This window comes from Pinus tabuliformis, chromosome 9 (assembly GCF_031772625.1).
Source record: "Pinus tabuliformis cultivar Carrire ecotype Pingquan chromosome 9, CPIR1, whole genome shotgun sequence".
NCBI classification, from domain to species: Eukaryota; Viridiplantae; Streptophyta; class Pinopsida; order Pinales; family Pinaceae; genus Pinus; species Pinus tabuliformis.
The window spans coordinates 285,404,901-285,693,258 of NC_142307.1; positions in this window are offsets into that span (position 1 = coordinate 285,404,901).

Below are 288,358 nucleotides of genomic sequence, written 5' to 3' on the forward strand. Positions count from 1 at the left end.
ATAAATCTGCAACAGGATCAGTGAGTAGGGCTGAAATCGGTAATATGCTAGATGAATTTAAAACTGACATCTTAGGGAGTCTTAGTGAACAAATTGATACCCTTAAGATTCAGAATAAACAAAAAGCAGAAGCCGAGGCTATGACCATCTTTTGCCCGAAGTGTAGAAAGAAACATGCTTTAAGGGAATGTCCCTTGGAAGCACAAGTTGTAGAAACCTGTGTAATTTGCTCAGAAACCCATGAGACCAAGGAATGTCCTTCAATCCCTGGCCTCAAAGCAGTCTTTCAAGAAGATCCAAGTACGCTTGAATCCCTTTGTTTTGTTGCAAGAAAACCTTGGCAGGGGCAGCAAAATCAAGGGTTTAATAACTCTATGAATTTTCAGCCCCCACCAAATTGGAATCCTTGGCAACAACCTTGGTCACAACCACAAAATCCTTTCCAAGCATGGTTGCAAAGCATGCAAATGCAAAATCCTTATGGGAGATTTGCCCAATTCTATCAATATCCTCAATCCTCTCAGAATCAGCAAGCTCCCCAACTTCCAAATCAAGGTCAACAATTGTCATTACCATTCCCTCAACAACAACAACCTCTTCCACAAAATCAAAATTCTCAACTCTCGTTACAATCTCAGCAGAGGCCAAATCAACTTCCCTCTCAACCTCAACCAAACCCCAATAATAGGAACCCTCAAAGTGCTTATGTGATGGAAGGTCAACCACTTATGGAAGGTCAACCATTCCCTACCTATATGGTTGTCCCTCTTAATGAGGTCCAACTCAGATCAGGTAGAATCTTAGACCAACTTCTACAAGTGCTCAACAACCAAGCATTTCTGAGGAAGAATCTCTCAAAGCCAATAAGGGTTCTGAAGTATCCCTTCAAAACCCAAGCATTAAAGAAAAAGAAAAAGAATCAACTCCCTTAGTAGAGCAACCCACATCTTCGGCTATTCCTCCTTTTCCTGAAAGATTGCAAATTGATAAAGGAGTGGAGAAGCAGATTTGGTTGCCTGACTATAGCTTTCTAGATGAATTGAAAAATGTCTGTATCAAGATTCCCTTGTTAACAGCCATTAAGGAGATTCCCATTCTAGCAAAGACAATAAAGGAGATGAGTTTGAAAAAAACAATAAAAAGAACCAGAGACACCAAAAGGATACATCTAGTTGGAAAAATTGCAGACATTATGATGGGTAAAATTACCATGCAAAAATATGTAGATCCTGGTAGCCCTATTGTTAAAACTCATATTAATGGGGTTGAAATCCCAAATACCTTGATTGACTTAGGAGCCGCTATCAACATTATGAGTAGACAGACCATGGATCAGTTAAAACTTCCTAACCTTCTCTTTACACCTACTTTGTTGCAACTTGCAGATAGATCAATCATTAAACCTGATGGTGTATTGGAAGACATTCCAGTCTCACTAGACTCTTGGGAATATCCAGTTGATTTTATGATTTTAACTCCCAAGAACAATCTAGGAGGACATCCTCTTATTCTAGGAAGACCTTGGCTGGCCACAGCTGATGCTTTCATAAGTTGTAGGTCGGGGGACATGTATATATCAGATGGTAATTCTACCAAGAAATTCAACTTGTATCCTCCCGCAAAGGCAATAACAGAAATAGGAGAAGATGAGTGGATTGATGATGAGGATACTCTTCAACCTGTTCTAACCATCTCTGAAATCAGTGAGGACAGTCAAATTCTAAATACATTAGAAAATTTTGAGGTACCTTTAGAATATGACTCTTCACAGTTCCAGTTAGATGCAGATATTGAATATCTCTCCTCTAGACAGATGTCTCTCTTCTCAATGGAAGAGTTTGGTAGTTCTACAGTTGAAATCTTTCCAGGAAAAACATTAAACATTAACAAAAACTTGGAAAGACTACAACAAGAAGAATTAACTAAACTGTTGCAAAAACATTCCACTGCCTTTGCATGGGAATATACTGACATGAAAGGAATCGACCCTAAGACTTGTATTCATCATATTTATATTGAAGAAAACAGCAGACCTATTAGGCAGCCACAAAGACAGATGAATCCAAATCTTAGGGAAATTGTGAAAGAAGAACTTCAGAAATTGCTCAAGGTAAACTTCATTTACCCCATTTCAGATAGCCAATGGGTTTCTCCCTTGGTTATAGTGCCCAAAAAGAATGGTAAATGGAGAGTTTGCATTGATTATCGAGAATTGAACAAGGCAACCTTAAAGGATCATTTTCCTCTACCTTTTATTGATCAGGTATTAGACACTTTAGCAGGTAAAAAGTATTTCTCATTCTTGGATGGTTTTAGTGGTTACAATCAGATTCAGGTAGCACCTGAAGATCAAGACAAAACCACCTTTACTTGTCCTTGGGGAACTTTTGCCTATCGAGTACTCCCTTTTGGTTTGTGCAATGCACCTGCTACATTTCAAAGGGCTGTACTAGGAATCTTCTCAGATCTGATTCATGATTGTGTAGAGGTATACATGGACGATTTCACAGTCTATGGTAATACATTTGAAGAAGCTTTGGCAAATTTGGAAAAAGTACTGGTAAGATGTAAGGAAACAAATCTTTCTTTAAGTCATGAAAAGTGTTTTATGATGTTTACTGAAGGGATTGTTTTAGGACATCATATTTCAGGAGATGGAATCAAAGTTGATAGATCTAAAGTAGAAGTCATCTCTAAGTTACCTGTTCCAAATTGCCAAAGAGATGTTAGAAGTTTTCTTGGGTTTACTGGTTATTACAGGAGATTTATTGAAAACTTCACTAAGGTAGCATCCCCTCTTTTCAAACTACTTACTAAAGATTGTGAATTTAAGTGGGATCCTGAATGTCAATCTGCCTTTGAAGCTTTAAAGACTAGAATATCTGAAGCACCCATTTTAAGGGGTCCAAATTGGAAACTCCCTTTCCACATTTCTACTGATGCTTCAGATACAGCTTTAGGAGCTGTTTTGGGACAAAAGGATTTGATCCCTTATGCCATTTATTACACGAGTAAGAATTTGACTCCTACTGAGTTAAATTATACTGTTACTGAAAAGGAGTTTCTAGCCGTTGTTCATGCTATAAACAAGTTTAGACACTATATAACCGGCTATGAAACCTTTGTCCACACTGATCACTCTGCCATTAGATACCTCATGAACAAACCAGTCACTAATGGTAGAGTTACAAGATGGCTTTTGCTTTTACAAGAATTCAACATAACTGTGTTAGATCGACCAGGTAAACAGAACACAGTAGCTGACTTCTTGTCTAGAATCCAAAACACTAATGAGGACTCTCCTGTAGAGGATAAATTTCCAGATGAGTATTTGTTTGCAGTAACTACCAAAACTCCTTGGTATGCTGATATTGCTAATTATTTAGTTACTGGAAAATTACCTTTACATTTATTTCCTAATGAGAAAAGGAAAATCATTCAGGATAGTTCACTTTATTCTTGGATTTCTAATGAATTGTTCAGAACAGGGCCAGATTTGATGATCAGAAGATGTGTACGAGAGGATGAGATGCCTGACATCCTTAAGGCATGTCATGACGAACCTTGTGGCGGACATTTTTCTGATAAGAGGACTGCCTATAAAATCCTTTCATCAGGATATTATTGGCCTTCTCTCTTTAAGGATGCAAAGCAATATGTTAAAAGGTGTGACAGTTGTCAAAGAACTGGGAGACCAACTCTTTCGAATGAAATGCCACTACAGCCACAGGTATGCATCGAACCTTTCGAGAAATGGGCCCTAGATTTTGTTGGACCAATTAATCCGCCATCCAAGCAAAATAGATATATACTGGTTTGTACTGATTATGTTACCAAGTGGGTAGAAGCTATAGCATTAACTTCTGCTACTGAAAATTCAGTTGTTCAATTTCTTTTCAAGGATATTTTCACTCGTTTTGGTGTCCCAAGAGAAATTGTAACAGATCAGGGAAGCCAATTTACATCAAGGATGGTGGAAAAGCTGATGGAGGAATATAAGATCAAGCATAGAACATCTACTCCATACCATCCGCAAGCGAATGGTCAAGTAGAATCTACAAATAAAGTTCTTGAAAGCATCATCACAAAGACTGTTCATCTTCATAGAAGAGATTGGGCAGAAAGGCTTCCTGAAGCCTTATGGGCCTATAGAACTACATGGAGGAACACCACAGGACATTCTCCCTATGAACTTGTTTATGGGAAGGAAGTCCTGTTCCCCATTGGGTTCCAAATCAAGACCTTCAAGACAGCAGTTCAATTGGGGATGAGCTTATCAGAAGCCCAGAAGCACAGAATGGACCAGTTAAATGAACTAGATGAAATGAGACAAGATGCAATTCTAAGAACCGATCTAGTTCAGCACCAAAGAAGCAAATGGCATGATCGACATATCAAAGAAAAGAAGTTTCAAAAGGGTGATTGGACACTCTTGTTTGATTCAAAATTTAAGGACTTCAAAGGAAAATTTCAAACTCATTGGCTTGGGCCATATGAGATTGATGAAGTCTTTAATAATGGAGCAGTTAGAGTGAAGACTATTGATGAACTTCAAACTCCCTTTATTGTGAATGGCCACCGGTTAAAAGTCTACCACAAGCCACTCTCAAAAGAGGAGTTTGTTAAGTTATTCCAAGGCGATTCTGAAATGAGGCTGGTGGAGAAGAATTCTTCTCCTCCATCAGCCTAATCTCTGTTTCTTTCAATTTCAATAATAAGCCCATACTACTTTAGTCAATTTAGTGTTATCTAAATTGCTAGTATTTATTGTCAACCCGGGGCTCGTAAGCTGATGAAGTGAGGGTGTACTATATGTACTTAAGTAACCTCTTAGAGTTTTTCTTATCGTTGGGGGTGTTGTTGTGGTTAATTATGTTCCTAAGATGGAGTGAGAATTTATAAACAAGTGAGTGATGGTGTGTGTGTGTAGAGTGAATCCTAAATGAGTGAAAGTGTGTGTTGAGTGATCTCTAACTACTTGCTTGAAAGGAAATGCTTGAAAAGAATAAGTGAACTGAAATGACTTGAAATAAACTTGAAAGCAAATGACCACTACCAATGGCACTAGACACTGTTCAAGTTGCTGCTAATAAAAGAAAAAAAGAGTCACTTTTAAAACCCAAGAATAAAGATTATCTCTCTCTAACTCGATGCTTCAAAGCACATGTACTGTGTAAAGCACGGATAGGAAGTAGCTTATGTGGAATTAGAAAAGTGAGAAAAATATGCTTGAAAGACTAATGATAATGATTTGCTATTTCTAATTCTCTACTTCAGCCATATGTACTATGCAAAGTATGATTAGAAAGTAGTGAGAAAATAGTCTAATAAGCACTTAAAATCAAAACTTCTACTTTAAAGACTAGTGGTGATGATTTGCTCTTTCTAACTCGATGCTTCAAAGCACATGTACTGTGTAAAGCACGGATAGAAAGTAGTGAAAGAACAGTCCAAAAAGCACTCAAACTAGCTGCAAATTAGTGATATTCTGATCTTAAAAGATAATAGTTTATGATGAAGATCATTCATGTATGTTAACAGCTCTTTGAGAAATAAGATTAAAAATCAACTATAAAGATAAAGGCAGCACTTGAATTGTCAACTTCAAATACCATTAGCTGTAAAGCAAACACACACATATAAAAAATAAATCCCGGGCTAAAAGAAACCTGCAAAGAAATAACACTGATCAGCTTGAAAGAAAGGAAAACAAGTAAATGAAACTATACATGCTTAAGGAAATAAATAAGAAAATAACGAAATACTGCACATAAAATACTTTACAAAGGCTGAGATGAGCAGGGGCCCTCTGTTCATTCAGCCACAAGAAAACTCAGAGATCTGGAAACTTCAAAACGGTGCTATGTCTATTCCTCCATTTGCAAAAAGTATACAAAACAGAGTGCTGGAATAGCACTAGAAAACAGAGTTCACAAAGCTCTTAAATTGCACACAAGTTCAGAAAATTACAACTAAAAAAAGTTCTTTGAGCGTACGCAGACGCAGCAATTTATAGGAGTTTCTAAGATAGCCTACTCGTACAGCTAATTAACAGAAAAACAATAAACAGTCATGTGTATTTATGGTCCCTTGACACATCACGGCTGCGTGGACGAGTTTAGTGGTTCTGTCGTCATGGATAATAAATCCCATGTTGGATTGCGTCCCCTGCCACCTGTAGAACATGGACAAATCACCATTTAAGATGACGTGACCAAGCAGCTCTCAATCACCGTTTAAACAGCCTTGAGTTGACCGTAACTTAACCAGCTTTGACCATGGGTGGAGATGACGTGGATGGCTGGAACAATGGGACAGGAACCTCGAGCACGTTGATACCTGAGTGCCCATGTGGCTCATCTAGCAAACCGACACGTGGATCATTGTGTTTAACAAAAAGGCTGCAGGATCTTCAGATAGCTGCGGGATCATCAGATAGTTGCGGGATTCCTGCAAGTAAGTCAAAATCTAAACAAATAGTCATCCATTAGCAAAACTTGCTTGATCATGCTTATTGACACCTAATGTAATGATCTAAGAGGTTTTATGGTGAAAATGAGGCAAAAGTGAAGGAAAGGTAAGGAAGAACTGAGGAAAATGGTAGACAAGTAGGTGTAGAATAGAGGCTCCAAAACACTAATGAGGACTCTCCTGTAGAGGATAAATTTCCAGATGAGTATTTGTTTGCAGTAACTACCAAAACTCCTTGGTATGCTGATATTGCTAATTATTTAGTTACTGGAAAATTACCTTTACATTTATTTCCTAATGAGAAAAGGAAAATCATTCAGGATAGTTCACTTTATTCTTGGATTTCTAATGAATTGTTCAGAACAGGGCCAGATTTGATGATCAGAAGATGTGTACGAGAGGATGAGATGCCTGACATCCTTAAGGCATGTCATGACGAACCTTGTGGCGGACATTTTTCTGATAAGAGGACTGCCTATAAAATCCTTTCATCAGGATATTATTGGCCTTCTCTCTTTAAGGATGCAAAGCAATATGTTAAAAGGTGTGACAGTTGTCAAAGAACTGGGAGACCAACTCTTTCGAATGAAATGCCACTACAGCCACAGGTATGCATCGAACCTTTCGAGAAATGGGCCCTAGATTTTGTTGGACCAATTAATCCGCCATCCAAGCAAAATAGATATATACTGGTTTGTACTGATTATGTTACCAAGTGGGTAGAAGCTATAGCATTAACTTCTGCTACTGAAAATTCAGTTGTTCAATTTCTTTTCAAGGATATTTTCACTCGTTTTGGTGTCCCAAGAGAAATTGTAACAGGTCAGGGAAGCCAATTTACATCAAGGATGGTGGAAAAGCTGATGGAGGAATATAAGATCAAGCATAGAACATCTACTCCATACCATCCGCAAGCGAATGGTCAAGTAGAATCTACAAATAAAGTTCTTGAAAGCATCATCACAAAGACTGTTCATCTTCATAGAAGAGATTGGGCAGAAAGGCTTCCTGAAGCCTTATGGGCCTATAGAACTACATGGAGGAACACCACAGGACATTCTCCCTATGAACTTGTTTATGGGAAGGAAGTCCTGTTCCCCATTGGGTTCCAAATCAAGACCTTCAAGACAGCAGTTCAATTGGGGATGAGCTTATCAGAAGCCCAGAAGCACAGAATGGACCAGTTAAATGAACTAGATGAAATGAGACAAGATGCAATTCTAAGAACCGATCTAGTTCAACACCAAAGAAGCAAATGGCATGATCGACATATCAAAGAAAAGAAGTTTCAAAAGGGTGATTGGACACTCTTGTTTGATTCAAAATTTAAGGACTTCAAAGGAAAATTTCAAACTCATTGGCTTGGGCCATATGAGATTGATGAAGTCTTTAATAATGGAGCAGTTAGAGTGAAGACTATTGATGAACTTCAAACTCCCTTTATTGTGAATGGCCACCGGTTAAAAGTCTACCACAAGCCACTCTCAAAAGAGGAGTTTGTTAAGTTATTCCAAGGCGATTCTGAAATGAGGCTGGTGGAGAAGAATTCTTCTCCTCCATCAGCCTAATCTCTGTTTCTTTCAATTTCAATAATAAAAAAAAAAAAAAAAAAAAAAAAAAAAAAAAAAAAAAAAAAAGAGAAAAAAAAAAAAAAAGGAAAAAAATGAATAAATGTATGAGCCTGAAAACCAATCTTTGATTGGCAGTCTCATGCAGAAAACATAAGGTGAAAATCAGGGTCACCTGACACCTCATGTTTTCCAAAAAAAAATCTCTCTCTTTCATTTTCATTTCATTTATTTCATCTCACCATTTCCTTCCATCTTACCATCCTCATTTCACCTCACTGCTTTCCACTCACTCATTCATTCCTTCATTCCATTTCACTTCATTAATAAAGTTTTTTTTTTAGGCAACTAAAGTATTTTATGCAGCTGGAAGACTTCATTACAGTTCCTGCAGCTATTTAACAATTCTGCAGCTGTTCAGCCTTCTGCACCTGCACAAGAAACACAGTTTGTCTGAAGAAAATATTTACAGTTCAAAATCATCAAAGACAAGGAGGAAAGATTATGTGCTAGCAATAAAGTTAACAAAAGGTTAGTAGCAAATCATCAGAAGCCAAATCAAATACGGATCCGAGGTATGTTTAAAACTCTAAACCTATGGTTATTTCATTATGCGGAATTTTCTGGGTTATGTTTTGTTGGCCACTAATCGTAATGATTACTCATTTTCTTTTCCCATGCGACCACAAATCTACGAATCCTCCACGTCTACCAGCTCATAATAACCACGATTTTTGAAATCACATATCGCTGTTTCTGTCATTAAGGTCTCGTACCCTAATGACGTAACCTACCGTATTACGTCTCTCAGTTCTCGTCCCGCAGCCATGTGTCAATCCACAGCCGGAATCGGAGAATATAACCGTTCCATTCATAACACTCCATTCCTTGCTATCATCTCCCTTATTCCGTTTCACTCACTACGATTACCTCCATAAACCATCCTCTGTTTTCCCTCTGCCGTATAGCCAGTAAACCTGTGATACAATCGTATTACGACTGTTAGTCACCGTTTCACTGTGTCCACGCTGTTATCCTCCGCTTAACCCTAATTCAAGCCGTGAATTCTCGGTGTCTGAGGCTGTTGATGCACCGTATACCCTCTGTTCCACAAAGTCTGAACAGGAACCGAGGAGTTACTGTGTAAAGTGACGGGGTTACTGTGTAAGGTCACCATCAAATTCGTGTTTTAAACAGAGCTGAGGAGTCGATGGGAAAGCTTTTAAGGGCTGAACCAGAAGGTTCGAAATTCTTGGAGGCATACCCTCAGGTTGAGGAAGCATTACAAAAAGCTAATTGGCTACAGTGCATCAGGAAGTTTAAGGGCTACCACAAAGAAGTAACAAAATCCTTTGCAAGATCATTTAAGGACAAAGACAGTCAAGCAGAAGTGGGTGATTTAACATTTGCAGTCAGCGAAGGAAGCATAGCAAGGGCTACCTCTCTTCCACAAACCGGTGAACGTTGGTTCAAAAACCGGGCAGTCCAGGATCAACAATGGAAGCGGATTTTTAAAAACCCAGGTATGGACACAAGTGTTTTCACCAAAGGAATTCCAATCTCCCATGTTAAAGAAGAATGGAAAATTCTATTGTTGTTAGTGCAAAAATTTTTCACGTGTGAAGGGAGATTTGGAGTGTTGTACGTTTATCATGGTAAAATTATGCTGCAATTTCAAGGAGAACATGATATAAATCTTCCTTACTTTTATTCCAAAGCCTTAGGAAAATGTGTTCCATGGCACAACGAAATCCACGAAACGTAGAAGCTTACCTCTGTCACCATGGTCTTGTAAAGTTATTGATAGAAGAACAGTTAAAAGAAAAACAAGACACATGGGAGAAATTCCTTGTAAGGAATCATTTTGCAGAACCTGGAGAATCTTCTATACCTAGAAAAAGCAGAAGGAAGAGAAAAGAAAGTATCTTTGAGACTGACATCTTAGAGGAAACTGTTCAAAGACAAACTGTAGAGGAAATAAAAGTCCATCATCCTGAACCTGAGATTGAACCCACTGAAGACAATGCTCAAGAGGTCATCTCAGAAACCCTCGCTGAACTTGCCAAGGAAGCTACCAAGAAGAGAAGAGAAGACAAAAAGAAACAAAAACAAGACAAGGGAAAATCTATAATCCAAGAAACTGATCAGACCCCAGAGCATTCTAGTGATGAAGAAAGGGATAACCAGCCCTTAGCACAAAGGGTAGCTAAACTCCATGAGAAAACTGCCCTCTCTGAGAAAGTAAAAGTTCAAAAACCAAGGGAAAAGGCACAAAAAGAAACACAGAGTGCTGCCACGGTAAGAAGGAGTAGTAGATTGCAGAATAAAAGGAAAGCCACAAGGACACTCTTCGTTGATCTTAGCACACCTGAGAAGGGTGCTACAAAAGCAGACCTTGAGGATAGTCCATCACATGAGGCAGCTACTCCTCCAAGGGAAGACAGTCCATTTCAGCCGGAGTTTGAAACTGAAATTGAGCATGAATATAGTCCAAGGAAGTCACCAATTGTTGACCCAATTCAACAAGAGGTGTACAACTATTTTGAAACATTGGAGCAAAACACTGCTGGCCCAAGTAATGTAATACCTCATGAGCAGCAAATAGATTTACTTAAACAAGAAATCTATGAACTTGAAGTGCTAAACCGTCACATTAAACAGAGAAATGAAGAAATGAAGCAGCAAGCTGAAATTGCCAAAGCAATCCAAGATAACACCTTTATTCACATGAGCATGTGGCAGAAGAAACACAGCAGACTCAAGAAGAGATGTAGAAGGCTGAACAGAGCCTTAATCAATTTGAAATTCAGATGCATGTTCAAGAGGCCAAAGGTTAATGTTTCTACACAAAGGAAGAGAAGGAGATTGGATGTCCTAGCTGAGGCATCCCAGCAGATGGACTGAATTGTGTTTTCATTGCATGAGGACATGCAATACCCTCGGAGTGGGGGTATGTAGAGCCTCTATTCTACACCTACTTGTCTACCATTTTCCTCAGTTCTTCCTTACCTTTCCTTCACTTTTGCCTCATTTTCACCATAAAACCTCTCAGATCATTACATTAGGTGTCAATAAGCATGATCAAGCAAGTTTTGCTAATGGATGACTATTTGTTTAGATTTTGACTTACTTGCAGGAATCCCGCAGCTATCTGATGATCCCGCAGCTATCTGAAGATCCTGCAGCCTTTTTGTTAAACACAATGATCCACGTGTCGATTTGCTAGATGAGCCACATGGGAACTCAGGTATCAACGTGCTCGAGGTTCCTGTCCCATTGTTCCAGCCATCCACGTCATCTCCACCCATGGTCAAAGCTGGTTAAGTTACGGTCAACTCAAGGCTGTTTAAACGGTGATTGAGAGCTGCTTGGTCACGTCATCTTAAATGGTGATTTGTCCATGTTCTACAGGTGGCAGGGGACGCAATCCAACATGGTATTTATTATCCATGACGACAGAACCACTAAACTCGTCCACGCAGCCGTGATGTGTCAAGGGACCATAAATACGCATGACTGTTTATTGTTTTTCTGTTAATTAGCTGTACGAGTAGGCTATCTTAGAAACTCCTATAAATTGCTGCGTCTGCGTACGCTCAAAGAACTTTTTTTAGTTGTAATTTTCTGAACTTGTGTGCAATTTAAGAGCTTTGTGAACTCTGTTTTCTAGTGCTATTCCAGCACTCTGTTTTGTATACTTTTTGCAAATGGAGGAATAGACATAGCACCGTTTTGAAGTTTCCAGATCTCTGAGTTTTCTTGTGGCTGAATGAACAGAGGGCCCCTGCTCATCTCAGCCTTTGTAAAGTATTTTATGTGCAGTATTTCGTTATTTTCTTATTTATTTCCTTAAGCATGTATAGTTTCATTTACTTGTTTTCCTTTCTTTCAAGCTGATCAGTGTTATTTCTTTGCAGGTTTCTTTTAGCCCAGGATTTATTTTTTATATGTGTGTGTTTGCTTTACAGCTAATGGTATTTGAAGTTGACAATTCAAGTGCTACCTTTATCTTTATAGTTGATTTTTAATCTTATTTCTCAAAGAGCTGTTAACATACATGAATGATCTTCATCATAAACTATTATCTTTTAAGATCAGAATATCACTAATTTGCAGCTAGTTTGAGTGCTTTTTGGACTGTTCTTTCACTACTTTCTATCCGTGCTTTACACAGTACATGTGCTTTGAAGCATCGAGTTAGAAAGAGCAAATCATCACCACTAGTCTTTAAAGTAGAAGTTTTGATTTTAAGTGCTTATTAGACTATTTTCTCACTACTTTCTAATCATACTTTGCATAGTACATATGGCTGAAGTAGAGAATTAGAAATAGCAAATCATTATCATTAGTCTTTCAAGCATATTTTTCTCACTTTTCTAATTCCACATAAGCTACTTCCTATCCGTGCTTTACACAGTACATGTGCTTTGAAGCATCGAGTTAGAGAGAGATAATCTTTATTCTTGGGTTTTAAAAGTGACTCTTTTTTTCTTTTATTAGCAGCAACTTGAACAGTGTCTAGTGCCATTGGTAGTGGTCATTTGCTTTCAAGTTTATTTCAAGTCATTTCAGTTCACTTATTCTTTTCAAGCATTTCCTTTCAAGCAAGTAGTTAGAGATCACTCAACACACACTTTCACTCATTTAGGATTCACTCTACACACACACACCATCACTCACTTGTTTATAAATTCTCACTCCATCTTAGGAACATAATTAACCACAACAACACCCCCAACGATAAGAAAAACTCTAAGAGGTTACTTAAGTACATATAGTACACCCTCACTTCATCAGCTTACGAGCCCCGGGTTGACAATAAATACTAGCAATTTAGATAACACTAAATTGACTAAACGCAAAGCAATGAAGATATCCTTCCAAACATTTGTTTACTATCTCAGTTTTCCCATTAGATTGAGGATGATAAGATGAGCTATGAGCTAACTGAGTACCAAGACAAGAAAATAATTCTGTCCAAAAATTTCCAGTGAGAATGGGATCTCTGTCACTTACAATAATCTTTGGGTTTCCATGTAGCTTTTGAATTGTTTCCATAAATGCAGTAGAAACTGTACTGGCTTTAAATGGATGTGATAATGCACAAAAATGAGCATACTTGGTAAGTCTGTCAACTACCACCATGATGACACTCTTTCCCTCAGACTTGGGTAAACCTGTGATAAAATCCATTGAAACCTCCTCCCAACGTTGGCTTGGAATGGATAAAGGTTGTAATAGACCCGGTGTCTTAATTGTTTCAACTTTATTTTGTTGGCAAACCAAACATTCCGCCACAAACTTTTGAATATCTGATTTAAGGCCATCTCAAAAAAATTCCTTCTTAACCCTGTGGTAAGTTTTTAAAAATCCCGAGTGCCCTCCTAAGGGAGAAGTGTGTAATTCCATAAGAATCTTTTGTTTTAGCTGGGAATTCTTACAATGGTATAAGCAATCTTTGTACCATAATGAATCATTTTGCCAGCTAAATGTATCAGACTGGAATCTTGTTGTAGCTTTCGAATAAGTGCCCACACTTCTTCATCATTCTTCCATTCCTCCCTCGCTTCATTTATCCAATCTGGTTGGATAATAGAATTGGCGCACAACAATGCTTCCACATCCTCATCCTTTCTTGAGAGTGCATCTGCCACTACATTTTGCTTCCCTTTTTTGTAGATGATTTCAAAGTCATAACCCAACATCTTTGTGACCCACTTTTGTTGCTCTTCAGAGGATAATCTTTGTTCTAAAAATTATTTAAGGCTATCATGATCCGTTTTTACCTTGAAGTGTCTTCCCATTAGGTAGGGTCGCCATTTCTTAAGTGCATGGAGTATTGCCAACATTTCCTTCTCATAAATAACTTTGCTTAAAAACTTTCCCTTGATTGGACGACTTTCAAAAGCAATGGGTCTTTCATCTTGCATTAGAACAGCACCAATTCCATTTCCTGAAGCATCACATTCCACAATAAAGGTTTTTGTGAAGTCCGGTGTAGAGAAAGAACTTTGACTTGGTTGAATTATACTAGCCTCTAGCATTTCTCCAACCATATATTCAAGTTCACTTTTTTGGACATAGGGATATCTGTACGGCCTGATGTTTGGAGGAACACTTCCTGGAATAAGATGAATAGCATGATCATGATCACGCATAGGTGGGAGACCTTTGGGAGTCTCAAATACCTTGGAATGATTGTCCAGGACTTTTTGGAGATCTGGAGAAATAGATGATTCCGATGTGGAAACATCTAGCGAACATAATTGTGCAATTACACCTCTTTGCTCCTTTTTTAGAAGCTTTGTCATACCATTAGAGCTGATTATCTTTCCTGGTTTCCCTACAATACCCCTTAATTCAACTTCCTTTCCTTCCGTAGAAAATTTGATGAAAAGTTATTGAAAATTAAAAGCTATTGTACCCAAGGATTGTAGCCATTGGACTCCTAGTACAACATCAACACCTCCCATTGGAATGGAAAGCATTGGGCTAGTCAATACATATTCTCCCATGGATAGCTTGATATTATGGCACCTTCAAGAGCAATTTATTGTTCCTCCATTTGCAATCATTACTTGACACTCTGGTGCTGGATATAGGAAGCAATTCAATTATTTTGCTACCCTACAATGAATCAAATTGTGGGTGCTTCCTGAATCAATCAACACTATTACCTTTTTCTTCTTGATTTGTCCTTCTATCTTGATGGTTTGAGGAGTGGTAATTCCCGCCAATGCATTACACGATATGGTCGGATTTATTTGTTCTTCATCTAGGCTTTGTTCCTAGAGTATATCTTCTTCTTTTGACCTTTCTTGCTCCTTTTCTTCTTCCTCTTCACAATCTATGTAGAATAATTTCTTCTCAGCACACTTATGACCTTTAGTGTATTTTCTATCACAACTGTAACAAAGCCCTTTTGCTCTTTTTTCTTCCAATTGTTGTGGTGTCAACCTTATAGGTTGTGGAAGACTAGGGGCAACAACACTTCCGTCTTTATAGTTGTGAGTGGTATGCTTCTTGGTTGCCATAGTTTTGCTTTCCATTTTTCTTGCTAACCTGAATGCCTTCTCTAATGAATCAGGTTCCCAAAGGTGAACATCATGTTGGATATTATCCTTTAAAGACCCTATGAACAAATCAATCCTATGCTCCTCTGGAATATCTTTTATCCTTATGTTCAATTTTTGGAACTCCTCAATGTGCTCCATTACTGAACCCTTTTGTTTGAGACTTATCAATTGGCTAAAAAAAGTGTTGCTATTGTATCTTCATAATGTGCTATCAATTCTTCCGTAAAAATTGCCCAAGTGATAAATTTTTTACGAGAGCAAAGCCATTGATACCATACAAACTGATTTGGTTCCAAATATACAGTTGCCATACGTACCTTTTGTGTGTTTTGCACATTATTGAGATCGAAGAACTGCTCCATCTGCAATATCCATGTGGCGGGATCCTTGCCATCAAACTTCCTCGTATCGATTTTTGGAATATGGTGGGTCTTCGATCCAACATTAGCGTCTATGGAATCATGATTAACATTACTTTTTTTCACATCATGAGTTTCCTTTACAACCTTTTCACCATTAGTAAGTATTTCTTGTAGAAAATTTGTCAAATTTGTCTTCAAATCTGCCATGTCTGTCTTCAAATCTATCTTCAAATCATCCATCTTAGATTCCATGCCCTTTATCTTAGATTCCATGCCATTTATCTTAGATTCCACGCCACTTATCTTAGCTTCTGTTAGCTTTTGTGAGCGTGACATTTGTTGCACTTGTTCTTGTAATTTTGATATATCATGTAGCATTTCTTCCTCTTCTTCATGAGTCATGCTCGAGCTTTCAGGTTCCTTACTAGGTGTTTGCATTTTCTTTCCTCGGGGCATCAGTTACCGATAATAATGCTTTACTATGCCCTTTGAATTCTGTTAAACCAATCTTACACAAAAATTAAAAAAAAAAACTACACACCTTTTTTCACTTTATAGAAGCCTGATATTGAATTTGACGTATCTTTGTAATTTCAGATCATCCAGTTCTGAAATTGCGACCTGTAGTAGCCTCTTGCGTCCTCTTTCCAATGCCACAAGTATGACCCAAATTGGATTCTCCAAGGAAGAGTTATGTGAAATCTCCCATAGTGACTTGCTTTTAGACTAGTTCCATAGAGCGAACTTGTACGACGTGCCACGAGTCACTGTTTCAACCTTTGAATCTGAAACACACATACAAGAAACTACAGTCTGTTCTCTTTCTATACCTTCTTACGAAATTTCAATCCGATCCCCAGAGAGAAAGTTATGACGATTTTCCTCAGGTCACCTGTTTTGAATGTAATTCAGGAGTCTGCAAAAAGACCAACTTCCTCAGATGATATCTCCGCAAATATCGTGCTAAAAGCTCTGAAATTCGGACCCAAGGTTCAACGCGATTTCTTCTCAAATGGGTTTTTTTTTGTGACTTCTGAAACGTCACAGACAAAATGTTATAGCAAAAATGCCATGATGACCTGTTTGGAGCAACGAAACCCTAGAATCCAAAGCTCTGATACCAAATGTTATGAAACCAGCTTAAGAAAAGATAGAAAAGATAGATCAACGCCTTAGAATTCAGCCTCTTCGAGGGGGAAACCTCCTTTACATTACATGAATGAACAATTCTTTGATGATACAAATGACAAAACCTCCTTTCTATATATAGGAGTCTAAGGAGTCACAATATAATCCAGCCGACCTAGCAATAATAATATAAAGCCACAAAAATAACAATAGAGGGATTCTATGGGGCATAGAAATAACAACATGGGGGTAATAGGGGCACAACAATATAAATAAGGGGTATAAATACAATAGTAATGGGGTAATCACTAGTATTATAGGGACCCAACAACTGTGGTCCCGTTATTAATTGCGGGTTAACCACTTACAATTATTAATATGGGGTTTATTAACTGTTGACTATGACTCGATCCCATTACATAAATAAGGGGGTTAGGGTGGGACCCTAACATGCCCTCCCCCTTAAGACTAGCCTTGTCCTCAAGGCTGAAGCTGCGGAAACTGCTGAAGAATAGTGGCTGGTTCCCAAGTTGCATCTTCCGGAGAGGTGTCTTTCCACTTGATGAAGACTTCCCTAAACATGCACCCCCGTAGGTGCCTGTCTCGTGTGTCTAGGACCTATTCAGGTTGGAGCCAGAATGACCCTTCTTCATCCAATTCAGGTAGACTGGTTTGAATTCTGCAATTGTTCCCAATCACTTTCTTGAGGCATGAGACGTGGAAAACTGGATGGATTTTTGCAGTAGGTGGCAAAGCCAACTTGTAAGCCACTTCTCCAATGCGTTGAAGTACTTGATATGGTCCGTATAATTTTGGGGATAGTTTCTGACAACCCTTGTCTTTGAGTGATGTTTGCTTATATGGTTGTAGCCTCAAAAAGACCTGATCCCGTTCTTGAAATTGGTGCTCTGAGCGATGCTGGTCTACCTGTTGCTTCATGCGGTTTTGAGCTTGATGAAGATTCTCTCTAAGATGGGTGAGCATGGTTGCATGGTGTTGTAGGAGTTGATCCACTGCTTGTACCTTTGAGAACCCCTTGATATAAGAAGTAGGGGAAGGAGGGAGTTGACCATATACTGCTTCATAGGGATTCATTTTGGTGGTGGCATGATAGTTGGTGTTATACCACCATTCAGCCAGAGGTAACCATTGTACCCAAAGATGTTGCTTTTCTGAAGTGAAACAGCTAAGGTAGGTTTCCAGACATTTGTTGACTGCTTCAGTTTGACCATCCATTTGTGGATGATAGGAAGTACTGAGTTTTAGTTGAGTGCCTTGTAGCTTGAAGAGTTCCTGCCAAAAATTACTGGTGAAGATTGGGTCGCGATCGGACACAATAGAAGTGGGCATGCCATGCAATTTGAAGATCTGATCTATGAAATATTGAGCGACCAAAGTCGGTGTAAACGGGTGGGGTAGGGCGCAGAAATGAGCATACTTCGAAAGTCTGTCCACAACCACCATGATGACTGACTTGTTTCCTGACTTTGGAAGACCTGTAATGAAATCCATAGAAACCTCCGTCCATATTGATGCCGGGATGGGCAACAGTTGTAATGTGCCTGGTGCGTTGACGATCTCCCCTTTGTGGTGTTGAGAGACATCGCATTCTGCTACAAAAGTAAGGATGTCCTTTTTCATGCCTGTCCAAAAAAATGATCTTTTGGTGTGAGCATACGTCTTCTGAAAACCCGAATGTCCTGCAATGCGGGATGAGTCCAATTATGCCAAAATGCGAGTTTTGAGGGTGGAAGTTGGTGATATTACGACTCTGTCCCTGTAGCGAAGAATCTCATCCTACCACGAATAGCCCTTGGTGGAATTTGGATCCGCCTGCAATTGAGAAATGAGTTGGGAGAGCCTGGGATGTGAAAACCATTCCCTGCGAGCCTCTTCAATCCATTCTGGAATGGGAAGGGAAATTGCTAGCAGGGTACTTTCCTCCTCAAATTGGCGAGATAATGCATCTGCTACACTATTATCTTGCCCTTTCTTGTAAATGATCTCATAATCATATCCCAGCATTTTGGCGAGCCATTTATTTTGTTGTGGGGAGGATAGGCATTGCTCCAAAAAATATTTAAGACTATGATGGTCTGTGCGGATTTTAAAACATAAGTAAGGTCGCCAGGTCTCTACTGCATGTAAGATGGCCATCATTTCCTTCTCGTAGGTAGATTGGCCCAGATTCTTCCCACTTAGTTGTTGACTTGTGAAGGCCAAAGGTTGTCCTTCCTGCATTAAGACCGCCCCAATACCCGTACCGGAAGCATCACATTCAATGACAAAATATTTGGTGAAATTAGGTAGTGCTAAGACTGGAGTGGAACACATGGAATTTTTGAGAGCTGTAAAGGCTTGTTGTGCGTCCTCATTCCAGAAGAATGAATTTTTCTTCAGGAGTTGAGTGAGGGGCTTCACTATGCGACCATAATTGCGGACAAATTTGCAGTAATAGCCTGTGAGACCCAAAAATCCTCTCAGGCTCTTCAAGGTCCTAGGTTGAGGCCAATCCTGCATTTCCTCGATCTTTTTGGGGTCCACCTTGACACCTTCACGCCCAAAAATGTGGCCCAAATACTCAACTTCTTCCATGCCAAATGAACACTTGGACATCTTAACAAATAATTTATGCTTGTGGAGCAGTTGCAAGAGTAGATCTACATGTTGAAGATGTGCGGCCCAAGTGCAACTATAGATGAGGATGTCATCGAAGAAGACAAGGACAAATTTCCTGAGATATGGTTTGAGAAGGTGGTTCATAAGGCTCTGAAAAGTAGATGGGGCATTACAAAGACCGAATGGCATGACCAAGAACTCATAATGTCCTTCATGAGTTCGAAAATCAGTCTTTGGAATGTTGACTTCCTTCATGCGAATTTGGTGGTAGCTTGAGCGAAGATCCACCTCAGTGAAGAATTGAGCCCCATTGAGTTCATCCAGCAAATCATCAACCATCGGGATGGGAAATTTATCTTTGACTGTCAACTTATTGAGGGCCCTGAAGTATGGACACATCTGCCACTCCCCATCTTTCTTGAGCACCATGACCACCGGTGATGAATAAGGACTAATGCTGGGACGAATGACACCTGCTTCCAAAAGTTCCTTGATTATTTTTTCTATTTCATTCTTTTGGGTGAATGGATATCTGTATGGGCGCACATTTGGGGGTTGGGCCCCTGGAACCAAGGTGATGCTATGATCATGTTCCCCTCTCGAGGGTGGAAGTTCATGAGGCTTGTCAAAGACCGACAGATGGTTATTTAAAATCTGTTGCATCTCAGGATGAATTGGTAGAGACTTGGTTGCGACTGCCTGGATGGCATTAAATTGAGCTATAACTCCATGATGGCGCTTTTTTAGCAATTTTTCCATCCTATGTAAGCTGATGATAAAGGGAGCTCCCGCCTGGAGTCCACAGAGGGTATGTGTGGAGTTGTTCTACTTAAAACTCATATATAACTCCTGGAAATCCATTGTGATTGGCCCATGAGTGTGGAGCCATTCAGCACCGAGGACAATGTCGCATCCTCCCATGTGTATGGCAAACATGTGGGTCTTCAACTAATAATCCCCCATTTGAAGTTTGACATTTTCATAGCGGCCTTCACATTTCATTGTGCCCCCATCCGCAATTTGGACTTGGAAGTTAGAAACTGCTCGTACAAAACAATGCACTGCTTCCACGACTTTTTGATGGATGAAATTATGTGTACTTCCACTATCAATCAAGACTACTACTGGGTGATGTTTAATAAAACCTCTGATTTTGAGAGTTAGAGGTGAAGAAATCCCTGCCAAAGCATGCATCGAGATAACTGGTTCGTCAGAGACATTGTCCTTTTGGTTGTCCTCTTCTACCGCCTCGTGTTCCTCAAGTGGTGGATCTTCCTCTGATGAGCTGTAGTCAGTGGCATCAATTTGAAAAAATTTGGGCTCCTTGCATTTATGACCTGGGGAGTATTTTTCATCATAGTAGTAACATAATCCTTGCTTTCTTCTTTCGGCCATTTCTGCAGGTGACACCTTTTGGACCTTAAGTGTTTGAGTCATGTTGTGAGCCTGTGGGGGGCGACCCTTAGCGGAGAAATTTTGGCGACTATACTGGGCTGCTAACGCACGTTCCACATTACGAGCTACCTTGCAAGCCTTCGGCCATGTGGGAGGGTGGTGCAGTAGGACTTGGGCTTTTATGGCTTCTTTAAGACCGCTGATAAAACATTCCGTGTAGAACACATCTGAGAGACCCCTAGTGCGGAAGGCTAAGGCTTCAAAGGCTGTAATATATTCATCCACTGTGCCAGTCTGTCGGAGCTTAGTAAGATGACCCAAAAAAGAAGATTCTTGGTCAAAGCGGTTTGTAAGAGATTTTTTGAAGTTGGTCCAAGCCCGAAAAGGTCCATTGCAACGTTGATGCCATTCCCACCATTTCCACCTTTCATTGTCCAAGTACATGCTCCCCACCATAAGCTGAGTCTCATCATCTAAGATGTTATTCAGATTGAAATACTGCTCCATTTGTGCTATCCATGCTGCCGGGTGAGAACCTTCAAATTTATGCATATCCAACTTGGGAGGTCGCTGACGGGATTGTTTGTGGGTGCCCCAGACATGAGGAGAGTGGCTAGACTCACCCTCATTGTGTCCATTTCCATTATACGCCTCCTCGTGGGCTTCCTCCTTGCCCTTCGAGATTAGGAGAGATAGTATGTCAAGTTGAGTTTGGATGGATTGCAAGGTTTGTTCAAGTTTGTCAATCCTCTCATTGGCCATAGCTTGAGCTCTAGTTTCTACCATGCACCGATAAGATGTTCTTGAGATTTGGGACCGCCCCAAAAAATTTTCAGTAAGAATTGAATGGTACCACTGTGCTCAGCTTGTCGTCCTGATTCTGATGGGCTAGATCACCAATAAGTGCCCCGAGAGATCTTAGACCTTTTTTTTTTCTCTGAAAACTCCTAACGGAGTTTTACTCCTTCCTTATGAATACTAGAGTCACCAAATCCTCAAAATGTCAATGCTGCCAAAAGTCCTGCAAAAATTATGCCCCGGTATAGGAACCCCACACAACTACTCAGATCTGGTGGATCTGAGAGATCTGAATGGCGGATCGGATAGCTCTGGGCGGTGAAACAGACTGCTGCTGCGGATCTGATGGGTCTAATAGATCGGAATGGCTGGTCTGCTAACTCGGAACTGCGGGACTGATGTTTGCTGCTGCTGCACCCCTTTGCATGAGCGGATCTGGTAGAGATGACGCGTGATTCCAAGATAGAAAAGGGAACTATGGTCTCGAGGAGTGTCAGGTGCTACAGATCGCAATATACATTAGGGTCTGACAGTAGTACTCGGCCCAATGTTTCAGGGCTCTAACTAAGGAGGATCAACCATACCCTTAGCCGTAAAACCTGACTACCCTATCGTACGGGCGAGTAATCTCTCCGAGTGCTATTCTCGGTGTACTGCAGCAGCAAGATGGCCGGCGGTTTATCTATGGCGAGGTTGCGGAGAAGCTAAGGGGCTTTTGATATACCCAAAAGGTACTTGGAAGACAGTCCGTATGCGGTTCTGTCTAATGCGCTACTACTCGAAGGGGTACCCACAGGGATTACAAGGGAGTCCAACAAGCATGACCACCTCTTGTATTTCCTGCGTGCATGCCTCCCCAAATCCACAGGTTTATGCGCTCAATGACAGATCCCGTGGTTTAAAGACGCCGGAACACGTCTCTAGCCAAAATTTTTTTTGCTAAGAAATGGAGATCCCACCAGCCCTGGAAAGTGCTCTGATACCACTTGTTATGCTCTTAACCTGCAAAAAGATACCCAAATACAGAATATGCGAAGAAAGATACCCAGAACATAGAATAGTGAGAGACAACAACAAATATTTTATTATTCAGAAAGCAATTTTCACTGGCCTCTTCGAGGGGACAACCTCCAATAGAGCAGAGCTCGATTCAAAATAAGACACGATTCTCCTCGCAGGGAGTCTCTATCATTTATATATGACTCATACATGCAATATACCATGGATCAATACCTTGGGTTTTATTAATACCATCTATCTAATACTACGACCGATTTGCAACTAACTGTGGTCCGTTATTAATTGCGGGTTAACCACTTACAATTATTAATATGGGCTTTATTGACTCTTGACTATGACTCAATCCCATTACATAAATAAGGGGGTTAGGGTCGGACCCTAACAGGTTTACAGTAGATGGTCATTGTAAATACTACATTGATTTGTGTTCCCCTAAGGGGGAGGGGTTTAAAACAACCTCAGGTTAAAAGTTCATGTAATAAAAGTTAATAAAGGCAAAATAAGACCAAGGTCATGGGACACGTATTCCAAGCTAAATGTTGGGAAAAACATCCTAGTGGGTGTCACTTTCGGTTTATTTATGGTTAAGGAAATTGGTAAAGTCATTGGAAAAGGAAAAGATGCATTATTTGGCATTTTATTTATGAAAATAAAGGAAAATAGGAGAAAAGGGAGATAAAGGGTCACAAATTTTGCATGAGAGGGAAATTGAAGGAAAAATGAAGGAAAATGAACAAATTAGAGGCATCAATTATAAAAATGCACGAGAGCATCAGTTGGGAGCTTTTTTTCAGTTTTTCTTTGGAATTAGTTTCACAGAGAGAGAGAGAGAGAGAGAGAGAGAGAGAGAGAGAGAGAAGAGAACCAAGAGGATAAATCAAGCAAGCAAGGGAAAGACAAGGAAAAGGACAAGCAAGGAAGAGGGTGGATCAACAACATCAACATGGATATTTTGTAGGTAACAGGTTGCATGTGTGATTTCCTAGCTAATGTCTAAATGCATGGTACACACATTCGTTTATTTGGTTCATTTGTTGTCATTGGCATGGGTTTTTCCTAGTTTTGACAGTGGTTTCAGCCTCATCTTTCCATTTCCTGGATAAGCATGGTGTGATGGGATTCTTTTCTGGTTGAGATTTGGATTGTTGAAAGGTTTTGGAACCAAGTGAGATTGTCTCAGGAAAATTCCCAAGGGTTGGGGGTGGAGGTGGTTTAATATCCAAGAAGCCCTTGACAGGTGGGTGGAGACAAGAAAATTCCTCAAGGTAATGGTGAAGAAACTCTGAGGCATCCAACTTGTTTGGGTTTCGTGATCTCTTAACCAATTTTGGCAAGATTGCAGTAGCCTAAGGATGGAGGTGATTTAATCTTCAGGAATCCCTAGTTGTTTATGTCTTGAGATCCCACATTCATTCTTAGAATATGTCATGAGGGTGATTGGATGAAAGAAACATTTGGTTCAAATCAATCTATGGTCGTGTGGTACATGGAAGTCCTTGACTTGGTTGGATTTTGCATCAATTAATAAGAGTTATTTTACTATTGTATTCTATGAGCACTTGATATTATGATGATTTTATGGTTATTATGTCATGGTTAATCATCTGGTTATATGTTGGTTATAAGCATGGATATGTAATGTACTATAGTTATGGATTTGTTCAGGACTTGATAAGTATATGATCGTTAATGAATACATGGGCTAACAAGTTTTATTGAAACTATTATGAGAAGGCATTAGACCTTCTTAGTGATTCTCAAATAAGTTCAGACTCCTATGATCAAATATGCATTCATGACTTGTAGTTTACATGTTCACTATATTTTTGACATAATGCTTGTCATAGTTGGGCCTAGTTAGGTCAAGTTCTTGTTCAATTTTTGTATGAATAACACTTTCATCATGTCATTTATCGTTATGAGAAGTCTTGGGCAGTTCTGGGAAAGGGCCTGAAGTCTGTCTTGGAATTGTGGCTTAGATCGCAGGAAATGAATTGAGCAATTTAGGTCACAAATGCATGGAGCAAGGCTTGTGAATGTGGTTGGAGACCTTCAACAGTATGCAGGCAGTGTCAAGGGTGCAGTTAGGAGTCTAGGTCACCCAAAAAAAGGTCATACTCAAGGATTGACCAACTAGGGTGTTTCTTCAGCTCCTGGGTGATTTGTATTCCTTGTAGGATGTCAGCTTATGGTCAATAATTCTTAGTTGTAGGCCCCACTTCCTTCACTAGAGCTAGGAGGACGAGTCATGTCATAGTGGCACTTTGTTTCACATTTACCTGGAGGTTTTGTAAAAACGAGTAAATGTGGGAGGGGGCATTACAAGTAGTTTTGACCGACGTCTGATATGCCAAAGTGCATAATATAACAAAAAATTTTAGATGGTTTTTTGATTTCCTACTAACCGACATATCATGGTCTTGAGGATGCCATTGAGAACTTAAACCTAGCCATCACCCTATGGGTATTAGGAGGATGAATGATCTTGGCAAAAACCAAGCATAGAAGTTAGGTCAAACATCATGTGATTATCGAAATGTGATCCATGGTATGTAATGATTATGTAGGGTACACCGAAGTATCAAATGCCCTGATTAAACAAAAATAAAGTGGTAGTCTCACCACCAACCTTGAAAGTAGGGATGGATTCATCCCGTTTCGTGAAGTAGTCGACAATGAAAACAATGTAACTGTGATCATTAGCTAAAGTGGGATTACAAGTGATGAAGTCGATTCCCCATTTAGAGAAAGGACTGATGACATGCATGCATATTTTATTTGTATATACTTGACAAGGGTGACATTATTGGACCGTAGTTATAGAATCTTTGAACAAAGTCGGGCAGTAGTATCCTGTGCACAATATTTTTTGGGCAATAACCATGCTCGAAAGGTGACTGCCACATGCCCCAACATCACAATAATTTAGAACATGTTCCTCTTCATCATGTGTGAGACAATGTCGAAGAACTGAGTGAGTGCCATGGTGATAAAATGTATCATTCAACACTAAGTAGTGCTTTGTGTGGTGGCCAATGCGATGACGGTCATCTTTCGATAGATTTGGGTGAAATTGCTGGGTCTGAAGATACACAAGGATATCTCCATACCATGGGTTAGAAGAGTCAACCAAATAGACAGATTCATCTGGCATGGTATCATGGGTTACCTTATTTGTGTCACTAGGAAGATCCAACAATAGTTTTACGAAAACTATAGATTTTGTCGACTTAGCGGTGGTGAAGACCAAATCAAATTCTTGGAGGATAACTATCCACTTGGAATACTTACCTCCAATAACTTGACAAGATAATATGTGTCTCATAGGGTTCTCCAAGGCAATGACAATAATTTGAGGCAGAAGAATATAATGCCAAAATCGACTGACAACAAAGACCACTGCCAGTGAAAGTTTCTCCACATGCGAATACCTAGGCTAAGGTCCTGCTAGACCTTTAGATAGGTAACTGTCATGCGGAAAGAGTCGATTTTGCGGACAAAACCGACCTCCCTAGAAGCTAAGGCTTTCTAGTGACAAACAAGACAAATAAACACTACCTTTCTCTAAACATGCATTTAGAATACAAGTAATCAGGTGATTATAACATACCTTTAGTCCAACGCTTTGTAGTAGTCCAGCCTCGCTGATCCGAATGAGCTCCTCCTTCTCTTCGAAACCTGCATTCACTAACAAGCCAAAAGATTACATAACACCTGATAAACTTATAAAATAACACATATTCATCATACAGACCAAGGAGTATATGAAACAAATCATGAATAACAATATGTTGAGAAAAATGAGTTTATTTTCATTAAGTGAAACAAAAGAAACCATTACAACTTGAGCCTTGGTGTTGTGCAGGTCCCTCCTAGGGTCCAGCAAGAGTTTTCCTTTACTTTGATCAGCTCACCCACTTCCAGATAAGGCTAGGAAAGGATGGGAATCTCTCCTCTCAAGCTCTATAAGGGAGTCCTAATTCTAGCAGCATCTACCCTTAGGAATATTCAGCGTTCAACCTCCCCTCCCTCTGGCCCAATGCCTGTATTTATAGTGCTCTAGAGGAAGTTAATCAGGTCCACCATCAATGGGATAAGCCCCTCTTTGAGTGGGATAGCTCCCCTCTTGATGGGATAAGTTCCTCTTTCATAGGGATACATGAACCATCTAGAGGCACTCAATACACGTCAAACAAGCTTCTAGAATGCTCTAGAAATGACCACAAGTAACTTTTTTGGAGTGAAACTTGCGCCTTTTGACCTTTACAGGAGTACGCACCCTCCCCTTTACAGACAGAGCGTACAAGTACGCAGGTATTGTGAGTTTGGGGTGCGTACACGCAGGTAAGGCTAAGAGAAACTGCGTACCCAGAGATATATAGATTTTTAAAGACTTTCTCTCTTTCTTGGAGTTTGACATGAAAAGCAGAGGTATGAGACTTGCCAAGGAGGATAGTATGACAGTTGATGAAGCCATACTAACTGAAAATAGTCATGGTGACAAATTTTAGTGTAACAGATTGCCCCCTAAAGTGCGAAGCCTGTAGTAGATTAGGGTTTCATATCATCTAGGAAGGGTGAAGTACTTTATCATTTCAAGGATTATCTTGTGGAGAGCCCAGTCGGAACCTGCAAGTATTCAACACAAAATACATATATAAGATCATATCATCGCTGAGGTAGGCATTCCCATACTCAGATTGAAAACTTTAACTAACAAACTAACTACTGCTATGATATATGAATGGTTTTGCAGTACATCATAATCATAGACTCTTGTAGACACAATATGGACGCAGCCATCTGTTTATGATTAGTCTACTGTATAATGAATACAAAACTCCTCGTAGCCTGGATGGTGGAAACTAGATCCAGGGTCTTCATTTCTACTTCCTGAACAGGTACGATTCTATCCATGCGAATAAATGAGTTGATGTCGAACATGGTAGAAACCACTTGATTACCAGTCAATGATGTAAACTGTTAACAAGTGTGAGAGAGACCACCAGTGATGTCAATGGTTCTCAAAGTACCCAGTACAATCCATGAGATGTGAATGAATGAGTTGATGTCGAACATTTCACGGAATCCTTCGATCGAAAGTCAAAGGCGAGAAAGTTGTCACCATGACTATTTGCAGTTAGTATGGCTTCATCAACTGTCATACTATCCTCCTTGGCAAGTCTCATACCTCTTCTTTTCATGTCAAACTCCAAGAAAGAGAGAAAGTCTTTAAAAATATATATATCTTTGGGTACGCAGTTTCTCTTAGCCTTACCTGCGTGTACGCACCCCAAGCTCACAATACCTGCGTACTTGTACGCTCTGTCTGTAAAGGGGAGGGTGCGTACTCCTGTAAAGGTCAAAAGGCGCAAGTTTCACTCCAAAAAAGTTACTTGTGGTCATTTCTAGAGCATTCTAGAAGCTTGTTTGACGTGTATTGAGCGCCTCCAGATGGTTCATGTATCCCTATGAAAGAGGAACTTATCCCATCAAGAGGGGAGCTATCCCATTCAAAGAGGGGCTTATCCCATTGATGGTGGACCTTATTTACTTCCTCTAGAGCACTATAAATACAGGCATTGGGCCAGAGGAAGGGGAGGTTGAAAGCTGAACATTCCTAAGGGTAGATGCTGCTGAAATTAGGACTCCCTTATAGAGCTTGAGAGGAGAGATTCCCATCCTTTCCTAGCCTTATTTGGAAGTGGGTGAGCTGATCAAAGTAAAGGAAAACTCTTGCTGGACCCTAGGAGGGACCTGCACAACACCAAGGCTCAGGTTGTAATGGTTTCTTTTATTTCCACTTAATACAATTAAGCTCACTTTTCTCAACAGATTGTTATACATGATTTGTTTCATATACTCCTTGGTCTGTATGATGAATATGTGTTATTTTATAAGTTATTCAGGTGCTATGTAATCTTTTGGCTTGTTAGTGAATGCAGGTTTTGAAGAGAAGGAGGAGCTCATCCGGATCGGCGAGGCTGGACTACTACAAAGCGTTGGACTAAAGGTATGTTATAAACACCTGATTACTTGTATTCTAAATGCATATTTAGAGAAAGGTAGTGTTTAGTTGTCTTGTTTGTCACTAGAAAGCCTCAGCTTCTAGGGAGGTCGGTTTTGTCCGCAAAATTGATTCATTTTTTAACGAGGTCGACACAGTAAAAGGAACTTTCCTCGTACTCACTGATTCATTTTTTTAACGAGGTCGACATAGTAAAAGGAACTTTCCTCGTCCCTGATTCATTTTTTAATGAGGTTGACTCAATTAAGAAGAACTATCCTCTGACCAACTGATTCAGTTTTTAACGAGGTTGACACAGTAAAAGGAACTTTCCTCGAACAACTGATTCATTTTTTAACGAGGTTGACACAGGAAAAGAACTGTCCTCAAACTCACTGATTCATTTTTTAACGAGGTCGACACAGTAAAAGGAACTTTCCTCGTACTCCTACTTTATACAATCTACCTATATAACCTACTATCTACCTGATTCATTTTTTAACGAGGTTGACTCAGTAACAGGAACTATCCTCTTCCCTGATTATAACAAATTTTAGTGTAATAGCAACATAACACATGCTAACTATTTTCATTACCTTCTTGGACCAAAACCACACCTATAGAGGATGGCGAGCCTGCAATATATAATAAAAAGTTGTGTGAGTAGTCAGGAGGTCTTGGTAGTGGGGCTGAAGTAAGAGCCTTTCTCAAGGCATCGAACGATCTTTGGGCTTGATTGTCCCACAAGAAAGGAACTCATTTCTTCATTAAGTGCATAAAACATTTTATTAATTCAACATATTCGACAATGAAGCACCGTCAGAATTTTCCCTTCCCTTGAAAACTTTGGAGTTGACATACAAATTGTGGTGCGGGAAATTCAACAATCACCTTAACCTTACCAAGATCAACCTGTATCCTATTATTTGAGACAATGAACCCAAGAAAACGTCCAAATTCAACAAAGAACATGCACTTGTGTGGATTCAGATAGACGTTGTAGGAGCAACATCTAAGAAAAATAGCTCGAAGATGAGCTAGGTGCCTCCCTCGATGTTTAGAATTAGCAGGAAGGTCATCCAAAAACGCTTGAACAATGTGTCTGATATCATGAAAAGCGTATTCCATTGCCCTATGAAAGGTGATGACCACTTTCTTAAGGCCAAATAAAGTTTGTGGTATGAAAAATTACCCCAAGGAAAAATGAAGGAGGTTTTGTGTTGATCAATTGGTTTGATAGCAATCTGGTTGTAACCCAAGAAGCCATTCATAAAGGAAAACGATTCACATCTAACGCAATCATCAATGATTTAGTCAATGAATAGGGTATGGTAATTTTATTTTGGATAAGCAACATTTATATCTTGGTAATCAATGCATACATGGATGGATCCTTATTTTTTTCAATTGGAAGACGATAGATTAAACCAACTTTAAACAACTTTTCGCCTTCTGATTGTCTTTCAAGGGTGGGCTGGGCAAATTATTTGTTGGATGAGCTTGGCATTTGTGTAAGTCTTAATCTCATGCTCGATGATAGATGGATCTATGTCAGGAATTTCCTCATAAGACCAAGCAAAAATATTGCAAAATTCCTTAAATAAGCAGGTGAATCTAACAATCTACCTGGGAGTGTTTCATCTTAGTGTTGCCGATATGTTCAAGAGAAGTCATTTAGTTCAAACTTCATCTGTTGCAATATTGTAAACCTTCATTTTCATGACCGCCATTCCTGAACCCTGTGTCGTCAGTCGATTCTCATCTCCAAAATCATTTACCTCGTTTCATGTCGTAGATGTGGGATACATCAAGGCCCTCCTGTGACGAGTCGCTTCTTGTTGGCATCAACACATCATCCAAGAAGTTGACTTAGAAACATCCCTTTAGTACCTTGAGGATTGCATACATCAATGGAAGTTTTCTCACTTTCGGTGATAGGTTAACATCAATGGCCTTCGAACGAAAGACTTTGTATGGTGTTCGACATCAAATCATTTATTCACACCATGCGAAATGTACTGTAGTACCTTGAGGGTCATCATCATTATCGATGATTCCTTTCGCATTTGTTAATGGCTTACATCATTGGCTGGTAATTAGACGATGTATTTCCATGTTCGACTTCAGAACATCTATACACATGGTTAGACTTCTACTTGAGAAAAAGATTGAACGAGATTGAAAACCTCGGATCTAGTTTCATCCATCTGGGATCTAGTTTCATCCATCTGGGCTGCGATATTTTTTCAGGAATACTAAATCAAATGTACAATGGCATTACATTTATGGTCAACCATTCATGGGTCTATATCTGTAGACGACTATATTTTTACATGTAATGGAAGTTTATAAGTTGAGCATGGGTATGCCTTGCTCAGCTAGTTCATGAAAAAAAAAATCAAATCATCATGATATATGTATTGTAATAGATGTAGGTCACCTTCCGTTCGAAACCTCCTCTCCTTGTGATAAAGCATTTCACCCAACATATATATTTACAACTTCATGCTTTAGGGGGCAACTGTTACAGATCCATTTGGGCACACCAAACCCAAATTACAGATCAATACTATTAGGGCCCATCAACCCCTAGTGCAGTTGTTACATTCCCTAAAGAAGTTAGTCATCAGAATGCCTTACTTCCAAAGAAGTTCCATCACTGAAAGCATCCAAAAACTATCTCTAAGAATATCATTGCAGGTAGGCCTTCATTAGGGTGTGATGTAATGCAAACCAAACATTGACAGGGTGCTATGCAGCGCACTTGATCCCTCTTTGGCCTGTGCTAGGCGAATTTGAGCAAATTTTCATGAGGGTTCGAAGGTTCCTTATCCATTGGAAGCCTTTAGAAGTTTCTCAATGCCACCTACTCCTTTGAGTTCACATTTGGATGAGAAAGGGAATTAGGAAACATCAATCCCTTATCCCTTCTTCCATGGAACTGATTTTTAAATTTAGAAAGGCATTCATTACCTCTGTTGATGGCATAACCTCCTTCACTCACCTACAAATAGATCACTCATCTAAGAGATCAGGGCTGAAAAATATTGAGTTGTAAGGAGATGCTGGTGATATGAGATTAGAATTGAGTGCACGTATTGTCATAATGTTGGATTGTCTTGCTTTTCATGAGGTTGATGAAGGTTTGAATTGGAAGGATGACACTGGATCGAGCTTGTATGGGTTGTAATCTTTCCTCGTATCAATACAATTTTCAAGACTTTTTCCTTATGCTTGTGTTATATGTTAATGCTTTCATATGTATATCATGTTTTTGATTCCATGTTATTTATAAGCAATAGATCATTATGTCTTGATGGGTTTTTGTTTCTGTGATTGTGTAGGTAATTTCCAAGCGATTTAATTATGGAAAGGAGCAGTAAGATCGGTCAAGGGAGACAAAGAGCTAACGATAACTACAAGTAGGTTTCTCTCCTCTCTTGTTTTATCTGTTGAATATAGAAAATGTTAAGATTACTTTGTCTGTTGTTTCTAGACCTGCTACTAGATCTAGAGGGTTAGGCATTTGTCCAAGAACACTAAATATTCCTAAAACAAGTACACAATTGCGCCATGCACTGGAATGCTATAATGTGACTGCTGAATAAGAGGATGATTCACGGAATATTACCATTCCAGAAACATAAGGACAGTGTGAGGTCAAAGGACCAAAGGTAGCAAACCCAGATATATCAGAGCCCTTGAAAACTCGACCGGTAAACATTGGATCTAAAGAAGAACTTAAGTTCATGAAGATAGGAGACTATTAGGACGAAGACACAATTGATAAGGTAGTTGAGCTACTTCGTGAGTACCAAGATTTGTTCCCAACGAAGTTTTCATATTTTAAAGGGATCATCGGAGATTTAGGTGTTATGAAGATTACATTGTAGCCAGATGCGAAACTTGTTAAGCAGCGGCCTTATCGACTAAATGCAAAATATAAAGAGAAGGTGCACTAAGAACTGGATAAAATGCTGGAAGCTGGTATTATTGAGCGAGTAGAGGAATCTGATTGGGTAAGCCCAATGGTGATCCAAGAAAAGAAACAAAAGGGCGAGATCCGCATATGCGTAGATATGTGGAAGTTGAATGATGCCTGTGTGCATGATCTGTTTCCAACATCGTTTATTGACGAAGTATTAGAAAATGTTGGTGGAAAGGAGGCGTATTCATTTACTGATGGTTTTTAGAGATATCATCAAATAAAGATCATGCCAGAAGATCGAAGAAAAACAACCTTCAAGACTGAGTAGGGTTACTTTCATTATACAGTTATGCCATTCAGATTGAATAATGCATCTGCAATATTTTCCGGGGTAGTGATTACGGCGTTCAAAGAATTTATTCATAAGTTCCTGGAGGTATCTTTCGATGATTGGACTATGTTTGGGCTAGTAAAGGGCCATGTTGTGAGTCTGTGCCTCATGCTGGATATGTGTCGAAGGTATCAGATCGCGCTAAACCTAAAGAAATGTATATTTCGTGTGCCCTTTGGGATTTTTATTGGCCATGTTGTGTGTAAGCAAGGCTTGATGGTGGGCCCTGCGAAGATCGTCGTGATTGTGAATTTGGAAGCTCCTAGCAACTTGAGACAACTGCACACAACATTGGGACACAATGGGTACTACAAGAAGTTTATCAAGGTGTATGCCCAGATAACCGCTTCGATGGATAAATTGTTAAAGAAGGATGCGATGTTTTTCTAGGATGAAAAATGTCAGCGCAATTTGGATGTCTTGAAGGAGAAAATGGTGACAACACCTATTTTGGTGTTTCCATACTGGAAAAAGGAATTTCATGTGCATGTTGATGCCTCCTGCATTGTGCTAGGAGTAGTATTAACACAAGCAGGTGAGGGAGAGATTTATCATCTAATAGCTTTCACGAGCAGAAATTTATCCAAAGCTGAGAAGAATTACTCCACTACAAAGCGTGAAGGGCCAGCGATGGTCTACGTGCTATAGAAGTTTAAACATTATTTGTCAGGCAGACACTTTAAAATTTATATTGATCACTTCGTGCTGAAGTACCTGGTCAATAAGACTATGTTGGGGGGAAGATATGTCGGGGTTACTATTATTCCAGGAGTATGAATTTGAAGTGATTGTGAAACCTAGAAGACTGAATGCGGGTCCAGACCATCTATCAAGGATTGAAACAAGTGAGGAACCAAGCAGTTGAGAGGAAGGACTGTTGGATGTGCAGCTCTTTGCAGTACGCATTGTAGATGACCATTTTTCCAATATAATTCAATTTTTAACAATGGGTACAACGCCAGAGGGTTATTCCACTCAACAGAAGAAGGATTTAGTAGTTCGCATTGTGGATTTCTCAGTAATTGTGGGTCATTTGTATAAGATGGGAATGAATGAGATACTACAAATGTATGTTTTAGAGTTTGAATGCACTAGTGTCCTGGCTGAAGCCCATGGAGGAGTGGCAAGAGGTCACTATGCAGAGAAAGTGATCACGCAGAAGATTTTGCACATTTGGCTATGGTGGCCAATATTACACAAGGATTATAAGGCATATTACTAGGCGTGCGATGCTTTCCAAAGGACAGGGAAATCTTCGCGAAGGGACAAATTTCCTTTAAATTCTCAAGTTTCGTTGCAGGTATTTGATAAATGGGCCATTGAATTTATAGGCCTAATACAACCACTAGGTAAGAAGACGGGCGCACGGTATATCATTACTACAACTAAGTATCTAACTAGGTGGGCGAAAGCACAACCAGTGAAGGATTGTACAATAGCCACTGTTGCGAATTTTCTATTTGAGTATGTCTTAACAAGGTTTGGATGCCCTAAGATTTTGATGAGTGATAGGGGTACACATTTCTTGAATGAAACAATCAGCACGATGCTTGAAGAATTCCAGGTGTATCATCAGAAGAGCACGCCCTATCACCCATAGGGAAATGGAGCAGTGGACGCTTTTCATAAATTTTGGAGCATGCATTGACAAAGGTATGCAATGCGTAGAGGAATGACTGGGACATGCAAGTACCTGTTGTATTGTGGGCTTATAGGATGACCTGCAAGAAGTTGACAGGACAAACGTCGTTTAGGTTGGTCTAAGGAATTGAATCAGTAATGTTGATGGAGTATATTGTGCCAATTTTACAGATTGCAACATTGACTGAGATGGCGGCTCATAGACCTTGGAGGAATGGCTACGTAGATCATGGAGTTAGAAGAAGATCACTTCCTTGCAGGATTTTACCAGCAAGTGCAAAAGGAACATGAGAAGGAATGGGATGACTGACATATTAAGTTGCGCATGTTCAAGGTAGATGATTTGGTGTTGTTATATGACAACAAATTCACAAAGTTTCCAGGAAAGTTTCAAATGCACTGGTTGGGGCCATATGTTGTTAAGGAGATCACAGATGGTGGCACAGTCCAACTCGCGAAGCTGAATGGAGAACCATTCCTTGGAGAAGTGAACGGAAGTAGGTTGAAGTTGTACACAAGGGATCTTGCCTTTGTGTAATGATTATATGAAAGCAGGATAGTCTTAGTAATCCAGGTAGTTGCAAGGGATTGTGGGACTATAAACGACAATGCCCGACTAAGTGAAGAACATGGTAGGGAGGCTGAGCGACGGATGACAAGGGCGCACCAGATGAAGCTGCACTGGATGAGCTGCGCCATGGAGGATGATGCCACATATATGAGTCCAAAAGTAGTCGTTGGGGCTACTATTCATGATTTGATGACCTAACATCAGTTAATAGGAGAAGGTAGGCGCTATTTATGGAAAAAATATTTGGAGATCTGCAGCCAAAGATGCATTTATTATCAAAATTTGGGGGGAACGATTGGATTTGAATTCAAAACTTCCTATAAATTACGTGTGTTGGTCCGCCGAAGAACACTTTTCATTCTGATAGTTTTCAAGGCGCTGTGTTGTTGGAAGCTTATGAATCGTCAATTCTGGGAGGAGTTATTGACGCACCCCTCATTCAAAAACTACACTATAGAGGCCTGAGAGTTGTTCATAGAAAAGATGACTACTAAAAACCCCACAGAAGATGTAAGTTCCAAAGCTATTGTTTCTGATGTGTTGGGCCTTGAGAGTTGAAGTATGGAAGCATCAACCCCTGTGCCTACCTATGGTGAAGTAAAATTATGAGTGTGGACACAAACAATTCCTTTAGCCCGATAATGGGTCTAGTCACAAATGATACATTCTATGGAAGATTTCCTTAGGTTAGAACCAGTTAAGAGGGCCTACCTCTTAGTACGCTTATCCTATTTGATGATGTCCTTGATTTCTCGCTCCAGCTATCTCTCTTTTCCTTCTTCAAACACCTGAAACAAGTAAACAACAACAAACAACAACCGTGATAATAGAAAAATTGTAATTCAACCTACTTAACAAGTCAAGAAATATTAAGCCATAAACATGTAAGATGACACATCATGTAGGAAATCAATCGATAGTTGCATATATATTGAATCAAGGAGAGATTACAACCATTGTCTTAACGTTGCCATTCTCCTCCAACAAAACCAGGTTCCCACACACTTCTGCTAGCATTCCATGATGGCCTCAACAATGATAGTTTTAAGGCTCTTCCCTTTAGGCTTCACACTAAACCAAATTCACACTTCTCCCTTACACAACTAAAGAGATACAACTATGAATAGATTTTTGTTTACTCCAAACTTAATTAGCACTAGCACACCAACCTTAACACTAGCTTGTGCTTGGGAAAAAGGGAGGTTTATATAGCATGAATGGGTGGGAGATGGATCATCTTCTCATGGGAGAATGTCTTATATATTGAGGTAGTTCCATCCTTATAGGGGAAAGGAGCCCAAACTGACATCCTCGACCCCATCTAGCCAAACCATTTACCAGACTTCTGTTACGAAGCTTCTAGCGCTGGAAGCTTCGACTCCTTATTTAAAAAACTTTCCATAAGAGGATCGGTGTGACTGGAACAAAGCTCTGTCACTCTAGTCAGTGCTAGGGACAATGTATCCCTACACATCAGCGCAAGGAGGACAAGGGCCATTAGTTTCAGTCTTGTAAATGGGTAAAAATAGAAGATTTTGGGGAAATGTTGCAAAAGAGAATTGTTCTGCTCATGAAGAGGGACACAGTGGGAGTTTCTTCATGAAGGGAAAGCAAGTAAGGTTCATTGTAGAGGTCCTCTAGGATCAAGGAATGGGGAGTACAACGATAGTGACAAAATGATGTGTAACAGATGCCCCCTAAATCATGAAGGTCGAACTAGAGTGAGGGATGAAATGCTTTATGAATCAGTGCGGGGAACCGTAGTCTGTCATCGGAAAACATGCAAGCAAGTACAAATACATATACATAACTGAAAACTCTGTTAAATGATACATGAATCATGGTATGGATGCAACCATCTATAGAATGATCATGTAAATGGATCCAGGCATGGGCACAACCATCCGTTAAAGAGGATCATAATGAAACCGAGGTATGGTCGCAGCCATCCAGTAATGAGAAGGATCACATATGATAACTCATGGTATGTTCACAGCCATCCATCTGAAAGAGACATGTATATCAACATAATCATGTCACACTACTTCGTAACTTGGACTTTTGTAATCTGAGCCCAGGGTATTTCACTCAAACACGACCTGATCAAAGTACAAATCCTAACATGTGAAGAGATGTGTTGTTGTTGAACATGCTAGAAAATCGCTTGATTACCAGTCAATGATGTAAACTGTTAACAAGCGTGAGAGAAACCACCAATAATGACAATGGTCCTCAAGGTACTATTAGCACAATCCACGGAATGTGAATAGAAGAACTGAAGTTGAACACCCATGAAATCACTTGATCGGAAGCCAATGGTGTGAACTTGCAATCGAGTGCGAAGAACTTGCCATTAGGGCATCCAAGCTCTAAGGTACTGGAAGGAAGTCTCTCGGTCAACTTCTCGGATAATGAGTTGAAGTCGACAGGAAGAAACCATGTCAAAGGAGTGCCATAAGGTATCCCACATCATCGACACGAGACAAAAGGATGCAAAATGATTTTGGATGACACAGAGAATCAGAGGTAAGTGTAACTGCAGAAGGACAACTCTTGAACATATCGGTGACAGCTCTGGAAGTTTGGCAGCTGTTTGATCCATAGGATCGGTGGTCATGACGACGTGGTAGAGATAAAATGGAAGGAAAAATGAATGGCCCAACCTAGTAAGGTCAAAGATACAAAGGAGGATATCCCAACCTGACACGAAGCAGAAAGTATCATGTTCAAGAGTGAGCTTCCAACACAACTGATTAGATTTCCAAATTCTCCCCCCCCCCCCCACACCATTTTTGGCAGGTACCCCAATTATTTTTTAATCACAAGCTTGAAGGTGATAGCATATGCTTGCACTGTAAGTTCACCCTTCGGACGAATCTGACCTAGTAAGTTTAACGAGACCTCGGAAGGAGAAGCTCATGTTTGTCATGGTGACGAATATAATGTCATTTAATATTTTAATGAGTCCGACAAAGATGTAAGTCAACATATTTTTCATGTTTAGAGCGTTTGAAAAAGACATGGAAAAGAAAACTCCACATGGTCCCTTTTCGTACATTTGTGTCTCTTAAGCCCGAAAAGGTAGAAAACGATACTCGAGAGAATCGCTTGACCATTTTAGTCAAGGAGTACCTTTTTCGTAAATAGTGCATCCCAACCCAAAAAAGGGGTAAACTTATACTGGGCGCATGACATTTTGCATCCGTTAACAAGTTCGAAATGACAAGAGCTCGACTATATTTTCGTTTTTAAAGGGTTGGAAAAGAGCTTGAAAGTAGACCCCCCATTTTATTATCTTTTACGAGTCAAAAGGGAAAAATACTCGGCAATCTTTTCATATGAGCTTTACGAGTCAAGAAAAGAGCTTAAATGTGACTCGACATCATCGTGAAACATCCATCACCTGTTGCTGTGCAAAAAGGTAAAGTGTATTATCCAATTCTTGAGGCAAAATAGGTAAAAATATTTACAAAAACCTAATATTTTATGAAAACTGAATAAAAAGGAGGAAAAGTGGATTTTTTTTACGATTTACTAGTTTACCTTGCTGTGAAAAACTTTTTACTCGCTTTTTCCGTAATTGTTCTGAAGAAAATTGCGGTAGATCTGGGAGGTCATTTGTCAAGCCGCCAGTTACAGGTAAGAGCCAAAAAGAGGATTTGTTAAAAATTTTTCACCCTCGGTCGGCGCGACTTTTGGGCACAAAATCGCGCCAGTCGAGGGTAATTAACACGACCTATTGCGTCGCATCGTGAATAGGGAAAAAACCTATTTCCCCTCAAAACCACCATTGAAATTTGAAATTTATGGGGCAAAAATGATCATTGACTTAAATCTATGGTTTTTGTAGGAAATAATCGCCGAAAATGGTAGACTGGAAAGAATGTGAGCACAAGGATGTGGACACCCAGGCACTGAATGATCCAAATTGCATGGACGCTTTAAGGGTCTGTGGGCTCCTCAAATTATTTCTCACGCCAGGGATGCGGGCCCAACCTGAGTTGCTTCGGTACCCGATTAGTCTCTGAGACATAAATTGGGAGATATTTGTCATTGGTGACCAGGAGCTGGATTTAGAAACTTCAGACATATATTTGATCACAGGACTATTCCAAAGAGGGGAACTAGTCAACTTATATGGGTCACGACTGATTGGGGTGAGCATATCAATGTTGCTTGCTGAAAATTTCCCTGAAGCCCTCAAATCCAAGAGTGGAAAGATTAAGATTTCCATCGTTCAAGATCTGACACTAAGAGTGCTATTGTTGATTATCAACAGAGTGGCGGGATCCCAGGCAGTGCATGAGACTAACAAGTCGAAATTATTGTATGCCATCAACTGCACAACACTGACGGTTTTCAAATGGTGGAGGCCATGAAGATCAACTTAAAACGTTAGCTGACCAAAGCTAAGGTGTGGAATCTGAAACAATTTTGCTTCGGATCCGTAATAGTGACCTTTTTCTTGGAACAAGTGTCGTTGTTCCAGTACCAGTTGACTGAGGTAGATCCTCCCATACCACACGACCTGCGGATGACCCACTGGAGTCATTTGATGCGCAGGATCACTGGGGGCTAGCACATGTCATACATGCACACCTTCTTTTCATGGTTACGATGACATAAGATTGTCGTGGAGGACTGGCCATATAGTGTGTTGAAAAATGTGCAACAAGAAATGTTAAATTTAGAATGTGCTAAAAATATACCTGCTAAAAATAGCATGTCTAAAATAGCAGTTTGGCTAGTGAGGTCATTGACCACATTGGGTGAGAGGTGAAATTGCTAAAAATAGAAATTTCTAAAAATAACATTTCTGGGTCCCTTCCTATTTATAGTAGTCCCTAGTCTATCTATAGGAAGTAAAATTAATTTTGGTCTTAACAACAGTTTAAAATATTAATTAATTAATCTCCATGAGTTAATTAATTATGGGAAATTAAACTTGAAGTCTTTGTGAGATCATGCAATTATTTTCTCCCTTGATTTAGGAATTTATCCCTTGATTAAAGGAGATAAGGTTCAGTTATATAATGAGAGGATCAGTTGACTTAGTTTTACTTAGTCAAGTCTAGTTAGATTAATTTAACAAGTTGTTAAATTAATGAAATATAGTTTTTTAATGCTTGCATGCATGTGAAAACTATTATTTAAGATAACTGAGCATTCCCTCATGGATAACTGATGCATGTCAGTTCAGACAGAGACCCAGTTGAGATCATATGTGGGACAATGTACTATCAGATGCTTGGATATTTCTAGTAAGTATTCCTTGCATGGAGAAGGATCTATTATAGGAGATTGGAGGACTTGTGGCCTATATATTGAGACCTAGGTAGTCCATGATTTTCATCTTCTGATTGAAGATCATCAGGATCTTCTGATTACAGAGAGAGAAGGATAGCTATTGAGCTAATTATTTTTGTATGTTGAAGAGGATTTCCACTTGATTGATAATATAGTGTTGGGGTTTTATGTTGGTGCTTTCCCCAGTGATATATTTTGTGTTATGTGTGATTGATTTCTCTTGATAAGTTATGCATGTTTCTACTTGATGTTACTCATGAATTCGATTATGGTTCCGCTTAATGTTTTGTAGAAGTAGAACAAGTATTATGCTTTAGGACATTGCATATATCGGTTTGTTCTACAGGTGAAATTTCTACACAGTGGCATTGACTTCCGAGGAGATCCAGACATGCCGCTACTAGATGGGGAGGATTTTGACGATGAAGGTAAAAAATCAATTTTTTAATTTTGTGATTTTTTAATTATTTTTGATATATATGTGTTTATAACATTTTTCTTTGTTAATGCAGATGTTGGACTAGAACATCCTGCTGGAATGTCCCCAATAGCTAGGCACATTGCCCGCCCAGTTGATGTTGTTGCTCCTTATCAAGAGGGGAGTGACAACGAGGAGGAGATTGTGAGGAACCTTGAGGGGTTGACTCGTCATATCCCATAGTATGCTCGGGTGGGAGACATTCCTCTCCAATACCAGAGGCACACGGTGAGAGTATCAGATCAGATCTGTCGAATGCTGACTCGTGTTGCACGAGCTGTGTCATGCTACCACGATCACCATGCTGATTAGTTTTTAGGTACAACATTTACATTTTTTGAGACCTGCGTGCCACGAATATATGAGGCCTACGAGCCCTCGATGTTATTTTCGACACATTATTTTTTTGGGTTTTGATGTATCAAACATTATCACCACACACACACACACACACACACACACACACACACACACACACACACACATATACATATACATATACATATACATATACATATACATATACATATACATATACATATACATATACATATACATATATATATATATATATACATATATATATGTGTGTGTGTGTTGTATTTTCTTGCTTACTATGGTACAAATGATTTGTTTTATCTTTTCACATGTTTCATAAATGTCTATCCAACACATAATTAGCTAATGCATCTGTCAATGTATTCATGCGTATAGGAATACGATGATATGTAATATAATCAAAATTCCTTTCCATTAGACGAATACGGAGATATATTCTCAATAGTTGAGGGTTTCTGACGGAATATTTCCCATTGAGTTGAAGGACAACACGTTGTGAATCCAGGTTGACAACTCAGTCTCGAATGTCAAGAGAAATGGCTTCTGACAATAGTTCGATGAGCGCACTGTATTCAACAATGTTGTTAGTTGTGCGACCTAAATAGATACCTTGAAGATCAATCAACTCACCGTTAGGGTCATAAATAGCCCATGCCACGGATGATAAGTTCCTGGTACTACGGCAAGCACCATCAACAAAACCGATGTGGGGAGTCACAGACATCTACAAAGCAAGGAAAACATAGTAAACATGAAATTTGTTTGAAAATTAACACACCAAACCACACTGCACAAAAATGAATGACACGCTAATGCACACAAGTAAACATGCAAGATGACCTAAGCATAGTACTTCTTGAGGTAAAGCCCGTTTCGGGGCTTGTCCAGAGGATTGCCTTCATAATGATTAAGCTCATAGGCCCCTTTTTGCAAAACACGTTCCACAGTGTAAGGCCCATGCCACATGGGTTCGAACTTGCCTGCTCCCAACTTATCATTAGCTTGGTTGTATAGTAAAACCAAATCACCCTTAGAGAATTCACGAGGGGAGACTGACTGATCGAAATGGGACTTGACCCATTTATTTTATGCTTAGATAACAAAAGTAGTGAGACAACGAGTCTCATCCAGTTGTTCTAAATATAAGAGGTGTTCTTCCTAAAGTGACGTTTTGGGGAGAAGTTCGACAGCTAGCTTGAGTGAAGGAATCTCGCATTCAATTGGCAATGTTGCCTCCAAACCATAGACTAGCTGGAATGGTGTGAAACCAGTTATGTCTTTGGTCGAGGTTTGGTAAGCCCACAGAGCTGAAAAGAGAATGAGATGCCAGTTTAACTTGTGCATCCCAATAGTACGCTGAAGCATTGTAACCAAAACCTTGTTCACGGCTTCAACTTGGCCATTGGCCTTAGGGTAATACGGGGTTGAACCATCGTGGCGCAAGCCTAATGTAGATGTTAGCTCATCCATCATGTAATCTCTGAAATGGGAGCCATGGTCCATGAAAATGGCTTGGGGTACGCTAAACCTGGAAATAACATGATTGAAAAGGAATTGAGCCTCCATTTTACCGTTTGCAGAGTATGTAGGCATCGCTTCAGCCCATTTTGTGAAATAATCCACAACAACGATAATATAGCCATGTCCCCCGATCGAACGAGGGTTACATGTCATATAATCGATGCCCCATTTGGCAAAAGGACCAACATTAATGACGGGGTGTAGGTGAGCAAGTGGGACAGGCATCATGCGTTGGTAAATTTGGCATTCATGGAACTTGTGAACAACAAGGAAGCAGTCCTTAAAAATGGACGGCCAGAAATAACCAGCGCAAAGGATTTTTTGAGCGGTAGCATAGCTAGACATATGACCACCACATGCCCCGAAGAAGTAGTCATTGAGAACTCTTTCAGCCTCCTCGAGAGTAAGGCATCGGCGAAGAACTGAATTGACACCGAAACAATATAAAGTATTGCCAATAATACGGTAGGTTTGGGAGTGATGTCAAATCTATTGGCAATCATCCCTAGTCAACACGAACCAGAACATGGACGTCTGGAGATACATGACGGTATCACTGTACCATGGATCAAGGGTGTTGATCAGGAAGAGAGTCTTGTTCAGGAGTTGTCCATCTGCACCAGTAGGGAGAGACGTAGAAGGAAGGGAACAAATCAACTTGGCGAAAACCGATGACTTCTTAGATTTGGCAGTAGTAAATACCAAATCAAATTCTTGCAGGATGACAATCCATTTAGAATACTTGCCCCCCAAAAACTGATGAGTTAGGATGTAGGTCATGAGGTTGCATTCAAAAATCACAGTAGTTGTGCATAAGAGGATGTAGTTCCAAAAGCGTTCAACATCTTGGATGGTAGCCAAAGCCAACTTCTCGACATGGGCATAACGTGTTTCAGTGTCAAGGAGATTACAACTAAGGTAGTAGAAAACGTGTTCATTGCCTTCGTCGTCGTCTTGGACCAAGACCATAGCAATGGTGCTAGGGGATACAGCTAAGTAAAGGAAGTAATCTCGATGATAATCTGGGGGATGAAGCAAAGGATCATTTACGAGGACATTCTTGAGATCAACGATGGATTTTTGGGCAACCTCATCCCAGGCAAAGGGCGTTCCTTGTTTGAGAAACCAGGTAAATCCTATAGCTAGCCCAACATAATTGGGTATAAAACGACGGAGAAAATTTGCCTTTCCTTGCAAGTTCTGGAGTTGGTGTAATGAAGATGGGGGGGATAAATTTACAATGGCCTCGACTTTAAGCGGATCAAGGTGGATGCCATCCTTGGAAATGATAAAGTCGAGGAGTCGTCTGGATTCTACTAGAAAACACATTTATGTGGGTTTAGCTGAAGTTTGTAGTGTCTACAACAAAAAAAATCTGCCGAAGATGGTCAGGGTGATCTTGGCGCTTAAAGAATGACAAAGAAGGTCATCCAAGTATGGTTGGATGATGTTGCGAATATCGTGAAATGCATAGGACATTACCAGCTGAAATGTAGCCCCAAAATTTTTGAGGCCAAAAGGGATATTTTTGTAAGCGAACGTACCCCATGGACAGATAAAAGTTGTCTTTTCTTGATCGGCTGATGCAATATTAATCTGGTTGGAACCAGAAAAACCATCCATAAAGGAAAAAATTCCGGTCCCGGCACATTCATCAATGATCTGATCAATGAAGGGAGTAGGGTAGTTATCCTTAGGACAAGCATGATTGAGATCATGATAATCAACACAAACGTGGATCGTGCCTTGTTGTTTTGTCACCGGGACAATATTTGACACCAAATCTATAAGAGGGATGGGATAGAGCAATCCAGCTTTGAGAAGTTTTTCAACTTCACCCTTATAGCAGCGGCCTTCCTAGGGTGCACTGGGCTGATCCATTTTCGAATGGGCTTCACATGAGGATAAGTTGGTATTTTGTGCACAAAAATGCTAGGATCAGTACTAGGCATTTCTTTGTAGGACCACGCAAACACATCATGGAAATATTGAAACAGATAAGTATAGGTATTGATCTCATCGGAAGAAAAATTTACCCCAATATGGAAATGTTCAACGATACCAGGATTGATAGAAATATCAATAGGCATCATTTGGATAATATTACCAAAATTTCCTTCTAACCATACTTCATGAGTCATGATCGATGGTGGAAGCGGGAGGGAAGGAAACAGAGAAGAGAATTCTTTGAGATTGGTAGATGTGACCGTCGGGTGAGGTAGGAGCAAGGAATGATGATGAGTATTGGTCCAAGGTGGTTCCTCGAGAGACATTACTTCCATGATACCTTCATCAACAAGAAAAGTCTTGGCTAAGGGATCAAGAGATTCCAAAGCGCCAAGCCATGGGGATTGAGAATACGTATCGAGAGAGGTCTTCGAAATAGAAGAATCAGAGGATGTGGAACTTGAGGCCAAAACAATTTCCACATAATTGATTTCGGCAGGACTAAGTGGCATAACCTCACCCTAGGTATCGACAAGATCTGGTGAAGGTATGACCCAAGGGTTAGATTTTACCGAGGTCATGTTGACAGAGGTAACATGAGGAGGTGGGAGCGGAAAAATTCTCATTAAGGTAGAATCTTTGAAAATACCTACCCCCACACTCTCATAGGGAGCACCAGTGTGCTTGACGTACGAAACATTTCCATCCAAGGAGGAAGAGGCAAAGAAGGACAGTTGGTCGACAGTGACAATATTCCCTTGATGGGGAAAATGAATCACGTGGAATAGGGAGGAGGCTACAGTAGGCATAGCATGGGTCCAGTTCCGGATGAGTCAAAGATTGTAATTGAGATTAGTGTTGACAATCTCTACCTCGACTTGTGTTGCCTTGCCCTCTAGAGTAATGGCAAGGTTAGGTAAGACACCGAAGGGCCGCAAATTGCACCCATAGAAAGATTCCAAAGTTTTCGAGGATTGGTTCAAAGTAGGAGAACCAATGGCCTTCCAACATGCGATTGACATGATGCAGGTGGAAGCACCTTCATTGATGACAGTCTTGTGGATGGTCTTCTTGTTGATGATTACCTGAATAAGAAAGGTAATATGATGAGGTAGACGCGGAACATGGTTCCCTAGATAAAAACATATCAAATTGGAATCGGTAGGATCAATACCCCCGATAATCGACAACAAAGATTTCCGTTGTGATGGGAAGCTTTGGAGCACCTCGAGAGCCGACATAGCTGATGGCGCCTGAGCCAAATCCTCAACAATATTATAGTGCTGAGTGGCTCGGGCGTTGGGATTGTACGAGGATTTCCTTAGCACACCTCGAGAGGGTGGCCATATAGCGGAATCAGGGTTAGGGCGCTCGATATGAAGAGGGCCAAAACTCGGGGCAGAAGAAGAAGGGGTGGCTTCTTTCTCTTTCCCAGCTGTCAGAGCAGGAGTTTGGTAATCTTTTGATCTAGTAGCCACATTAATAGGCGTACTCATCATGAACACTTGAGTAACTGAGGAAGCAGATGACTGAGGCTAGTCTACCATTTAGGTTTGCTTAGACGAAAATGACTCTTTTAGGACAGCTGGGGTCCCTTTGAGGAAATGAATAACTTCGGATCATCGGGGACAATCCTTGGTGTAATGATCCTCCTCGCAAATGAGGCAGGGATACTTAGGTTTCTGTTGTGAAGATTCACCAGCAGACGATTTAGGAGGACCCTATTTTCGGGCATCGGCTTTACCCTTGCCTTTGCCTTTCTTCTTACCTTTCAAGGATTTTTCCACTATGGTAGATTGGACAGCATGGACCTCTGAGGTTTTACCAGGGCCTGGTGGATTCTAGGAAGAACTATTGGGAACATCATTTGAGATCGACTTATGTTTGGAAGAAGATTTAGCAGGGGTTTGGGACACTGAACCAATGACTCCATCAACAGGAGGTGTAGCTTGCATTTTTGATGCCGTGGGATCGGATGATGGCCATGGATCACTGGGTAATAACTCATACAAAGTCCTAGACTAAGAGTAAACTAGATCTAAGTACTGCACACAAACAATGTCTTGTTCTTCAGTAATGCACCCACCCATAGCTATATCACGAGCATTTAGGGCCACGAATGACTTAGTGAACCATTATTTGAGCAACTGATCAACAATCTCGAATTTGATCAGGCGATGTCTACGTCTCCATTCCTGGATGTGATCGGAGATGTGTGTCATAGTATCTTTCTTAAGTGATGTGAGCAAATAGGTGCCAATGTCATAGCGAACTGAAAGTTGGAAATGTGTGAGGAAAGCCATGGTTAAAGAGTTAAATTCATGGTAAGTACTTTGAGGAAGCTCGATGTACCACTTGGCTGCAACACCCATGAGGGTTCGTTGGAAAAGACGGAGATGAATGGAATCATCAACGTAAGAATTCGAAGAGCACCAGAGGTGATATGTCATCATGTGGGCTTGAGGATCTTGTTTTTCTTTCCCATCGAATTTTGAACAATCACTCAAGATCTTGGACAGAACCCGAGGCCAGTATGAAAAATGAATAATTGGATCATTCGTAAGGTGAGACACATCTGGCAAATCTAGTGTGGCCAAGAATGGAAATTGAGTATTAAAAGGCATTGGAGGTCAGTAAGTGGGTCCAATTGGAGGAGCCCATCCTTGTTGGTAAGGATTTTGGCCCCATAGTGGGGGATTTTGGCCATATGGAATTTGATGTTGCCCATGTTGTGGGTTACCTTGGCCATAGGGAGGATTTTAACCTTGAATACCTTGAAACTGTCCAATCATAGGTTGTTGATAAGAAACCTACGGGTGAAAAGGCTGTTGAGCCTATTGACCTTGGACTTATGGGTATTGTACCTATTATCCTTGAACATATGGGTGGTGAACCTATTGCCCCTGAATAAGAGGATTTTGGACCTAGTACCCTTGGGCATACGGATTATGTACCTGTTGCCCTTGACCAAAAGGATTATGTACCTATTTCCCTTGACCAAAAGGATTTTGTACCTGTTGACCTAGGAAATTAGGGTTTTGTACTTGCTTCCCTTGGCTAAAAGGATTCTGGACCTGTTTACCTAGGACATTAGGATTTTGGGCTTGCTACTGCAGGACTTGACCTTAGCCTTGCCCTTGCAAGGGTTGACCCTGCTGATATGTATATAAGGGTTGCTACTGCCTGCGATGGTTTTGTTGTTGCAAGGGTTTGCCCTGCAGCTGCAGAATTTGTCCTTGGGGCTACAGAGGTTGGCCCTAAGAGGACATGGGATAGGATGTTTGTGGAGAATCTGTTGGTGCATGGTTTTCAGCAACGGTTGCAGGGGTTTCCCTACAGTTGTTGTAGTTGACCTTGCTGCAGGATCATTTTACCTTACTATTGCGCGGATAGCCCTTGCTACAACAAAGGTTTCCCTTGTTTTTGCAAGGGTACTTGAACGGTGCCCAAAAAATTTCTGAACTGAATCTAACCATAGCCACCCTAGAAAGTGGATGAGTTAGGTTGAACGTACTACCCAGACTGAAGGGTGTAAGGCTAATTAACCATTCCTTGAGAACCATATGGAATGTAAGGATTTTGGTATTGGAACTGAGCCTCATAAGGCTGCTGATACTAGACATTGCTTGACCCAGATGGACCAACAAGATTTTTAACCTATTGATACTAGACATTGCTTGATCCATCAAGATTAGCGAGATTTTGAATAATGCTAGAAGAAGGCTGCTTCATACCAAGCATGTGAGCTTACGATCCACTCACATTCGTGGTGCTTGACACCATAGAAACATTCAAATTCTACCCCCTAGGCAGTGGCACAACTTGGCCACTGACTGAAGGGATCAAAGAACTGACAGAGACATTCTTCGAGACTGATGATTGAACCAGACGGGTGACTAGGACGGACAATAAAAGACAGTTTGGAATGGTGGGTTGCACCGGGACTGAGGTAACTGCCTATTGGGAGGTTGAGTTCACAATGAGCAGACCTATAGTAGGCATGGCACTGGATGCCCAAACAGGGTTATCATAAAGCGATGAGGCACTAGGCGTACCTGAAACCAACTATGCCAAAGACACATAATTAGGCAACAATTCCTGATACACACTAATCAGAATTCTTTTGTATAGGGAAAACCTTCAGGAGGAAACAAATGTTCTTCCTCCTCAATAGTGTGTGGAGTAGAAACTTTTGACTCATCCGGAGAGGTGATTGGAGCATCACCTTCGGGTTTCATATCTGGGAACAAAAAATGATGCACGACCGAAGAAATATGAGGGGATAATTCCAAAGGAACACTCGGTTGATTGTATGGACTGTACGAACGTTGCGGTGATATCACAACAGGTTCAAACAAAGGATTCAGAGGATAGATAACCAGTCCAAGATGACCGTCAGTGGTTGGTGAATTCTCAGGAGTTTGAACGAGATTGTCCAGAGATTCCAGGCCAAAATCAACAGGTGACCCAGTATCCCAAGTAGGCATAGGACGTGATGACAAAGGTTGAATGCTCAGAATGATTCCAAGTTCAACACCTCGGTACTCGAGTGACTCTGGTAATTTAGGAAATGACTCCTCAGGAAATCTTTCAGATGGAGGAGAGGAAGGGGAACTAGCTGAACCAGATGGTTCAGCCACAATGACCTTGTCTTAGTTAACAGGAAAAGAGAGAGATAAACATCAACACTTTAAAATGTTCTTTAAGGGAAACTCACAATTTGGTCTAGAAAAGACTAACCGGATGTTATAAGATCGTGGGCAATCAATTTATTAAGATGCATAAATAGACTAATGCTCTTTCATTTTTTAAGAGTCGAGAAAGAAACAAAGATGACTCTATCGCTTTCAATTGGAAACGAGCTTGAAAGGACAAGTGATCGGATGATATTTTAAGTTTAATGAGTTAAAAAGATCAAATGACTACTTTGGATGATCTAGGTAAAAAGGATTACAAGGCAGCAGTGAACTTCAGAATACCTCTAGACGAACCGAGAAGTACGGGCAGGCAATCTCCCCGAATGTTGTGCTCGATGTATCACATTTGCATGGCGGCTGACTCGGCTTCCTATGGATAAAGGATTGCAGCCTAGAGGGGTCTCCTGCTACATACTTGATGGTACGAGGAGCACAAATCCATACTAGCATTGTCCAATGCTGAAACTAACAACAGTTGCTAGGTTTAAAGACGTCGGAACACGTCTCTAACCTAGACCTTCTAGATATGATCATTAGATTTCAAATGGGCCCTAGGTTAATTGAATTCATTTTAAAGTTTATCTTGAGTTATGTCTCAATTTTCAGGCCTTAGCGATGTGACTCGAAAAAACCCTAAATGCAACTAAATGAGACAAGACTCTTTCAATTCAATGAATTGTCTACACTAGAGAGGGTAGGAAACACATAATCAAATGCAAACAACCAAGCAACTGAAAGCAAAATGATTTTTCACCACTTCACTTTTTGAGAAAATAAACTAATGAAAAATACATTCCAATTCCTAATTTCCTGACAAGTATATTTCTAACAGTCCTATTGGGTTGAGTTATATTCTTTCCATGACTAGCCCACGTATTTAACTGAGTGTTAAAGGGGGGGAGGTCACAAGGGGGTTTGAGGGGTACCCATAACCCCACTTTATGGGGTCCAGGGCAGCGTCCCAGAAAATTTTGATTTTGGACCCTATGTTAGGTTGGGCGGACCCACCTATGGTTTTGTGCATGATTTTCCCACATGTTTTTTGGATGCGATGGTTTTTGGTCCATGGTTTTGGATGCGAAAGTTTTCGGTCCATGGTATTGGATGCTTCGACATGTATAAACATGTATTGTAACATTGAAAGGAACATAATGAAAAATCAAGCTGGTAGTCCCGGTTTTTGGATCCAGGGGAAAATATCTGTGTATATGTGTTTTATGTGTTATGCTCTCACATTGTTTATTTTCTGTGTTTTATAATTCGTATGCAGGTAATTTGTGTACAGGATCCTACATTTGGTATCAGAGTTGTTTTGGCTTCAAGGGGACGCCTTTGTTGCTGAGGGTTTCGCTCAGGCCTGTGGTATACCCTATTTAGTGGGAGATCTATGAGATCGATTCTGTCGGTGAAAGAAGATGGCGAGCAGTGGAAAGATAGAGATCGAGAAATTTAATGGTCAGAGTTTTGAGTTGTGGAAACTCAAGATGGAGGATTTGTTGGTGGATAAAGATCAGTGGATCATGGTAGATCCGAGTACTAAACCAACGGGAGTGTCCGATGAAGAATGGAAGAAGTTGGATCAGAAGGCAAAGAGCACAATACGATTGTGTGTCTCAAATTCAGTATTGCTGAATGTATTAGGGGAAGCTACGATGAAGGTTTTGTGGGACAAGTTAGGGACTTTGTACCAATCTAAGTCTCTAGTGAATAAATTGTTCATGTGGAAAAATATATATAACCTATGGATGAAAGATGGAGACTCAGGGACAGAGCATCTGAATGCATTTAATATTATGGTAAGTCAGTTAGCATCTATTGATATTAAAATTTCAGATGAAGATAAGTGCATCAGTTTGTTGTGTTATCTACCAGATTCGTGGGATAGTCTGGTTATTGCAATAGGTAGCAATGCAACTGCCTTGCAGTTTGATGAAATAGTCTCATCCTTGCTGACGAAGGAGATGAGACAGAAAAATATGGAGAGCCATAATGGTGATGCCTTGTCTGTACGAGGACAATCCTAGAATAGAATAAAAAATAAGCCATCGAATGGGAGATCTAAATCTCCAGGAAAACCTATAAAGGTAGTGTGCTGGAAATGAGGAAAGGAAGGGCACTTCAAAAGGGACTATAAATCTAAAGCTCCTGATAAAGGAAAGGGATCTGATGATACTCCTTCTGTAGAGGCGAAAACGACCACAGATGAAGGTGGGGATATGTACTTGGCTTCTTCAAGTACACATGTAGATCATGAGGCATGATTGATTGACTCAGGTGCATCCTTTCACTTCACTCCCCATAAAGAGTGGTTCTGCGAGTATGAGAAATACAATGGTGATGATGTCTTCTTAGGGGATGATAGGAAGGCTAGAATCGTTGGTAACGGAAAAGAAGAGTTGAAGTTGCAAGGTGGAAGGGTTAGAACACTTCCGGGTGTTTTACATATTCCTGCATTGGCTATAAATCTGATTTCTATAAGCAAGCTAGATGATGCAGGTGCATGTTTAGTCAATTTAGTGTTGTCTAAATTACTATCATAAATTGTCAACCCGGGGCTCGTAAGCTGATGAAGTGAAGTGTACAATATGTACTTAAGTGGCATTTTCTAGTTCTTTTTGTCATTTTTAGTTCATGTGTGACTTATCTTCCTAATGTGATGTGATGGAGTTATAAACAAGTGAGTAAATGTGTGTGTATGTGGTGATTTCTAATTGCTTCTTGAAATTTAAATAGAAAACTTGAACAATAACGTGGAATGAAATTAAAGCTTCAAACGAAAGTAAAGCATCAAACAAAAGACCAATGGCACTAGTCCAATACCTTTACTGCTGATAAGGATGAAAATGGCATCTATATTAACTCAATTGAAAGCAAGAACACTACTCTAATTCCTCTATTGAATCTAAAGCAATGCAAAGATTAAGTGACAAATCACACTACTTAATTAATTCTCCCTTAACGTTCTGCCTTTAGCTAAATCGATCATGTGAAAATGAGTTAGGAGTGAATTAGAAATATGAGTCCAAAACTAAATAAGCCAAGCTGCAATTAGATGATATTTTGGTCCCACGAAAGTTAGTGAAATTATGATAAGAAGAACCATCAAGAGATTAGCAACTTGACAAAATCTGGTAAAGTAACTAAGCAATGAAACTAATGCAAGTCAAGGTAAAAATCAACAGTTTAGATAAGACAACTTCAAATGCCACTAGTGATAAAAAGAAGTTAAAAAACACTATCCCAGGCTCCTAACACACCTGCAAGAACAAACTGATCAGTTTTGAAAAGTGCTGGAAATGTAAAGGCATAATTCAAACTGTACAATATTATACATGTCAAAAGAAATGAACATTGCAGAAATCAAACTGTACATTAGTATACATGTGAAAATGAAAACAAAAATAAGTGCAGGAAAATGAAATTAAACACTACTGTACATAGGTTGTGGCAGACGGGGACCCTCCATCTACTCAACCAGTTAAAGATCAGCTACACGGATAGGAGCAAAACAGTCTTCTGAATATTAAATCAGCATGTCAAAATACAAAAGCGTAAACGCTGTATGAAACAGTCTTTAAAACAGAGTTTTATAAACAAAGTGATTACAGCCAAAAACTAACTTGAAGACTAACTACTAAGCGTATGCAAACGCTTTATTTATAGCAGCAGAGACAAACTGTCTTCTGCGTAAACTAGGCTAACACCAGCTAACTAATTAACTGTGCAAAAGACACGCAGCAACACCGTGCACTGTTTGAGGAAACGGTCATCGTGGATGATAAATCCACGGTTAGATTCTTGTCCCCTGCCATCTTCGTGGCTCGAAGAAGATGCCAGCTGTGGTTACGTGCATCACCTGCTCACGCAGAGCCGTGCCACCGCTTGGAACCTTGCTGTTTGACTGTGGTTACATTTGCGTTGACCGGGGGTATATATGAGCAAGTTGGCTTAGCTGATAGCACACGAACCATGTACACAGTCATACCAACCTGCCCATGTGGCCCTTTCCTTTGGAGGACACGTGGAACATAGCAAACAAGAAAATGGCTGCGGAATCTCTGATCAGCTGCGGAAACGCTGTATTAGCTGCGGAATTGCAGCACTTGTACCAAAATTCTAAACCAACAGTCAATCATTAGCACAGTCAACAAATCATGTTAAAAAGACATATAATGCAATGAATTGAACAAGTTGATGGAGGAAATGATGACAAAAGAGAGAAGTGAATAGGGAAAAGCTGTTGGGAGGATAGATAAATGAGTGCAAGGTTGAGGCTCAACATACCCCCACTGTGAGGGTGTTGCATGTCCTCATGCAACCAAAACTTTGTCATAATCTTTCAGTCCACATGTTCAAATGCCTCTGCCAAGACATCCAACCTTCTCCTTTTCCTCCTTGTTACCAAACTTTCTCTTGGTTTCCTAATCAAGCACCTGAATTTCAAGTTAACCAAGGCCCTGCTCAATTTGTTGCATTTCCTCTTCAACTTCCAGTTCTTTCTCTGCCAAAGACCCAAATGAAGCATTGTGTTGTCGTGGACCATTTTGTCCACTTTGCTCTGTTCTCTCAATGCTTCGTTTTCCTATTTGATATGGCGATTCAGGACCTCTAGCTCAAATACTTCTTGCTTCAGAGATTGAACTTGTTGTTCAAGGGGCAAGACAGTGCTAGGACCGGCAACAGATTGTTCTAATGTTTCCAAATAATCATATGCCTCCTGCTGGACAGGGTCAATATCAGGTGTTTGTCTTGGCCTAAATTCAAATCCTTGAAAACTGCTTTATCTCTCTTGCTGGAAAGGACTTTCCTCTTTTGGAGGACTTAGCTCAATATCTAGCCGAATTGGAGTCTTCTCAGGTGTGCCCAAATCAATGAAATGGGACTGTTTCTCTTTAGTCACGCTCTTCTTCTCTATAAGTCTACTGCTTCTTCTCACTTGTAGGCTAGTACTCTTTGGCTTTTGCTGTTTTTGCTTTTGTTTCTTTTTGGAGATGGCAGTTTCATGGAGCTGAGCAAGCCTATGAGCTAGTGTTTGGGTATCTTCTTCAATTGAGGACTCAGGTGAAGGGTATGACTCTTGCAAAATGGCTTTCCCTTTACCCCTCTTTTGTCTTTTAGTTCTGCCTCCCTTTTTCTTTTCCTCTTGAACAATTTCTTGGACAGTTTCTTGGGAAATTTCTTGAAGAGTTTCTGCAACAATTTCTTGGGCAGTTTCTTCAACTTCTACAGCAGTGTCTTGGGCAGCAGTCTCTTCTATAGCAATTTCTGGGGTAGTTTCTTCTACAGCAGTTTCTTGGGTAACCATTTCTTTCCCTTTTCTTCTACTTCTCTTTGGTACCCTAGGAGAGCTACTAGAGGCTTCAGCTGCCTCTTGAAAATGGTTTCTAACAAGGAACTTCTCCCATGTATCCTTTTTAATTTTTAACTGTTCCTCAATCAAGATTTTAATGAGTCCATGGTGATATAAGTGGGACTCAATGTTTCCCACATGTTTCTGAACAGTGGCACTCATTTTTCTTAGACTAGCTAGCAAGAAATAAGGTAGGTTGATAGCATGTTCATCCATGAAGTGCATCATGATTCTTGCATGGTATACATACATGACACCGAAACGGCCTTCACATGTTAAAAATTTCTGAACAAGCAACAGTAATGAAGTCCATTCCTCTTTAATAACACGTACAGGGATTCCTTTAGTGAAAATGGAGGTATCCATACCTGGATTCTTTAGCATATTCTTCCACTCTTGATCTTCAACTGTTCGGTTTTTGAACCAGCGTTCTCCTGTCTGAGGTAAAGAGGTTGCTTGGGCCAGGCTGCTCTCTGTGATGGTAAACTGTAGGTCGCCTACCTCCACGTTATTTTCCTTAAATGATCGGGCAATGCTTTTGTAACTTCTTTGTTATACCCCTTAAACTTCTGAATGAATTTCACCCATTTGGCTTTCTGCAGGGCTTCCTTGATTTGTGGGTAACCCTCTAAAAACTTCGAACCTTCCGGTTCTGCTCTCAACAATTTTCCCATTTCGGTTATTAGTTCACTTGCAGCTCTGACAGTGGTGTTTGAACGCTGGAGGAGAAAGCTTCACGGGAAAACAGTGCTCAACAACGGAAATTACGGCTATAACAGAGTGGCCGTGATGCAATGGACTGTAAGGTGCAGGACTGGTAATCGGGGTTTTGAGTGGAGTGGTGAGGAAAATAAAACAGAGAGGTTTACGACAGAACGAGAGTGGTGTATGGAAATGAGAGTGAAAACAGTGGAGTGAGAGAGTAGATAACAATACGAAGATGAGGTTATGCATGCGAGAAGTGGAGCTATGAGTAGAGGATACAACGGCCAAATCCCTGAACGTCGGGTGGCTGCATACATTTGGCTGCGGAAATGATCACATGTAGAGTCGTAGTACATCAGTACACGTCACTGAGGTACGAGTAGTTAATGGAAGAGCAGTTCATATTAAGTTCGAATCAACAGCAATTAGGGAACCGTTAGGAAGGTGGTGAGGTGGATTACGCAGAATAATGGATGAGGAGTGGACGGGGATCTTGTCAATCATTACATTAAGTTCCTCCTACCATGATTTGAAAACCATACGTGAATGATATCAAACTGTTGGTTAAAAGTTTGGAACATACCTTCATGCATTTGCATTTGATCCCTTTGTTGATTATGGTGGCTAACCTTTGATTTGTTGCTGACTTTGTAGGTGTCCTTGCTCTTTGATGATGATGGTGCTTCTGACTAAAAAAAAAATTCTTTTTGAAAACAGAGCTGTTTTATTTGCAGGAACAGAGTGTATTGGCTGCGGAATCTTGATATCAGCTGCGGAATTGGCTCCTAGCTGTGGAAATTGCAGCAACACTTTTCTGCCTGCACAAAGAGGATTAAAACAACTTGACTAAATGGAATAGTCCTGAGAGGGACTTTATTGGTGAAATGAGATGGAATGAATGGACTAGAAGGAAAAATGAAGTGAAAATGATGAGATGGAAAAAATGGCGAATAAGATGGAAAGAGAAAGAGATATTTTTTTTTTGGAAAATATAAAGTGTGAGGTGACCCTGATTTTCACTTCATATTTTCTGCATAAGACCGCCAATCCAAGATTGGTTTTCAGTCTTATACAAGAGATTTATTTATTTATTTATTTATTTTTATTTATTTTTTATTTATTTTTTATTTTTTATCTGAAAGGAACAAAGACTAGGCTGATGGAGGAGAAGAATCCTTCTCCACCAGCCTCATTGCAGAATCTTCTTGGAACATTTTAACAAATTCCTCCCTTGAGAGTGGCTTGTGGTAGATTTTCAATCGGTGGCCATTCACAATGAGAGGAGTCTGAAGCTCATCAATGGTCTTCACTCGAACTGCTCCATTGTTAAAGACTTCATCAATCTCATATGGCCCAAGCCAATGAGTTTGAAATTTTCCTTTGAAGTCCTTAAACTTGGAATCAAACAATAGTGCCCAATCTCCCTTCTGAAACTTTCTTTCTTTGATGTGTCGATCATGCCACTTAGTTCTTTGGTGCTGAACTAGATCGGTCCTTAGAATTGCATCTTGTCTTATTTCATCTAGCTCATTTAGCTGGTCCATTTTGTGTTTTTGGGCTTCTGATAGGCTCATCCCCAATTGAACTGCCATCTTGAAGGTCTTGATTTGGAACTCAATGGGGAGCAGGACTTCTTTCCCATAAACAAGTTCATAGGGAGAATTTCCTGTTGTGTTCCTCCATGTAGTTCTATAGACCCATAAGGCTTCAGGAAGCCTTTCTGCCCAATCTCTTCTATGAAGATGAACAGTCTTGGTGATGATGCTTTCAAGAACTTTATTTGTAGATTCCACTTGACCATTTGCTTGCGGATGGTATGGAGTAGATGTTCTGTGCTTGATTTTGTATTCCTCCATCAGCTTCTCCATCAATTTAGATGTAAATTGACTTCCCTGATCTGTCACAATTTCTCTTGGGACACCAAAACGAGTAAAAATATCCTCAAAAAGAAATTGAACAACTGAATTTTCAGTGGCAGAAGGCAATGCCTTGGCTTCTACCCACTTAGTAACATAATCAGTGCAAACCAATATATACTTCTTTTGCTTAGATGGTGGATTAATAGGTCTAACGAAATCTAGAGCCCATTTCTCAAAGGGTTCGATGCATACCTGTGGCTGTAGTGGCATTTCATTTGAAGGAGTTGGTCTCCCAACTCTTTGGCAGCTGTCACACCTTCTAACATATTGCTTTGTATCTTTAAAGAGAGAAGGCCAATAATATCCTAAAGAAAGGATTTTATAGGCCGTCCTCTTGTCAGCAAAGTGTCCGCCGCACGGTTCATCATGACATGCCTTAAGGATGTCAGGCATTTCATCTTCCCGAACACATCTTCTGATCATACAATCTGGCCCTGTTTTGAACAATTCATTAGAAATCCAAGAATAATGTGAACTCTCCTGAATGATTTTCCTTTTCTCATTAGGAAATAAGTGTGGAGGTAGCTTCCCTATAACTAGATAGTTAGCAATATCTGCATACCAAGGAGTTTTGGTAGTTACTGCAAACAAGTATTCATCTGGAAACTTATCCTCTACAGGAGAATCTTCGTTAGTGTTTTGGATTCTAGACAAGAAATCAGCTACTGTGTTTTGTTTTCCTGGTCTATCTAACACAATAATGTTGAATTCTTGTAAAAGTAAAAGCCATCTTGTAACTCTGCCATTAGTAACAGGTTTTTTCATGAGATATCTAATTGCAGAGTGATCAGTATGGACAAAAGTTTCATAGCTGGTTATGTAGTGTCTAAACTTGTTGATTGCATGAAAAACGGCTAAGAATTCTTTTTCAGTCACAGTGTAATTTAACTCAGTGGGAGTCAAATTTTTACTGGTGTAATAAATGGCATAAGGGACCAAATTCTTTTGTCCCAAGACAACTCCTAGAGCTGTATCTAAAGCATCAGTAGAAATGTGGAAAGGGAGTTTCCAATTTGGCCCTCTCAAAATGGGTGCTTCAGATATTCTAGTCTTTAAAGTTTCAAATGCAGATAGACATTCAGGATCCCATTTGAATTCACAGTCTTTGGTAAGTAATTTGAAAAGAGGAGATGCTATCTTAGTGATGTTTTCAATAAATCTTCTATAATACCCAGTAAACCCAAGAAAACTTCTAACATCTTTCTGGCAATTTGGAACAGGTAACTTGGAGATAACTTCATCTTTGGATCTATCAACTTTAATTCCATCTCCTGAAATATGATGTCCTAAAACAATCCCTTCAGTAAACATCATAAAACATTTTTCATGACTTAATGAAAGATTTGTTTCTTTACATCTAATTAAGACTTTTTCCAAATTTTCTAATGCTTCTTCAAATGTGTTACCATAAACTGTGAAATCATCCATGTAGACCTCTACACAATCATGAATTAGATCTGAAAAGATTCCTAGTACAACCCTTTGAAATGTAGCGGGTGCATTGCATAATCCAAAAGGAAGTACTCGGTAGGCAAAAGTTCCCCATGGACAAGTAAATGTGGTTTTGTCCTGATCTTCAGGTGCTACCTGAATTTGATTGTAACCACTAAAACCATCCAAAAATGAGAAAAACTTTTTACCTGCTAAAGTATCTAATACTTGATCAATAAAGGGCAAAGGAAAGTGATCCTTCAAGGTTGCTTTGTTCAATTCTCTGTAATCAATGCAAACCCTCCATTTACCATTCTTTTTAGGTACTATAACCAAGGGAGAAACCCATCGGCTATCTGAAATGGGGTAAATGAAGTTTACATTGAGTAACTTCTGGAGCTCTTCTTTCACTATCTCCCTAAGGTTTGGATTCATCCTTCTTTGAGGTTGTCTGATTGGTCTGCTATTTTCCTCAATGTAGATGTGATGAATGCAAGTCTTAGGGTCAATACCTTTCATGTCGGTATACTCCCATGCAAAAGCAGTAGAATGTCTTTGCAAGACTTTGGTTAGCTCTCCCTGTTGGGATTTTTCCAAGTTTTTATTAATGCTTAATGTTTTTCCTGGAAAGATCTCAATGGCAGAACTACCAAATTCTTCCATAGAGAAAAGAGACATTTGTCTAGATGATAGACACTCTATGTCAGAATCCAACTGAAATTGTGTAGAGTCATATTCTGAAGATGGTTCAAAATTTTCTAATGTATTCAAAATTTGACTATCTTCACTAATCTCAGAAATGGTAAAGACAGGTTGTATAGTATCTTCATCATCAACCCACTCATTATCTCCTATTTCTGTAATTTCTTTCGCTGGAGGATACAGATTGAACTTCTTTGTTGAATTGCCATCAGAAATATACATATCCCCAGACCTACAACTTATGAAAGCATCAGTCGTGGCTAGCCAAGGTCTTCCTAAAATAAGAGGATGTCCTCCTAGATTGTTCTTGGGAGTTAAAATCATAAAATCAACTGGATATTCCCAAGAGTCTAGGGAGACTGGAATGTCCTCCAATACACCATCAGGTTTAATGATTGATCTATCTGCGAGTTGCAGTAAAGTAGGTGTAAAGAGAAGGTTAGGAAGTTTTAACTGGTCCATGGTCTATCTACTCATAATGTTGATAGCAGCCCCTAAATCAATCAAAGTATTTGGTATTTCTACCCCATTGATATGTGTTTTGACAATTGGACTACCGGGATCTACATATTTCTGCATGGTAATCTTTCCCATCATAATATCTGCAATTTTTCCTACCAGGTGGATCCTTCTGGTATCTCTTGGTTTCCTTCCTGGTCTTTTAAGGCTCAACTCCTTTATTGTTTTGGCTAGAATGGGAATTTCTTTAATGGCTTGTAACAAGGGAATCTTGATACAGACATTCTTCAATTCATCTAGAAAATTATAGTCAGGCAACCAAATTTGTTTTTCCACTCCTTTGTCAATTTGTAACCTTTCAGGAAAAGGAGGTGTGGCTAAAGATGTAGGTTGTTCAACTATGGGAGTTGTGGGGGTTGATTCTTTTTATTTTTCTTTTTCTTTTTGAATGTTTGGGTTTTGAAGGGATGCTTCAGAACCCTTATTAGCTTTAAGAGACTCTTCCTCAGAAATGCTTGGCTGTTGAACATTTATAGAAGGTTGATCTAGGATTCTACCTGATCTGAGTTGTACTTCATTGAGAGGAACAATCATATAGGTAGGGAATGGTTGACCTTCCATCATGTAAGTATTTTGAGGGTTCCTATTATTGGGGTTTGGAAATGGCTGAGAAGGAAGTTGATTTGACTTCTGTTGGGATTGAAGCAAGAGTTGAGAATTTTGATTTTGTGGAGAAGGTTGCTGTTGAGGGAATGGCAATGATAGTTGCTGAATTTGATTTGGAAGTTGTGGAGCTTGCTGGTTTTGAAAAGATGGAGGATATTGATAGAATTGAGCAAATCTCCTATAAGGATTTTGCATGCTCTGCATCCATGATTGAAAAGGATTTTGAGGTTGAGGCCAAGGTTGTTGCCAAGGATTCCAATTTGGTTGAGGTTGAAAATTCATAGAGTTGTTAAACCCTTGATTTTGTTGCCCCTGCCAAGGTCTCCTTGCAACAAAACAGAGAGATTCAAGTGTATTTGGATCTTCTTGAAAGACTGCTTTGAGCCCAGGGATTGAAGGACAATCCTTGGTTTCATGGTTTTCTGAGCAAATCACACATGTTTCCACAACTTGTGCTTCCAAGGGACATTCCCTTAAAGCATGTTTCTTCCTACATTTCGGGCAAAAGATGGCCAAGGCCTTGGCTTCTGCTTTATGTTTATTGTGGATCTTAAGTGTGTCTAATTGTTCACTAAGACTCCCTAAGATGTCAGTTTTGAATTCATCAAGCATATTGCCGATCTCAGCCCTACTTACTGATCCAGTTGCAGATTTATTTGCTCTGAGGAGAGAAGGATCTCTAGGCCCTTTTTGAGTTTTTGATTTGCCCCTTGAGAGATGGATACATAGCTCTGCTATATCATTGAGTGAAAGTTGAGATATATCTCCTTTCCCCATCATGTTCAGAATGTCTATCCATTCATCTCTAATGGCTTTTAGTAGGAGGGCTTTCAAGGTCTCCTCATCTAAGCTACTCATTTTTGCTCTTTTCAGGTTATATTGAAATCTTTCGAGTAAATCCTCTAAGTTCTCATCTTCTCTTTGTACCATTTTAAATACCTCATCCTTGTGATTGGTGGGCATACAATAGTCTAGGTACCTATCCAAAAATGTCTGTTTCATATCATTCCAAGACCTAATGGATTGAGTGAGTAACCCCATGAACCATTTCAAAGCTTGTCCTTTCAATGTGGAAGGGAACAATTTGAGTTTTTGAGTGTCATCCAGATAGTCATAAGTTCAACATACGACTTCAAACTCGAATAAAAATGTTTCAGGGTCCTCAGTTCTTAACCCATGAAAGTTTAGGAGGACAGATGGTGATATGTTTTTCATAGTGGCTCGAGAATCCTCATCAACGATAGGAAACCCAAATGAGTTATCCCCATCTCTATTTCCTCCAATGTGACCTCTACCTCCTCCATTGTTTCCTCCTCCTCCTCCTCTACCTCTACCTCTACCACCTCCTTCCTCTGTCATAATTGTTTCCCTAGAGACTTCAGAATTTTCTGGTTCTTCTACAAAGGGTGAATGAGAAGGAATTTCTCCCTCTTCCTCCGATGATTCTACTTCTTCAATTACAATTGGTCTTTCTGTAGAAGGAAGGAAAGGATCTCTTTCTGATTCAAATTCAATAGAAGGTGTGGGAGAGTCAATTCTTGCCTCTTGAATTCCAGGAATCCTAGGGCTAGGAGTGTCAGTTGGAGATGAGGGAGGTGTCTCTTGTCTATTCCTTGAAGTAGATGGACTTGTAAAAATCGAACTCTTGGCTCTAGCTAAAAACCTTCCCCTAGAATCTCTAGCTCTATGCATGTCATTTTTTTTATTTTTTCTTCAAGTCAGGCTAATAATTCTCTTTCTGATCTTCCAGGTCACTCTAGGTGCAAGAAGAGAGCATACTTAAGAAACTATTAAACCAATAACTTTCTCTTTTCTGGTCCTCCAGATCACTCTAGGTGCAAGAGGAGAGCATACTTTGAGAGGTTATCAATTTCCCTTTCTTGAAATTTTCTTAATTTTTTTTTTAGAAATTGGCTACCTAATTTCACTTCCCCGGCAACGGCGCCAAAATGTTTAGTCAATTTAGTGTTGTCTAAATTACTATCATAAATTGTCAACCCGGGGCTCGTAAGCTGATGAAGTGAAGTGTACAATATGTACTTAAGTGGCCTTTTCTAGTTCTTTTTGTCGTTTTTAGTTCATGTGTGACTTATCTTCCTAATGTGATGTGATGGAGTTATAAACAAGTGAGTAAATGTGTGTGTATGTGGTGATTTCTAATTGCTTCTTGAAATTTAAAGAGAAAACTTGAACAATAACTTGGAATGAAATTAAAGCTTCAAACGAAAGTAAAGCATCAAACAAAAGACCAATGGCACTAGTCCAATACCTTTACTGCTGATAAGGACGAAAATGACATCTATATTAACTCAATTGAAAGCAAGAACACTACTCTAATTCCTCTATTGAATCTAAAGCAATGCAAAGATTAAGTGACAAATCACACTACTTAATTAATTCTCCCTTAACGTTCTGCCTTTAGCTAAATCGATCATGTGAAAATGAGTTAGGAGTGAATTAGCAATATGAGTCCAAAACTAAATAAACCAAGCTGCAATTAGATGATATTTTGGTCCCACGAAAGTTAGTGAAATTATGATAAGAAGAACCATCAAGAGATTAGCAACTTGACAAAATCTGGTAAAGTAACTAAGCAATGAAACTAATGCAAGTCAAGGTAAAAATCAGCAGTTTAGATAAGAAAACTTCAAATGCCACTAGTGATAAAAAGAAGTAAAAACACACTATCCTGGGCTCCTAACACACCTGCAAGAACAAACTGATCAGTTTTGAAAAGTGCTGGAAATGTAAAGGCATAATTCAAACTGTACAATATTATACATGTCAAAAGAAATGAACATTGCAGAAATCAAACTGTACATTAGTATACATGTGAAAATGAAAACAAAAAGAAGTGCAGGAAAATGAAATTAAACACTACTGTACATAGGTTGTGGCAGACGGGGGCCCTCCATCTACTCAACCAGTTAAAGATCAGCTACACGTATAGGAGCAAAACAGTCTTCTGAATATTAAATCAGCATGTCAAAATACAAAAGCGTAAACGCTGTATGAAACAATCTTTAAAACAGAGTTTTATAAACAAAGTGATTACAGCCAAAAACTAACTTGAAGACTAACTACTAAGCGTATGCAAACGCTTTATTTATAGGAGCAGAGACAAACTGTCTTCTGCGCAAACTAGGCTAACACCAGCTAACTAATTAACTGTGCAAAAGACACGCAGCAACACCGTGCACTGTTTGAGGAAACGGTCATCGTGGATGATAAATCCACGGTTAGATTCTTGTCCCCTGCCGTCTTCGTGGCTCGAAGAAGATGCCAGCTGTGGTTACGTGCTTCACCTGCTCACGCAGAGCCGTGCCGCTGCTTGGAACCTTGCTGTTTGACCGTGGTTACATCTGCGTTGACCGGGGGTATATATGAGCGAGTTGGCTTAGCTGATAGCACACGAACCATGTACACAGTCATACCAACTTGCCCATGTGGCCCTTTCCTTTGGAGGACACGTGGAACATAGCAAACAAGAAAATGGCTGCGGAATCTCTGATCGGCTGCGGAAACGCTGTATTAGCTGCGGAATTGCAGCACTTGTACCAAAATTCTAAACCAACAGTCAATCATTAGCACAGTCAACAAATCATGTTAAAAAGACATATAATGCAATGAATTGAACAAGTTGATGGAGGAAATGATGACAAAAGAGAGAAGTGAATAGGGAAAAGCTGTTGGGAGGATAGATAAATGAGTGCAAGGTTGAGGCTCAATAGTGCAAAGATAGTGTTCGAGAAAGATACTTGCAAGATGGTTCGTGGAGCACTGGTATTAATGCGGGGAGTTTGGATTGGAACTCTGTACAAGCTGCAAGGTAGCACTGTTGTTGATGGGTGAAACAGTTCTATGGTTCCTGAAAGTGGAGTTGAAAAACTAGTGGTCTCTTGAGAGAAGACCATGTTGTGGCATCAAAGGCTTGGACATATTGGAGAGAAGGGCCTTCGAATAGTTCATGGTAAAGGTGTGGTAGAAGGTATGAGTAATAGCTCTTTGGATTTTTATTTTTGTGAAATTTTGTATACACGAAGCAGAATTGTGTGTGTTTCCTGTCTGGTGGTAAGAGGGCGAAACAAATATTAGAGCTTGTGCACAATGATGTGTTTGGACCTGTAAAGGTTCCATCACTGGTTAAGTCTGTGTACTATGTATCATTTATAGATGACTTCTCAAGGAATACATGGATATATTTCCTTAAGAAGAAATCTAAAGTCTTTGATAGGTTTAAAGAATTTAAGGCTCTCGTGGAAAATCAAATAGAGAAGAAGATAAAGGTGCTGAGGACAGATAATGGTGGAGAATTTTGCAGCAAGGAATTTGAAGAATTCTATAAGAAGTGTGGTATATCACGACAGAAGACTACTCCATATAGACATCAACAAAATGGAGTTGTAGAAAGAATGAACAAGACGTTGATGGAAAGGTCAAGAAGCATGCTTAGTGGTGTCGGGTTAGGAAAATAATTCTGGGCAGAGGCGGTGGATACTGCATGTTACCTGGTCAACAGGGCACCTTCATCAGCGTTGGAGGATAAGACTCCACAAGAGGTATGGACTGGTAAGAAACCATTTCTTTCACATCTAAGGGTATTTGGATGTGATGCATATGTACATGTTCCAAAGGAGAAACAAACCAAGTTGGATAGTAAATCTGAAAAGTGCATCTTTATTGGGTATAAGGATAGTTTAAAGGGTTATAAGCTTTGGAACCCAGTAACAAGGAAGGTTGTGTACAGTCGAGATGTGGTGTTCAGAGAGGTGAAATATGTTATTAACATGAAGTCCAACCAAAGGAACTTGAGAAGATATAGTTTGAGCTAAAGGAGGAAGAATCAGACTCTACAATAGAGGAGGAATCAGAAGATGAAGAGCCACAAACTCTGGCTATGAGAAGATCAGTTCGAGAAAGAAGGTAGCCAAAAAGGTATAGTCCATCTACTTTCTGTTCAAATTTTGCTTTGTCTGTTACTGATGATGATCCTAGAATTGTGAAGGAAGTAGTGGATTCAAAGGATGGAAAACTCTAGAAAGAGGCCATGGTTGATGAAATGACATCTTTGCACAAAAATGAGGCTTGGGATTTGGTGGAGTTGTCGAATGGAAGGAAACCCATTGGCAGAAAATGGGTGCTCAAAAAGAAGACAAATGCAAAAGGAAAAATGGAGAAATACAAAGCTCAGTTGGTAGCAAAAGGTTATTCCCAGGTGCCAGGAATTGATTTTGGTGATATTTTTTCTCCTGTTGCAAGGTAACTTCTATTAGATTACTTTTATCTGTTGTTGCTGCTTTTGATTTTGAGGTAGAACAGATGGATGTGAAGAAAACATTTCTTCATAGGGATCTGGAAGAGGAAATCTACATGAAGCAACTTAAAGGCTTCATGGTGAAGCATAAGAAAGAACTGGTATGCAAGTTAAAGAAGTCTCTGTATGGTTTAAAACAATCACCAAGGATGTGGTATCATAAACTTGATACATTTATACGGGGACTTGGCTTCACAAGAAGCAAAGCAGATCACTGTGTGTATTTTAAATTAATTGGTGACCCTGTTATTTATCTGGTCTGGTATGTGGATGATATGTTGCTGGTTGGAAATGACAAAGAAATTATCCAGGATTTGAGGACCCAATTGTCCTCCAAACTCAACATGAAAGATCTTGGTGCTGCAAACTATATTTTAGGCATGGAAATTAAAAGAGATTGAGCAAAGAGGAAGGTCTGGTTAAACTAGAGGAAGTATGTCGAGACAATACTGCAGAGGTTTAATATACAAGATAGTAAATCGGTGAAGGTTCCTATTCATGTAGGTGTAAGGTTATTTGCTGCAGTGTCCCAAGACACAAGAAGAGGAAGAGGACAATGTCCCGTGTTCCATATGCAAGCGCAGTCGGTAGCCTGATGTACGCAATGGTTTGTGCTAGACCAAACATTGCACATGCAATGGGAGTATTGAGCAGGTTTATGTCAAAACCAAGAAAGGAGCATTGGACAGCAGTGAAGCGGGTTTTCAGGTATTTGTGTGGCACTAGTGATTATGGTTTGTGCTACCAAAGAAGACTAGGATTGGACAGAGTGTTGGATATTCGTGGCTTTGTTGATGCAGACTGGGCTGGAGATCTAGATTAGAGAAGATCTACAAGTGGGTATGTGTTTAACCTATTTGGAGGTGTAGTCAGTTGGATGAGTAAGAAATAATCTATAGTGGCACTATCAACTACAGAGGCAAAATACATTGCAGCCACTCATGCAAGTAAGGAAGCAGTTTGGTTGCAGATATTGTGTTCAAGTATGGGGTTAGTATAGGAAGCTATAAGGATAGACTGTGACAGCCAAAGTGCAATTTTATTGGCAAAGAACCCCGCATATCATTCAAAGACAAAGCACATTGATGTCCAGTATCACTTTGTGAGGGATATGATAGAAGACAAAAAGGTGTTGTTGGTAAAGGTGGACACTTTGAAGAATACTGCAGATGCATTGACAAAATCTGTGAGCTCTGAGAAGTTCTCTTGGTGTAGAGAAACAATGGGCATTGCAGGGCTGGATAAATGACTAAGCTCTCTTGTGGCTCCCTGTGGAAAGAAAACAACAAGTGGGAGAATGTTGGGTTATGTTATATTCTTTCCATGACTAGCCCATGTATTTAACTGGGGGTTAGAGGGAGGGATGTCACAGGGGGTTTGAGGGGTACCCATAACCCCACTTTATGGGGTCCAGGGCAGCGCCCCAGAAAATTTTGGTTTTGGACCCTATGTTAGGTTGGGCGGACCCACTTATGGTTTTGTGCATGATTTTCGCACATGTTTTTTTGGACGCAATGGTTTTTGGTCCATGGTTTTGGACGCGATGGTTTTCGGTCCATGGTATTGGATGCTTCGGCATGTATAAATATGTATTGTAACATTGAAAGGAACATAATGAAAAATCAAGCTAGTATTCCCGGTTTTGGGATCCAGGGGAAAATATCTATGTATATGTGTTTTTTTTTTCCAAAGAAAAAAAACGAACTTTTTATATGAGGAAATTTTTAAAAGTTACAAGCAGATGCATAGAATTCAGTTTGCTGTAGGCATGAACACTACAGCAGCCCCAGAGGAATAAACTGTCTCCTCTGTACGAACTGAGAAAAAACAAAACACTGTTCCCCTGTTTCCGAACAGCTCATTCACCATTCCAGAATATCACTAAAGAAAACAGTAAAAGACCAGTAAAGACATGCTGTTACAAGATGGGTTTCGAATCGTGGGCCTCCTCATAGAGGAAAAAAACCCACTAAAAGGAAACCGAGATATCCTGGGAAAGTACATAGTCAAACAAAATTTTACTTGTCCAGTACCAAAGTCTGTATCATTGTTTTTACATCAGTTATATAATATATGAAAGAAACAAAAAAGGACTCTAAACAACAGTAATTTGAAAGATTAAGCATAAGGAGGAAGATCCAACACATGGATCTGATTGTGCACTTGCTCAGTTAATATCCAACTGCCCATAGCTTGCTGCAGACCATCTTTAGAAAGCTTGTCCGCTGCTTCATTCCAGTCCCTGTAAATATGATCAATTGAAAACACATTAAAAGAGAGTTTTAAATTCTGAATCTCTTCTAATAGCGGTCTCAACAAGTAATTCTGGCATATACTTTTCCCATTAACCCATTTCACAACATTCAATGAGTCTCCAAAGATCTGAACTGAGAAAATGTTCCCGTGGATAAGCCAACATAGAAGATATTTTAATGCAGAAAGTTCAGCAAAATTGTTTGATCCGGTTCCGAGGCCCACTGAAGCTTTTAAAGAGTGTGAATTATTTAAATGGATGATTATCCCTGCCCCAGCTGCATGATTCTGAGAGGCCCCATCAAAGTAGGTCCAAGGGATCCCCGCTCTGATTTGTTCTTCCCTACTCTGAGCTGATTTTTTTGACTCCTCTGGAACAGGGATGCTGGACAGGATGGCTGCGCTTTGGATAGCAATAGATTCAGCTGAGGGAGATCTGTCATTAAAGATGCTTCTGTTTCTCGCTATCCAAACCCCCCAATAGATGATGGGTGGAAGATTCCTCATATTCCCTTCTGTGCTAAGTCTCCACCAATTTTCCCATGCTACCGCTATATTTTCCCCTTCCCAACTTAACTATTTCTTTAAAAGCTTTTGCACCTCTTCCCATACCTTTTTAACGAAAGGACAAACTAGAAAAAGATGAGAGATGGTCTCCGAGTCAGTAATACATAAAGGGCATCTTCTGGGTCCTTGTTTATATCTTGATTGGAGGATATCCCATGTTGGAATTTTCTTTTTTAATACACATCAAAAGAACAGTCTAGCTTTTTTTGCGCATTTTAATTTCAACAGAGATTTTGACCACCATTCTGGTTCATCCCATCCTTTTTGCGACATTAAGAACTTATAACCGGCCTTAGGGGAGTAGGCTCCTGAGTCTGCATGAGCCCATACCAAATGGTCTGGTCTATCCTTTAATCTTACATTAGATCTAATAAGTTCCTGGATGAAAACCTGCCATTCATTCCACCAAAGAGGTCTGAGCTCTAATTCTGCTCCTGATTTCCATGCTTGCCCCCATATAGTGGACTGACCTATTTTCTCAATATGATTTAAATATATGATGCCCTTTGATTCCAGGTGTCTAATCAGTCCTGGGGACAAAGCAAACAATTCATTGCAACCCACCCAAGGGTCCCTGCCTATCCTCAAATTTTCTCCATTTCCTACCTGCCAAGCCAGTCCTTATTCTATGATTTTAAATGCCTCAGTAGTGGCTTTCCATACCACTGAAACATTCCGTCCTTTCTTATTTGGGTTACGGATCCATTCTTCCAAAGGAACAGGATCTATATACTTTCGTTTCACCACTCTTGTCCACAAGTTCTCAGAGTTGATGATCCTCCATCCGGATTTAGCTGCCAACGAAACACTGAAGTCATATAGATTTTTTATTCCCCATCCTCCCCAATATTTTGGCTTTGCAATTTTCTCCCAAGCTACCCAGGGAAGAATAGAATCCTCCTTTGATCCTGACCATAGAAATCTACTGCAGATCTTTTTTATCTTGTGAAGAATCCCTTTTGGAATCCAAGTTAGGGCTGCCCAGAACACTGGCATGGCTTGCAGCACTGAGTTTACTAGGGTTAGCCTGCCAGCTCTAGATAGCCACTTATAGCTCCAATGAGTGATTTTTGCTTCTATCTTGGCCACCAGCCAGTTCCAATCCTGCTTTTTGTATGCATTTGGCTTAAGCCAGAACCCCAAGTACTTGAACGGATTCTCCTTATTATAGACCTCAAAGGGCAAGATAGATGAGATCTGGATCCTTTCCTGCCTATTGAAACCTTCCATTATTAACTGAGACTTTCTGAGGTTTATTTGCATCCTTGTGGCTTTCATGAATAGATCAAGAATATTTTTTAATTCTTTGATTTCATTCAGGCTCCCATTTGTAAATAGTAAGATATCATCTACAAAAAGGAGATGAGTAATGCACATATTTACAGCAACTTCCAAACCTTTAACCAAACCTAATCTCCTGGCTTCCAAGATGAGTCTGCTTAGGCCCTCTGCCGCTAGGAGGAAAAGCAATGGCGATAGAGGACATCATTGTCTCAGTCCCCTTTGGCCTTTGAAAAATTGTGAAGAAGCCCCATTAATTAGGACTGCAAAACTTACACTGGTTACACATCCCATAATCCAATTTATAAACTCCAGATTGAACCCCAGATGGGTCAACAACATCTTGAGATATGTCCAGCTGATCTTGTCATATGCTTTGGACAGATCAATTTTTACTACAGCCCCTTTCTTATTTGATTGTCTGATGTTGTGAATTGTCTCCTGTGCCACCCCTATTGCTTCATGGATTTGTCGATCGTCTAAGAACCCAAATTGTTCACTTGAGATGCATTTTGACAGGATCGGTTTTAGGCGAACAACTATAAGTTTTGCAATGATTTTATAAACACAGTTGCAGAGAGAAATAGGCCTGAAGTCTTCAAAAGTGTCTGGATCCTCCTTTTTTGGGATTAGAGCTATAAAAGTTGCATTAAAAGGAGGATATATCTCGCCTTTCCTCCTCGATTCTTCCACCACTTCAGTTAACTCTGCTCCAATCAATTCAAAGAAATGGTGAAAAAGCTCAATAGTCCACCCGTCCGGACCCGGGATTTTATCTTTAGCCATTGATTTTACTATGCTTTCCACTTCCTCCTTTGTCACTTCTCTATTTAAGTCTTCTACTTCCTCCTCCTCCACAAGGTGAGGGAAACATTGAGCTGTTCTGATTACTTCTGCTAATGTTATCCCTCCTGGTTCAGTAAACAGATTCTGAAAATGAGTCTTTCCCATATTTGATAGAGCCTCAAAAGAGGTGGCTTCTCTACCCTCTAGATCCTTTAGCTTCCATATTGTGTTTGTATTTTTCCGTCCTTTTGCATAATTATGGAAAAACTTTGTATTCTCATCCCCGACTCTTAGCCAGATCGCCCTGCTTTTTAGCCTCCATTCCTCTTCTCTATCTATTAAGAGCTTTCCTCTGCGCTTTTCAAGCATCAATATTTTTTCTTTTGACTCCTGAGTAGCATACCCGTCTGCCTCAGGTTCCTCCAAATCCCTCAATTCAACATCAATATTGGAGAGTTCCTCATTCTGTTTTAGTTTTCTATCTTTTGCGCATTCCAAGGTAGCTTTTTTGAGTCTTTTTAAGTTTTCCATAAATAGGACCCCTTTGTTCTCCAGAGAGGTTCTGCCCGGATGTCTCCAAGTGTCCCTGAAAAGCTTATTGAAGGATTCCTCTTGCAACCAGGAAGCGTTGAACTTGAAAGGGGCTGCTGGCTTAATGGGGGCCTTTGTTAATTCCATTAGGATGGGGAAATGATCTGAATTCCCCCCCTCACCCACCCATTGCCTGAATATTGGGATTCTGGATGCCAGGTCTTCGCTTATGAGGAAACGGTCCAATCTCTTTTCCACTCTCTCCTCCCCTGCTCTTCTGTTCCTCCAGGTAGGTTTTGCTTTTATTAGATTTACATCTATCAGGTTATGAGAGAGGAGAGCATTTGAAAAGTAATCTGAGAGTGGATCTTCCCTGGCTGAGGGACCCCAAGCTTCTGCATTCCCCAGAGAAAAATTTCAATCTCCTCCTATAATCAAACCTCTGTCTTTCAGAAGGGATTTAGATAAAAAGTCATTCCAAAAGGATTCGCTTCCCTGGCATGGCCCATAGATATTTATGACCAGAAGGGGAAAACCGAATTCAGGGGAATGGATCTCCATACCGAGCACATGAGCCATTCCCCAATGATTGATAATCTGCATCCTTCCTTCCCTGACCCCAATTTCCAGGCCGCCCGAATGCCCCATAGCATCTACAGCAAGGAAAATCCATCCAGGGAGAGAGATCCTAAGGGAAGATTCCACCTCAAAACTTTTGCCTAGGGTCTCTTGGAGGAAGATGATATCCGGATTGTAACGCGAAACTAACTCCTTCAGGGCCAGTTTTTTGGGTTTACTGGCTAAACCCCTACAATTCCAAGACAGGAGGATCATTTTAAAACATTTTCAAGGGGATTTGCTGCTCTAAGCGCCCCATGGATAGACATTTGTTTTCTGTCCGCCACATCAAACTTCGCTTTGACCTGTGCTTTTGACAAGTTTGATTTTCTGCCTCTTGCCTTCCTTTTGAAGGCCTGGGACGGAGATGGGCCTAGTCCGCCAACCAGATCAGGGATTTCGACCTTTCGGCCATGTTTTTTGTCGAGAGATCTTAGGTTATAATGGCACACCGGAGTAGTAAAAACATGATCCATTTTACTAAGAGAGTCATCTTCACAGTTCAGGTCAATGGATGGTATAGCAGCAGTAAGGTTTTCAATGTTTAAAAGATCATCATTGCAACAATATTTAAGAGGAGATCCAGATTTCAAGCAAGCATCTTTAGGTTCTGAAAACAAAGATGTATTACTTGAGTCTAGATGCGTACTGTTTGGGTCTTCTACAGAGATGTTTACAGCCTCATTTGAAATTTCGTTGATTTTATGCTCCGGGCTGTGCTGGATCTCTTTTTCTTCTGGCAGATCCTTTCCAGCCTAGCTATCAAGTGCTTCCTTCTGGTTTTGGACCTCTTCCATAGTAATCTCCTCTGGATGATCCTCAGGTGTAATATCTTGGTCTTTCCTCGATTTCTTCCCCCGCTGCTCAACTTTTTTCTGAGTCCTCCTTCTACGATTACCCAGCGGACAGTCCCTTGCGAGATGCCCATATTCATGGCACCTGTGACATCTAAAAGGCAGATGTTCATAATCCAACGGTTGCTCAAAAACATATTCTTTATACTGCAGATTTATGGATTCCGCCAGCCCTTCTTTTGGATTTAAACGGACCAAGATCCTGGCCATGGCTCTTTCGTGGGTGTGAAGGAAAGACATATTTGCGTCCAGGTAGGTGCCCAGAAGGTTCCCAATTGATATGAATACCGATTCTACCCACAGGAATGGAGGAAGGCTAGGTGCTCTGACCCAAACTGGAAAATCTTATACCTTCTCCCTGTTTGCATCAAATAAAGGCGACCACCTTTTGAACATGACTGGGCGATTCTCGAAAGCCCAATTCCTCTCTGCAACCCAATCCGCCGCTTCCTTGTTTTCAAATCTCACCATGAACCAACCCTTCACAAGCGCTGCAATTCTAAAGGAATTTGCTGGGGTCTCCTTCCACTGATGCTCCGCCCACTGGTTCAGGAATTTGCCAGAGGAAGCCCTCCCTCTAGCTCTACCCACTAGCGTGCATTCCGCCACTACCAGTGCATCCTCGACCTGAACATCCATGCCTAGGACCAGGTTTCCTTCGATCTTTTTCTTCTTAAGTGGTTTCGCCTTTTTCCGTTTTCCCCCAGCCCTCTCTTGCCCGGATTCTTCCTCCCTGGCTTGCGAATTTGGGTCTGCTTTGTCCAAAACCACCTGAGGACCAGGCTCACTATCTGCTAGGGTTTTTCCGTCCTTATCAAAGATAGGTGCATGGGTTCTGCCTTCGTATCCTTCCTTTCTACCTGTGTCAAGCCCTACAACCTCTTCATCCCAGCTAATAACTAGGGTTTTTCCTTCCTTCCTTACCTTCGAAAAATCGCCGGGAACTGTGTTGCTCCCTCCCGCTCCCAAGCTGGCCTTGGGTGACCCTTTTGTTATAAAATGCCTGGAAACAGCCGGCTGGCCTCCCCTTTCCGTCACTACACTTTCCGGCTTTAAACCTCCACCCACAGACCTCCAGACTCCCTGATTTTTTCTGAAATTTATGATATCCTCAAGCCCTCCAGATGGAAAAAACGCATTTGAAGGAGTTTTGATCTTACTTACATGGGTGTTGAAGGGTTTTTCATTCAGTTGGTAATCTTTCTCCAGAACGCCTAAATCATTGATGCCCCTTCCTCCTTTGATGTGCCGCCCAGCCAGCTCCAAGCTTTCCTCCAATAGACCTTTTGCCGCTCTGTTACTCCACGAACCTTCCACAGCGAAATCCGCAGGTGCATGACGGCCAGCTGACCCGAAAAACTTGTTAATATTATGTGCATTAACCTCCTTTCCCCAAATCGACAGAATGTCTTCCGGTGCCGGGTCTAGGTCAACTGCCTCTCTAGGTTTCACCATGGTAATATCTGCAATAAAAAACGACTAAACTGCCACCGCTAAACGCCCGTTACCTGCTACTCTTCCTGAAACCGTCTGGGAACGTCAACCGTTAGCTCTCCAAAATGGTTTTAGCAACAAAAAAATCCCAGTTAGAGGTAATGCGAGCCCGTTCCGAGAAAAAAATCCCGCATGAAACCCCAGTTGTCCCCTCCTAACCTGGCTTAAGCGTCCTCTGCCTCGGTGGAACAGCCAGCTGCCCCATCCCGTACCATCGAGTCCCTGTCAGCCTACTGATTACCGGTCTGCAGCATCCTAGGCCATCAGCCTCGGTTGCCCTGGTTCAAACCCTACAGCCTTCGACGATCTCATCCCCCGCTCGCCTCAGGAAACCAACTCCATCCATGTATATGTGTTATGCTCTCGCATTTTTTATTTTCTGTGTTTTAGAATTCGTATGAAGGTAATTTCTGTAGAGGGTTAAAACCTACAAGTCATTCTAAATGCAAAAAGAGTTTTTGTTTGTTTGTTTGTTTCAAATGCCAATTCAATCCTTGTCTTTAATGATTCTGACTACCATAGCATACTGATGCAACAAACTAGAATTTCATTCTTTTTCATGAAACGATGAAATGATTTTTTCGCATACAACACTTCAATGAAAAAGTTTTCAAAACAATTAGCTCTTCAAGAAAATGAAAATGCGAAAAGAGAAACTCGTTCAACCTAATGAAACACTGACTTTACCAAAACAAGACAAGAAATGTGATCCATGCCGGAAAAGAAACGTTTAGGCAAGCAAACAAAATTTTTTGAAACTTGTGTAATGGAGGTCAATGCCGTAACAGGACTGCAAACGAAATGCAAGGAGTAAATGCACCAACAACTCGACTCACAGAGTTCACAATCAGTTGAATGGGTGACAATCTATATGACCTAGTGCCACTAACCACCTAATGACCTAAGAAATCAAGCGGAAAGATGACAAATCAACAAGCAAACAAAACCAAATGAAAAACAACTTTCTAGTTGACAGGGAGAAAATGGTCCAAAAGGCTTACAGGGTCGAAATCATGAGAGAAAAACACATTGGCCAAGATTGTGGACAAACCTTAATCTTCACTTACAGACATCGACACGACTACCTAATTGACAACAAGTGCCAGAGGGAGGTCGGCGAGACTGTTTCTCAGCATATCACACTGATCGACGTGATTGTCAGCAAATTAAGCAAGCTGACTGAGGGAGCCAAGAAAAAAATGAAACATTTTTAAAGCTGGGACCAAATTTGCTACTATGAATTTTAAAATCAAACCAGTAAGCAAAGGAAAACAAACATAATCATACAGAAGGGTTGGCTCCCTAGTATGGTCACCAATTTGTGGTGAAATCAAATTATGAGTGCGGACACAAACAATTCCTCTAGCCCGATAATGGGTCTAGCCACAACCAATACATTATATGGAAGATTTCCTTAGGTTATAACCAACTAAGAGGGCCTACCTCTTAGTACGCTTATCCCATTTGATGATGTCCTTGCTTTCTCACTCCAACCATCTCTCATTTCCTTCTTCAAACACCTGAAACAAGTAAACAACAACAAACAACAACGTGATAATAGACAAATTGTAGTTCAACCTACTTAACAAGTCAAGAAAAATTAATCCATGAACATGTAAGATGACACATCATGTAGGAAATCAATCGATAGTTGCATATATATTGAATCAAGAAGAGATTACAACCATTGTCTTGACGTTGTCATTCTCCTCTGACAAAACTAGGTTCCCACACACTTTTGCTAGCATTCCATGATGGCCTCAACAATGATAGTTTTAAGGCTCTTCCCTTTAGGCTTCACACTAAACCAAATTCACACTTCTCCCTCACATAACTAAAGAGCTGCAACTATGAATAGCTTGTTGTTTACTCCAAACTTAATTAGCACTAGCACACCAACCTTAACACTAGCTTGTGCTTGGGAAAAAGGGAGGTTTATATAGCATGAATGGATGGGAGATGAATCCTCTTCTCATGGGAGAAGGTCTTATCACTTGATGTAGTTCCATCCTTATAGGGGAGAGGAGCCCAAACTGACATTCTCGACCCCATCCAGCCAAACCATTTACCAGACTTCCATTACGAAGCTTCTAGAGCTGGAAGCTTTAGCTCCTTATTTAGAAAACTTTCCATAAGAGGAACAATGTGACTAGAACAAAGCTCAGTCGCTCCGGTCGGTGCTAGGGATAGTGTTAATACCTACACATCGACAAGGGGAGGATAAGGGCCATTAGCGTCGATCTTGTAAATTGGTAAAAATAAAAGATTTTGGGGAAATTTTTCAAAAGGGAATTGTTCTGCTCATGAAGAGGGACACAATGGGAGTTTCTTCATGAAGGGAAAGCATGTAAGGTTCATTGTAGAGGTCCTCCAAGATCAAGGAATGGAGAGTATGGGGACAGTGACAAAATATTGTGTAACAGTACTGCACTGAGGTCGCCTAGGCTGAAGCAATATGTTGCCAAAGAAAATCAGAAGAAGCCGATGTCAGTGAGACAGTCACCAAGGAAGAATATGGAGGTGCGAAAAAAGGAGAAGAAAGACAAACAACTAGAGAAAGTGGTTGATTTGGAGGAGAATAAATACCAACGTGTGGAGGAATTGGATTCCAAAGAGGTGAGTCTATCTCACGGCTCCTGCTGTATATCCCTCCGCGGAAGGGAAAAACCAAGGTTACCAATGACCCCGATTCTGGGAAATTCTCAGTTTTGACCCCCCTGTTGCCTAAACAAGTGGAATTTTAAGGCACACCATTAGTGCACATTCTTGTGCTAAAAATGGAGGATTGGGGCCTTGCGGACCACGAGAGGTTCCCAAATTTGGTAACGAGCAACTGTATGACCAAAATTTACTATGATGAGACCAGGGTTACGCGGTTGGAGCCCATGAAGTGGGTCAGAGGAGTTGAGCAAGATGGATTGCTACACATGCTCTGTCTGCCACATTTTCATAGATCCACTATCAACACGAGATCCTCGTGCTGGTACACAATGGGTACCTATGGCTTACGGAGCCCATCCTAATAACCGACATGTTAATCCATCGGATAACGAAGCTTCCTTACAAAGGAGCGGACCCTTCCAAGGAATTTGGAGGGAAAAGTGGGGAAAACAACTTATTGAACAAGATGAAGGCAGAGTATGGGCTTGTTAAGGAGTCACACGGATATTCTATCCGCTCTATTCAGGAGTGGGTGGTGTAGTTCGTCGATCAAATTCTTGCTGGAAAAATCATGACGAAATGTTGTGCAGACGAAGTTCCGGCACGGTAGTATTGCTAGCAGCCCAATGCGTGAAGGGTGTTCAATACAACTAGGAAAAATATTTATGCGAGGCTCAGGAAGAGAGAAAGACATTCCATTATGCATGGATTTTATTATCTATTGTTTTAGTAACCTTGAGATTGCCAGAGGACAGTCAGTTTCCCCCTTAGCAGGAAGACTTACATGAGGCAACAAGGTTCGCTTCGTTGTGGACAACAAAGGATTCGGAAAGGATCAAGGAGTCAAAAATTTTCTGGATTTTGATGGAGATGGACCTTCACATGGTTATCAGTCAAAGGCCAAGTTTGTCCCCAACCTTGTTCAAGAAATTTATGGCCTACGCAGAGTTCAAGGCTGATTTCCACAGTTATTCAATCAGAGCACGGAAGGACCCAAAGCACCTATGGCACAAGCTGCTACATTTGGTCTCTGAGATGGACGTGCAAGAGATTGTGGGGACTTGGCCAATAGAGTGGCATGAACCCACAGAGCTTGGGGTGGGTACAAGTAAAGGTGCATAGAGTTCTGTTGCGCAGTCGTCCATTGCGTAGAAGCATAAGGAAGCAGCTCAGAAGGCTGCACGAGCTCTGGTTGAGCATAAGAAAAAGGAAGTTGCTGCTAAGGTAACTGCATAGAAAGAATGGGTGTAAAAAGAGCGTGCCACAAAAGAGAAGGCTGAGAAAGAACACTTAGATATAGAATAAGTCGAAAAGTCGGCTTAGCATCACACAGATGAGCAGGAGATTTCAGATCCAGGAAGGAGGCGGTGGGGAGGAGCATAGCACTCCCTTCACCTTGAAGAGGCGCAAGCAGGAGTAGACTTGTGGACAACAGAGAAAGCATAAGTCTAATAAGCAGACGTGCATTGACCCGATCATGCTTACAGAAGGAGATCTGTAACAAGGTTAGAGACACGACAATTGAGTTGTTGCAGCAATTCGAGCAACAATATATGTAGACGTTGGGGAGTGTCCAAAAGGATCTGCATGAGCTATAGACCCATAGTAGAAGGATTTAGGCGGGCATCGGGCAAGCGAGCGGGGTGCAAGTGAGCATGACACAAGGAAGTGGAACAATTGCAGAGATGGAACAGACTCTGGACCTCAGAGTCATATCATTGCCAAAAGGGTTCATTCACACAGATTCAGATAAGGATCACATTGTGCTCAATACCATGAAAGACATGGGAGTGAATTTGGCCACGTTACCACTCCAAACCCTCCATGTGCTACATCAAGGGGTTTCAGATGAGTTATGGATCAGAGAGTAGCGTGCCCTCATAGTCATCAACGAGTTCAAGGTAAATAATGAATAGATGTTCGCAGAGAAAGCGTAGGTGCTGAAGGTAAAGGAGGAGATGTAGAAATGAAGTCAAATCTTGGAGACAACGATAGAGAAGACCTGCAAAATAGTGCCATAATTGAATATCCCGGAAGATGACGAAGCTTCGACAAAAGTAAGGAAATTGGCTACTGCGGTACGTGCATCAAAGGATGAAGTCAGCAAAGTTTCTTTTGACTTCTAAATGACGATATCAGAGTTGCAGTTGAAGTTGTAGCCAATGAATCCACCAGAGGTTCGAGAGAAATGCGGAGCAACGATCTAGGAGAATATGAACACATTGGATACTGTAGTCATTGATTGTGCAACGATGTTCGACCAAGTAATGGAATTATGGAAAAATCTATAAGAGGACCCAAATTTGCAGAAGCTAGACATCGATGTCAAAGATACAAAATAGAATTATAATGAGTTCCAAGTGACTGCATGCACTTTGGCATTAGTGCAATGCCTTGCGAAGTTACAGGAAGGAAAGTAGCTACAAGCACAGACAAAAGAATTGCAGAGGAAGGAAGCCCTTCTAAAGGCCAGATTCCTACCGTGGCTAGAGTAATCTTGTCAGCTTACTTTGTCACTCCAGGAAAAGCTAAAGGTGCTACAGCAGACACAGAGGACAATGCACCTAGTAGTGGAGGGCCTGACAACAAAAAAAATAGTAGAAGAAGTGCAGTAGGCTACGACGTAGAGTGTTGCTGAAGTTACATTGTTACAAGTCAAGCTTAGTGGTCTTTGCAGCAAGATCGAGGTACCTGCTGAGTGACTGAAGGGTGAGTCACGATCTTTGTGTTGGGGGCCTATTGGGATAGGGTCCATTTTGGGGTTAGTTAACCCAATTTTTTTATAGTTTTTGTAAAAGAATGTAAAGTCTCCGCGAAATATGGATGCGGAGCGTGTAGATAGATAGAGTCAAAGGGGCTTATATCCTTGTTTGGATAAGTAAATAAGTCAGTTTTTGAGACTCACCCGTGGTTCGCGAATCGTATTATTGTATTGCGAATGCTATATATTTTATTCATAGCAAGTCTAGAAGAAAAAAACTAAGTTAAGCGAAGAAGGGATAGATATTGTTTTGGGCAAGTGCTAAGGTAGGAAGGCTTTTCTTCCTGTACTTAGGTGAAAGGGGAGAACTCCTATAATTGAGTGTGCAAGAGGCCTTGGTAAATCCACAACTGAGTGTGCAGACCCTTGTAGCTAAGTGCGTAGGGTGGAAGAGTCTGTAATCTGAACGTTGAATATAAATAAAGACTGCTTTTGAAGAAGTATCTTGCAATCTAAGCATTATTTTTGATTTCATTTATGTTATGATTTGTCGCTTTATAATGTGTTTTATATGGAATAATGAATAAATGTTGTGTGAAACTACTGGATGCTTATTTATGCATGAATGAAGTAATTGTCTGTGTTCACGAAGTTAAGGGTTAATTCTACTATGTTTTCTAATGAATTGGATAGATGTATGTGAAAGCAGATCTAGGGTTATTGATTAATGCACGAAAGTGGATAATTTTCCTATTTAGGGTTCGCAAAGACTGATCGTAGACCTTCACGAACGTCTAGAAGCCATTCCAATTGAGTTACAGTAACAAGCCCTAGAAGGATATCGATCTACGTGAAGGCAGATCTGAACTATCAGAGCTTAAGAACCACTTATCACATGTCCCTGGATGTAGAAACTTGGTTCTAACATCCCCCAATACTGCTTCGGGTGAGACTTCATCCTGCGTTATGCAGGTTGTTGCCAAAAGGGCCAACAGTTAGGGTTTTGTTGGTTGGCATGAACAACTTTGAACCTGGGTCAGGCCCCCTTAAGCCAACAAGAGGTTCTTCAGCTATGTAGCTCTTATGATAAGACTCATTGATTAAGAACCTTACACATATGAAGAAGTAGTAAACCGGTAGGTGTGGAAGGAACCGATGAATGAGAAGTACCAATTGATCATGAAGAATGACACCTATGAGATTATACCAAGGCCTGAAGGGAATTCAGTAGTGACTTCAAAATGGATATATAAGATCAAGCATGCTACATATGGCAATATTGGCAAATACAAGGCATGGTTTGTGGTTATAGGATTCTCCCTGAAAGAGGGAGAAGACTATGATGCTACCTGTTATGAAATTATATATTACAGAGCAATGGAACACATAAAATATTGCAGAAATATAAACACAGAAAATGCATACAACAAGAGAGACACAGATATACATGGTTCACCTAGTTTGGGCTACGTCCACCCCGAACAATCAGTCCTTCCTTTCTATTATCCAGAAAAATGAAGAGACACAACCTACAACAAATCTGCTGTAATATCCTCTATTTTCTCTCACAGTCTCACCTCTTTGCTTCTCACTTAGAGAATACACATCTATTACACAGCTTCAAATACAATGCCCTCATCAAAGAGAGGGGTTGCATTCTAGGGCAAAAAACCCTAAACTAAACATAAGTTCTACCGCTAGATCATCCGCCTAATCAACGACCCAGATTGACTAGAAATTACTATACTTTTACAAGGAAATTTTACATCTATTCTTAGCTTCGGGGGCACTGCCCCCGAAACCCCCCGCCAGGGGGGGGGGCTCCCAAAAGGTCGCAGCCGCCCCCCCTGGACCCACCTTGCAGTGAATATTTTATGGGTGGCGTTGCTGCCCCCATTTGGAACTGGGGTCCAATGTGGCGATACCTTTGAATACAGAAGATAATCAAGCTCCACACCCAAAAATACCTTTACTCCATTTATCAGGTACACCTCTATTAGATCTATTATATATTTTTTTGCCTTGTTGGGATGTAAATTGCACTAGATGGATGTGAAATTGTCTTCCTCAATGGCGTGATTAAGGAAGAGGTGTACATATAGTAGCCTCAATGCTTTTGTTGGGAACGGGTCCCTGGGGTCATTTTTGGGACTAAAAGCCTAAGTTTGGAGCAGAAAGCCCGAATTTTTTATAAAGGAATCCAAAGTCTCTACATTTTGTGGTCGCGGAGTGCGAAGATATCAAGAGTCAAAAAGGGTTTCCGCCCTTAGTTTAGATAGCTTGTGTCGTCTTTAGAGATCTGCACTTGGTTCACGGACCATGGGATTGTATAAAAAGGGAGTCTTAGAAGAATCTAAGAAAGGAAGTAGAGTTCTATGTAAGTTTGAGTTCCTGATGAGCTTGTGAAGAGCTAAGAGTGAGAGTCTTAGCGTAGGAAGAGGCTCTATAGCTGAGTGCACAAAGGCCTAGGGTAGAAGTCTGCATCTGAGTGTGTGGACTCCTGCAGCTGTGTGCACAGGGTAGTTAGAGTCTGTATTGGAAGTCTGAATCATCAATAAAAAGAAGTATTTTGAAATTACTGTGTATTTTGTCTCTATGGATTGCATGCGATTATGTTATGTTAAGTTCTGGGTTTATGTTATAATGCTACTTCGATGCGCGAAAATATGTTTTTATCTACTATATGAACACAAATAAGGATATTTGTTTACGCGAAGATAATCTTAATTGCATGGTAAAATTGGTGAACACTTAAGATAATTTAGGAAATTATACAATAACACTATAACAAAGCCGCATAGGTGCCTAAGTCACTGGTTAGGGTTGTGCGAAGGAAGATCATATACCTTTGTAGAGGTTCTAAGAGATGAAAGAGAAAGTACATTGATAAGCCCTAAAGTCTTATCAATATGTGTGAAGGGAGGGTTTAAGGTATAAAACTAACATGACAACCATCTCAAGGTGTGGAAACTTGGTTCCTGCATTCCCCCATACTGCTTTAGGTGAGACTTCGGTTTGCGCTCCACGGATTGATGCCAAAGGGGTCAGTGGTGTAGGGATTTTCTTGGCTGACTAACACTGAACCTGGGTCAAGGCCCATCAAGCCAACAAATGGTTTCATTGCTAGGACCGGGATCTACATAATGAGATGTGTGATGTTGCATCATTGGAATCCGACTATGAAGGAGATTGAAGACTGGTTGGATAGAAAAATCCATGAATTCGCGGCGCATGAAAACATGAATCCACGAATTCGCAGCACAAGAAAACAGGAATCCACGATTGACAAAGGAACAATGGTTGGACAAATATTTGTACATAGAAATTCACGAAATCTTCTTTTGTTCTTTCCCGGTTGAACTATACGAGTGGATCGCGAAGTTGGCAGATGGCCAGGGAAGGTGGAGGCTTGAAAATCCAATTGTCTGGACCCCATAGTTAGTGCGAAGATTGGAAGCATTTGAAGATAAGATTGCACATGTTGTCGATAATTGGATCGACCGTATCATAGGAGGGTTTGTGACAGAGTTCGTGGTCGATACTTCGGTCAATTACAGCAAAGAAGAGTGCTGCTTCTTTAAGGGGCCATGAGGTAAGTATTTGAAATCATTAAATATTCAGATTAAGATGCTCTTATGTGAAAAGTAGGTCATTTAGTTACCTTGATGTTTTCAGCTACAAGAACTGGAAGGTATTTTAGGGACGGAGGGAGAAAAGTTCATGGGTATAGCTCGCTGAATGAGCCTCCTTTGAGTGATAATGAAGGAGCAACGTAGGATTCTCCATTGAGTGCTATTCAGTTGATAAGACAAGGGTTCCCGTGAATACCTACACCGCCTCTGTCCTCATCCCATCCATCCACACTGCCTCCATCCTCACCTCCACCACTTACCCCATTGCCCACACCATCACCACCTCCACCACTATTCAACATGGCGAACTCTGTAAATCTACCTGTATCTAAGGGCATAGGAATTGAAGACCCAGATCAGTTTTTGTTCATCTCAAAGGCTATATGGGAAGCTCAGGGTATCATGGAAAACCAAATGAAGAAAGGAACATTGGTTAGTGCTTTGCAGGACCACGCACTAACGTGGTACATTAAGTATAGTACTGATGACATGATGTCCACATTGGTAGATATCCAGACTGCGTTGAATAGGGAATTCAGTAGACATAAGTCTCAAGCACAATCCATTGTGGGATTCAAGGAGAGCATGATGAATCTTTTGGGATTTGGATCAAATATTGAAATGTACAATCCGTGAAGCCAACATGAACCTAATTGATAGGTAGCACCGCAAATGGTTTGTGGCCTCACTCCTGCCTCACCTAAGGGTTGCATTATCACAATAGAAGATTGGGACCCAGGTGGAAGCTCTCGAAATTTTGATGAGACTACATGAGACACCAATGCAAGATGCTAATTTGGGGGTTCAGCAGATTCACGCGCAGTTGCAGAACCTTTGCATTGAAATGCAAAGCCTAAAGAAAGACAGAACAACTCAGCCAGAGGCACACGAAGAAGTATGGTGCTAAAATGCAAAGGTCAGGGGGCATGACAAGGATCACTACCTAGTCTTTATGAATTATTTTGCAGCAGGGGGACCAATGCCTCTAAGGCTAGATGTTGCAGCTGAGCCAAGTACAAAGACCATACAATGGTGTGTTATATGTCAGGTAGCTGGGAAGCATGCTATTGAAAATTTCCATTTTCTACAGAGATTCGTATAGACACCACAACAACTTTTCTGCAATTTCTGTCAATCTATAGGTCATGATGAGCACAATTCCCATAGTTATGAATTAATGACGAACAAGACACATGCATACAGGGTGCTAGTAGAAACGTGGCCTCCAGACCAAGGCATTGGGGGAGTGCGAGGTGAGTATCAGGGACACAGATGAGGCCGAGGTGGAGGAGGGCCTGGTAGAGTCCGAGGGCAGCTTATTTTTTACAATTTTGGAGGATCAGAAAACTATGCAAGAGACTACTCGAACCCGACACAACTGTCATGCCGATATTTTACTCAGTTTGGCCATGCAACTAAGGATTGCCCTATATTGTTGGATAACATTCACAAAATGGGGGTGCAGCCTCCACATCCGACGCAAAACCTCTAGATGATAAGGGTTGAGCCTTGCGAGTAAGACACTAAGGTAAACATTATGCTGCGAAGTGGAACAACGATTGTTGAGGATAAAGGGAAGCAGCCCAGAGAAGGTGAGCGGGTCCGCGAAGCACTAGAAAAGGAGACTGGGTTTGATCTGGAGCATGCAAAAGAAACATTTAGGGAAGCAAAGAAAAGCTTTGTTGAGGCCTCTACCTCAGGAAGTCAGGAGAAACCGATTGAAGAAATGGACCCATCCATGATTACCACATTCTTGGAGACCTGCATGAAACTACTCTATGTGGTGAAGTAAAATTATAAGTGCGGACACAAACAAATTCCTTTGGCCTGATAATGGGTCTGGCCACAACAAATACATTCTATGGAAGATTTCCTTAGGTTAGAACCAATTAAGAAGGCCTACCTCTTAGTCCTCTTATCCCTTTTGATGATTTCCTTGGTTGCTCGCTCCAGCTATCCCTCACTTCCTTCTTCAAGCACCTGAAACAAGTAAACAACAACAAACAACAACCGTGATAATAGATAAATTGTAATTCAACCTACTTAACAAGTCAATAAACATTAAGCCATGAATATGTAAGATAACAAATAATGTAGGAATTCAATTGATAGTTGCATATGTTAATATCAAAGAGAGATTACAACCATCATCTTGACGTTGCACTCCTCCTCTAACAAGACCAGGTTCCCAAACACTTATGCTAGCATCCAATGATGGCCTCAACCCATAATAATTCTAAGGATCTTCCCTTTAGGCTTCACTCCAAACCAAATCACACTTCTCCCTCACACAAACAACTAGTAATAGCTTGTTGTCTACTCCAAACCCAAATAGCACTAGCGGACCAACATTAACACTAACTTGTGCTTGGGAAGAAGGGAGGTTTATATAGGATGAATGGATGGGAGATGGATCCTCTTCTCATGGGAGAAGGGCTTATCCCTTGAGTTACTTCCATCATTATTGGGGAAGGGAGCCCAAACTGACATCCTCAACCCCATATGGCCAAACCATTTACTAGACTTCAGTTATGAAGCTTATAGAGTTGGAAGCTTCGCTCCTAATTTAAAAACACTTTCCATAATAGGGCTAGCATGACTGGAATACAGCTCAGTCGCTCTGGTCGGCACTATGGATAGTGCTAATATCTGCACATCTGTGCATGGGAGACAAAGGTCATTAGCGTTGGTCTTGTAAACTGGGCAAAATAGAAGTTTCAAGGGAAATGGTGCAAAAGGGAATTGATCTACTCATGAAGAGGGACACAATGGGAGTTTCTTCATGAAGGGAAAGCATGTGGGGTTCACTGTAGAGGTCCTCTAGGATCAAGGAATGGGGAGTACATGGACAGTGACAAAATTTTGTGTAACGGATACCCCCTAAAGCGTGAAGGCCGAACTAGAGTGAGGGATGAAATGCTTTATGAATCAGTGCAAGGAACCATAGTCCGTCGTCGGAAAACCTGCAAGAAAGTATAGATACATATACGTAATTGAAAACTCTGTCAAATGATACATGAATCGTGGCATGGATGCAGACATCCAGAGAATGATCATGTAAATGGATCCAAGTATAGGCGCAGTCATCTGTCAAAAGGGATCATAATGAAACCAAGGTATGGCCGTAGCCATCCAATAATGAGAAGGATCACATATGATGACTCATGGTTTGGTCGCAGCCAACCATCTGAAAAAGACATGCATATCATCATAACCATGTCACATCACTTTGAAACCTGGACTTTTGTGATCTGAGTCAAGAGTCTTGCACTCCAACATGACCCAATCAAAGTACAACTTCTAACATGTGAATAGATGTGTTGATGTTGAACATGCTAGAAAGTCACTTGATTACTAGTCAATGATGTAAATTGTTAACAAGCATAATAGAAACCACCAATAATGACAATGGTCCTCAAGGTATTATCAGCACAATCGACAAAATGTGAATAGAGGAACTGAAGTTGAACACCCATGAAATCACTCGATCGAAAGCCAATGATGTGAGCTTGTCCTCAAGTGTGAAGAACTTGCCATTAGGACATGCAAGCTCTAAGGTATTCGAAAGGAGTCCCTCGGTCAACTCCCTGGATAATGAGTTGAAGTCGACGAAAAACGACCGTGTCGAAGGAGGGCCATAATGTTTCCCACATCATCGACATGAGATGAAAGGATGCAAAATGATTTTGGATGATACATACAATCAGGGGCAAATGTAACTACAGAAGGAAAACTCTTGAACATATCAGCGACACATCTTGGAAGTTTGGCAACTTTTGGATCGATATGATCGGTGGTCAGGATGATGTGGCAGAGATCAAATGGAAGGAAAAAATGAATGGCCCAACCCATGAAGGTCAACGATACAAAGGAGGATATCCCAACCCAACACGAAGCAAAAAGCGTCATGTTCAAGAGTGAGATGCCGACACAACTGATAGATTTCCAAATTTCGCCCACCATTTCTGGCAGATACCCCAATTATTTTTTAATAGCAAGCTTCAAGGGGATAGCATATGCTTTCACTGTAAGTTCATCCTTCAGACGAATCTGACCTAGTAATTTTAATGAGCCCTAGGAAGGAGAAGCTCATGTTCATCATGGCGATGAATCCGATGTCTTTTAATATTTTAACGAGTCCAACAAAGATGTAACTCAATATCTTTTTCATGTTTAGAGAGTTTGAAAAAGACACGTAAAAGAAAAATCCACATGGTCCCTTTTTGTACATTTGTGTCTCTCAAGCCCGAAAAGGTAGAAAACGATACTTGAGAGAACTGCTTGACCATTTCAATCAAGGAGTACCTTTTTCGTAAATAGTGCCTCCTAGCCCGAAAAAGGGGTACACTTATACTGGGTGCATGACATTTCGTATCCATTAATGAGTTTGAAATGACAAGGGCTCAGTTATCTTTTCGTGTTTAAAGGGTCGGAAAAGAGCTTGAAATCAAACCCCCCATTTAATTCTCTTTTACGAGTCAAAAGGGAAAAATACTCGCCAATATTTTTATTTGTTACGAGTCAGAAAAGAACTTAAAGGTGACTTGTCCTGGAGGAATGAGTGGTATAAAGGGTAGCAACTAGTTCCGACAATGGAGGAACTACTCAAAAAATGTCATGGTCAAGAGGCTGGCTAATAAAACCACTCATCGCTTTGGTCCCTTAGGAAAGGAAGAAAAACCAAGTGAAAGCATATGACTGGCCAAAGAGATGGTGGCTATGGAATGAAAAAACCAAGGCCCATCTAGCATAAATCAGCTAATAAAAATGGCAATCACGAGATGTAAATTGAGCATGGGTTCATTTTTACACAAGCTTGAACCATGGAGAACTCTGCTTAAATTCGGTTTCATGTATACACAAGCTTGAAATTAAAAAATATGCTTGCTGTAAGTTCTCATGCCCCCAGAATAATGACTCAAACGAGGTAAATTCCCCCCAAGCTTCATTTCGGCCAACTAGGTGGATGGAATGAAGGTTCAATTTTGAGATATTGGAAAGACTCGACTGGGATTTTACGAGATTTTAATCAAAGACTCGATTTGGAAAATGAAGTTGCTTCATTTTTAATGAGGTTGACACAAGACAAGGAACAAACCTCATGAATCCTTGTTTCACTTTTTAATGAGGTTGACACAAGACTAGGAACTATCCTCACATTCCTTGTTTCATTTTTTAATGAGGTTGATACAAGACCAGGAACTATCCTCACATTCCTTGTTTAATTTTTTAACGAGGTTGACACAAGACCAGGAACTATCCTCACTCATCTAATCATGGACCACACGATAACATGTCTCCCAAGAGGTCCTCACTGGACAAAAGAACCATGCTGTAGGAGGAACACATGTCAACTGGTACAAATGACAGATCGGGTTCCAGTGCCCCTACTACATATTGTACTATACCATTTTTGTGATCATCAAGAGATGTGGAGATGGAATGGGTAGCGACATAATTGACCTGTGGCGAGGAAGGTGCTTCTTGCAAACAAGAGCCTATAGGGGATGATGGTTGTAAAGGAGGTGCCTAGTGACCAATGAATGACAATTGATCAATAGTCACAATTCTCCCTTTGTGCGAAAAACAAACCACACAGAAAAGCGAAGAAACAAGAGATCCCATGACATAAACATAATTGCGTCCAAGGAGAAGACTGAAATCTAAGATATCTTGGACTACCATCACATTTATATAGATGGTCTTTCCTCCCAAAGTAATAGGGAACTTCGAAAGGAGCCCTAAAGGTTGACCAGTTCCTCCATTGAAAGCCAACAGATTCTGGGTGATAGGCACAAGATGTGGGGAACCCACAACTTGCCTAGTAGTAGAAGACATGATGCTAATAGAGGTGCCTTAATCTAATATAGTGCCAGGTACTACCATATTATAGGCTTGTACCGTGATCTGGAAAGGCACATAAGATGGGAGGTGGAAAGCAGTCAATGGATCCCAATCGAAAGAGATGACAAAACTACTTGGTGGGGGTATCATATGATTGCCCCCATGCTGTACAGGAATAGGGGCAGGACTCTCCTGAGTAACTAGGATGGGAGGATCACTCTTTGATTCATGAGAATCTAAGAAGACAAGAAGAACATGAGCAGTATGATCACCACTCTCTTCAAGAACAGAGTGAGCAATTGGTGGCGGAAACAAGTCGACACTCTGTTCGACCAATGGTTGGTCTGGGATAGATAGAAAATATTCTTTCTTAGGAAGAGTAGGATGGGCAAGAGATGAATCCAAGTCAACCTCTTTACCAACTGGGAGAGGGTCAGAACTAGGGATAGAAAAAGAAGGTGCAACTTATTTCTCTTTCCTAGCTGCCGAAGCAGGAGTTTGGTAGTATTTTGATCCAGTAGCCACATTAATAGGCATACTCATCATGAACACTTGAGATTCGGAGGAAGCAGATTTGGGTTGGTCTACCATTTGGGTCTGTTGAGATAGAAACATCTCTTTGAGGACAACGGGGTTTCCTTTGAGCAAGCGAATAACTTCAGATCGTTGGGGACAATCCTTAGTGTAGTGATCTTCCTCGCAAATGAGGCAGGGATAATTCGGTTTCTGTTGTGAAGATTTGCTAGCAGACGATTTGGGAGGACCCTATTTCAGGGCATCGGCTTTAGCTTTGCCTTTTCCTTTCTTCTTTCCTTTCAAGGATTTGTCCATTGCAGTAGACTAGACAACATGGACCTTTGAGGTTTTACCAAGGCCAAGTGGATTCTGGGATGAACTATTAGGAACAACATTTGATATTGACTTCTATTTGGAAGAAGATTTAGGAGGGGTCTGGGATACTGAACCAATAACTCTATCAACGATAGGTACAATTGGTGACTTTGATGTTATGGGGTCAGATGATGGCCGCAGAGCATTGGATAACAACTCATACAAAGTGCCAAACTGAGAGTAAACTAGATCCAAGTATTGGGCACGAGCGAAGGCCTTCTCTTCAGTGACGCATCCACCCATAGTTATATCACAAGAAATTAGGGCCACGAATGATTTGGGGAACCATTCAGTGAGCAACTGATCAACAATCTTGAATTTTATTAGGCGACGTCTACGTCTCCATTCATGGATGTGATCATAGATGTGTGTCGCAGTATCATTCTTAAGCGATGTGAGCAAATAGGTGCCAGTTTCATAGCGAACTAGCAGCTGAAAATTCGTGAGGAAGGCCATGGATAAAGAGTTAAATTCATGGTAAATACTTCGAGGTAGCTCGATGTACCACTTCATTGCATTACTTGTCAGGGTTCATTAGAAAATATGGAGGTGAATGGAATCATCTACGTACAAGTTCGACGAGCATCAGAGGTGATATGTCATCACATAGACCTGGGGATCGTATTTAGCTTTCCCATTGAACTTTGTACAATAACTTGGTATCTTGGATGACACCGAAGGCCAGTATGGAAAATGAAGGATCAGATCATTCGTAAGGCGAGATACATCTGGCAACTTGATTGTAGCCAAGAATGGAAATTAGGTGTTAAAAGGCATGGGAGATCGATAATTTGGTCCATACGGAGGGGCACATCCTTGCTTGATCTGAAAATGGGGCACCTAGGCTTCTTGTCTAACTTACAAGAACCTCTCCCACTTCCAAAGCTTTAAATATTCCCAAGTCTTATTGATTAACCAATGTGGAATTAAATGTGTGCTTGATAATATAAGTGTATGCTTATGTTTGTTTTAAATTGCTTAGGTGCTGTAAATTAATTTGCTTAAACTGATATAAAGTTAATAGCAACAATTAAAAACCACAGATACAATGCAGCAATAAAACAAACACAGAACAACAATATTAATTTGGAGTTCACCCAAAACCCTTGGGCTACATCTCCTTGAGCTCTAGTCAACTCAACTGGGCTCTCTAGGATTATGGCAAAGTCTTTTTTTTACAAGCTCATGGCTCAACTCCACTGTTTCACACAGAAACAATGGGTTTAGACCCCATTTTAGCCCCTGGCTCTAAAGCTCTTGGATTTCTGGTTCTAGGCTCTGGCTCTGGCTCTGGCTCTTCGGCTTTGGCTATCTTGAGTTCTCTCCCTCAGCTTCTGCATGCCTCTGTGATCCGCTTGACCTCCAAGCAAACCTTGGCAACCTTCCAACAACCTTTCTGTAGCTTTGCTTCCTGTCAATCACATTCTTAGGATTTCTCGCCCCTTCAATTCTCTGCGCTGCTTGCTTATGCCTCTCAATCGTGCTCTCAGACTTAGCAACCCCTCCGTCTCTGTCACTGAATGGATTTTAAGCCTATCAACGCTTGTCTATTCATTTTAGATCTCGGGCTCTCTAGCTCCCAGTCGCTGTCCCTTCATCTTCCTTCTAGAGCATTTAACAATCATTGCTAACGTCCCAAGGTATGGTGGCCACCTGTTTTGCAACGGAAAAAGGCCACAGGTGTGTTGAAATCCCAAATATATAATTTCTCTATTTACACAAAGAAATGCACCGGAAATGCTGAAAAATCTGCATAAATGCCTTTTATCAGACTTGAAAATCCCTTAAATCCGCTTTATAACCATATCGAGTCCGCCTTTGGTTGTTGTCGTAATCTCCACCAATGGTCTGGGTGTTCTAGATCCAACGGTTGAGATCTAGTTCAGACGGCTCATTCGTACGGGGGTTAATCGCCCGAAAAGGGTGGTTTTCTGTCTCCAGGGTCGGGCCACATGGCAGCCAGTGTATGGGCTCAGGCGGAGCCCGACCAAAACTACTTATCGCCTATAGGCCGCCTGAAATCCTGCTTGTTTCCTTTGTATTAAAAAAATACAATAAACACTGAAAATATCAAAAAAGGGCTTTATGGTGGACTTGAAATGTTATACACATGCATTCATAAACCCTTTCAGGTCCGGTTTCATCGCATCGATGCTTTTCCTTCATATTTCATTTATTTAATGAAAAACGCAAATACAAAGGAAAACCCTGTTTTCCAGATCTCAAAATATATCAAATATCATTCATACTTTTATCGAGTCCGGCTATATCGCATCGCATATGGTATCGGCCCCGCTCCTTTGAATAGCTTCGATGCGATAATGTGATGCGATTAATCGCAATCGCATATCGTAGACGGGGTCCCGCCTTAAGCCTCATGCCATCACTGATTACGATCTGTCGATATCGGTATCGCAATATCGCATCGGCCCAGTCCTTCCCTTATGTTATATGCATATGCCCGCCTCCGACCCGATATGTCGGGGATCAGCAGTCGAGGGTGCTTCCCCTTTCTGCTTAAGTCCGCCTTGGACCTCCTCCGATGTGATTTTTCTTCATAAAGCCTTTTAGGCCTTTTTTAAAGAAGATTTGCCTCTTTTTCCAAAGAACAAAGGGCATCTTCTTTCTGCCATAACTTTTGCATCTTAAGTCCATTTTTTCCCATTCAAGTTACAGTAGATTCAGAATGAGATGATCTCTGCAATGGGGCTAATTCCAGGAACTTCCTTGGACTTTCATTTTTCCTCTGCGAGGAACACTTAGACTTAGGAGTCTATCCAAAATCCATTTTGGATCACTGCTAGTAAGGATTTTGGCCCCACAATGGGGGATTTTGGCCATATGGCATCTACGACTACCCCCATTGCAGATTACCTTGACCATAGGGAGGATTTTTACCTTGAATACCTTGGAACTGTCCGACCATAGGTTGTTGATAAGCATCATACGGGTTAAAAGGCTGTTGAGCCTATTGACCTTGGACATATGGATACGGGACCTGTTGTCCTTTAACATATGGGTGATGAAACTATTTTCCCTAAACAAGAGGGTTTTGGACATGTTTCCCTTGGGCATAAGGTTGATACACTTGTTTCCCTTAGACATAGGGATTCTGTACTTGATGCCCATGGCCCACAGGATTATGAACCTATTGACTTAGGACATGAGGATTTTGAGCCTGCTGCTGTAGGACTTGACCTTGACCCTGCCTCTGCAGGGGTTGACCCTGTTGATATGTATACAAGGGTTACTACTGCCTTGGTTGGTTTTGTTGTTGCGAGGGTTGACCTTGTGGTTGCAAAATTTTTCCCTGGGGCTGCAGAGGTTGGCCCTACGAGGACATGGGTTGAGAGGTGCGTGGAGGATATTGCATCTTCTGTTGCATGGTTTGCTGCAACTGTTGCGAGGGTTGACCTTGTGGTTGTTGCAGTTGACCTTACGGCGAAATCATTTTCCGGTTGCATGGAGAGCCCTTGCTGCAACAAAGTTTTCCCTTGCGGTAACAAAGGCTACCCTTGTTGTTTTAGAGGTTGTCCTTGCTATTGCAAGGGTACTTGAACAGTGCACGGGAAATTTCCAAACTGAATCTGGTCATAGCCAGGTTGGATGTACTGCCCAGATTGAAGAGTGTAAGGTTGATTAACCATTTCTTGAGAACCATATGTAACGTAAGGATTTTAGTATTGGACCTGAGCCCCATAGGGCTTCTGATAATAAACATTGCTCGATCCATATGAACCAATGGGATTCTGAACCTGTTGGTACTGGACATTGCTTGATCCAGTAGGATTAGAAGGGTTATGAATACTAGAAGAAGGTTGGTTTATACCAAGTGGTGGGCTCCAGTATTGTAGCAATAATGCTACAACTCCTGGAGCTTCCTATCTCTAATTTTATCAACCCGGTAGTTCGTACAAACTTGGAAGCGACGGTGCTGTATGCACAAGTACTAGCTCTTGTCGCAGCTGTCACTTGGTCAGCTGGCACAAGTCCGCTAGGGCTCAAGCCAACTTCTATATGCTCACAGAAGAAGCTTTATGAGTGATGGACGAAAGCTAACTCAAAGGAGGCTAATCTACTTGCAGAAAGAAACTGAAAGCCAACAGAGCATGAAAACCCTAGTAAACCCTAATTTGACTAGCTAGACCCTTACAATGCAAAACTGTGAATGAAACTTCTACCAATGATGCCATTACTTGCAGTGAGCTGAAATACATGCATCTAAGCTACTTGCATATGAAAAGACATGTTTTTGTATTTTTTCATTAAGTGGTTGGATTTATTGTGATGATGCTTTTGATTAGGGTTTGACTGTGCAGGAGCGGTTCGAATGGAAGGAAAGCATGGGCAAGGTCAGGATGGCTAGGAGAGGTCCCAGAGGGTCTCTAGCATCAGTCCACAGAAGTCTACCACGTTCGGATGCTCAGCAACCGAGTTTGCAGGCTCCTACAGGAAGTCTGCAAGGGATCCTACAGGAAACTCAGGGGTTCTACAGGAAGTCTGTGCAATTCTACAGGATGTTCGATCGTGGGAGTTTTGGGAGATGGTGAAGTGATGGAGTGGTGTGGGAGGATAGGTGAGATGGAGATGGAACTGGTGATGGCTCAGGAGCAGAGAAGTCAGATGGAGAAAGAGTGCATGCAGTGGGTTGATGGCTGGAAGGATGGGATCAACGAAAGGTTAAGTACATGGAGCTATGTGAGTAATGGGAGAGCTGGAAGGTAAACGTGCTGAACAGAGGTCGGTTGAGTGGCTTCAGGTGTGGTTGAAAAGAAGAGGAAGGTAATGGAATGGTGTGGAGCAGTGTAGATGAAACAAATTGTCTATGAATGTCACCAAAAACGAGAACTCTTTAACCTATGTTAACTGTGCTATTTGGAACCAATGATCATCAGTGCAATTTGTGAAAGAAACTCGTGCATGGAAGTGAAATGGAGAAGTAATGATCAAGACCAAAGTGCATGGATGGATCTACGACTAAAGTAACTGTTGCAGCTTGCATGGACGTGAAAAGAACTGCGTTTCTTTTTGGTGGTTGATATGGACTGCACCCCAATCCCTAAGCAGAGATGGCAGTGATCTCTAACAACCTTTTTCTGGAGCTCCAATGAATTATAACTATCCTCTTCTAACCTAAACAACTGGAAGCAAATTCACCATAAACTAATCCTATTCAATCTCATAAAAAACTAAATCAGCAGACTGTAAATTCGAATTGCATGTCAAAGTAAAGAAACGAAGTGCTGGAACGAAAGGCAAATAACATTACAACACCGAGGAGATCTATTGCTCTCAGGTTGGGCCCTAACCTGAGAGCTATAGCTCCCTTAGAAACTCAGAATGAGATCAAAATCTGCCTGCCTTTATTCATAACCAAAAATATGATGTCATGCCAAAACTGGCTTACAAAAAGAACCAACACCGAGCTGTAGATCGTACTTCGAAATTACAAGAGTAATGCAAAAGTTCAAAAAGCTCCTATCAAAGGCTACGGCCTCAGTATTTATGCAAAATGATAATCCAATAGGTTTCCTTGATTTGTGGAGCTCGGCTGTCCAACTGAAGGTTAAACTGCTGATCCTGTAGAACAGTTGTAACTGTTGTTCCTGTAGAACGGTTGGCTGCCTCTAAGCTCGGTGGGGAGATTGGTTGGAGCTCGGAGATATGGTGGGAATCACGAGGAAGGTCCCCAAGACTGTGGACATCCTCTCCTAAAAACCAGCAGTGCCACCTTATTGTCTCCTTGTCTCCTTTCTCGTGGTCTTTGCTCCCTTTTAATGCCAAAAACCTGAAATCATCATGTATTAGTCACGTAGATAGAATGCCTACCCTTCTTCCTACAAACAACACGAATACACCAAGAAATGAATGCATAAGCAATAAAAGATGAATGGTTTGAGCAAAGCAAGTAGGCCAAATGAGCCCAAATTGTACCAAAAATTGGGGCTCATCATCACCCCCCAGCTAAACTATTTTCTCATCCTTGAGCAACTTTGCTCTGGCTCCTCGTCTTTGGCTGAGAACTAGAGCCCAGAGCATGCTTTTCCTTTCCTATTTTTGGCGGCCCTGCCTTTTCTGCCGAGGGTGGCGCTTCTTCCTTTCCTGTTTCTGGCGGCCCTGCCTTTGCTGCCCCTGGTGGCGACGAAGGTGGCGCTTCTTCCCCCTTTTCCATTTCCTTGAGCCGGGATTCGAAAGGCGATTGGCCTATTTTTCGTGTCCAGGAAGTTATTTTTGGGCTTCCCCTCTCGGGGGTGGCTGATGTTTTAGAGGGGGTTCTTGCACTGGGTGAAGTAGGGACATCCCCTAAAATGGTTTGGTTGCTGGGTGGAGGCTGTGGCTTGCCTGTGTTTATCCTCTTGCTTCTCCTGGCTTCAGATGGTAGAGGGGTCTCCCTCTCTCTCTTCTCCTTCGGCTTTGGAGGTGTATTGAGGGCGGCCAGCGCCGCTGCTGCCTCCTTTTCGAGAATACCAGCCTTCTCTTTCTTGCGTTTTGCTCTCTCAGAGCTCCTTGTAGAGGGCCCCTCCTTTTCAGATTTCGGGCTTCCTGTAGAAGACCCTGCTTTGCCCACTTCCGGGCCTCCTGTAGAAGATCCTTTCTTTCCCGATTTTGGGCTTCCTGTAGAAGACCCGGTTTTAGCCACTCTCGGGCTTCCTGTAGAAGCCCCTGCTTTGGTAATCTTCGGGCTTCCTGTAGAAGACCCTTTCTCTGTCTTCAGGCTTCCTGTAGGAGCCTGTTTCTCAATGATTTTCGGGCTTCCTGTAGAAGCCCCTTTTTCCAATTTCGGGCTTCCTGTAGAAGCCCTTGTCTCTATCTTCGGGCTTCCTGTAGAAGCCTGCTTCTGCAATTTCGGGCTTCCTGTAGAAGCCTTTGTCTCTGTTTTCGGGCTTCCTGTAGAAGCCTGTTTCTGCTTTTTCGTAGACACAGGTGTCTCCACCTTTGCTTGCTTGCCTGCCTGAGTTTTGCTTTTTGCTTTGGTTGCAGGTGCTGTTGAGGTACTTGGGCTGACGTGGACCACCTCAGCTTTGTCCATTCTGCTCTTCAGCCTCTTTTCTCTTGCTGACAAGATAGGTGTGCCACCTTTTTCTTTGTCCTCCTTTTCCTCATGCTTCTTCCTTTGTTCTTTCTTTGGCACTGTGGTCGGGGTCTTCTGGCCTTTTTCTCTCTGTCCCTCGGCCACTGCTTCTTGTTCCTCACTGCTGGAGGAACCCGTTTCTTCGATCAACATTTTAATGTCTCCATCTTTTGTCAAATTCCGGAAGGATTCCCATGAGAGGGGAACCTTGTATGAATGCAGCGCATCCTCCACAAGAAGCTTGATCAACCCATGGTGGGCTATCTGATCTGGTATGCCCTCTTTTAGCTTTGTGGCACACTCCATTAGAGACTGCAATAGAAAATAAGGGATTCTCAGTTTTTGTTCTACAGGAAGATCAATCCGGTGCCTCAATTCAGTGAGCAACCGAAAGTGATATGCATACACGATGCTAAAACGGCCTTCACAAGTGATCATGATTTGCAAACTGACTTCATTCCATGGTGGCAACAGACTCGTTCTTCGCACCCCATTTTTGTCCTCCGAGAATTCTTCCTCAGGTGGAAAGAATTCTTTTTTTGCCTGCTGGCTCAGCTTTCTTTCTTCCTTATCCCACGGCAAACCCATAGGAAGTTCTGTGATCCGACTGATATGTTGCGGGGTGAGCTTGAGGCTTAGACCTCTGAAGTTTACTGTGGCCAGTGTCTGGGATTTCGGCCTCAGAGCCTGCAAGAATTCTTCGGCCACTTCATCATCGTAACCTTGCAGCTTATCACAAAAAGACATCCATTGTGCTCGTGTGAAGAGCTCTACCACTGCCTGGTTTTCCCTTAATTTGGTTGAATCAGTGGGTTCCCGTCTTATAAACCCACCCAGCATGATGAACACGGTTGTTTAACTAAAGGTGGCAAATGCAAAAGAGATTTGGTCTATTGAGACAGAGCATGCACATAATCCACAAAATTCAACACAGTCTAATTATACTGACATCCTGTAGAACGACAGTATAGGCACAACAAACAACAATTTCACCGATATCTTTATGACCAGACTGTGGACGATGATCTTGCCACTCTTACTAACCAGTTGCATGAAGAGTTCAGGGTTACCTCTTTAATTGGCCACCTTTTTTCGTGAGGCACCCGCTTCCCTGTAGAAGACTGCGTTCCTGTAGAGACTGCGTTCCTGTAGAAACTGTGTTCCTGTAGAAACTGTGTTCCTGTAGGAGCAGTGCGCAAATTTCGGGGAGGACTGTAGTTGGCCTGCGCTCGAGGTGTGCTTCACCGGCGTTCTGGTAGCCAAAAGCTCGGCGTATCAAAGTGCAGAGGAGATCAGAATAGCCACTCGAGTTTGAAGTGGTGGTTGATAAATGCATGCGCACAATCTAGCCGATTAGATTTTGAATCGGCGCAATCCGTGGCGCGGGGGGTGAGCTGTCCCCACCGGACCATTGGGCGACGCCATCCATCATTCGCCTGCGTATTCACTTGCTGCCACATCCATTCCCACAGATCTGCCGCCGCCTTTTTCTGTTAAACTCATTGCTTCCGACGGGAGTGTTCTCACATGCGTGCTGCTCATTCTCTTTGTCGTGGCCGCCACCCAAACATCCAATTATACCATAACTAGCCGACGTGGCCAGTCGACTGGCCATACGGCTGCTCAACCATTCACTTTTACGCTGTGCAAACAATTCAAAGTAAAATTCATGCAATTTGATGGAAGGAAGGGTCGAGACACTTACCTGCGTGGCTGCACACGATTTTTCCAGTTTTTGGACGATGGTGAGTGGATCTACCTGCTGCATGCGAACTTACACAGACCCGGAGGCTCATGGTTACAGGCTGCCGACGATGGAGTGGATGTTTTGGTTGCATGCGCCCGCGTTTCATTGCAGATGGCGGTGTTGTGAATGGTATCCACTCTAGCAGGTTTAACTGTTACAGGATTCCCGCGGGGTGTCTCGTAACAGTTCTTCCTCCTTGGGTGCATGCTGCACGACGGAGGATCTGGACTTTCGATCACGCTCCCGGAGCTTCGGATGCCTGTGGTATGAGATCTCAGCACTTGTTTATCTTTGAAAATGACTCTTCCCTCGAGAACTCATCGATCTGCTTTGTTGGTGCAGGGAACTTGGTTGCATGTCGACAAGGATGGTGGAGCAAGGTAACATCAATGTGCAAGGGTGCCAACAGAGGCTTGCATGCGTCCAAACCGATCCGTAGTCGCTAGATCTCCTTTTAAAATGAATTCTGGGCCGTCCCAAACTTCTACAGGAAGTTTCCTGTAGAACACAAAGCTTCTTGTAGAAAGTTCGGGCTTCCTGTAGAAAGTATGCACTTTCCTGTAGAAAATCCGCGTCTTCCTGTAGAAAGACTGCATCTTCCTGTAGAAAGACTGCATCTTCCTGTAGAGGACTCAAACCATGATAAAATTGCACATACCTTGAAAAAACATGGGTACCCTTGGAGGAGGTGCTGGTGAGGTCTCTTGACAGCATGATAAGGACCCTTGGCTTTGAGTTGAAGGGCTTCCTCTCCTCCATAGAACATCTGCAATCTGCATGCAATTTTACCATATTTTGCTTATTGTTTTTTTCTTTTTTTTTTCTCTTTTTTTTTTGAAAGATAACAGGGGCGCCTCAAAGAGGTTTTCACCCGTGCCATCTGCCCTGAGCGCCTCAGAGAGGTTTTCACTCAAGGATCTTTTTCAAACCTTTTCTCTTTTTTTTTTTTTTTTTTGAAAGACAATAGGGGCGCCTCAATGAGGTTTTCACCCCTACCACCTGCCTTGGGCGCCTCAGAGAGGTTTTCACCCAAGGAACTTTATTATTTATTTATTTTATTTATTTTTATTTATTTTTATTTTTTTTTATATATCCCTCAGAGTATGCCAAAAGCAGAGGCAGAACCCTTCTCTAGGACCAATACAGATTTCTCCATAGTTTTGATGAACTCTTGTCTTGAGAGAGGTCTCCTGTAGATCTTCAATCGATGCCCATTGACAAGCATGGGAATGGCTTCCTCATCAATGGTTCGAATGAGGACAGATCCATTGTCATGGCATTTTTCCACTGCATATGGTCCTAGCCATCTGGTTCTCAGCTTCCCCTTGAAATCTTTGTATCTGGAGTCATACAACAAAGCCCAATCTCCCGGCTGAAATTTCTTGTCATGGAGATGTTGGTCATGCCACACCTTTCTCTGAAGTTGAACCACTTCTGAGTGAAGGAGGGCTTGAATTCGGTGCTCATCCAGGCCATTCAGCTGCAGTAGCCTTTCTTGTTGTGCATGGCTGAGATCTAGGTCCAGCTGAGCTGCCATCCTCAAAGTGTTGTATTCAAACTCAATGGACAGCAAAGCTTTCTTCCAATAGACCAGCTCATACGGTGTGAAGCCGGTGGTGGTCTTCCAAGTGGTGTTGTAAGCCCATGTGGCTTCAACCAGGCGATCTGCCCAGTCCTTTCTGCTGCTGCTCACCACCTTAGTCAAGATCCCTTCTAATGCTCTATTGGTGACTTCCACCTGCCCATTTGCTTGAGGGTGATAAGGGGTGGAAGTCCTATGCTTGATCTTGTGATGAGCTAGTAGATCTTCAACCAGGTTGGAGGTGAACTGGCTCCCTTGATCGGTGACCAGCTCTCTTGGATAGCCAAACTTATAGAAGATGTTTTCTCTTAGGAACTCGGCCACCTTTTCTTCTGTGGCTGCTTTGATTGCCTTGGTCTCTGCCCACTTTGTCAAATAGTCAATACACACAATGATGTAAGACCTTTGCCTCGAAGAGGGGTTGATTGGGCCCACAAAGTCCATGCCCCACTTCTCAAATGGCTCAAGAGTCACTTGAGGTTGGAGAGGCATCTCATCCCTTTGGGTCGGTTTCCCCATTCTTTGGCATTGGTCACACTGACTGACATATCTTCTGACATCTTGATGAAGTGTGGGCCAATAGTAGCCTGCCTGCAGGATTTTGAAGGCACTTCTCTTTGCTGCAAAATGTCCTCCACAAGGCCCATCATGACAAGTGAGGAGGATATCAAAGACTTCCTCCTCCCTTACACAACGCCTTAAGATCTGATCGGGGCCAAGCTTGAACAGATTGCCCCCGATCCAAGTAAATGAGGCACTTTTTCTGATGATTCTGCTCTTCTCTCTGGAAGATAGGTGCGGAAGGAACTGTGCTGAAACAAGATAGTTTGCTATATCAGCAAACCATGGAGAGAGTACTGAAATAGCAAACAAATGTTCATCGGGCATCTGGTCATCCGCTGTTCCATCCTCATCTGCAGACAGATCCAATCTAGATAAAAATTCAGCAACAACATTTTCTCTACCTGGTTTGTCAACAATGGTCAAATCAAACTGCTGCAATAAAATTAACCATCTAATAATACGAGCATTCACATCTGGTTTATTCATTAAATATCTAATTGCAGCATGGTCAGTATGTACAAAGGTCTGGTAACCAGTAATATAATGTCGGAACTTGTTCAGTGCATGGACCACAACCAAGAATTCTTTCTCGGTTACAATGTAATTCAGCTCAGCTTTGGACAAGTTTTTGCTAACAAAGTAAATGGCATATGGAAGTTTTTGCTCAACTTGTCCTAAAGCTGCACCTATGGCTTTGTTCGAGGCATCAGTGTGGATGTGGAAAGGTAGGGCCCAGTTTGGACCTCTCAGGATTGGGGCTGACACCAACTTGTCCTTTAATTCATTTAAAGCCCTCTAACAATCGCCAGTCCATTTAAACTCCACATCTTTTGCCAACAGACCAAACAATGGCGAGGCTAGCTTGCTGAAATCTTTAATGAATCTCTGGTAGTATCCTGCTAATCCCAAGAAACTCCGGACATCCCTTACCTTTTGAGGAGGTGGAACCCTCTTGATGAGAGCAATTTTGTTAGGATCCACCTGCAACCCTTGGCAAGAAATGGTATGGCCTAGCACGGTCCCTTCAGTCATTAGGAATTCACATTTTTCAGGACTAAGGGACAAGTTCATCTCGGTGCATTTGGTTAGGACTTTTCCCAGGTTGGACAATGCTTCCTGGAAGTTGGCCCCATAAGGAGTAAAGTCATCCATATAGATTTCTACTGCATCATGGACCAGCTCCGAGAAGATGCTCAAGACAGCTCTCTGGAAGGTAGCAGGAGCATTGCATAGCCCAAAGGGAAGGACTCGGTAGGCAAAGGTACCCCAAGGACAAGTGAAGGTGGTCTTATCTTGGTCTTCCGGGCTGATTTGGATTTGGTTGTACCCGCTAAACCCATCCAGGAAAGAGAAGAACTTCTTTCCTGCCAGTCCATCCAACACTTGATCTATGAAAGGTAGAGGGAAATGGTCTTTCTTGGTAGCTTTGTTCAGTTCTCGGTAGTCCACACAGATTCTCCATTTCCCATTTTTCTGGGAACCAACACTAGAGGGGACACCCATTCACTATCTGAGATGGGGTAGATGAACCCGACATCCAACAGTTTTTGCAATTCTTCCTTGACAATGTCCTTAAGGGCTGGATTCATTCTCCTCTGAGGTTGCCTAACTGGTTTACAATCCTCTTTGATGTATATATGATGGGTACAGACTGAAGGATGGACTCCTTTCATCTCCTTATAGCTCCAAGCAAAAGCATCTAGGTGGTTGGCCAACAGACTACACAGCTCCTTTTCGTGGGAAGGAGATAGGGAGGAGCTGATCTTCAATGCTTTCTCAGGGCCGAACTCCACATTCTTGACTCTGGGAGTAACAGGGTTGGTTGTACAAAGATCCACTAAGGTGCTAACTTGGGCATCCTCCACCAATTTCTCTAAGGGTAGTGCACTGGAAGGTGGATTCTGGATCAAGGTCTCGATCAAGTCATCCTCGGTTTGGGGGTCTCTTCTAGTGGTATCTAAGGTGCACAGAGGTGCTGAGTACACCTCGTCTTCCTCTCCTTCTTCCAACCAGAGTGGTAAGTCATGCTCTAAGGAGGGTTGGGCAGGAGGGTATAGGACTAGCTGCTTGGACATGGGACCATTTTTGATGGTCATGTTTCCTGCACGACAACTTATGTAAGCATCTGCAGTAGCTAACCAAGGCCTTCCCAAAATGAGAGGATATCCAGTAAGCTTTACCTTTGGTTGCAGAACCAGGAAGTCTGCAGGGTATTCCCAAGAGTCAATAGAGACCAAGACATCCTCCACAATCCCTTCGGGAGTCACGGTGGAGCGATCTTCTAATTGCAGTACGGTCGAGGTCTTCCTCAAGGAACCCTGAAGATTGAGTTTAAGCATGGTATCCCTGGTCATCACATTAATGGCAGCCCCCAGATCAATCAAGGTGTGAGGTATAATGGTGCCATTGATGTGGACATCTACTACAAGACTTCCAGGATCTAGGTACTTTGGGCAGATGACTTGTCCTAACATAAGGTCAGACAGTTGTCCTATGACATTGATAGTTGAAGCATCTTTCTTCCGTCTGCCTGGGTGTTTGAAACACTTCTCCTTACCTAGTTTGTTGTATATTGGCACATCCTTGATGGCTTGGAGAAGTGGTATTTTTACACACAACTGCTTGAGCTCACCCAGAAGCTCATCCTCCTCTGGGTTGGGTTGTGTGGTGGCTGTTAGTCTCTCAGGAAAGGGTGGAATAGCCTTTGGTTCACTTTCCTGTTTATCTTCCTCATCTTCTGGGGGAGGAGGTTGGCGATCTGGTAGAGTCTTTCCAGATCGAAGATTGATCTCCTGGATCTCCACAGCATAGGTAGGGCATGAGGTTTCCCCAGTGCATACCTGCTGGGCCTGTCTATTGTTGGGGTTCGGGTTTGGTTGAGCAGGCATTTGAGGTTGCCTTGGAGGAGCAGGAGGTAATGGCTGAGGTTGAACTGGTGGTGGAGGCAAGATGGCAGGAGGAGTGTTGTATTGGGGCCTCCACCCCGACTGAGGTGCATTCCATTGAGGCTGTGGCTGGGCATGTGAGTGATATGAATGAGAAGTAGGTTGAGTGGGGTACTAAGGTGGATAAGACCATGGAGGAGGCATGGACCATGAAGGATGAGCAGGGGGACCCCAGGAAGGCATAGGAGTCGATTGGTTGGGGCTGTAATAAGCTTGAGATGCCCCTTGCATCCCCTGCTGATAAGGTCTAGATCCTTGTGGCCTCCTTTGGTTGAGGTAATAGAGAGGTTCAGTGGGAGCTTCTATCCCTTGGTACATGGCTTTAAACCCAGGTAAGGTTGGACACTGATTTGTGGGATGGTCCTCCTCACAAACGAAACACACTTCAACCGAATGCAACGGACATTCGTTCTTAGGGTGTCTCCTTGTGCACCTAGGGCAGAAGACAGCCAAGGCTCTCTCAGCTTCTTCTTTCTTTTGTTGAATCCTGAATGTGTCAAGCTGCATGGCAATGGTTTGTCTCACCTCACTCTTAAGATCTTCTAATTGATTTGCAAGCTCATGTTTGGAGAAAGGGACACTAGTTGAGAGGTGGTTTCCTCTACCTCATTTCCGAGCTGCCCTGGAGTGGTTTCTAAACACAGTCTTGATGTCCTCATAAGGCAGTTGGTAAATGTCCCCCCCCAGCTAACATGTGAAGGGTATCTAAGAGGTCCTCAGGGACTCCTCGGAGCAGGACCAACTTGAGGGATTCAGGGTCAAGTGTGCACCTGGCCCGCTTATAGCTTAGTTGGAATCTCTCCTCATAATCCTCTAAGGACTCATCATTTCCCATGGTCATCCGAAAGATTTCCCCCTTTGTTTCCTTGGACCTACAGTAATCCCGGTACTTGGTATTGAAAGCTTGCTGCATCTGAGCCCAAGTGGTGATACTATTCCCAGGTAAGCCCATGAACCAGCGTAATGCTGCATCCTTAAGAGTGGAAGGGAAAAGTTTCAGATTTTGCTCATCTTCAGTATAGTCATAGGTTCTACAAAGGACAGCAAACTCAAACAGGAAGGTATCCGGATCCTCAGTAGTCAGCCCATGGAAGTGAGGTAAGGCAGAGGGGCTAATGTTCTTCATTTTCATCTCTCCATTGGTCTCTCGGATGGGGAAGGCACCTTCTATTCTCTCATCTTCTCTTCGATTGTCAGCCATAGCTTCAGATGGAGTGGTCTCTAACTCTTCTTCTACTATAGGATCTTTGTATATCTCAGGATGTTCACCTATAGGTTCTTCTGGGTCACTGTCACCAAAGAAGAGAGAAGGGTGACTCAGTGATGTGGTGGGGGTGTTTGGTAGGAATTTGCCTGATCTATCTCAGTTCCTACGAGGCATGAAATGGAAAAGACTTTCTTTTTCTTTTGAGTGTTTTTGCTTTTTTTTCTTCTTGGTACCTGCAAAACTGAAACAGATTGATCTACAACTAACTATGAAAGATGCAAAATTAAACTGGAAGCAGGAAAGAACTAATCTACTTTGCTCAAATGAAATTGCAAGAATGGAAATGCTAGTTTACGCTTGCAGAAAGGAAATGCTAATCTATGAAAGCAGGAAATGTCTATGCTACTTTTGCAGAATGGAAATGAAATAAACTACTTAGCAGAAGGCAAGAGTAAGAAAGTAGAAGAAAAGCAACAATTACTAATACTCTGACGCTTCCCCAGCAACGGCGCCAAAAAGATGGTGGGCTCCAGTATTGTAGCAATAATGCTACAACTCCTGGAGCTTCCTATCTCTAATTTTATCAACCCGGTAGTTCGTACAAACTTGGAAGCGTGTTACACTAAAAAATGTCACCTTGAATACTTACAGTTAGTATGGCTCAAATCAACAGTCATGCTACCCTCTTAGGCAAGTCTCATGCCTCTGTTATCCATCTCAAACTCAAAGAAGAGAGAAAAGTCTTGTAAAAACTATGTTTATCTCTGGGGTCGCAGGTTCTCTCTAGCCTTACCTGCGGGGACGCTGACCATGTTCACAAAATCTGCGTCCATGGACGCTCTGTATGTTAAGGGACAGGTGCGTCCCTCTGTAAAAGGCAAAATGCGCGAGTTTTATCTTGAAAAAGTTACTTGTGGTTACTTCTAGAACATTCTAGAGGTCGGTTTGATGAAATGGATGCGCCTCCAGTTGGTTCATGTATCTCTATTAAGGGGGAACTTATCCCATCAATAAGGGAGCTATCCCACCCATAGAGGGGGATGATCCCATTGATAGTGGACCTGAATAACCTCTTTACAGCACTATAAATAAAGGCATTGAGCCAGAAGGAGAGGAGGTTGGAGCTATACATTTTCTTTGGGTAAATGTTGCAGGATTTAGGTCTTCCATTAGAGCCTTTGTGAGGAGAGATTGTCTTCACTTGATTCTACTTGGGAGAGGGTGAGCTTTGTCAAAGTAGAGGAAAACCCTTGATGGACCCTGGGAGGAACTTGCACAACACCAAGGCCAGGTTGTAAGAGTTTCTTTGTTTCGTTATTAATACAAACTGGTTTATTTTTCTCAATAGCTTGTGTTAATGAGTTATTTCATGTGTTCCTTGGTCTGCATGTTGAATATATGTTTTATTATATGAAATGCAAGTGCTTGGTAATTGTTTGATTGTTTGTGGTTGCAGGAATTGACTTGAAGGAGGAGCTCATCCGGATCGTCAAGAACGGACTTCAACAACAGCGTTTTGGAATAAGGTAAGCCTAAACACTTGTAGTTTTCATGTTGTAAAAGGTGTATTTAGAGAAAGATCACTCCATTTTGTCTTGTTTGTCATTAGAATGTCTTAGACTTCTAGGAAGGTCAGTCGTGTCCGCACCCTTGACAGAATCCGTGTGACAAATTGGCGACTCCGCTGGGGAATCCATTAATGAGAGAGTCTTTTCCTTTATATGAACTTTGCTTTGAGAAAATCGTTTTTATTTTCTGGTTTTTGACTGTGAGAATTAGTATTTGGGTGGCTTAGCTTTAATTTAGTTAGATTTGGTTTTTCTTCATTTTTCCCGAAGGACGCACCCTCTTAGTACTGCACAGTGCGTCTTTGGACGCGCTGTTGCCGTCTGCACAGAGCGGGGCCGCACCTGTGACAACGGGTTGCCTGCGTCTTCCTGTAAAACTTAAGAAAATTCCATTTTTGCTTCAAATTACTTTTAGATTTTGTTTTTCCTTAGTGTTTTCTGCCCAGATCCTTTAGTACCCTGTCAAGAATTTTCACCTGAACTAGTTTTGTGAGCTTTGAGTGTTTTAGTGGTTTTCAACGAAGTTTCGACCTAGGGTTTGATTTTTGGAAAGGCTTTGTAGTGACTTTGATAGTAGAAAGTTGTCCAGCCTTAGATCTCTCTGGTTAGTCAACCTTCTTAGAAGTCGGGCCTGTCGTAAAGTCTCCTTTTGTGAGCAACTTGCCATTTGAGTTGTTTTGGGTCAAATTTCGAATTACTTGTTTATAAAGTATTGATTTCCATTTTACAAAAAGAACAAAAAGATTAGAGTTTTGTTTTGGCTAGTTTTTGATTCTGCAATAAGCTAGTCCTTGATTTGATTGTGATCAAGTAAAACACCTTAGAAATAATCATTGTTAGTTTTGGCCTCGTTAAGATTGCTTAGAGTAAATTTGCCTTTAGTTTGCTTATGAGTGCATTTTCATAGATTTTAAGAGTTGTTAAGATTGATTTTTGGTTATATTAGATTTACTTGCTTTATTAAAAGAAAAATACAAAAACATCTTCTTAAAAAGTCTTGTTTCAAGTAGCTTTTTGTTTTCAAAAGAAGAAAAGAGTTTTTTCGTGCATGTAAAGAGAAGTTATGTTTTTATGCTTGGAAAAGACAAACGAATTGTTTCTTTGATTGTCTTCAATTAAGAAGTTGCTTTTATAAAGATTGCATTCTCTCAACTTTTTAGTTAAGCAATTCATCGAAAAAGTAAAGTAGTGGATAAATCATTCTAGGTGCATTTTGTAGTGGTTTCGAGTCGAGTCAACACACCACTGGTTTCACTTCCATCACCTTTTGACTTAAGAAACAACCTTAAAAGTAACGCTTAAATTAAAATCAATCTAGTAAATCTTTATTTTTCTAGGGCTCTGAAGCACCAACATAGCTTAGGCTAGGGTCTTGGAGTAGGTGAGTACTTAACTCTCCAAGACTACAAAACCAAACAGATAGTCTATCTTGAGTAGAACAAATCCAATTGTTTCAGTTACATTCTGGGAAAGCTCCTCTTAAAGGAGAAGCACGAGCTCGTGTCCGAACCAGTGAGGGGATCATTCCTCCCTCGTTGGGAACGACGCCAGGCAGTACGTATTACAAACGGTAAACCTCGGATTAACCATTGTCGAGGAGCCAGGGGTCACTTATCGGTAAACCTTGGATTGTTGTCAAGGAGCCGGTAAGGGGATTGGAGCTTGCTACTCTGCCCTTGCGTGCTGTCGGAGTTTAGACTGTTCCCCCAGGTGTAATTGTTGTGATTGGTAACCTTAGTGGCCATAATATCTAGGATTCTACCCAAGGTGACGGTGGAGGGAAGGTCCCACTGTACCTGGAGCAGACGTCGGTTATACTCACTTGGATTTTCTGGGGGGTTCGCTTCACTTCGAGACGGTTAAAGTGGAGGAACTTGGTCCAGTCTATTCATTAAGCAGGTTGCCGGGGTAACTGTTCCACCCACTATTTCTGTACTGAATCCTGCGAGGTTGGGCCTAATCACCAACTAGCGTTTTTGGTCCGGAAGACTACTGTTTGTGTGTGGTTTGACGCTCTAGATTATTTAGGCGTGTGCTTCAAATTTGATTGGTTCTTTAGAAGACTTTAGGTGGTTTGATTTGAAATTTTTTACTTTGTTTTCGTGTGTTGTAGTTAAAATCTTTAATTGTGGCGGAATTACCGAGAAGGTCCCGTCGAATTGCGGGCCAGTCTCCTGAAGTTGTTTCTGTGGCCGAATTGTTGAGAAGATCCCGTAGACTTAGGGGATCCCCTCCTCGAGACGACCCAGGTAATTTAGAAGGGTTAAAGGTCCTTGTAACTCCTCCTAGTGGCAGTAGAGTAGGATCACCTGAAGAAGGAGAATTTTCCTTGGTAGTCCATCCAGATTACCAAAGTTTAGAAACAGGTTACAATCCCGAAGCTGTTACAGTTTCCGAGCTTGCTGGTAGTTTTTCATCTGCCAGTGAAACAGGCGAAGAACCTGAAATTTCAGAACCTGTTACTCCAACTCCTAGTGTTCCTGATTCACCAAGAATAGAAAGAATTATCACCGAAAATCTTCCTGTTGGATTAATTGCTATAGAAGAACTTGTTCCAGAGGAAGAAATAGGCGTTTCTGATTCTGAAGATCTAATTACCCTTGATCTAAGGGAGCGTGAATCCATCTTTTACAGTCCTCCTAGAAGTGAATCTTGGTACCTTGCATTAACCAATTTTTTAGACAACTCAGTAGGTTTTTCTACACCTCGTACTCCGGTTCCACCTAGAGGAATTCATTCTCCTGTAAATATGTCTGGTCAGTCATCTGTGTTTTCACAAAGTCCTGAATCATTTTTACATGGCGGTCCTTCTGTTCCTACTGGGTATCAATCACTTTCTGGTACCTTTGCGGGAGCATCTCCTCAACCTGTTGATCATGGGTTATTAGTTGGAAACAGTGGTAATGTACCATTGAGTATAGGTGAAGTTTATATGATGTCAGGTTCAACTCCCATTAACCAACCTCAAGGTGGCCAATTACCGCCTGGGGGGCAACCTTCGTTAATGCCTGGGGGGCAACCTCAAGGTACTTCATTCGTGACTGGGGGGCAACCTCAAGGGTATCAACCCCAGCCTCAATATGTACCCCAAAGTCAACCTCAGTATCAGTATCAACCTCAAGGATGGCAACCTCAAGGATGGCAACCCCAAGGGTATCAACCCCAAGGGTATCAACCCCAAGGGTATCAACCTCAAGGATACCAACCTCAAGGTCAAGGTCAACCCCAGTATTCGTATTTACCTCAAGGTTATCAACCTACGGGTCAATACCCTGGTCAAGGTTATCAACCACCTCAAGGGCAATCATATGGGACTGCACCTTACAGTTATCAACCCTATCCTCAATACGGCTATGGATCTCAGTATCCTCAACCTGTTACGAGTCAATACCCTGGAATGTTAACATGGGATCCGTCACAGGGTCAACAGATGTCGCAACCAAGTATACAGTCGGTACCTCAAGCAGGACAACCTGCAGTTCCTGGTCCACCCCAGCAACCGCAACCTGTCCAGTCAAGTGTTCAGACCCCTGTAACTTCTGTAGTTACTCAGCCGCCAATTGCACCTGGTACTCCACCTCACACGGCTGCAGCAACTACCGCTTCATCTACCATGCTTACTTCTGGAGTATCGGCAGCTCCGGTTTCTACTGTCCCTGTAACCACTCCTCAGACATCTGTACCGTTGTCTGGACCCACGGTTCAAACCACAGTCCAGATGCCTGCAGGCCAACCTGGTACAAGTACGGTTGTTACTACTCAACCTCAATTTGTTCAACCTCCGTACCAGGGACAGTATCAACCTGGGCAAGCTGCCCAACAACCGGTTTACCAGTATCAACCGTATCCTGGGTACACTTATCAACCACCTCAGCAACCCCAGTACGGTCCGGTTAATCCTGGTTTTCCAGGAGGATATAATATCCCCAATGCGACTCCTGTTCCTAGTTATCCTGGATATCCTCCTCCTGGGGCTGGTATTGTGACTCAGAGTTTTAGAGATCCTAACCGGCAGTTACCATTTATTGCAACTTTAGATTTACCCGACTTGACGCGCCTAACGAACGATCCAATTCAATATCTTCCCTTCTGGCCGCCAATGCCAAATAAGTTGCCCAGCGATATACCCAAGTTCGAAGGTAAGTCTGGAGAGGATCCGTCTAATCACGTGATGACTTACCACCTCTGGTGTGCATCAAATTCCATCTCAGATGATTCCATCCGCTTACGTCTTTTCCAGCGTACACTCATTGGTCTCGCAGCCAAGTGGTACATTGAGTTACCACGGGCCTCTTTTTACAACTTTAGCCAGTTAGCTACCTCATTCTTAACTCATTTTCAGTTACCAGTCAGATACGATAATGGTACAGAATTATTAACTTCGCTAAAACAATCGACATCCACGTACATTTCTGATCACATCCATGAGTGGAGACGTCGAAGAAGATTAGTGAAAGTTTTTATCCCGGACCAAATCTTAGCTGAATGGTTTGTCAAATCATTATTACCAAGAATTACTGAAGATGTAGCTAAGGCCGGAGTAGTTACTGAGGAGCAAGTCATTGCTCAGGCACAATACCTTGACTTAGTTTACACTCAGTCGGGTACGTTACATGAGAAAATTCCGGATCTTCCAAAGTCAAACCAAATCGCTGCTGCTCCTTCGGGATCTCATGCCGCTGATGGTATGATCGGTATCGTGACTACGAAGAGTAAGAAGAAGTCTTCCAAGACCTCCAATACTCCAATTATCACTTTGCCTGATTCTCCGACAGGAGAGTCTTCTCCTCCTGAACTTACCGCCGACATTCACGCTGTAGAGTCATCTACGGCCAAATCCAAAAACGGTGGAAAGAAGAAAGGAAAGAAGAAGGCTAAAGCAGACAAGGCTCCAAAGGAGAAAACGGAAAAGTCGGAAACCAATGACGAAAAGCGCAAACCTCGCTATCCTTGTCTTATTTGTGAAGAAGATCATTTTACGAGAGACTGCCCTCATCGGGCCGAGGTAGTGAAAATAGTCAAAGGTTCTCCCACTCCTGCTGTGTTAAAAAATCCATTTCCAGAGCAGGAGAATAAGATGATAGGTTCTTCTTCGAATGCCAGTGAAGAACCCATTTTGATGATGTCTCATGTCAGGATTGCGACTCGATCGCAAGATTATGGTAGTAAGGCTCCTGTTGATGGTAAGGAAGCAGAATCTTCTCACTCTAACCCATCAACCTCAGCTCCTGGTTCCGATCCACTACAGATCGAAAAACCTAACCCAGACTTAGTGATTAAGCCGCCCGCCAAGGGTGTACTTCGAAGGTCTGCTTTCAATCCACATGCGAGAGCAGCCCAGAATTACAACATTGTTGAAGACTTAGCTGTTTCACCTTCAGCAATGTCGGCACTCGAAGTGCTGCAATCATGTCCAGCGCAACGAAAATTGCTTTTGTCGGCTATTGGAGCTGTCGATGTTCAGGACCCGAACCTAATGATCTTTGATCTAGAAAGTAGTACACCACGTCTCCCCCATCAAATGGCTTTCCAAATTCCAGTGATAGTCAAAAACAGGCCTATTCATCGGACTGTGATTGATGAGGGAGCTTCTACGTGTATTATGTCGATTCAATGTTGGAGATCGCTTGGTTCTCCTTCATTGAACCAATCCCCCACCATCCTTAAGGCCTTTGATGGCCGTGGGTTCCGTCCGTTTGGTATTCTACAAGAATTGCCTATAGGGGTCGAAGGTAAAACCGTTAGTCTGGATGTGGAAGTGGTTGATGCCCCTCTAGACTACAACCTTCTTTTGGGTCGAAGTTGGTCATATGCTATGACAGCGGTCGTTTCATCGGTCTTCAGAGTCATTAAGTTTCCACATAACGGTAAGATCGTGACTATTGATCAGCTGACATACTTTTCATCCGACCCAACCTCTTTAGAAACTATCCAGCATGTCGGTAAAACGACAATCCCTTATAGGGACATTGGTGTAGGTTTAGTTAAGGATTCCGGTTTACTGGGAACTTTTCCTCTCCCTCCACTCAATGCAGACCCTTCGTTCGCAACAATTCATATGATCACGTCAGAAAACATTATTTATGATGATCCTTGGTATGTTCCCTCTGACTCTGAGCTAGACTCACTCGGTGATGTTATGCCGTTGAGTCCGTATGAGATTGCTTATGAAGCTCTTATGTCTTTTACCGACTTTCATTCAACCGACCAAATGAATGTGGTCAGTGAAGAGTCACTTTTCACCTCACCCTTAGAACGGATAACGTTTCCCGAAGAAGTGTCATCTGACGAACAACTTCGCGAAATCCTAAGTGTAGATGATCTACCATGGGAAGATCTCCATCACAGATCTTCGTTTTTACCTAAGGATGATGCATTTGAAAATGATTTTTCATCTATCTTTACCGCTGAATATGTCAAAGACGCTCAGGATCCAACGAAACATTCTGATTCAGAGCTGAATTTAGGGAATATTTCTCGTACAATTCCCATTGATATTTCAGTGAAGCCCGGAATCGAGGAGAACATTCATATAGGTGCCGCATGTACTGAAAAAGAAATCCAAACTTACAAGGCCCTATTCCAAGAATTCCGCGACGTGTTTGCCTGGTCTTACGAGGAAATGCGGGAATTGATCCTGCCATTGTTGTTCATGAAATCAAAACCTACCCGGATGCTAAACCCATTCGGCAACGGTTGCGTCAGATTCACCCTCGAAAAGCGGCTGCGATTAAAGCAGAAGTCGAAAAGCTGTTGAAAGCAGGTTTCATTTATCCGATCCCGTTAACGGATTGGGTATCGAATATTGTTCCCGTCAATAAAAAACAAGGAACAATAAGAATCTGTATCGACTATAGGGATATCAATCGAGCTTGTCCAAAAGACAACTATCCTACGCCTTATATCGATCAAATAATTGATGATTGTGCCGGAAGTGAGATGTTTTCCTTCATGGATGGTTTCTCCGGCTATAATCAAATCAATATTCTACCTGCCGATCAACCAAAAACGGCATTCATTTGTCCATGGGGGACATTTGCTTATTGCAAATTACCTTTTGGACTTAAGAATGCCGGGGCCACTTTTCAACGGGCAATGTCTTATGCATTTCATGACATCAAGCACATTGTGCAACCCTATCTCGATGATTTGCCTGCTCATTCTTTACAACGAGCTGATCACCTTGTCCACCTACGAGCAATCTTTATGAGGTGTAGGCATTATCGAATTCGGTTGAATCCCCACAAGTGTGTTTTCTGTATAGAAACAGGTCGATTGCTGGGATTTGTTGTTTCAAAAGCCGGCATTCGCGTCGATCCCTCGAAAGTCGAGGCTATCATCAAATTGCCTCCTCCTTCGAGTTTGCGCCAACTCCAAAGTTTGCAAGGGAAAGCGAACTTTTTACGCCGATTCATCCCAAACTACGCCGAGGTCACTAAAGGTTTTACACGGTTGTTGAAACAGAACGCACAATTCTTTTGGGACGAGATTGCCCAACAATCTTTTGATGCACTGAAACACGCGTTGACCCATGCACCGTTATTGCATCCTCCCAACTACAACCAGGACTACTTCTTATACCTCGCAGCTTCGCATTCCACCATTGGAATGGTGTTAGTTCAAGAAGATGAATTCAAAGCAGAGCATGTGATATATTATCTTAGTAGAACCTTAAATCCCACTGAGTTAAAATATTCGCATGTGGAGAAATTGGCCCTGGCAGCCGTTCAAGCTGTCCAGCGTTTTCGTCACTACATTCTTCTCCGCAAGACTACAGTTATTTCGGATTGCAACCCTATGATTTATATTTTGACAAAACAACTGCTAGGGGGCAAGTACTCTAAATGGATTGTTATCCTGCAAGAGTTCGACTTGGAGTTCGAGAAGTCCAAGTCTAAGAAATCTTTAGTTTTTGCGGAATTGATGTGTGATTTCCCGAGTGCTGACACAGAGACTGTGGCAGAGGAGTCCATTGTGGACGAATCTTTGTTTCTTATTAGCACTTTAGATCCGTGGTATGGGGATATAATCATCTATCTCCAAACCCAAACCTTTCGGCCTGAAGCTTCCAAGGAAGACCGTCGAAAAATTCGGTTTCGATCCCAGCAATACAGAATTATTGGAGATACACTTTATCGCCGGGGGGCAGACTTAGTTTTTCGACGTTGTTTAACTCACGACGAGGCTGAGAGAGTTTTGAATGATTGTCACTCTGGAGCATGTGGCGGTCATATGTCTGGGTATGCCACAGCTCAGAAGGTGTTGCGCGCTGGCTATTTCTGGCCGTCTATGTTTAAAGATTGTATCCTTGCTGTCAGAACATGCCACAACTGTCAAGTGTTTGATCGAAAGATGCGCGCTCCACCTGCTCCTCTCCACCCTATAATTGCCGCTGGTCCATTCGCCAAATGGGGCATTGACTTTATTACTTGTAACCCTCACTCGGCCGGGGGGCATGCGTATATCATCCTCGCGGTTGATTATTTTACAAAATGGGCCGAGGCGATGCCTACATTCGACGCAAGCGGCAAGACAGCTGCAGTTTTCGTATTCAATCATATCATAACTAGGTTTGGTGTCCCACAAGCAATCATTACTGACCATGGGAGCCATTTTCGAAACGTCATGATGACTGAGCTTACAAGCCAGCTTGGTTTGCGCCACGATAGCTCTACTCCTTATTATCCGCAAGCCAACGGTTTGGTTGAGTCAATCAACAAAGTTCTAGTCATCATGATTCGACGGATCATTGGTATCCATCGAACGAATTGGCATAACATGTTATTTTCGGCGCTATGGGCATATCGAACTTCAGTGAAAAATTCAACAGGTTTCACCCCTTTCCAGCTAGTTTATGGCTTAGAAGCTGTGTTACCTATTGAATGCGAAATCCCATCACTTCAAATGGCTGTCGAATTACTTCCAGCTACTTCCGAAGAGGAGAAACGGTTATTATACTTGGCTAAATTAGATGAGACTCGACGTGACGCTACTTTAGCTATCGAGACTCACGCGAAACGAATGAAAGCTCAGTACGATAAAAATGTAACCCCTCGAAGTTTTTCGGAAGGAGACCTAGTACTATTATATGATCAAGCTAACGATAAGCTAGGTGCCGGAAAATTCGTTCCCATGTGGCATGGGCCCTACATTGTAAAGCGAAAGCTAGCAAAAGGGGCTTATGAGTTAGTTGATTTTGATGGGGACTCTTTGGGTAAACCCAGAAATGGACTTTACCTAAAGAGGTATTATGCTTAAAATGATGGGTATGGAGAAATTTTTAGATAGGTTAGATTTTCTTTCTAGCTAGCAAGTGTGTTAGTTTAGTCAGTGTGCTTAGCTTAGCAAGTGTGGTTTTTCGTCATTATTCTGGCTTATCTTGGTTTTACTCTTGATATTGTAGATGTCGACGCCTCTCCAAACATACATTGGATTTGTTGATGGTGCTTGTCGTAGTACACGGAATATCTCTTCCGCAGCTTGGGTTATCTATTCACCCTCTGACGAGTTAGTTTCTATGCATGGGGTAAGCCTCGGTCAAACAACGAATAACATTGCAGAATACAGTGCAGTGGTTGAATTATTATCCGAATCTATTTCATTTGGAATTCGACGTTTGATAGTGAGGTTAGATTCTGAACTTGTTGTATTACAGCTTAATAGAGTTTATGCCATTAGAAATCCTGTGTTATTAAGGTTGTTTTTGAGAGTGCGTCTCTTGGAACGTGAATTTGATTACATTGAATATCAACATATTCCAAGGTCTTTGAATACATTAGCAGATGCAATTGCTTCTCGAATGTTGGACAGACATTTACGATAATCATGCAAGTAAATTTAAAAACATTTCATCACATATGTTAAACAAGATAAGCCGGTAATAGTGATATATATAGATAGAAGTGTGTCAAAAAATATATACATCGTCTTCGATCATAGGTTTAAAACACCTTATGATCGGCAAAATGATAGTACAAAAAGTCAAAAATGTCACATGTGACTACAAAAGTGACTAGTCAATCACTGGTGGTGCTCTCTGTACGACACCACTGCGCGGGCTACCTTACGCAAAAATCTCCTAAACGGTCCAGGGACCGCGACTACGAAGCGCTGAAGCCTGATAGGAATGTCGTCCATAGTAGTCTCAGGTATATCTGCCGTGAGACGCTCTAGATCATGCTCCAACTCAGCTAGTACTTCTGCTGTCGCATCCTGTGGGGCCGGTACCGGTGCAGCTGGATGTAGTCTATCATAAGGCCGGAGGTTGGCTGGACGCTGTGGACCAACATCTGCATTTTGAAAGATTTACTATTAGTTTTGAGACGATATATATAAAAAATACAAAAAATACATAACTAGAAAACTTGTGAAAATAAAAAGTACCTCTGTCGTCCCATTGTTCTCCCTGTGGAAGAACCATGTCCGGATCACCTCTGAAATCCATTCCGGCATACGGAAAATCCTGTATCACAAAAAGCTGGCCCTCTAACCAGTCAAAATAACTATCTGAGAATCGAACTACTGTCGCGCCCTCGTCAGGATGCCGGGCCATCGCCGCAACCCATCGTATCAGCTTTGGCTGCTGGGGACCCAAGATATCAACAGTGAGTTGCTGAGGGATCAGCATTGGAATTCTCTCCAAGGCAAAGCTCACGACTATAGGCCCATATCCAAAAGTCTTTAGTCGTCCGTTCTTTGCCTTGGTCAGTTGGCTCTTCATATGAGCCGACACAGCTTCACACCAGTTGAAAATGGTGCCTTGGTAACAGTCAATTGCCATCCGCATTTGGGATCCGGAAGCAATGTGTAAAGCGGCCGCGCCGCAAATTCTGGTAACCGTGAACGCTATGACTTTGAGTTCCGGCAGAGTGATGTGTTTTATCTCTATGCCTTTTGAATGGTGAGCCCCAGGTGTGCACCAATTCTCGCGGAGACTATCAAGGGATTGGCCACCCGGCCTAGTCCCCGCAAGACTGAGTTGCTCACCTCTGTTTGGCAAGCCAGTGAGAAAGTATACATCCGAGGGCTCTATCTCGAGCTGGTGCCCTCCTATGTAAAAGCATTGTTCTTGTACGTTCCATCGCTCAACCAGCCATTCCAAGAATCTTACCTGGCCCCTCATGCCCGGTATGGTCCAATATTTGTATAATCCGCATGCTCTTAGGGCATCCAGGGAAGGTTGATGATTTATTGCAGCTTCATCTTCCTCTACATGCTCTCTTTCTCTCCAGTCTAACATGATTAATGCCCTGCATATCAAAAATAGCATTAGAAATTAATTTGGGAATTTTTGGTGGTTTTTTGAGAGAGTTGGGGTTTTGAAATGCGCGTTTCTCGGAGGACGCACCCCGGCTTTGTAGCACAGGGCGCCCGGACGCAGCTGGCCTGAAGGCGGGCTGCGTCTTCCGACCGTTTTCCCGTATGAGAAAAAGTCGGGGGACGCAGGTCACCCGAAGGGCACCTGCGTCCGCCGAGAGGCGCATTCCAAAACCAAAACCCCCCCAAAAAATGAAACTAAAACCTAAAAATTGATTCTAAACGGATAGAAATGCAGAGTGGGATGTGTAAAATACCTGGATGAGACGGCGTTCGATTCCAACGGTCAGATTTTCCGCAGCGACCACGGGAAGTTTCTTGTCAAAAGCTCCTTTTTCAACCTCAACAGTGAAACGGTAAAAATGACATGGTAAAAGGTCTTTTTATAGGTTTTTTGGATGAATTAGTTCATTTTTTACCATGAAAAGATGTTTTTGAATGTATTTTTGCCTATTTTAAACAGGTATGAGTAATGTGTCGCTTTTGTGCAGGACAAAGGGATTTCGAGGGAAATTGTAATTTTTCACAAACAAAATTTCAGGGTCATCTTTTAAGCCCTTTTCTGACTCCTAAAACATGAAAAGATCGCCGAGTGTTTCTTTTTCACTCGTTAAAACGGAATTAAAAGACGGTCCCCTTTTAGCTCTTTTCTGACCGCAAAATCAGGAAAAGATTGCCGGGTTTTTGTCGTTTCGAACTCGATAAGGAAATAAAACGACGTGTCCTTGATCGCTTTTTACTTTTCAGGTTAACGACACTATTATGAAAGTACTCCTTGGTCGCAAGATCAAGCGGTTCCCCCAGGTATTATTTTATACTTTTTCGGGCTTGAGGGACACAAATATACGAAAAAGTTCAACGTGGAGTCTCCTTTAGTTTTTTCAGACTCTCTAAAAATGAAAAACGCCGAGTTTCTCCTATACTGGGCTCGTTAAATTTTTACAGTAGAGGACCTGTTCAATTACAAACAGGAACGAACCACTCCTTCCTAGGGTTCGAATTTAAACTAGGTTGGACTCGTCCGAAGGATGAGCTTGTAATCAAGCATATGTTATCCTCCTCAAGCTTGTTAAAAATAAAGAGGTACTTGCCAGAAATGGTGGGGGAAAAAAAAGAGAAGAATGAACCTATTTGTCACCTTTTGTCTCAGAAGAAACTTTATTACCGCTCTTGAACACGACACTTTTCATTCACCTGGGTTGGGAAATCTTTTACCTCACAGTTGACCAAGTCACGTTGAAAGTCTTTAACCGGGTTCCAGGGGTTAACTTTGAGTTATACGTCACCAAGCCATCTGTTGTGTCGTTATGTGTTCAAGAGGTCTGCAAGCAAAAACTTTCATCTGCAAAATACTTGTCATCCATTTGACCATCCCTGAGTCAGTCCTTACAGCAACATTTCTTCAACTTGAACAATGATTTCGTGTTGCGGGCTTGCCTGCAACGGGTCGCTTTCTATCGACATCGACACATTATCTAGAAAGATGACTTAGGAATCGACAGTACCTTGAAGTCTGCATGCATCAATGGCAGGTTTCTCGCCTTTGACGTCAGTTTACATCATTGACTTTCGATCAGAGGATTCCGTGAAGTGTTCGACATCAAAACATCTATTCACATTTCACGGGTTGTGCTTGGTACTTTGAGAACCATTGACATTACTGGTGGTTTCTCTCACACTTGTTAACAGTTTACATCATTGACTGGTAATCAAGTGGTTTCTACCATGTTCGACATCGAATCATTTAATCACATGGTTAGAATCGTACCAATTCGGGAAGTAGAAGTGAAGACCCTGGATCTGGTTTCTACCATCCAGGCTGCGAGGAGTTTTGTATTCATTATCTATGTAGACTAATCATAAACAGATGGCTGCGTCCATACTGTGTCTACAAAAGTCTATAAAAATGATGTACTGCAAGATCATTCCTGTATCAGAATAGTTAGTCCATTAGTTAAAGTTTTGAATCTGAGTATGGGAATGCCTACCTCAGTGATGATATAATCTTATCCATGTATTTTGTGTTGAAATTTGCAGGTTCCAACCAGGCCATCCACAAGGCAATCCTTGAAATGATAAAGCGCTTCACCCTTCCTAGAATTACAAAACCCTATTCTATTCCAGGCTTCGCACTTTAGGGGGCAATCTGTTACACTAAAAAATGTCACCTTGACTACTTACAGTTAGTATGGCTCAAATCAACAGTCATGCTACCCTCTTAGGCAAGTCTCATGCCTCTGTTATCCATCTCAAACTCAAAGAAGAGAGAAAAGTCTTGTAAAAACTATGTTTATCTCTGGGGTCGCAGGTTCTCTCTAGCCTTACCTGCGGGGACGCTGACCATGTTCACAAAATCTGCGTCCATGGACGCTCTGTATGTTAAGGGACAGGTGCGTCCCTCTGTAAAAGGCAAAATGCGCGAGTTTTATCTTGAAAAAGTTACTTGTGGTTACTTCTAGAACATTCTAGAGGTCGGTTTGATGAAATGGATGCGCCTCCAGTTGGTTCATGTATCTCTATTAAGGGGGAACTTATCCCATCAATAAGGGAGCTATCCCACCCATAGAGGGGGATGATCCCATTGATAGTGGACCTGAATAACCTCTTTACAGCACTATAAATAAAGGCATTGAGCCAGAAGGAGAGGAGGTTGGAGCTATACATTTTCTTTGGGTAAATGCTGCAGGATTTAGGTCTTCCATTAGAGCCTTTGTGAGGAGAGATTGTCTTCACTTGATTCTACTTGGGAGAGGGTGAGCTTTGTCAAAGTAGAGGAAAACCCTTGATGGACCCTGGGAGGAACTTGCACAACACCAAGGCCAGGTTGTAAGAGTTTCTTTGTTTCGTTATTAATACAAACTGGTTTATTTTTCTCAATAGCTTGTGTTAATGAGTTATTTCATGTGTTCCTTGGTCTGCATGTTGAATATATGTTTTATTATATGAAATGCAAGTGCTTGGTAATTGTTTGATTGTTTGTGGTTGCAGGAATTGACTTGAAGGAGGAGCTCATCCGGATCGTCAAGAACGGACTTCAACAACAACGTTTTGGAATAAGGTAAGCCTAAACACTTGTAGTTTTCATGTTGTAAAAGGTGTATTTAGAGAAAGATCACTCCATTTTGTCTTGTTTGTCATTAGAATGTCTTAGACTTCTAGGAAGGTCAGTCGTGTCCGCACCCTTGACAGAATCCGTGTGACAAAGCGATGGTGCTGTATGCACAAGTACTAGCTCTTGTCGCAGCTGTCACTTGGTTAGCTGGCACAAGTCCGCTAGGGCTCAAGCCAACTTCTATATGCTCACAGAAGAAGCTTTATGAGTGATGGACGAAAGCTAACTCAAAGGAGGCTAATCTACTTGCAGAAAGAAACTGAAAGCCAACAGAGCATGAAAACCCTAGTAAACCCTAATTTGACTAGCTAGGCCATTACAATGCAAAACTGTGAATGAAACTTCTACCAATGATGCCATTACTTGCAGTGAGCTGAAATACATGCATCTAAGCTACTTGCATATGAAAAGACATGTTTTTGTATTTTTTCATTAAGTGGTTGGATTTATTGTGATGATGCTTTTGATTAGGGTTTGACTGTGCAGGAGCGGTTCGAATGGAAGGAAAGCATGGGCAAGGTCAGGATGGCTAGGAGAGGTCCCAGAGGGTCTCTAGCATCAGTCCACAGAAGTCTACCACGTTCGGATGCTCAGCAATCGAGTTTGCAGGCTTCTACAGGAAGTCTGCAGGGGATCCTACAGGAAACTCAGGGGTTCTACAGGAAGTCTGTGCAATTCTACAGGATGTTCGATCGTGGGAGTTTTGGGAGATGGTGAAGTGATGGATTGGTGTGGGAGGATAGGTGAGATGGAGATGGAACTGGTGATGGCTCAGGAGCAGAGAAGTCAGATGGAGAAAGAGTGCATGCAGTGGGTTTATGGCTGGAAGGATGGGATCAACGAAAGGTTAAGTACATGGAGCTATGTGAGTAATGGGAGAGCTGGAAGGTAAACGTGCTGAACAGAGGTCGGTTGAGTGGCTTCAGGTGTGGTTGAAAAGAAGAGGAAGGTAATGGAATGGTGTGGAGCAGTGTAGATGAAACAAATTGTCTATGAATGTCACCAAAAACGAGAACTCTTTAACCTATGTTAACTGTGCTATTTGGAACCAATGACCAGCAGTGCAATTTGTGAAAGAAACTCGTGCATGGAAGTGAAATGGAGAAGTAATGATCAAGACTAAAGTGCATGGATGGATCTACGACTAAAGTAACTGTTGCAGCTTGCATGGACGTGAAAAGAACTGCGTTTCTTTTTGGTGGTTGATATGGACTGCGCCCCAATCCCTAAGCAGAGATGGCAATGATCTCTAACAACCTTTTTCTGGAGCTCCAATGAATTATAACTATCCTCTTCTAACCTAAACAACTGGAAGCAAATTCACCATAAACTAATCCTATTCAATCTCATAAAAAACTAAATCAGCAGACTGTATATTCGAATTGCATGTCAAAGTAAAGAAACGAAGTGCTGGAACGAAAGGCAAATAACATTAAAACACCGAGGAGAGCTATTGCTCTCAGGTTGGGCCCTAACCTGAGAGCTATAGCTCCCTTAGAAACTCAGAATGAGATGAAAATCTGCCTGCCTTTATTCATAACCAAAAATCTGATGTCATGCCAAAACTGGCTTACAAAAAGAACCAACACCGAGTTGTAGCTCGTACTTCGAAATTACAAGAGTAATGCAAAAGTTCAAAAAGCTCCTATCAAAGGCTATAGCCTCAGTATTTATGCAAAATGATAGTCCAACAGGTTTCCTTGATTTGTGGAGCTCGGCTGTCCAACTGAAGGTTAAACTGCTGATCCTGTAGAACAATTGTAACTGCTGTTCCTGTAGAACGGTTGGCTGCCTCTAATCTCAGTGGGGAGATTGGTTGGAGCTCGGAGCTATGGTGGGAATCACGAGGAAGGTCCCCAAGACTGTGGACATCCTCTCCTAAAAACCAGCAGTGCCACCTTACTGTCTCCTTGTCTCCTTTCTCGTGGTCTTTGCTCCCTTTTAATGCCAAAAACCTGAAATCATCATGTATTAGTCACGTAGATAGAATGCCTACCCTTCTTCCTACAAAAAACACGAATAAACCAAGAAATGAATGCATAAGCAATAAAAGATGAATGGTTTGAGCAAATCAAGTAGGCCAAATGAGCCCAAATTGTACCAAAAATTGGGGCTCATCACCAAGCATGTGAGATTGTGAGCCGCTCACATTAGTGGCACTCGACACCATAGAAAAATTCAGGTTCTGCCCCCCAGGTGGTGGCACAACTTGGCCACTAACTAGAGGGACGGAGGGACTGACAGAGACATTCTTTGAAACTACCAGTTGGGCCTGACAGGTAACTGGCATTAACGATACAAGGGTGTTCAGAATGGTGGGTTACACTGGGATTGAGGTAACAACCTGTTGCAAAGTCGTGTTCGTAATGAACGAACCTGAAGTAGGCATGGTGCTTGAAGCCCAAACAAGGTTATGGTAAAGTGATGAGGCGCTAGGTGTACCTGAAACCAACTATGCCAAAGACACATAGTTGGGTGGAAAATTGGTGGGAATACCCCCTGAATAGGAGAAACCCTCGAGAGAAAAAGGCAACTCTTCCCCCTCAACAATGTGTGGAGTAGAAACTTCAGACTCAACTGGAGAGGTGACTGGAGCATCCCCTTCAGGTTCCATGTCTGGAAACAAACGACGATGAATGGTCAAACGAGTACAAGGAGATAGTTTCAAAGGAACACCTAGCTAGTCATACAGACTGTAAGGATGCTACGGTGATATCACAATAGGGTCAAACATAGGGGTTGGAGGGTAGATAACCAGTCCAAGTTGATTGTCGATGGTCGGCGAGTTCTCTAGAGTTTGAACGAGATTTTCCAGAGATTTTGGGCAAATATCAGCAGATGACCCAGTATCAAAAGTAGTAGGAGAATGAGATGACAAAGATTGAATGCTCAGAACAATTTCGATTTGAACACCTTGGTCCTTGAGCGACTCTGGTAACTCAGGAAACGACTCCTCAGATAATATTTTAGATGGAGGAGAGGAAGAGGAACTGGGTGAACTAGATGGTTCTGCCATGGTGACCTTGTCTTAGCCTACAAAACAATTAACTTCAAGGCTTTAAAATGTTCATTTAAGGAAACTCATGATTTGGTCTCAAAAAAATACTAACAGGGTGTTTTTGGATCGTGGGCAATCAATTATTAAGACACATAAAAGACTGGTGCTCTTTCATTTTTTAAGAGTCGAGGAAGAAACAAAGACGACTCTATCGCTTTCGATTGGAAACAAACTCGAAAGGACAAGTGCTTGAATGATATTTTTAGTTTAATGAGTCAAAAAGATCAAATGACTGCTCTAGATGATCTAGGTAAACAAGATTACCAGGCAACCGTGAACTGCAAAATACATCCCGACGAACCGAGAAGTATGAGCAGGCAATCTCCCCAAATGATGTGTTCGGTGTATCACGTTTGTAAGGCAGTTGACTCAACTTCCTAAGGATAAAAGGATTGCATCCTAGAGGGGTCTCCCGTTATATACTCAATGGTACAAGGAGCATAAGTCCATGCTAGTGTTGTCTAATGTCAAAGCTAATGACAACTGCTAGGTTTAAAGACGTCGGAACACGTCTCTAGCCTAGACCTTCTAGATACGATTGTTAATGTCAATTGTGCCGTATGTTAATTGAATTTGTTTTAAATTTTATCTTGAATTATGTTTCAATTTTTAGGTCTTAGCGATGTGACTCGAAAAAACCTTAAATGAAACTAAATGAGACAAGACCCTTTCAATTCGATGAAATGCCTACACTAGAGAGGTTAGAAACTACTCAATCAAATGCAAACAATCAAGCAATTGAAAACGAAATGATCCTTCACTACCTTACTTTCCCAAAAAATAAACTAATGAAAAATGCATTCCATTTCCTAATTTCTTGACAAGCACTTATCTATTAGTCCTTTTAAAAGCAAAAGAGTTCTCTTCCTTTTTCAAATGTCGATGCAGTTATAGTCTTTTATTGATGCAAGCTATCGTAGCATAATGATGCAACAAGCTAGAATTTCATACTTTTTCATGAAACAATGATTTTTTTTTTTTTTTTGCATATAATTCTTCAGTGAAAAAGTTCTCGAGACAATAAGCACTTCAAGCAGATGAACACATGAAAAGAGAAACTCATTTAGACAAATGAAACATCAAATTTACCAACCACAAAACGAGCAATGTAATCCATGCCGGAAAAGAAACGTTTAGGCAAGCAAACGAAAACTTTTCAAACTTGTGTAAAAGAGTTCAAAGTCGTAAAAGGACCAAAAACGAAATGCGAGTAAGTACATGTACAACCCGACTTACTGAGTTCAAAAACTGCTGAATGAATGACAAACTAGATGCCCTAGCATCACTGACCACTCAATGACTCAATCAATCAAGCAGAAAGATGATAAGTCAACAAGAAAACACAACCAAATGAAAATTAGCTTTCTAATCAGGGGAAACATGGTCCAAAAGGCTTGCGGGGTAAAAATCACAAGAGAAAAACACATTGGCCAAGATTGGGGTTAGGCCCTAATCTTCACTTACAAGCATTGGCGCGACTACCTAACTAACAACAAGTGCCAGAGGCTAGTTGGCGCGATTGTTTCCCAGCAACTCGCTCTGATCGGCGTGACTGTCGGTGAATTAAGCGTGCTGATTGAGGGAGCGAAGGAAAAAATAAAAAAAAATGAAACAAGGACCAGATCTGCTACTATGAATTTTAGACTCAGGCCAGTAAGCAGGAGAAAAGAAACAGAACCAAAGGGAAAAGGTGGAACTATAAAATTTCTCATGAAATCATGAAATCCAAGACAAACAAAAGGATTGGGATCCCCAGTGGAGTCACCAATTTGTGGTGAAGTAAAATTATACGTGCGGACACAAACAAATTCCTATAGCCCGATAATGGGTCTAGCCACAATAGATACATTCTATGGAAGATTTACTTAGGTTAGAACCAATTAAGAGGGCCTACCTCTTAGTTCGCTTATCCCGTTTGATGATGTCCTTGCTTGCTCGCTCCAGCTATCTCTCCTATCCTTCTTCAAGCACCTGAAACAAGTAAACAATAACCGTGATAATAGAAAAAATGTAATTCAACCTACTTAACAAGTCAAGAAACATTAATCCATGAATAGGTAAGATGAAAAATCATGTAGGAAATCAATCGATAGTTGCATATATTAGTATCAAAGGGAGATTACAACCATTGTCTTGACGTTGCAGTCCTCCTCTAACAAGACTAGATCCCACACACTTCTGCTAGCATCCCATGATGGCCTCAATCCATAATAGTTTTAAGGCTCTTCCCTTTAGGCTTCACTCCAAACCAAATCACACTTCTCCCTCACACAACTAGATAGCTACAACAAGTAATAGCTTGTTGTCTACTCCAAACGAAAATAGCACTAGCACACCAACATTAACACTAGCTTGTGCTTTGGAAGAAGGGAGGTCTATATAGGATGAATGGATGGGAGATGGATCTTCTTCTCATGGGAGAAGGGCTTATCCCTTGAGGTAATTCCATGATTATAGGGGAAAGGAGCCCAAATTGACATCCTCGACCCCATCTGGCCAAACCATTTACCAGATTTCCATTACGAAGCTTCTAGAGCTAGAAGCTTCGACTCCTAATTTAAAAAATTTTCCATAATAGGGCCAGCACAAATGGAACATAGCTCAGTTGCTCCAGTCGGCGCTAGGGATAGTGCTAATCCCTGCACATCGGCACAAGGGAGACAAAGGTAATTATTGGTAGTCTTGTAAACTGGGCAAAACAGAAGTTTCAGGGGAAATGGTGCAAAAGGGAATTGATCTGCTCATGAAGAGGGACATAATGGGAGTTTCTTCATGAAGGCAAAGCATGTGGGGTTCATTGTAGATGTCCTCCGGGATCAAGGAATGGCGAGTACAAGGACAATGACAAAATGTTGTGTAACACTCCGTGATAGTAAGGTTGTGAAGGGACTGTAGGAACTGATCAATCGGTGCTCTGGCAAGGACAACTCTACTGGGAAACCGCACATAGTCAGAAATCTTGGTAAGCATCAGGCAAGGACAGGACATGAGATGAGACTCACCACGCAGATAGGATAATATGAGATGGATCAAGTTATTTTGGATCTAGGGTCGAACATGAATGTTCTACCTAAGCAGACATGGGAACAGATGGGGAGACCTGCATTGCAATGGTCTACGATTCAGTTAAGAATGGAAAATCAGCAAAATATCATCCCCGTGGGATTATTGCAAGGAGTAACTATAGATATTGAAGGCGTGAGCGCATTGGCTGATTTTGAAGTAATAGAAATTGTGGATGACAACAACCCCTACCCTGCGCTCCTTGGGATGTATTGGGCTACTAATATGAATCAGGTGATCAACCTGAAGAAGCAAAATATGATGTTTGAGAATAAATCGCTTCACGTAGTAGTACACCTGGATCCTGCAGAAGGATCACACTATATTGAATTGGTCTGCGATTACAAAAGCGATGACAATTTGGACCATATATATAAGATAATAGCGCGAGATCAAGATTGGGTGAATTCAACAGCGGATGGTCGTATTGCATGGGACTGCAAAAGTTCCTACACATCAGACTCGGATGAAGAATTAGAGCACTGGCAGAATCAATTACATGAATTATCTACATTGTGTTGTAATATGATGACTAAAATGTTGCATTGTGTGTCATCGGAGGTAAGGAATTTTCCTTCTTATGATGGGTTGATTGATGTGGATATATTTTTGGATGCATTTGAAAGGGAAGTGCCAGAAACACATCGCTTCTAGGCCTTGGATTGGGTGTTGCACACTACGCTTGCAAGATGGTGGGGTATGCACAAGGGTAGTTTCAATGACTGGCATGAATATAGGAGGATTGTTGGGAACAGGTCCCCTGGGGTCAATTTTGGGGTTACAAACCCAAGTTTTGGGGCAGAAGACCTGGATTTTGTATGAAGAATGTAAAGTCTCCGCATTTTGTGGTCGCAGAGCATGAAGATACCTAAAGCCAAAAAGGGTTTTCGTCCCTTAGCTTAGATAGGTTGTGTGGGTTTTGGAGATCCTCCCTTGGTCCATGGACCATGGGATTGTATAAAAAGGAGAGTCTTAAAAAGTCTAAAGTAGTTCAATAGTCATGAGTCATTAATGTAATAGGTGGAGGAGAGCTAACAACAAGAGCCTTAGTGGAGAAAGAGGCTTTGCAGCTGAGTGTGCAGACCCCTACAACTATGTGCACAGGGCAGTTAGAGTCTGTATTGGAAATTTGAATCATCAATAAAGAGAAGTGTTCTGAACTTACTGTGTACTTTCCATATGTTTTGCGTTATTTCACTATTTTTACGAATGCTACAATTATGTTATGTTGAATGTTGAGTTTCAGATATAATATTAAGTTGATGCGTGAAAATATATGTTTCTATCTATTGCATGAACGCAAGTAATAATATATGTTTACGCGAGGATAATCTTACTTGTATGGTAAAGTTGGCTAATACCTAAGACAATTTGGGGACTAAGTCGGTAACCTAGTTACAGGGGCGCATAAGTGCCTGAATCATCATATAAGTTTACGCAAAGGGAAATCAGGTACCTTCACAGAGGTCCTGAAAGATGGAAAAGGAAGTACATCGATAAGCCCAAAGGGCTTATTGATCTGCACGAAGACAGGAGTGAGGATATAAAATCGACATCACGACTATCTCAGGGTGTAGAAACTTGATTCCTACATCCCCCCATACTGCTTCGAGTGAGACTTCATTTCGAAATCCATGGATTGATCCCGAAAAGGTTAGTGGTGTAGGGATTTGCTTGGCTGCTTAACGCCGAACCTAGGTCAGGGCCCATCAAGCCAACAAATGGTTCCGTTGCCTGGAACGGGATCTGCATAATGAGATGTGTGATGTCGTATCATTGGAATCCAACTAAGAAAGAGATCGAAAACTATTTGGATAGAAAGATCCACAAATTCGTGGCATAAGACAACAAGAATTTGTGATTTACAAAAGAATAGTGGTTGGACAGATACCTGTACATAGAAATACATGAGATATTATTATGTTCCTTCTCGGTTGAGTTATACGAGTGGATTGCGAAGTTGGCAGATGGCTAAGGAAGGTGGAGGCTTGACACTCCGATTGTTTGGACATCGGAGTTAGTAAGGAGATTGGAAGCATATGAAGATAAGATCGTGCATGTTGTCAACCATTGGCTCGACCGCATCATAGGAGGATTTGTGACAAGTTCACAGTCAATACCTCTGTCAGTTACGGCGAAGCAAAGTGCCACTTCTGTAAAGGACCGCGAGGTAAGTATTTAAAGTCACTAAATACTTGGATTAATATGATCTTGTGTGAATAGCAGGTTATGTGGTTACCTTGATGTTTGGAGCTACGCGAAGCAGAAAATATTTTAGGGACAGAGGAAGAAAATGTCCTGAGTATAGCCCACTGATCGAACCTCATTTGAGTGATGACGAAGGAGTGGCACAGTCTTCTCCACTGAGCATTTTTCAGCTAATAAGACAAGGGTTACCATGAATACCTATGCCACCTCCATCCTCATCCCATCTGTCCACACTGCCTCCATTCTCACCACCACCTCTCACCCCATCGCCCACACCACCCCCACCGCCACTGCTGTTCAACATGGCGAACTCCATAAAGCTACCTATATTCAAAGGCATAAGAAATGAAGATCCGGACTAGTTTTGGTTCGTCGTGAAGGTTGTATTGAAGCTCAGGGCATCATGGATGGCCAGATGAAGAAAGTTAAGTTGGTCAGTGCTTTGCAGGACCGCACACCGACGTGGTACATTAAGTATAGTACTGATAACCCAACATCTGCATTGGCAGATATCTAGGCTATGTTGAATAGAGAATTCAATAGACTTAAGTCTCAAGCGCAGTCGATTGTGGGGTTCAAGGAGATCATGATGAAGCCTAGGGAGACACCCTGGGATTTGGACCAAAGGTTGAAGTGTACGATCCATGATTCCAACATGAACCTAATTGATGGGCAGCACCACGAATGGTTCATAGCCTCGCTCTTGATCCACCTAAGGGTTGTGCTATCACAACAAAAGATTGGAACCCAGGCAGAAGCTCTAGAAATCGTGATGAGGTTGCATGAGACACCAATGCATGATGATAATCTGGGGGTTCAGCAAATTCATGCGTAGTTGCAAAACCTTTGTCTCGAAATGCAAAGTCTAAAGAAGTACAAAATAGCTCTACTAGAGGCGCGCGAAGAAGTTTGGTGCCTAAAATGCAAGGGTCAGGGGCATGACAAGGATCACTGCCTAGTCTTCGCGAACTACGCTACAACAGGGGGACCAATGCCTCTACAGTCGGAGTCTGTGGTAGGGCCAAGTACATGGCCCGAGCTATGGTGCTTTATATTCAAGGTGGCTAGGAAACATGTGACCAAAAATTTCCATTTACTGAAGAAATTCATGCAAACACCACAACAGATCTTTTGCAGTTTCTGTCAATCAGTAGGTCACGATGAGCACAATTGCGGTAGTTACAAATTAATGATGGACAGGACACCTACATACAGGGTGCAGGTGGAAAAGCGGCCTTCAGACCAAGGCATTGGGGGAACATGAGGTGAGTATAAGGGGCATGGCCGAGGCCGAGGTGGAGGAGGGCCTGGTAGAAGCTGAGGATAGCTTATTTGTTACAATTGTGGAGGCCCAAGACACTACACGAGGGACTATCCGAATCCGAAATGATTGTCATGTCACTACTATACTCAGTTTGACCATGTGACTAAGGATTTCCTAATATTATTGGCTAAGATTCGTGAAAAGGAGGTGCAACCGATGCATAAACTCTAGATGATTAGGGTTGATCTTCACGAGGAAGACCCTAAGGTAAACATTATGCTGCGAAGTAGAACTATGATAGGGGAGGATAAAGGTAAGCAACCTACAAAAGTCGAATGGGTCCGCAAAGCACCAGAAAGAGAGACTTTGTTTGATCTGGAGCGCACAAAAGAAACTTTTATGGAAGCAAATAAAAGCTTCATTGAGGCCTCTACCTTAGGAAGTCAGGAGAAACCAGTTGAAGAAATGGACCACATTCTTGGAGACCTACATGAAACTGCTCCGTGATAGTAAGGTTGTGAAGGGTCTGCAGGAACTGATCAATCGGTGCACTGGTAAGGATGGTGCTACTAGTGAACTGCGAGTGGTTAGGAAGCTTGGCAAGCACAAGGCATTGACCGGGCGTGAAATGAGACTCACCACACAGATAGGGGAATACGAAATGTACCAAATTATCCTGGATCTGGAGTTCGATGCAAATGTTTTTCCAAAACAGACTTGGGAAAGAATGGGGAGACCTATGCTCCAATGGTCTCCGATCCAGTTAAGAATGGTGAATCAACATAAAATTATCCCAATGGGGAGGCTGCAAGGGGTAACACTTGACATTGAGGGCATGAGCGCACTAGCGGATTTTGAAGTAATAGAGATTGTGGATGTGTTGTGGCCACCAACAAGCCCCCTCCTTATTTAGTATTAGCAATAACACTAAGTAAGTGGGGACCCTTAGTAAAAAATTCAAAAAATCAATTAAGGACCATGTATTTTACTCCTTAAGAAACATCGCATTGCGCAAAGAATGATAGGACATTTCCTTATGAGTAAAAATGATAAACTGCAAGAATGCGATGCGAACTCCATCGCATTGCATGCATTAATAAAAACTCACATTGGAAAACCTTAAAGAATCGCCGATATGTGATATCGCATATCGCACCTCGCAAAATTACATGAAAGATACATAACAATTTAACGATTACAACGATCAGCGATTTTGCGATACTGCGATAACGCGATCAAGCAACCTTGCGATAACACAGCACAATGAAATTGCGATAATGCGATACTGCGAAATGCAATGCTGCGAAGCAGATCGCAGAAACATTCCATCACAAATTTTCCTAGCTCAATGTTCAAGAAAAGTTTTCCATAAACCAAGAACTGGATACGCGCTTTAATGCTAATTAATGAATTATACGCCAGTTGTTAATGAAAGATGGTTTTGTGTTGTTCGAAGAGCCAGTTTACATCAAGTGGCACGTTTTTGCATATCCGTAGCATTTAAAGCTTTCCTGTCGATTTTTATTATCATTACTCTCTCCTCACTTGTGAACTGCAGGAATGAAAAACAAAAGTTACACGAAGCGATGTGCAGGAAGCTATGAGGAAAAAGGGTAAAATTCTAATGTCTAAAAACAGAGAAAAGACGCCCGCATGCAACAGAGCCGCAGATTCACAGAACGCTGTTGAGCCATCCATTACAAATCTTTCATTTACAACCATGGTCGAATAAGTATTGAATGATGCTGATATTGACAGGCAGTTTGACGCTCAAGGTCAAGAGCTCACGAAAGCACTATTTCCACAAAAATTTGGAAGCTTTGTACCCAGTAAAGAAAAAGGCGCCAAAGGAAAAAAACGCATTAGAGAGGCCCAGATCAAAGAACAGAGGCAGTTTCCGATGCGCGATTAGCACTTAGCGCTAATTGCACATCACTGAGAAAATTGTTCAAAAAGCAAAGCCTCTAATTGCTCAGTCACTTGTAAACCCGGAAAAGGCAGAGGCAATTCAAGGGTTAACCAAGTTGAACTGAGATTATTACTGGGCATACACAGTAGATCCACATAGTTAGAGGATGACTCTCGAGTATATCATCGATTTTGCTGGAAAGATGGTGCCGACTCTTACCATTTCTATTTGCTTAGCTCAACCAAAAGCGGAAGACAGTCAGCCGACTCTCCCAGGCAAATAATGAATGCTTACAACATTAAGGAGCAAATGCAGAAATAGTTAGTGCTTAGAAAAAGGGCGGTCATTTAAACCATATCTTGAATTTGTGTAATTAAGTTATTTAATTAGTAGTATTTAAACCCTTCTCATGCATTTAGAGAAGGGTCCAGAAATTTATCAAAAACTTGTCCTCAGAACATGCACTTTTGCACCCTCCGAGGAGGTTTTGGTGAATGAATGGAACAAGATTTGTTGATGTTTGCATTTGATATCTGCTACTGATGTTGCACTTCTGTACTCTTAGTGGATGTTAGAGCAAGGAGAGATAAATCATTGTCGCTTGAAGCTTATGAGTAGGACTAGTCATAAATGGTACTTTTATCTGACCATTTCTGCTTATATGTTAAAGTGATATACAGTTTTTAGTTGTTTATGTATTATTGCATGAATTCCTGAGTTATCATTTGGCACTTTTGTACGGTGATAAATATTTATTTATGCTTAATGTATGAATAGCTCATTATGCGATATGTTTTTTCACAACTGTTTCGTCTAACTTTTTATGCGAAGTTGTTCATCTTTATTGATTTCCTTCCTTATAATCGCTGAATTACCTTTATTACCAGTTGTTATTTGAAATCTCTTTAGATCGCATAATACAAGAATTACATCCTGGATTAGTATAGATTTAGATGTGCTGTTTATTAGATTACAATAGCATAAAATTAGATTAAAGTTTGAATTAGAATATCTTAAATAGGACCTGTCAGATCAGCGACATCAAATTCTACACACACACACTCATAGATTGGGAAACTAGTCCCATTATCCCCAGTCGGACCAGTTATACCAAACGGATAAGGAGCTGCCAACCAAGGTCCGGACCGAGCGGGTATCCCCCTTGTTGTCGACTCGATTTTCGAGGCTTCAACAGGATGATAGAAATCTCTACCCTGCGCTCCTTGGAATCGATTGGGCCACTGACATGAATGGAGTAATGTTGGGCATGGGATCCCCCGCAGCATGTTTTTGGGGCTTAAAGACCAAGTTTTGGTCAAATATATTGTAAGACTCTGCAAATTGCGGCTACGAAGCGTGAAGTCTAGGATGAGTCATAGGGTTGTCCGCCCTAAAATATTGTAATTTAATGTAAATTTGTGTCGGCCTATATAAATAGAGCGAGGCTCTAAGTGAAAAGAAAAGAGTAAGGATAGATAGAATAGCAAAGGCATGGTTCAGGGTTAGAGTTGGATCTGAAGTGTACGAGGTCATAGTAGTAAGAAGAGGCTCTGCAGTTGAGTGCGTAGAGGCCTAGAAGAGTCAACAACTGAGTGCGCGAACCCCTGTAGCTGAGTGCGTAGGGCAAAGTCAGGTCTGTAAGTGGGTTTGAAAGTTAATAAAGAGAAGTTTACATTGTGCACTTGTTCTTGAATCTGTATTTTGATGTTATTCATTACTTTTACTTTGTTTATTTACTGCACGCAATCTATAAACACTTGTATGAATGTTTATATATGAAAATAATCTAAGTAATAAGCTAACAGAGCCTAGATAAGGAAGACTTAGGTAAATAACAAGGGTCGTGCTGTGGCTAGAACTGCGCGAAGACAGTATCGTAGGGCAGGGATGCCCGCTGGTGCACGTAGTGTAGTAAGTGCGAAGGTTGGACTACGTACCAATCACCTCCTATCAAACATCCCCATGGTGTGAAAACCTAGTTCTATCACCCTCCCATACTACTTCGGGTGAGACCTCAGTCCGTGCTCTGCGGACTGTTGCTGAAAGTGCCAGTAGTACCGACATTTGCTTGGCTAAATCACTTCTGAACCTGGGTTAGGCCCCACTAAGACAACAAATGGTTCCATTTTTGGACCGGGATCTGCATAAGGGATGTCTGATGTCATGCCACTGGAACCCAACAAAGAAGGAAATTTAAGAGTGGTTGGACAAGAAGATTCACGAGTTCGCGACATAGGAAAACAGAACTCCGCAAGTATCTAAGGAGAAGTGGTTGGAGTGCTACGTGTATACAGAAATCCACGAGATTTTCTTTGCATCCTTTCCTTCTGAGCTGTATGAGTGGATCACGAAGTTAGCCAACAGCCAGGGAAGGTGTAGGCTTGACAAGCCAATAGTGTAGACTCCAGAATTAGTGAGTAGACTAGAAGCGTCAAAATATAAGATCGCATGAGTTGTGGACCATTGGATCAGTCGGATAATAGGGGGGATTTATTACTGAGTTTGCATAGACATGACTGTGAGCTACAGCGAGGTAGAATGATGCTTTCTCAAAGGACTACGAGGTAAGTATATTAAATATTTGAATATTTGGATTAAAATGCTATTGTGTGAAAAAAGGGTCATGCGAATACATTAATTTTTGGGACTACACTGAGCGGAAAGATCTACAATAGTAGCGAAGAATTAGAAAATAGTCCTTTAATTTCACCCTCACGAGAGAGTGAGGAAGAGTTCGCTAAGGTCTCTCCAAGAAGCGTGATCAGTTTGATAAGGCAACACATTTCGCGGTTACCACCTCCACCCACAACTGCCACCTGCTTCACCTCCCTCACCTCCATCTCCACCCACTCCACAACCCCCGCAATTCAGTATGGTGAGCGCAATTAAATTACCAGTATTAAGAGGAGTAGGGAACGACGATCCGAACCAATTCTGGTTCGTGGTAAGAGTAGTATGGGAAGCACATGGTGTCACGGATGAAAATATTAAGAAGGCTACATTTGTGAGCACGTTGCAGGATCGCGCATTAACATGGTATATCAAGCACTCTAACGAAAACCCAAACGCAGGAATAGCAGAGATCCCAAACATGTTGAACATGGAATTTAGCAGGCCAAAGTCAGAAATGCAATCAATCATAGGTTTAAAGAAATCGCGATGCTCCTGGGAGAGACTCCTTGGGATCTGGATCAATGACTGAAGAGTACGATCCGCGAAGCCAATATGACGTTTACAGATGGACAACATCGCGCATGGTTTGTAGCATCTCTGACACCACACTTGAGGATGGCACTGTCACAACAGAAACTTTCCACCCAGGCCGAAGTGTTGGAAATGGCAGTGAGATTACATGAGACCCTGATACAAGACCTTTGGTTGGGAGTTCAACAAATCCACATGCAACTACAGAATCTGTGTTTGGAAATGCAAAGTTTGAAGTAGGATAGAGCACCACGTCCAGAAGCGCGTGAGGAAGTATGGTGCATAAAATGCAAAGGCCAGGCCATGACAAGGATCATTGTCTAGTGTTCAAGAACTACTTGGAAGGAGTAGGGCTAATGCCATTGAGACCGGAGGCACAGGTAAGGCCAAGTGCGGCACCCGCTTTCTGGTGCGCGATCTGTCAGATAGGAGGGAAACACGCGATGGATAATTTTCATTTGTTGTAGAAATATACACAGACACCCCAACAATTGTTTTGTAATTTCTACAGGTCGGTAGGCCACGATGAGCGCACTCGTTGTAGTTACCAGCTAATGATGAATCAGACCCCTGCCTATAGGATGCAGAGTAAAATGTGAGCCATCGACCCAGATGCGGGGATGGCATGAACTGGATTTCAGGGGTGAGGTCAAGGACGAGGTGGAATGGGACCAGAAAGGGGCCGCAGGCAGTTAGTTTGTTACAATTGCGGAGGACTAGGGCACTATGCCCACGATTGTACCAACTCGACGAGGATATCCTGCTCATATTGTGCTCAGTTTAATCATGAAACAATAGATTATCCTACGTTGATCACAAGGATGTGCGAAAAAGGGGTATTCCAGCCTCCCCTGACTCAGAATATACAAATGATGAGGTTTGAGCTGCGCGAAGAGGACCCAAATGTAAACATGATGCTCAGAAGTGGTACAATCATGGGAGAGGATATGGGGAAGTAGCCAGAGGAAAGTACGTGGGTTCTCAAGCCTCCAGTAAAGGAACTCGAGTTTGACTTAGAATGCGCAAAGGAGACATTCATGGAAGCTAAGAAGAGCTTCATAGAGGCCTCCACTTCAGGTAGTAAGGATCAACCAGAGCTAGGAATGGATCCTTCATTGCTCACTACCTTTTGGATACATGCATGGAACTACTGCACGATAGCAAGACAATTAAAGGACTACAGGAGTTGATCACCAGGTGCACAAAGACAGGAGAACCACGCGTAGTCTGGAAATTGGGGAAGCATGCATTGCACACTAGAAGGGAAATTAGGTTGACTGCACAGATTGGTGAGTATGAAATGGATCAGGTAATCCCAGATCTGGGATCAAATGCAAATGTATTACCGAAGAAAACATGGGAACACATGGGCAGGCCTACGTTACAATGGTCCCCTATTCAATTATGAATGGTGAACCAATAGAATATTTTTCCCATGGGGAGGTTGCAAGGGGTAACAGTTGATATTGAAGGCGCGAGCACTCAGGTGGATTTTGAATTAATAGAGATTGTTGATGACATCAATCCCTATCCTGCACTACTAGGAATAGACTGGGCCACTGATATGAATGGAGTCATCAACCTGAAGAAGTGCAAAATTATTTTTGAGAAAAAGTCATTACACATAGTAGTCCCACTGGACCCAGTCGAAGGAGCACGCTACACTGAGACAGTGCGCAACAATGATACCGACGATGATATTGATTTTATTTACAAGATAACTGCATCATACCAGGATTGGGTGAATCCGACTGCAGATGGGAGGATCTCGTGGGAGCACGAAAGCTCCTGCACTTCGGATTTAGACGAATAAAGCAATGACAGAATCAGTTACAGGAAGTGACGACGTTGAATTGCAACATGATGGTTAGATCACTGTGTTGCGTGACAACAGAGGCAAGAGATCTACCAACATATGATGGATTGACAACAGTGGATGAATTATTGAGAAAATTTGAAAGCGTAGTACTAGAACAATAGTGATTCGATGCGTTGAAGTGGGCATTGCATGCAACACCCGCACGATGGTGGGTTACACATCAAGGAAATTTTGAGGACTGGTGTAGATGTAGAAGGATGATGCGCCTATGGTTTGGAAGCTCCTAGATTTAAACAAGAGTCGGTTAGCAAGGATGGAGGAACTTGCATGCCCACCTGTCTCGATGGATACATACATGTGTTATGGAGCCCGCACAAGCACACCCCAAACTTAGGATCGAAAATCGAAACAGGACACAACAGCAGGAAAGGTGACATGCACCACAAACATTCCATGTGGAAGCATTCACTAAGGTGTGCAGAGTCCTAAATAGGGTTCACTAGGTGAGAAGAATTGATTGGGACTTGCACGTACCAATGGTTCAATGGGCTTTTAGGGCCATGTGCAAAAACCTGAGAGTGGAGATGGTTCCAAGACTAAGGAGCAGAGTCAAGACCATAATTTTGAAGGAAAGGAATCCTCATGCAATAGCTCCCACAGTTGGGATAGTACGCAAGGACCAGGATGAAGGAATTATGTAGCTACGTGAGGGTGAACATATGTGGATTTGAGAAGCCATTCGGCGAGGGAACCTTAAGCTTCGTGAACTCGAAGAAGATCGGGTACGAACAAGGAAGAAAAACATGTTAATGGACACGGAAATAAAAAAACTAGAAAACGAAATTGTGCAAGCATGTCTTGTCGATAAGCTAAGAATGACAAGGCAAGATATGGAAAACCATACTACTACATTAGAAGATTGTTGCCAAGAAATTCTGACTCTGCTACTATGGCTGCAACCGCACATTACAAAAAAAAGTAACCGGGGGAGCGTGCCGCATAAGGAAGAACGCGCGGTGCTGACTGTCACGAGGATAATTGAGGAGTGCCCGCAGACTAGGCTAGAAGGTGAGTTGAAGTCTCGCACAAGTGATGCGACCACCTAACTAGCCGTAGGGAGCACAGTCTCAGCACTCCAAGCAGTTGAAAGAGAGCACGGGACTATAAAAGAGTCTGTAGGGGAGCTGCGCGATAAGGAGGGTGCACGCATGATCGACATGTCACAAGGGTCATGCCCACACAGAGGGGGTTGCGCTACCACGTGGGTAGGCTCGGAAGTGACCGTTGGTGTTACTGTTCATGACAAGATGTCCAATTTAAGACAAAAAGGAGCAGGTGGCAGGCAATTAAGACACGAATTAAGAGCTAGATTTGGGATGATCTGCCGCCAAGAAGGCATTAATGACTCAGAAGTGGGGGGAATGGTTGAATTCAAATTCAAAAGATGCTATAAAACCCCCAGGGCTAGCCACGAGACAACACTTGGTTATTTGAGAGTTGAGAATTACAGAGCATTGAGCGCCGAACACTCTTACCAACTTTGAGTACGCGAAAAAAAAATTCCCGTGTAAACACAATGACTGCTACGAGACCAGGGGTGTGATTTGCCAAAGATACCGCTAGAGAAGCTACGAAGCCCCATATGGTCCATGAGGAGCCCGAAGATGCGACGGTTTCACCAGAAGTTCCAAAATCGCCATGGACGCTGCAGTCGAAGAAATATAAGCAAACTATGGGACCATTCTGCGTATCCCCAAGAAACCCACAGTTCGAGAAATTGTCAATGGAAGAAAAAGGCAAAGTTGTCACCATTGAATCAGATTAAGAGGAGGAAGACCTACAGGCTCTAATTGATCAAATAGAGGTGCAAGACAATGTGGAGGAGGATGTCCAACCAATGCCTTCTGCAGCAAGGTTACCCATGTACGTCCCTCCATGGAAAGGGAAATTTAGGGCGACCAAAGACCTGGAGGCCATGAAGAGTGCGCTCCAAACCTTGCTCCTCCTTGATGGCATTACTTTTGAAGGTTCGCCCCTCGGTCGGGTGCCTACCGTGAAGTTCGAAGATTGGGACCTCATAGGCATCGAGAATATCCCGCACCTGGTGATGGGAAACATGATGAAAAAGAAGTTGGAGGGGCCAATAATCATGTTGGAGCCATGAAAATGGTTGCGCGGTGTGGAGAAGGCCAATTACTTCATCTACGATGGATACCCCACTTTGACCGCATGCTCATCACCATTTTCCTCATCAGGCAGCTGTTGTGCCTGGTGCATGATGGGTATCTATGACTGGAGGAGCCTATTCTCATCATGGCAGAACTCATTCACAGGATTTCTCAGCTTCCCTATAAGGGAAGGGACCCTGTGGAAATAGCTGGTAAAAGCAGCGATTTGGCTCTTGCGAAAGCCATGAAAACCAAATACAATCTGGAAAAGAAGAAGCATGGCTATGCAATTGTGAGTATCAAGGACAAAGGCGTGTGCGTAGCCACCCAACTCCTGGCCGAAAAATTAATGCGAAAGTTCCGTGCCGATGAACTACTAGTGCTTGTGGTTGCATTAGTTGAGTAGTGAACGGAGGGGGTCCAGTTCAACTGGGCTGCATTCCTTTGTGAGGAATTTTTGATAAACTGCAAGGAGACCCAAGAGCAGGGTAAGACCTTCCACTACACGTGGTTGCTCTTATCCATCTTGCTGGTGGCAGGTGAACTACCAACAGATAGCCAGTTCTCACCTATCGACCAGGACCTTCCTGAGGCCACGAAGTACACTTCACTTTGGGCCACAAAGGATGCAAAGAAGATTCACGTGATCAAGGTTTTTTGGGTGCTGATGGAGGCGTGCATCGAGATGTGGATCAGTAGAAGACCACAATTGTCTCCCACAGTGTACGCCACTATGCAGAGTTTAAAGTGGACATGCACAACATTCATGTCCAGGTGCGGAAGGATCCAACAAAGGAATGGACAAAGCTTCCATTTATTGTTATTGATGATGCCATCTTCATAGCATTGGAAACATGACCTCCAGAGTGGCATGCCCTGGACTTGGCATGAATGGATAAGGCCACAACCCAACAAAGGAAGAAGGACACCAAGCTGCGCATTGCGTAGCTGGTCAAAAAGAGGCGCCGGGAATAGGAAGCAGCCGCACAATAGAAGACAACTGATGTAGCAACAACGTCGTAGATGACAGAAACAACAAAAATGCCAATAAAAGAGGCTAAGGGGGGCCATGAAAGGTCCACAGGGTAGGAGGCTGAGGATATCGACCTAGACAAAGAGTGCGTGGATCAGGAATATACCTCGCAACAATTAAAACGGCTGCGCATCCCTAAGAAACCGGTCCCAAAAATAAGACTAAGGCATCTAAGACGTCCAGTGACCCAATCACGCTTACAGAAGGTGATCTTTTTGACATTGGAGAAATGGTTCGTAATGTCACTAAGGACACGCTCAAAGAGGTGATGGTGGAGCAGAACACTGTGTTGGGGGCGCTACGAATGTCGTTACAGGGACTAAAAGTGCAACCCATCAAACAAGAACGATGGCCCCATATCTCACAGCAGGTACATCAGAGGTGGAACAGATGCTATGTGCCCACGTGACCAACACTTTCATGCTCCCTGAGGCAGCAAATGAAGTTGACCAAGCTGTGGTAGGCAGGATTAAGGGGCTGAGCTTAAAATTGGTTGCCCTTTTGCGAGAAACCCAGTACCAGTTACAAGATGGGGTCATAGTCGAGCTCCATGCCAAAGAAGGTCGTGCACTACAGGTCTTGAGCAAAAAAAAGATAAATATGGAACAACTTAATCGACAGCATGATGAACTCATTGCATAGACTCAAGGACTGGCGCAGGCAGTGGACGATGCTTATAGAACTGTCCTGAAATTAGATGTCCTGGCAGATCTACCAGTAGGAGTGTGAATTCACAAATTGGCCAGTGGATTCTGCGAGGCAAAGGAGGAAGTAACGAGGATACAGTTGGACCTTAACCTTCAGATTGTTGAGCTGCGATTAAAGGCACAGTCATCCACGCCCTGGGAATTTTAGGAACAGCGCGTTGGCGCTATCCAAAAATGGGTGGAGGAAATAAGACAGGCAGCGTAGAACTATACTAATATGTTGGAAGAATCCTTCGTGGTCCTCACTTCCTTACAGGAGGACCCCACCATACAGCGCCTGGAAACAAAGGCGCGGGAGCTTCAAGTACAGTATGAAAATGTGCATGGAATGGCACAGATAGTTGTCCTTACCCAACGACTAGAAAACCTACAACAGGCGAAGGCATTGAAGGAAGATGTGGACGTCGTGCAACAGAAAGAGAAAGTACTTAAAGTGCGCGTCCAGCCTTGGATTGATGAGGCCTTCCTCATCACTTCTGATATTGAAGGAAAACTCACAAAGATGAAGGTGATGCATGCCTTAAGACAGGGATTTGCCCCTGACGGTGAGAATTTGGCCGAAAGAGTAGAGTCGATCCAACAGACCGCAGAACAGTGTGCTGCAGACCTTCGCGCAACACAGGCTCAGTTGGAAGGGCTTCGTGCCAAGATCGCCGCACCAACAGAGTGACTCAGGACAAGTCATGCTGATTGTGTTAGGGGCTTGTTGGGCATGGGATCCCCCGCAGCGTGTTTTTGGGGCTTAAAGCCCAAGTTTTGGTCAAATATATTGTAAGACTTCGCAAATTGCGGGCGTGGAGCGTGAAGTCTAGGATGAGTCATAGGGTTGTTTGCCCTAAAATATTGTAATTTAATGTAAAGTTGTGTCAACCTACCCATGGTCCATGGACCATGGGATTGTATAAATAGAGCGAGGCTCTAAGTGAAAAGAAAAGAGTAAGGATAGATAGAATAGCAAAGGCATGGTTCGAGTTAGAGTTGGATCTGAAGTGTACAGGGTCATAGTAGTAGGAAGAGGCTCTGCAGCTGAGTGCGTAGAGGCCTAGAAGAGTCTGCAGCTGAGTGTGCAAACCCCTGTAGCTGGGTGTCCAGGGTGGAGTTAGGTCTGTAAGTGGGATTGAAATTTAATAAAGAGAAGTTTACATTGTGCACTTGTTCTTGAATCTATATTTTGATGTTATGCATTACTTTTACTCTGTTTATTTACTACATGCAATTGATAAACATTTGTATGAATTCTTATATATGAAAATAATCTAAGTAATCAGCTAACAGAGCCTAGTTAAGGAAGAATTGGGTAAATAACACGGGTCACGCTGTGGCTAGAACTGCGCGAAGACAGTATCGCATGGCACGGGGTGCTCACTGGTGCGCGTAGTGCAGTAAGTGCAAAGGTTGGACCGCGTACCAATCACCTCCTATCAGACATATCCAAGGTGTAGAAACTTGGTTCTAGCACCCTCCCATACTACTTCGGGTGAGACCTCAATCTGCGCTCTGCGGACTATTGCCGAAAGGGCCAGTAGTACTGGGATTTGCTTAGCTAAATCACTTCTGAACCTGGGTCAAGCCCCAGCAAGCCAAAAGGTAATCAACCTAAAAAAGCAAAAGATGATATTTGAAAAGAAGAAGCTCCGCGTGGTGGTGTCGATGGATCCTGCGGAAGGACTGCTCTATACAAAACCCATCCGAGATTATGAAAGTGATGACGATCTGGACCAGATTTACAAGATAACGGCTTGAGACCGGGATTGGGTAAATCCGACAACGGATGGATGTATTGCATGGGACTACAAAAGCTCCTGCATGTTAGATTTGGACGAAGATTTAGAGCACTGGCAGAACCAACTACATGAAGTATCTACATTGCGTTGTAATATGATGACCAAGTCATTGCATTGCGTGTCATCTGAAGTTAGGGATCTACCTCACTATGATGGGCTAACTGATGTTGATCACTTTTTGGATGCATTTGAGAGAGAAGTTCTAGAGAAACATTGCTTCCAGGCCTTGGACTGGGTACTGTGTGCTATGCCTGCAAGATGGTGCGGTGCGCACAAGGATAATTTCGATGGTTGGCGCGACTATAGGAGGATGATGAGAATATGTTTTGGGTAACCAAAAGTGCAGATGACAGATAAGTATGATGGAACGGATGATCTGCATGATCACTTGGCCAAATGGACTAAGGCTTATGGAGTAGAGCCCCAGCCTAAATGGGTGCATCTGTTTTGTCATACCCTGGATGTCATACCAATGAATTGGTACTTGGAAACAGAGCTCCGCCATGGCACTAAAGAATGGGACATCTTGTGCCAGGGATTTATAATGAAATTCATCTTTGAGGATGGGTTTGACTATATTGACATGACGCTATAGGAGGTTAAAGCAACAATCTTTAGGATACCACAAGATCCTTTGGACCTAGTCCAACCTGATTGGACTACCCAGCTGAGTCACGCGCTGGAATGCTATAACATGACCACTGAAGAAGAAGACGAGGATCCCAGAAAGATTAATATTCTGGAAACTGAAGGTCACCGTGAGGTTGAAGGTCCACAGATAGAGGATCTAGACATAACCACGCCGCTGAAAACTAGGCAGGTCAACATTGGCACAGAGGCGGAACCGAAATTTGCAAATATTGGGGACTATTGGGATGATGCGACAATAGACAAGGTTGCTGAGCTCCTTTGCAAATATCAGGATTTGTTCCCCACGAAGTTTTCTGATTTAAAAGGGATAATAGGAGACCTAGGTGTCATGAAGATCACCCTGAAACTGGACGCGAAACTTGTAAAACAAAGACCTTACTGCCTTAATCCTAAGTATAAGGAAAGGGTTCACGCTGAGTTAGATAAGATGCTTGCGGCAGGAATTATTGAACCAGTGGAAGAATCTGATTGGGTAAGCCTGATAGTGGTTTAGGAAAAGAAATAGAAAGAAGAAATAAGGATATGTGTGGATCTCCAGAAGCTGAATGATGCTTGCGTGCATGATCCTTTCCCAACCCCATTCATTGATGAGGTCCTGGATAATGTAGGCGGCCAAGAAGCATACTCTTTCATTGATGGGTTCTCTGGGTACCATCAGATCAAAATTGCACCTAAGGATAGAAGCAAGATGACCTTCGTGGCTGAATGGGGATGTTTTCTGTACACCTTAATTCCTTTTGGGCTAAAGAATGTGCTAGAAATCTTTTCGCGCGTAGTCATTGCGACATTCAAAGATTTCATTCATAAGTTTCCGGAGGTATACTTTGATGATTAGGCAGTGTTTGGATTGGTCAAGCGTCAAGTGGAAAGTTTGTGCTTGATGTTAGATACATGTTGGAGATAGAAGTGTTTGTTTTGTTTCCCTTTTGGGATCCTTCTGGGTTATGTGGTATGTAGACAAGGATTGATGGTAGACCTCGCGAAGATCGCGGTGATAATCAACTTGGAGGCACTAAGGGATGTGAAACAGTTGTGCGCAATTGTAGGGAATACCAGATACTATAGGAGGTTCATCAAGAGTTATGCCCAGATCACTGTGCCCATGGAGAAGTTGCTGAAAAATGATGCTACATTCTATTGGAAAGATGAATGCCAGAAGAACTTGGATGTGCTAAAAGAGAAAATGGTCACCACACCAATCCTAGTCTTCCTAGACTGGAAGAAGGAATTTCATGTGCACGTGGATGCCTCATGTATTTCATTGGGGGTCATACTGACATAGGTGGGTGAGGGGGAATTGGACCATCCTATAGCAATCATGAGCAGGAAGCTGTCCAAGGCTGAGAAGAACTATTCCACTACAGAGTGCGAAGGACTAGCCATGGTGTACGCGCTCCAAAATTTCAGGCACTATTTGTTGGGTGGACATTTTAAGATGTATACGAATCATTCTGCATTGAAATACCTGGTCAATAAGATTGTGTTAGGGGGGAAGATATGCAGATGGTTGTTGTTGTTCAAGGAGTATGAATTAGAAGTTATTATGAAGCCAGGATGACTGAATGCGGGACCTGATCATCTGTCGCCCATTGAAATGGGAGAGGAACCTACTAATTTGGAAGAGGGGTTTCCTCATGCACAACTCTTTGCAGTGCGTGTTGTGGATAGCCACTTTGAAGATATCATACATTTCCTGACGATGGTAACTGCTCTATAAGGGTATAGAAGCCAGTAGAAGAAGGAGTTAGTAGTGCGCATGGCAAACTTCTCCGTTATTGCAAAGACCTTGTACAAATGGGGTCAAAAAAAATATTGTGACCTTATGTATTTGACTTTGAATGAAGCAGCATTCTCGCGAAGGCCCATGGAGGAGCTACATGAGGACATTATGCAGGAAAAGAAACAACGCAGAAGGTTCTGTGTGCTGGGTTGTGGTGGCCAACCGTACATAAGGATGCAAAATCAGATTGTAGGGCATGTGACTCATGTTAAAGGAATGGCAGGCCATCGCCGAGGGATGAACTGCCTTTGATGTCATATGTGATGTTACAATCCTTCGAGAAATGGGCGATTAACTTTGTGGGTCCAATTCAGCCTCAAGGAAAGAAGACATGTGTGCGCTACATCATCACCGCAACTGAGTACTTGACCAAGTGGGCAGAGGTGCATCTTGTGAAGGAATCTACAAGCGCAAAAGTAGCAAAGTTTATTTTTGAATACGAATTGACAAGATTTGGCTGTCCAAATATCTTGATGAGCGATCACGGTACGCACTTTTTTAACTAAACAATTAGAGCGTTGACAGAAGAATTTCAAGTGTATCATCAGAAGAGTATGCCTTATCACCCGTAGGCCAATGGGATGGTGGAAGCATTCAATAAGATACTATATAATGCATTGACACAGGTCTATAATGCTCAGAGAAATGACTGGGATGTGCGCATACCAGCGGTGCTATGGGCCTACAGAATGACTTGCAAGAAGTTGACTGGGAAAACGCCTTTTAGACTCGTGTATGACGTAGAAGGTGTGATGGCAATGGAATACATTGTACCTAGTCTGTGCATAGAGGCACTCACAGGACTGGCAGACCGTGAAGCCTGGAAGAGAGGCTTGCGTAGCTAGCAGAGCTTGAGGAGGACTGATTTCTAGCTGGATTTCATCAACAAATTCAAAAGGAGCGCGAAAAGGCATGGCACGATCTGCACATCAAACTACGCACCTTCAAGGTAAATGATCTAGTCTTGTTATATGAAAGTAAATTTGATAAATTTCCATAGAAATTTCGGATGCACTAGATAGGGCCATATGTCATCAAGGATATTACCGATGGTGGAGCAGTTCAATTGGTCAAATCGAATGGAGAACCGTTCCTACGAAAGGTGAATGGTAGCCAATTGAATCCATACACCATGATCTAGCAAAGTGACTATATGAGGGAAGCATAGTCTTAGTGCTTCAGGCAACTGAAAGGAGGCGCAAGACTATAAACTACACTGCTTGGGTTGGAAAGCTATGCAAAGAAAGAACTGCATGGAATGAGGGAATGTCACATGGTCCACAATAGCTTGTAGAGGGTTGCACTGCCAGTGGAGAAACCATGCAGAGCAATCAGAAAGTGATCGTTAAAGTCACTATTTATGATTTGACAATGAAAGAATGACCAAATGGAATGGGGGGGGCATTTAAGTCAGAATTTATGGGCAAGATATTTGGAAATATACCACCAATCTAGCATTATTGAATTGATTTTGGGGGCAATGGTCGGATTTGAATTTGAAAGATCCTATAAATTACAAGTTGCTACCTAGCGAAAAACACTTGGCATTTTGATAATTGACTTGTTGAGCTCTCAGGTGCACATGAACCGTGAAACCTTCAAAGTTTTGTTAGCAAGTTTTGTGTTTGAGACATTGCCACAGGCGAATCAGGAGCTATTGTGTAGCATTATGTCGATGCCCACTAAAACTATGAGCGCAGAAGCAATGACAGCTGAGGGAGTTGTTCCAGAGGTGGCTATGGCAGCAGAAGGAGATGCCCTGGAGGTTGTGCCTGCAGAGATACCAACTAAAGTACCGAAGTCACCATGGTCACCTAGACCAAGGCCTACCCTGACCAAGGAGGGTCCCAAGAACAAGAAGGGCAAGTAGGCCGCGCCACCACAGTTGGTGCACACATCTCCTAGAAAACACCTGTAGAAGGATAAGCCCACCACATAGGAAAAGGGAAAGATGATTAACTTGGATCCAAAAGAAGAAGACATTGAGGATATCCCAATGGATAATGAGGATGTGGGGGTGTAAACAGAGAATGTTGAGATTGAGGGGTCTGACCTCATCACTAAGTTGCCTAAGTATGTTCCTCCACACAGGGGCAAGACCAAGGTTACCAAAGACATTTATGAAAGTAAGGTCACCCTACACACACCCCTCTTGCCAGACCAAATTTTGTTTGAAGGACTGCGCTTGGGGCATGTCCCCATTTTGAAATTAGAAGATTGGGATTTAGTGGACACATAGCAGTTTCCTCACCTAGAAACAGATCAACTCATGCACCATGTGTTCCACAAAACCATTGGAGTAACCATGTTGGAGCCACGAAAGTGGCTGAGAGGCATGGATAAGGCAGGACTACTCAACCTACTATGGGTGCTGCATTACAACTGCGCACCCATCATAATGGTGGTAATCAAGCAGCTACTATGCTTGGTACACGATGGGTGTTTGTGGTTGGAGGAGCCAATACCCATCACTGATATGATGATCCACAGGATCACGAAACTATCATACATAGGGGAAAATCTGGCAATGATGTTTGGCGGGAAGGCTGGCGAGCATGCCCGAGCGAAGACCATGATGGAAAAATTTAAGTTGGTAAAGACACCACGTGTTTACGCCATTTCGAGCATCTGTGACCCTGCAGTCAAAGTGGCAACACAAATCTTAGCAGGGAAGGTCATGAGGAAGTGTCGCACAGTAGTCGGGTGGGCAGGCAGGAGAAGAGGAGCATGGCTCTAACGGATGTCAGAGGTCGCCTTCACTAGAGATAGAGGAAGAAGAGGATGAACAGACAGAAAGGGAGGATTGGACTCGGAGACGACTCCATTCCGTATCAAGCGCATCAGAGAGCTAAGAAAGGTAGGGCCACAGAAGAAGTCCAAGGCTAGCAAGAAGACTCTGGATCTAATCACCCTGACAGAGGGTGATCTACATGATATAGGGGATGTAGTGCTGGATGCCATTGCGGAACTGCTACAACAGTTTGAGCAGCAGGCTTTGGGGGCCATTTAAATGGGTCTATGAGAGTTGCAGATCCATGCATCACAAACTGAGACCAGTGCGACGGCCACTAGTTTGGCCCTTGGCACCTCAGAAGCCATAGGGATGTTGCACGCATGGGACCTTGAGCCATAATGCTACCAGATGGAGCATTGATGATGTCAACCGAAGTTGACAAGCCCGCTACCAATGCCCTCAAGGGAGTGGGAATTAACCTGGCCATGCTTCCTACTGAGGCACTTCATCTTCTGTAGGATGGAGTAATTGTGGAACTTCAGGCCTCCAAACAACATGCTTTATAAGTGATTAGTGAGAAAAAGGTCAACAACGATCTATTGGTTGTGAAAAGAGACTCTACCATAAACCTTATGACTGACCTCACAGATAAGAATCAGTGCCTAACTAAGGTTGTAGATGAAGCATTTCAGACTGTCCCAGAGCTGGACATCCCTGAGGCTGAGCCAATCAATGTGTGCATTAGAAAATTCGTTGCAGGAGTGTGTGATGCATGCACATAGTTGGCCAAGGTTCAGCTGGAGCTAAATCTCAAGATCGCAGAATTGCAGTTGAAGGCCCAACCTTCAACTCTGCCAGAAGTCAGGAAGCAGCACGCGACTATTTTGGCAGATGCGTTAGTAGCGGTAGCAAGTGCAGTAACGGACTACACGGTACTTTTTGAACAGTCGCTCAAGCTACTCACCAAACTATAAGAAGACCCCAATGTGCAGAAGCTTTAGACAAAAGCGCAGGAACTACAACATCGCTACGACGAGGTTAAAGTGACAATGCACACTATCGCCATCACGCAGAGACTAGAAAAGCTGCAAGAGGCCAAGGCATTAAAGGAACAGGTATACGCAACTCAGCACAAGGAATTCCTATTGAAGGCTCGCTTGAAGCCTTGGTTGGACGAGGCCTACACGATCACAACCACCATCGAAGGTAAATTGACTAGTCTGCAGGAGACTCAGTAGAAGTTACAAGCTGATAGTGCAGGAGTAGAGACAGAGCAATTGGTTGAATAAATGAAGAAGGCAACAACACATTGTGCTGCTGAGGTAGCATTTGCCCAAGTCGAGTTGGGAGGTCTTTGTGACAAGATCTTCATGCCAGCCGAGTGACTCGAGGGCGAGTCACCATGTTTGTGTTGGGTGCCTATTGGGAACAGGTCCCCTCGGGGTCAATTTTGGAGTTACAACCCCAAGTTTTGGGGAAGAAGGCCCAAATTTCGTATGAAGAATGTAAAGTATCCACATTTTGTGGTCATGGAGCGTGAAGATACCTAAAGTCAAAAAGGGTTTTCCACCCTTAGTTTAGATAGTTTGTTTGGGTTTTGGAGATCCGCCCTTGGTCTGCAGACCGTGGGATTGTATAAAAAGGAGAGTCTTAGAGAGTCTAAGGGAGTTCAGTAGTCATGAGTCATTAATGTAATAGGTTGGGGAGAGCTAAGAGCGAGAGTCTTAGTGGAGAAAGAGGCTCTGCAGTTGAGTGCACAGAGGCCTAGGGTAGAAGTCCGCAGCTAAGTGCGCAGACCCCTGCAGCTGTGTGCGTAGGGCAGTTAGAGTCTGTATTGAAAATCTAAATCATCAATAAAGAGAAGTGTTTTGAACTTACTGTGTACTTTCCATCTGTTTAGCATTATTTTACTATTGTTATGAATGTTGCGATTATGCTATGTTGAATGTTAAGTTTCAGATATAATGTTAAGTTGATGCGTGAAAATATATGTTTCCATCTGTTGCATGAACGCAAGTAATAATATATGTTTACGTGAGGATAATCTTACTTGTATGGTAAAGTTGGCTAATACCTAAGACAATTTGGGGACTAAGTCGGTAACCTAGTTACAGGGGCGCGTAAGTGCCTGAATCATCATCTAAGGTTGCGCAAAGGGAAATCGGGTACCTTTACAGAGGTCCTGAAAGATGGAAAAGGAAGTACATTGATAAGCCCTAAGGGATTATCGATCTACGCAAAGACAGGAGTGAGGATATAAAATCGAAATCACGACTATATTAGGGTGCGAAAACTTGGTTCCTACATCCCCCCATACTGCTTCGAGTGAGACTTCAGTCTGTACTTCACGGATTGATGTCGAAAGGGCCAGTAGTGTAGGGATTTGCTTGGCTGCTTAACGTTGAACCTAGGTCAGGGCCCATCAAGCCAACAAGGATGATGAGTATACACTTTGGACAACCGAAATTACGGATGACAGACAAGTATGATTGGAGGGATGATTAATGCGACCACTTGGCCAAATGGACTAAAGCTTATGGAGCGGAGCCTTAGCCTTAATGGGTGCATCTGTTCTATCATACCCTGGATGTCATACCAATGAATTGCTACCTGGAGACAGAACTCTGCCATGGCACTGAAGAATGGGATATTTTGCACCAGGGATTTTTAATGACATTCATCGAACTACTCCATGAATATCAGGATTTGTTTCTCACAAAGTTTTCTGACTTGAAAGGAATAATAGGAGACATGGGTGTCATGAGGATCACGCTGAAATCGAACGTGAAACCTATGAAACAAAGACCTTACTGCCTCAATCTAAAGTATAAGGAAAGGGTCCGTGTTGAGTTAGATAAGATGCTCGCGGTAGGTATTATTGAACCAGTGGAAGAATTTGATTGGGTAAGCCCAATAGTGGTTCAGGAAAAGAAACAAAAGGAAGAAATAAGGATATGCGTAGATCTCAGGAAATTGAATGACGCTTGTGTGCATGATCCTTTCCCGACCTCGTTCACCGATGAGGTCCTGGATAATGTAGGCATCCAAGAAGCATACTCTTTCACTGGTGGGTTCTCTGGGTACCATCAAATCAAAATTGCACCTGAGGATGGAAGCAAGATGACCTTTGAGACTGAATGGGGATGTTTTCAATACACCGTAATGCCTTTTGGGCTGAAGAATGCGCCAATGATCTTTTCACACGTAGTCATTGTGACATTCAAAGACTTCATTCATAAATTTATAGAGGTATACTTTGATGATTGGACAGTGTTTGGATTGGTCAAGCGTCATGTGGCAAGTCTGCGCTTGATGCTAGATACATGTAAGAAATACAAGGTCGCATTCAATCTGAAGAAGTGTTTGTTTTGTGTCCCTTTTGGAATCTTTCTGGGTCGGGTGGTATGCAGACAAGGATTGATGGTAGACCTCGCGAAGATCGTGGTGATAATAAACTTGGAGGTGCCGAGGAGTGTGAAATAGCTGCGCGCAACTCTAGGGAATACCAGATACTATAGGAAGTTCATCAAGAGCTATGCCCAGATCACCGCGCGTATGGAGAAATTTTTGAGAAAGGATGCTACATTCTGTTGGAATGATGAATGTCATAAGAGCTTGGATGTGTTGAAAGAGAAAATGGTCACCGCGCCGATCCTTGTCTTCTCAGATTGGAAGAAGGAATTTCATGTGCACATGGACACATCATGTGTTGCACTAGGAGCTGTACAAACACAAGCTGGTGAGGGAGAACTGGATCATCCTATAGTGTTCCCAAGTAGGAAGCTATCTAAAGTAGAGAAAATATATTCCACGACAAAGGGCGAAGGATTAGAAATGGTGTACGCGCTCCAAAAGTTCAAGCACTATTTGTTGGTTGGACACTTTAAGATGTATACAGATCATTCAACATTGAAGTACCTGGTCAACAAGGCTGTTTTGGGGGGAAAATATGTAGGTGGTTGCTGTCGTTCCAGAGTACAACTTCGAAGTTATTATGAAGTCAAGACGACTGAATGCGGGACCTGATCATCTGTTGCACATTGAAACTGGAGAGGAACCTACTAATTTTGAGTAAGGATTACCTGATGCACAACTCTTTGCAGTGCGCGTCGCACACAATCACTTTGAAGATATTATCCACTTCCTGACGACAGGAATGGCTCTGGAAGGTTATACAATTCAATAGAAGAAGGAACTAGTAGTGCGCGCGACAAACTTTTCTTTCATTGCAGGGAACTTGTAAAAAATGGGATCAGACGAAATATTGCGACGTTATATGCCTGATTTTGAACAAAGAACCATCCTCACTGAGGCTCATGGAGGAGCCGCGAGAGGACATTATGCAGGGAAAGCAACAATGTAGAAGATTCTAATTGTTGGGTTGTGGTGGCCAACCCTGCATAAGGATTCAAAAGCATATTGTAGGGCATGTGATGCATGTCAAAGGACTAGCAGGTCATCGTGAAGGGATGAGCTGCATATGATGCCGCAGGTGACATTACAACCATTTGAAAAATGGGTAATTGACTTTGTAGGACTAATTCATCCTCAAGGAAAGAAGATAGGTGTGCAGTACATCATCACTGCGACTGAGTATTTGACCATATGGGTGGAGGCACAGGTTGTGAAGGACTGCACAGGTGCAACAACAACAAAATTTATTTTTGAGTATGTCCTGATGAGATTTGGGTGTCCAAATATTTTGATGAGTGATCGCGGTATGCACTTTCTTAACGAAACAAGCAGCGTGTTGATAGAGGAATTTCATGTGTATCATGAGAAAAGTATGCCTTATCATCCGTAGACTAATGAGATGGTGCAAGCATTCAATAAGATACTGGGGAGCGCGCTGACGAAGGTTTACAATGCTCAGAGAAATGATTGGGATGTACACGTACCTGCGATGCTATGGGCCTATAGAACTGTGGTGTAGGTGAAATTCTAAGTGCAAACACAAATAATTCCTCTAGCCGGAGAGTTGGTTTAGCCACAAACAAGACATTCTATGGAAGAATTCCTTAGGTTATAACCAATTAAGAGGGCCTACCTCTTAGTACGCTATCCATTTGATGACGACCTTGCTTCCTTGCTCCAGCTATCTTTCGTTTCTTCTTTCGAACTCCTGAAACAAGTAGACAATAGCAGACAAAAATCGTGATAATATACAAATTGTATTCAACATACTTAACAAGTCAAGAAACATTAAGCCATAAACATGTGAAATGACATCCTATGTAAGAAATCAATAGATAGTTGCATCTTTATTAAATCAAGAAGATATTACAATTGGTGTCTTGACGTTGTTGTTCACCTCTGACAAATCTGGGTTCCCACACACTTCTACTAGCATTCCATGGATGGCTTCAATAATGATAGTCTCAAGGATATTCCCTTTAGGATTCACATCAAACCAACTCACAATTCTCCCTTAAACACAAACTAGAGAGCTACAAAGCATGGATAACTTGCTGATTACTCCAAACAAAACTTAATTAGCACCAACACACACACACTAACTTATGCTTGGGAAAAAGGGAGGTTTATATAGCTTGGATGGAAGGGAGATGCTTCCTCTTCTCATGGGAGAAGGTCTTATCTCTTGAGGTAGTTCCATCCTAATAGGGGAAAGGATCCCAAACTGACCTCCTCGGCTCCATCTGGCCTAACCATTTACCAGACTTTCGTTACAAAGCTTTTAGAGCTTGAAGCTTCGACTGCATATTTAAAAAACTTTCCAAAAGGGGATTGGCACAACTGGGAAAAGGCACAGTCGCTCTAATCGGTGCTAGGGACAGTTGTAATCCCTACATATCAGTGTGAGGAGGACATGGATCATTAGCACCAATCTTGTAAACTGGGATAAACAGAAGATTTTCAGGAAATGATGCAAAAGGGAATTGTTTTGCTCATGACGAGTGACATAATGGGAGTTTCTTCATGATGGGAAATAATGTAGGGTTCACTGTAGAGGTCCTCCAAGATCATGGAATAGGGAGTACAGGGACAATGATTGTGGTGTAGGTAAATTCTAAGTGGAGACACAAATAATTCCTCTAGCCCGAGAGAGCGCGTCTAGACACAAACTAACAATCTATGGAAGATCTCTTTAGGCTAGAATCAAATAAGGGGGCCTACCTCTTAGTATGCTATTTTTCTTGTTGATGATCTTGCTTCCTCGCTCCAGCTATCTTCCATTCATTCCTTCGAACACCTGAAACAAGTCAACAACAACAAACAACAAACATGATAACATACAAATTGCATTCAACCTACTTAACAGGTCAAGAAAAATTAAGCCATCAATATGTGAGATGAAATTTCATGTAGGAAATCAATCGATAGTTGCATCTATATTAGTTCAATAAGAGATTACAATTGATGTCTTGACGTTGTTGTTCTCCTCCGACATATCTGGGTTCCCACACACTTCTGCTAGCATCTCATGGATAGCCTCAACAATGGTAGTCTCAAGGATCTTCTCTTTAGTCTTCATGTTATCACTTAGGTTGCTCCCCAAAAGTTGTAGAAAAGGGAATACGGCCGAGGTAACCACAGACCAATCTTTTAGATGTAGGTTCTAGCCATTCTTCATCTAGAGAGGGCTCTTTATTTATGATTTAGATTTGTTTTAAGGTATATTAGGCTAGTTATGAAGTACAAGGGTTTGTTTGATTTTTGGATGGTGACATTCAATAGAACAGGAGTGCAAATCTAAAAAGTTCAGTCCATTGGGCTAATGGAGTCTATGAGGATGAACTGCTAGATATGGTCTCTTTGACAGAGGGTGGTGATACAGAGCAAGGTAATCAATCATGGAACAATTCATAAGCTGGAATCAGATGGGATGGAATATGTGGGTGAAGGGAAATTAAGAATCCTTCATCATGCAGACAGAGGGAAAGTGGATGATTATTGCTAGGGAGTAGTTAAGAATTCCTTAGCTATATTCAAGATGTAAGAACCAGGGGAAACAGGAGCAGTTAAGAATTCCTGTTTATACTAATTCTGAAGAAAACATTAACAATAACAGAGATTGAACACAGAGTGTATTCAAACAAATTCTGAGTTATTCTTTTTCTCTATTATTAAGATCATGAAATATATACAATATAGTAAACATAGAAACTGAAAACACAAGTAAGAGGAACTTATTGATCCATAAAAAGATTCAGGAATTCTGTAACAAGTCCTCTGTCATCAATTCCGCATCTAGAGAGTCTGGCAACAATGGATCCCAACAACTTTTGTATTCAGAAGATTTTCAGAGTTACAGCGCAGTCTCAAAAATGTATCACCAACCCCAAATACTTCGCTTGGGGAGGTATTTGTACAAAAGTGTTTACAAAATATCTCAAAGAGATAATATCTAGTAATAACTTCTTCTACCTACTTTACAAGAGAAATAAATGATCTTGAAAACAGGGAGAAATAAATGCAGAAGTAAATGCTATTGTGCTGGCTGCTCAGGTGGTGAGATGTATTGACTGAAAGCTTGGTGAGTCGGCTGGTGGCTGTTTCCATTGATATTCCGCGCTGCTGCCTCAGCTTTATCGTGCATATTTAATTTTTGATTTGATAGACTGTAGCCCTGCGTAACTCTCATCCATTCCTATTGTCCGCTTTATGGTATCTGGTATCAAGGCTTTTGATTTTCCAAGGATATAAAAGATACCAGAAATATGTCTACAGAATTTGCAACATGCTTTGCCACCAATGCTCCTCTGCTAACTAGTGTCTTTGCAGCTTTCTCAAAGTCTCATCAGCATCTTTGTACCTGTAGAAGTTAGGCTGGACTATAAAGAGATGTTTTACTTCATGCTCAATATAGAATAGATTTTCCAAGTTGTTGTAGAGGGCTTGGCCAGATGGAAGGGCTTTCTCTGCTGATGTGCTTGATGATGCATTTAGTTGATCAACAACATATTTATTCAACCTATGCGTGTACTCAGCTTGTCTCAACAGACGTTCATTTCTTCCCACCAGACTTGGCAAGCCCCTTTCATGTAAAACTGCAAATCTCTCTATAAAAGAGTCTATCTCCACTTGCATATCCTGGCACTTCCTCTCCAAATTCTGCATCAGGGTCCTCATGGTCAGAACTCTTTTGATTGTTAGAATGGTGCCTGTCCTGTCTCTAATGTCCAGTGCTGCTAGTTCTTCGCTGGTTTTAGTATTCAAAAATTGTATTAACCTATTGGCCTGTTCGGGCATATGTCCCAATAAATTTCTGGTCATTTGAATTTCCACCTGGGCTGCTGGTGTCAAGTCAATCTGCTCATATATAATCTGAATAGATTTCCATATATTACAAATGGATTGATTGATGTTAGCCCACAAAATGCCTTTGATTTCTACCAGAGGCTTATCTAAAGAGAGGTCCTTTTCCAATGCTTTTATCTTGTTATCTAATGCTTTCACTTCTCTTGTCTTTTCTGCCACAGTCATTTTGGATTTGTCATAACTCACTTCCAATTTTGCCAATTTCTCTTTGGTTTCTTTTAATTCTGACACTTGGAGTTTTAGCTCCTCCATGGCCTTTATTAACTCCTCTGTGGTCATAATAGTGCTGCTGCTTGCTGCTTTGGTACCTGTTGCTAATGTTGGGACAGTGGGAGGCACTGCTGTTGTAACTGTAGGAGGAGCAGTTGTGACTGTTGGAGCTATTTCAGGTGGCTGGGAGGTCGACACTCCCTGCTTTTCTTGTAATGATTTCTCCAATTCCTGCTTTGTCTCGCTTAGTCTCTCATTCATTTTCATAAGTAGGTCCATCATGTTCTCCTCTGCTTTTTTCTGTACAAGCTCTGTAGTTTGTGGATGCATAGTAGTAGGCAGTTTCAATTATTTCCTGAGGGTAGCAATGTCGTCTTCCTTCTTCTTAATCAGTGCTTTTATTCCTTTGGCATCCTTAGGATCATGTCCCAGCTCAATGACAATATCTTCCAAGGACTTTATCCTGTTGTCGTTGGCTAAAGAAGATGCCTTTTCCAAATCTAGTTGGGCAGATGTGTTGTTCAATGAGTTCTGCAATTTGTAAGCCAACATTGCCTTATCTGCCAATGTAGAATAAACCATCTCTCCAGTTTGCTTGTGCAACTCAATCTGGTCCATAGGATGAATGTCTTTGGCAAGGACCTCCAAATTTGTTCTAATGTAGTCAGATGTTGACTATGGCTGTTGCACCTTGGGCCTAAAGTGGCTCAAGATCATTTTTCCTTATTTAATGTCATATGTAGACATTAACCTTTGCTGATTGGCGGGGGTTATCTTGAGAAATTGGTCATAGAGTTGTAGCCTCAATGGATCATTTCTAGCTTTAATCTCTGTGAATGTTCTTTTGACATCTGAGGCTTGCTTGATTGATGGTCTTGTGGATGACACTTCCACACTATGCTGCCTTTCCAATTCCTACCTGTGAGAGCTGGTGGATGTTTTTATTACCGGGGAGATCTGTGGGCTAGTTGCCCTCTCACCTCTTGGGCTTTCTATGGTTTCCTCAATAATTTCCTCTTCAGGTAGAGGATTTATTCTTTTCCTTTTTACCCCTGGTTGCTCTGCTGGTCCACTTACAGGTGTGGCCTCTTCTCTATCTCTCTTCCTGCCCTTTTCCTCATTTAGAGGAGTCTGTAATGCTGGTATCTCTGGTGCTTTGGTATGGACAGGAGGAATTTTCCCTTGGCCCTGTTCCTTGGATGTTGCTGGCTGATTTGTCATTATGTGCTGCTCTGTATCTATCACTTCTTTGCCCTTTGATGTCCCTGCAGCTGGCGTAGTGCTTTCTTGGGCAGGTTGCTGTGAAGTTCTAGCAGATGATGTACCAACTTTGGTTTGCTGAGGTAGTTTAAAAAATACCTGTTCCAAAGAGTCCAGGTCAAGAGTCTTTTCTAGATTTTTCATAGATTTTTCCATCTTTTCTTCCTCAATGAGTTCCTCAATCAATGTGCCCTCTACCTACTCATCTTGATTAGAAAATTGCTCTATTTCAGGGATCCTACAATGTTTATAGGCTGATAGCCTGTTTTCAACTTTTCTTTCACTGATAAATCCATTTGGGTCATAGGGTACCCACCAAAAACTCTTCTTTAATTTGGGTTGTTCCCCCAATATTTTATCAGCGTCTTTCCATGCTTCCTTTTTGTTAATGATAAAAGGGCCTAACTGGTTTCTTATTTTCAGCTGAGCTTTTTTCTTTGCACTGTAAAAGTGAGTCAAATCTGAATTGATAAATTTCCTAAAGTACTCTAGAGCAAACAATCTCATAGGCACATATTTGGGCAGCTTATAAGGGCAAAACTCAAAGCCATATATCCTAATTTCAATATGATTATGGTAGAAGTACCAGTCACCTATTTTGTAGCTTTTGGAGAGCTGTAAAATTTTCTGCATATCACCAGAGAGTCTAGGAGGAGGAGTTCTCATCAGTAGAGAGGAGACCGGATGTATAAACAAATCAATGAATTCACAGTAAGTGTAAGGAGAGTTATGGACTTCATGGAAGACTGAGGTCCAAAAGATCACAGACCTCCTTTCTCCTTTAGAATCCAATTTTCTGATGGGAAACTGAAAACTGTTTGTTTGATAGTATAAGAACAGATGATATATATAAGATGTGTACTTAAAGACTCCTTCTCTTTCTAGACTCATGAATTGGTCATGGATCTTGTTGGAAATGAAAGTAGCAAAGCCATATTTGACAACAGGAGGCTGTCTTGGAGTAAACATGGACAACAAAGCTTAGATGGTCTCATCAACACATTCACTTGTCTTAAATCCCAGGACATAGGATATCATATCAATAATGAATCTTCCAGCTTCATTGAACCAGACATGGTGAAAGGGAGGTGGCTCTTTGGGCTGGCAATCTGGTCTCATAAACGTTTGAACAACACGGGTTATCTCTGCATTGTGAAGTTTAGAGCCCTGCTCAAGCAAGAATCCCATAGAAAGAGGAGCCAGAGGCTGAGTGGGTTTGAAATGTAGCATTTCATTTATGGACTGAGGAGTTATATGAAAAAGGACAGTTCTAGTTGGAGTCATAACTGCTCTCTGAGTAGGTTCATAATTGGCACAACACAGGTGGATAACATTTGGGATTACATTCACTGAGGGGAGGTAGTATCTGGGCAGATTGGATTCCCATATCCCATAGAGATCAATTTTTCTTAGGTGACTGTTCCTAATTTCACAGAATGCTTGGAGGTGGTTTTTGTAACCAGTTAAGTCTTGTAGTTGAAAATCCCTATCAGCCAAGGGAAACCATTCTAACTCTTTGTGAGGTGCATTGAGGGGGGCAACATTGAGGGCCACAGGGGCTTCCATTACTCAATTTTCTGTGATTTTCAAAATGGAATTTGGGTTTTTATAGCAAAAGTAGGCAAAACAACAGTTCTGGGGCTTTTCTCAGGGAATTGCAGACCAAAGTCGATTTGAATTTAGCTCACTAGGTGAAATCTAAAGAGAAAAACGAAATTTGTAGGGTTTTTGGTAAAAATGGGTAAAAAAGCAGTGGTTCTAGTGCATATATTTGAAGGCAGTACGGTGAATTGAACTCGAATTTGGGTGCTTTGGACAACTTGCAGAGAAAACTGAAATTCACAGGGTTTGGAAACAAAATTAAGGTAAATACCTGTCTTTAACAGCGCACTGTGCGGATTGCAGGTTGCGGGACGAGCTGGAGGACAGGAATGTGGACTTGATTTTGCTGGGTGGCGAACAATATGGTCGAGCAACTGCCTTGGATGTAAACCGCATGCAATAGTCGTTTAGATAAAAACAAGTGAAAATGAGCGAAAATGACGTTTTCACGTCTTTTTAACAAAAAAATTGACTTCTGCGGGCTTTTGGCGCTTTTTAGTTGGGTGACTTCAGCATGACGAAGTACTTTGTCGTGTAGCGGGGTGACGTGGCGATGACGTTAGTGGGTGACGTGGTGATGATGTCAGCGGGGGGGGTCAGCGGGGGCGGTAAGCGGTTTGGGCCCGCATCGCTTTTGGGCTGAGGTGGCTTTGGTGGGGAGGGCAGTGAGCATTGCGGGAGGGTGCCACCTGTCCAACGTACGGTGGAAATATTGCCGGCTCCCCGGGCGGTAATCTTCGGAGGGTAAGGGCCTTGCGATATTGTTGTGGGCCGTCCGATGGGCGAGCCATGATCAAGCGACTGGCGGTCAACGGGATATGGCGTAGGGCTACGACATGGGGCCCAATCAATAAACAATGGGTTTAAACACATCGGGGGCGCACTGATTGGCTGTTGGGGAGTTTAATGGTTAATTAACCAAATGTTGATTAACCTCAAAATATATGAATGCGGGGAGGGTTATTACATGGTTCTGGATGAACCATTAATTCCCAAAAGTATAATGATATGGTTTATATTACAACCAAGGCGGGGAATATTAAGATATGGGTTTTATATGTTAATAACATACAGGATAGGGGAAATGACCATAGGGAATTAAATAGTAATGTTTAGGAGTTAATATGGAAATTGATACATGTAAGAGGATAAGCACTAAGGTATAATGTTTCAACCACTTAGGCTCAGGAGAAAACATGGATTTTTTAAACAAGAAATGTGGCTTCTTTTCCTTAGAAAAACAGAGTTTTACTCAGGCTTATTCATGAAATGGAATGATTTAAGAGTGTTGAGCAGATCCCAATATCTTTAGGGGGAGGTTAGTAAGCGTTTTAGGGAGAAGAGTGAGGGGAAGTTAGACATGTGTCATTTGATCTGTCACCACATAATTTCCTTTGTACTTATGATAGTAATAAGATGAATCACCTTTGAAAGACAAAATAACTCATAAGTCTGCTTCTACAACATCAAAACTGCCTACCCAGCCTATTATACCTAACATTTTTTCTTCATTTTTCCTTGGGCGCATTTAAATTAGCAAACCCTTAGTCTCTTCTTTTCTTTTAATTGCCATCCTACCTAAGTCTGCCCTTATTTCTTCTAGGGGCTCAGATTTAGCTGTTGAGCTCCTTTGCTTCTCTACCTAACTATTTATCTGTCAAGCTTGAACTGTTTGGATAGATTTTGTTCTCTATCTCTAAAACAAGAAATTCGACCATGAACTAGCCAAGATTACGCTGTTTGGCCATCCATCAACTGTGACAAAAGTCAACTAACTACACACAATGAAATTCTTTGCAAAAACAGAATAGTAGTGGCATTTTGGACTAGCACACTTTCCTGGTATTTTCTTTGGGGTTCATTTCTTTTCTTTTTTGACCAATTCATTCTTTTTGCCCTTTGATTTTTCTTTTAGGGCATACCCTCTTTTCATTTTTTTCATTTTTTGATTTTTTCAAAATATGGAACCTTTGCAACATGGAAAGGATGCACATATTTAGGATTTTACCAATCAATCGTGAAATATGACACCTATTGATATAGGAGCATAACATCGGCTCCACTTGGAGATGGCTTTTCTTGGTGAAAAACCGAGAACAATAGGTCAGATAGCCTTATGTACAATTCTTGTTGTATTCTGAAATTTTCCCTTTTCTATAAGTAAACAAAACTGTACCTTTGTAACATATATACATTTCTCATGAGCTCATTCAAACAATTGCAGCTCTGTTTTGAATATTTTGTCTGAATGTTTTTTTATATTTACAGCTCTTCCGTCTTCTTCTTCAATTCTTGTTTAAAGTAAACAAGGTAACCCAAAAAGGTGGTAAGGTTCCTTGACTATTGCTCAAAATTTGCTACATATTGCTTCCTATTTTATTGCCATAATAAATTGCAGAAAGTAAACATTTTTATGTACAAGTTAGAGTCCTGACATATCAAAAAACTGGATCAAAATAATGCTTCAACATCCGACCATTGACTGGTCCATCTTCTGCTTCTGTACCATCCAGGCTCTTCAAAAAGTAGGTGTTGTTTCCGTGTGAAGCCTGAATAACAAAAGGTCCCTTCCACATGAAGTCAAACTTCCCATGTTTTCCTTTATATTCCCTTCTGGAATCCCATTTCAGTACCTTGTCTCCTATGAAGAAATCTTCTGCCTTAGTCCTCGTGTCAAATATATTCTTAATTTTTTCTTGGATAACTTGAGATCTTTGATACACCTCTTCTCTAGTATGCTGTAAATGAATAGTCTGATTTATTCTTCTCTGAATGTCATTGGGTTTTGCCTGCACTTCTTGTAGCAACTTTATCACAGGGACTCCCAAATATGAAGGGAATATAGCCTCCATGCCATAAACCAATTCATAGGGGCTTGTTCCAATGGATCTCTTTGTAGTCAATCTGTCTGTCCAAAGTGCATTGATAAGCTTCTTATGCCAGTTTTTATTGTTTTCCTCCAATACTTTCTTAATGATATTGATCAGGCTTTTATTGGATGACTCAGCTAAACCATTACCTTGAGGGTAATAGGCTGTGGAGTGGCCTAAGGTAATGTGGTATTTGTGACAAAAATTGATCATTCTTTTAAATCTAAAAGCAACAGCGTTGTCGGTTATAATATTTTCAGGACAGCCAAATCTAGACATGATATTGGTCTCTAAGAATTTCATGATCACTGAATCATTAGCTTGTCTACAAGGGATGGCTTCTATCCACTTGGTGAAGTAGTTTGTGGTAGTCAAAATCCACTTATGCTAGCTAGAAGACGGAGGGTGAATTTCCCCAATGAAATCCAAACCCCATTGTTGAAATGGTCTTTTAATGGAAATTGGTCTGAGGGGTAGAGGTAGAAGCTTTCTCTTGCCTTCAAAGATTTGACATTTATGGCAAGTAGTAACAAACTTTTTGACATCAGCAAATAGGGTGGGCCAATAAAATCCAGTCCTTAGGATTTTACCAGCAGTTGATTTCCAGTAAAAATGTCCACCACAGTCCCCTACATGAAATTCTTTGAGGACCTTGTCAGTTTCATCCTTTGTTAAGCAATTCAGTAAAATGCCTTCATGATTTTTCCAAAATAAAACATTATCTAAACTACAAAATTTTGAAGCTTTCATTTTTAGAAATCTCTTTTTAGTTCTGGATAACCCTGGAGGAGCCTGCAGGTTGTGCAATACATAAATTATATCAACATACCAAGGTGATTGTAAAAAGGCTTGATTGATCTGTGGAGTTTCCATCTCTTGTTTTTCTTGTTTTCCTCCAGTACTTTTTTAATGATATTGATCAGGCTTTTATTGGATGACTCAGCTAAACCATTACCTTGAGGGTAATAGGTTATGGAGTGGCCTAAGGTAATGTGGTATTTGTGATTGTAAAAAGGCTTGATTGATATGTGGAGTTTCCATCTCCTATTCATTATCCAGTTCATTGATGTTAAGGGCTTGAAAGTTGGTTTCAGTCATAAGTTTAGCTAATCCTTGTCCCTCTATCAGCTTTGTTGGTTCAATTTCAATATCATATTCCAAAATGTTAGCTATCCATTTGCCACGTTTTCCCTTAATTCCTTCCTGAGTTAGGATATTTTTGACAACAATATTTGGCACATAAGCTATTACATGAAAGTATAGTATGTAAACTCTAAAGTCTTTGATAGCTTTTACAAGTGCATAAGCCTGTTTTTCCATTATTTGATATTTTAGTGGTGCATCTCTAAGTGCTTTGCTGAAAAAAGCTATGGGTTTTTCACACCCTTGGTCATCTTTCTGTAATAGGAAAGCCGCAATAGTATGTTCTAATGCAAAGGAAAAGATTATAAAGTCTCTTTCAAATTTCGGGCTTGTAAGGACTGGCGTTTTGGTTAGAGCTATTTTGATTTCTTCAAAGGCTTGTCTAGCTTCTATTGTCCATTTGAATTTGGAATCTTTCTTCAGCATGTTGTTCAGCAATCTTATCAGTTCAGCCAAGTTGGGTATAAATCTCCTTAGGAAGTTGATTTTCCCTAGGAAAGCTTGAAGTTCTTTGATATTTCTAGGGTGAGGAACTTGTAGAATGGCTTGTATTCTGTCTGGATCTATTCTGATGCCATATTTTCAAATTATGTGACCTAACAGTTTGCCTTCTTCTAGGTCGAATAATGATTTCTTTGGATTTAGTGATATACCATATTTTCTGCAGATTAAAAACACTTGTCTAAGATGATCTAGGTGTTCATGATCTGATTTGGAAAATGCAGTGAGATCATCTAAGTATATGACCAAGAAATCATGAATTTATTTAGAAAAAGCTATGTCCATTGCACGCTGAAAAGTAGCCCCTGCGTTCTTGAGTCCGAATGGCATCTTTACATACTTGAAAGTTCCCCAAGGTGTTGTAAAAGCAGTCTTATCTTAGTCATCAGGGTGAACTAGGATCTGGTTGAAGCCTGAAAACCCATCTAGTAGTGAAATTCTAGAGGCTCCTACTACCTTTTGTAAAATGTGATCCATCTTAGGTAAGGGGTAGTGATCTTTTAGAGACACTTTATTCAGATTTCTCAAATTAACACACAGTCTTATTTCTCCTGTTTTCTTCCTAGTGGGCACTAGATTGGATATCCATTCTGAAAATCTAATGGGTACAATTATCCCAGCTTTGTACATTCTCTTAACTTCTTTTTCAATTAGAGGAAGGAGTACAGGGTTGACCATTCTAAGTTTTTGTTTGAAAGGTTTTTGATTTTCTTTGAGGGGTATGATATGTTGAATCACATAAGTGTCATAGGATTTAAGATCTTCATAAATCCATGCAAAAACATCCTGAAATTCTTTGAACAGTTAAACATATTTCAGCTTTTGGTCAGGAGGCAATTTTTTAGACAATTTTATCATTTTATGATTTTGCTCAGTCCCTATGTTATATTCCTCAATTTCTGTGTTTAAAGGCTGCATTTTGGGTTTCCTTTGGATCTTATTAGAGTCAAAAATATCTTCTAGAGGGGTTAATCCTGTGGGTAAAAAATTGTCCTTTAAATCAATCACTTCAGATTCTCCTTCAATAGTTTCATCAAAGTCTATTTCTTTCAGCTCTTGCAACTCCAGGTTGGTAAATTTTGTTGGATGTAACATTTGATTTGTTGTTTCAGCTGAAATGTGAGTTTCAATTTTGTCTATTTGATCGACTTCACCAATACTGCCTGTGTCTATATTAGTGCTGGAAAACTCTTATTTTAAGGTCAGGAAATTATTAATCTGAGTGTCCTTATCAAATACCTTCCAATTTTTAACATTGTCAGGTACAAATGTGTTGTGGGGAAAAATGCCTATGCAGGACGATCCTATCCACCTAAGGTGTGACAGTGCCTTAGCAACAAACAGAGACAGCTATTCTAGTATTCTTCCTTTATGAATTAAGAATGAAGAGAGATGGATGGACTAACCGGTGTCTTCCGTTTGTCCCTCGATCCGGATTCTCTTCTCTTTGTGAGTTCCCAGCTACTTGCCTTCTCGCTCGCCCAGCTTCAAGAGGTTTCTGCAAGATCACAAGAAGAGAACGCTACACAAGACATGGATTCATATTCATAACTAGTTCAGGATTAGAAATAAACTAAACATACTAATGCAAACATACATCAAAGATACATCAGTATATAGGAGAAACCAAGATAGCTTTATTGATGAATAACAAGGTTCAGGAAGAGATACAACCCAGAGGGCTCCAATCCAGCATCTCCTTCCCAGCAAATGGAATTCCTATCTTCACCCCCTTCAAAGCATTAAGCACCCAATGATTCCAATCTCAAACCAACAACAATTCTTTGCAATAACAGAATTCCAGCCTCTAGATCTCATGGAGGAGAGATCCATATATAGATGTTTGGAGAGAGGATGAGTCAGCTTGAGATCTGACTAGTGTCCTCTCCCTCTGTCAGTTCTTGATTCCACTTGGAGGTTATTGCTTCCACTTGGAGATTAGGAACCTCTTACTCATCACCAGTCGAATTCACTGAGGCAAGTGTCATTGAGGAAGATTATGGAAGCTTCCTGGGTCTTGACACCTCTTGGAATGAACTTGCCACATGTCAACTCTCGCTCAGCGCAGGTAGCCAGTGTTGCCTTTGACATTCAGTGCAGGTAGCCAGTGTTGGCTTTGACATTCAGCGCTGACAGCTAGTGGAGCCACTGAATTGATCCTGAATTGACTTGTTTTTGAGCAGTTTCTGGTGGAGAACTTTTGTGAATTGCTGTGGTTTGTTAGCCTTGTTCCTCTAGGGGTAGGAACAACATGTTTAGGGACTTTGGATCCCTTAGATTATGGACATTTCATGCTCAATGCTGTAAGGCACAAAAATGTCTATAACAAGATGGTTTGTGTTTAATCTTAGCTGTAAAATGATGATTAGCCTGAAATGGAAGTCTACAAGTGCTGGCAAATGTTGCCAAGCTGTGAGCATGCAAATTGTGATTCCTTGGAATTTTGACAAGCTGTGATTCTAGAAAGGTATTGAGTATTTCAATTGCTGCCCCTCTATAAGATCTTAATCTGAGATCATTTGTGAGGAATTTTCCTTTTATTTGTCAAATAACTAAATCAGAGTCTCCCAAAATTGATATCCTAACTGCCCCTAAACTTTTGATCAATTTGAGTCCTAGCAAGAGGGCTTCCTATTCAGCCATGTTATTTGTGCATCTAAAATTCAGCTTGTATGCATGTCCTTCAACATGATCATTTTCCATGTTATGTATCCAAATCCCTGCCCCTGCTCCTAGCTTATTGACAGATCCATAAAATTCTAAATACCATAGGATTTCTTGATTACATCTAGCATCAGGAGTTTTAAAAATTTGCTTAGTAGACAGGTTTGGATTTTCAGTTTCATGTGGTTTCCCTTGTGTGTCTGTTATACCATTGTTCACAGAGATTTCTTGAGTCTGAAAACTAGATTTTACATTGATGACTTTTTCTTGTTCAAGTGCTAAGACTTTGTCATCAATTGGAGAGCAAATTTCAGCATTGTATAGGATAAATGGGTCCATATCAGAATGCATGGAATAGATGGGAAAATTTTGGGGTTTCTCTTGTGTGCTGACCACATATTTCATCAAATTTTCCCGGTACAATCTCTTTGGGTGGCCAAAGACTGAAATGGTAGAATAGGACATGTCCAACTGTAAAGATCCCTGGAGCTTTACACCCCAAGATCTGGACAAAAGCATTCCATATTTTGGTGGGATATCATCTACCACTACATCCATTAAAATTGTCTCGGTAGGGTATTGAACTAGAGATACACATAAATCTTTGATTAACCCTAGACATCTGACATGGCTAGAATCAAAAGAGAACAAGTCTTTGTATGGCCTAGTGATATCTAGGTCCAACTTTCCATCACAGATTTGGGCATTAAATTATGGGAAGCTCCAGAATCAAAATTTGCATTGTGAAGTACTTTGTCATGAATATTCAGACTTACATAGAAAGGAGGGACTCCTCCATCTATTGATTTGCCATTTACTTCAGGGCCAAAAATTAATTCTGGCTGGTCATCAAGGACATTTACTGCATCTCTGTTTTCTGAAATTTGAATTGATCTGCTGATTTGTTCTCTATATACATCATGCTTAGCCAGTTCTGACAATGGAATTGCTATTTTTAACTTGCCTATTTCAGCCTCAAGGCTGAACGGTTTTTTCTGTTTGTGTTTTTTCATTTCGAGCAGCAAGGTTTTCTTTTTCTGCTGTGTTTTCAATGCTTTTTCCTTTATCATGAGTGCTTTTATGAGTTGAATCTACCTCGAAATCAATTTCAGGAGGTTCCTTTGCATTTTCTTTGAGATGGAAGGAAGTGGAAGGCTTACTGTTTGATGGTTGACTATCTAATATGTCCTCAACTGTTGGTTCCTTTGGGTTGAGGTCTGTTCTAGTAGGGAGTTGTCTAGGGGAGTTATTAACCTTTGCTTTTTTAGGCTTCTTGGCATCTTTCTGCTTGTTGGGTTTAGGGACATCTATCATTCTGCTTCTCAGCTTATATTGCTTGTGGACCTCATAGATGGTTGTATCATATCCCTCCCTAAAATCGAATGATTCCCCATATTTGGTTTGGAATTGATTAAAAGTATGAGCTTCTTGGTCATCCTGGGTCAAAAAGATTTTCTGTTCACTATTTAGACCCATTAAGTTAATTTGAGAGTATTCTGTTGGCTCACTAGAAGTTGAAGCTTCAACATAGTTTTCCTGGAATGGAGGCCTAATGTTTTGGTCAGGGCCGAACTTTCCAGTATTGGGATTCTGATTTTTCCTGAAGTTTGGATTTCTTATGGTGTTACTTGGTTGACCATCCCAAGAGGATTTCCTCTCAATTGTTTTTACTCTATCACCCAGTCTATCCATTCCTTTAATAATTGCATCCAATTTTTGTTCAAATGCAGAAGGTTCTTTTTTGAAAGGTGTTCTCCTTTCAGCCTTGGCTCGAGCTCGTTTAGAAATTAGATTGGCCTCTACACTGACAGCTATACTCTGCATGTCTTCTAATCTTGGAGGAGCTCTTTCCCTAAAACAATGTAAACTATGAAACGGGAACTATAAACTCAAAACGGGAACTCTGGCCAAAAAACCTCGAAACAACATCAAAAACAGTGCTAAAAATGAAAAGTGTTGATGCTGGAATAACACCTTTTTTTTTCTTGGGTAAATTTTCAATATGTTTTAAAAATGGCGGTGAAAACAAATTTTTTGAGAAAAAAAAATCCAAAAAACACCCTCAAAACGAAAAGTGTTGATGCATTTCAACATTTAGAAATAATGGTGTAAAATATTTTATCATGAACCTGAAAAACATTAAATTTTAAAAAATAATGAAAACATAAAAAGAAAAATAAAATAAAATTAAAACAATGAAAAAACTCAAAACAAAAAGTTTAAAAAAAATAACAAAACATAGATTAAAATATATACTAAAAGGAAAATATAAAATAAAAATAAAAACGAAAAAAAAAAAAGTCAATCATAAAAATGTAAAAAAAACAAAATTAATGATAAGAATTAAAAAACTAAAAAAAAAACTATAAACAATTAAATAGTAAAAAAAATATTTAAAAAAATGGAGAGAAAAAAGAAAAAGATTTATCTTGTAAAACATAAAAAAAAAAATTGCGCAAAAAAAAAATTGAAAAGAAAAAAAAAACATTTAAAAAAAACAAAAAAATTAAGTAGGTGAAAATAGAAAAAAAGAAAAAAAAATTAAGGAAAAACTAAAAAACTAAAAATTAAAATTAAAAACCAAATAGATCTACAAAAATAGAAAATTAACAAAAAAAAAAAAAAAAATTACTAAGATTAAAATGTTGATTACTTAAAAAAAAATAAAAAAATATATATAAAAGATAAAAATAAAAAAATAAAAAATGTTAAAAAATATTATCTCACAAACCATAAAAAAATTTGGAAAACAAAAAACAAAAAAAATATATATATATATATATATATATATATATAAACTAAGTAAGTAAAAATAGAGAAATTAAAAAAAAACTTTAGCAAAACTGGAAAAAAAAAATTAAAAAATTAAAAAAAACTAGTTTAAAAAAAAATTAGAGAATTAACGAAAAAAATTGAAAAACTACTAAAATTAATATTAAAAAAAACAAAAATAAATTCAAATTATAAAAAAAAAAAAGCCAAAAAAATACGTAATTTTTAAGTGGTACGTGTATGTCTTTAAATAGTTGAAATTTTTAACTATATTTATCTGCAGAGAGGACAACAACACTAATTTAAGTGGTCTGTGTAGGCCTTTTATCTCCATATTCTCACCTGTTTAGTGACCACATGCATTCCTTCCACGCGCTTGCATTAAGCGAAATGAAATAAAAAGGAGGGAAAGAATATGATTCCCAGAAAGGGATGCAGAGATTTAAAAAATAAAAGCTTGATGTTTCAAATTGAACAGTCTTACGATAATATGTGTATTGGCAACTACGTGAAAGGGAGGCTAAACTTCCATTTAAAGAGAACGGTGGGCTCACCCTGCTTCCATAATGACGGTTGGTCTGGAGTAAGAATCGCTTGAATAAGCATTCCCTCTCTCTTTGGCGTGTAGCTTCTAAAATGTTTATTTTTTTAATTAAAAAATTTGTGTCTAGAACAACTCATAGTTATATATGATAATCTCGCTGAACATTGAAACACCAGATTTGTGAAAACCAGTTCTCTCCACCTAACTTAACCATTAAACCACATCCTTAAACCAGTTCTCTCCTTCCAAACATTTACTCAACAACTCTGGTATATAACTTCCAAACATTTACTCAACAACTCTGGTAAACAAATTGTTAGAATCTCAATCATGCCAAAAGTTTGCTTTAAGGGATTTCGTTACAAAATAGAAAGCCATTAATTTGTATTGTACAGATGACCATCGGAGATTCCTTTTATATAACTCTGTCGTTCCAATCAGAAATATAATATTCAGTGTCAAGGTTTGCTTTAACCATAAGCATATGGCAGCCCCTCCGCCCACCGCCGCGCCACCACGGGCGACCGGTGGGCGGCCCGTCGATTCCGAGAATCGACGGGCCGCCCACCGGCCGCCTATGGTGGCGCGGGCCGGGGCTCATAATTTTTTTTTTAATAATTAAAAAAAAAGGTTAATTTTTAAATTTTTATTTTTTTTTAAATAATTTTTTAATATTTAAATTAAAAAATATATATATATTTTTTAAAAATCATTTTTTGTATTTATATTTTTAAATAAAAAACAAATGCTATGTGATTCGTTCTCCACATTTCACTAGTTTCAATCCCACTTCTTCACCCCTGTGAGCATCACCCGATGCAATGAGTGCTAAGTGAACTATTCAAAAATCATGAGAAATTAGTCACTTTACGACTACCTCTCATGGAAATGGTCATACTTTGAATGACTTACTTAACGCAGTTGAATCCCAAAAATGATATCTAATATAATGCACTGCGAAAATCCCCCATACTTAAATTCAAAAAGAGTCAAGGGATCTCTACCTGAATGGTTCATGAGGCACAATACTTGCTAAGGTTTTGCAAATGGGGTAGCAAGCTAAGTGGGCTTGATTGTGGGGAAAAACTCCACAGTTAAGCGCGCTTGAGCCAGAGGAGTTCTGGGATGGGTGACCTCCTGGGAAGTCCTGGTTACCGGGTGCAAGCCCCGGAAGTGATGATTGATGCTATGTGATTTGTTCTCCACATTTCACTAGTTTCAATCCCACTTCTTCACCCCTGTGAGCATCACCCGATGCAATGAGTGCTAAGTGAACTATTCAAAAATCATGAGAAATTAGTCACTTTACGACTACCTCTCATGGAAATGGTCATACTTTGAATGACTTACTTAACGCAGTTGAATCCCAAAAATGATATCTAATATAATGCACTGCGAAAATCCCCCATACTTAAATTCAAAAAGAGTCAAGGGATCTCTACCTGAATGGTTCATGAGGCACAATACTTGCTAAGGTTTTGCAAATGGGGTAGCAAGCTAAGTGGGCTTGATTGTGGGGAAAAACTCCACAGTTAAGCGCGCTTGAGCCAGAGGAGTTCTGGGATGGGTGACCTCCTGGGAAGTCCTGGTTACCGGGTGCAAGCCCCGGAAGTGATGATTGATGCTATGTGATTCGTTCTCCACATTTCACTAGTTTCAATCCCACTTCTTCACCCCTGTGAGCATCACCCGATGCAATGAGTGCTAAGTAAACTATTCAAAAATCATGAGAAATTAGTCACTTTACGACTACCTCTCTTGGAAATGGTCATACTTTGAATGACTTACTTAACGCAGTTGAATCCCAAAAATGATATCTAATATAATGCACTGCGAAAATCCCCCATACTTAAATTCAAAAAGAGTCAAGGGATCTCTACCTGAATGGTTCATGAGGCACAATACTTGCTAAGGTTTTGCAAATGGGGTAGCAAGCTAAGTGGGCTTGATTGTGGGGAAAAGCTCCACAGTTAAGCGCGCTTGAGCCAGAGGAGTTCTGGGATGGGTGACCTCCTGGGAAGTCCTGGTTACCGGGTGCAAGCCCCGGAAGTGATGATTGATGCTATGTGATTCGTTCTCCACATTTCACTAGTTTCAATCCCACTTCTTCACCCCTGTGAGCATCACCCGATGCAATGAGTGCTAAGTGAACTATTCAAAAATCATGAGAAATTAGTCACTTTACGACTACCTCTCATGGAAATGGTCATACTTTGAATGACTTACTTAACGCAGTTGAATCCCAAAAATGATATCTAATATAATGCACTGCGAAAATCCCCCATACTTAAATTCAAAAAGAGTCAAGGGATCTCTACCTGAATGGTTCATGAGGCACAATACTTGCTAAGGTTTTGCAAATGGGATAGCAAGCTAAGTGGGCTTGATTGTGGGGAAAAACTCCACAGTTAAGCGCGCTTGAGCCAGAGGAGTTCTGGGATGGGTGACCTCCTGGGAAGTCCTGGTTACCGGGTGCAAGCCCCGGAAGTGATGATTGATGCTATGTGATTCGTTCTCCACATTTCACTAGTTTCAATCCCACTTCTTCACCCCTGTGAGCATCACCTGATGCAATGAGTGCTAAGTGAACTATTCAAAAATCATGAGAAATTAGTCACTTTACGACTACCTCTCATGGAAATGGTCATACTTTGAATGACTTACTTAACGCAGTTGAATCCCAAAAATGATATCTAATATAATGCACTGCGAAAATCCCCCATACTTAAAAAAAAAAAAAAAAAAAAAAAGTTATAAATTTTTTTTAATAAAAAAAGAATCGTTTAAAAAAGAATATTAATTTAATTAATTTTTTTAAATAAAAAAATAAATGTAAATTTTTTTAAATAAAAAAATAAATGTAATTTTTTTTAAATGTAGGTTTTATTTATTTAAATATAAAACGTAGATTTAATAATTTGTATTTTTAAGGAAAAAAATAAAAATAAAAATAAAAATTGTTTTAAAAAAATTATAATTTTTTTTTTAATAATAAAAAAGGTTGTTTTAAAAAATTTTTTTTTTTATATATATATATATATATATATATATTTTTGTAAGCTACGGTGATTCTATTATCGTACAACCAATATACAAGTACAAAACTTAGGGGCCTCAGTCTGCTCCGAAGGGAGAACAGCGCTGAGGTTCCTATACTTCCAACAAACAAAAACGTTATCAAACTGGACTTCAGGGAACTAAAAAGAGAAGACTGCCCACCACGCAGGGCGGCGAGAAACACAAGACTGAAAGGGCAGCCGGAAAGGATAAAATATCCACCTCGGCTCCCAGGAGAAGAAGAGACTAAAGCAGAGCTGAACCAACAGAACTAGAAGAAGGGAGTCCAAACCAAGCCAAAGGAACTACCCACCGAGTGTGGAAACACTTGGTCGACTTTTTTTCCCTTTCTTCTTGCCGACTTTGACCCAATCAGTTGGACTTTGATGATCGAGAACAATTTGTAGACTGTTTTGGACTGGAGGCGAAAGCTCCTTGTCTGAATCCGAAGGAGATGACTCATGAGGTCGTTTCTGAGCGATGGGTGGGACTGTTGCTTCCTCGTGTCGCACAGAGGGAGGAACCTGTTCTGTCTTTTCTTCAACGACTTCCACATCTTCATCCACGTCCTCTTCATCTGAGCTAGAAAACACGTCCATTGGGGGAGGATCATGAGGTTTCCAGCTTTTATCTTTTGGCTTGGATTTGGCTTTCTTTTTTTGGAATGGCATTGAGGGACACGAACTTTGTAGGTGCCCTGTGAGATGACAATATCGGCACCGAAATGCTGTATTCTCGTAATCCAGAGGTTGAGACCAATGGAAATCCCCTATTTTGAGAATGATCTGATCAGGAAGTCCCTTGCTTATGTCTATTTCTGCGCAGATTCTGGCATATGTATAAATTCCTTTTTGCCCTCTTGAGGGATCTGTTTCTAGGAAACGACCTAGGGTATTGCCGATGGCTTCAAATACAATAAAGTTCCATAAGTGCACCGGAAGGTTAGGGAGTGTAACCCAGATCGGGAGTTTGGTGATGACTGCTGTGGAAGGATCAAACTCTGGGAACCACGGAGTAAGGAACAGACCCGCAGAATTCCAAAACCAAGGGCCTTTAGTTAAGACTCTTTGGTAATCATCACTGTCAACAAACACTACTATAAAGAAGCCTTTAGAGCAGAAATAAACCTTGCAATTGTTGGTCCAATTTGCCTGAATCCATTGGTACAGATCTGCTGTACTAGGCCAAAGACCATTGAACCTGCAGATGATGCCATTCTCTGCATACAACTGATACTGCTTGTCCAACATGGGATGTGCTAATTCAATGGAAGGAATATCCTCCGACTTGTCCACTACAAAGGGTTTGGGAGCTGAAGCAGGGGAAGCTCTTTCCTTAGATTTCTTAGAATGGACTGCATCTTTATAGGAAAAGGCAGCAGCTGAAGAGGATTGTCCAGCAGCACCCCCTCGCAGACGCATGGACAGGGTAATGGAGGCATTTCTTTGAATATTATAAGAGGACAGGGGGCAGGTATCTTCCAATTGCTTGCCTTCGTAAAGGAGACGCTGATACATTGTTGGAATCCCCGTCTTTTTTTCCATGAGTAGCTTGAGCTCCTGCACCAGGTCCGAAGGTCTCACCCAATGCAACATTGGCTTGCCGGAGATGTGTGCGATCAGAATCTGGAATGGTTTTGAGAGTTCTGTTTTCTGCTGGCTACCGAAATCCTGTTCAGCGCTCTTCGTTAGAGCTGAGACAGAGAACGAGCCCCTGTTTGGGATAAAATCACGCAGGGGCGTTTTGTCAAACATATCATCTGCATCCTCCATTTGAGCTAAAACAGAGTACAGGCCCCTGATTGAGATAAAATTTCGAAGGGGCGTTTTGTCAAACAGATGCCCCGCATCCTCCTCGGATTTGGCGACCTTTGCAACTGCCAGTTTAAATGCTTCAACTCTGGTCGTTTCGTTCACCCTAGACCACCAATCGACGCAGGCTTTCTTCCTCCAGAACCCATTTGACGCAATCCCTGCGAGATCTCTTCCATTTGTGTGCATTTCATGGCTAATCGCCATAGGATTCATTCTGGAGCTCCGATTCTTGCCGTGGTAATGGAGCCCCGAGGGCCTCAATGATAGCTTCGGCTTGGTGGCCGTAACAGCGGCGAGGCTGAAAGAGCTCTGGGCCTTCAGCCATGGTAGCTCTTCCCATTTGCAGGCCGACGGAGAAATCAAAGCAGTTTCCAGAACATCGAAGGCAGAGGACGCGGCTATGTCTGAGAGAGAAATATCGTTCTTGGAATTCCTGTAACCACTGTTACAAGACAGCTCTTGGCCATCTCTTGCAGCGCCGACGACAGACGGAATGATAGACGCAGCCATGGTTAACGAAACCCTTGTTTCAGAAAATCGCTGGAGCTCAAATCGCAAGCGAGTTATCCAATGGTCAATATATATATATATTTTAAATGAAATATGTATGTTTAATAAAAAATAATTAATTTTTTTTTTTTAATAAAATTACGTTTTTTTTTTGTTTTTTATAAATTGAATTTATTTTTGTTTTTTTAATATTAATTTTACTATTTTTTCAATTTTTTTTCGTTAATTTTCAATTTTTTTCTAAATTTTTTTATTTTTTATTTTTTATTTTTATTTTTTATTTTTTTATTTTTTCAGTTTTGCTAATGTTTTTTTTTGTGAGATAATTTTTTTAACCCTTTTTTTTAATATTTATTTTATTAGTTTTTTTAATTTATTTTTTGGTTAATTTTCTATTTTTTTTTTAAACTAGTTTGTTTTCAAAATTTTATTCCTAGTTTTTGCTAATGTTTTTTTTTAATTTCTCAATTTTTATAGACTTATGTATATATCTATATCTATATATATATATATATAATTTTGTTTTTTTTTTTTTCCAAAGTGTTTTATGGTTTATAAGATAATTTTTTTTTAACACTTTTTTATTTTTTATTTTTGTCTTTTTTATATATAATTTTATATTTGTTTTTTAGAGACAATTATTTCATTTGGATTGAAAATTTAATTAACGATGTATAAATATATAAAATATGGAAAATGCAAAATATTGACCTTCTTTTTAAATATGCAGATCAATAAAAACCTCACTACCAAAAAAAATAAAAATAAAAATAAAAACAAGAAAATATGAAGAAGAAGACCACTTCCAAAATTATTAAATTTACAAAATAATTATTTACATTACATACATTAGAAAAGTTAAAGTCAAAAAATAGGTCTTTTAAAAAAAGGGTCTGATGCAGAATAACCACTTTTTAAAATCAGCATGAAAATCACTACCATTCTAAAACACAATGTACATAAAAAAATAAAAAAAAATTAAAGGGCCAAAAACTATGCTCTAAAAAAAACATGTGTTTTCTGCATCACCTCTTTTCAAAATCGGGTCACTTTTTTGCTATCTCTACAAAACATGTGTATTCTGCATCACCCCTTTTCAAAATCGGGTCACTTTTTTGCTATCTCTACAAAACGGGTAACAGTATCAGTTCCTGTTTCAAAGTTTACATTGTTCTAAGTTGGTAAGCCATGTCAGAATCAAATTCATCAGGGAATTTAATCAAGGCCAAGTCTGGTGGAGGTCTAAGATTTTGAGGGATAATAATATATACATTATTAAATCTGGCACAATAATCTTGGACACCTTCTTGTGGGCCTCTTTTCAAGTTTTCATATTCTGTTAGGATGTGTAAAGGGTCCTTCTTCTTTTCCCATCTACTCAAGAAAGTCTAATAAAGGGCTTCTGGATCATCAATTATGTTCACAGGGAGTGCCCTAAACCAAGTCCTACCATCACCGGTTAAGCTTTGGACAAAAATTTTCATTCTGACATCATCATCATCAATTTCATAGTTCTCAAAATAATCTGTCATCTTCTTGGTATGTTGTTGTGCTATGTAAGTGCCAGCACCACCAAAATAAGTGATTTTTCTTTGATAATCTTGAGGCATAGCCCCTGGATTTGCAGGTAATTGCAGGGGAGCATATCGGTTTGCCATATTTATAGAGATAAGTGTAACAATTGGAAGAACAGGATAATAGTGGAAATATGTGTTGTGGATGGGGGAGTGGAAAATATGGTTTGTAGTGCTAATGGTAAACTAGGAGAAGCAACAGTGATAGCGGAATGGATTTGTGATTTTCCAGCAGTAAGCTCAGTTTGGATAGGGTTCTGCTGAGGCGTGTCAAGGTGTGAACTAGCAGAATGTTCTAGACTTTCTTGGCTTCTGGGGTTCTTAGGGATCAAATTAGGATTTTCAAAGGTAGGTGGAGGATTTGGGTCTGGATTTGATCTAGTGTAACGGATTTTCTTCTTTGGTGCCAGCTTCTGAATATAATTTTGGGTTTTTCTTGAAATATTGGAAGATTACAACTTTTAACAATATGCTTCTAGGAAGTTTCAACTATGAGAGTCTTGAATTTTCCTAAAGATCTATTGAAAAAGGAAACTGATCAAATATTTGAGGCAGCTGTTCAACACCTAAAACTAGACTAGAGATAGACTGAAGCAACTTTTATTTACTCCTGTAATTGTAGAGAAAAAACAGTTTCAAAGGCTAGCTGGCTAACTTGAGGCTCCATCTATAGTTTTAAAAATAAATAGCAGTAACAAAGAATTTATTCAGCTCCCTTGTGGAGTCGCCAATGATTTTATCACTCAGGTTGTTCACCAAAAGTTGTAGAAAAGGGAATACGACTGAGGTAACCATAGACCAATATTTTAGATGCAGGTTCTAGCCATTCTGCATCTAGAGAGGGCTCTCTCTTTATGATTTAGCTTTGTTTTAAGGTATATTAGGCTAGTTATGAAGTACAAGGGTTTGTTTGATTTTTGGATGGTGACATTCAATAGAACAAGAGTGTAAATCTGAAAAGTTCAGTCCATTGCGCTAATGGAGTCTATGAGGATGAACTGCTGGATATGGTCTCTTTGACAGAGGGTGGTGCTACAGAGCAAGGTAATCAATCATGGAACAATTCATAAGCTGGAGTCAGATGGGATGGAGTCTGTGGGTGAAGGGCAATTAAGAATACTTCATCATGCAGACAGAGGGAAAGTAGATGATTATTTCTAGGGAGCAGTTAAGAATTCCTTAGCTATATTCAAGATGTAAGAACCAGGGGAAACATGAGCAGTTAAGAATTCCTGTTTATGCTAATTCTGAAGAAAACATTAACAATAACAGAGATTGAACACAGAGTGTAGTCAAACAAATTCTGAGTTATTCTTTTTATCTATTATTAAGATCATGAAACATATACGATATAGTAAACATAGAAACTGAAAACACAAGAGGAACTTATTGATCCATAAAGCGATTCAGGAATTTTGTAACAAGTCCTATGTCATCAGTTCCACATCCATATGGTCTAGCAACAATGGATTCCAACAACTTTTGTATTCAGAATATTTTCAGAGTTACAGCGCAGTCTCGTAAATGTATCACCAACCCCAAATAATTTGCTTGGGGAGGTATTTGTACAAAAGTGTTTACAAAATATCTCAAAGAGATAATATCTAGTAATAACTTCTTCTACCTACTTTACAGGAGAAGTAAATGATCTTGAAAACAGGGAGAAATAAATGCAGAAGTAAATGTTGTTGTGCTGGCTGCTCAGTTGGTGAGATGTATTGACTGAAAGCTTGGTGAGTAGGTTGGTGGATGTTTCCACTGATATTCCACGCTGCTGCCTCAGCTTTCTCGGGCGTATTTAATGCTGATTTGATAGATTGTAGCCTCGCGTAACTCTCATCCATTCCTATTCTCCACTTTATGGTATCTGGTATCAAGCTTTTGATTTTCCAAGGATATAAAAGATACCAGAAATATGTTTACAGAATTTGCAACATGCTTTGCCACCAATGCTCCTCTGGTAACTGATTTCTTTGCAACTTTCTCAATGTCTCATCAGCGTCTATGTACCTGTAGAAGTTAGGCTGGATTGTAAAGAGATGTTTCACTTCATGCTCAATATAGAATAGATTTTCCAAGTTGTTGTATAGGGCTTGGCCAGATGGAAGGGCTTTCTCTGCTGATGTGCTTGATGATGCATTTAGTTGATCAGCATCATATTTATTCAACCTGTGCGTGTACTCAGCTTGTCTCAACAGGTGTTAATTTCTTCCCACCAGACTTGGCAAGCCCCTTTCATGTAAAGCTGCACATCTCTCTATAAAAGAGTTTATCTCCACTTGCATATCCTAGCACTTCCTCTCCAAATTCTGCATCAGGGTCCTCATGGTCAGAACTCTTTTGATTGTTAGAATGGTGCCTGTCCTGTCTCTAATGTCCAGTGCTACTAGTTCTTCGCTGGTTTTAGTGTTCAAAAATTGTATTAACCTGTTGGCCTGTTCGGGTATATGTCCCAATAAATTTCTGGTCTTTTGAATTTCCACCTGGGCTGCTGCTATCAAGTCAATCTGCTCATATATAATCTGAATAGATTATCATATATTACAAATGGATTGATTGATGTTAGCCCACAAAATCCCTTTGATTTTTCCCAGAGGCTTATCTAAAGAGAGGTCCTTTTCCAATGCTTTTACCTTTTTCTCTAATGATTTCACCTCTCTTGTCTTTTCTGCCACAATCATTTTGGATTTGTCATAACTCACTTCCAATTTTGCCAATTTCTCTTTGGTTTCTTTTAATTCTGATACATGGAGTTTTAGCTCCTCCATGGCCTTTATTAACTCCTCTGTGGTCATAGTAGTGCTGCTACTTGCTGATGTGGTACCTGTTGCTGATGCTGGGACAATGGGAGGCACTGTTGTTGTAACTGTAGGAGGAGCAGTTGTGACTGTTGGAGCTATTTCAGGTGGCTGGGAGGTCGACACTCCCTTCTTTTCTTGTAATGCTTTCTCCAATTCTTGCTCTGTCTCACTTAGTCTCTCATTCATTTTCATAAGCAGTTCCATCATGTCCTCCTCTGCTTTTTTCTGTACAAGCTCTGTAGTTTGTGGATGCATAGTAGTAGGTAGTTTCAAGTGTTTTCTGAGGGCAGCAATGTCTTCTTCCTTCTTCTTAATCAGTGCTTTTATTCCTTTGGCATCCTTGGGATAATGTCCCAGCTCAATGATAATATCTTCCAAGGACTTTATCCTGTTGTCGTTGGCTAAAGAAGATGCCTTTTCCAAAACTAGTTGGGCAGATGTGTTGTTCAATGAGTTCTACAATTTGTAAGCCAACATTGCCTTATCTGCCAATGTAGAATAGACTAGCTCTCTAGTTTGCTTGTGCAACTCAATCTGGTCCATAGGATGAATGTCTTTGGCAAGGACCTCCAAATTTGTTCTAATGTAGTCAGCTATTGACTGTGGCTGTTGCACCTTGGGCCTAAAGTGGCTCAAGATCATTTTTCCTTCTTTAATGTCATATGCAAACATTAACCTTTGCTGATTGGCGGGGGTCCTCTTGAGAAATTGGTCATAGAGTTGCAGCCTCAATGGACCATTTCTAGCTTTAATCTCTGTGAATGTTCTTTTGACATCTGAGACTTGCTTGCTTGATGGTCTTGTGGATGACACTTCCACACTATGCTGCCTTTCCAATTCTTGCCTGTGAGAGCTGGTGGATGTTTCTATTACCAGGGAGATCTGTGGGCTGGTTGCCCTCTCACCTCTTGGGATTTCTATGGTTTCCTCAATAATTTCCTCTTCAGGTAGAGGATTTATTCTTTGCCTTTTTGCCCCTCGTTGCTCTGCTGGTCCACTTACAGGTGTGGCCTCTTATCTATCTCTCTTCCTACCTTTTTCCTCATTTATAGGAGTCTATAATGCTGGTATCTCTGGTGCTTTGGTATGGACAAGAGGAATTTTCCCTTGGCCTTGTTCCTTGGATGTTGCTGGCTAATCTGTCATTAAGTGTTGCTCTGTATCTATCACTTCTTTTCCCTTTGATGTCCCTGCAGTTGGCGTAGTGCTTTCTTGGGCAGGTTGTTGTGAAGTTCTAGCAGATGATGTACCGACTCCGGTTTGCTGAGGTTGTTTAAAAAATACATGTCCAAAAGAGTCCAGGTCAAGAGTCTTTTCTAGATTTTTCATAGCTTGTTCCATCTTTTCTTCCTCAGTGAGTTCCTCAATCAATGTGCCCTCTACCCACTCATCTTGATTAGCTAATTACTCTATTTCAGGGATCCTACAATGTTTATAGGTTGATAGCCTATTTTTATCTTTTCTTTCACTGATAAATCCATTTGGGTCATAGGGTACCCACCAAAAACTCTTCTTTAATTTGAGTTGTTCCCCCAACATTTTATCAGCATCTTGCCATGCTTCCTTTTTGTTAATGATAAATGGGCCTAACTGGTTTCTTATTTTCAGCTAAGCTTTTTTCTTTGCACTGTAAAAGTGAGTCAAATCTGAATTGATAAATTGCTTGAAGTACTCTAGAGCAAACAATCTCATAGGCACATATTTGGGTAACTTATAAGGGCACAACTGACAACCATATATCATGATTTCAGTATGATTCTGGTAGAAGTACCAGTCACCTATTTTGTAGCTTTTGGAGAGCTGTAAAATTTTCTGCATATCACCAGAGAGTCTAGGAGAGTTCTCATCAGTAGAGAGGAGACCGGATGTATAAAAAAATCAATGAATTCACAGTAAGTGTAAGGAGAGTTATGGACTTCATGGAAGACTGAGGTCCAAAAGATCACAGACCTCCTTTCTCCTTTAGAATCTAATTTTATGATGGGAAAATGAAAATTGTATGTTTGATAGTATAAGAATAAATGATATATATAAGATGTGTACTTAAAGACTCCTTCTCTTTCTAGACTCATTAATTGGTCATGGATCTTGCTGGCGATGAAAGTAGAAAAGTCATATTTGACAGCAGGAGGATGTCCTGGAGTAAACATGGACAACAAAGCTAAGATGGTCTCATCAACATATTCACTTGTCTTAAATCCCAGGACATAGGATATCATATCAATAATGAATCTTCCAGCTTCATTGAACCAGACATGGTGAAAGGGAGGTGGCTCTTTGGGCTGGCAATCTCGCCTCATAAACATTTGAACAACATGGGTTATCTCTGCATTGGGCAGTTTAGAGCCCTGCTCAAGCAAGAATCCCATAGAAAGAGGAGTCAGAGGATGAGTGGGTTTGAAGTGCAGCATTTCATTTATGGACTAAGGAGTTATATGAAAAATGACAGTCAATTGGAGTCATAACTGCTCTCTGAGTAGGTTCATAATTGGCACAGCACAGGTGGATAACATCTGGGAATACATTCACTGAGGGGAGGTAGTATCTGGGCAGATTGGATTCCCATATCCCATAGAGATCAGTTTTTCTTAGGTGACTGTTCCTAATTTCACAGAATTCTTGGAGGTGGTTTTTGTAACCAGTTAAGTCTTGTATTTGAAAATCCCTATCAACCAAGGGCAACCATTCTAACTCTTTGTGAGGTGCACTGAGGGGGGCAACATTGAGGGCCACAGGGGCTTCCATTGCTCAATTTTCTGTGATTTTCAAATTGGAATTTGGGTTTTTGTAGCAAAATTAGGAAAAACAACAATTCTGGCGCTTTTCTCTGGGAATTGCAGACCAAAGTCGATTTGAATTTAGCTCACTGGGTGAAATCTAAAGAGAAAAACAAAATTTGCAGGGTTTTTGGTAAAAATGGGTAAAAAAGCAGTGGTTCTAGTGCATATATTTGAAGGCATTACGGTGAATTGAACTCGAATCTGGCTTCTTTGGACAACGTGCAGAGAAAACCGAAATTCACAGGGTTTGGAAACAAAATTAAGGTAAATACATGTCTTTAACAGCGCATTGTGCAGATTGCAGGTTGCGGGACGAGCTAGAGGACAGGATTGTGGAATTGTTTTGGCTGGGTGGCAAACAATATGGTCAAGCAACTACCTTGGACGTAAACCACATGCAATAGTCGTGTAGAGAAAAACAAGTGAAAATGAGCGAAAATGACATTTTCACGTCCTTTTAACAAAAAATTGACTTTGAAGGGCTTTTGGCGCTTTTTAGTTGGGTGACGTCAGCATGACGAAGTACTTTGTCATGTAGTGGGGTGACGTGGCGGTGACACGGTGATGATGTCAGCAGGTGACATGGTGATGACGTTAGCGGGGGGGTCAGCGGGGACAGTAAGCAGTTTGGGCCCGCACCACTTTTGGGCTGAGGTGGTTTTGGTGGGGAGGGCAGTGAGCACTGCGGGAGGGTGCCACCTGTCCAACGTACGACGGAAGTACTACCGGCTCCCCGGGCAGTAATCTTCGGATGGTAAGGGCCTTGCGATATTGTTGTGGGTTGTCCGATCGGCGGGCCATGATAAAATGGCTCACGGTCAACGGGATATGGCGTAGGGCTACGGTTCGGGGCCCAATCAATAAACAATGGGTTTAAACACATCGGGGGCGAGCTGATTGGTTGTCGGGGCGTTTAATGGTTAACTAACCAAATGTTGATTAACCTCAAAGTATATGAACGCGGGGAGGGTTATTACATGGTTCCGGATGAACCATTAATTCCCAAAAGTATAATGATATGGTTTATATTACAACCAAGGCGGGGAATATTAAGATATGGGTTTTATACGTTAATAACATACGGGAAAGGGGAAATGACCATAGGGAATTAAATAGTAATGTTAGGAGTTAATATGGAAATTGATATATGTAAGAGGATAAGCGCTAAGGTATAATGTTTCAACCACTTAGGCTCAGGAGAAAACAGGGATTTTCTACACAAGAAATGTGGCTTCTTTTCCTTAGTAAAACAGAGTTTTACTCAGGCTTATTCATGAAATGGAATGATTTAAGAGTGTTGAGCAGATCCCAATATCTTTAGGGGGAGGTTAGTAAGTTTTTTAGGGAGAAGAGTGAGGGGAAGTTAGACATGCGTCACTTGATATGTCACCACATAATTGCCTTTGTACTTATGATAGTAATAAGATGAATCGCCTTTGAAAGACAAAATTACTCATAAGCCTACTTCTGCAACATCAAAACTGCCTATCCAACCTATTATACCTAACATTTTTTCTTCCTTTTTCCTTGGGTGCATTTAAACTAGCAAACCCTTACTCTCTTCTTTTCTTTTAACTACCATCCTACCTAAGTCTACCCTTATTTCTTCTAGGGGCTCAGATTTAGCTGTTGAGCTCCTTTGCTTCTCTACCTAACTATTTATCTGCCAAGCTTGAACTGTTTGGATAGATTTTGTTCTCTATCTCTAAAACAAGAAATTCGACCATGAACTGGCCAAGATTAAGTTGTTTGGCCATCCATCAACTATGACAAAAGTCAACTAACTGCACACAATGAAATTCTTTGCAAAACAGAATAGTAGTGGCATTTTGGACTAGCACACTTTCCTGGTCTTTTCTTTGGGGTTCATTTCTTTTCTTTTTTGACCAATTCATTCTTTTTGCCCTTTGATTTTTCTTTTAGGGCATACCCTCTTTTCATTTTTTCAAAATATGGAACCTTTGCAGCATGGAAAGGATGCACATATTTGGTATTTTACCAGTCAATCATGAAATATGACACCTATTGATATAGGAGCATAACACTTCACACCAAACCAAACTCACAATTCTCCCTTAAACACAAGCTAGAAAGCTACAAAGTATGGATAACTTGTTGATTACTCCAAAAAAAACTTAATTAGCACTAGCACACACACACTAGAAAGCTATAAGCTATAAATGACTTGTTGGTTATTCACACTTGCTCCAAAACTCCAACAAAAACTAGCTTGTGCTTGGGAAAAATAGAGGTTTATATAGCTTGGATGGATGGGAGATGGTTCCTCTCATCATGGGAGAAGGTCTTATCTCTTGAGGTTGTTCCATCCTAATAGGGGAAAGGAGCCCAAACTGATTTCCTCAGCTCTCTCCGGCCCAACCATCTACCATACTTCCGTTACGAAGCTTCTAGACATGGAAGCTTTAGCTCCTTATTTAAAATACCTTGCAAAAGAGGATTGTTGTGACTGGAAAAGGGCTCAATCGATCCGATCGGCACGAGGGTTAGTTTTAACCACTCTAAATTGGCATGAGGAAAACTGGTCAGTAGCGTCGGTCTTGTAAACTGGGATAGAAGGAAGATTCTTGGGAAATGATGCAAAGGGGAATTATTCTGATCATGAAGAGGGACATACTGGGAGTTTCTTCATGATGGGAAAGAATGTCGGGTACACTATAGAGGTCCTCCAGGATCATAGATGGGGAGTACAAGGATGGTGCCAAAATGTTGTGTAACAAGAACGACTTGCAAGAAGCTGACTAGACAAATGCCTTTCAGACTCATGTATGGCATAGAAGCTATGATGTAATTGGAATACATTGTACCTAGTCTGCGCATAGCAGCATTTAGAGGAATGGAGAATCGTGGAGCCCTTGAAGAGAGGCTCGTGTAACTAGCGAAGATTGAGGAGGACCAATTTCTAGCTAGATTTCATTAGCAAGTTCAAAAGGAGCACGAAAAGGCATGGCATGATCAACACATAAAACTGTGCACCTTCAAGGTAAATGATTTAGTCTTGTTATATGATAGCAAGTTTGATAAATTTCAAGGGAAATTTACGATGCACTGCCTAGGGCCGTATGTCATCAAGGATATTACCGATGGTGGAGCATTTCAACATGTCAAATTGAGTGGGGATCCCTTCCCGAGGAAGGTGAATGGCAACCAATTGAAGCCATACACCGGTGATCCAACTAGGTGACTATATGAGGGAAGCACAGTCTTAGCATTCCAGGTAGCTAAAAGGAAGCGCGGCACTATAAACTACATTGCCCAAGTCGGATAGCTACGTGATTGGGGAACTGCACGAAATGAAGAAATGTCACAGAGCTTGTAGAAGCGCACAAGGAGTTGCGCTACCAAAGGAAAAACTGTGCAAGACAGCCGAAAAGTGACCATTAAAGTCATTTTTCATGATTTGAGGATGAAAAAATGGCCAAATGGAGTGGGGGGTTGCATTTAAGTCGGAATTTATGGACCATATCTTTGAAAATCTGTCGCCAATATAGCATTAATGAACTGATTGTGGGGGGAACACTCATATTTGAGTTCGAAAATGCCTATAAATTATAAAGGGTTGCCCAACAAAAAACACTTGGCATTTTGAGAATTGAGGTGTTGAGCTCTCAGGAACGCATGAACCGTGAATAATTTGAATATTTGATAGGGAGTTCAGTGTTTGAGCAGTTGCCAAAGGAGACATAGGAGTTGTTGAATAGCATCATGTTGATGCTGGCTGAGACTGTAAATGTTGGGAAAGTAATGACAGCTGAAGGAGATGTTCTAGAGATAGCCATGGTAGCCGACAGAGCTGCCCTGGAGATTGTAACTGCGGAAGTACCAGCTGAAGTATCTAAGTCACCATGGTTTCCTAGGCCGAGGCCTACCCCAACCAAGGAGGGTTTGAAGAACAAGAAAGGCAAGCTGGCTGCGACACTACAGCCGGTGCGCGCATCACCTAGAAAGCACCCACAAAAGGATAAGCCCACTGCGTAGGAAAAGGGCAAGGTGGTTGACCTAGAGCCAGAAGGAAAGGTCGAAGAAATCCCCATGGATGATGAGGATATTGCGATGGAAACAGAGGATGTTGAAGTTGAAGGGTATGACCCCATTTCTAAGATAACTAAGTACATTCCTCCATGTAGGGGAAAAATGAAGGTGCTGAAGGATATTGATGAGAGTAAGGTCACCCTGCAGACACCCCTATTGCCAGAGCAAATTATCTTTGAGGGACTGTGCTTGGGGTGTGTCCCCCTTCTAAAATTGGAATACTGGGATTTAGTTGACATGGAACGTTTCCCTCATTTAGCGACAAACCAACTTATGCACCGTGTCTTCCACAAAAACACTGGAGTGACTGCTTTGGAGCCAAGGAAGTGGCTGAAAGGTATGGACAAGGCAGGCCTGCTAAACCTATTATGGGTGTTGCATTACAACCGTGTGACCATCACGACGATCATGATCAAGCAGCTATTGTGCTTGGTGCACGATGGGCGTCTGTGGCTTGAGGAGCCAATACCCATCACTGACATGCTGATCCATAGGATCACACGACTGCTGCACTCAGGAGAAAAATTGGGCATGGCGTTTGGCAGAAATGCCAACGAGAATACCCTTGTTGAGGCAAAGAAGGAAAAATTCAAGCTAGTACAGAAGCCATGTGGCTACGCCATCACAAGTATCTATGACCCCGCGGTCAAAGTGGCGATGCAAATCTTGGCAGGAAAAGTCATGAGGAAGAGTCAACACCAGTGATAGCCTTGGCGGGCTAGTGTGCGGAGGGAGTACAACTTAACTAGGCATGCTGCAGAGGAGCTACCTTTATGGTGAGTTCCTTGCAAACTATCATGAGGCACAGGATCATAGTAAGACATTCCATTATGCATGGCTAGTATTGTCCATAGTGTTGGTTGCATGGGAGCTACCTGAGGATAGCTAGTTTCCACCAGTTGCGCCAAACCTACCGGAAGCAGCGAAGTTCGCTTCATTTTGGGCTATGAAGGATCCTTAGTGAATCAAGGACAACAAGATCTTTTGTATCTTGATGGAGATGAGCATCCATATGGCTATCAACCATAAGCCTTAGTTGTCACCAACAAATTTTGATAAGCTACATGAGTACGTGGAGTTCAAGGCCGACTTCCACCATGTCTCAATACGTACGTGAAAGGAGTCTGAACAGAAGTGGCATAACTTGCCATACTTTACCACAGATGACGCGATTGTAGCGGTCCTTAACCACTGGCTAGCAGATTGGTGCACTTCCACAGACTTGACAGCAAGATCTAGCAAGTCCACCGCACAACGAAAGAAGGAAGAAGCCAAGCTGAAGATGGAAAAATTGGCCATGAAGAAAAGAAAGGAGGCTAAGGATAACACCAAGGCAGAGCGTGCTACCATGAAGCATACGGGTGGGCAAGCAGAGGAAGAGGAGTGCAGCTCTGACTGGAGTCAAAAGTCGCCTTCCCTGGAGACAAAAGAAGAGGACGAATAGATGGAATAGGGAGGAGTGGACCCGAAGACGAGTCCATTTTGCACCAAGCGCAACAAACATCTAGAAAAAGCAAGGTTTTGAAAGAAGTCCAAGGCTAGCAAGACGTCTCTTGACCTGATCACCCTAACGGAGGGGGACTTGAATGACATAGGTTATAGGGTGAGGGATGCCACTATGGAACTGATGCAGCAGTTCGAGTAGCAGCAGCAGCAAGCTTTGGGTTCTATTTAGATGGGTCTGCGCGAGCTGCAAATCCACGCATCACAATTAAAGACCGGTGCAACGTCAACCAATTTGGCGCTTGGGACCTCTGAAGGCACAGGGATGCTGTGCACACGGGATCCCCGAGCAATAGTGCTGTCGGATGGAGCTGATAGGCCCACTGTCAGCACCCTCAAGGAAGTTGGACTTAACATGGCCACGCTTCCCAGTGAGGTGCTTCACCTTTTGCAGGATGGTGTGATCGCAGAACTGTGGGCCCGTGAACAACGTGCGTTACAAGTAATCAGTGAGAAGAATATCAATAATGCCTAGATGGAAATATAGCAAGACTTCGCCATTGACCTTGTGAAAGAACTTACAGACAAGAATCAGTGCATGGCTAAGGTCGTGGCTGAGGCATGTAGATCCGTCCCGGAGCTTGGAAGCTCGTTGCTGGAGTACGTGATGCACGCATTGAATTGGAAAAGGTCTAGGTTGAACTCAACCTCAAAATCACAAAGTTGCAGTTGAAGGCCTAGCCTTCGAATCCACCAAAAATCAGAGAACAGTGTGAGTCAGATGTGAAAGATGTCATAGTAGCAGTGGACAACGCAGTGAAGGACTGCACGACACTCTTTGAGCAGTCGCTCGAGGTGGTCACTAGCCTGAAGGAAGACCCCACTATGCAGAGGCTGGAAACAGAAGCACGAGAACTGCATTAGTGCTATGATGAAGTTAAAGTGATGACGTGCACTGTCGCCATCACGCAGAGGCTGGCAAATCTCCGGGAGGCCAAGGCTTTGAAAGAGGAGGTAGATGCAGCTCAACACAAGGAAGCAGTGATGAAGGATCGTTTACAACCTTAGTTAGAGGAGGCCTATTTCATCATGGCCATTATTGAAGTCAAGTTGGCTAGTTTGTAGAAGACTCAGCAGAATATTTAGTTAGACAGCGTAAGGCCAGCAACAGAGTAGCTGGTCGAGGAGATGAAGCAGGCGGCAGCACAGTGTACCACCGAAGTTGCAGTAGTCCAAGTCAAGCTAAGAGTTCTTCACGATAATATCTCCATGCCAGCCGAGTGACTCGAGGGTGAGTCACCATGTTTGTGTTGGGGACTTGTTGGGAATGGGTCCCCTGGGGTATTTTTTGGGACTAAAAGCCTAAGTTTGGGTCAGAAAGCCTGAATTTTGTATAGAGGAATGTAAAGTCTCTGCATTTTATGGCCATGAAGCGTGAAGATATCAAGAGTCAAAAAGGGTTTCCGCCCTTAGTTTAGATATCTTGTGTCAGCTTTAGACATCTGCCCTTGGTCCACAGACCATGGGATTGTATAAAAAGGGAGTCTTAGAAGAGTCTAAGAAAGGAAGTAGAGTTCTAAGTAAGTTGGAGTTCTTGATGAGTCTGTGAAGAGATAAGAGCGAGAGTTTTAGCATAGGAAGAGGCTCTGCAACTGAGTGCGTAGAGGCCTAGGGTAGAAGTCCACAGCTGAGTGCATGGACCCTTGCAGCTGTGTGCATAGGGCAGATAGAGTCTGTATTGGAAGTCTAAATCATCAATAAAGTGAAGCATTCTGAAATTACTATGTATTTTGTCTATGTGGATTGCATGCGATTATGTTATGTTAAGTTCTGGGTTTATGCTATAATGCTAATTTGATGCGTGAATAAATATGTTTCTATCTACTATATGAACACAAATAAGTATATATGTTTGCACAAAGATAATCTTAATTGCATGGTAAAATTGGCGAACACTTAAGATAATTCAAGAAATTATACAATAACGTTGCAACAAAGGCGCGTAAGTGCCTGAGTCGCTGGTTAGGGTTGCGTGAAGGACAATCATATACCTTCACAGAGGTTCTAAGAGACGGAAGAGAAAGTACATTGATAAGCCTTAAATGCTTATTGATCTGCGTGAAGGGAGGGTTTAAGGTATAAAATTGACATCACAACCATCTCAGGGTGCGAAAACTTGGTTCCTGCATCCCCCCATATTACTTCGGGTGATACTTTGGTCCATGCTCCATGGACTGATGCTGAAATGGCCAATAGTGTAGGGATTTGCTTGGCTGACTAACGCTAAACCTGGGTCAAGGCCCATCAAGCCAACAACTTTGAGGTATATGGAAATGAATATCATGTTTTCATATTGAAGAAGACCTATTATGAACTCAAGCATGATGTAAGAGCTTGGTATCCTCGTATTGGAAACTACCTGATGAGACTAGGATTTACCAAGAGTGAGGTTGATCCAAACCTTTACTTTAAGGTTGTTAATAATGAACTTGTCATAACAATTGCCCCAAAAAAGTGCAAAACACTAAGAGATAGATAAATCCACACATGTGAGTTGCTAGAGAGAGAGAGGAGATAAATTTTGGCCGGATAAATCGATCTTGTGGACAAGACTGATCTCCCTAGTATCATAAGATAGTCTATCAACAAACATACAAACAAATCTATCTTTCTATAGACATATGCGATTTATAAATAAATACTATAGAGGTATTAAGACCCTACCTTAAATCCAACACTTGTTTGTAGTAGCCATGCTTCAATTCTTCAAAAGAGTTACCTTTGAGAACCTGCAATCACAAACAAGAAAACATTAAAAAGCACCTGCATAGAAAATATCATAAATCATGTCTATTATGGTGATCAAGGAATCCATAAAATAGATCATGAATCAACAGCTTATTGAGAAAAACAAACTTATTTGTATTAACTTTGAAGTAGAAGAACCTTACAACTTTTTCAGCCTTGATGTTGAACAAGCTCTTCCTGGGGTCCGAAACAGGAATTTCCTTTACTCTGACAAGCCTTGCACTCTTCCAAATGAGATCTTAGAGGTATGTAATCTCTCCTCATAAAAACTCAACTAAAGAAGAGTAAGTTCCAACAGCATTTCACCTCAAAAATATTCAGCTTTCAACCTCCCAAGTAACTAGCCTAATGCTTCATTTTATAGTGCAAAGGAGGAGGTTATAGGTCCACCTATGAAGGGATAGAATCCTCCTTCAAAGGGATAAGCTCCTCACATCAAGGGGTTATCTCCTTAAGGTATGGTATGCATGAACCTTAAGAGAGCGAACTTGCCACCTCAAGATTCCTTCCAAAAGCTTCTAGAAATGACTGAAAGTGAGTTTTTTAGAATATACTCGCACCTTTTTAACTTTTACAGGGGTCTGCGCCCATAACACAGAGACAGCGCCGTCAGGTGCACAGGAGACATGACCATTAGGTGCGGGATCGTAGGTAATGCAAAGAGAAAGTGTGGAACTAGAGTTTTAGAGACTTTTTAGGGCTTTTTCTTATTTTCAAGGCTTGATATGAGGAACTGAAGCTTAAGACTTGCAAAGGAGGAAATTATGAGTGGTAATGGATTCACATAGATTGTAGAATGTCAAGGTGATCATTTTTAGTGCAACAGATTGTCCCCTAAAGTGTGAAGTCCGTAATAGATGAAGATAGAGTTTGTCATCTATGAAGAGTGAAGTAATTTATCATTTCAAGGATCATCCTGTGGACACCCCAGTCGGAACCTGTAAAAAAATTCAATGCAAAATATATATGTAAACATATCATTGCTGAGGTAGGCATTCCCATACTTAGATCAAAACTGACTAGAAAAATGACTAAATTGTTCTGATACAGGAATGATTTTGTAATACATCAATAGGATAGACATGTGTAAACACCGTATGGGCGTAGCCATCTGTTTATGAATAATCCACTGTATAATGAATAACAAAATTCCTCGCAGCCTAGATGGTAGAAACTAGATCCAGGGGTCTTGATTTCTGCTTCCCGAACTAGTACGATTCTATCCATGTGAATGAATGTGTCGAAGTTGAACATGGTAGAAACCACTTGATTACCAGTCAATGATGTGAAATATTAACAAGTGTGAGAGAAACCACCAGTAATGTTAATGTATCTCAAAGTACTCAGTACAATCCATAAAATGTGAATGAATGAGCTGATGTCGAACATGTCATAGAATCCTTTGATCAAAGGTCAATGATGCAACCTATCATCGAAGGCGAGAAACCTGCCATTAGGGCATGCAGATTTCAAGGTATTGACAATTTCTAGATCATCTTTCTAGATAATGAGTTGAAGTCGATATAAAGCGATCTGTCATAGGCAAGCCCATAACACGAAATCATAAATCAAGTTTTGGAGAAATATATTGGCAAGGGCTGACTCAGGGATGGTCAAAATGGATGACAGATATTTTGCAAATGAATGGTTTGTTTGAAATAACCTCTTGAACACATAACGACACTGCAGATGGTTTGGTGACAATTGACCCAAAGCTAATACCCAGAAACTAGCTAAAGACTTTCAATGTGGTTTGATTAACTGTTAGGCAAAGGATTTCCCAACCCAAGTGAACAAAAAGTGTCGTGTTCAAGAGTGGTTAATGGCTTTTCTAAAACACAAAGTGTAACAAACATGTTCATTTTTATCTCTTTTCCCCCACCATTTCTGGCAAGTACCTCTATATTTTTGACAAGCTTGAGGAGGATAAAATTTGCTTGTTTATAAGCTCATCCTTCGGATGAGTCAAACTTAGTTTAAAATTTGAACCCTAAGAAGGAGTGGTTCGTTCCTGTTTCAAATTGAACATGTCCTTTACTATTAAATTTTAACGAGTCCAGTATAGGAGAAACTCGATGTTTTTCAATTTTAGGGAGTTAGAATAAAAACTTAAGAAAACTCCATGGGGGTCCTTTTTCGTAAATTTGTGTCCCTCGAGCCCAAAAAAGTATAAAATAATACTTGAGAGAACTGCTTGACCATTATGATCAAGGAGTACTTTTCATAATTAGTGACTCTGATCCGAAAAAGTAAAAAAGTGATCGAAGACACGTCATTTCATAACCAATATCAAACTTGAAACGACAAAAGTCCGGCGATATTTTCATGTTTATACGATCAAAAAAGAGTTATAAGTGGACCGCCCTTTTAATTCTGTTTAACGAGTTAAAAAAGGAAAAACTCGGCAATATTTTCATATTTTACGAGTCAGAAAAGAGCTTAAAGAAGACTCCAATGTTTCGCTTTTTCGTAAATTTTTGAAAGAGTTCGAAAAAGTGATAAAAGTATACTCTTTGTTGAAAAATGATCAATTTTCCCTGAAAAATCCAACATTCTGCACAAAAAATGAAAACATTACTCATACCTGTTTAAGATAAATAAAATGTATTTTAAAAATTACCTTTTTAAAGTGAAAAATAAATAAATAAAAATTCATTTATTCAAAAAAACTTATAAAAAGGACCTTTCTAAGTTCATTTTTACCATTTGATTTCAGAGTGAGAAGTGAGAGCTTTTGGGTAATAAAGTTCCTGTGAATATTCTGGAAAATCCATCCGTTGGAATCGAAAACCATCAACTCCAGGTAATCCACATCCTCTTTATCTTGCATTTCATCTGTTTAAATTTCATTTTTAGGCTTTAATTTTGATTTTTGGAGGAGAAATTGATTTAGAAAATCACTCGCAGAAGTCCGCAGGTGCAACACGCGGCCCCTGCAGACCCCGACTTTTTTCCACAAAGAAAAAATTCGTGGGTCCGCACCTGTTGCTTAAACCGTGTGCAGACGTATGCACTGTCTGTAAGCAACGGGTACAGACCCCGCGAAATGGATTTTAAAAACATAAATTTCTCCATTCTTGCCCAAAATGTTTTGAACTAAATTGTTCTAATATGTCTTTTTTGCATTATGGGACACTCAAATTGCTTATTTGGCGAGAACTTGAGCATGAGGATGTGGATATTGCCACAATAAATCATCTGCCTACATTGCAGGCATTGAGAGCATGCGAATTGTTTAAGTTCTGGGCCATACCAGGCATGAGGGCCCAAGTAAACTTCTTGCAATGGCTGGGAGACAGGTGGAAGGTGGAAGGTACAAGACCAGTGTTTCATGATTGGTGGCCACCGACTCAAAATCGAGCTAGAGGATATATATTTTTTGATTGGTTTGCCCAAGAGGGGTGAACAATTATCTCTTTTCGGGACTAGGCAATGTGACCAGTCTGTCGCTAGTCTTCGATTGGAGTTTTGCAATGATCAAACAAAGGACAAACGAATTGATATTAAAATTATCGACCATCCTGAACTTAAGGTTATTGCATTTACTGTTACCAAGCTATGTGGGAGTGCGACATTGCATGTGGCTACTGGATCCCAAATGCAGATGGCTGTAGACTGTTATTGAGGCACCATATTCAACTGATGTGAGGATGTGTTGGCAAATGTGAAAGGCAAACTTACCAAAGCAGAGAATGGACAACTGAAAAACTTTGGATATGGTTTTATCGTTGTCAGCTTTGCTATAGAGAGGATCCCTATGCTAGCCCTGTAACATCTTCCTGTTGATGCTAGTCATCCTCGAGAGCCTAGCATAATGCGTTGGATTGCTTTGATGGCCCTTCACCCTGAAGGGTTTAAGAGGTTGTTCAATTTCCGCCTGAGTATTTTCGTTGGTTGAACAACCAACTTTTTGTGATTCAGGATTTTCCATATGTCGGGATGGATTATCGCGGCGACCCAGACATGATTCTTCCACTAGGAGAGAAATGGGATGATTCAAGTAAAATCATTTTCAACACTTTCTAAGTTTTAATTAATTATTTTTTATTTTTTATTTTTTAAATCATCCAAAACTGATAATTAAAAGTTTTAAATGCATATGTGGGTCCACGACGACCAACTGTTCTCTAGCCTTATGAGAGGAGACACCCAGCTGCAGCAGTACCAGCCCCACAGGACCAATCAGCAGAGATCCTATCCGACTTGGAGAATCATATAGAGCGCTTCACAGTAGATATTCAAGGGACTGGCATAGATGATATTCCACTTAGGTTACAGAGATATGTGATTGGGGTCCCAGGACCTTTTAGGAGGTTCCTATGTAGGGTGGCATGAGCAGTGGTTTCTTATCGTGATCATCACTAGGGATAGGATGATCGCATTTGTAGACTCACACGACATTTTTGTCTTTTTGTACTATCTTTTTTGCCGATCATAATGTGTTTTTCAACCTATGATCGAAGACGATGTATATTTTGACACACTTCTTCTACGCTATGATATACCATTATTACCAGCTATCTCATGTAACATGTTATTGAATGTTTTTAAATTTACTATTTTGATTATTGCAAATGTCTATTTATCATACGAGAAGAAACTGCATCTACTAATGTATTTAAATGTCTTGGAATATGCTGATATTCAATGTAATCAAATTCATTAAGGAATTTAGACTTCTGTGATCCATAACATTGTCTAGATAATCTTCAGCGAAATCACATAATTAATCTTTTGTCGACGCGTTTCGAACCAACAAGTGTGGTTCATTGTCAGGACAAGTTGAAGAACTGATCTGGCTTAGCTTGATTAAATAGAGTGTGCAGAGACTCCAACGGCTATATTGCAACGACTAATTTTAACCAGAGGATCAAAGTCAAACCCCTGATTTTATTATTAATATAAGTTAATTGAATAAATTTATTGTTTTTAAATATAATGGTCATTATATCTTCATATTTATTAATTAACCTATATTTAAAATTATCTAAAAACAAATAAATGGTATTAAATTACTATTGTTCTTAGAATTTAGTTACAATAGGTAACTGCGTATTTATTTAATAAATTGTTTAAATCAAAGGGTCCAATGGTTAATTAGATAAAAGGTCATTAATAAATTAGGGTAAATTAAATAATGAAATGGTCATTAATACATTATAACAATATTTATTATTATTCCTAAATATAATAAATAGTATTAAATCATTATTTTTCTATAGTTACAATAGGTAACTATGTAATTATTTAATAATAATTATTTTGATTAAGGGACCAATGGTAAACTAAATCTTCTCTAAAATAAATCATTTTTATTATTTAAAAGTAATGGCCCATTCGAAATTAAATTAATAAGTTCATATAATAATTTATGTTTATTAAGTAATCTATATTCACTTAATAAATTATAATTCTAATAACAATATTAGAATTATAATTTATTAAGTGAATATAGATTACTTAATAAACATAAATTATTATATGAACTTATTAATTTAATTTCGAATGGGCCATTACTTTTAAATAATAAAAATGATTTATTTTAGAGAAGATTTAGTTTACCATTGGTCCCTTAATCTTAATAATATTATTAAATAATTACATAGTTACCTATTGTAACTATAAGAATAATAATGATTTAATACTATTTATTATATTTAGGAATAATAATAAATATTGTTATAATGTATTAATGACCATTTCATTATTTAATTTACCCTAATTTATTAATGACCTTTTATCTAATTAACCATTGGACCCTTTGATTTAAACAATTTATTAAATAAATACGCAGTTACCTATTGTAACTAAATTCTAAGAACAATAGTAATTTAATACCATTTATTTGTTTTTAGATAATTTTAAATATAGGTTAATTAATAAATATGAAGATATAATGACCATTATATTTAAAAACAATAAATTTATTCAATTAACTTATATTAATAATAAAATCAGGGGTTTGACTTTGATCCTCTGGTTAAAATTAGCCGTTGCAATATAGCCATTGGAGTCTCTGCACACTCTATTTAATCAAGCTAAGCCAGATCAGTTCTTCAACTTGTCCTGACGATGAACCACACTTGTTGGTTCGAAACGCGTCGACAAAAGATTAATTATGTGATTTCGCCGAAGATTATCTAGACAATCAAATTCATGTTCCAAGAGATGAACCCTCAAAAATAATCTTAATAACACTGGATTTCTAATGGCATAAACCCTGTTAAGTTGTAATACGACGAGTTTAGAATCTAACCTAACAATCAAACTCCGAATCCCAAATGAAATGGATTCAGATAATAACTCAATAACTGCACTATACTCTACAATTTTATTCGTTGTTTGACCGAGGCTTACCCCATGCATAGATACTAACTCATCCTAGGGTGAATAGATAACCCAAGCTGCGGAAGAAATCCTCTGTGTACTACGACAAACACCATCAACAAAACCAATTTATGTTTGAAGAGACATTGACATCTACAATATCAAGAGTAAAATCAAGATAAGAAGGAATACTAATAAAAGCACTCTCTAAGCTAGGCACACTTTTCTAATCTAAAACACACCAGCTATAAAGAAACTAATCTAACAAAAATCTCCACACCGAAATTTAAGCATAATATCTCTTTAGATAAAGCCCATTTCTGGGTTCACCCAAAGAGACACCATCAAAATCTACCAATTCATAGGCCCCTTTTGCCAGCTTTCACTTAAAAGTATAAGGACCATGCCACATAGGTACAATTTTTTCAGCCCCTAGCTTATCGTTCGCTTGATCATATAGTAAAACTAGGTCTCCTTTTGAAAAATTACGAGGTGTAACATTTGGGTCGTACTGAGCTTTTATTCGTTTTGCATGAGTCTCGTTTGCTATTGCAGCAGTGCGTCGATTCTCATCTAGCTGAGCTAAGTATAAAAAACGTTTCTCCTCTTCAAAAGTGGCTGGGAGTAATTCTATGGCTAATTGTAATGACGAAATTTCACATTCAATAGGTAACACTGCTTCCAAACCGTAGAGCAATTGAAAAGGAGTGAAAACAGTTGATGTTTTCATTGAGGTCTGATATGCCCAAAGTGCTGAAAATAGCATGTTATGCCAATTCGACTTACGAATACCAATGATTCGTTGGATCATAGTGACTAAAACTTTATTGATAGCTTCAACCAGACCATTAGCCTATGGGTAATATGGAGTAGAACTATTGTGATGCAGGCCAAGTTGATCTGTTGTTGGGTGTGGGGCATATTATCTTCTTTATTCAAAGGTATCGCCACATTGGACCCCAGTTTGAAATGGGGGCGGCAACGTCGCCTGTAAAATATTCGTTGCAGGGGGGTCCAGGGGGGACAGTTGCGACCTTTGGGGAGCCCCCCCCGTGGTGGGGGGTTTCGGGGGCAGCGCCCCCGAAGCTAAAAACAGATGTAAAATTGCCTTGTAAAAGTATAGTAATTTCTAGTCAATCTGGGCCGTTCATTAGGTGGATGATCTGACGATAGAAATTATGTTTAGTTTAGGGTTTTTTTCCCTAGAAAGAAACCCCTCGCTTTGTATGAGGGCATTGTATTGAGTTTGTGTGATATATGTGTATTCTCCGAGTGAGAAGCAGAGAGGTGAGACTGTGAGAGAAAACAGAGGATATTATAGCGGATCTGTTGTAGGTTGTGTTTCTTCATTTTGATGGATAATAGAAAGGAAGGACTGGTTGTTCGGGGTAGACGTAGCCCAAACTGGGTGAACCACATATATTTGTGTCTCTCTTGTTTTATGCATTTTCTGTGTTTATATTTCTGCAATATTTTATGTGTTCCATTGCTCTGTAATATATAATTTTCTAACAATTGGTATCATAGCCAAAGGTCTATTTGGCTGATAAACTCGTAGGAAAGAAGAGTTCCTCATTCAAGTGGGAGCGATGGCGGAAGATGGTAAGTTTAGGGTCGAGAAATTTAACAGCCAAAACTTCTGACTTTTGAAGATGCAGATGGAAGATTATCTGTATCAGAAAGATCTATACCTACCATTGGGCAGAAAAGCAAAGATGTCGACGGGTATGAAAGATGAAGAATGGAACCTTCTCGATAGAAAGGCACTCGGAACAATACGGTTGTGCCTCACAGCATCGGTCGCCTTCAACATTTTGAAGGAAACAACGACATAGGGTTTGATTAAGGCATTGGAGGAACTCTATGAAAACCCTCGGCTTCAAACAAGGTATTTCTTATGAAACAATTATTTAATATGAAGATCTCGGAAGGTGGATCTGTTGCAGACCATTAAATGATTTTAATACTGTTACAAGTCAGTTATGCTCTGTAGGGGTAAACTTTGATGATAAAGTTAGAGCTCTGTTATTCTTGTGCACATTACCAGAAAGTTGGAATGGTTTAGTAATGGCCATTAGTAACTATGTTTCTGGATCTAGTACTTTAAAGTTTGATGATGTTGTTGGTGCTATCCTTAGCGAGGAAATGCGGTGGAAAAGCTCCGGCGAGACATCGGGTAATGCTTTGAGTGCAGAGTCTAGGGGAAGAAAAATGGAAAGAGGAAAGAGCTCAGGATATCGCAGTAAATCAAGGAAAGGTGGATCCAAGTCCAAATCGGGGATAGTGTGCTGGAAATGTGGAAAGAAAGGACACCTAAAGAAAGACTATAGATCTCGGAAGGGAAAAGAAGGATATGCACAACAAGAAAACAATCATGAAGCAAATGTGATAGGTGAGGTGTTACAAGATGCTTTGATTCTTTCTTTTGAAAATATTACTGATTCCTGGGTGGTAGATTCAGGGGCCTCATTCCATGCCACACCTGATAAGAAATACTTTCATGACTATGTTCAAGGAGATTTTGGACAAGTTCGTTTGGGTGATGATAAACCCTGTAAAATTGTTGGAATGGGTAAGGTTCTTGTAAAACAGCAAAATGGAAACCAATGGCTACTAAAGGAGGTAAGGCATGTTCCAGATCTAAAGAAAAATCTGATTTCAACAGGGCACTTAGGCAGTGAAGGTTGTGTGACAACTTTCATAGATAAAGCTTGGAAGGTTACCAAAGGAGCCCTGGTAATAGCAAAAGGCGAAAAGGTTGGTACATTGTATTTATGCAATGGTATTTCTAACTTTGTTAATGCTTTAACTTCCAAAGGAGCAGATGCAACATTATGGCATCATAGGCTTGGACACATGAGTGAAAAGGGGATGAAGATTCTTCACTCAAGGAATTTGTTGCCGGGTTTGAAGAATGTTGATTTGGAATTCTGTGAGAATTTCATTTATGGAAAACAGAAGAAAGTTAGGTTTATTAGAGTTGGGAAAGAAAAGAAGAGCGAAAAATTAGAGCTTGTGCATACAGATGTATGGGGACCTGCTCAAGTATCGTCTCTCGGTGGCTCTCGTTATTATGTTACTTTTATTGATGATGCAACTAGAAAAAATTGGATTTGTTGTATTAAGAATAAATCTGATGTATTTGATGCTTTCAAGAAATGGAAAGCTTTGGTTGAGATTGAGACAGGAAAGAAATTAAGTGTCTTAGATCAGACAATGGAGGTGACTATTGCAGCAAAGAGTTTGATAGGTACTGTTCAGAGCATGGAATTCGCAGAGAGAAGACAATTCCAAGAACACCACAAGAAAATGGTGTGTCAGAAAGGATGAACAAAACAATCATGGAGCGTGCAAGGTGCATGAGATTGCATGCAGAATTGCCTTTACAATTTTGGGCAAATGTTGTAGATACTGCTATTTATCTAATAAAAAGGGGGCCTTCAAGTTCCTTGGATGGTGGTGTTCCAGAGGAAGCATGGACAGGTAAAAAGGTAAACTACTCTTTTTTAAAGCCTTTTGGTTGTGAGGCTTTTGTCCATATTGATAAAGAAAATAGAAAAAAGCTTGAGGCAAAGTCAAAGAAATGTACCTTTATTGGATATGGTGTTAATGATTTTGGTTATTGCTTATATGATTATGAAAATCACAAAATCATTAGGAGAAGAGATGTAATATTCAATGAAAAGGTCTTGCATAAGAATCAGTTGCAGGAAAAGAAACAAGAAAAAGAAAACAAGGAATACATAGTTCTTGATGAAATCACTGAAAAAGTAAAGATTCCTGAAAATAATAATAATAATCAACAACCACAACAACAACAACCACCACAATAGCAACAGGCACCCCAAACACCTGAAAGTGGTGTTAGAAGATCTACCAGGATAAGTAGACCCCCTGAACGATACTCTCCTTTATTATATTATTTATTGTTGACTGATTATGGTGAACCCAAATGTTATGAAGAAGCAATGCAGGTTGAAAGTAGGAAGAAGTGGAAGGTAGCCATGGAAGAAGAGATGGACTCCTTAATGCATAACCAGACTTGGGACTTAGTCAAGTTGCCTGCAGGAAAAACTACATTGAAGAATAAATGGGTTTACAAGTTGAAGGAAGAAGATGGAGGAGAAAAAAGGTACAAAGCTAGACTTGTGGTGAAGGGGTTTGCAGAGAAGAAAGGTATTGATTTTGATGAAATATTTTCTCCTGTTTTTAAAATGATTTCAATCAGAACTATTTTAAGTCTAGTAGCAGTTGAAGATTTGCATCTTGAGCAGTTAGATGTAAAGACAACCTTTCTCCATGGGGATTTGGAGGAAGAGATATATATGCAGCAGCCATAAGGATATGAAGTGAAAGGGAAGGAGAAAATAGTGTGCAGGTTGAAGAAGAGTTTGTATGGCTTAAAATAGGCTCCAAGGCAATGGTATCTAAAATTTGACAAGTTTATGTCTGAACAAGGTTATACTAGATGTCACTCTGATCATTGTGTTTATCTGAAAAGGAAAAATGATGGCAGTTATACTATATTGTTATTGTATGTAGATGACATGCTTGTTGTAGGGTCTAACATGTAGGAAATAAATGTGCTCAAAAGAAAACTGGCAAATTCATTTACAATGAAGGATTTAGGAGCTACAAAACAAATCCTTGGTATGAGAATAACTAGAGACAGGAAAAATTGTAAATTAACATTGTCTCAGAATGAGTACATACAAAAGGTGTTGAAAAGATTTAACATCCACAATGCAAAACTAGTTAGTACACCTTTTGCAAGCCATTTCAAACTTAGTAAGGAAATGTGCCCAAAGACCCAAGAAGACATGGATTATATGTTTAAAGTTCCATATGCATCAGCAGTTGGAAGCTTAATGTATGCAATGGTCTGCACAAGGCCTGATATTGCACATGCAGTGGGAGTTGTAATAAGGTGCATGAATAATCCAGGAAAGGAACATTGGATGGTAGTGAAATGGATTCTCAGATATTTGAAAAGTACCACAAATCAAGCATTATGCTTTGGTGGTTCAAACATTTCTCTACAGGGATATGTTGATGCAGATATGGTAGGTGATAGAGATAACAGAAGAAGCACTATAGGATATGTATTTACTGTAGGTGGTACAACTGTCAGTTGGGTTTCAAAAATCCAAAGTGTTGTTGCACTTTCAACAACAGAAGCAGAGTATGTCGCTGCTACAAAGGCTAGTAAAGAAATGATTTGGTTACAAAGGTTTATGGGTGAATTGGTTAAGGAGCATGATATGGGCACATTATATAGTGATAGCCAAAGTGTGATTCATCTTGCAAAGAACTCGGCATTTCATTCTAGGACTAAACACATACAGCTCAAGTACCATTTCATACGATCAGTGTTGGAAGATGGAGAGTTGAAGTTGGAAAAGATACACACTAGCCAGAATCCTACATACATGCTAACAAAAGTTGTAACCAGGGAGAAACTGAGAATATGCTCAGTTTCAATTGGTCTTCAAGGATGACGATGAAGATGAGAAACAACCAGGTCTAAAGAGGAGTCATTGTCCAGCAAATGAAGCAACAGTGGAGTTGCTATAATCAGTCTCCAAGTGGGAGATTGTTGGGTGTGGAGCCTGATTATATTCTTTATTCAAAGGTATCGCCACATTGGACCCCAATTCGAAATGGGGGTGGCAATGCTGCCCATAAAATATTCGCTGCAACCTTTGGGGAGCCCCCCCTGGCGGGGGGTTTCAGGGGCAGCGCCCCTGAAGCTAAAAACAGATGTAAAATTTCCTTGTAAAAGTATAGTAATTTCTAGTCAATCTGGGCTGTTCATTAGCCGGATGATTTGACGGTAGAAATTATGTTTAGTTTAGGGTTTTTTTCCCTAGAAGGCAACCCCTCACTTTGTATTAGGGCATTGTATTGAGTCTGTGTGATATATGTGTATTCTACGGGCGAGAAGCAGAGAGGTGAGACTATGAGAGAAAACAAAGGATATTACATCAGATCTACTGTAGGTTGTGTCTCTTCATTTTGCTGGATAATAGAAAGGAAGGACTGGCTGTTCGGGGTGGATGTAGCCCAAACTGGGTGAACCACGTATATCTGTGTCTCTCTTGTTTTATGCATTTTCTGCGTTTATATTTCTGCAATATTTTATGTGTTCCATTGCTCCGTAATACATAATTTTCTAACATCTGTCAGTTCAGTCATCATGATGTTTCGAAAGTGACTTCCATGATTAGTAATAATAGCTTGAGGAACACCGAATCTAGCAATTATATGATTGAATACAAAAGTTGCAGCAGTCTTGCCGTCTGCCGAAAATGTAGGCATCGCCTCGGCCCACTTATTAAAATAATCTACTGCTAGGATAATATATGCATGCCCCCCGGCCGAGTGAGGGTTACATGTAATAAAGTCAATACCCCACTTTTTGAAAGGACCGACAACAATTATAGGGTGGAGAGGAGTGGGTGGAACACGCATCTTACGATAAATTTTTTGACAATTGTGGCATTGTTGAATGGAGGCCTTTGTGATCCATAATATTTATAAGTAGAACTTCGGCGTAAATCACATAAAAAGAGACATTTGTCGACGCGTTTCGAACCACCCAATGTGGCTCATCGTCAGGACAAGTTGAAGAAACAGATCCAGCTTTGCATGCTAAATAGTCTGAGCAGAGCCTCCAACGACTATCTTGATCAACGGCTAATTTTGACTTAGGGACAGTAGTCAAAAAGTCAAAATGATAATTTAAATGGAGTTAGTTAGATTATATAAAAAGAAATAATTATAGATGTTGATTACGTTATTAGTTTAATAAAAATCGTGACTTGTATGGGAATTAGTTAGATTAAGGACCTGACTATATATATATATATATATATATATATATATATATATATATATATATAAAAGTTAGTTGAAAGGTATGATTTAAAAATAAATTAAGGGGAATTAGTTAAGATAAAGACCAATATAAAGTTAATATTAAATATATAAATAAAATTTAGTTGAAAGGTATAATTTAAAAATAAATTAAGGGGAAATTAGTTATAATATAGACCATATATATATATATATAAATATATAAGAGGTAGGTTAATTAGTTATAATTACTAGAAAAGAAGAAATAATATTATTTTATATGGTGATTACTTATTGGTTGGTTAAATTTTTTTATTATATAAATTTAATGGAAATTAGTTAGATAAAGGAACTTATTTTCATAAATATATTAGTAAGATAATTTAAGGTGATGGTTATAGTAATTATATATTACTAATCTGTTAAAATAAGATGGAAAAATAACTAAAAAATAAAACTGAATAAAACTAATTAAGAATGTGGAAAAAAAAAAAAAAATTAATTAATAATATTTGCGATCATATTTATATAATAGTTACGATCATAATCATTAAAATCTATCAGGAAGAAGTAAATAGAAAGAGCGCCGGAAAAGAGGGAGAAGGACCGGAAAAGGCCTGAAAACAAGAAGGACAAACCCTAACGAAAGAAAAGAAGATGAAAAAGGAGGGGGGGGGGGAGGGAGGAAGAGAAAGACTAGGATGAAAGGGCGAGGATCCAACATCTACTAATATTCCAGTCGTCATCTCTATTGAGATTGTTTGGCCTTCTTTCAATCTCAATAGCTTCCCTGAATTTACGATGATGGAATTGAGAAACTTTGGCGACAACCTTGGCCTCCTCTATACACACCTGATGTTTGGTCTTTTCTACATGCTCCGCCAATGCTGAAGACTTAGATCTCCCATGTCTTAGGTCGACTGCATGTTCACTGATCCTCTGATGGATGGAGCGCCCTGGATGACATTTCCGGACTGCATAGATACAATCTTTGAATAAGGATGGCCAGAAATAACCAGCGCACAATATCTTTTGGGCTGTGGCATACCCAGACATATGACCGCCACATGCTCCAGAGTGACAGTCATTCAGAACCTTTTTAGCTTCTTCATGAGTTAGACAACGTCGGAAAACATAATCCTCCCCATGACGATAGAATGTATCACCAATAATATTGTATTGTTGGGATTAGAAACGTATTTTCCGTCGCTGAGATCGTGAGATTTCAGGCCGAAAAGATTGGGTTTGGAGATAAACAATAATATCTCCATACCAAGGGTCAAGGGTACTGATAAGAAACAAGGATTCATCCATAATGGGCTGCTCTGCCATAGTTTCAGTATCAGTATACGGGAAATCACACATTAGTTCAACAAAAACCAAATATTTCTTTGCCTTAGATTTTTCAAATTCCAAGTCAAATTCCTGCAGGGTAACTATCCATTTGGAATACTTGCCCCCTAGAAATTGTTTGGTCAAGATATACATCATAGGGTTACAGTCAGAAATTACTGTGGTTTTGCGTAATAATATGTAGTGATGAAATCTTTGGACAACTTGGACAGCTGCCAGGGCCAATTTCTCCACATGTGAATATTTAATCTTAGTCGGATGTAGAGTTCGACTAAGATAGTAAATCACATGTTTGTTGTTGAATTCATCTTCCTGAACTAAAACCATGCTAGTGGTGGAATGAGAAGTGGCGAGATACAAAAGTAATCCTGGTTGTAATTGGGAGGATGCAGTAACGGTGCATGGGTTAACGCGTGTTTAAGTGCATCAAAAGATTTGTTAGCGATCTCATCCCAAAAGAATGGAGTATTATATTTCAACAACTTGGTAAAACCTTTCGTTATCTCGACGTAGTTAGGAATGAAATGACGTAAAAATTTTGCTTTCCCTTGCAAACTTTGGAGTTGGTGAAGAGTCGAAGGAGGAGGTATATTGACGATAGCTTCAACCTTCGAGGGATCGACATGAATGCCGGCTTTTGAAACGACAAATCCTAGTAAGTGACCCGTTTCTACGTAGAATACACATTTGTGTGGATTCAGCCTAATTCGATAATGCCTACATCTCATAAAGATAGCTTGTAAATGAGTTAGATGATCAACTCTACGTAATGAATGGGTAGGTAAATCATCGAGATAAGGCTGCACAATGTGCTTGATGTCATGAAAAGTTGCTCCAACGTTCTTAAATACAAAAGGTAATTTGCAATAAGCAAATATGCCCCATGGGCAAATGAAATTTGTTTTAGGTTGATCAGTAGGGAGTATGTTGATTTGATTGTAACCGGAAAAGCCATCCATAAAGGAGAACATTTCATTGTCGGCACAATCATCAATAATTTGATCGATATAGGGGGTTGGATAATTGTCTTTAGGAAAAGCTCGATTAATATCCCTATAATCGATACATATTCTTATCATTCCTTACTTTGTGTTAACAGGGATAATATTCGATACCCAATCGGTTAAAGAAATTGGATAAATGAAACCTGCACGAAGTAATTTCTCAACTTTAGCTTTAATAGTAGTGAATTTTCTTGGATGTATCTGACACAAACGTTGCCAGACAGGTTTAGCATCCGGATAAGTTTTAATTTCATGGACAACAATTGATGGATCGATTCCTGGCATTTCTTCATATGACCAGGCAAACACGTCACGAAATTCTTGAAATAAGGCTTTATAAATCTAGATTTCATCGTCTGTATAGGAAGCACCTATATGAATGTTTTCAATAATTCTGGGCTTAACTGAAATGTCAATAGGAACTGTTCAAGAGATATTTCCCAAATTTAACTCAGAATCAGGATGTTGCAATGGATTCTGTGGTTTTTTGACATAGTTAGTAGTAAAAATAGATGAAAAATCATTTTCAAAATGATCAAGCTCAGGTAAAAATGAAGATCGATGATGAAGATCTTCCCATGGTAAATCATCAACAGACAAAAGTTCACGAATCTGCTTGTCAGTATGAACAAGATCAGAAAATCTTGTTGAAGCTGAGGTTGATATCGAAAGTGATTCCCCATGGACCACATTCATTGGATCAGTTTTGGTTGAACAAGAGTCAGAAAATGACTATACAGCCTGATTTATGATATTTGTTATGTAGGTGCTATTTAGTGTTTGCTTGTTTGTGATTGCAGGTTCTCAAAGGTAACTCTTTTGAAGAATTGAAGTATGGCTACTACGAACAAGCATTAGATCTAAGGTAGGGTCTTAACACCTCTATAGTATTTATTTATAAATCGCATATGTCTATTATGGTGATCAAGGAATCCATAAAATAAACCATGAATCAACAGCTTATTGAGAAAAACAAACTTATTTGCATTAACTTTGAAGTAGAAGAACCTTAAAACCTTTTCAACCTTGATGTTGAACAAGCTCTTCTTGGGGTCCGAAAAAGGAATTTCCTTTAATTTGACAAGCCTTGCACTCTTCCAAATGAGATCTTAGAGGTATGTAATCTCTCCTCATAAAAACTCAACTAAAGAAGACTAAGTTCCAGCAGCATTTCACCTCAAAAATATTCAGCTTTCAACCTCCCAAGTAACCAGCGCGATGCTTCATTTTATAGTGCAAAGGAGGAGGTTACAGGTCCACCTATGAAGGGATAGAATCCTCCTTCAAAGGGATAAGATCCTCACATCAAGGGGTCAGCTCCTTAAGGTATGGGATGCATGAACCTTAAGAGAGCGAACTTGCCACCTCAAGATTCCTTCCAGAAGCTTCTAGAAATGACTGAAAGTGAGTTTTTTAGAATATACTCGTGCCTTTTTAACTTTTACAGGGGTCTGCACCCATAACACAGAGACATAGAAGTCAGGTGTGTAGGACATGACAATTAGGTGCGAGACTGCAAGTAATGCAAAGAGAAAGTGCGGAACCGGAGTTTTAGAGACTTTTGAGGGCTTTCTCTTATTTTCAAGGCTTGATATGAGGAACTGAGGCTTAAGACTTGCAAAGGAGGAAAGTATGAGTGGTAATGGACTCACACAGATTGCATAATTTCAAGGTGACAATTTTTAGTGCAACACTCCGTGGATTGATGCTGAAAGGGCCAGTAGTGTAGGGATTTGCTTGGCTGACTAACGCTAAACCTGGGTCAAGGCCCATCAAGCCAACAACTTTGAGGTATAAAGAAAGGAATATCATGTTTTCATATTGAAGAAGACCTATTATGAACTCAAGAATGATCTAAGAGCTTGGTATCCTCGTATTGGAAACTACTTGATGAGACTAGGATTTACCAAGAGTGAGGTTAAACCTTTACTTTAAGGTTGTTAATAATGAATCTGTCATAAAAATAGCCCCAAAAAAGTGCAAACCACTGAGAGATAGATAAATCCACACATGTCAGTTGCTAGAGAGAGAGAGAAGAGATCAATTTTGGCCTCCTTCTTTGTCCTACTACATCCATCTTGTCATTCGCTTGCTTTCCAAAAACCTATCTTTTGTGAGCAAATGAAAATCCCCAACTGGAGGAGATCGAGATGCCTTTACATAGTAGTCTATCTTGGATTAATAGACGTGTCTCTTTCCCAAGGCTAACTTGACTTGGAGGGAAGTCAACTTGTCACTTTTGGAGCGAAAAGTTTCATTCCAAAATTCAGTTTTTCATGTTTAAAAAGTCGTAATGGGACTTTGACTCAAAATAAATTTTCCTTGGACTCAAGCATTTATAAATATGCTTTACAATGATAGATACAATTACATCAAGTGACCAAATGTACATTGTGAAGACCGACCATAATTACAAATTCAACGCTCCCTCATAACTAGGGAGGTATTCATAATTGCTATCATAAATGTTCTCAAATTGAACAAATTTCTCTAAAGAAAAAGTTTATCAATCATTACTAGAATCATCATCTATCATCAAAATTTTCTAGTGGCCATATCTGGGGTAGTACCGAAACCGATGGAAATTTGATAAGAATATTAGGATTCACTCCTCTAGAGTGATTGATCCTCGAATTCCATGGCCTCTACCTAGGCCAAAATGCTGAGACCCTCAACTAACAAGCACACACTCACCTTTCCTAGTGTGCACTCTAGGCCAATACCTCACTCAAACCTTTCCTGGTTGGTGAGATGGTCTAGATGTTGAACAAGACCTCACTCCACCCTACCTGGTGTTTGATCAGGGTCCAATACCTCACCCCACCCTTTCTAGTGTGTGATGAGGGTCTAGATGCTAAAGAACCTCACTCCACCCTTTCTAGTGTGTGATGAGGGTCCAGATGCTGAAGGACCTCACTCCAGCATGCCTGGTGTGCGTTCAAGGTCCATCTTCCAAGAGATACTAGATCAACACTGCCTGTTGGTCCCTTTGGGTCTCTTGGACCCATTCTCCCTTTCAAGAGAATGTACATCCATGCTACAGACATGTCCAAACACAGGATTCTCCAAAATCTTCACACAACTTTTATTATCGCAATATATCACTGTCGGTTCCAACTCTTGGCCGAACAATCCAACAAACAAATTCTAGATCCATACTCCAAAGGTACTATTCTTGTCTTCAACACATCTTTCCCAATCAACACCTATATATCCTTGAACTTGTACATCTTTGTTTGCAAAAAATATCAAGCCATAATTCATTGTACCACCCATATATCTCAAAATGTTATTCATTGAAATCCAATGTTCATGTCTCGATTCAACATGGAACTGGCTCAATGTGTTCACAACAAATCACATGTTTGGCCTAGTATTAACCAAATAAATCAACAAAAAAACCAACCACTGATATATAGATGGATCTTCAAGTTAGTCACCATGGGAGTCGCCATGGATTTACAATCCATCATACCAAATTTATAAAGGATATCTAACACAGACTTTCCTTGACCAAGGAAGACATCACTAGGTTTCAACCATACTTCTAATCCCAAGTAATAGTGCATCAACCCAAGATCCTTCATCTCAAACTCATAAGACAACTACTTTTTGCACTAAATGATAAGAGGCTCAACACTTGTCAAAAATAAGTCATCAAAATATAATAGTAGGGGCCAAAAATTTTGGGTTAATTGGGCAACTATTGCAGGACCAAAATTTGGGGGAAACTGCCTATTGTAGGAGGGCCATAATTCTAGGTCAGTTAGGTAAAGAAAAGTGCAGGATCAGATTAGGTGACTTGACATGGAGGAGAAGACTAGGTTTGACCATAGATCTAGGTGTGTTTCTCATTGAACAAGAAGAATTTCTCTATTGCAAAAGGTTGTTGAGATTTCCCCTTGGTGGGATTTCCTAGGGTAAATCTTGTCTTCTTTCGCATGTTGTGATCTCAACTTTCCATTGTTATTTATGGTTGAATTTCTAAAGTATAATTACTAAATGGTATATTGGAATAAGTTAAAAGAATATCTACATCAAAAGTAATTATCAAAATTCCAGAAATATTGTGATACCCCTAATTGCACTAAGAAAATCAACTTCCCTGACTATTCTTTCATTGTTTTCTTTGCAACTCCTTAACTCAATCTTCATAATTTTGAGGGTGTCCATATAGTTTTGGAAACTTTCCTCTACCCTCTTCCCAACAAATTCTTCCTCTTGATCATATTGGGATTTGTCTATGCTATATTGCATCATTCTACTACTCATCCTTTAGTTTCCAGTTGGGGTGTGTGATGCATTATGTGTTGTTACGCACACATAACTACTAATCAAATATGACATACATACGTCAATCCATCAGCTCAAACTTGAGTCTTATTCATATTTCATGACAACTTAACTTCTACAAAACATGTAAACATGGTAAGAAATCATTAATTTTATTATATTAATTATCATTGAAATTGCAAAAACATGTTTGAATTTTATCCATGAAACTTCATTTTCCAAGGCCCATTCAATCCACGTGTTGAATTTAGGCTCTGATACCATTTTGTAGCAATACCTACCACTCCCATGTAATAATGTGGGTTGCATAAGGTGTTATTAACTTGTTCACTTCAATTTGTCGATGTCAAACAATGTAGAGGGTTAACAAACATTTTATTTTCTAAAAACTTGTAGAAATAAATTTTAAAGTAGCCAATGTGTCAAACTTGGTGAGAACCTTCTGATAATGTAAATTTTACATCGATCTGAATCCTAGATTGATAGTATCACTTAAAAGGAAATATGTCTTATTTTTGTTTACTGCGTTAACACTAGCATTCCACATGGCTCCTAAATAGTTTTCCTCTATTTAATTTGGTCGTCTTGTTGGACAACAATTTTATTTTACAAATTTGATATGTTTTGAAAAGACACACACACACACACATGTGTGTGTGTGTTCAAAAGGTCTCAAATTTATAAAATACAATTATTTTCCCAGAACACGACCAAATTAAATAGAGGAAAACTATTTAGGAGCCATGTGGAATGCTAGTGTTAACATGGTCAACAATAATAAGACATATTTCCTTTTAACTGATATTATCATGTGTGTGTGTGTGTGAATTTCCATAATCAAATCCATGTCACATAACATACACTACATGTGTTAACTTCACCTCATACATATTATACCATTGAATTTGCTTGTATGAAATCCACATCAGGTGTTAAACATATAAATAATTGTATGGATTAATCCTTGTAACATATGATATGAAAACATTTCAACATGCATGTGATCAAATGGCATATATTAATTTGGTGCCACATAATATATTGTAGGTCCCACCATACATGGTGCCACACATAGAATCGACCCCAAAAAAGATGGTTAAGTCACGCCTGACTCTCTCCCTCACCATGCTCTATTGTTAATCCTACCAAATCAGCGATGTACACAAGTTTGAGGGGCATAAGCCCATGATTTAGGTGTGATAGCAAGGCAGACTCACACATCACCCTATTGGGGTCAGGGGTTTGGGCCCTATCAATACGTCTTAAAAATTAAATAATGTTGATAGTGGATAGGCAAGGGACCCACAAGTCACCCATCAAGGGTCGGGTGTTCCAAGTCGCATATATAACACTTGATGCCCTATTCAACAGCAATCGTGGATAGGTAATAGGCCCACCCATCGCCAATTGCAGATTATGGGTCCCAAGCATTATATATATAGAATGTGTGTGTGTGTGTTCATGCGCACAATCCACAACATATACCTTAAGCTCATGACTTATATTCATAAATTAAATTCTGAAGGGCATATTGCGCTCATCGACCCATCAAGGTTTGGTGGTCCAGTCCCTGATGTAATGAATTTTACTATAGGTTGGGAATGATGGCAAGATATATAGATGTTTGTGCCTATCTCCTTGCCCCATTAGGGGTTGGAGGTTCAAGATATAAACTTACATGTGCGGATTATCCTAGTGATGAATTAATCAAATTATGTATGGCTTGGGCTCGATTAAATTATGTTGATTAATTGCATGATTGTGAGACTTATTATTATGTCAATTTAGCATGGTATCCTTTGGGTGGGTGGTTTTAGTGGTCCAGTTTTAAAGGAGAAATAACAATGCTAATTGGTATTGCCTAAAGTTGATTAGGGTGACTTCATTAATTCATGAATGATATTAACAAAATAAAAAGGGGTGCAGATTCAAGACGACTTTCACTATTTCCAAACTATGTGTATAAACACATTCAAATCATATATAACACATGAGTATGATAAGGTGTGAGTTCCTGAGTGTTAACATTTTCCATTCTTCATTGTTGAAAACTAAACCATACCATTCTAATACATTTCACATTACAACAACACATAATCTCATATATCATTATATGTCATATGTAAGCTGAATAGATAGGGAGTTGTATATATGTTAAAATGAAAGTTTGCACTATATTGTCAGGCTAAAATAAAGTAGGGATGCAAACTAATCATTCTTTAAACACACATATACATGATTTTATCAAGTGTTTACAACACCATCTTTGCAAGGTGCAAATTGAGAAGGTGAATGTGTTTATTTAATCTAGATTTTTTAGACCTATAGGAGTGTAGTTCTAGTACCACCAAAGCATATGTGTAAATATATATTTGTGTACATAGATGAATGAAATTCCATTATGCACAATAAAGTGTGACATCCAATTTTAAATATTAGTATTGGTGGTTGATTAGGTTGATGGCGTCCTTTGACTCCTTTAGCAAGAAAAACAAGACAAAAACATTAAAGTAGCATAGGTTGTGTTGTCCACGAAGTGGATTGCTACAAAATCATTGAGAAGAGGGTAGTTAGTCATGGATGGAAAAGGGGGGAGGACCCGAAGATTATTTAATGGGATACATGTGCTCTTGGGGAGCGATGGAAAACAAAGACACATGATTGAGATTTGTTCCTTAAGGATTTGGATACCTTTGCATGACTCTAGTTACGAGTATAGGTTATGGTATGTTGATTTGATCATTGGAGAGACCATATACCTATGAAAGGATGAATGGGCAAGTCCCTGGCCTATATGGACAACTCCTTGTTCCATGTCTTGTATTCCGTCCATCAAGAACCCAAAGGAGCTAATCTTGTTGTAGTTCGGGAGGGATATCACCAATGCATGCTTCACATAGCTTTAATAGAAATGTTGAGTTTTGGTGTGAGTCTAAATGTTTGTAGAACCATCGTTGCAGAGCCATGGTCATAAACCTTCATAAATTGCTCAGGTGGAAAAGCCTTATCCTTAACCCCTTTAACCTAATTCGTGATTATGGCAGGATTTATTAGGCTACATGAAGGTTGGCTTGAAGGCTTGGCCACTAGCCTATATGACTACATTACATAATCAAGCTTGAAGCTTGTATAGCTTTTACACCGGAAAAAACCTCCTCATCAACTTAGAGGAGAAGACCAACTTGGACTAGAAGAAACCCTAATTCGCATGCCTATTTTCCATAGTAATGCACCCCAAAAATTGGCAAAGTGTGTGCTAACGTGGCTTGGTAACCAACAGACTGCATTAACCTAGAAAAGAAAGCTTTGTTTCTTCAATAAGGGCATGTTAATTGAATTTCATGAACTCGCGAATGGAAATCACAAGTTAACTCACTGTGAATTTGTCATTAACTCAAAGTTGACTCTAAAAAGTTGGAAAGGATCGCCTTGAACTTATCTTTAGAAATTTCCTATCCCAGCAGAGTGTATCACCCCTCCTCCTGGGTCCACCCAAGCATCCAACCAGCTGGGCAAACCTATGATGAGAGAGGTTACTATAAGGGATTCAAACTCCTTCTTGACCTTGAGGAAATTAAATCAATGGACCTCATCAAACAACCCATCCACATCAGCAATTACAACCCCATGAGACATGTTAGCCACTCAGACATCCTATCCCTCGGTCCCACTGATTTTTTAAGCCTCTTAACCCAAATTCACTCTCATGCTATAGGCAAGATAATCTGAAATGTTCATAAGTTAAAACTGATGTAGAATTGATTATGCCATTAATGAATAGAATGTTAACTGAAAGTGCTAAAATCGTGAGAGTTGACTGAGAAGAAGACTTTATGACAGATGATAAAACATAAGCAAGATGTAAAAAAGAAGTGAAAATAGAAAAAACACAGTGATACCAGATAGAAATATTGATTACGGAGTTCTTCCTTAATGGACTACGTCTTCGGGTCCGCTTTCAAAATCGACAACCGCTTTATTAGGATTGAAACCGAGGAGGTCGATTACACAGAGAATTGACCAAACTAAATATGCACACAGGAACTTCTGATCACTGTCATAAGAAGCCTCTCTAAACCAGCTTTCCAATTCCTATCACAGTTCCCAATTCTGACTTCCGATGCTCCTGTTACACAGAAAACAAAACAGCCTCTATCCCTCCAGAATTTGCACATGAAACTCAAAAACCACTCTAATGCACTTCAATGAGAAAATTCCCTATGATAGATTTTTCGGCGAAAATCACATGAGAAATCATGAGAAAACTGCCTTTTAAAACCCTGCAATTACACTCTAACCTCCTCAGGCTGAGTTCGGGATGAATGAGCTACAATCTAGGTTTGTTTAGTCTCGGTCTTCTCACTGTTTGCCACCTAGGATAACATAAATGGTCTTTTAATTAAAGTTGACAAAAAAAACTATAACAAAAACCCATATTCGGACTTTGGGTTATCACAAGACTGTTGGTGGTCAGGATAATGCATGGAGGTAATGGTTAGCATGTGATCAGTGAGGTCTAACCGTTGTAGGACACATGGTGGCTATCCCCTAATGGCACAGTAACAAACACCGATCATATCACGTGTTCTCCGTTGATGGTTCCATTCCCGATGTCTAGTTTTAGTTGTTATTGTTAACTGTGTGATTACCTCCCTTTCATTCACATGTCATAACCCGCCCGGTTAACAATTGTTGTGGTCTATGTGACTCCACTTGGTTAGCGTTTGCTCTGTTCACATGATCACTACCCCCGCGGTCTTCTCCCGCACGGTTTCGCTATGGTTAACACTGTGGGTGGTTTATTATAATGTTTTGTAATGTTATATAGGCCTAGAGGTATTACTTAGGTTTTGTTTTAATACATTTTTCATAATAGGCTTAGGTTTATAGGCTTAGGTCTTTTGTTTCTAATACAATGTTTGAATACAAGTTCTCCCTAACTTGAAACATCATGTTACCCTAAACCCTTTTACACAAATTGTCACTATGCGACATCAAATCCAATGACCACATCACTAACCCACACATCATTGACGATGACAGAACGATGTTGATGATGAACTTGACGATGAAGTGAACCTGTGTAACTGATCTCACGAGATCCTCCTGGATCAATCCTCTCCACTTGAAAGATTTTGGACCACAAAATTTTGATTTAAGCATATATCAGGTGAGGGTATAGTTCCCTTACTTTTCTGGCTTCCATCCACCTTGCCTTGCTCGAATTCATGCCCTTGAGACCTATGCAAAGATATTCAACATCTCCATGCCTCGAAGATTGAATCTTCTTGTCCAAAATGATATGTTCCTGCAACTCATTCATAGAATCAGGTGCCAAATCATCAATAGGAGTAATCTGTGTATCTTCCTCGGGATCCATGATCATCGGAGGTTCATACAATTTCAGATTTTCCACATTTACAACTGAGTAAATTCGCATGTAAGGAGGTAAATTTAATCGAAAAGCATTATTTCCAATCTTTTCCATAATCTTGAAACGGCCATACCTGATAGGTTACAGTTTCTTACCTTCTACTTTCAACCTATCTTTACTGATAGAAAACCATACCTGATCACCAACCTAAGAATGATGATCGACTTGATGCTTGTCATGGCACATTTTATACTTGGGTTGACTCTTCTATAACTGATCCTACACTGCTGCATGTATCTGTGGTATCCGTTGAATGAACTTACTGCTTTGTTTGCATCATCATGTTCACCCACTTTATCCTCTTCACCAAACATGAAATCCATTGGTGACTTCAGTAGATACCTGAAACACGTTCCAAATGGTGATCAATTAGTTGATGAATGTAAGGCTCGGTTGTAAGCATGCTGCACATAAGATAAAGATTCATCCCACAATTATGTATGTTTATTGCAATACCCTCAGAGAATATAAATGACTGTTTTGTTCACCACTTTAGTTTGTCCGTTGGTTTGTGGATGAAAAGTTGTGCTCTTATTCAACTTTGTGTCCATGAGTTCCCATAAAGTGGACCAACATTATATTTCAAAACAAGTGTCTCGATCAGAAATAATAGAAGTAGGTAACCCAAAATGAACCCATACCTGATAGAAGAACATCTTTGCAGTCTGTTTAGTTGTCACTTGCTTTTTGCATGGAACAAGAATTCACATATTGTTGAATCTGTCAACAACAACATATAGGTAATCATGCCCTCTCCTGGAAATAGGAAGTCCTCCAACAAAATCCATGGAAATATTGTCCCATGGTCACAAAGGAACTGGGAGTGGCATGTATAAACCAATCTTTTGATTGGCTGGTTTGTTGGTCGAACACATCACACATCCTTTAATGTATTTGGCAATAGTTTCATACATATGAGGCCAGTAACAATACCTTTGAACTTGTGCCATTATTTTACTTACTCAAAAATGTCCTGAAATACAAGAAGAATGTGCTTCTGGGACAACATGTGCTCGTTCTATTTGTGGTATGCATAACTTACCTAGATGATATAACAACCTGTCATGAACATGATAATTGATTTCTTCCACCTAAGTGCCATTAGTTAGTGATTCATAAATATCTTTGAAATCAACATCATCCTATATTGTTCTATATAACATTCATGCTTTAAAGAACTACTATGTAGTACTACTGAAGCATTAAAATATGGTCTAGATAACAAATCAACTACTTTGTTTGTGACACCTTTCTTGTACTTAATTACTAAGTGAAATTACTGAAGAAATCCCATCCATTTGTAATGACGAGATTGTTGCAACTTAGTTTGAGACTGTAAGTACTAAAGTGGTTGATGATCTGTGTGAATCACTGTTTCCTTACCCATTAAATAATGTTTCCACTTCTTTCAACCAAAGCAAATAGTTCTTTATCATATGTCGGATAATTCATTATTTCCCTAGAAATTTTTTTTGAATGAAAACAAAATGGTTTCCCTTTTTTAAGTAAGACTGCACCCATTGCATAACCACTAGCATCTGTTTCAATTTCAAATGGTTGTTGAATATCTAGTAAAGCTAAGATTTGTGTTGTGACTATTTTCTGCTTAAGTGTATCAAAATATTTTTGTTATTTACCTCCCCACTGAAGGGAACTTTAGAACCTGTTAAAGCATGTAATGGTGAAGCAAGCAAAGAAAACTAAGAAATAAATTTTCTCCAATACTGAATTGCACCTAAAAACTTATAACTTCAGTCACATTCTGTTGTCTTGGCCACTTAACAATCACATCGATTTTAGCTGTATCTATTTTTAAACTTCCACCTCCAACTATGAAACCAAGATAATTTAGTGAAGTTTTCCCAAACTCACATTTGGAAAGTTTAAGGTACAACTTTTCTATGTGCAATACTTCGAAAACCTACCTAACATGCTTAACATGTTCTTCTATACTGGAACTGAAAATCAGAATGTCATCTAAGTATATTATGACAAATTTATCAATGTATGGGCGAAAAACATCATTCATAACCTGCATGAAAGTTGTTGGTACATTACACAAACCACAAGGCATTACCAACTATTCAAATAGTCCTGTCTAGTTTTGAATGCAATCTTCCAGATGTCATTTTCTGCTATGCAGATTTGGTGATACCCACTTCTTAAATCTAACTTAGTGAAATATACAGAATTATTTAGTTGATCAAGTGAATCATCTATCCTGGGAAGAGGATACCTTCTTTTGATTTTTATCTTGTTTGAGGCCTTGAAGTCGACACACATTATCCATGTCCCGTCTTTCTTAGGAATCAAAATTATGGGTGAGCCACAAGGAGATGAACTAGGTCGAATAAATTTTTTTTCAACCAATTCTTGTATTTGTTTCTTTATTTCTTCGTTCTCTATAACTGATAGGTGATACATTCCATATCAGGAAGAGGGGCATCTGACATTAATTGTATTTCATATTGTATTTCTCTTTTAGGAGGAAGATTTTTTGGTTCCTTAAATAGATTTTGAAAATAATCTACCACTTTAACCAATCTATCTTTGAACTAAGATTCATAACCTGAAAAAACATCTTGTCAATCCTCATGTTGTTCTTTCACAACCATAAGTACATATTTCTTACTTGAAATTATTAATCTCTTCATCTGATTAATTGAAACTAAATCCAAGTGTGTTTTAAGTTTATGTGCCCTGATAATAAATTCAATCCCATCTTTCTTAAGATGATATTTATGTTCTTTCCTATAAAACATTGCATCATGATCATAGAGATAAGGACTTCCTAGCACCACTCCACATATATCTACTGAAATCACATCTAAATCTACTTCATCAATGTAGTTATTTGTTATGGAAAATTTTAATCGACACTGCTTTGTGACATTAATCTGAGTCTCTTTATTCAGCCAACCTAGAGGGTATGGTCTTGGATGATTATGTGTCTCCAAACCCAATTTCTTAACTAAATCTTTAGATATTAAAATTGCCTGTGATCCACTGTCAAATAATGTATCTATCTTTGTGTGCTTAGAAGTTATCCTTATGTGAAATAATTCAACCCTTTTATCCTCTTTTAGATGATTTCGGTTTGAACAAGGTATAGAAGTGTTAGAACTTGAACTAGTATCAGAAGTTTTACCTCTTGAAACCATTGCGGTTATTTTACCTTCATCACCTGAGTCAGAGCCCAAATCTCGTTGGATTGTTGTATTGGCCTTCTTTTGACCTTTCTTCTTCTAAAACTTCTTCGATTTGAGTCCTGGGTGAAGTTTCCAACATTTGGACTCATCATGTCCGATCCTCTGGCAATGAGTACAAGTAGGTCTTTCACCTTCCTTCTGAGTTGTTGCTGATCTCTTTCCCTTCTGATTGCCCTTCTTCTTGCTGTCTTTCAAATCCTTGATTTCCAATTTCCTGGATGGTTTCTATGAAAACCTTAATGGTCTGCCACCTGATTCAACATGTATGGCTTGAACACACACTCCATCAAAATCATCAGGATTAAACATCAATAATGTATGCTATAAATAAGAATGTAAACTACCAATGTATTTTAATAAAGTTTCACGTGTATCCAATGAAATACCAAGTGCCAATGCTTTCTTTCTGAATTCCTGAGTGAATTCCTGAACACTCTGCCTTTACCTTGCCTCAAATGTTGCCAATCAATAACAACTTGTTGCATGTATCCCAAAGGATAGAATTGTTTCCTAAGAGCTTTTAAAAACTTAGACCATGAAGAGATGACTTTTCCTTTTCACTTTACATCTATTTGAGTTTTACTTTCCCACCAGATTAAATTTGTCCCCCCCATTCTAAGTGTAGCTAACTGAAATTTCGTTTATTGTCAGAAATGTTTTGAATGCAACAATACACTTCTAACTGTTTAATCCAATTATCTAAATTTTCAGGATTCATTTCGCCATCATAAATAGGTAACTCAAATTTTACATCAAGTTTCAAAAGAGATGTTTTCTTATGTTTCTTTTATGTTTCAGATTCTGCACTGGAAGAAGAAGAAGAAGATGATGATGATGGAGATGATGGAGGTGAAGGAGGTTTATCAGCCTTGCCTTTACCTTTGTCCTTCTTCGATGTCTTTGAAGAAGAAGCTACATCTCTCACCTTCTTGTCTTTGTAAAGTTCTCCCAACATCTATTGCATAGTCAAGAATGCTTGTTGAAACTATTCATCACTCATCTTAGTTTCAGTATTTTCACCTACATCAGATCCTGTCATGGTCGACTTATGAACGACTCATCGCTTTCCAATCTCTGGATCAATATTCTCAAGGATTCCTTCTCCATGTTGCGACTTTGACATAGTTAACATTCAATGGAAAATTCTACAAACTCAACCTACTTTGATACCAAATTATATGATCTAAAATGATCATATGTTAAAATTGATGTAGAATTGATTATGCCATTGATGAATAGAATGTTAACTGAAAGTGCTGAAATCATGAGTATTGCTTGAGAAGAATACTTTACGACAGATGATAAAACATAAGCAAGATGCAAAACAAAATTGAAAACAACAAAAACATAGTGATACCAGACAGCAAGATTGATTACGGAGTTCATCCCTGATGGACTACGTCTCTGGGTCCGCTTTCAAGATATGCGACCACTTTATTAGGATTGAAATCAAGGAGGTCGATTACACAGAGATTTGACCAAACTAAATTTACATGCAAGAACTTTTGGTCATTGTCCTATGGAAGCTCTCTGAACCAGCTTTCCAACGCCTGTCATGATTCCCAATTCCGACTCCCGATGCTCCTGTTACATAGAAAACAAAACAGCCTCTATCCCTCTAGAACCTGCACATGAAACTCAAAAACACTCTAATGCACTTCAATGAGAAAACTGCCTTTTAAAACCCTACAAGTACACTCTAACCTCCTCAGGCTGAGTTTGGGATGAACGAGTTGCAATCTAGGTTTGTTTGGTCCCGGTCTTGTCACTGTTTGCCACCTAGGATAACATGCAGGGTCTTTTAATTAATGTTTACAACAAAACTGTAACAAAAACCCATATTCAGACTTTGGGATATCACAAGACTGCTGGAAGTCAGGATATGCACGAAGTTAATGGTTAGCATGCCACTAGTGAGGTCTAACCGTTGTCGGACACCTAGCGGCTATCCCCTAATGGTGCAATAACAAACACCGATCATATGATGCATTCTCCGATGATGGTTTCATTCCCGATGTGCAGTTTTAGTTGTTGCGGTTAACTGTACGGCTACCACCCTTTTGTTCACATGTCACAACCTGCCTGATTAACAATTGTTGTGGTCTACATGACTCTGCCTGATTAGCATTTTCTCTGTTCACATGATCACTACCCTCACGGTCTACTCCCGCGTGGTTTCACTGCAGTTAATATTGTGGGTGGTTTATTATTATATGTTATATAGGCAAGAGGTATTACTTAGGTTTTGTTTTAATACATTTTGCATAATAGGTTTAGGTTTATAGGCTTAGGTCTTTTGTTTCTAATACAATGTTTGAATACAAGTTCTCCCTAACTTGAAACATCATGTTACCCAAAACCTTTTACACAAATTGTCACTATGTGACATCAAACCCAATGACCACATCACTGATGATGACAGAACGATGTTGATGATGAATTGAACCTGACGATGAACTGAACCTGTATAACTGATCTGATGAGATCCTCCTAGATCACAAGACAATGACCAACAACTCAAAGTCACTCTCATAGGCCTTTATGCCAGCGACTGTGGAATTTTCTCAGCATGCCTGTGCCAGCAACCCCGATATTTGAGCCACTTTTCTAGCCCAAAATCCCAGCCTCTGCCTAGAACTTGCTACAAAATTTAGAATCCATCAAAGACATGATAACAATGTTGATAAATCAAAAATCAACCTCAGTACTAGGCCTGAGCATCAGGAACTAGGACTGACATTCTGTCAAACATTTTGCATCAATGCAACCTACAGGTCTAGGATACAAGACAAAGTATAAATGACTGAAAGAACTTATGAAACATAACCAGAAGGATCACCTCCTTCTCCATTGAACTATCATACCATAAATTAGGTCTTGCATCCATCCATTTGACAATTACAAGTAAATACATGAAATAACCATGACATGAACCATTCACATAACCATGCTTATAACTAGCATTAAAACATATAAATATCAGAGATATGACAACCATTAAATCCACATATAAACAAGTAAAAAAGTAAGAAAAGTTACATTTTTATTAATCATAGGCAAATCAGACCAAGTTTGTGACTTCCACGTACCACCTGACCATAAACAAGGCTAAACCAAATCTCTCTTTCAGCCAGTCACCCCCGTGCCATATTCCAAGCATGAATGAGGGATATCATAGAACAACCAATCCAAGAACAACCAAGGGAATCCAGAGGTTAAACCACCTCCACCCTCACCAAACCGTGATCACACCAAAACCGGTGCTCTGATCACAACTAGACTGAACTTGGAATGCCATCCAGAATCCATCACTATCCTTCAAGAATTTTTCGTCTCCTTGTCTCTCAGGCTTTACCATGGTCCAAACCCAGATCACAAGGCCTTAAACTGAGACATCTCCCTCAGGCTTTACCGTGTATCTTGAAAAAATTGGTCAAGGGATTCCCAGGCTTTGGGAATGGAACTTGAGACCACCTCTGCCACAGATTCTGAAATCCATCCAACAAACCAAAGCTCAAAAATGAAAATAAACATTTCAACACCATGGCATCTAGAAAAAGGCAAGGCTAGGCTAAAAACCACTATCATAACCCGACAAAACCATGCCACCAACAACAAGAGAACCATACACCAACATGCAAAGCCATGCATGTCCAAACCAACTAGGAAATCACACATGCAAAAGGTTACCTGCAAGTATTCCTGCTGAAGCTACTTGATCCTAATTTCCTTTACTTGATCCTTGCTTGCCTTCCTTTCCCTTTCCTTGCTTTTCCTTCCTTGATCCAAAGTCAGAGTGTTCCAAGAAAACTCTAAGTGACCAAGAGAGTGAGAGAGAGAGAATAATGAGAGAGCTCCAAACTTGAACTTGAAAATAGCCATGAATTGATCCTCAAAAGCCTTGTTATGCACGAGGCCTCTAATTTCTTCATTTTCCATTATTTACTTCAATTTACTCCTCACATGCAACCTATGACCTTTCACCTTACTTTTCTCCTAATTTCCTTTATTTTCATAAATAAATGTGTTAAAATGTTTTTTTTCCTTTTAATGCCTTTGCCTTAGCCTTTGCCAAATTTCCTTAGCCAAAACACACATCAAGTGATGTCCACTAGGATACTTTGCCCAACATTCAGCTTGGAATAAGTGTCCCTTACTCGTGGTCTTGTTTTGCCTTTATTAACTTTTATTACATGAAATTTTCACCAAGGTTGTTACATATAAACTGTTACGCAGGGAAAGAGCAATAAAGTAGAGGAAACTTTTGGATTTTTCCCAATGTGAACTGGTGAAGAAATTGGCAAAATCAGAGCCTCCCCTCACCTATATATTGGATGCTAGGCTACTATAATAAGGGGGGAATTCATGCATTGTTATGTTGTTGAGAAATTGTTGAGAGAGAGAGAGAGAGAGAGAGAGAGATTGAGGAGATAGGAGTTGGAGGAAGGGTCATTGCAACACCTCATGGTTGTAATCTTCCTTCATTGACTTAATAATATAGATCTAATATTGTTATGTTTATATCATGGTCTAATGCTCACACTTTCATGTGTTTATGCTTCTATGATCTAGATTGATGCTTTGATATTAATGCATTCAATGTTTATTTGTTGTTATATGTTAGTGGATTGAATTGTTAATGTTTATATATGTTGTGCATATCACATGTTGTTTGTTCTGTGTGCAGATCTTATTCTTGGAGCTAGCTGAGTGATCCTTCTCTACTACACTGACTACTCTAGCAGAACTATGTGAAGGATAAACATTTCTACACTCATCATTGCTTTGTCAATTCTTATTTAGCATTGGTATGCTTGAATGTTTCTTTCTTTGACAACCTTAGATCCCTTGGTCCATCTACCTTAGGTTCCAAGAAACCTGAGAGGGTTTCTTACTTGTCTACCCATGCATTAATCCCTACAACAAAATTGGTGACTCTGATGGGCATCATTCTTTGATTCTCAGTTCATGTCTCCTAGATCCTATATTTCTAGTTCTCTCTGACCTAGCCTATTTCTTGTCATATTGGATTCTCTCTTTTTTTCCTGCTTGCATGTTGGTGTTTATGTTCTTCACCCTTGCTTTGACCTGGATTTCCTCTTTTTTCTAAGTGAAGTTATTATAACACACCCTCCTAGTGTTGTTCGGAGCGTTATAATGCCCTTCCCTTTATAACAATATGCATTACTTTGCTTATAACACCCCATGCACTCTTGGGACCTACGTTAAAGTGCCAAACCTTTGTTGTCCACCCAGTTCTGTGGATTTCCTTGTTTGACAATTTTACTTGTTTGTTGATCCTTCAGTCTTATTTGCTTGCCTGTTTCTGCTACACACATGCATACATTTCTTTATTTTGGAAATTAGCTTAATTACTTTAATTTGGAAAAAGAAAAAAATTATGTATGGTTTTTGTCATTTTAGCTGGTTTGTTCAAAGTTTATTTTGGGTTTTCTATATGTGTATTGTGTCTCTGCATTTATTCTCTAGGTGTTAGAGTTGCATTAGGACAGTTTGGTTTTAGAAAATATGTTTAGCTACTCTCTCCTTGTAGAAAGTATTATTCATTGAACTGAAACTGAAAATCATATTTTTTGCATGGTTTGAGTTAGGTCTCACAAATTCCATTTGTTAACACCCCTTCAAATACATTAATCAAATACATTTAAAATCAACCTTGTAATAAAATCGATCATCAACTCTTTCTTCAAGATACACACATAATAGTTTTAGCTAGGGTCTTAGGTTAGGTTCTGTGAGTCAACTCCCTAAGAATACAAAACTTAAACTAGTGTCATTAAAGAGAGAAAATCTCATTGCACTCACATCAACTAGGATGACTCCTCTAACAAGGGAGTTAAGTGCAAGACAACATCAGAGTGTGAGAGAAGGTAACCTGCCTTTGATTGCATTTCATTGGGTATTTTGTGAACCAAGGATCCTTTCGGGGATATCAGAGCAGAGTCAAGGACTTTGGTATCCCGCCGACACAGTACACTACCCAAGACTGTGATCGCCCTAGTGGTGTCTGTGATTTGAGGTGAACTTTGTAAACATACTTCTAGGGATGAACACAAGGTGACTAGGGTGTGTTATGTTGGTACCTAAACATGCGAACCTACTTCATCTTTGGTTTGTTGGGAGGGTACTCGTCTCCACGAGAGTGCTTGGCCCTTTCTTGCAGAGGTTTAGGTGAATCTCAGGAGTAATCCTAACTATTGCAATATACCAACTCTCTCTTATAGCCCTTCGATACTGGGTTTCATCTCCGGCTAGTTTTGGCTATTAAACAAAGTTTTCTCCCGGAGTTCTTGTTTATCTCTTTTAAAGTCTTTTTGGTTTTTTAGGTGTGTGCTTTGTGCTACTGAGACTATATATATATATATATATATATATATATATATATATATATATATAATTCGTCGTGGTGACATTAGGTTCTCGTCGTTTGTCTCGGTGACAGTTAGACCTTCCTCCACTCGTTGTGGAGGAATTTTCCAATGTCTCGAGTGAATTAGATTCCCCTGCTACACAAGGGAATTAGTATCCAGTATCAAATACGGAATCACACAATACTTGCTAAGAGTCTCTTTTACCAAAGGATATGTAATAGCCCCTGTTAATAATTCATGCAAAAAATATAAGGCCAGGGTCATAGGACATGTATTCCATGTTCAATGGTGGGAAAAACATCCTAGCGGGTGTTAGTTTTGGTTTATTTATGGCTAAGGAAATTGGCAAAGGTGAAGAGGCATTAATTGGCATTTATTTATGAAAATAAAGGAAAATAGGAGAAAAGGAAGGTGAAAGGCCATAGGTTGGCATGTGAAGGAAATTGAAGGAAAAATAGAGGAAAATGAAGAAAATAGAGGCCTTAATGATAAAAAGGCTTTTGAGGATCAGTTCATGGCTTTTTCTAGTTCAGTCTTTGGCACTTTCATTCTATTCTCTATCTCTCATACTCTTGCACACTTAGAGTTTTCTTGGAGTACTCTTGGAGGATTTTGGCATACTTTGGATTTGGAGAAAGAAGGCATAGGAAAGTAGGAAAGCGCGAGGGGACAACAGGGTCAACAGCTACAACAGGTTTTCTTTGTAGGTATCGAGTTTCATGTATGATTTCCTTGCTAGTTTTGGCATGTTATATGCATGTGGTTATTTAGTTATGATATGTCATTGTCATGGAGGATTGCCTAGATTGACAATGGTTTTGCCTAGCCTTTCCATTTCCTTGATAGCCATGATGTTGTGGGTTTTCCCATTTGTTTTCTTGTTGTTTCTCATGTTCCTTATGGTTGTGGGTTGAGTTATTAGTTCATGTAGCCTTGGTTGGACAATCACTTTGGAAGCCCTGGAACAACTTGGGTTGAGTTACTAGTCCAGGAAGCCTTGGTTGGACAAACGCTTTGGAGCCTTTGGTGGGTTGAGTTACTCGTCCTAGAGCCTTGGTTGGAAAAATGCTCTGGAGCCCTGTGATAGATATGGGATGAGTTAGTAATCCTAGAGATGGGTTGGAACAAATTCTCTAGAGACATGGACAACTTCGGTAGAGAACAATCGCGTTGGTGTTAGTGATGTACGAGTGTGTGGTGGAATCACTGGTTGAGGGTTGATGTGGTTTGGCCTATGGAAGCCCTGATTTGTTTTGTCATGGTTTATTCCATGAGATCCCACATTCATGCTTGGTATATGGCACAGTTTTTATTGGCTGAAATAAATATTTGGCTAAGCCCAATCTATGGTTGGGTGGTACGTGGAAGTCCCTGACTTGGTCGGAATTTTCATATGTTAATATAAACTATTTTTCTAATATGATTAATGAGAAAATGTATTGGTTATTATGTCAATATTATGGCTTATTTTTCATGGTTTCTAATCTGGCTACATGCATGGTATATGTCTCATTATATGATGTGCTCTTGTTATGGTTCTATCCCATAGTTTGACAAGTTCTTGGTTATTTAATGTGGATGCATGAGCTAGTATGTGTTTTTTGCAGCAAGTATGAGAGAGCATAAATCCTTCTTGATGAACCTTTGATAAAACTAATGTAAACAGTGACCAAACTATGCATCCATGACTTACTAGTACTATGTACGCAAAGTGTTTGTAAAAATGAATAACATGTGTTGACAAGTTAGACCCCATTTTTGTAACTGCACCTTAGAAGTCGGGTCATGCATAGTAATTCTCAGCTCATGTTTACCATGGTAAGTATGTTAAAGTAGGTAAATGTGGGGTGGGGTGTTTACAGAGTGGTATCAAGGCTTCCGAGTTCAAACACTTGGACTGGATGGCCTCTATCGTAGATGAAATGAGGAACAAAGGGATCAATGAATATAATCGATTTCATTTTCATTATAATTTTTTTTCTTTCAAAAGCTTAATTTTTTCAAAATTGAGGGTAAATCCCACTGATAATGTGGTTAAAATTTCAGATATTGGTTCACAATATTTTAGGAATTATGATATGACGAAGATGACTTTCTTGAATGCACCTTTAAACAGGTCATGTTGGCATTTCTGCAATAACCTACCTTCTAAAGGATTTCAAAAGCTTAAAAATTGTCCACATGTAGGGGGGATCCTGTTGATCATGTGGTAGAAATTTCAAATATCGGGTCACTATATTTTAGGAGATATTAGCATAGGAAGTTGAGCCTTCTGAATTTTCTTAAAATCAGGCCTCAAACCGGTCACATTGGCATTTTTTTTATACCTTGTCTTCTGGGAACTCTAAGGAGTTTAATTTTTTTCCAAAATGAGGGGAAATCCAACTGATATTGTGATAAAAAATTTAGACATTTAGGCGCTATATTTTAGGATATATGAATAGTGGAAGTCGAGCTTTCTCAATGCTCCTAGAATTGTGCATAAAATAGGATTGTGTTGGTATTTTTGTGATAAATTTTCATCTACGAAATTTCAGAAGTTGAAACTTGAACCATAGTGAGGAAAACTTCCACTGATCATAGGTTAAGTTTCCATAACTTGTAATTATACATTTTAAGGGATATGCATTGAATCAATCACTATATTAGTTGCATGCAAAGTGTTTGATGAAATGCTTAAATGGTTAAATGATCCATTGCATACAAATTGTTTGATAAAATGCCCCAATGAGTATGTTTATGGTTGGGGATAGTATTGATGTGTAATAGTATTGTTGTAGCTGATATATTTTTATTCATATGCAAATAGTTTGTTATATTTGTTTGCATGTAAAGTGTTTGAAGAAACGCTTACATGCAAATGTAATAATATAGTGGTTGTTTGAAGAAAATGTACTAGTATGGTAATTGTTTGAAGAAAATATTATTTTTGGATGGGATAGTATTGTAGTATGATAATATTATTGTATCTCATTTGTGCATATTTTCATGCAAATAATTTGAAGGGTTGCATGGAAGGAATTTGAAAGGTTACATGTAAGGAATTTGAAAAGTTGCATGCGAGGGATTGGAAAAGTGGCTTGATTATGTGGCATGATTTTAGTTAGTATGTTACAAGTGGAATAAGTGTAATATTTCTGATTTGATCTCATACAAAATATATGAGAAATAAAAATCAGGTTTTGGAAAATATGGTCAAATTTAGTAGAGCTTTGGAGATCCCATTTCCATAATTAGACATTGGAAATTGGACCATTATAGTAGCTTCCTCGTTCTAACTTAGTATGGACCATGGATAGTAAGGGGGTATGCTTATAGATTTTTTGAATGCTTGATTAAGTGTGTGATATGAGTATGTGCTTATAATATTGTATGAAGGAATGATCTTGTTTTAGTATGATTGTAATAGCACAATATGTGCTCAGAAAGTTGATATGCACTTGAGTGCAAGTGGGTGCTATTTGTGGCACTATGACTAATAACTATGAGTTGATTGTGAACTATGACATGGTTGTTAGTATTGGTAAAGGATGATTTCAAATTAATAAACATGATGTCTTGATATTTGGAACATGTAACTGACATGTGTTAATAGTTGAATATTTGTCTTGATTTGTGTATATAACTAACACTTGGGTGAATGTGACAACACATAATACGACTCAATTGCATCAAGGTAAAAATGTAAAAGAAAGGAATTGGGTGAGAATCGCTTTGACTACGTTTGGAAACAGGAATTCCAAATGAATGAGTGCTTTGTATGAATACAATTTTTTTTCTTAACCTTAATTTTGACTGACATTATGTGGATATGTGTTACATTCATGAATATGTATTTGATAGGTTGTTATCTTAAGGTTGATATTTGAGATAAGAGGCTGAGTTCTAATCTTGTAAAGGCATGAATAAAAGCATGAGCTAATAGGGAATCACATGGCAAAAGAGACTTCGATAGATCTTGAAGAAGGATCAAGATGAGCTTTCACTCATGAAACCTTGGAAGCATTGGGAAATCATGGGGGTTGAGTCATGGTGCCTATTGGAATTCATGTGCTTTCAGTGTTTTGTGATTTTTTGTGCTTGATTTGCGGTTTTGATTATGTCTATTGCATGGCCATGCCACTTTGTTTTTGTGTTGTATTGTTGTTAGTTTTCCATGGCTCTTCTAATTTTCCTTTTGTTCTTGCATATTATGGTTTGAGGGTCTTGGGAATTGATTGGGAAATAGGAAATTTAATGGAGCATGGGGAGAGCTTTGTGGTACCCAACTAGTAATGAAAGACCTAGATGAAGCCCATTGCAAGTATAAGGGAAACTGAAGGCAAGAATATGAGAACCAATTGGATTGGTTGGGTGCATTGGGTAAATGGACGGTGGGAGGACAATCATGAGAAAGGTAATAGGAAAGATAAAGTAAATGGGCTTAAGGTAACGGGTGCCTTTGCTAAGTTGGGAAATGTTGTTCTCAATGTTATGTATGTTGTGCACATATAAAGGGAGTTCTCTTAACCTAGAACTTATGATATCTAGTAATTATGTTGTGATCATGATTATGCGATGTTTGTATATGTATATATGTATGTATTTGTGTCGTTGTTTGATAGGATTGTCAAGGATCATGCTTGTGGAGGAATGATTATTTATGAGGGCTATGCTAAGGGATACATCAGAGGAGTGAAAGTAGTGTGACGTGCGACCAGGAGGGACAAGCATGGATAAGATGCTAGAAGCAAGATTGAATGGTAAGCACAGTGTGGTCTTAGGATGTGCAATACTAGTGTTGTGCACATGTAGCATATGTAGTATTGTGTACATATGGTGTTGTGTGCATGTTGAATATATGGTGTCATGTGCATGTTGTATAGGTGGTACTGTGTACATATAATGCTGTGTACATGTAGCATATGCAATGTTGGGTACATATGGTGATATGTACATGTCGTATATGTAGTGCTATGTACAAATGGTGGTGTTTACATGTTGTATATGTGATGTTGTGTACATGTGGTGTAGTGTACATGTTGTACATATGGTTTTGTGTATATATGGTGTTGAGTACATGTTGTACATGCAGTGTTGTGTACATGTGGTACTATGTACATGTTGTACATGAGGTGTTGTGTGCGTGTGGTGCTATGTACATGTGGTACTGTGTGCGTGTGGTGTTGTGTACACGTTGTGCAAGTGGTGTTGTGTACACATTATGCAGGTGGTGTTGTGTACATGTGATGTTATGTACATGTTGTGCAGGTGGTGATGTGTACATGTGGTGTTGTGTACACATTGTCCAAGTGGTGATGTGTACATGTGATGTTGTGTACATGTTGTGGAGGTGGTGCTATGTAAAAGTTGTGTTGTGTACAAGTTGTGTTGTGTACATGGTGTATTGTATTACATGTATTGTGTAGTTGTTGTATCATGATGTGTGTAGTCATTGTGTTGTACATTGTATAATATATGTATTGTGTTGTACACTAGGTCTAGGTGTATGTGTTGTGTTGTACACTGGGTGTGGGTGTATGTGTTGTATGTCGGGTGTAGGTGCATGTATTGCATGGTGTTATATGTCATGTGTGGTTGTATGCATATGGTGTACACTATGTGTACGTGTACTTGGTTGAAGATATGAGAAGTATTGGGTGCTTTTCAGGTGTGGCAACTGATCCGATACGTGTATGAAAAAGACAAGGGACAAAGGTAGAAGGAAAGAATTGATTAAAGGATAAGTATCAGTATTTCATTTCAGTTTTATTATGCATGTGAGCTATGATTTTGATTTATGATGGTTACATGTGATATATGATTATGATGGTTTTGTTTTAGCTAACCAGATGTGATATGTTTATACATTATGATTTGATCAAAAGCTAGTTTGACTTGTTGTGATAGGAAATAATCAGAGTTGCAGGTGTACCTTATTGACAAGCTACCAATGAGGTATGACGTGAATTTATTTAAAATTGTTTTGGATCTAATGGAAATTATGTGTTTGGTACAGGAAAGCACGAAATGCAAGGTTGCGTGGTTGAAACTGACTACAAGCATTAGAAACAACAACAAAAGGAATTGGAACATGTAGTAGTATGTCGGTAAAGCATTCAGGAGCAAGGCCATTGTGGGACACTGGTACCCAATAGTGTCCATTAATTTCCTTGAGCATGTTATGATCGTTATGATGGTTTTTAGGTAGGGATATGCCTTATTTTCTTAACCTTCCGATGTGAGGAAACCTTGCCAATGGAGGGGTCACCCGAGGGACTCTGTAGCAGAGAAGGGGATGCCTGCAAAACTTGGAAGGTGTGTGACTACACAGAAGGGGGTGACCGGATTTCCCAAAGTATTGTGTAGAAAAGAAGGGAAGGTCGTTGAATCAAATTTTTTTGGTCATTAACATTACCAAATGGAATCAGATGCACATTAGGAGTGTGTCATGGAAAAATGAGTCGGTAATTATTCATTGAGATGAAAAGTAGCACAGGATTATAGCGTTGGACATTGGATGCAAGTTTGACTTTGACAGTGGATTCTGGACTTCCTGGGAAGGAGGTGAATCTTGGTATTATTTTGAAGGTGGAGGTGTGAGCCTATGGATTCCCTTGTTATGGATGCAGGCATCATATCATTTTATTTGTTGGTTAGAGCAAATGTGCATGTGTGTATATGTGTGTACTATTGTAAATATTGTATCGAGTTGTGGTTATAAAGCTCCATAGTGATCCGGATTTAAATAGGAACACAAAAAATTATAGATATAATCACACATACAGAGATGCAATAGAAATAATACTTCATTTCATTACTATAAAATACTGAAATATGCTTACAGACAGAAATGGAAATAAACTAGCTAGGGTGATGGTAGCTTATCTCTGAGAAGAGATGTGGCGGCTACATGCCTCTGAATTGTCTTACAATGAGGCTCGAAGGGCTATTTATTGTTGAGAAACAATAGAAAACCCTAAACATCCAAAAATCTAACTCTAGGAGATGAAGCGCCAAACTATGGGCCTTGTTTTGGGTAAATTGGTACATCAACTTCCCGGGGTTGTAACTTTGGCATATGATCTCCATTTGACGCGCACAACACCTCGTTAGAAAGATCTATCCAAGGACTACAACTTTGGGAAGATCAATCCATGAATTCATGTTGCTCCTAGTTTTCCCAAAAAAATGTCATTTAGGGCCTAAAAATAGCTCCAGAAGTTCAGGACTCGAAAAACTGCTAAAAATAGTAAATTGTGCTACAATTAAGGAAATTGAAAAACTAGAAGAAACAATGGTGGGGGTCCAAGTGGAATTGGCGGGTGGCCACCAATATCCACTTGGATCATTCCTCCCCCCTTAGGAAGCAATGGTCCCCATTGAGTTGAGTTCCTCCATGAGATGAGGAAACTTCTACTAAACTTGGTCCCTAGTGAGCCACTTTCCCTGGTGAAGGAGTTGGCCTGCTTTGAGAACTCGATATAGTTGGATCTTATGCTGGAAAGTGTGCTTGATCTGTGTGTCCATGATCTGATCAGTTGCAACTTGTTCCATGCAATTTGGATTTAATTCTATTGGTGTGAATTGTTCTGCAATGTCAAATGTTTCTAGTAATGGTGGAAAGTATGGCCGAAGGTGGTCCACATTGAACACTGGGTGCAGGCCAAGGAATGGGGGAATACTGAGCTTAAATGCATTGTCTCCCACAGCCTTGGTAATGGTGTAAGGACCATATCGGAGTGGTATGAGTTTCCAATAGGCTCCGATAAGGCGTTCCTTCTGCAAATGCAACCAGACTTTGTCACCCACCTGAAACTTGTGTGGCACTTGATGTTGATCATGTCGCTGCTTGTACTTTTCATTTCATTTCTCTAGAATGTTGTGGACCTACTCGTAGATATGTTGGATGTGCTCAACGAAGTTGTTTGCCTTATCTATTTTGAACTGGATATGAGTCGAATATGTCTGAGTAGCTGCAAATGGTATGGTCACATCGATGGGACATAGTGGCTAGGATCCCAAGCCCACCTCAAAAGGGTTGTGGCCAGTCGAGCTGTGGAGAGCCCAGTTATAGCTATGTTGAACATAGGGGAGGCTCTCATCCCATGTGTGTGGATGCTTTGAGTTGTACATGCACAGAATGTGTACGATCATCCTATTGACAACCTCCGTCTGGCCATCAGTTTGGGGATGGAGGGTTGTGGACTTAGTGAGTTTGGTGTCCAACATCGACCAGAGACTGGACCAAAATGTACTGAGGAACCTACTGTCCTGATCTAAGATGATAGACTGTGGGATCCAAAAGTGTACCCACACTTGTTCAAAGAAGAGTTTAGCAGTGGCTTCTTCTATGATATTCTTCTTGCAGGCCGCCATAATGGCCATCTTTGAGAACTTGTCAACGACCAAAAAAACACAGTCATTTCCATGCTTAGTAGAAGGAAGGCCCAACATGTAATCCATGGAGATGGATTCCCAAGGTCGACTAGGGGTAGGAAACGGAGTATAGAGGCATTGCTTCTTGATGGTCAGTTTGGCAATGGCACAAGCAGTGTAGGATCTGATTTACTTCCCAAAATCCTGTCGAAGTTTCAGCCAATAGAAATACTTCTACAGTACTTCCACCATTTTCTCAACCCCGAAATGCCTAAAAGCTTGATTGTAGTTTGCTTCCCAAATCATCTTGGCACACTCGCTTGAAGGAACACAAAGGTGACCCAAGTGGCATAATAGGGAATCCTGGAGGTGAAAATCTGGAACATGATGACCCTCCAAGAGTGTCTGGTATGTGTGGCCAAATTCTGGGTCTCTTTTGTAGAGAAGTGACCAATCATAAGTCTCGTGCCCACAAGAGTTGAGCACGGTGGTTAATGCCATGATCGGTTATCGACTGATGCAATCTGCAACATTATTGGTGTTGCCCTTCTTATACTTGATATTCAAATGGATTGTTGTAGGTATGTGGACCACTTCTGATGGCGATCATTCTGCAACTTCCCTTGCATTTGTATGAATTGCAGTGGTCGGTGGTCTGTGTGGATGACCGTTTCCCTCCCCAAAATGTAATGCTTCCATTGTCGGTAGGCCTGCACAATGGAATACATCTACTTGTCATAAGTGGGATACTTCAGGACTGTGTCTGAAAGTGTCTCACTATGATATGCCACTAGATGTCTATGTTGAGTAAGGACTACCCCAATAGCATAGTCAGAGGCATCTATCTCAATCTCACATAGTTGTTGCAAGTTTGGTAATGCGAGCATTGGTGACGAGCAGAGGCGATGTTTCAACTCTATGAATGCCTTTTATTGAGATTTAGACCAAAATAATTTTGCTTTCGCTCCTCCCATGTTGACTTGACTCAAGGGCCAACTGATATGAGAAAATTCCAACACAAACCTATGGCAGAAGTTGGCAAGACCTAGAAAGATACAGAGCTCTATCAGAGTGGTTGGAGATGGCTAATCCCGAATGACTTGGATTTTGGATGGATCCACATGCACCCCTTTTTCATCAATAATGTATCCCAAATACTGAACTTGGGTCATGCCAAAAGTGCATTTCTCCAAATTGGCACATAACTTGTGTTGTCGCAGTGTTTGGAGAACCTGTTGGATGTGGTGGAGGTTCTCTTCCCAACTCTGGCTAAAGATCAGGATGTCATCCAAGATACCACTACAAATGAGTTGGTGAATGGCCACAATATGTCATCCATTAGCCTCATGAAGGTTGCAGGAGCATTCGTCAACCCGAAAGGCATAACCAACCATTCGAAAAGGCCCTCCTTCCTTTGAAGGCAGTGTTCCACACATTAGAGGGTTCGATTGGTACCTGGTGATATCTTGACTTCAAATCGAACTTGTTGAAATATTTTCCCCCTTCAGTTGGTCTAGAAGGTCATCAATCTATGGGATTGGGTACCTATTCCAGACAATGATCTTGTTCAACACTCGATAGTCAATACAAAGTCTCCAAGTCCCATCCTTCTTTTGTACCAACATGATCGGGCTCCCATAGGGCAATGAACTCGATTAGATGTGACATTTCTACAACAGCTCCTGAATTTGCCTCTTGATTTCATCATTCTCTAGAACGAAGCACTGATAGATTGGTCCATTGTGCAGCGGTGCACTTGGGTCAGATCGATGGAGTGCTTGAACTAACAGTGCAGAGGAACCCCTGCGGGGGAGGTGAAGATGTCCTCGTACTCCTCCACGACCTTGTCCATCTATAGTTGTCGTGTGGAGGGGCCCTGTCTGGAGGTCGTGGCCATCATCTTCTTCCTTCCTTAAGAGTGTATCAGCAGAAAAACAAATTTCCAGATTTTTGAAATGAGTTTACTACATTGTTTTGCAGTAACCAAATAGATGGCGGTAAGTAGTGCTACCTCCGGTATCCTGTACAACTTATTTCCCAAAGTAACAATAACAACACGAGGCCTTGATTCATACACAACATGTTGCTTCTACAAGTATGGTTGGCCTAATAATACATCGCAAACATCAAGGGGGGAAATGTCGCACAAGACCTCATTCGTGAAGGGCTTGATGTTGTATGGAAAGCGACACTGCTGGCTCACGGAAGATCCCGTCCTTGGTGAAGCCACCCGATGGTGTACGGTTGTGGATGTGTTGTGGTCAATAAGCCCAGCTGCTTCACGACCTCTACCGAAATGAGGTTCTTTTGGCTCCCACTGTTGACAATGAACTATAGTGGGGAGCCCTTTCCCACATCTGGGAGTGGAAGAAGCGGGCCTCCTCCTCTGGATCTTCGGGTTCCTCCTTTGGATTTTCGTGGTGGCAATGGTGGCATTGGGCTTCGCATCTATAATCTTCATCCCTTTGTCATTCCCCTTGTTGAGTTCTGACTCAAAGTCGGAACATGCATCTAATTCTAAAACCTTTAGCTTGGCCACCAGTGACTGCTTGTCCCGACACTCACTTGTGTTGTGAGTGGAGCTCTTATGGAACTCACACCACTTTCCTGTGTCCTTTTTCGGTTTCACAGTGTTGTTCTTTGCTTGCAGCTTTTGTGAGTTGTCTTTGGCCACCCCGCCTTGGCTTTGTCCTTTGCTTTTTGGTTCGGGGTCACCTTTTCCTTGCTTCAGATTCATAGATCCAAAGTCTCGCTTCTTTTGTTTAAACTTTTTCTCGATCTTGACGACATATCAGTAGGCCGTGCCGAGCGAGGAGATGTTCAGGAATTCTATTTCTTCTTGGATGTACCAGTGAAAGAAGTGGTGGTATTTGAGTACCAAATGCTACTCTGAATCCTTGATACCCAACTTTATGCAAAGAGTATGCAAAATATTGGTAAACACTGACATGTCTTGGTCCCTTCCCTGCTGTAGCGTGGTCCACTTTATGTATTCTCCTCATAGATTTTGAGAGGGTAGTACTGCTCCTTGATGGAAGCCCAGAATGAATTCCAAGTGGGTGCAGCTGAAAATAGTGAGGCCGTACTTTCATCCTTCTACTCGCAGTAGGTTTCCCACTAGTCCTTGATGTGTGGGGCAGCTTTGAGAAGAGCGAAAGTAATATTTTCCTGGCCGGAAAAATCATGAACAAAAAAATACCCTTCTAGCAAATTTAACCATTTATTTATGGCATCTGCATCTATCTAAACCTCAAATATGCGAGTGTCAAAGTTAACTTTTACCTTAAAGGGTGTGGTGCTTCCAGAGTAGCTGCTGGAAGTAGATGTGTCGCCCCTGGGTAGCCGCTAAAGGATCTGGGAAAAGTTGTCCATCATCACATTCCTTTGTCGCTCGAGGGCCTCTTCGAGCAAAATTTTGATAGGATCTCCTTCCCCCTCATATTTATTTTCATCCGCCATGGGAGGCCGTCAGGATTTGTGAGGCTGGTCTTGCAAGGGTTCGACTAGTTCAAGCCCTAACTCCATATATCCCGACCTCATTGGGGACATGCAAAGAAAGATATAGAAAGAGCAGACTGCTTTGATACTACTGATATGGATTTAAACATGAATGCAACAAATTACAGATATAATCACACATACACAAATGCAACAGAAATAATACTTCATTTCATTACTGTAAAATATGGAAATATGCTTACAAACATAAATGGAAATAAACTAGCTAGGGTGATGGTAGCTTATCTCTAAGAAGAGATGTGGCGGCTACATGCCTCTTAACTATCTTACAATGAAGCTGGAAGGCCTATTTATTGTTGAGAAACAATGGAAAACCCTAAACATCCAAAAATCTAACCCTAGGAGATGAAGCGCCAAACTATGGGCCCCGTTTTGGGTAAAGTGATACATCAACTTCCTGAGATCGTAACTTTGGCATATGATCTCTGTTTGACAAGCACAATACCTCGATAGAAAGATCTATCTGAAGACGACAACTTGGGAAGGATAACATGGTCAATCGACCCATGTTGCTCCTAGTATTCCCAAAAAACAACATTTAGCGCCTCAAAATGGCTCCGGAAGTTCAGGACCCAGAAAACTGCTAAAAATAGTAAATTGTGCTACAATTAAGGAAACTGAAAAAACTGAAAGAAACAATGGTGGGGGTCCAAGTGGAATTTGTAGGTGGCCACCAATATCCACCTGGATCACATAGACAGTATGGTTATTTTTTGGTTGAATAAAATGTGCATAAGTATATACGTAGTTGTTATTGTAAATACCCTAATGATTATGTTGTAAAGCTCCAGTAAACAGTATATTTGTTATGTTTTTAGCAGTGTCCATTGTAAATACAAAAACGAGCTTTCTTATAAAGATCCATGGGCAATATGTTTTATTTTCTTTGGTTGTTGGTTTATAAGTATTATTGAACACCAAGGACAGTGTTCCCCCAAGGGGGAAGGTTTTGTAACAACCTCGATTAAAAATTCATGTAAAAAATATAAGGCCAAGGTCATGGGACACATATTCCAAGTTGAATGGTGGGAAAGGAAAAGAGGCATTAATTGACATTTATTTACGAAAATAAAGGAAAATAGGAGAAAAGGAAGGTGAAAGGTAATATGATTGCATGTGAAGGAAATTGAAGGAAAAATAGAGGAAAATGAAGAAAATAGAGGCCTCAATGATAAAAAGCCTTATGAGGATCAGTTCATGGCTTCTCCCAGTTCAGTATTTGGCACTCTCATTCTATTCTCTCTCTCTCATACTCTTGCAGACATATTTTTCTTGGAGCACTCTTGGAGGATTTTGGCATACTTTGTATTTGGAGAAAGAAAGCAAAGGAAAGCAAGAAAGCGCAAGGGGACAACGAGATCAATAGCTACAGTGGGTTTTCTTTGCAGGTACCGAGTTGCATGTATTATTTCCCTGCTAGTTTTAGCATGCATGATATATGAATGTGGTTATTTGGTTTGATATGTCATTGGCATGGAGGATTGCCTAGATTGACAACAGTTTTTCCTATCCTTACCATTTCATAGATAAACATGGTGTTGTGGGTTTTCCCATTTGTTTTTTGATTGGTGCTCATGTTCCTTATGGCTGCAGGTTGATTTATTAGTTCATGGAGCCTTAGTTGGACAAATGCTCTAGAAGCCTTGGAACAACTTGGGTTGAGTTACTAGTCCTGGAAGTCTTGGTTGGAAAAATGCTCTGGAGCCCTTGGTGGGTTGAGTTACTAGTGATAGAGCCTTGTTTGGACAAATTTTCTAGAGTCCTGTGACAGTTTTAGGTTGAGTTACTAATCCTGGAGTTAATTTGGAACACACTCTATGGAGCCCTAGACAGCTTGGGTAGGGACCGATCTGGTTGGTGTTAGTGATGTCCGACCATGTGGTGGAATCATTAATTGAGGGTTGAGGTGGTTTGGCCTTTGGAAGTCCTGATTGGTTTTGTCTTGGTTTATTCCATGAGATCCCAAATTCATTCTTTGAATATGGCGCGGGGTGATTGGCTGAAAGCAATATTTGGTTTAGCCCAATCTTTGGTCAGGTGGTACGTGGAAGTCCCTAACTTAGTTGGCATTTGAATATGTTAATATCAATTATTTTTCATAATATGATTAATGAACACATGTACTAGTTATTATGTTGATCTTATGGCTTAATTTTCATGGTTTATAATTTGGTTACATGCATAGTACATATATCATTATATGATGTGCTCTTGTTAAGGTTCTATCCCATGGTTTGATAGGTTCTTGGTTATTTAATATGGATGCATGAGCTAATATGTGTTTGTTGCAACAAGTATGAGAGGGAAGCAAGCCTTCTTGATGAAACTCTAATGAAACTAATGTAAATAGTGACCAAAATATGCATCCATGACTTATAGGTACTATGTACGCAAAGTGTTTGTAAAAATGAAATGCATGTGTTGACAAGGTAGACCCCATTTTTGTAACTACACCTTGGAAGTTGGGTCATATGTCGTAATTATTAGCTCATTTTTACCCTGGTAAGTATGTTAAAGTAGGTAAATATGTGGTGGGGTGTTTACAAGATATTTTCACTAAAGGTGTTGTGCCTCCTTTTAATACTCCACTCATTGACCCTCTTAGGCCTGTTTTGGTTCAAGTTGCACCTTTTCCCGTTATGTATTCATTAGTTTCCACTTCCAGCATCCCAATGAACACTAGTGGATCATTTTCCTTTGTGGACAACTTCACTCCACCGTCACTTCCCCCACCTACAACCAATTCAACATAGTTGATTGGTTATCCTACTATTCAAAATATTCCTAGTTTAGGCGTTCCAACTACACCTGCTATAGGTGGAGTTCAACACCTTCCTATATTTGTCCCTTTTTTGTGAGCTCTTGGACTTTTAGCTATCACCTCCATAGGTGTTGTTAGTACGACTCCTTTAAACAACCGATTTGGTCGGAACCCTTTACTAAGTTCTAACCCCAAGATACTTATGACTGTGGAAATGTTTCCAGCATGCACATACCCATTGGGGGCATCTCAGTCCTGCTGATGGCCCAAAATGACCATGTCAACATTAAAAGGGAGACCACCAATTCAGGAACTTAAAGCATCTCCTTTTCTATTTGGAATGGTGGTTTTTACTGGTTAAATTGGGTCCAAATACCCTCTCTTACTCTGTTGGCTTATAGTATATCTATTACATGCCAAAAGATAAGAGACATAATATCTTCCCTCTTGCAGAGATTGCGCAAGAGAGTGATCCTTAAGCTAAATTAATGGCTCAGTCGGGTCACTCTAAATTCTGCCCCTGTGTAAGAGGACTTCTAGCATGAAATAATTCAAACTAAATCAAATTTATTCCAAATAATGGAAAGTAAATCATAAATCTGTCTTGATTGAAAGAAGGATTAGTCCCCCTCTCAACCAAGAGCAAGGTAAAAAAGGGGATTTTGACCAACTTTGAAATTGGAATAAAATGAAGTCAATAATCCAAGGAAATAGTTCCAAGACTTATTACTTGTTCAAGCACGTATATGTATTCAGTTATCTGATGAATAGTCATCAGATCTTTGGTGCACATACATCCAAATTCAAATAAAATTAATTCAAACTAAAACGTATATGACTGCATTCAGTAAAAATTTCTCATAAAACAATCATTTTTAAAACCAAGATAAACTTGACATGAATTTGCTAAATAGTTAACAAGTATGCCTTTTTTATCTATTTGAATTCATAATCTAACTTGATGGTAATTAGATCTATCATTAAAAGGTATCTTTCAAATGATTAGAAAAATCATGTATTAAATGAATTTACAATAGTGAAAAACCTCAAAAACACATACTTATCTGGATCAAGAATTCTCTCAAATTTTATTAAATGCATGCCACCAATCAATCTCTATCTCTGATAGTAGTGTACAAGAATTAAATATTTGATCAAAGCCTTAAAGTACATGAAATTATCAGAAAATTCATGATAACATGAAATTTTCAGAGATGAAATACACCTCTTTTAATCTCCACAAGTCTGGTCCAAACTAGCTAATTCTCTACAAAGTTACTGCTCCCTATAGTAGTGCAAAAAGCCCTCTCTTTGCTAGGAATTTCCTCCCTAAGTTTCATATCTAGAACCCCCACGAGAATTCTCAAAAAGTCATATTTATAATTACCAAAAGAAAATTAAAATGTGAGAGTTGTTGGGAATAAAAAAATTCATTTTCTCTTGCTAGTGAAATTCCATTGTTCCAAGTCTTCTCTTCCTCATCTCCCCAATTTCTCCCCTGCCAAAAACCAGTCAAAAGTAAATTAAATTGCAAACCAAAATCATACTTACCAAATTTTGGAAAACAAACATCTCCAATCAAAATTCAATTAAATAAATAAATAAAAAGAAATTAGAGCTTCCCATTGATCCCTGTAAAGATCTTATTGGTAAAATAGGACATAATTGAATGGATCTACAATCAACAAGGGTTTGGGCAAATGAAGGTGCAAAAAACTAAACTCAAGAAATTAGTTTTGATTGTAAATTTGGAGCAACTCCAAGGAGGTATTTTACATGGGGTCATAGTCATAAATAAAATATGAAAGCACAAAATCATTAGAGATATAGTTTACTTATGCCCTCCTTATAGCGCCAAAAATGTTAATGGCCCAATATGACCATGTCAACATTATAAGGGAGACCACCTAGCCGGGAACTTAAAGCAGCTCATTTTCCGTTTGGAATGGTGGTTCTGACTGGTTCAATTGGGTCTAGTTACCCTCTCTCTTACTCTGTTGGCTTATAGTATATCTATTACTTGTCAAAAGAGAAGAGACATCATATTTTCCCTCTTGCAAAGCTCGTGCAAGAAAGTGATCCTTACGCTGAATTAATGGTTCAACCATTCCACTCTAAAGTTTTCCATTGTGCAATAGGTTTTCTAGCATGAAATAATTAAAAATAAATGAAAATATTATCTAAATGACAGAAAGTAAATCCTAACTCTATCTTGATTGAAATAAAGAATAGTCGCCCTCTCAACCAAGAGCAAGGTAAAAAAGGAGATTTGGACCAACTTTGAAATTGGAATAAATATGAAGTCAATAAGCCAAGGAAATAGTTCCAAGACTTATTACCAGTTCAATCAAGTATATGTATTCAACTATATGATGAAAAGTCGTCAGATTTATAGTGCACATACATCCAAATTCAAATAAAATGAATTCAAACTAAAACATATATCACTGCATTAAGGAAAAAGTTCTCATAAAACAATCATTAATAAAACTAAGATAAACCTAGCATGAATTTTCTAAATAGTTAACAAGTATGCCATGTTTATCTATTTGAATTCATAACTTAACTTGATGGAAATTAGATCCATCATTAAAATATAACTTTCAAATGATTAAAACAAGCACGTATTAAATGAATTTACAATAGTGCAAAACTTCAAAAAACACATACTTATCTAGATCAAGAATTATCTCAATTTTATTAAATGCATGCCATCAATCGGCCTATATCTCTTACAATAGTGTACAACAATTAAAGATCTGATCAAAGCCTTTGAGTACATGAATTTCTTAGAAAATTTCATGATATCATGGAATTTTCAAAGCTGAAATGCATATATTTTAATCTCCACAAGTTTGGTACAAACTAGTTAATTCTCTACAAAAATATTGCTCCCTACAGTGGTGCAAAATGCCCTCTCTTTGCAATGAATTTCCTCAACAAGTTTCAAACCTGGAACCCCCGTGAACATTCTCTAAAAGTCATATTTATAATTACAAAAAGAATATCAAAATGTGAGAGCTGTTGAGAATAAATTTTCTCCAACAAATTTTAATTGGCTAATATTCTTCTTTTTTCTCTTGTTGGTGCAATTCCATTGTTCCAATTCTTCTCTTCCTCATCTCCCCAACTTCTCTCCTACCAAAAACCACTCAAAAGTAAATTAAATTGCAAATAAAAAACAGAATTACCAAATTTGGGAAAACAAACATATCTAATCAAAATTCAATTAAATAAATAAATAAAAAGAAATTAAAGCATCCCATTGATCCTTGTAAAGATCTTATTGTTCAAAGACGAAATAATCGAATGGATCTCCAATCAGTAGAGACTTTGGGCAAGTGAAAATGCAAAAACCTAAACTCATAAAATTAGTTTTGTTTGCAAATTCAGAGCTTAATTTTCTACTAAATTTTAGACTTAGTGAATAACTAAATCTGGTCATGCAACCACTTCAGAAATATTCTCCGTGATTTTATCTTTCTAACAAGCTGTCATGGGCCTCATTTGTCCAAGTAAAACTCAACTTATGAGCCTCCAAAGTTGAAGTGTCAAAATTCTCATAGTTCTGGAAAAATGTGTGCCTAGGCCAAAATTAGGAAAATTTTAATTAAAAATCTTAGTGTAAAATTAAATTAAAAAATATAATTAATTGTTAATTAATTAAAATTATTTCATTAGTTAAATACATACAATTTAATTACAATTATTAAGTTAATTAATTAAGATTATATTATATTTAAAAATTATAAAAATTAAATTAATTAATATGATAATAAAAAATTCAGATTAAAATAAATTAATTATTAAAAAAACATGATGATGCATGCCAATTATTAAGTGGTTGTTGGCTCCACAAATGGGCCTCAGTGGCTTCTGGTCTCATATGGATGGACCATGGTGAGACTAAGTGGGAGGCACAAGGAGGTGTTATTATATAATGAAGTGGAGGAAGGTGGGGGGTACTTGGAACGAGGAGGGATAAGGAGATGAGGTCATCAGAGCATCCTGCAACTGAGGTTTCTTAAATATCGGGGAAAAAATATCAGAGGTCCTTATAAAATGATGTTAGATATTATAAAAGTTTTGGGGTTCCGATATATGAACCATCCAATTGCAGCAAAACTAATGATCGCTGTTTTATATAAGCCCATTGGAGGTATGTTGGATATCGGGGAAAAATATCAGAGGTCCTTTTAAAATTAAGTTACGATATGAATAAGTTCTGAGGTTCCGATGTGGTGGAGAGATAAGGCGGTGAGGTGCAGTGGGGCTCATGTAGAGTGGGTCCCTTCCATCATAAACTACAACCCCTTTGTAATTTAAAAATCCGACAAAAAGAACTACAACCACTTTCTAATTTCGGGATTTCATATCCTCATAATTTTGAAATTGGGAGTGGAATAAACTTCCAAGATCTTTAATTTCTCTACAATTTGGCTATAGTGATTTTGTAGGACCGTTAGTGAAAAATGAAATAATTAGTAAAAATTAACTAGGAATCAATATTTAAAATAAATTTACAAAAATAGAAATAATATAAAATTTTATACTTTTTTAGCCTTGACGGTAAAAATGATTGAACTTCGAATGAGGACCATTTGTAAATAGTGCATCCAAATGATATGAAACAAGAATCGATGGAAATATTGTGAAAATTCGAGTGCAATGAAGTAATCATAAGGGAAACCTGAAGCAAATGAAAATCTAGCAAAATTGTAGGACACTTATTCGAAAGAAAACATTAAAAGGAAATTTAGCCAAATTTTACGGAAAGGGTCCCCATTATTTGAAATAAATAAGACAAAAATGGGGGCGTTGATTTTTCACCTCAACAAGTCCCTATACCTTCTATGGTATAATATGATCCTTCGCCAATGAATATTTGTCCTTCTTGTGGTAATACTGTTGGAGGTCCCGCACCCACTGCATCTTATGTGGCTAGCAGTATCCCTCAACCCAGTCCTATTGCATCTCTTTGGGATCCCTTGCTCAAAAGTCGTTGAACCAAGGGGGTGACTTCTACCCTAGGGGAAACCAAGTTTTTGGTGGCCAAAATCAAGTCGAGAATGTCCTTTATGGCCCACTACTTTATATGACCCTACCTTCACCACAACGAAACTACTATCATTTGCAACCTATGTATTGTTATGCAACCAGCTCACAAATAGATAGATGAACGACTAAAAAATTATCCTCTTCGAGGGGAAAAGCTCCTTTACATTATATAAATGAAAGGCCACATTTCTATATATAGGAGTCTAAGGGGTCACAATATAATCAGAGCCTACATAACAATAATAATGTAAGCGCACAACAATAATAATATTGGGCTTCTATGGTGGAAGATTGGATGGCTTTTCTATAAGCTCTAGTTGCAGGTTCTGGTGCATCCTTCGCATTTCTTCCATCTGCTCATGACTGGGGCTAGCCTACCTGCTCCCCTCCCGGTTGACTCCTTCCTCCACTACCATTTTCCTGTTTCATTATTTGACATCGGGGTCAACCGTTGTTGTCTAGGCAACTATCTGTTGGCACTATTTTCTGGGCACTTTCCCCATGGGTTGTCGACTAGTATGGACGAGGACATGGTCGATTATACTGAGGACCCATACACCTTGGGGCCCATCTTGACAGTCTCCTCCCCATAGTTGACGGTTACTTCTACCAACATTTCCCTGGAGATCCCCTCATCATTGGTCGGTGATCTGCGGGTCTATACAATGCCAGATTACCCCTCCTTTTCTCTTCTGGCTTAACAGTTACACCCATCGACCAGTTCTTCCTCTTTTTCGTTGAGATCTTCTAGGCTTCCCAACGATGTTTATTTCGCTCCTGGTCCAAATTTATCCCCACCCTCCCTAACTTCTTTACATTTTCTAGTGACTTGTATGGACCCCTCCTCTGCTTCATTCTATCTAAAGCCCCCTGTTTTCCCCTCCTCTGGGAACCCTTTCCCCTTGCCCTACTCAGTACTGGACCCTAATATCACCCATCCACTATACCCTCATCTTCCATCCCACTTCCCCTGATTTCAAACCCTCCCACCTCAGGCTATTTTGTTGGTATCTCTCCCCCTCTCCCGGACTCGGGTAGGGGCCTTCAGGTGGGTTTTGATATTGATCCTTGCCCCGCTCCATCTATTATTCCTACTATTGGCAAGCCGAGATGACTAGAGAAAAAGTAAAATGGAGTCAAGGTCAGGACTAAGAAGATCTCTCTCACCTTTGGTGACGATCTCTAGATGGGTGACATGATCAATACCTCTTACCAGGTTTTGGTTGGGAGGGTTCATGGCAGAGCATACTCGGTTGCTCGTCTATGTCAGTGGATTCTGGAAATTTGGGGATCGGTACTTAATGAATTACCATCTATGGTAATGGTATCTCGTGGCTGGTTTGCGCTACCCTTTCAATGCCCTAAGTTCATCCCATGGGTATTATCAAAATATTGGCATGTTGAATTTGCTCTGGTACTGCTAAAATGATGGATTCCACTCTTCAATCCAGAGTTTGAACACTTCAGGTTGGCACTATTTGGGTGCGACTTCCGAGATTACCACTTCACTTATGGTTGGAAGATGTATTTAAGAGAAATGGGAATGCATTGGGTAAATACTTGGACTATGAAAAATCCTATGTAGTCATTGGGAACATGGCTATGGCATGCATCTTGGTGCACATGGACACAAGAGATGGGCTAGAGGAGAACCTACAAACTCACTGGAGAAATACATTTCATGTTCAAATTTTAGACTATGAAGGAGCCCCCTATCAATGTTGGTGATTCCACAAAATTGGGCACTTATACAAAGAATACCCTCTTCTTGCATCCAGCTCTGCTTTGGTGGCTCGACTAGAACATGCTTCTGCAGAAAATCTTGTCGACTCATGTGGCAAGCGACCTACACAACCTGAGGACCATCCAACGATGCTTGTTACATCGAACTGTGATACTCGCATGGAGATTGTTCACCCCCCATCCCCACGTATTACCAGATCTTATGCAGCTGCGATGGTGGCTACCTCTAATGTGGGTACTTCTTCGACTGCACCCTCTCTTAATTATGTTATTTTATTTGAATGCATTCACTGTGTTTCTCTTTGCACTTGTGCACCTGCATACTATCCCCCCTCTATTTTGTGCTCTTTAGATCCCTCCCTGCCTATATTTCCCCCTTTCCCCCTTCCATTTCGGATGTTCCCGGTTCTATCTCATCTGTTGAGCTATCCATTGACTCTAGCTGGAGTCATCACTATAATATTTGTTCCCTTTCCCAGATTTTTTCTAGTGACCATTGTGGCATTGGCATTTTCCCTCCCCCTCCGCCCTCTTAATCTACTAGGGGTCACCAATCCAATATGTCCAAGGCTATTTTCCAAGCGGGACTGGATGTGGCTCATGGTCATCAACCTACCATTGATAAGGTCCTTAAAGCACTGACCTTTCCACACCCTAGTTCCCCATGAAGTGGCTTTCCTATGACTATCATGGGTTGGCTAGTCCCGCAAAGAAACTATATTTTCATTGATTTATTGACACAAAAATGGTGGACATCATTTTTCTATAGGAAACTCTTGCACCTTGTACATTGATCATCCCCAAACTTGAGGCCCTTATCCTCGATTAGCATTTTAATTCTTTTGATGTTCGTGGGCGTTCCGGTGGACTGGCTCTGGGATTTAATCCCGAAGTTGTAAAATTGTTAAATATTTGGGGTGGGGAGGGTATCATTGGTGTTGATATTTTTCTTCTAAATTTGGGATGGAGCTAACACTTATCAATATTTATGGCCTCTGCATCAATCAAACACCATTCTGGAACAAGCTCCTGAATCATACATATATGGAAGCTGATAATATTACTATTGGGGGAGATCTCAATTTCTCCATGCGGAATCATGGGGTCACAATGCACAATACAACACACTATCTGAACATTTCGCTCTCTACTAGAGGATCATCAACATTTTGATATCCTTATGGCCTAATTGAAACCTACCTAGTGTAATAGAAGGATTGTAGATGCAACGCTTTCCAGAAGGTTGGACAAATTCTTAGTCAAGGACCCTCTTCTGGACCATATTTCTTTATATCTCAATGGGTGTGATATGGGTGTTTGTCTGATCACTTACCCATTTGCCTGGAATTTTCTTGTGCTGACCGTAAACATAAGGCACCATACAAATTCAATTCTACCTGGCTCAAGGATGAGGGATACTTGAATTTGGTTACTAAGCATTGGAATTCCTATCCTTTGTCACCCGACCAATTTGTATCTGAAGCTTTTTCCAAAATGATGCTCTCCCTCAAGCAAAAAACTATTGATTGGGCCAAGGAAAAAAGATGCAAGGACGAACAGACATTGAAAGACATAGAAGTGGAGATTGAAAATTTGGTGGACCAGAATGGTAGTGTTTTTGTCTCCATTTAGGCCAGAGAATGACTCATCAAATTAGAAGCGGATTGAAATAGAATTTTGAAGGATCGAGAGGAAACCTGGAGACTCTGAAATCATCCCATTTGGCTATAGGCGAGGGATGAAAATACAAAGTTTTACCATTGTTTTTCAAATGGTCGTTGGGTCACCAATACTATCTGGCATATGGTGGATGATGCGGGTTCACAGGAAAAGACCTTTCACCAATTGGATACCCTTATTAATTTTCATTTTAGTAGGCTATTCAAAGCCTCACATGATGCAAATCTTGCTGAGATCATCAAGGCGGCTGGTCTTTTCCCTAGATTTGTTAATCATGAAGTAGTCGAGGACCTTATACAGCCTGTTACTATGGGGGAACTGGAAGGCACTCTTAAATGGTTCAAGAAGGATAAAATCCCTGGACCAGATGGTTGGTCGATTGAATTTTATCTTGCTTTGTTTGTCATATTAGGGAAGGACCTCCTACAGGTCATTAAATAATGCTAGATGGGGGGATGAATGTATGATGCATTTAACTCTACTTTTATTGGTCTTATCCCCAAATTTGATGATCCAAAAACATTTAATGATTTCCAGCCTATTTCACTCTGCAACTATCTATACCAGCTATATTTAAGGTTTTCCTTTACCTTTCATTCAATAGATTATGTGTTGTATTACTAATGTCTCATACAATGTTCTTATTAATGGATTTGTGTCATCATTCTTCCATGCTAAGAGAGGCCTCAGACAAGGCTTCCCACTCTCACTTCTCATGTTCTTACTGGTCTTGGAAGGACTGAGTCATCACATAACATCAGAAAAAAGATAGGGCAGACTAATGGGCATCAATATCACAAATAATTGCATCCTTACCCACCTCCTATTTGTTGATGATATTCTCATATATCTGAATGGATCGATTGGGGACACATCTACATTCTCCTCTATTTTTTGGTCATTCTCTTTTGCCACATGCATGGATTGAAATCACCTCAAATCTACATTATCTTCTACTAGATGCACACCAAATTAGATCCACTCTGCTCAACAGTGCTTCCCTTACACCTTTCTTCCCTTTGAAGAATGACTCAAATATTTGGGATTTTGGCTAAAGCCTACAAAATACAAGATTGCATATTGGGTTTCGTTGGTGGCTAAGATCAAAAGGTGACTGAATATTTGGCACCATCGATGGCTTTCCAGGGCTAGTAGACTTGTCCTCATCAAATTTGTTCTCGAAGCTACTTTGGTATACTAGATGTCACTTGCTTGGATTTTGAAAAGCATCCTTAGCAGAATACAAGAGTTCTGTGGTAGATTCATATGGAAGGGAAAACAAGAAGGGCACATATTCGCTTGGGCTAGATGGGATAATCTTGCTCTCCCCACAAAATGGGGTGGATGGGGCATGAAAAATATAGACACATTTGTTATTTCCCTCATAGCCAAATTGGGTTGGAATGTCCTTACCTCCTAGAATCTTTGGGAAGAGGTGGTCACCTAGAATTATATTTCCCCTCTTCATCCCCTTGATTGGATCCGACTACTTTCCTGGGAAAAAACAAATATTTCAATGGTTTGAAGGGAGGTCCTAAACTCACTTGTATATATCAGGGATGTACTGACTTGGAATATTGGCAATGTAAATCTGGTGCGCATTGGGTTGGACCCATGGACTAGATGTAGGAACGCTCATCAACTTCCCCAGAATCTGCTACACTATCTCTCAAATGCAAGCTTTACTATAATTTCCCATATTTTTTATCAAGGCAACACTAATATCTTCATACAAGCCTAGAAATATTCTGTCATATTGGGCATCTAACCCATCTGGAAATCATATACAAATTCACTTATGGAATCCCATGTCTGGATCACCAAGGGGGAGGATTAACTTATATGGGTTCACTCACTTAATGGAAAATACTCCCCAAAGTTTGGTTATATTCATATATTTTCGAACCACAAACCACCTATTGTTGATTGGTGGTGGAATGTTCTTTGGAAATTGAAGGCGCCACCCAGAGCCAAATTATTTATGTGGTGCATTCTCTAGAATAAGGTTCCTACTGTGGATAATATTCAAAAGTGATCCTATCATGGTCCATCCTGGTGTGTTCTTTGCAAACATGATCTGGAATTTGTTGACCATCTTTTTCTTACTTTCCCTTTTACCACTGCTATCTGGCAAGAAGTAACTTCACTTCTTCATCTACAATATAGATAGCACGGGGTAGACATCTCAGAGGCTTGGCATCTATGGTGGACGAATGCACAATCACACAGGATTTGAAACCTACCTATTCTGATATATTGGATTATTTGGCTACAAAGGAATAAAATCATATTTACAGTCACCACTCCCCAATGGATGCATGTCACTGCACACCTTATCTCTATATATCAATGCATCCCAGAGGAAGACCAAGCCCCCACAACACACTCCATCACTGTTAAGATCATTGAACGAAATAATCCATGGGCATATTTTGATGGCTCGACTCAACATCATGGTTGTGGCGGGGGCATCCTTTTACACATCACTAGTAACCACTACTACAAGATCCAGATGGGTCTGGGGGATGGGACAAACAACTTTGCTGAACTTATTTCTCTTCGTCATTTATTATTTTTTGCACTTGAGAAAGGATGTCATCGCTTACATATTTTTGGTGACTCAAAGATAATCATAAATTGGTTTAATCAGTAAATTACATGTCACACTCACACACTCCGACATATTTTGGATGGCAAATTGATGCTGGAAACTCATTTTGACTATATCTCTTGTCATCATATATACAGGGAACACAACCAAATTTCTGATCAGCTATCCAAAGAAGCCTCGCACCAGCCATGGGGGATCTGGTTGATTAGGGAATAATCTGATCAGGAATTCTATAGCTACTACCATCGGCCATATGAGGATGAGCAGCAGAATGGGGTCTGCAGGCCTTGATTTCTTTGTCATATCTGGAGTTTTTTGATGTATTTAATTTTTGCTATTGTACATTTCTTTTTTATATATTACAAGAACATATCATCTGTAATTATTTAAACAGTCTCCCATGCTTGGGATAGATTCATTTTTGGATAGAACAACACAGTCAGTGGCCTTGACCACTTTTACAACATATGCTTACTATCATCTACAACATGTAATTTTCAAATTATCAATGAAAATTATGATTTTTCCTTGTGGAAAAAAATATTGGGCTTCTATGGGGCACAATAATAATAATATGGGGACTATATATGCACAACAATAACAATATGGGGGATACACTAACAATAACAATAAGGGGATACACTGGTATTATAGAGACCTAACATGCACCTCTCCTTCAAAAAAGTGTTGTCCTCGACGCTTGAGTAGTTTTGGATGTTTCTATATAAAATTCTCATCCTCCCATGTGGAATCTTTAGCGGGTAAGTTATTTCACTTGATGAGATACTCTGAAATTGATAGATTCGTAGTTGTAGATTTGTAGTTGTCTGGTTCTTGTTTCCGTGACTGCTTCAGGTTTCAATATGATTTTTCCTTCCTCATCAAGTTATGGCAATATTGTTTGAACTGGGATCTTGTCATCTATAACCTTCTTTAAGCATGAAACATGGAAACCTAGGTGCACTCAGGAAGATGCAAGAAGTTCCAATTTGTATGCCATAGTACCAATCTTTTGCAACACCTTCTAAGGACCATAGTACTTTGGTGATAATTTATTATCCTTCTTAGTTTGCTTGAGGGACATTTGTTTGTATGGTTGTAGAGGTAAAAATACCCATTCACCTACATCAAAATGTCTCTCGTTGCAATGTTGATTGGGGTGTTATTTCATTTGATTCTGTGCCAAAGTGAGGTTATCCTTTAAGAGTTGGAGAAACTGTTGTTGATGCTCGATGTGATCTTCTACTACTTGAACCTTAGAATTTTCTCTTAAATATTATGTGATGGACAATGGATTATATCCATAAAGTGCCACAAATGGGGTCATTTTGGCTATAGTATGGAAGCAAGTATTATACCACCATTCAACCAGAGGTAACCACTTGACCCATTGTGTTTGCTTATCAGATACAAATAAACAAAGATATCCTTCAAAACATTTTTCACTATCTTATTTTCCCATCAGATTAAGGATGATAAGATGAGCTATGAGCCAATTGATTACCCAGAAAAGAAATTAATTCGGTCCAAAAATTTCCAGGGAAAATGGGATCTTTGTCACTTACAATAATCTTTTGGTTTCCATGTAGCTTTTGAATTGTTTCCATAAATGGAATAGCAAATGTATTGGCTTTAAATGGATGAGATAATGCACAAAAGTGAGCATACTTGGTAAGTCTATGAACTACTACAATGATGAAACTCTTTCCTTTGGACGTGGGTAAACCTGTGATAAAATCCATTGAGACCTTCTCCCAATGTTGACTTGGAATGGCTAAAAGTTGTAATAGAAATAGGGTCTTAATTGTCTCAAATTTATTTTGTTGGAAAACCAAACATTCTGTCACAAAATTTTGAATATCATATTTAAGGACATCCCAAAATAATTCCTTCTTGACCCTGTGCTAAGTTTTTAAAAATCCAGAGTGCCCTCCTAAGGGAGAGGTGTGCAACTCCAAAAGAGTCTTTTGTTTGAGTTGGGAATTCTTACGTCTGAATCATTTTTCCAGCTAAATGTATAAGATGTATTGGGATCTTGTTGCAACTTTTGAATGAGTGTCCACACTTCTTCATCATTCTTCCATTCATCCCTTACTTCGGTTATCCAATCTGGTTGGATAATAGAAATGGCACAAATAAATGCTTTCACATCCTCATCCTTTCTTGAGAATGCATCTACAACAATATTTTACTTCCTTTTTTTGTAGATGATTTCAAATTCATAACCCAACATCTTTGTAACCCATTTTTTCTACTCTTTGGAAGATAATATTTGTTCCAACAAGTATTTAACACTATCATGATCTATTTTTACCTTGAAGTGCCTTCCCATTAGGTAAGTTCTTCATTGGTTTAGTGCATGTAGTATTGCCAACATTTCCTTCTCATAAATAGGTTTGTGTAAACAATTTACTTTGATTTGACAACATTCAAAAGCAATGGGTCTTCCTTCTTGCATTAAAACAACACCAATTCCATTTCTTGAGGCATCACATTCCATAATAAAGGTTTTTTTGAAGTCTGGCATAGCTAAAACTGATGCTTGGCACATTGCCTCTTTAAGATGTTTAAGGCCTTAGTTGCTTTTGGAGTCCAAGAAAATGCATCATTCTTCAGTAATGTTGTTAGAGGTGCTAGTATTATCCCATAATTCTTAAAAAACTTGCGTTAATACCATGTCAACCTGAGAAATCCTCGAAGATGATTTATGGTTGTGGGGATTTTCCATTCCTTAATGGCTTTAATTTCGTTAGGGTCTACCCTAACACCCTGATGCAATACAATATGACCGAGATATTCCACCTCCTTTACTCCAAAGAAACAATTCGAGGTTTTTGCATATAATTGTTCCTCCTCCAATAGTTTGAGCACCTTGTCAACATGTTGAATATGATCCTTCCAAGACTTACTATAGATTAGTATATCATCAAAAAATAATAACACACATTTTCTAAGGGAGGGTTTGAAAATGGAATTCATCAAACCTTGAAATGTAGAAGGTGCATTGGTAAGGCCAAAAGGCATGACCAAAAATTCATAATGACCCTCATGAGTTCTAAATGTTTTTTTCAGAATGTCTTCAGTCTTCATTCAATTTTTTTGATATCCCGAACGAAGATCCAACTTGGTGAAGTAAATTTCTCCATGTAATTCATCCAACAATTCATCAATGACAGGAATGGGAAATTTATCTTTAACAATGATCTTGTTGAGATCCTTATAATCTGGACACATGCACCATGATCCATCCTTCTTGTGCACCAATACTATTGGAGCAGAGAAAGAACTTTTACTTGGTTGAAGTATACCAACCTCTAGTATTTATGCAACCATACATTCAATTTCACTCTTTTGGGCATAGGGATATCTGTAAGGCCTCATGTTTGGAGGAACACCTCTTGGAATCAAATGAATAGCATGATCATGATCACGAATATGTGGGAGACCTTAGGGAGTTTTAAATACCTTGGAATGATTTTCCAATACTTTTTGGAGATCTTGAGAAATAGATAATTTCGTGTTTGAACCTCTAGTGATCATAATTGTGCAATTACACCTTGTTTCTCTTTCTTTAGAAGCTTTTTCATGCCATTAAAGTTTATTATCTTTCCCGATTTCCTTGTGATACCCTTTAATTCAACTTCCCTTCCTTCCCAAAAACATTTCAATAAAAGTTCTTGAAAATTAAAAGCTATTGTACCCAAAGATTGTAACCATTGGACTCTTAGTACAACATCACCACCACCCATTGTAATTGAAAGCATTGGACTATTCAATACATATTCCCCCAAGGTCGTGGAGGTGGCGTAGTGGTAAAGTCGGCCTCGTCATGACGGACCGGTCTTGTGTTCGATCCCGAGCAAGGTCGTAGCTCGTCGTGTGAGTAGTTAGTCTAAACCGGGCCACTTGCCCTCTAGCACACTAATCATCTCTTGGACACTTGCCCTCTAGCAGCTCAAATGTGGGAGAGAACAGCACAGTGTAACGGAAGAACATGCAAAAGAGAGGGAGATATGATAAACACTATCAGAACCTGGCCACGGAAGCCTTTCCAAAGTCCTTTTCTCAATGCTCTCTGGAACCTCCTACCGGGCTTCGTTTATTGGATCATCTGGAAGGAAAGAAACAGCAGGATCTTCAAAAATCACAGTTCACCTCTGGACACCCTTTGGCTCCTTCTCAAGCAGAATCTTCAAGAAACTCTAGCCCTCAGTCAATGGCAAGACTCAAACATGCCAGTCTCCCCTCAGGAATGCCTCATTCTTGCCAACTGGAATTTAGATCTCACCTCTATAGATCTTATCAAGGCTAATAATTCTATCCACTCTGAGTCTGCACACTCTTGGTCTCCTCCGATCATCCATCCCTACAAGCTGAACTTCGACGGAGCAGCTAAGGGCAATCCTGGGCCGGCTGGATATGGGGGCATCATCAGAAACACTGAGGGTTCTGTTCTGCATATGTATCATGGTTCGATGGGTCGAGACACCAACAACGCAGCTGAGATTGAAGGTTTATGGCAGGGTTATGTACAGCAGAAACAAAGAACTTTCTCCCCTTAGAGTTTGAAGGGGATTCTCAAATTCTCATAGAAGCTGCCATTTGGATACAATTAGGATCCTCAGCTGCAAAGATAGCTTCGAGTTGGAGGCTTCTCAGTAGATTGGAACAAATCAAAGAATGGCTCAAAACTCCTCGCAACATTTCCTTCAAGCACATCAGCACACAGCTAACAAGGTTGCAGACAGACTGGCTAATCAAGGGGCTGATCAGCAACTCCCCTTCTTCTCTGGTCCGTTGAATTGTTCCAATGATCCACAACTCAAAAGCGACTGCAATCTTCTAGTGCAACAAGATCTATCCATCCCGGATCCGGGTGTCTGACAGCAACAAAGGCACGTGGCCAGTGGTTTGGATGGGCACATGGTTCCTCTGTACAGCCACATATCTTCTCGAGGCTCTGGTCATCACTCCTCATCTGCTCCAACTTAATGCGTCTTTAATGACGCTAGGATAGCCATTTACTCTGGCTAATTTCTTGATCATGGCGCTATCAACCCGCCATAATCGCGTTTATCCTCTCCGCTCTGGCTCCTCCTCCATTACAATTGCAACGAATTTTCTTCGACCTCTCTTAGGAGCAAACCAGGCTTTCGCTCGCTAGAGGAGCTTCTGGCTTTTCCTTCAAGCCATCCTCTATTTCCCCTGCTCTTGTGCTCCCCACCCGCTTGCTGCCCTGAGCTCTGAAGCCAAGTTAGTTTTCTCCTTTCACTGCTTCCTTCGTCCTCCAAGAAGCCAGGTTCATCCCGCCCCTCCAGCTATGCCGAAATTGCGAAAGCGGATGAGCTACAGAAGAGGTAGCTCTCATAGGAAAACTGGGCACCAGGCCACCTCCTCCATGACAGACTCTTCAACTTCAGGCCCGGACCTGCGCTCGGATAGATACCCTGCCACTCGGAGCGGACGGGGTAGGGGCAGAGGTTTATAGATACCAGCACCAAGCTCCTTCCGTTCAATGACCAATGCCACTCGATTACGTTTCCCCTGCAGTCATGGCTCTTCCACCTTCATGTCCACGGTCACCATTGAGCTTAGCGAGCTCAATTTGAGTCATGGAGATGGCTCCCTCAGAGCGACTTTGGACAGGCCGGTGGAAAAAAATCCAGGTCTCATCCAGGAAAACCTCGATCGGAGCAAAGCTTCAAGCTCTGGTAAAGGCAAGGCTTCACAGAGCATGAAGAATCCAGTGAGCTCCTCTGATGACGACGATGATTACAAATATGGATGCCGCATCACCGAGGAGCCGCCTGATCGCTCTCCTGATGCTTAAGCAGGTTGGTTCTTTTTGGTTCTGTTGGATTTTTGCCAACTTGAGAAGGTTCACTCATCATTGTCCTAATTATGATTACAAACTCATTAGCTCATACTACCAAATTTTTATATGCAAAGGGTATTCTGCCAACCTTCAGATTCCAATTTTGGTCGCAGTCACAGTTACCTCTGTTTTCAGCTATGGGTTGTCGTGTAGCTGGTCACAGCTACCAAGTTGAGTTTTATTGTCTGGGTTGTCGTATCGATCCGTTTTAATTCCCAATTCCAAGTTTTGGTTGTCGTATAGTCAGGTTCAACTCTCAATTCCAAGTACAACTATGGGGATTTCTGTGTTTTTGCTTTACTTAGGAACATGCTCTCTACAATTCTAGAGGGCAATACTCTACTAGATTTTTTGGGCTAGCTCTACGAGGTCATGGCCTCGGTGTAAAATATTTTTTTACTAGTATAGAAGTAGCCTTATTCAAAGAAAAAAAAACATATTCCCCCATGGTTAGCTTTTATGGCACTTTCCAGAAAAAAAATAAAAATTAAAATAAAAAATTAAAAAATAAAAAAAAATTAAAAAAAAAATAAAAAAATAAAATAAAAAAATAAATAAATAAATTAAAAAATAAATAAATAAATAATAAAATAAATAAAAATAAATAAATAAATTATAGTTCCTCCATTTGCAACCATCAGTTAACAATCTAGTGTTGGATATAGGAATAAATTCAATTCCATGGCTATCTTACAATGAATAAAATTATGGGTACTACCTGAATCAATCAACACTATTACCTTTTTCTTCTTGATTTTTCCTTCTATCTTGAGAGTTTGAGGAGTGATAATTCTTGCCAATTCATTACAAGATATGGTCAAATCCATTTCTTCTTTCTCTACGGTTAGTTCTTGGTGTATATCCTCTTATTTTGACATTTCTTATTGCTTTTCTTCCTCCTCTTCATAATATATGTAAAATAATTTATTCTCAGCACACTTATGACCCTTAGTGTATTTTCTATCACAATTGTAACAAATTCATTTTGCTCTTTTTTCTTCCAATTGTTGTGGTGTCAACCTTGCAGGTTGTGGAAGGCTTGTAGCAACACTTACATCTTTGTAGTTGTGAGTGGTATACTTCCTTGTTGCCATAGTTTTGCTTTCAACTTTTCTTTCCACCCTGAATGCCTTGTCCAATGAATCAGGTTCCCAAAGGTGAACCTCATGTTGGATGTTATCCTTTAAATTCCCTATGAGGAAATCAATCCTATGCTCCTCTGGAATATCATTTACCCTTATATTAAATTTTTGGATGTCCTCAATGTGCTCCGCCATTGAACCCTTTTCTTTAAGATTTCTCAATTAGATAAAGGAGGTGTTGCTCTTGGCATCCTCATAATGTGCTATCATTCCCTCTGTAAAATTTGACCAAGTGACAAGTGGTTTATGATAAAAAAGCCATCAATACCATACAAACTAATTTTGTTCTAAATATAAAGATGCAATGCGTACCTTTTGCGTGTTCGACACATCATGTAGATCAAATAATTTCTCCATCTATAGTATCCATGTCACCAAATCCTTGCCATAAAAATTCCTCTTATTGATCTTTCGAATGTGGTTAGTCTTCAACCCACTATGTGAATCTATAAAATCATAATGTGTATTCCTTTTATCCTCATCATGATTTTCATGGAGTACCTTGTCACCACTAGGAATCATTTCTTATAGAAATTTTGTCAAACCTTCCAGGTCCCTTTTCAAATATGTTTTTAAGCCATTCGTAAAACCTTCCATCTTAACATTCAAAATTGCTTCTGTTAGCCTCATGTTGCAACAGGGTATCATCTTTCATGATTGACATTTTTACATGCCAAATATGTCATACTTGGCAAGCTGCAGTGTTCCATATTTCCAGAAGATACCATGAGAGTGTGCTAGTCCAAATGCCACTGCTAAGATTCCATTTTGATGAATTGTTCTAGTTTTGAAGAATTTTCATTTAAGGGAGGTCCAAACAGTCTAATCTTGGTCTCCCTAGGTTTCAATTTCCTGTTGTAGAATATAGAGAATGCATCTGTCCAAACAGTTTAACCTTGGCAGATTTTGTAGATAGGTAGAGAATCAAAGGGACCCAACTGTTTAATCTGGGCCCTGGCAGAAATAAGTGTAGATTTAGATAGGAAAAATTCAAAAGAAAAAATTGTAATTCTGGGTCTGCAAGTCTAAGTGCACCCAAATCAGAAAAGAAGAAAAAATGTTAGGAAAGTAGGATGGGTAGGTAGCTGTGGTTGCATAAAGCTGATGCATGATCAATTTTGTGTTTCAAACTGTTTTATCTTTTCAGATCAGTGCAGGCAGTTTTATTCAGAAGAGCTTAGAACTGGACATTACTAACTTCCCTTTCTTCTAATTCCCAAGTCACTTACTAACTCCCCAAAGAGGTCAAGATCTGCTTGATTCCTCTTAGTTTCATCATCATCCATATCAGTCACCTTGGTGAAGATCTGCTTCACTCAAGGACTTCATCTCTTTGCAAATTCTTTTCCCCAAAATTTAGCCTAAGGTCCCTGACCTTAGCGCTTGCTGGTCACCTTCATATTAACCACTAACAGTATTATATAACTCCCTATCAGTTTTCCCATTCCCTTACTAAAGCTATGTACATATAACTCCCCTATGTAAATATCCCCTCCCTGGCAATATAGCCATATTTTTTTAAAGTCTGGGGAAAAAATAGTCCATCTGGGGCTGTTTTTAGCCCATCCGAGTCATAAAAGGGATTAATCTGACACCTGGCCAGATTAATAACCTCCTAGCCCTAAAACCCTCAAAAACCCACTTTTTGCCCATATACTAAGTTTTCGGGCGCAAATTACTAAAACCCACGCTCAAAACCCATGTTTTACCCCCAACCCAAAGTTTTGCCCTATATATACCACCCTCCGCATAGTTTTAAGGGTTGGTCGATTGAGAATTTTCACTAGAGACTCGCACTGTATACCTCACTGTTTCTATAATCAAAGATTGCAGAAAGCTTGGATAACAGACTGTCTGTTGTAAATGAAAGTTTTGGAGATATGAAGATGGAATTCTTGTGCTGCAGCCTGAAGCAATAAGTGCATCTTACCTCTGTTTATTGTTATCACTATCTAAATAGCAGAAAGAAAGAATAGCCTAGAATTAGTTTAAATACTCTCTATGCTCAATTTCTGTTGTTTCTTTATGTTTTCCTCTAATTGAATTGGTTATGAATATGAATTCCTTCTGGCTCATGTTTACCCCAATTCACCTGTGTTTGCCAATTATCTAGGGATTCTTAACTGCCCCTAGGTAGCGCCTTGTCATTTTCCCTTGTTAAGCATAATTGAGAGATTCTTAACTGCCTCTCATTACTTAGCATTTCTCTCCATCCCTTAAACCTAGAACATTGTTTCATGCTCAACTATCTTGCTCCCTTTTCCCTCACTGTTATTAAGGAAAAGCACCAGCAGTTTTTATCCTTGACTCCATGCCCAATGGTTTGAAACTTCCAGACTATGCCTTTCCTCTTTGTCTGAAAACATCAATTTTCCCACCAAAAACAAAACAAAAACCCTCTGAACTCGAGACCTAGCCTAAAATCATTTTCAAACAAAGTTAAATCTAAAAGAGAGAGCCCTCTCTGATTGCAGGTTGGCTAGACCTGTAGTCCAAATTTGGTCTATGGTTACCTCGGCCGTATCCTTTCCGAAGCTTAAGGACAACCTGAGTGATAACAGCTTCCATGTCAGATTTCAAACCATCCATATTAGCTTCCACTTCATTTTTTGTTACTCTTTATGAGGGAAATTTGTTGCACTTGATCTCACAATTTTGGGATATCATGTTGCATTTCTTCCTCTTCTTCTTGTGTCATAGAAGATCTTTTTGGTTGCTTTCTAGGTGTGTCCATTTTTTGTTTCGAATTTTGAAATCAAACAATGATATATATGCTTCACTATGCCCTTTGAATAACTTCAAATTAATTTTTCAAACAAAAGTTATACAAAATTTAAAAAATACACACCTTTTTCTTGCTTTTTAGGAGTTAGATTGCAGATGTTGTATGTCTATAATTACGAATATCCAAGATCTAAAATTATGTCCTATATTATCCCTCTTAGGCTTCTTTCCAACCCAAAAAGTCAGACCAAGATTGGATTCTTCAAGGAAGATTTATGCCCAATCTCCCACGATGACTTGATTATAGACTAGTTCAGTAGAGCGAACTTGAACGGAGTGCCACGTGTCACTGTTTTGACCTTTGGACCTAAACATGATATCCAAACAACTACATTTTTTCCTCTTTTCCACTTTTTACAAAATTCAAATCTGATGCTAATAGAGAAATTTATGACGATTTTCCCTAGGTCACCTATTTGAGATGGAATTTTGGAGCCTGCAAAAAAACCTAACTTCTTCAGATCATATCTTGGAAAATATAGTGAGACAAGATCTCAAATTCGTATACAAAGTTCATCAAGATTTTGGCTCCACGTGGTTGCAATTTTAGCTTCTGAAGCTTTGTAGAAACAAATTTATATCTAAAATTCCACGATGACCTATTTGAAGGAGTGAAACCCTATAATCCAAAGCTCTAATACCAAATGTTTTGCAACCAGCTCAAAAATAGATAGATTAATGACTTAAAAATTATCCCCTTCGAGGGGAAACCTCCTTTATGTTATACAAATGAATAATTCTTGGATGACATAAATGAAAGACCTCCTTTCTATATATAGGAGTCTAAGGGATCACAACATAATCAAAGCCTACATAACAATAATAATGTAAGGGCACAACAATAACAATAGTGGGATTTTATGGGGCACAATAATAAAAATATGGGGACTAAATGGGCACAACAATAAAAATAATGGGGGCTACACTAACAATAAAAATAAGGGGCTACACTAGTATTATAGAGACCTAACATGTACCATGTTGAAAACTAGTTGATGGGAGGACCTTCCGGTCCCTCTGGTCACCCTGCTCTGCCCTGGTTTAATCCAGGGGAACCTACCCCTCTATAGCTCTTGGATACTCTCAATGTCATGGATATGTACAGGTTGAAAAATGACCCCATCAACCATAAATTGCTTTGGCCTCCAATCCCACATAAAATTCCTATCGACGTCCCAAAGTTTGAAGGCAAGCAGGGAGATGACCCGACCACACACGTCACAACTTATCACCTTTGGTGTCTATCAAACCCTTTGCTCGATGATGTTATATATCTCAGAATATTTCCCCACACCTTGACATGCAAGATAATTAAATGGTATATTGAGTTACCATGAGCTTTCGTGAATAATTTCAACACCCTCGCCATGAAATTCCTAAAACATTTCTAGTTACCTATCTGCAATGAAACCAGAATGGAACTTTTGACTACACTTCACTAGGACACCTCCACCCACATATCTAATCATATCCTTGAATGGATACATCATTGGAGGCTTGTAAAATACCCCATTCTGAATTTTCTCTTAGCAGATTCTGCAAGTCTCTTTTACCTCCCATCACAAAGGACATTGCCATGTCTGGCACGATTATTGAAGATGAATTTATCCGTCATTCCAAGCATTTGGATCTGATTTATTGATAATCTATAATGCTTTATGATTTGATTCCTAATGGCCATAGAAATTTCAAAACTCCCTCAATTAATTTGCCTAGTGCTCATGCTGACAGACTGTTTAAAACATTGGCGAATCTCACTAATCCCTAATATGCAAATTATAAATGTTTATTGATATATTTGTAAAATTAATCAAATTTATAATTATTTTATATATAGTCTCTATATAATGTTGGCGATTTTTAAGGTAAAATAATTTTATATTCTAAAATTTGGGCGAATCGTCTTTTATAAAATTGGAAATTGGCGAATCTTTTTTGTGGAAAAATCATGGAAAATTAGCCCAGTGGGCGAACATTAGCCCCTAAAATTTTCCATGCTGACAGTATTGTTGGCACTACCATTGGAACTGTTGTAAAATAGGTGAGCATGCAAGCTGCCAAATTATTTGTTACTGTCAATCCCATTCCTACTACCCAATATATTGTTCCTCACATCGCTACAAACAACTTTGTGCAGTATACATAGAAACCAAATGATGAGAATGAGAAGAATAAGAAGAATATCACTCCTTCTGAAATGTAGCAAATGACTCAAAACAACCCAAATCAGAAAGCCCCTACTAATGCTAAATCTGAGAAAGGAAAAGAGAAATTTTTCAAGTTCCCTTGCAAGATATGCATTGAGGACCATTTAACTTATAAATTTCCTTGTATCCAAGAGTGCACAGACTTCCTTGCACAAAATGACACTAGTCGGACCCCTATAGTCCTTAATAACCCTTTTCCTTCTCAGCAACAACAACAACAAGTTGTATTGAATACACCACCACCTCCGCAAGTGGGCAATAGAGGATCACATCCCCCTCCTCCTGGAGAATGATCATCAGATATTTACACCTTTGAAATGTTTTATTTACAAACATGAGCCAAAATCTATGGGAATCCTGTCCCAAATGCTCCAGACACTTCCTTGAGTTCCATTTCACCGCTGCCTAATGATATGCATATCAAAAGGTTTATTTTTGACCCCGTGATTTTTCCCCCAAAAGGGGAACTACGAAGTATGACACATAATCCATCTGCTCGCGCTGCCCAGAACTATAGTATTGTAGAGGATCTAGCACAGGAACCCTCTTTTATCTCGACACTCGAAGTATTACAACTTGACCAACACAATGGAATGCTTTGCTTTCATCCATAGGTGGGATCAACTCTCAATATTCCAATCTAGGTGGGATCACTTTGGTTTCTCCCACTCTTACACTGTCGGAAAACTCCCTCAAATATTTTTATGGCCACACTTTAATCCCTAAAGGAGACCTCGCCAGCTACCCCATCACTCTTGGTGGAAAAACTGTAATGATGGATATCGAAGTTGTAGATCGCCATCTCTATTACAATATGATTTTAGGATGCAATTGGACTTATGTTGTGACTATTATTATTTTGTCGATATTATGTCTCATCCTTTTTCCTCTCGATGGGAAAATCATAATTGTTGATCAATTGTACTTGTTTACCCCTGATTTTCACTCATTACCTAACGAAAACGTTCCTTTAGTGGGTGTCTTACGTAACTCTTACATTAGTGTTGGTACCAATCTTATGAAGGGTTCCTCACTTTCAGGTTGCTTTCCTCTTCCACTGCCCGACGTTCCACTAACTGTGTTAATGGTCTCTACTTTTTTGAATGGCCGAATGAATCCTTAGATCCTCCTGGCCCCTTCAGCCATTGATTCTTATGGAGAGCAGATGTCGTTGTCACCAGTGAAACTTGCTTATCGGGCTATTCAACCTGCATCTTGCTCCTTATCTGCTTTGGTTACGACTAATGGTAACCCCACTTTCCCATCGTTTCTGCCCCTACTGATTTACTTCCTGAAGCCTTGCCCTCAAATGAGACCATCATGGAAATCATCTCTCTAGACGACAGGCACTGGGATGATTTTCATCATCACATTTTAGTCTCTTACCCATCTGACTTGAACACAAACTCTTTATAAATCATGTCTTTTGATCAGCCTGAGATCGTTCCTTCCCCCTACACAACTATTCATGAGATCGATGTTGAAGGTAATTTAGGTAATTTCTCCAGGACTTTAATTTTCGACATCTTGATCAAGATAGTGTCATGGAAAACATTCAGATTGGAGCCGATTGCATTGGTAGCATTGACCCAAAACAAAGTAACGGATGGTATGATAGACCATGAGTATGATAACTGTCAAGCAGAATGACCCAACCCAAATAGTCATGGTGATGAGGTGAAAGTGTCATGTTCAAGAGCGACTCGCTACTATAAAGTTTTCTCGACTTTTTCCCATTTTCCCCAGTCATTGCTGACCAATATCTCTTTATTTTTTTATCAATATTGAGGAGGATAACATATTATTGTTGTATAATTCACCCTCCGGGCGAACCCATCACTATTTGATGCTTTAACGAGTCTAGCGAAGGTGAAACTCGACCTTGTCTACATGGACAAGTTTTGTCGCTATTTGATGTTTTTAACGAGTTTAACGTCAAAGACAACTCGATCCTTTTCATGTTTAGAGAGTTTGAAAAGGGACGAAAAGGAAACTCCATAAGTTCTTTTTCATAAAATAATCTCTCCAGTCCGAAAAAGCGTAAAATAATACAAGAGAGATGTCATTTCCAATCCTTTAACGAGCTGAAATAGATAAGCGCTCGACAATATCTTCATATTTAGAGAGTCTAAAAAGAGTTTAAAGAGGACTATATGGGTGGTTTTTTTCATTTTTAATAAAGCTCGAAAAAGAAACAAAAGTTTGCTTTGGGGTCAAAGATGTTCAATTTACACTTAAGCACGTCGAATTCTACTTTCAGCTATTAAACCTACTCAAAACTCCATCAAAGAGGATTAAAAATACATGTTTATGGATAAAATGAATAAAAACAAATGTTTACTCGATTAACATTCAAGATATAAACATAAAACAAGTTTTATAATTCATTTTTGCCATTTCACGTTTACCTTTTGACATTGGTGCTCTGGAGCAGTTTTTCACCTCAAAGTTCACTAGCTGATTGCAGAGGATTTTGTGGACCATTTCTGATTCCATCCAGACCAGGTAGGAGCTATCCCTATTCTCTTCCATTTTATTCCATTTATTTTCAGTTTTAAGCAAAAAAATTTGGTTTTTGAGGCCCATAGGGTTTCATTTTGTGCTCTTTGGATCAACGCACCCTTTCAATATCTAAAGGTGCACTGCATTTTGTACACCTAGAAGGCAGTATGCATTGCAGCGCACTTTCTCTAATGGAGGGGTGGAATGGGCGCAAAAACCAAATTTTGACAGTTGTTTTCTCCCAAATTTTCAATTGTTTTTTGAAAAAATTGGATCCTAATTTGTCTAATGGTTGCATTTCAAACATTCATCAGATCAAAATGGTAATTATATGGAGAGAATGAGAGCATGAAGAACAAGACATGATTGCCCTAAATTATTAGGGAACAATTGATGCCCTAAGGAATGGTGGGTTACTGAAATATTTCTGATTATCTAGCATGCAGCAACAAATTGAACTGTTACAGTATCTTGTTCGTTCTTGGGATCCTACCAATTAGGTTTTTCACATTAGGGGCAAACTGATCCCCTTTACCAATCAAGGATATTTACTTTCTGACTGGACTGTCGAGGTGGGGTGCCCCCATCTCTTTTTCAGGATTTACCAGAGGAGGTGAATCAGCGAGAGATTATATTCGACAGTTCTACTGGGAAGGAGCTCAACCTAGCAGAGATGGAAAGATAAATATCAAGGATGTCAGTGACTTACAATTGAGAATAATCCTTTTTACCCTCACCAAAATAGCTAGCAGCACAACTTTACATTTTGAAAACAGGTCATATATGCAATATGCTTTAGAGTGCTTGGAGCCAAAGGTATTCAATTGGTGTGAGTCAGTTCTTCCATCTATGAGAGAACAACTGACCAAGGTAAAGAATGGAAAGAAAACAAATTTGGTTATGGGTCTATCTTGATTTCTTTTTCCTTGGAGAGAATCCCACTCATGCAGCCACAACACATCTCACTGGGAGTACCTAGAACTAGAGACCCACCGATGTAGAGGTGGTTAGATCTTATGGCTAGGCATGTTGGCCAGTCATTGATCTTGTTTTCCTCTACTTTCCTTGAGTGGTTCGACTGTCAAGAGATGGCCTTCGCAGAATATCCATATTCAGGGATGGATTTCCTTGGTGGATCTGGTGTTGCTGGTTGGAGCACAGTGGAGTGTTATTGGTAAATTGTTTGACCAAAGTGTTTTTTTCTTTTTAAAGTTTATAATTTTTTTTGTGTTTTTTTTATTATTGCCAAGAATAAACAAATATTTTTATATATGCATATAGATGTTGGATCTGTTCGACCTATGGTATGCCAGCAAGAGGCAAGTGCGCCAGTATAGAGAGCTTTTGGGAGAGTAGTTCTCCGAGACTTGGATTTAGCAGAGACATTGGCCGAGCTACATGATCATATAGAGGGTTTAACCATGGGTATTCCGGATGTCCGGATTGAGGAGTTACCTATGCGATTGCAGCACCATACAATTGGCATGCCGATTCATTGGATGAGACTCCTACGCATAATAGCACAGGTTGTGACCTGTTATCATTAGCAACATTAGTCTACTTAGATATTTTCTGCATACATTTTTTAGTTTTTTGGGTCGGATGATTGATTTTTGTCTTGGACACAAACTATTTGTAAAATCTGATATACAACTATCTATTTGACTTTCAGAGTTTTATTATGGTTAAGTGATGCAATCCTATTCAAATTATGTTGAAAATATTTACTTTACATATGTTGCAAATGTCTATTTAACACATAATTCGCTAGAGAGTCAGTTAATGTGTTTACATTTCTGGAAATATGTTGATATTGAATAAATTCAAAATACCTTTCAAAAATACGAACTCTAAGGAACATGCGATGAATTTTTGGGTTTTAGACGGTATAAATGTCAGTGAGCTGTAGTACAGCAAGTTGTGAGTCTGGCCTAATGATGATTCGGCGTATGCCAAGTGAAATGGCATCAGAGAGGGGTTCAATCAACGCGCTATAATCAGTGATATTGTTTGTCGATCGACCAATACATATCCCTCTAAAACTCACTAACTCACCGCTTGGAGCGAAAATGGCCCATGCTGCAGAAGGTAAATTCTGCGTACTATGACTAGCTCCATCGGAATTACCAACAAATGGTTCTGAAAAGTTCGACATCTGCAACAAATGCGAAGTGGATTACCTAACCAAATAAAAACTCTAAAGGAAACACACACACAAATGCAAACAAAGCACATATACAGTGAGTTTTACTATACTTAACTAAGCATAGTAACGTTTAAGGTACAACTCGTTTCGGGGTTGTGACAATGGAATCCCATCATAGTCCACTAACTCGTAGGCACCTTTCGTCAACACACGTTTAACAATATAAGGGCCCATCCATAATGGTTCAAATCTTCTTGCTCCAAGTTTATCAGAATCCTGATCGTAAAGCAAGACCATGTCACCTTTTGAGAAGACATGAGGCTTAACATTTTTGTCATATTGTGCCTTGATGCATTTTTTATGCGCCTCGTTAGCCAGTGTGACATCACAACGGGTTTCATCCAGATGGATTAATTCCAAAAAATGCACTTCTTCTTCAGAGGTGTCAGGAAGCAGGTCAATATTGAGTTTGAAAGATGAGATTTCACATTGGATTGGTAAGACTACTTCCAAACCATACACCAACTGAAAAGGTGTAAATCCGGTCGCATTTATCACCAAGGTTCGATATGCCCACAAAGCCGAGTACAATATTAAATGCCAATTCCTTTTATGAACTCCAACCATTCTTTGCAACATGCGCTTGAGGACTTTGTTGATAGACTCAACTTGTCTGTTAGCTTGCAGGTAGTATGGAGTAGAACTATCATGTGACAATCCTAATTTGGCAGTTAATTCAACCATCATGTGATTGCGAAAATGTGACCCATGATATGTAACTATAGCTTGTGGTACACCAAACTTGGAAACCACATGGTTAAAAAAAACAGAGTAGTCGTTTCGCCACTATTGTTCAATGTAAGCATCGCCTCGGCCCATTTGGTAAAATAGTCAACGACGACGATAATATACCCATGCCCCCTAATCGAGGTGGGGTTACATGTCATAAAGTCAATGCACCATTTTGTGAATGGGCCAACAACAATGACTAGATACAGTGGTGCAGGTGGTAATCTAGTTTTACGGTCAAATATCTAACAAGCATGACAACTTCTGAAAGCAAGAATGCAATCTTTGAATATGGATGGCCAGAAGTAACCAGCACATAGAATTTTCTATGCAGTTGCGTAACCAGATAAATGCCCCCCACAAGCACCTAAATGACACTCATTCAAATATTTTTCGGCCTCCTCATAAGTAAGGCACCTACGTAATACTGTATCGACACCATGATGATAAAATGTATCACCAATGATTAGATAATCATTGTCTTGGTATCGAGTACGTCGCTATTCAGAGCGAGAGGTATTAGGACGAAAATCTTAGGTCTGGAGATAGACGAGTATATTTCCATACCATGGATCACTTGACGAAATCATAAACATAGACTCATCCAAGATTGATGCTTCTTGTTAGCTCTGTTGTGCTTGATGCTTCTTGTTAGCTCTGCTGTGCAACGCTGATTTTCTAAGGTTATAAGGAAGCATGGTCAGTGTGGTTGTGTCCAAAGGGGCTCACATCGATCACTTTTCCCTCCCTTCTTCCTACCCTGCTTACTCTCCACCACCTCTGTTCCCCTATTTGCCTCCTAAACCCAATAGAATAACCCCCCTTTGGCCTTAGCCCCAAGCGCAAAACCCCCGACCCACCATGAATCCTTACCCATACACCCTCACGCGCTCATAAACCCCTCATCACTTTCCCACCTTTGATCATTCCCCACCGATCCAACGACTCCCGTTGCACCCGATAAAGGAGACCTAATCTACTACTCTCCACTGTCAGATCATCTCAGCTGAGATCTGACGGCCTTCGCTTTCATCGCGTCGGCTATTTGATCGAGCAATAGCACACAATGAGAGTAGTTTTTCTCTCTCATCCACTGCTACTTGTCAATCATTAAATGGAATTGCTCGACCCTGGGCTTTTACTACTTTACACCCAAAAGCGGTGTGATGAAAACCATTATTGCCCAACCAATCCACCCCGCCCATTAAACATCCACGCAACTCCGTCACCTGATGACTGTCTGATTTTCCCACTAAAGATTTAATGGCCATAACACGCCCCACTCCCACCTTGGCTGATAGCCTTCGTTGAGCCATCTCTGTCGTTCATTTCCCCGATCCGAAGGTCATTCTTCTCGCTCACCCCAATCATCCCCCTACCCATGCATTCCATGTCCTCTGACCAGCTCCGCCATCATCAGTCACAGTCAAACCCCCAACAACCATATTTAATAGAAAGCATGGCCAAAGGAGAAAAAGATAAGCACGACTCTGTAACTTAATTTATTAGTCATGGAATCCATCGATACAAGCACTCCAACCACCTAAAAGGACAACACAACAACTGAAGAGAGCAGATTCACCCACTGAATCAAGTAATCTCGTCCAGAGACTCCATTAGGCAGTTAAATGCAGTTGGTGGTCAATTATGACCCCTCCATACCTAAACGACCAAGTGCCCTTGTAATCTAAATCTATAAATATCCAGAAGCAAGATGTAATTAGTGTTGGCATTTGATGTAAGGTTGAACTTCTGGAGACTGTAGCTATTTTGTCACTTGCAGTGTCTCATCTTCATTTTCAGCTAATACAAGCTTCTTTTGTTGTTAATTGCTCACTATCCATTTTCCTATGTTCTAAGCTTGTGCCTGATATGCTATGTTCTATATATTTTAATGTTTAGCACCAGATAATTGTCATCTTATCTCTGTGTTAAAATGTTGAATGCATCACTGAATAGGTCACTCAGGTTTCTTTCTATCTAATGCAAGAGAGTTGTCATCCTATCTTTGCATTGATAGATTAGATTTATAGGTTTCTTTACTAGTTGTAGCCGGCCATCACATGGTCTTGTGTATCTGTTGGTGTGGTTAGTATTCTCTATATTCACCTTATATCTAAAGTTGTGAGCATTGGTGGTCTAAAGCCTTGTAGTCTGAGGGTGTTCATGCATGTCTGGAGTGAAACAAAGTAGAAGTGGTTATCTGGCTTGAACCAAACCATCATTCCTTCTATTAAACCTGCAACAATAGTTGAATTTATATGTTACCAAGCATCTCTGAGATACAATCTAGGAGAGTTTCTTGGAATCCTAACATAATTGGCATCGTTGCCGGGGAGAGGAGATTGAAGCTCAGCTTCCCTGGGAGAACGACACAGATCCAACTTTGATGATATACAAAGTCTGGACACATTTTTGGTTGTAATCATCTATCTGGCAACTCTACTGGAGGACGAACCTTTTGGCGACTCCACATCACAGTTCTGGCTCAGTTTGTGAGACACACTCGGAGAAATCCTCAGAAATCACCAGCTGACCCAGTGCCTGACCCTGAGATTATTGCCAAGCAAGGCAAGATACCACAAAAAGGAGCATCAGGATCAGGTAAGCCTAAATAATCTTATGTATCTCTGCAAGAAAGGCTTGTAACTAAGCATGTACATATTGAAAATATAGAGCCTAGCATCACCAGTGAAGAAATACTCTCAGAGATTCATAAAGCTCCTTGTCCAATAAGTTCCCCTTTGGATCTCAGTCCAAAGGAAACCTCCCTTTTAGTCCATCATATTCCTTTAGCCCTGTCAGTAATTTCTCAACTCCCTACCTTTCAAACTGCCAGTACCCTTCCATCTACCCCAGTCATGGCAGGTCCACAAGCACCCACCAAAATGGAAAGAATCATAGCTACTAGATATGGACCCCTGGTCCTGCCTATTCCTTTGAATGCCATGCCTACAGGAGAATATCAGAAATACATGCCTAAGTTCATTGGTACAAAGGGAGTAACAGCTGAAGAACACCTTGAGTCTTTTTATAGCTATGTTGATAACCTAGATATCAGTGAATATGATGTGTGGATGAGAGTATTTGTCCAAAGCCTAGATGGAGAGGCTAGAAAGTGGTTCAGAGAGCTGACCCCTAGGTCTATAGCAGACATTGAAGCATTACATGATGTGTTTTTAATGCATTGGGGAGATAATAAAGACTAGCTATACTACCATACTGAGTTTGGCAACCTAAAAAGGGAAAATGGGGGGTCATTGTCTGATTTTAATAAAAGATTCAACCATATGTATAACAAGATACCAGCTGAAGTGAAGCCTACCCCCACCTCTGCCAAACCCACCTATGCCAATGCCTTTGACTCTGATTTTTGCATGCTATTAAGAGAGAGGAGATGTGCTACTCTAGCTGAGATGCAAGATGCAGCCTTGGAGGTGGAATCCAATATTATGGTTGCAGAGAAACTCAAAGGACATGCTGATAGAAGGAGGCAAAGAAGTGAGTCTTCCTCTTCTTCTTCATCTTCAGAACCTAAAATAGACAAAATGACTAAAATGATAGAGTCATTGGCTGCTGAAATATCCAAGATGAAGGTTGAGCAGAGTTCTGGGAAAGCAAGGCTGCCTAATACATTTGCTCCTAGAAATCCAAATCCATTCAGAAGAGCAAATGAACAATTGCAGATCATTCAGAGGGGTAAAGAGGCTAGTGAAGAACAAAGGGTTAAGGCCCCTTTCCAGAACATAGTCATGGAGGAGGAACAGTTTGATGAAGAGGATGAGATTCACTGCATGGAAGACAAGGGCAGTGCTGCCTTTTTAACATTGGCTGCCTACGAAGAGTCATTACTCAAGGACCAAACCAGTCAAGAGTGGGACAAAGAAGCTGTTCTACAGACTGAAGACCAGCAAAGGTATAACTTGAGGTCAAGAACAAGTAATGTCAAAGAGAACCCTGCTCAAAGAGCTTTTGTCCCCATAGAGCAGCAGGTCAGTAAACAGAAGAGACCAACAGCTGATCCCATCATCCTCAAAACACTAGCTCAAGAGTTAAGAGGCCCTGATAAGTCCTCTTTCCCTTTCAATTTTGAATTATAAGTCGAGAAGTTAAAAATATATGTACCTCTTATAGAACTTGTTAAGAGTGAGGTCTTTAGGAAGCCCATCCTTGATGCCCTTGAGCTGAAAGCGACACAAGCATCCAATGACTATGTGAATTTAGAAGATGATAAACCTGTAGTGGTGCTTAGCCCAATGACTGAACCTGTTGATGATAATTCCCCATCATTTTATGTATTCTTGACCATTCATGACAAAATCCTCCACAACTTTCTGTTGGACACAGGTGCCAGCCATAATCTGATGCCCAAAGTTGTCATGGAAGAGTTAGGCCTTGATATTACCTGACCTTATCATGACTTGTTCTCCTTTGATTTGAGGAAGGTAGAGTGTCTAGGGTTAATCAAAGACTTAGCTATCACCCTAACTTAGCTTCCCATGAAAAGCATGATGATGGATATTGTGGTAGCAGATGTCCCCCCTAAGTTTGGTATGCTACTTTCCAGAGGATGGATTAAGAGGTTGGGAGTGACATTACAAAATGACTTGTCTTATGCCACTGTCCCAATTTTTGGAGGAGAAAGCAAAAGACTATACAGGGAAGCCCAGCTGGCCTATATCATCAGTGATGAGAAGAATCCCACTAATCATCCCATTTGTGTTGTGGACACTGATTTTGGAGCATGTATTCTCCAAATTGAAGAATCCCATAAGGCTTCGGTGTAGCTCAAGAAACCAATAGGCTAGGCCATCGAAGAAGAAGAGACACAGGCTTGGGAGTTGTTCTTTGATGGAGCTTGTTCAAAGGAAACTGCAGGAGCAGGAGTGGTGCTAGTGTCTCCAAAACAAGAAAGCACCCATTTGTCTTTTAAACTGACTTTTCAGGTCAGCAATAACATATCAGAGTATGAGGCTCTGATATTGGGCTTAAACGCTGCCAAAGACATGGGAATTAGAGACATAAAGGTGTTTGGAGATGCTGATCTCATCATTCAACAAGTGAACAAAACATTCCAAGTGAGGCACCCAAGGCTGAAAGCATATAGAGATGAGGTATGGAGACTCAAAGATGCTTTTGATAGTTTTTGTATCTCATATTCTTAGAGTAAAAAATCAGCTTGATGATTCCCTTGCTATGTCTACTAGCATGTTCATCCCTCCCATGCCCCCTAAATTGGTTTATGAAGTCCAAATAAAATATAGACCATCCTTTCCTAATAATGTCCAGCACTGGAAATTATTTGAGGATGATGATGAAGTGAATAGGTTTTTGCAAGTCATTGATGAATTCTCTGAAATGCAAATTGATCAAGAGAATGAAACGTTGGAGGAATGTCCCCAGCCCCAGCTAAGGAATAGAATTGGCCAAAACAACATTGTACAGTTGCCTAGCAATCATATACCTAAAGGGCTAGTGCCTCTAGAGAAACTGTTTGACCATAACGATGTGCCTCATAAGGCTGTCCAAAAAGAAAACCAGTCTACAGTCCATAAGCATAACATAAGGAGTCCAAATCATCCAAAGTATATAAATCTGTCCACCCATTTTCCTGCTGCCCAAAGTTCTGAGTACTGCACCTTAATGAAGCGATTCGCTGATGTCTTCACTTGGGAATATAGTGACCTTAAAACTTATGACAAAAAGATCATCCAACATAATATCTCGTTAGAGAAAGACACCATTCCTTTCGAGCAGAAGCTAAGACCCATAAATCCTTTGCTCCTCCCTCTGATTGAAAAAAGAAATCAAGAAGTTATTGGCTACCAAAATCATAGTTCCACTGAGGTACTCAAAGTGGGTAGCCAAGTTGGTAGTGGTGAGGAAGAAAAGTGGAGAAATCAGGCTATGTGTTGATTTCAGGAACCTGAACAAATGCTCTAGGAAAGACAATTATCTGCTGCCCAAGATGGAGCGTTTGCTGCAAAAATTCTCAGGAGCCAAAGTTATGTCTTTCCTGGATGGATTTCCAGGGTATAACCAAGTTGTTGTACATCCAGATGACCAAGAAAATTCTGCTTCCACCACTCCTTGAGGCACTTTTATTTTCTCCAAGATGCCCTTTGGGCTGATGAATGTTGGGGCTACCTTTTAGAGAGTTATGGATATAGAATTTGTAGGAGAGAAGGATAAGTTTGTCCTTCTATACCTGGATGATATAAAAATATACTCCAACAGCCATCAAGATCATTTGCAACATTTGAAGAAGGTGTTTCTGAAGTGCAGAAGGTTTGGGATATCAGTAAATCCTAAGAAGTCACAGTTTGCTTTAGAAGAGGGCAAACTTCTAGGACACATTGTTTCTAATGCAGGTGTCAAGATTGACCCAGAGAGAGTGAAAGCGATACAGACCTTGTCTATCCCAAGATCAAAAAAGGACATCAAATCCTTTCTAGGAAAATAATTTTTGTAAGGAGGTTCATTCCTAATTTTGCAAAATTGGTAAAGCACATCACCTCTATGCTAAAAAAGGGATTAGAAATCAAATGGACTAATGCAGCTAGAAGATCTTTTGAAGCCATAAAAAGAGCTATTATGGAAGCCCCCACTTTGATCAGCTTAGACTATAGAAAGTAGTTCCATATCTTCTCCTTTGCTTCCTGTGACACCCTTGCAGTAGTCTTATTGCAAAAAGATGATGAGGGTTTAGAGCATCCAGTGGCATTTTTCAAAAAAACCTTAAGGGATGTTGAACTAAGGTATGATATTATCGAAAAACATGCCTATGCTCTTATCAAATCTTTAAAAGCTTTCCAGATCTACATTCTACACTCCAAGATAATTGCATATGTGCCCTCTGCTTCAATAAAGGATGTCCTAATGCAGCCAGATGTTGATGGAAGAAGGGCCAAATGGATTGAAAAGCTTATTGAATTCAACATAGAATTGAAGCCAACCAAGCTTGTCAGAGGTCAGGGCCTTGCCAAGCTGCTGGCTGAAGAAAACTGCAAAATTCTTGACATGAACTACATGGGTACAAATTCAGAGGATGGACAGACATAAGAAGCAACAGTAGGACAGAACTAGTCTTTGGTTGAAAATATGGCCTCTTGTGAATGGTATTCTACAGTAGCTCAATTTTTGCTAAAGCTAGAGGTTCCTCTAGGCCTAAGTTCAAGCCAAGCCAGGACTATTAAGCTCAGGGCAGCCAAGTTCTGTATTCATGAAAACTTGCTCTATTGGAGGGATCCATATAGGATCCTTTTAAGATGTTTGGACAAAGAACAATCTGTGGAGGTCATGCATATCTGTGGAGGTCATGCATCAGTTTCGTTCCAGCATCTGTGGAGGACATGACTATTGGAAAACCACAGCCCACAAGATCCTCAGAGCTAGGTAGTATTGGCCCACTCTATTTTCTGATGTCTTTTCATTTGTAAGGTCCAGTGAAAAATGCCAGAGGTTCGAAGGAAAACAAGAGTTAAAACCCTTACCCTTGAAGCCAATACATGCCCGTGGCCCTTTCCAGTAGTGGGGTTTGGATTTCATAGGGGAAACTAATCCACAATCTAGTGGCCAGCACAGATGGATCACAGTAGCCACTGACTACTTCACTAAATGGATCGAGGCCATCCCTACTAGGAAAGTTGATCACCATGTGGTCATGAAGTTATTAACAGAAAACATTTTCACCAGGTTTGGCTATCCATGCAAATTGGTCATAGACAATGTAGCAGCCTTCAGGGAAAAAGAGTTGGTGGACATGTGTGACTCAATGGGCATTAAGCTAGTTCATTCCACCTCATATTACCCTCAAGGTAACGGACTAGCATAATCATCCAATAAGAACCTGATAAGGATAATCAAAAAGCTGCTGGAAGACAACAAAAGGAACTGGGATTCCAAGCTGAAGTTTGCATTGTGGGCTGATAGGGTGACCACCAAGAAGTCCACAGGGAATTCTCCGTTCAAGCTGGTATATGGCACTGAGGCTGTATTCCAATCCAGATGACTGTCCATGTGGCCAAGTTCTATCATGAAGAGTAGAATGAGGAAAATAACATGGCAAAGTGAATTAATGACTTAGTTAAAGTACATCAGATTATTTTTGTGTAACACTGATGATGGCGGAGTTGGCCATCTCCTTCTTCGGGCAATAGAATGAGGAAAATAACATGGCAAAGAAAATCAAGGAAGCCTTTGACAGAAGGGCGAAGATGGAAAATTTTGTGATGGGAGACTTGGTGCTTAAATGGGGTGCACTGAAGGAAAAGAAAGGAAATCATGGGAAGTTCGATACTCTATGGACTAGACCTTTTGTCATTACTCAGGTCCAGGGGAACGACACTTTCATACTACAAAGTATGGAAGGAGAAACAGTTTTTGATGGCCCAGTTAATGGGCAGTTTTTGAAAGTTTATGTTAATTAGGGCCTTTTAGGCCTTATCATTGTAAATATGTTCTTTTACAAATTTTTAGTGTAGGCTTAATTAGACTCCATGCCCAATGGAACACTAGGAAATATTGTTGATCTTATTTTTGTATGAAAGGCAATGGTCTATGGTTCTTGAAACCTTTCAGGGAGGATTTCATCCCCAGAAGGAGCCAGTGTTAACTCTATTGTGCAACGCTAACTTTCTAAGGTCAAAAGGAAGCATGGTTTGTATGGTTGTGTCCAAAGGGGCTCACATCAGTCACTTTTTCCTTCCTTCTTCCTACCCTGCTTACTCTCCACCATCTTTGTTCCCCTATTTGCCTCCTAAACCTAACAGAATAACCCCCCTTTGGCCTTAGCCCCAAGTGCAAAACCCCTGACCCACCATGAAATCTTACCCATATGCCCTCACGCGCTGATAAACCCCTCATCACTTTCCCGCCGTTGATCATTCCTCGCCGATCAAATGGCTTCCGTCACACCCAATAAAGGCAACCCGCTCTACCACTCTCCACCATCAGATCATCTCCGCTGAGATCTGATGGCCTTCGCTTTCATTGCGCCAACAATTTGATTGAGCGATAGCGCGTGATGAGAGCAATTTTTCTCTCTCATCCACTGCTACTTGTCAATCATTGAATGGAATTGCTCGACCCCGGGCTTTTACCACTTCACGCCCGAAAGTGGTGCGATGAAAACCATTACCGCCCAACCAATCTACCCTGCCCGTTAAACATCCGCGCAACTTTGTCACCTGACGACCGTCCAATTTGCCCCCTAAAGATCTAGTGGCCATATCATGCCCTACTCCCACTTAGGCCGATAGTCTGTTGAGCCATCTTCGCCATTCATTTCCTCAATCCAACGGTCATTCTTCTCGCTCACCCCAATCGTCCACCTACCCATGCATTCCACGTCCTCTAACCATTCTATTGCCCGAAGAAGGAGATGGCCAACTCCGCCATCATCAGTGTTACACAAAAATATCGTCGCCATGACTATTTGCAGTCAGTATGGGTCTATCATCACTTGTACTGTCCTCCTAAGCAAGTCTCAGACCTCAGCTCTTCAAATCAATCTTTGGAAATGGGAGAAAGACATTAAAAATTAATGCAACTCTGGTTTCGCACTTTCTCTCACTCTCACCTGCGGTCCCGCACCTTCTGTGTACAAAAACTGCGGACTTGCCCGCTCTGTCCCTAATGGCGTAGGTGCGGACCCTGTGAAAGTCAAAAGGCGCAAGTTTTATCTTAAAAAACTCACTTTGGGTTAATTCTAGAGGATTCTAGAAGGAATTTTGATGTGGATTCTTCGCTCTGAGGTGGTTCATGCATCCCAAAAGAGAAGGAGCTAATCCCTTGATGAGAGGAGCTATCCCTTTGAAGGAGGTCTTTATCCCTTTGAAGGAGGACCTAGCAACCTCCCTCCATTGCACTATAAATACAGGAATTGGGCTGGTTGCTAAGGAGGTTACAAGCTGAACATTTTTGAGGGTAAATGCTGGTGAAATCAAGACTTCCTAGTTAAGCCTAAGAGGAGAGATCACATACCTTTTTGGTTTCATTGGGGAGTGAGTGAAACTTGTCAAATTAGAGGAGACTTCTTGCTGGACCCTGGGAGGAGCTTGTACAGCGTCAAGGCAAAGGTTGTAAACTTCTTATTCTTTTGAATTAATACAATCAAACTCATTTTTCTCAACAAGTATCTCATGTTATTTGTTTCATGGACTCCTTGACTTTCATGTTAAATATGTTTTATGCAATTGGCTTTTCAAGTGCTATTTAATTTGTTTGCCTTGTTTGTGTTTGCAGATTCGCGACAAAGGAGCTCATTTGGATCAAAGGAGCGAGGGCATCCACAAGCTTGCATTGGACCTAAGGTAGGCCCTAAAAACACTTGTTTGCCATTGTTTATTAAAGCATATTTAGAGAAAGATAGTGTCTGGTTGGTTTGCTTGTCATTAGGTCTTCTTTAGATTCTAGGAAGGTCTATCTTGTCCGCAAGATCGACTTATTCCGTGTGACAAAATGGCAACCATACTGGGGACTTGATTGTTTTCCTTGTTTTTACTTTGACCTGAGAAACTATGCTTTTGTTTCTGTTTTTGGCTTGTTGTGTGTAAAATTGGGTAGAGTCTGTAGATTCAAGGTTATTTTTTGTTTTTCATAGCTTTGGGAGAGGACCGCACCCTAGCCGTTTGACACAGTGCGTACCTACCCGCAGCTTGGCTTTTAGCACAGAGCGGGACCACACCTGTGTCAACTGTGGGCTTGCGAACCCTGTCAAAATTTTGAAAACCCTAAGATTTCCTCTGTTAGTCAGCTTAGTTTGTGTTTAGAAATTCTTATCCACTACCCAGACCTGCATATAACTTGTCAGAAGCTTTCCTTAGATTGATTTCGTTAGTGTTAGGGTTTTAGGTGAAATTCCTAGGAGTTTTGCTTGTTGGGCTTGTTTTCATTTTGGTTGTGTAGTGGCTCTGAGCTTAGAAGCTGTAGAGACTTCAGATCACCTTAGTGTCTACCAACCTTCTTATGAGTCTGACCATTTATGAAATCTCCCCTTGTTTGAGGAATCCGCTTTGAGTTTTCTCTTTACAAAACTTCGAAAAGCTTGTATTTAAAAGTTTGGATTTTCATTTTCAAAAAGAAAACAAAATTGGTTGTTCTTGACTTATTTGTGATTCTGCATAAATTGGTCCTGAGCTTACATCTAGCTAAGTAAAACATCCTTAAAAAAGATATTTAGTAGGCTTTGACTTCAAATAGGTTTTTATAGTTTATAGATCTCAAAGTTAGTCATTTTCATTAGTTTTGAGTGTTTTATAAAAAATATAAAAAATCTCTTTTGGAAAAAAGTTTGTTTTTGTAGTGATTGAGTGCTTTGAAACGAAAAAGGGAATTTTTTGTGAAATAACTAGTTGTCTCGTTTTGAGTGCATTGGAAAAATCAAAAGCTCTTCTTTTAATTTGTTTAATTAGGAAAGATTTGTGTTTCCAAAGTATTTGCATTCTCAAACTCTTTCTTAGTTTAGAAGTTCATCGAAGAAAAAAAAATTGTTTAGATCATCTTAGATGCATTTTTAGTGATTTTGAGTCGAGTCTTCATACCATGAGTTTCATCTCCGCACCTTTTGACTTAAACAAAAACCACTAAAATTAACGCTTAAAGTAAAATTCACCTAGTAACATTTTTATTTCTAGGGCTCTGATACACCAACTTAGCTTAGGCTAGTGTCTTGGAGTAGGAGAGTAATTAACTCTCCAAGACAGTAAAAGCAAACAAGTAGTTGTATCTTGTGGTAGGGAAGAAATCCAATTGTTGCATTTATGCTCTGGAAAAGCTCCTCTTAAAGGAGAAGCACGAGATCGTGTCCGAACCAGTGTGGGAATCAATCCTTCCTCATTGGGAGCGATGCCAGATATTCACGTATTAAAAAAGGTAAACCTCGGATTAACCATTGTCAAGGAGCCTGGGGTCACTTGTTGGTAAACCTTGGATTATGTCAAGGAGCCTTCAAGGGGATTGAGCTTGCTACTCTGCCCTTGCGTGCGTATCGGATCGTAGACTGTTCCCCCAGGTGTATTTGTCTCAGTTGGTAACCTTAGTGGTCATATTCTTTAGGATTCTTCCTGAGGTGACAGTGGTGGGAAGATCCCACTGTACCTGGAGCAGACGTCGGCTAGACTCACTTGGATTTTCTGGGGGGTTCTCTTCACTCGAGATGGTTAAGTGGATGAACTTGTGCCAGTCTATTCATTAAGCAGGTTGCCGGGGTAACTGTTCCAACCGTCATTTCTGTATTGAACTCTGTGACATTGGACTTCATCACCAACTAGTGTTTTCAGTACGGAAAGCTATTGTTTGTGTGTGTTTGATCTCCTAGATTCTTTAGGCATGTGATTCAAATTTGTTTGGTTCTTTAGAGACTTTAGATGCTTTTCATTGAGATTTTACTTTGTTTGCGTGTGAAGTAGTTAAAAGTTTTTAACTGTGGCTGAATTACCAAGGCAGTCTCATAGACTTCAGGGCCAACCTCCTAAGGAAGTACCGAGCCAGCTCAAAGGCTTGAAAGTCCTTGTAACTCCTAGAGACAGTAGAGTTGGGTCACCTGAGGAAGGAGAATCTTCTTTGATAGTACATCCTGATTTTCAACCGTTAGTAGCAGATTATAATCCACAGTCAGTGTCTGTTTCCGAAATTGCTGGTAGCTTTTCATCTACTAGTGATATAGGTGAGGAACCTGAAATATCCGAGCCTGAAAGTGAATTTGCTGCTACTCCGACATCGGGGTTTGTTTCTCCAACTTATAGTGGTCCTGGTTCACCTAGGGTAGAAAGAGTAATCACCCAAGATCTTCCTTCTGGACTTATTGCTATTGAAGAACTTGATCCAGAAGAAGAAGTAGGCATCCCTATCCCTGAAAATCAACTTGTTATTGAGCTAAGGGAGAGTGAATCAATTTTCTACAGTCCACCTAGGAGCAGTTCTTGGTATCTTTCTTTGACTAATTTTTTAGAAAGCTCAGGGTTAAGTTTTTCACCACCTCGTGCTCCTTATCACCCAACACCTAGAGGTTTTTATACTCCCATAAATATGTCAGGACAGTCATCCATGTTTACTCAATCGCCTGAATCCTTTTTGTAGGCGGTCCTTATGTTCCCTCTGGGTATCAGTCTCTTTCTGGTACTTTTTTGGGAGCATCTCCTCAACCCATTTAGCAAGGGTTATTGACTGGAAGCAATGGTACTAAGCCATTGAGCGTAGAAGACATTCTTATGATGTCAGGTTCTATTCCCAATCCTCAACCTCAAGGTGGCCAGTTACCGCCTGGGGGGCAGCCTCAATTATCGCCTAGGGGGCAACCTCAAGGTACACAATTTGCATCTGGGGGGCAACCTCAAGGACAGTACATACCTACAGGATAGTACGTTCCTCAAGGTCAACCCTAGTATCAATTTATACCTCAAGGTCGACCCCAGTATCAATACGTGCCTCAAGGGTATCGACCCCAAGGTCAGTACTCGAACCAAGGTTTCCAACCACCCCAAGGTCAAACGTATGTTCAAGGAACGGGAAATGTACCTTTCAATTATCAATCCTCCCTCAACCCAGTTATGGTCCTCAATATTCTCAACCTACTATGGGTCAGTACCCCGGAATGAATATAGTGTGGGATCCATCGCAAACTCAACAGGTGTTGCAGCCAAGTGTACAGTTGTCATCTCAAACTGGACAACCCTTAGTTCCTGGTACAACCCAGCAACCAGTCCAGTCTAACATTTAAACTTTTGTACCTTCAGTAGTTTCTCAGTCTGGGCCTAGTGCACCTCGTACTCCGCCTCAAACGACTGCTACAACTGCCGCAACATCTGTTCAATCTACCCCACCTACTTCTGGAGTATCGACAACTCCGGTTTCTACTGTTCCTGTATCTACTCCTCATACGTCTTTACCACTGTCTGGATCTACGATTCCAACTTCAGTTCAGATGCCTGTAGGACAACCTGGTTTAAGTACGGTTGTTACAAGTCAACCACAATTCACTTATCAACCGTACCAGGGACAGTACCAATTCGGTCCTGCTGTGCAGCAGCCAGTCTATCAGTATCAACCGTACCCTGGGTACACTTATCAACAACCTCAACAACCCTAGTACGGTCCGGTTAATCCTGGTTTTCCGAGAGGATACAATATCCCAAACGCGATTCCTATTCCTAGTTATCCTAGATATCCTCCTCCTGGAGCTGGTCTCATGACCCAGAGTTTTAGGGATCCTAATCGGCAGTTACCATTTATTGCAACTTTGGACTTACCTGACTTGTCGCGCCTAACGAACGATCCCATTAATTATCTTCCGTTTTGGCCGCCAATGCCGAATAAGTTGCCCAGTGACCTTCCCAAATTCGAAGGTAAATCAGGAGAGGACCCGTCGAACCATGTGATGACTTACCACCTCTGGTGTGCGTCTAACTCCATTTCAGATGATTCAATCTGTCTTAGACTTTTCCAGCGCACTCTAATTGGTCTCGAGGCCAAGTGGTACATTGAGTTACCATGAGGCACTTTTTATAATTTTAGTCAGTTAGCTACCTCGTTTTTTACTCATTTTCAATTGCCAGTCCGATATGACAATGGCACGGAATTGTTAACTTCGTTAAAATAATCGACATCCACTTACATTTCAGATCATGTTCATGAGTGGAGACGTCGACGGCGTTTAGTGAAGGTATTTATTCCGGATCAGATCTTGGCCAAGTGGTTTGTAAAATATTTGTTGCCAAAGATCACTGAAGATGTTGCTAAAGCCGGAGTTGTTACTAAGGAGCAAGTAATTGCTCAAGCACAGTACCTTGACTTGGTCTATACTTAGTCAGGTACGTTACATGAAAAAATCACCGATCTTCCCAAGCAAAATCAAATCGCTGCAGCTCCTTTGGGATCTCATTCCGCCGATGGTATGATTGGCATGGTTAACACTAAAAGTAAGAAGAAATCTTCCAAGAATTCTTCTCCTATCATAACCTTGCCTGATTCCCCAACAGGAGATTCTTCTGCAGAGATCTTCGTCGATATTCACGTTGTAGAGTCATCTACAGCCAAATCAAAATCCGGTGGGAAGAAGAAAGGAAAGAAGAAGAATAAAACAGACAAACGTTCAAAGGAGAAACCTGAAAAGGCGGAATCCAATGATGAAAAGTGCAAACCTTGTTATCCTTGTCTCATTTGTGACGATGAAAATTTTACAAGAGACTGCCCTCATCGTGCAGAGGTTGAAAATATTGTCAAGGGTTCCCAAACTCCTACTATTTTGAAGAATCCTTTTCCAGCTCAAGACAGTAAGATGATAGGTTCATCCTCAAATGCCAATGAAGAACCCATACTGATGATGTCCCATGTTAGGATTGCGACTCGATCGCAAGATTATGGTAGTAAAAGTCCTTTTGATAGTAAAGAAGCAAAATCTTCTCATTCTAATCCATCAACCTCAGCTCCCGGTTGCGATCCACTACAAATCGAGAAACCTAATCCGGACTTGGTAATCAAACCGCCCGAGGGTATACTTCGAAAGTTAGTTTTCAATCCACATGTGAGAGCGGCTCAGAATTATAACATTGTTGAGGATTTATCTGTTTCACCCTCAGCAATGTCGGCTTTGGAAGTGCTGCAATCATGTCCAGCACAACGTAAATTACTTTTGTCGGCTATAGGAGATGTTGATGTTCAGGACTCGAACCTAATGATTTTCGATCTAGAAAATAGTACACCGTGTTTGCCTTATCAAATGGTTTTCAAAATACCAGTGATAGTCAAAAACAGGCCTATTCATCGGACTGTAATTGATGAGGGAGCCTCAACGTGTATTATGTCGATAAGTGTTGGAGATCGCTTGGTTCTCCTTCGCTAAATCAATCCTCGACGATTCTAAAGGCCTTTGATGGCCGTGGGTTTCATCCTTTTGGCATTCTATAGGATTTGCCTATAGGGGTTGAAGGAAAAACCGTTAGTCTAGATGTGGAGGTGGTTGATGCCCCTCTAGATTACAACCTTCTCTTGGGTCGAAGTTGGTCTTATGCTATGACAGCGGTCATTTCATCGATCTTTCGAGTAATAAAGTTTCCACATAATGGAAAGATCGTAACAATAGACCAACTGGCTTACTTTTCATCTGACCCAGCCTCTTTGGAGAGTATTCAGCATGTCGATAAAACAACTATCCCATATAAGGATGTTGGAGTAGGATTAGTTAAAGATGTCGGTTTACTGGGAACTTTTCCTTTTCCTCCTATCAACGCATCGTCTTCATTTGAAACCATTCATATGATTACATCAGACACCATTGTTTATGATGATCCTTGGATCATTCCTTCTGAATCTGAGATAGACTCATTTGGTAATGTCATGCCTTTGAGTCCATATGAAATTTCCTATGAAGTCGTGCAGTCATTTTCCGACCCATCTTCAACCGAAAATGACTTCATGAATGTGGTCCGTTGGGAATCACTTTTCACATCAAGCTCGGATTTAATCACGTTTTCTAAACTTGTTCACTCTGATGAGAAAATTCGTGAAATCCTATGTGTAGATGATTTACCATGGGAAGATCTTCATCACAGATCTTCGTTTTTACCTGAGAATGATCGTTTTGACAGTGATTTCTCATCAATTTTTACGACTGAATATGTCAAGGAACCTCAGAATCCAATGAAACATCCCGATTCAGAGTTAAATTTGGGAAACATCTCTCAAACTATTCCTATTGACATTTCGGTTAAGCCCGGAATTGTTGAGAACATTCATATAGGTGCCTCATGTACAGATGACGAAATTCAGATATATAAGGCCCTATTTCAAGAATTTCGCGACGTGTTTGCCTGGTCCTATGAGGAAATGCCAGGAATTGATCCCGCGATTGTTGTTCATGAGATCAAGACTTACCCGGACGTTAAACCCGTCCGACAACGTTTGCGTCAGATTCACCCAAGAAAAGCTGCTGCAATTAAAGCAGAAGTTGAAAAATTATTGAAAGTAGGTTTCATTTATCCGATCCCGCTAACGGATTGGGTATCGAATATTGTTCCGGTTAATAAAAAGCAGGGAACAATAAGAATATGCATCGACTATAGGGACATTAATCGAGCCTGTCCAAAGGACAGTTACCCAACTCCCTATATCGATCAAATCATTGATGATTGTGCCGGCAGCGAAATATACTCCTTCATGGACGGTTTTTCCGGATACAATCAAATCAATATTCTACCTGCCGATCAACCAAAAACGGCTTTCATTTGTCCATGGGGGACATTTGCTTATTGCAAGTTACCTTTCGGGCTTAAGAATGCCGGAGCAACTTTTCAAAGGGCGATGTCTTATGCGTTTCATGACATCAAGCACATTGTGCAACCCTATCTCGATGACTTGCCTGCTCATTCATTACATCGAGCTGATCACCTCGTCCATGTACGAGCAATCTTTATGAGGTGTAGGCATTATCGGATTCGGTTGAACCCACACAAATGTGTCTTCTGTATAGAAACGGGTCAATTGTTGGGATTTGTAGTTTCGAAAGCCATCATTCGCGTCGATCCCTCGAAGGTCGAAGCTATCATCAAATTGCCTCCTCCTTCGAGTCTTCGCCAACTCCAAAGTTTGCAAGGGAAAGCAAATTTTTTACGATGATTCATTCCTAACTATGTCAAGGTTACAAAGGGTCTTACCCGGTTGTTGAAACAGAACTCTCCATTCTATTGGGATGAGATAGCTCATAAATCTTTTGATGCACTCAAACATGCGTTGACCCATGCACCGTTGTTGCATCCTCCCAACTACAACCAGGATTACTTCTTGTATCTCGCCGCCTCTCATTCCACCATTGGAATGGTCTTAGTTCAGGAAGATGAATTCGGAATGGAACATGTGATTTATTATCTTAGTCGCACTTTAAATCCAACTGAGCTAAAATACTCACATGTGGAGAAATTGGCATTGGCAGCTGTTCAAGCTGTCCAACGTTTTCGTCACTACATTTTACTACGTAATACTACGGTAATTTCGGATTGCAACCCTATGATCTACATTTTGACCAAGCAATTGCTAGGGGGCAAGTACTCTAAATGGATCGTTATCCTGCAAGAGTTTGACTTGGAATTTGAGAAATCTATGTCTAAGAAATCTTTAGTTTTTGCGGAGTTAATGTGTGACTTCCCGCGTGCTGACACGGAAACTATGGCAGAGGAGCCCATTGCGGACGAATCCTTGTTTCTAATCAACACTTTAGATCCGTGGTATGGGGATATCATCGTTTATCTCCAAACCAATCCTTTTGGCCAGAAATTTCAAGGTTAGAACATCGAAAAATCCGATTCCAGTCCCAGCAATTCAGGATTATTGGAGATACTCTTTATCGCCGTGGGGCGAACTCTGTTTTTCGACGTTGCTTAACTCACGAAGATGATGAAAGGGTTCTAAATGACTGTCACTCTGGAACGTGTGGCGGTCATATGTCTGGGTTTGCCACAGCCCAAAATATATTGCGCACTCGCTACTTTTGGCCGTCTTTATTTAAAGATTGTATTACGGCGGTCCGAAAATGCCACAACTGCCAAATTTTTGATCGAAAGATGCACGCTCCACCTGCTCCTCTCCACCCTATTATTGCCGTTGGTCCTTTTGTCAAATGGGGTATCGATTTTATTACATGTAACCCTCACTCGGCCGGGGGGCATGCGTATATCATCCTTGCGGTAGATTATTTTACTAAGTGGACCGAGGCGATGCCTACATTTGAGGCAAACGGAAAGACAGCTGCAATTTTCGTGTTCAATCATATAATTTCTAGGTTTGGTGTCCCGCAAGCAATAATCACTGATCATGGGCGTCATTTTCGAAACGTTATGATGACCGAACTTACAGTCCAGCTTAGTTTACGTCACGATAGTTCAACCCCTTATTATCCACAAGCGAATGGTCTGGTTGAATCCATCAACAAAGTTTTAGTTATCATGATTCGACGAATCATTGGGATTCATCGGTCGAATTGGCACAACATGCTATTTTCAGCGCTTTGGGCGTACCGAACTTCAGTAAAAACATCAACAGGGTTCACTCCTTTCCAATTAGTCTATGGTTTGGAAGCCATGTTACCCATTGAATGCGAAATCTCGTCACTGCAAATGGCCATCGAGTTACTTCCAACCACTTCCGAATAGGAAAAGCATTTGTTATACTTGGCTCAATTAGATGAGAATCGACATGATGCTGCATTGGCGATCGAGACTCACG